Below are 288,358 nucleotides of genomic sequence, written 5' to 3'. Positions count from 1 at the left end.
TGCCAGAACACAGGTTAGCAGATGAGGTCATGTGGGAAAAGTTGATACTTTGTGCTAACAAGGGCAGGCAAGTTAAGGAAAATACATTTTTCTAATCTCAATAATGGCCTTCTCCTCACTTGATAAGTATAATCACAAGGATTGAAAATCCCAGCTATCCACAGTGTGGTTATTTCCTCTGAAAAGAAGGTAGGTGACAGATTACTTCCTTGGAATTTTTACAAAACCCTGTTTTTCAAACATTGTTCATGCTCTTTCTAGATATTTCATGGAACTGCAAAACACATTAGTCAAATGGGCATCCCTGGGTTTCCCATTACAGATCTCAGTCGTGTAGATGCCAAACCCAAATTGTAGCTGCTTCCACACAAGCACACCGAGAGGCAGGCAGGACAGAGTGTTGTTTGCTGCAGAGAGGAGTGACACAATCTACTTGCAAATGCAGTACAGCAAAAAAGAATTGGGATAATCTGTGATGCCAGGGACAGCCGTGACCGCAGACAGATCACTTTACCCTTGTCCAGCACATCAGCAGCTCTGCAATACTGAAGACAAGGAGGGATGTACAAGCTGTCAGCCAAATATGTTGGAGAAGTATTAGTGAGTTTATTTCCTTAAAGCTTCAGCCAGAAAGCGTGACAGAAGTAGGCAAAATGCCTTCACGAAGCCTTGCTTTTTCTGGCATGCTTCCCCCATCCATAATGGATTGTTCTGTCTCTACAGGGATACAGTTGGGTCCTGGAATTGGTTATGTAACAAATTAATTGCAGTATTTGTCAGCATAGAAAACAACAACAAAAAAAGCCAAGAAGGAAGTTGTATTTCGACCAAAGTTTTGGTAAAAGTCCTATAAACACAACAGCATATTGCTAATGAAAACATTTGCTCTTTTTCACATCTCTTTGTCTTTGGAATTTAAATGTTTTTCAAGTTTCTCTGGCAATTCTAGTGAACAAACAAAGAAAAGTACCCTTTGTACCTAAATATGTTGTCATTTTAATGCATGCCTGTTGAGGAGAGGATCAGAATCCTTTTACCTCTTGGAGCAAGGGAGAAGCATGCCATTATTGATGTGTACTGCTCTGTTACTGAGAGGCCCCATTAGGGCCCCTTGATCGTGTCTCTGGAGCCAGACTTGTCTGCATTCCCATGGGGGAGCAGCTAAAAGAAAGAGCAGCAAGCAAAATCCAAAATGAGCACAATTCCAGGGTAAACAACAGAATGACAAATGCCTGAGCATATTTAAAGGCTTAGGTGTGTTGAATATTTAAACAGGTAACCCAGTCCTGAATCCCCCAGTCAGGACTCCAGCTTTTAATCTGTAATTCTGTATTTCTGTCATTCTCTGATGCTTTTCAAGCACAGTGCAGGTATCTGAAATTTGACACAAACACTTTCATTCCTTGAGACTGAGCATGTTTTTGTGCTTTTTTGGTAGGGTAATTGGCAGAATACAAATAACCAAAACAAAAATCCCCAAGCACCGTGTTCTTATTCCCACCCCAGGAATTTGTGCAAAGTTTGCACTTTGGATGGTGCCTGATTTGGTGCAGACAGCTTACACTGGGCTCCTCATGACTCCGTGTGCCACATGACTGAACAAAAAGCAAGGAAAGAAACTCTCCTGGTGCAGCTGGAGCTCAAAGTGTGTAGTGAACCATCACAAGGGGGAAATCAGGTATAAGCAGAGATTGTGCAAGAAACAAAAAGACTGATGGCCACAGGCAAAATGTGTCTCAAGGCCAGGAAGTGAGACTTGCCAAGTGTCAGCTAAATTAGACATGGGAAGGCAATTATAACAAATAAACCAAGGCTTTGCAAGCTTGTTTAAAAAAAAAAAAAAAAGAGAACCAGGAAGGAGGAAGTATAGCCACAAAGCATTGAGGGACAGTGTCTTTCTCAGAATTCTAGGTGAGCTCGTTAATGAACTCACGAATAAGTATTTTCATAAGTATGTTAGATTTGGAGTCTAGTTCAGCTAAAAATTACATTTTATTTTTCATAATGAGGGTTATGCAAATTCTGTGTTCTGGAAGAATGGAGGGGAAAGCAGTATCAGAACTACAGTCCCTTCAATCTGATTTGCCATATGCAAATGTGAAGAAAAAAAAGACTATGAAGATGTAGAGATAAATGAGATAAACCAGATTTTTTCCTCAGTAGTAGACCATGTCAGGCTAACCTGACCATTATCTTTTATAAGAACATTATGGGTTATATTTACTTGAAAAATTGGGTTGGAATGTTTCCCCACAACAGCAGATTATTGTAATTCAAAATAATTGGATAGCTTCAATGACCACCAAACCTACAGAGTTCAAGAAGCATTCAAACAATGCTTTCAAGCACATGGTGTGATTTTGGGGGTATTCCTGTGCAGAGCCACGAGTTTGACTCCATCATTCTTGTCTGGGTCCCTTCCAACTCAGGATATTCTATGATTCCACAATTTCAAGAGTACGTATTATGTGGACTGCTAAAAGCTTCATATTCAAGTAATGAGTTTATTAGTTTGAGACAATTGAGAAAGAGCAAGCTCATAAAATAACTATGATTTCCTGATGTTACACAAGTGTGATCCTAAAAAGTACTGGGCGCAGCATTTCCAGGAGCAAGCCTCCAAGCCTCCAAGTCCTCCCAGCTGGATCCCTGCATGCAAATTGGGTGACACAGAAAGCTTGGCGTTTTCAGGAGCAAAATGCAGCTCAGAAGAGAGATGGAGAAGGGCCTGTTACCCTGTAACACAGTTTGTATCAGGGTTAGCTTGGTTTGTGGGTGGGGAATGTTTTCCTTGCGGAGGGCCAAGTGTGCCTTTCCAAGACGTTTGGCAGCCCCCTTGTTAGCATGCTCTGCTATCCAGCAATAACACACACAGTCATTTAATCACGGGCTGTACCCTGTAAAATGAAATCACAGGACAAATTCAGCCAGCAAAATGAAGGTTCCCCACACCTGCTTCAGCTTAATGCGCTAATCTGCCTTCTCTGGAGACTGAAAGTTCTGGGTTTAGTCAGGCAGGAAAATAAATGCTGTAGTTTCCACCAGCAGTCAGGATGTTCTGACACAGAACTCACACCAAAATCGGTGGAAGAGCTGCATTCAGACAGCTTTCCTGGTTGTGGTCTTCCTATGGGACTTGTGTTACCCAGCCTGCCCACAGCTGTGCACAGCTCTCAGTCTCTGTGCAACAGAAACCTGAGGCTGCTGTTGGCTGCAGCTTAGAGAAAGCTTAAGAAACTTCATTTTCCTTAGGCCGTGCCAGTGCAACGCCTTCTTCATACTCAGAAATGATCTTTCTGTTTATACTGAGGCTCCTTCGCATCCAATAGCAGATGTTAACAGCGCCATGTTTATGTTACAAATCAATCAAAGGTCATCACCAAACCCCATTTCCAGCTTTGGTCAGTCCCTGTTGTACTTTGAACACAGGGATTTCATTTCACAGACCAAGACCCCTCTCTATTGTATTCAGAAGAGGGATTCTCTTTGCTGCTTCGTACTACAGTTCTGTGAATGACAAAGAGAAATACTAATAAATAGCATTGACAGGAAGTATTGCACCACCACTTTATTTTCTGACCACAGAAACTAGTCTGGTACCACCATAAAGGTCAAAAGCTTTAAAACCAGGTTGAGGTATAAGCTGTGTAATCACTAAAGAAATCTGCTACTTTTTACTCAAACAAGCCTCAGAATGATACATAGATCAATGTAATATTGCCTTATTGAGCGCTCTCTGTTATATTTTTGTTACAAAAGTAAATGGAGTTAAAACTGATCACTTTGTCCTTCTCAGAATAGTAATTATTTAATATTAATAATTTAAATTTAATAGTAATCATTTTTATGAGACAAAAACCACATTTTAAATTACTGAACTTTTAAAAATATGTTTTTCATGTTTTTTCTTATTTTGCTTCTGCATACTTTTAAATGTAATTTTGATTTTTCACACCTCTGCTCATATCACAGAATAAGCTGAGTTGGAAGAATCATCAAGTCCAGCTCCTGGCCCTGCACAGGACCATCCCCACAGATCACACCATGGATCCAAGAGCCTTGTCCAAATGCTTCCTGAACTCTGTCAGGCTTGGGGCTGTGACCACTTCCCTGGGGAGCCTGTCCCATTGCCCAACCACCCCCAGGGTGAGGAACCTTTTTCTAATATCTATCATAAACTTCCCCTGACACTAAATGGTTTTCAATTTTGTGACTGAAAACCACATAAAATTTTAAAAACCAACCCCCAAACCCTTCTTTTTTTACCTACAACTCCTTCCGTCCCCCTCCTCAAACATCTGGGAAGTAATAAACAGCAAGTGGAAAAACAAACAAAAGCCCATTAAAATTTAAAATTTTGAATTATATACTATACTATAATTTAATATATACTTCTATATCTTAATTAACATTTAACATGTTAATTTAACGGGAGCCAGTGCCTGCATGGGCGTCCCCATGGACACAGGGCACCTGGAGCAGTGCTTTCACGGGCTTCCCAATGGACACAGGGCACACGGGGCAGTCAGTGCCTACACGGGCTTCCTGATGGACACAGGACACACGGGGCAGTGCCTGTATGGGCTTCCTGATGGACACAGGACACTCGCAAAGGAATGTCACCGTTTGTAGCTATGCTATGCCCTCCTTTCTCCCTGCCCCTGGTGACTCCCAGGCAGGCACCCGCTGCCAGTCAGATAAAAGCCGCTGCCCAGCTCACGTCCTGTGGGGCTGCAGCTTCTGGAGGTGGTGGAGTCACGGTCCCGGAGGTGTTTAGGGGAAGACTACGCGGCCCTCAGAGCCCTGGTCTGGTTGACACGGTGGTGTTCGGTCACAGGTGTGACTGGACGGTCTGGATTCGGTGATGCTGTGCCAGCTGCAGAGACCCGAGCAGTGACGGCGGGCAGCGTTCAGCGTTCAGCACAGCCCCGCAGAGCCCCTCAGAGCCCGGCAGAGCCCCGGGAGGGGCGGCGCTCCCACGGGCGGTGCCGGCGGGGCGGGAGCGGGGGCGGGAGCGGAGGCCGGCCCGGCCCCGGCAGGTGAAGGAAGGGGCGGGCGCGGGGCGCGCTGCCCGTAGCGGGAATGAGCGGCCGGCGCGGCTGCCCGCGGAGCTGAGCGCCCTGTGCCGGCGGGAGCGGGGGCGCGAGGGATCCCCGGTGCCCGCGGCTGCCCCGTGCCCGCGGCTGCCCCGTGCCCGCGGCTCCCCCGTGCCCGCGGCTGCCCCGTGCCCGCGGCTGCCCCGTGCCCGCGGCTCCCGGCCCTCTTCCCGCCGCGGCGCTGCTGGAGGGCGCCGGGAAACTCCTCGGGTGAGTCACGGGAGCCTCGGGAAGCGCCGGGCCGGCCCCCGCCGAGCCCCGGAGCCGGGCGGGGAAAGGCGGCCCCCGGAGCCGCCGCCCGGGCTCCCCGGGGAGGTTCCCGCGGCTCTGGGGAACAGCGGGACGACACGAGGTGTGTTCAGCTCCACGGGTTGATGCCTTCGGTTCGGTGCCGCATTGCTGACTGCAGGTGGGAGGTGGGATGGAGGAAAGTCGTCGTGTGAGTTCGCCCGTGGGGAGAGGAAAGGCTCTTCTGGACGCAGAAAAAAGGTGTAGTCGCTTTCCTTTGGGAAGGGATGAGTGAAAGAGCTGTATTGCCCACTTGTGTTGAGCTGTGGCTTTGGTGTTGAGTTGGGAGCACCAAGATTCATTTCCTAGCATGTTTCCAATGATAATGTATATATGTTAAAGGATGAGGCAAGACTTCTTAGCGTCCCTCTGCAGGTGTAGGTGCTGTGCCGCTGGGAGCAGTAGAGAGTGAGGACACATGGCCTGTGCTTATTTAATTTGTCAGCTTTTATCCCCAAGTGACCAGTGCAAATTGGATCTGCTAGCCCAAATGAGTTGAGATAGCGGATAAATGTTTCCCCTCCTACAGGGAAAGCCTGTCTGCTAAGACCATTTTCTGGTCCTGATGCTGACAAAGTACAGGTCAGTAGTGGGACTGAACCAGCCTTGTGCTGTGTCTAAATCCATCATTACAGGTGCAGTAGTTCCTGAGTGCATGCCACAGTCTCCTGCTGATGTGTACTTGGTCTGGCTGTGCATTGAAGCTTCCTCTTGGAAATTAGTTGCATTAAGCTGCTGTGTTTCTTACTACAAGAAGCAACTGTCCACTTCTTCTCTGCTCTAAGGGTTAGTATGTCACAGTTTATTATGAAATTTAGATCTGAATAATTTTACACCTCCTCTGTTTATTTTTGGTTGTATTTGTACAGGAAATATAGAGCCAAATCCTCTGTTGTTTATTTCCTTTATGTGCCTCTTTCACGCTTTAGACAAAAGCAGAATTAACTTGCTATTTTTCTTGTAGGCATAACACATTTCTTTCCCTTCCTGTTGCAGTATTTTATAGCCATCTTGGTGTTGCAGGAGAGCTGATTAATGGATACCACTTGCCAATATTCCATTATTGAGGAGTCAGTACTGGGTCAGCTTAGTGGTGGGTCAAATACTGCTTCCTATTTGTCATTTTCTTGTTTTAAAATCTCTCAGCTTTCCATGAACTTTTCCACAAAGCATGACAACTTCATGCTAAAAGGTTCAGAAAATAAAGAGCTTTTTAGAAAAAAGTGGTAAAGGAGGGAGATGCAGAGATGACAGTTCTGGAAAGGGTTAAAGGGTTTGAAGTTATCAAAGCAGTAAGAATGAACACACCAAGATAAGTTCTTGCAGAAACCTGGGCAGGGCTGTCTGAGCCAGAATTCCTGTGTTTGAGGCCAGTCTGATTCAGCTGACTGAATCTGTAAGCTCCTACAGACAGATGAACCCCTTGTACTTTGAAGGCCAGATTGCCAATCTAATATTGTTACTAAAAATTTTAGCTTGCCTACAAAAAATGCAAAATAGAGGCCGTGAAAAGTCTCCTTGTGTAATTTCTTAAATGCATGTGAAGCAGACTCCTTTGACAGAGAACCAAACATGGCAGCCACTCTGGTAATGATGCTTAGTGGAAATGCAAATGCCTTAAGAAGTGTTAACTTCTTTACAGCACCAAAACACATGCATGGGTGACCAAAAGGCACATACATATTTGTCATTTTACCTGCAGGAAAAGTGCCCCTGACACTCAAACCTGGTGGTTGCAGTGTTGCTCTTTGCCCCACAGCCCTTAGGTTGCTGGTGCATTTATTGCTCTGCATTACAAGGTTGCAGGAATAGAGAGGTGTGTGTGTTTTAACCTGACAACTCCGACCTTGTGTGGGTGCATCTCCCAGCCTGTTTGGCATGGGATGTTAGACCATGGGTAGATTTTACTTTTATCAGACTATTCAACAGCTTCCTAAGTTTGGAATGTGCAGCATTGTGCAAGCATTGTGTCCATTAATTGTTTCTGGCTTAAGCCCTGATCTTAAAAGTACTTGCAGATGTAAGTAACTCTGCGATTTGTAGACTTTTAGTTTGTGTTACTGAAGGATCAGGATCTTGGCTTGTTTGCTGCTTCTACTGGACCTTGCAGGAATGTTCATAGAAGCTCAGACTCTCAGTAGCTTTGATGAATAGTTCTGTCAGGAATGGTGAGGACTCCTGACAGCTACCAGGCAGCAGCCAGGATGAATTTGTTTTGTTTAGATTTAAAAATATTAGTTGATTCAATGATTCAGTGATTCTTCCATTATGTGTTTTGTCTTCTAATAGGTTTTTTTGTTTTGTTTTTTTAAATGGAAGGGAGAAAAGAACCTCTTTGATGTTTATTCCTCTCTCGTGTAGCTAAGCATTCTTCTGGCCTTTTTTTCTTTTTTTTAAGGTAATCTTACTCCATGAAGGATTTCCTCATAACATTTTTTCACTATTGCCTTGGAACCTGTACTGTAGTGGAGCAGTGCTGGGAAGGGAGTTTGGGAGTGTAGAAATCAGGGGGATTTAAGGCAGCCTCAAAGGTAATCTGAGGCTGACTCATTTCTGTAAATATAGTACTAAAAGGAAATTTGTATTTCTTACACTTATCACATGTACATATGTCACTGTCTGTTCCTCCAAAATTTATGAACCATTGCTAACTCTTGTTAATCAACACCCCTCTCCTCCTATCGACACTGCTTGCTTCATGCTGGAATGACTGAGTTATGCCTTTTGTGATATGTGGAAGGGAGAATTGAAGGCCCTGAAGTTTTGATCAGCATAACTACCCTGGGTATGGTAGCTAACTCTAGGAATTATTTATCATGGTTTATATTACATATTTTATATGTATCTCTGTTTTGCTTGTTTCCGATGACTAGACTAGAGCACGTGGCAGAGTTTCTCTACACTGTGATTTTAAGAGCAATATAGTGGCTACAGTATTTCTCCAAGATCTGTCTGAAGTTTTTTTTTTTATCTTGTCTCTTCTCCGTATGCTTCTATGTTGAAATTCTTATTTTTTCCTTACAAAGAAAGGGAATCCAAGAGTCTACATTTCATCTTACACATGCAGGAATTTGAAAACATTTTTTCTCGAGATAAGGGATTAATTTTAAGCAAGGCAATAGTTACAGGAGAATGCAGGGACATGAATTCCTATGGAAACAAACCTAAATGTTGTTCTCCCTCTCTTGCAGCATACCAGCATAACTGAAATAATCTATTTATTTTATTTTTGTGCCAGCTCATTTCCTATAATGACTGAGTCCTTATCTCTTCCAAGGTGGTTTTGTTGCAGTAGTTATGCATATCTGAATATCTTTGGCAGAAAGATACTTCAGGGTGATTTACAGTGCAGAGAAAGAATTACAATCACTCAGAAATCAATACTTGGCAATACTTTTGGCTTCAGCTCCTGCAGACTGGGATTTTAGGAGCAGAGAAGGGAACAGCTTGAGTGCCTATTGGGAGGATTCCTCTTGTGGCTTTTTGCTGTAGTCATGGGCTGGTTTAACCAGGCTAATTCAGGGACACCTAATGTGTAGCTAGGGCTCTTTCTGAAGTGCTTCTGACAAATCTTAATTTCATGGAAAGAGGACATTCTGGATCTGTCTCCTAAAACAGCTGTAAACAACTGAGCTAGATAGATGGTGTGAAATAAATAAGTGTAAAATTGAGCAAAATTTAGGAATAGCTGCTTGCTGAATTTTGTTGCTGGATTAACTTTCATGTCTGTAGTTGCCCTGAGGTAGGGGAAGTACACTTTTGCTTCCTTACTATCTTTTCTTTCTAGAAAAGCCACAGGTAAAACTTCCAGTAGTCCAGGGAACACTTGTTTTCATCTTCTTGATGTTTGCAAATTCTCACTGTTCAGCTGGTTATGGTTAAAGCTTTCTGGATTTTTATTTTCTTTATGCAAAGTAATAACAGCAACTGACAACCTGTACATCATTAATCATGTATGGTCAGAATCACTTCCATCCTAATGGAACAGTAGGTACATTTGAATCCTTAGATCTCTTCTGTCTTCTAGAAAATGTATGTGTCTCTAATTCCAATGTTGCTCTTCAAGTGTTCATTTGGCAAAGAAGGAACTTCCCAATTCAAACTGGTTTTATATCCTTATGCTTTTTAAAGGTAAACACTTTGCTCCTAGTTAAACTTTGCTCTATGACTCTGCTGTAACTTAGAAAAACACAAAATTTGGTTTGGTCATGGTTCACCATTTCCTTTTATCTCTTAGGGCAGGAATACAGGAGTTTTGGGGTTCTTTTCTTTATATTTTGACTGACTGATTTATGTAGGGGATGCTCCTATATATGGTAGTGTGTGAGCACTTAAGGTTGCCTTTGTTAATTCCTGACTATTCCTCATTACTCAAAGTGGATTTAGTTGCCTACAGAGACTTTCACTCTCTTATTAAGCATTTAGAAAAATTAGTAACTACACATACATTCAAGGTCACTTCATGAAAACTTTGGAGTGCTCCATGTAAACAGATTAGGGCTTCTGTTGCTTGATGTAGTAGACATTGCAACTAAATTTTGTTAATTTGTACAATATCTTGACATGTGCATGCACAAAGGACTTGTGTAAAACTCTTCTTTGAAATTCTTGATTCTTTCAGTGCAGGGACTGTATTGCAATCCCCAAACAGGAAAATTCTTGAGCATGTTTAACCAAGACTCTTATTTTGTTATCCCTTCAGCTTCGCTAAATAAATGAGTGCTAGGAGAAAGTCAGATTTCTGCCTTTAATCATGAACTCTCTTGTAAGGACTCTTCAAACAGGAAATCTTTCATGCCAGATGTTTTCCTCTGAATATGAAAATGGAATTTCTATTGGAGCTCATATGGGAGCAACAATTGAGTGAAGTATCAATCTTCATTTAAAAAAAAATCTGGTCGCTATGCTGAGTACTATTTAACCTCTTTTGGGGAGTACAAAATCCCTGAAATTTTAAAATTTCTGTTGTTGCTGGCAGAAGCACTGCACAAATATGCAAAGGTCATGAATGAGGTACCTAGGGAGAAGACAATATCTGTGTTTTAAGCAAGCATTTATTATTCTTTTTCCTCTTATGTGCCTGTACCGTATGTTTAAGCCTTTCCTCTAATGGGATGGATAGCATGCAACAGAAAAGAACCAGAAACTAAAATCCCTCATCCTTGTAGCTAGGGCCTGAAAAGAAGCAGAGGAGAAGCAGTAATATGTACACCAAAAATTTACTTAAATATGCAGTTCTGAGAGGTGGCTGTTAGTGTTTTGTGTTCTTATTAATCTCCTGTCTTAACTGATTTGTCATTTTTCATCACCTGGCTTAAGCCTGGTTACCAAGTTCCATTTAAGTGGTTAGTCCCAACTTGCTGTAGGAAAACAACCTGCATTTGGAGTTGGAATGATTCCTCATTCTTGCTTCTGGCAGGACTTGGAAAGAAAGGGCTGGGAGGCAGTGGCACCAGTGTGCATGTCTGGAACTGCTGCTGCCTCAGAGATCTTTTTGTCCAAGTGTTGACAAAAGAGAGAGGATGGGAGGTGTGCTGCAAGACTCATCATGAAAGGTGATTTGTGCATAATAGACATGACTAAAGGCAAAAGATTTCTCATTTTGAAGTGTAGCCAAGTAAATGAGAGAAGAGCAAATTGTAGAAGGAATTAGGAGAATTTAGTATCCCTAAGCTTTGTACTTGTATGGTCAAGGAAATGAAACAAAACTGTACTGGATGGTGGAAATAGAGCTGCATGAATGGGTTCTCTCTCTTAAAGGACAAGAAAATTAATTTAGATTGGACTTCAGTGCACTCAGCTCCATTGTTGTTCAGTGTAAATATACTTTCTCATTGTTCAGGTTAACTGCATCTTTTGGTGTAATTCTGCTGTAAAAGATGGAAATAAGGTCAGATCTAGTTTAGCTGGCAGTATTCCTATTTAGGTGAACCATGAACCTGTGCTGTGCAACTTAATAATTAATTATCAAAAAAAAGCAAAGCTTTTCAATGCTCTTCATATGAAATGACTGCTTCATCTTTTATTATCATTGAGTTTTTTATTTAAAGATATGTAAAGTGAAAAACAGGAACCCTTGGAGAAGGGAAATCTGAGTTAACATGTCAGTTCCCACTTCCATCTTCAGTTCTTCCCCAGACAAATAAGCTCCCTACTCTCCGGCAGAGCTTTACTCTGCTGAAATCAGTCACTGAGATGACTTTATCTTTACTAATGCAGCACTTCAGGGCAACATCTCAGATCCTGAAATATATTTTAATAAGTGTAAAAGCATGTTTTACTAATTTTCATTTTTAATGTGATAACAGCTTAGTAATGAAAAAGGAAGAAGAGAAGTGGAAGTAGAGTGTCGTGAATACCTGGGTCTTGTCTGGTGAAACATATTTTGTAAGACAAAAAAATAGTGGTTTTGTAGGAAGCTTTGTTTCCTTGTTCTAATTTTAGCTTAAGCTACTGTAGTGGTAGACATTAATCATCATTCTGGAAACAGTAGTTTTTGCAAATGAAGATTTTAAAAAATATTCATAGAATTAGCAGTTAGATTTTTTTTTTTATTGGTGGTTTCTTTCAATATCTTCATGTTAATCTTATTGCAAGTCAAAATATCTTCGAAATGGTCCTTCATCTCATGTTTTATTAGCTCTTACATGATTCTACAAGACTTAAAATACTTCTAAACCTCAGCTTGGGTGACTGACAATTTCTCTACTGGTGTATTTGTTAAACTTGTTAAAATTCTACTATGAAGTAAAAAGTTTTGGTTTAAATTCCACCTCAAACTCTACCCAGTTCCCCTTAACTTCATCAGAAGTTGCATGTGTCCAAGTGCTGAGATTGGTGTTGAAACCAGACCATGGTTACCCTTCAGAGCTCGTTCCTGCACCAAGCAGCAGAGGCTTATATTATTAGTCTCTAATCTTGTGACTGCCCTAAACTAAACTACTGAAAACTAAAAAGAGTACTACTACTACTAAACTAAAAAGAGTAAATCATTACCTTGATGTTGCTTAAGAGTAATTCTATTACAACACATCACATAATTGTTTGTTTCTCCTAGACCAAGCTGGAGCTCTGAAGAGACTTTGGTTCAATGCGTGAGGACTGCAGGACAGTTATTTCCTCAAGTGGAGCATCTCTTATCTCAGACTGCTGTGGTATGGCTGACTACTGGCTTTGCTTTTCATGAAGTGTAATGTCTCCTAAACCTTTTACACAGACCTGTGGTCACACTGTTTTCACCAAGCACGTGTGCTGAAGCCAGCTTCTGGTATTTCCTTATACTAATAAAACTGTACACCTTAGACCCCTAAACTCATGTAAGAACTCCCCATCTTTTCTTCTATTCTGATTTGTACCTATTCCTGGAAGGATTAGCTTTTTTTTTCCTATTTTTTTTCCTGACAATGATGTAAAGAGAAATTTAGCACAAAGAAACCTGGACTATGAGCCTACAGGTCCTACTGGCAGATGAAAAGCTTATAATTAGCTAATTCAAAACTGATTTGTACGTTTAACTAATCAAAATAAGGTACTTTGAACTATGTTTGGGTGAAAAAGTGACCTGACTGGAACAACTGCTGAGCATCTGCAGCTGTTAATTTCCATTAATCAGCCAGGCTTAAACATTCAAGCTTTCCACTGTAATTTTTCAGTCAGTTAATCAGACTCCACTGTGGTGCCAGGTAGGCATGTTTCCAAAGCACTGTGCATTTTAAGTGAGTAAAGTGGGATTTGTTTATACAGGCTTTGTACGTGTTGTGCGGGGAAAACCAATTTCTGCCGTCCAAGTGGGTGTACCACATACAGGAGCATGGGACAATTATTCCTCTGCAATCTCTGCTTGGTGTCTAGGAAAGAATCCTTACCTTCAGTATGTAACTGGAGACTTGGACTAGGTGAATATACTTATCAGAATGCTGACCAGAAAGGCTTTTCTGAGAAGAAAAAACACCCATTGCAGGAGGGGCACACAAGTCTTGCTACAGGATTTGTAGTTTTCTTCCTCCTAAAGACCTGGAAATAGAAAACCACCTTGAAAAAATAAAATGAGGTTATATACAACAGAGTTGTTTGGGCTCTCCTAAACCCAGGATGACAAATAATATGATGATGCATAGTCTGGCACAAATGTATTCCACTCCCACCATCCATAAGCTTGTGTGGTATTCTTACTCAGGAGTAAATTAAGCATGGCAAACTGCTGGGATTATGCTGGATAAATACTTGCTGTGTGACTGCACTGGGGAAGCATGGGAAATCTGGAAGGGAAAGAGGAATATTTTAAATGTACTCTTCATGTTTAAACTAGGAGAACAGAGTTGGATAGCCAAACTATTCTCTAGCCACATAGAGGAAATTGCTGTATTTGTGGGAAGCTGTTATGGGAAGAACTCACAGTGAAATTCTTTTTTCCTTCGATACTCAAAGCCTTAGTGAGTCATCTGTCTCCTGTCTTCTTCCCCCCCCCCCCCCCCCAAAAAAGAAAAAAGGAAAGGAAAAAGCCCTTATTTCTGTCCCTTGGCAAGTGGCACAGCTGTTGTGAAGAAGGTTTTAGTTCAGAATGCCACTGACTCAAGTGCCTGAAGAGGCCAAATGAAGCCTCGTCAAAGGGATGTGTGGATGTGTTGAATCTCACATCTTTTGCTTTGAGGTGCAGATAAGCTTTCTCACAATGATGGAAACAACACTGATAAGGTGGCATACCATGTTTGCAAATGTACACATTGCTAGATGATCCCAAAGTGATTAAATCTGGAAGCTGTCTCTCATATTGGCATGGTGCCTGCTGTGCCTGTGCTGCCAGGCTGTTTCTCCATGGCTGCATGATATCCCCATTCCTTCAATGGTCCTAGTTGTGTTTGGTGGCTCCTCTGCTTCCTTCACTGGTTCCTAGAGGAATGAGAGGACTGCCAGGAGCAGAAGGATGTGGCGGTGGGAGAGAAAGGTGTCAGTGCTGCTGCACTTGCACTCGCGGATTTGGCTCCCCAGCAGAATTGGGTTCGCAGGTGGCAAGGGCTTAGTGACAAGTCTGTTAATTACTAAAGGTGTACTGATTGCTGTTCTAATGGGCTACAAGAGTGTCATGGTATTTAATAATTACTGGGTAGTAGGAAGCTCTCTGCTGGGCAATTGAGCTGAGAGATGAGTCTCCTCCTCTCCTGGGTTGGAGGTGTTGTTCCAAGGAATGTGTCAATCAGTTGATTGACAGGTTTTGCTTATTGGGAGGAAGACAAGCAGAAGGGATTTGCAGCAGTGTCTTTGCTGTGAAATCTAGCAAACACAAGTCTTTTTGGTTGAAACTCTTAGTTTGGCAACTTTACACAACTCCCTTCCTTCCTGGAGCGTTCTCTTCCATTTTAGATAGCAGGAAATGTATTAATTAGATGCTTCTAATTAATCCTTGTTTCTGTGCCTGCACCATTTCTATCTTTCTAGTGAACATACTGAGTAATTTGCCTGCCACGTGTTATTCATACTCTGTAATTTTTACAGCCCTTAGGAGATGAAGCCTTAGCAGAATTTTGCTCTAAATGTGCTTGCTGGTCTGTGCTAATTGAGGTGGTGTGTGGAAGAAACACACCTGGCACATGAATCAGGAGTTTGAAGTGTCATTCTTAGAGAAACAGAAGTTGTCAGGAACCTGTCTCCCCACAGTCCTTAGTAGCATTGGGCAGACTTCCTTTTCCTTAGTTTCTTATTGCTGGAATTTTAGGGTTTTGAGCAACTCGGAGGCAAAGACCAAATATAAACTTGGCCTGATAGTCAGGCTTTAGTCCACATAAAAAGCTACTATAAACCTGATGTGATCCTAATATTCCTGTGTTAGGAGGATAAACTGTATCACTATTTGCTATTTAGCCCTAGTGCCCTATGGTCTGATGAGTTTATGTTGCACATTTCAGCAAAATGGTCTAGAAAAAGAGGGAGGTTGTATTAGAATGAAAGGCTTGATGATAGTGTTCTGTAGAACAGTCAAAATGTCAAATGAATGGGGAGTCTTGGGGAATAGATTCCTTGTGATCTCTAACGGAACAATTTAATCTCCAGCAAAGTGGAATGAAAAATAATGAAGAAAAACAATACAGCATTCCAAAGAGGCAAAGAAAGTGAGGTTTAAAATTCCAAGGTATACAATAGGTAGGAAGAATCTTCAACAATTCTCTTGTCCTTGCTGACTAAAGGATTGATTTTCCACATTCAGTTAAACTATAACTAGTGCAGGCTTTGCACTTGATTTTACCCTGCCAGCTGCTGGTTCTTGGGTAGACTGCTCAGGAGAGGAAGTGGCACTGGAGCAATGGCTCTGACCCACAATGATTTTGTCATTATATCAATCTTTGTTAATCTGTGATGATGCCAAATTTAGAAAATTTTCATAAAATTCTGTAGACAAATTTTTTTCAAGTATGTAATGGGATAATTGTAGTTTGAAGTGTTGGGGTTGTTAGATTTTGATCTGTTGGAGATGTCAGAAATTCGAAATTAGCTCTGTTGTGTCTTGGAAATGTATTTCATTGATATAGTGTCTTCCTAATTAAAAATAAGTGACTGGAATGCATGAAAGATTGTCACATGAGTTCTGGAAGAAGAGGAGGCTTTTTGAGCAGAGAGTCCAAAAACACTCTGTCCAGAAAGTTTGGACACTTTTAATGCTTTTTGGTACACCTCCAAAGCTGAGAGCTCTTTTTATGGCTGTAGAGATAAACAATTAACAAAGTGCAGCTGCACTTTGATAGAGTTATTATGTGCAGGTTTTTAGAGGATGTTAAGTGGATCAATCTGTATGATTTTATACACTAAATAAAATACCATAAATAGCATTAAATATTTTTAAATGTGCAGAAAGGGTGTTTTCCTCCTGTAAAGTTCAGCTTTTGTAGATCTTTTATTTTGCAGTAACAGTAATGCCCACAGCTGAATCAATCATCTGTGATGTTGTTTGGCTTGGGTCTAGATGAACTCTTCTGTTTACTATACAAAGATGTCAGGTTTGATTACTTAGGTTGGCACAGGACCAATCCCACTGACCTAAATTTCTGAATTTCCTTTGTGCAAGGGAAATCCACTCTTCATTGTGGACAAGAAGTGATTTGTATTTAGAATGCCTTAAGAATATCTGGAATGTGTATAGCAGGAAGAGATTCTGTAAACTGCAAAAGCTTTTGCTGGAAATGTTATATGCTCCATATAAATTCTGTGTAGGACCAAAACCTGGAAATGAAAGAATGCTATACAGACCCCCTGGACATGATGACCTGAGAGCTCCAGGCAGTGCATAAATGTAAGATTTTGGGGGTTGTGAAGGAGCCCTTCTGTCATAACCAGGTCATCTCTGTAAAGAGTCTGGCTGCACTGTTTTGAGAGAGCTTTTCCAGGAAACTATAAAAGAGAATGGTGCACAAAAGCAATGTATTCTTTGTAGCTCATCCTGCCAAGAATAGGACTGCTGACATTCATAACACATGCCATTCCTTTAAGAACTGTAGATATATTTATTTCTATATATGTGTGTGTGTGTCTTTTCAGTCTGTAATAAAGAAAAGTTAGTTTCAGTGGTGAAAAGTCAGTGAGGCCAGGGATCAGACAAATGACCTTTGGACCATCTTTGTGACCATGAGAATGGAAAGAATGGGCAGTGCTGTAAGATGCTTGAGAAAGAGAAATTACTTATTTCTAAATTCTGTGATAGGATAGGTTAATGTGATGCCCAGAAGCATCTTCAAATTAAAAAAGTAGAGGCAATATTCTAATTAGACTGTAGAGTGGATGTCAAAGATTCCAGGCTCCTGCTAGATTCAAACTTTGTCTGTAATAATTTTTAAAAGTGTTGATGGAAAGGAAATTGAACTGTCTTTTAAAATGTGATCCCATTTACAAACTCTTTTTTTAGCTCCCTTAATGGGTCAATAGGAATGGCTGTATGGAGTCAGATCCAAGGAGAGCTTGCAGATGAGTGTAAGAACTTGGCACAGATAGAGAATATTCTTCTAGCCTAAGAATTTGCACCTCAGGGGCTTATTGGAGTAATTTTGAAGTGCCAGAGACTGAGGTCTTGGAATCTGAGATGGATTTCTGTATTTCCAGTTTTTCAATCACTGTGTGAGATTGTGAGATGTGTTACAGTGCTTTATTTTTCTTTTCCTTTGTTTTCCTTCTTTGAAATATTAACAATTTCCAATCTAGGAAAGGTTGTGATTCACATGTGCAGTACCATTGCATCCATTCCCATTATATGCAGTGTTCTCAAGTCCTCTCTCCAGAATGAAGAAATTGTACTCTTACAAACACCTTTATAAGGTTTGTGTCTTGACATACAGAACAGGTTTGAAAAGGAGCTGATTTGAGAAGAGCTACATGACATCAAGATCAGATGCAAGTAAGAATCTAGAATTTGGGTTTTAGATCCTTGCCTTTGGGCTATCTTACTGTCAGGGTTTCATTATTTTCATAATATTATGCTGGGGGTTTGTACCTATTTAGAAGCCTTGCTGCAAACTTGTGGCACCATGGCAGTAATATGTCTGATTAGGCAAACTAGTTTGTGGTGTAAAATATCACTGTTGTTCTTCATGTCTTATGAAATACTGCATATCAATGTCTTCTGTGCTTGAAAATAGCCCTGAGTGAGCTCACATTTGAGTGCAGTTCTACAACTCTGGAGATTTGAGTCAATCTCAGGCTAATCCTTGCTGTTGGAGTTCATTTAAACAAGCTTTAGGGGGAATGAATTTCTTTCTTTTTAGTCATCCTTCTGAAGGAAGTAGTGATTTCCATAAAGAAATTATAATAGAAAAGGTCGTTGTCCAAATTGTCTTGTAAAAGTAGCTCATTGGATGAGATTATACATTTTTATGGTTATTTTATGTGATATGAATTGACTGTTCCCTCTCATGTCCTCCAGGTTAAAATTGGTTTTGTACTGTTGTCTTTCTGGAGTAGCTTTACAGTGTACCTTTGTTTCAATTTTAAAATCTTCACTTAAAATCCCAACTAGACATGATGTTTATAATTTAATTAATCTGTTGTAGAAAGTAAGCATGAGCTTACAGAGTTTCTTCTTTCTGGTGCTTGTAAAAAAAAAAAACCAAAGGTAATAAGTGACGAAATACACGGTAGCCTTAAACTCTGGTTATTGTAAACCGTGTCCTTACCAGTTTCAGTCCTTTGATCCAGTGTTTTGTGTCAGTGGTAAGATACTTATGCTTTACCACATCCTCTGAAGAAGTTCATATTGGCATTTAAAACAAAGAATCCATGTTTCTGGTGCACCTACTTACCTGCATGAGGCTTGGAGCACAAGGAGCTTCAAAGCTGCTGGAGGTGGGGACAGTCCATTAGTAACACAACCCAGCTGGACCTTCTCATTCTATAAATCACACTTGCATGGTTATTAGCTTATTTGGATATTCTGGTTCGTAGTCAGAGTTTCCAACTCTGAGAACAGCAGACTGTGAGATGCTTCACTGCATAATTATTTAAAACCTGGCACCACCTACTCTGTTGTACAGCAGTATGGTACAGAGAGTCTTTGCAGTTACTGTGTCTTTAAGTTGGATCCAAAGTCTCTATACAGCAAAACAAAAATAGAAAAATCTTTGTTTTGGTTTGTTTTGTTTTTTCAGGGTCTAGCAGAAGTTGAGCTTCCTCTTTGGTGCTGGCTGCAGCCATTTGCTTGAAGAGGTATATTTGCTTAACTATAAGGTTCCTGCAGCCACCAGGAGAGGGAAACACAGGCTTGAAGGACTCACAGATGACATGAACAAATGCTTCCTCTAAACCAGGCCTTGCTGCATTTGTTTAGGATTCAGTTAGTAGCTTGTTATTGGGGTCAGTGTTTTTATGAATTTACTCACTGCATTTTTTGTTGATAGACACTCAAAAGGGCGTTATAAGCTCTATGTAGTTTTGTTGGTTTTAATATCCAAGTGCAGGAATGTTTTAAAATTGCTTATGTTCAGTAATTTTATTGTTGATTTGCATCAACAATACTCTTATTAGCTGTAGTAGTCTTGGGTCTCAGTTACATTAGTCTTGTATAAGCGCAGTATACAATGAACTCATGGATGTTGTATATCTTGCCAAAATGCCTTAGTATCAGAAAAAATTAAATCTCTTTTCTTCTTTTTTTTTCCTTTTGGACACTTGATGTACTTTAAATCAATATAAGTAAGATTCTAGGAAAGCAGAAAAAATATTTCCTAACAACAGACTTAACTTAATATGGCAAGATATCTGCTGGTTAATTGTACCTGTCGGAAGTGCTTTAAAATCACTACTAAATATTTGACCCCTTCCTATGCATTTCTAAAAGCCTTTAGTTAGATGTTGCTTTTACTAAAGTTCAGTGGTTCACCAGCTAAAATGCTTAAAACTGTTTTGACATCTAGACAGAAATTATTTTAGCATCCAACAGTTCTTCCTAATTTATCAGTTTTGAGTATCTTAGTGATAGAATTGTGTGCAGTTAATCACAAACCAGCCTAGCAGTAAAATTGTTGGAACTGAAAATTTCTGCCAAGGAAATGTCTTGTGGAAATTCCCACTTTCAGTATCTATGTGTCTTTGGGGAAACTCCCTTTGCAGCTGTCTTCAGGAATAGGATCTTAACAATCACATTTGTTCTTCTGTTAGTTAGATAATTTTTTTAACCTATGCTCTATTTTAAATTGTTCTACAAGCACTGCTGAAAGAGCAGTTAATCACAGCCACAGTGGCATTTACAGTCTTTTGTCTGAGGACCTTGTATATAAATAGCAGTTAAAAGGAACAAAGAATGTGTTCATCTATTTTCAATAGTAAGTGGAAATGGAGTGTTGGTAATGTATTGAAATTTATATAAAAAATAAGCAAAAGGCAGCAAATTATCTTTGGGAGTGCCTTCCACTGTAAGTGTTGTTTATACCAAATGTTATCAGTGTGATCTGACTGGCACACACTTGACCCAGTTAACTCCCTGGGGTTTTGAGGGGCCTTTGGATTCAGTAGAAATCTGTGAAACTTGAAAAGCTACGCATAACAAAATTGCCAACATCTAAAATTATGCTGGAACAGCTGCACTGATCTTAATTCAATCCTTATTTCATAGAACCATTTAGGGTGGAGAAGACCTCTAAGATCATTGAGTCTTAACTTTCAGTCTAGCACCAACATCTGTTCACCACTAAACCATGTCCCAGGTGCCACATCCACATTCCTTAAACACCTCCAGGTATGGTGACTCCACCACTTCCCTGGGTATCCCATTCCAATGCTTGACAACCCTTTCTGTGAAGAATATTTTCCAGATATCCAACCTAACTCTCCCCTGGCCCAACTTGGGGCTGTTTCCTCCCATCCTGTTCCTTGGTACCTGGGAGAGGAGACCAACCCTCACCTGGCTGTGACCTCCTGGAAGGGAATGGAGCCAGTGAGGTCTCCTGAGCCTCCTTTTCTGCAGGCTGAGCAACCCCAGCTCCCTCAGCGGCTCCCCACAGGACTGGTGCTCCAGACCCTTCCCCAGCTCCATTGCCCTTCTCTGGACACACTCCAGCCCCCCACTGTCTTTCTGGAAGTGAGGAGCCCATTCATATAAAGTCTTGCATTATTTTTCAAGGCTGGCTGGTGTAAGCGAATCTGTTAAATAATGATGTTCTTATATTGAGAGATTGCAGATGGTTCTTGTCTTCCAGCTGCTGAATCTAACTTGCTTTTTTGGAAGGTATCCATAAGCAGCAAGTACTTTGTGGCTGTACTTTGATTTGTGGACATTTGAGCAATATATGACATTAACTGTATCCCAAAATCAAAATGATGCTATCATCTTCTAGGATGTGTGCCAAACTGTTTGATGAAACAATCATGAAAAGTTACAACTTTGTTTTAAAATTGATATGCTCATTCTCTGAGATATGGCTTTTCATTGCAGACTGGTGCTGGCTGGCATTTTTTTAACGTTCCAAGCCAACAATATGTGTGTAGATGTTCACAACCTAAGAGCTGCTGGGGTGGGTATAAGTAGAAACTTGGAAGCTTTTAAGTGTTCACTGGATATATATTCTATTGAATATATATTATCAATACTTCAGTTACCTATTTTAAGTATATGTAACAAATAAGTAAAAATATTATTAGGACTTCATGTCCTCTGAAGTAAGCTGAAGGAAGGGATGATGGTGGAAATTTAAAGTATAGGAGTTCTTTTGACAGTGAAAGAGGATTTTTGGAAGTTGTGGCCTCATGCCTTCTCCTTGTTGCTGACTTATCTTTATTAAAAAAAGATAATAATGCAGTTCACCCAGCAGAAGCAATTCTGATGGATGGTTGTTTGTATTTTCACAAGATTGCCTTACTTAATCAATGAAGGATTCAGTAATTTACACTTGCTCTTCTATAATCTGCAGTTGTGAAGCTATTTCCACTGCCATCTAGAAACTTGAGACTAAACTAGTTTGGTAGAATTAATAAAATAATAAAACTTCTAATAATCTACTCCTGACTCAAACTTAGGGCACATTCTGTTCATCCCTTACTTTCTTAATGCCTTATTATACTGTGGACCTCTGTAGAAATAATGTATGAAACCTTACATTATTCTGAGTGGAACTTAACCACTGAGCTGACTTGCTGCAGTTGACAGAAAGTGTTTTTCATGCTATTTTAATATTTTTAGTACTTTGTTGATTTTTTGTGCCTTGCCTGTTGCTGTGCTTTTCTTGTGCTGCTTTTATTTGCAGTCCATTCTTGCAGTTTCCTGTAAATTTGTCAGCAAGAGGAAGTGCTCCTGCTGCAGACAGAGCTCAGCCCTGTGGTGAGACCCTGTGGTGAGTTTACCACAGTGAGGACAGCGTTCTGCCAGCTGTGTGTGCCCCCACATCCCATTAACTAATGACTGCTAGGATTGCTTTGGGCTGCCAGCAAGAGCTACTCCTGACAATGCCAGGGAAGACTGGCTGATTTCCTCAGCAGCCCTGCTGGAGTGAAATCCAAGTGTTGGTTTCAGATGCTTTGGTTCTTCCTTTAAGGCTGAGTGATAACTTATAAAAAAAACGGAATATCTCTTTTGGAGTGAAATTCTTCCCTAGGATAGCTTGCTGCAAGGCTGCTTCTCATCACTGATTTCATGGGGACAAATGAAGATTAATCTGAAAACCTTATACCAAAGGTCCATGCATAATAGAATTTTGCTTTGTGAAGGAGGATATATTTAAAACTCTTTCACTTCCCTGGCAGAATGGCAATCAAATCCATAAAGTTTTCATGTCTTTTCAGATTCCTTATTTGCAATTTTGAAGTACAGGCCTTCTGGTGAATGTTTGGTCCAGAAAGCTAAACTGAATCTAAACCTTGTTGTTGTTCCTTGGTGGAACACCTGCTCTTGTGTGTGTGAAGTGTCTTCTGTTCTGATTCTGGGAACATCTTGATAGTGTTGGAAATCACCAGAGAAGTCGAAATGGGATCTTGGAACTTGAAATGAAGAATTCTGCTGCATTTCTGAGTACTGAAATGAAGACAGAGAGAGCACAGCATGAGAAAGGTTAGAGGGGAGAAGCAGTACCTCAGGAACACTTGTTGGATGAAGGAGGCATGGTTTAATGAGACTGCTGGAGCCAAAGAACATGGTACTAGTAGTTGTGGAGCTTGGAGGGGAAAACCAGGAGTGAGGTGTGTCACATCAGAAAGGGGAAAGAGGAACTGAAGGGTTTTTTCCAGTGTTGCATATGCTCAACTGCTGTCATTCTAAATCTATTTTTTTACTAAGTTAGAGAAACAGCTTGCAAAGATGCTAATGCAGATTTAGCAGAGTATGCTTAGATAACAGAACTGAGGGAGGAAAGACAGATTTAGGGCAGTGTGCCTTAAATGGGTAACTGATACTGTAACAAATAAAGTAAGTGAATTTAATTCACAAACCACTGAGCTTAGTCCTCTGTAATTACTTTGTGTGACAAATCTGTCAAGCCACTGAGACAACTGGGTATTGATCCTTATTGAAGAGGGATCTTGTGTTCTGATATGTGAATCCTTTTGGCTCACAACAGGTGTGTGGATTTAAGATTCAGTTTTCCTTCCCATAGAGCCTGGCAATGGAAGGGGTGCAAATGGGTGCCCTGTGGTGAGAGCTGTTTTTCTAACCCGTACAGCTGTGAGCAGTATCTAAAATATTACTTTCTTTTGTGCTTTGACTGTTGGGTCATTTACAAAAAGAGATGTTGTATGGAGCTTCTTCCTTCTATTTTGGGATACCGATTCATGTCCGCTTCCCCAAAAATATGTGAAGTAATCCTTGCCTGACATAATTATATATGTTTCATCCATCACTCTGAAATTTGCTAGTTGATTTTGTCTTGTTCAAACTTTTGAACCTGGAGTGTTTTTAAATTTGGACAAATCAGTGAAACACTTGAACCCTTTTAAGAACTCCAGATGAAAATAAGTGTAAAACAATGACATTTATTCATTATCAGTTGGTAATACTTGTGAGCAATTGTTCACTCTTGAATTTGGATTTTATTGTCTCTTGTGGTTTGTGTAGCATTAACTGTACAGGCAAGACTTGCTCTAAAGCATGTCTATGCTGCAGAATTTTTCAGGATGGCTATTTTGATTGTCTAGGGTTGAAGAAGAAAAGACAAGCTCCAGCTGTGGGGAAGAAAACAGATTAAATACTTACAGTTCTGTGGGGCAGTGCAAGTACCTGAGGCACAGGCTCTTCAGGAGCACAGGCAGCGTTTCTGAGCCGTCCCTGCCAGTGTGGGAGCTGGAGCACACTGAGAGAAAAAAGGACAACTTTCTTTTTCTCCCCTAGGAAAGTGGTTGATTGAAAGGTGAGTGGGAAGAAAGCGAGTGCTGGAAAATCCCCTCTGCTCTGTATCTCGATGCCTGCCAGGCGTTTGAGCTGTGTGGGAATTGATTTATAACCTCTCTGGGAAGCTGGGAAATCTGACAAAGAGCGCTGCCACTGACAGCGGGGGAACAGGAAGTGACAAAGGAAACAAGTCATTGCCTCGGCGTCACTTTTGGCCACAGAGCGCTGCAGATGCACCCGCGCTTGGGCCAGGGCTGCTTTTCCTTCTGTGCTTTGGGCAGACGGCAGCTACAGCTGTGGCTTCCAACCTGGGATCCCCCAGAGGTGGGAGCAGCGCAGGGATGTTCCTGCCATGCCTGAGAGGGGTCAGAAGTTGTTGATGGCTTTGTCATCCCAAAGGAAACAATCGCTCGGTGGAACCGGCTGCAGAAAAACCATGTGTCGGCCGGACAAGGGCTCCAGGTTAGTGCTTTTGTGGCTTGTGTTCCTGTCATCTTGTCTCCTTCAGGTCGAGAGCAGACTGAAACTAAGAGTAGAATATGGTATCTGAGCTAAAATACCTTTAGCTGAACTAAAACACTTTAACTCATGCAGAAGATTAAATGATAAAGAATTGGAGTGGGAAGAGATTAGTTGGGTATTGGTTGAAAACTTGTCAGAAAAGAAAAGCAAGTTGAAGCAAGTTAAAGAGAGTAAATTTAGCTACACAGTGTATCTCAGGCTTATTTCTCCATTCCCTTTGTCTTGAAAGATTTTTTTTTACTTCAGTGTTTGTACTGTGCTATTAATCTTTCTGAGAGAGTATTGTGAAAGGGGCTGTTAGAAGTATTAAGAAATGGAATGTGTAACCAAAAAAAGTAGGAGAGATATGGAAAAGTATTTCAGAAGTATTGGAGAATGGTTAATAAATAGACAAGAGACCTGATAATTCTGCAGAAAGCAGTTTTAAGAACAGATGGTAAATGTTTAAATGCTTGAATCAGAGAAATCATTCTAACTCAGAATTGCTGAGAGCATATAGGGGAAACTTTTCATGTTCTGCAGTGTGTATTGCTGCCTCATTTTTGGTAAAGCCTGGATACTTCAGTCACCCTCTGCATGATTTGAAGAATATATTCATTTCTGTAAGTTATCTATTATGTATGTCATGTTATTTGGAAGTTATTTATTCAGAAGTAAACTAGCATCTGGCTTAGCTGGGCTTTACTTCCACATAAAACTTAAGGACTAGAGGTTATGAGATTACAGTTGTAAAACTTTTCAGATGTAGATGGCATAGAGAGCATTGTTACAAATTCAGATCGGGTTTACTTTCTGTACTGCAACTTTGGAGGCTATTTTTTTGGTTTTTTCCAGCATGACCACCAGGGCCAGATCATAAATATTATTATAACAAGTGAGAACTTTTAAAACAACTATTGGCAGCTGTAGTCTCAGAGAAGAGAGTAATATTTTTTTGCCTATATTCTGCAAGATGTGGAGATAATCACATCTGCCATATATTCTGCTGAAGTTAAGCAAGAACTGAGGGCTCTTCCAGGATGCAATCCTTAATTGAATCAACTTGTATTTGCTTTAATTGGGATGAATGCCAATAGCTCTTAGGGCCAAGAGGGGTAAGTGTTCTTCTACAATGTAATCCAGATTTTTAACCTGGCAGAATTTTACTTTTACTCATGGAGGGACTTTCAGCCTATAAAGTTATGCCCTAGCCTTCACTCTGGCTGTTCTCTATCCACTGAGTGAGGGATAGATTACAATTGCTTCACAGATGTATACATTTATCTAAAACACGATAACAGAAGTCTGCTATCCATTCAGAGTTTCAGCTTGGTAGCAGTACTATGATTCAGAAAACACTTCTGCATCTGAGTGGCCCTATCTTGGTTATGAGAAGAAGAAGTGCGTGAATTCACTTTTATTCATGCTGTTTAACTTTCAGGGTACTTTGAAATAAAAACTGGCTCATTGTGATAGTGTTTGAGAAAAGTATACTGATGCGATAGACTTGGGCTGACTTTACTGACACATGAGCAATACACTGCAATTTGGTTTGGTTTTCAGTCTGGTGGACCAGTTTGTATATAAGAAGCAGTTACAATAGTGATTATATAAGCTCTGTATCATGCTCCAGAGTGTTGATTGCACCATTCTGTCTTACCAAAAGCACCCTTGAACGATGAAGCACATCCTAGAAACTGCTGTTCTACTCTCTCCTGCTTCACTGCAGAGCCTTTCATCTCCCTCCCAGGCATAGAATTGTCACAGGGATCACCTGAGAAACAAAGTGATGCAAGACCTTTCCCTGACTGCTGCCATCCTCTTCTTGTTCAGAGGGTTCCATTCAATGGGGGAGAAGATTAATTCAATAGCCACGTGCAGTGGGTTTGGGACTTGGTGGAAAAACTGATTAAAAAATTTAAAAATATGCCTCTAGTTCCTTGGTGAGTGAGAAGAGAAATAAAGTGTGTAGCTATTACTAGAATCTTTTACCAGACAATGCATGTGGGATGTTGCCTTCTGTTTGTGACAGAGGATCAGTGTCAGAAGGAGCTTTGGCTGCACTGAGTGAGGCCTTTCTGTTAATTTGGTTGTCAGCCCTGTGGAAGAGGCTCTCCAATGCACCAGAGGTGAAAATCTGTAACTGGGGCTTTGGCTTGTAGTGTAAGAATGTGACTGCATAAGAAACAAGTGGGAAATGTCCCTCTGTTCTCAGTAATGCCAAAGTTAACAGTGACTTCAGTGACTGCTGTGGCACCTACCTGGTAATGCAGCATCCATCTGTTCTTGATGTAATCTGTTAAATAAGTTACAACAGGAATATCAAGAGTTGAAGGAACCGTTCAGTGAGCTAAAGGCCACCATACTATAGATGCTAAAACCACAAAAATCTTTGAGCTTCCATTTTTTCCTTCTCTTCCACCCCTACAATAAAGATTCTGAAGTTAGATTTGTGTTGACAGCTTTCTCCCAGCAGTGGGATGCAAAATAGCAACATCTGTCCTTACAGAACTGTTTTCTACAGTCAAGAAAAGAAGAAAAATCAGATTAGGTCTAGAGTCAAAGTAGTTAAATGCATTTTAGCAGCATAAGTGAAAGATTTCATCTCAGAATATTGAAGTCTTCCCTAAGTGTCTGCCATGTTCCTGCAAATGAAAGTGCTTGAGGAGTGTACAGATATGATGAGGAGTGTTATAAGCCACACTGAAATCCAGATAATAGGTTTAGCTGCCTCTAAATCTGTTGAAAAGCCTGGTGCATTAGATGGGCTCTTTAGTTCATGTAATCTGTACTTGATGTCATGGATTTCAGCTGTGTCTCTTTTTACTCACTTCTTTTATTCACTTAGCTGGGCTGGGGAAGTTCCACGTTTTGGTCTCTGTTTTCAGGACTGTTTTATAGTAAGTAGCCAAAAATAAGAAATTTTTGTGAAAAGGGGAAGCAGAACCTGATACTCGGCTGTCCTTTCCTGTCAGGTAAATCCCATAGTCTGCACACTGTAAAAATGGATTAATTTTTTTTTCTCTGTTTCCATAGTTTTCTTTCCTGTCTGCCTTAAGATCTGTTTTTTAAGGTAGAGGAGATAATGCCCATCCAGACATGCTTTAGTGAGTAGTCTGACTGGTGCACTCCCCTATAGAAGGCAAACATGACCAGTACAAATATTTCTGCTTTCTGTATTTACCTAGGATGCCATATACTTATTGCCAGTGTTTGACTTTGGCTTCCTAGAAATTTCAACTCACTGGTTGTTTTGGATAACTTCTCTGAGACATTGAACTCTGCCTCTTCTGATAGGTTTTCAGCCTACATACAGAACACTGAAAGAGTTTCATACCATGCACTGGGTGCTTCAGTCCTTTCTTTTGTTCTTTGTAGTAAAGATACAGAGGATTGGAGGACCTACGATGAACATGAAACTCTTGGATGGCATTGAGACTAATGTTGGAAAAGTAGCATCAGAATATAATCATCTGAATGAAAAGGTTTCATTTTTACTTAGTCTATTTTCTGAATGTAACTAGAAACAGACTGAAGTAACTTAAATTAAGTTCTAATGGTTAAACACTGTTGTGTGTATTCTTAAAAGAATAAGCCCAGTTGCCTTTGCAATCCTCATTTCAAGGAAATCACTCTTAGCAGTGCTCATGTGGTTTGGTGTCAGCAGCCAGCTGGGTAACACTCTCCTTTTCCCTCACTTCAACTGTTCTGCAAGATGTGGAGAAATAATTTGAAGGATTTAGGGGGGCAGGGGGAATGTTAGCTTCTGCTACTATTTTTTTATTTTTATTCTTAAAAGCTTAAAATACATGAGTAGCTCCTTTTTGGACACATTGCTGTTGCTAGAAATTTTGTTGTGGAGGAGGAGGAGGAAATAACTCAGCTTGGAAAGATCTCAGTCATTTAATAAGAGCAGGGAGGAAACAGCAGAAGGAAGGACACAGCTGAGTAGAACAAAAGCAACTTACTTTTTGGTGAGCAGGAAGGTCCAGGGGGAAAATTGGGATACCATGGTGTCTTGACACGTCTGCTATGGGAGCCTTTTAGGGCCTTGGATCCCATCTTCTCTGACTGTATCTGCTTCATAATACTGGAGACCAAAACCTAATTAATGTGGTTAAATCTTCTCGACTGCCTAGAGAATTTAATTTAGTTTAAACTCTCCTGGTAGAAATTGCTAGGAATTTCTCCCCTTTTCCACACATGCATCATCCCCAAACAGCAAACAGATCTAAATCCTAAACTGATCCTAAATGCAAGATCCATTCACTTGCATTTCTGTTTTCCCTAACCCATACAATGGATACACACTTTGCTGTTGCACCTCAACAAATCTGAAACACTTCCTTATTCTTTTCAGAATGGAAAAAGCAGTTTTAGGTTGGAGGGGCAAGTGCTTGGGTAGGGTGTTGTGCTGAGGCTCTTGGGTTCTATGCTGAGCCTCACAATTTACATCCCTTACTATCCCTTTTGGGAAAAGGAGAAATGAAGAAGATCCATTTAATTTCAGTCATGCTCTGAAAGTTTTTCAGTTCTAAACCATCATTCATTTATCAGAAACTAATTAACTGGAACTTCATTAGTTTGCCTTTCACCTTTACCTACACCTGATGGTAACAGATCCTTTTATGTCTAGGTCAAAATTCCCATTCTATCCACATGTGATTTCTTTTCCCCATGACACAGTAGGATTTTTAGCCTGGTTCTGTTAGTAGTTGAAGAAAGAAAGGGCTCATCATGATATATCAGAATAAGTTTCTACCTCAGAAACGAATCTATTTGGTTTAAGATGACAGCAGAAAGAGTGCTAACTGCAGAGATGCTTGGTGGAGGATTACATAAATAATTGATATATAAATCAAATGGAAGCCTGCAGGAATCTGAGAGTACCTTCATTTGCACAGTATGCTGTCACATGTAACAAACAGTATGAGATTATATACTAATCCTTTTAGTTAAAGAATTAAGAGTTAAAGAATAAAACATGTAAATATCTGGAGTAAGTAGTATTGGATGCTGCAGTTACTAAACCTTGACTTGATTCCCTTGTTGCACAGACAATGACATTTTCTGTATATACGTGTGTCATGTGGCACTTGGGAGAAGAAACCAATTTTATTTCCAGTCACCTGCCTGATTAAGCCTTGCAGTGTTATCTGGAGAATTTTTAAAACATAACCACTTAAGCAACATTTACTAAGCACTTTTCCTTTGTTTCAACAACTGTCAATCACTTTTGAGAGCTGTATAAAAATAAATCGGGGCTTTTTGCACCACGTTTTTTTATACATTACAAAGTTCCTGGAATCTTTGAACACCCTGTCTGTGTTACATTCTTGAGTGCTGAACCACATTAGTTGTTTGGAAAGCTTGTTTAAGGAAACAAGCTTTGCTTCTCAGTACTCATTCCTTAAAGTAAATCTGAGTTTTAAACTGTTTTTAATTATTCTAAATTGCAGAATGATGGCCTCGCAGGAGCAGGTCTGGCCAGTTCCAATGAAGGCAATTGGAGCACAAAACCTTCTGACAATGCCTGGAGGAGTCACCAAGTCAGGGTATCTTCATAAAAAAGGAGGCACCCAGCTGCAGATCCTCAAGTGTAAGTTGAATGAGGTATTAACTAAATTAAATGTTTTAAATGCTTGCCTCTGGGCCCAGTAACAGATTTTGTGTTAGCAGACTGTTGAAGCTGTTTTTCCACTTTGTATTGGAATACAATTTTACTGGAATATATATATGAAAGACTCCTATTGAAAGATTTTCCTTTAATTGCTTTGCAACTTTAAATCATAGATAATATATGTTGTGGTTGATTTTATTTTGCTTGTTTAGTTCTCTTGTCAAGTCCTTCACAAGTAAGATTTTCAAGACAAACAGATTCCCAGGATATGTATGTTTTCTGAAAGAAACTCCTACTCAGCTTTTTTTTTTTCCAGTTGGTTATTCTGTACTGGAAAAAATATTCCCATCTCCCACTGCTGTTGTGAAATGGAAATTTTCTCACTGCCAACATTGGGCTGTACTTAATAACAGTAATTTCTTCTGAAATCAGTGTTTATTTACATGGGGAAAAGTTCATATTTTGGGTTTATATATATGCTATTCATTTGGTATCCCTGTTTATACTGAAATGATGCTTATATAGTTAAGGACAAAGATTACTGCCTTTGATAAAGGAAGCAGTATTGGCCTCTTTCAAAAGAAGAAAACAGGATACCATTTTATTGGCAGGATTATGCACTTGAGGTGAAAGAAGAGAGGGAGATAATGGTTTGGGGATGGATGTAAACATGTGTTTGTACCCTGTGGCTGCCTTGCTGCTATTGCTTATTCCACTAATAAAGGAGCAGAGGTGCAGGTCAGGCCTGCAGTCTCTGAGGCTTCTTTTGAAGCTTTCAGATCAGCTGCCTCTCATGTGAGGGAATCAAATATTACCCTTAGTGCTGAAACTGCAAATGGACAGCTTCACTGTGTGGCTGATCATCAGTGAGCTGTCACTTAACTTGTTTGTGCTCATTTACAGTGATTCATATGACTACTAAGGTCTTAAACAATAGTTCTACACATGCTAAGAGGTTCTGGTTGTTCTGCTGCCCTTGCATTTATATTTTCATCACTTTTTATCTTTTTAGGGCCACTGAGATTTGTGATTATCCACGAGGGATGTATTTACTATTTTAAGAGCAGCACATCTGCATCTCCCCAGGGTGCATTTTCTTTGAAAGGTTACAACAGGTAAGTGCCAAGGAAGTTGTTAAACACCCAAGCTCCTTTTACTTAATGCTAGGGGCTATGGGTTTCATTTCTAATGAAGTTAAACACAGCTACATCTGTTGTTTGGGTTAAGCATTGATCTCAGATTTCAAGAAATTTATTCCTTTCAAATTGTATATATGACATTTCCTGTGCTTGGTGAGTGGATAGCCTTCTTTTTCTGTCATTTAACCAGTAAAGCTGTTTGAATTGCAATGGCCTTGCTCCTGTTACTGATTAATGCAGACTGCACATGCAGATAGATTCTTTCAGACAGACCTTCTTTGTTCTGTAGAGACCAGAAAGGAATCAGAAGAGAAAATTTATGGAGTTACTAATTCAGCAACTGTAGTTAGTGTTGAAACTGTATCAGCTACAGAGTGCTAAATAAGAGAATGCATGTGCAAAGTATCTGACTCATTTCACTACACATTTTTAATCTTTATATTTACTTTGCAAGTTGAAGACAGGACTATGTGGCTTTCAAGTTAGCCAATACTGTCAGAATCTGAATGCAGCAGAAGTACAAGGCCTACTAATAAAAGTCCAGCCTAACTTTAGGGAATTGCTGTTGAAATTGGTGCTAAGAAAGGTTTAGAGAGAAAGAGGGAGTGTAGAGAAATATCATTGTGTTGATCCTAACCACTGCAATTTTATGGTAATTGTATATGTGTACCTTTCGCTGTATAATATTCTCAGAGTTCTGGAACAAGGAATTGCCTTTTCTTAGATTGAGAGCTTTTCTAACAGAGCATGACAATGGCACATTTTTAAGGGAATGCACTTGTTAACATTGTAGCTAGTTAAAAATTCAAGGGTAATTTGTAGGAGAAATCCACACTGTAATTTTGTCATGATACCAATTTCTGCTATTAGCACAAATGTGAACAATACCATGGAATCTGTAAATGCTAGAGATTGTTCATTCCTTTTTATGTATCTTCATTCTAGCAGCCTTGGTTGGAATAGGGACCAGGTCTTGATTAATATAAGGCACAGAGAAACATTATTGAAAAAGAATTTGAACAGAAAGCATTGTTAGATTGAGTAGTTGCATAAGGGGTTTTTAGGTTTTTCTTCCCCCTAGGATCCCCAAATGAAGAAATTCGTTACACACATGAAAAAGAAAGTGGTTAAGTTATGCTTACTTTAATAAAAAATGTGCAAGAAAGTGTTTATAAGGGAAACATGTAAAAATGAAGTTTGCTTCTATTATTAGTTTTTCCTTATTTTCATGGGAAATGTTTTGATTTCCCTTCTGAAATAGTGACTTCTTGAAATAAGGGCCACAAGCACCCTGAGTACCTCTTGCAGTGTGTGGTGCTTATGAATGAGTGTGATTAATTAACTCTTGAACAGGCCAAAGCAGCTGTTTATAAAGGTCTGGCTGGGGGATTAACCAGTGCTCTTCCTTTTGTATTGTCCCTTCTACCACAATAATGGAGAAGTACTGCAAATGCACAAATGGGGATTTCTGTGGTGATTTTCTGGGCTTGGGGATATTTTCCACAAGGCAAAACTGGTCAATGAAACTGCTTTCTGTCAGTGTTTATGCCCTGCATAGCAGCATTAACTCTAAATGAAGATGTTTCTGTATTGGTTGCTCTGTTTCTCAGGGTGATGCGGGCAGCTGAGGAGACAACATCAAGCAACGTGTTTCCTTTCAAGTTGGTTCACATAAGCAAGAAGCACAGGACGTGGTTTTTTTCAGCTTCTTCTGAAGATGAAAGAAAGGTAACTTTCTTCTTTTGCAACAGCATTTTCTTTGAAGCAAAAAGAGAATCCTGTACTTCCCTAAAATCTAAATGAACTGGAAATGCAGCTGAAATTTGCATACCTGGTTCTTGAGCTCCTCTGAAAATCATGTCTGAAGTTTTAACCATTAACTTAATGTTAATTTAACTTGTAATTTAGGGAATGGCTGTGACATACTAGATAGTATGGGTTTCTCCATATTTCATAAATATTCCATATTTATTTTTCATCAAGTAAAAAGTAATAATGCGTAAGACTTTGATAAATTCTGAAAACTGTTCAGTGAAATCTCTCACTCATAAACATACTCTGAATATATATCTGGCTTTAGGAATAACAGTCTGAAATTTGCAAACTGAAAATTTAGTACTTCAGTAGGTTCCTACGGCATTTTAGATAGTCAAAACATTTGACTGCTGAGGCTTTTCAATAAAAAAGCAATGGATAAATATTATTTCAATGTATGTTCCCTGCACAATTATTCTGATCTTACAGAGGACAAGATACATCTGCATTTAATGATTTAAAAATTGATGTGTTGAATGTTGTATTTTCATTTTTGTTTAGAATTGGATGCTATCCTTGAGAAGGGAAATTGGTCACTACCATGAGAAGAAAGAAATAATAACAGAATTTAGGTATAAACCTTTATTCTTTATTGGCTTTTTTATCCCTTTTGCATTAGCTCTTTACAGTGGTGTTTTAGGCTTTTTGCACCTACAAGTAATTTTCTGTTAAATAAGAGCAGGCACAGTAAGACCCAAGAGGAAAATCCCATCCCAATTTATACTTTAAAGAACATGAAGAAAACCCCAAATCTTTAAACAAAGAGCACTTTCAATGTCAGCTTTGTGTAATAGAAATGAAATCTTTCAAAAGACAGCAACAACATATCTGACTGTTAACTGGGAAATAGGAACAGATTGCTTCTGCTTTTCCAGCATTCCTTTCCAGTGCTGCAGTCCTGCTAAACAGAAGTAACTCTGTCCTTTCTCTTGCAGTGACTCTGGTTCTGATGCTGACAGTTTCTATGGCTCAGTAGAACGTCCCATTGACATCAAGTATTCCCATCATTCAGCAGATAATGAAGGTGACAAATTCAGACACTGATAAATAAGGCTTCTTTGTTGCTGATTTATTTCTTCTGAATTCTGCAGGAATTATTCCCATAGTTTAAGTAAACTGATCCAATTTGTAACTGGTGTTTTTTTACAAGGTGTATCTCTGTAGTTTTAAATCAGCAACAGATATTCTCGCCATTAACTGTTGACACAAATAAAGAATTTCAGATCCTTTAAGGAGGCTGATTAAAAGTGAGACAGAAAGCCTGTCAGGCAGACATTCACAGCATATTTCAACAGCTCATTTCCTAGTCAAGAAAAATGTTTGTGAAAACCAACATGAGAAACCTTGCCTTGAGGTTCAGCAGGGATCCTTTCCTTTGCCTTTCCCCCTCTGTCCTTTCAGATTTCCAAGGGCAATGTTGATGGGAGCAAGTCCTCTCATTTCCTGAAAGGAAATTCCTGATTATTCTGCAGGAATGGGTCTTGTAGGAAATCCTGTTCCATTGCTGCAAGCAGAGCAGACTTATCAGCATTTCATGTGGGGTTGCAGTTTAGTCCTTCTGATTTTATGGGAGAGGAGGCTTGTATACAAGATAAATGATGATAAGAGGCCTGGTAGGAGTTTAAATTAGGAAAATTAGAATAACTGATTTTTATCAGATAGTATTACCTATTTTTAGGGCATTCCTCTGCATGTTGTCCTTCAGGCTCCTCTTATAATCAATGATCAGAGATTACTGCCTAGAAGTAACATGTTTTTTGTGGCTTGGTTATTCTGATTTACAGTTAAAGGCAACATGGAAACCACTTAAGCAGTTTGTTGTGGTGCCTATTGTTTGTTGTTGTTGTTGCCAGAGCAAGGCAAAATAATTAAATTTGTTTTGTGGATCACTAAGCTTGTTTAATCTTCCAAATTGCAAAATCCTAAGTTTTTCTGTGGTATGGTTAAATTCTGTGAGTTTTGTTTTTTTTTTTTTCCAAGTACTTTTGTCAATGCATCCATGTGGTTGTGTCTCTGCAACTTATTTGAACTTCTCTCAGGAAGGCTGGAACACTAGAAAGGGTCACCAAAAAATAATTTTTTCAACTTGTAAGTTGAAAAAAAAATTTAACGTGCAGTGTACTTGATTTGCCTCTGTTATAAGAGATGGCTTTTTTAATTGACATGAAAAATTAAGGAAACACCTAGAGAGCAGAGAGATGGATCCAAACTATTAATTTTTTTCACCTCTTCAGAAAAAAATACCTGAAAAATATCTGTTTTAAGGAGCCCTAAGTACTTGATATACTCTTTCTTAGCTTTCCTAGCTCCCAAGAGTATTTTTCAGAGTCTGACACACTGATTTTTATCTGCAGATTATGACCAGGAGGAAGAGGATGAGTCTTATTTGCAGCCAGATACTTCTGACATAGTGAAAGATGGTAAGTGATTTCTTTGATTCCCCATGAAAGGCCCCCAGTGAAGGCAATATTCATGTGGAATGCCAGGTTATTGTCTTGTATTAGTCATTACTATTCCAGCTGGTAGAATAACTGAAGTAATGAGGTATCTAATCCTGAGAGGTATTTAGGGTCAGGAGTTTGTAATAACAGCAGTAACCATTTACAGAAAGCATGTAATTTCTTTAGGGGTGTTTTCTTGGAGCCTCCTGCCTGGAGTGACCTGTATGTGGTCATCAGTCTGGAGCAGCAATAATGTTTTTAAGGAAAAAACAATACAAAGTGAAGTCTTTGCTAAGCCATAGTAGGCCATCATGCCTGAAGAAAAATAGCAGGAGTTTATTACCTAGAACTTTCAGAATTCTGCTGAAAGTTAAATGCTTATCCAGCCTGTTGAGTACTGTCAGACCCTATGCCAGTGAAATACCTTAGATCACATAGAAAATTGATTTGAGCAGTCTCCTTTGATGACATACTGTATTCCCCCTCAGTGTGTCACATTTTTTATTTTTCTTTCTGCAGACATGGTGCTGCCCCCTGCGTACCCACCTCCGCCCGTTCCTCACTTCAGGAAATCTCCCTACTCTGAAGCAAGGGCACATTCCTACTCTGGCAAACCAAGTGCACCAGTACCACCACCCCCTCCTAAGAGGAGCTTACCTGAAATCAAACTAGAGCCACCCCCTGTGCCCCCTTTACCTGTGTTCAAAAAGCCTGCAAGTGGCAAAGAGTCTCACCCGCTGCCCCCAGAGCCTGCGCCTCCAGCCCCAGCCCTTGCTCCTCCAGAAGCATGTGAGAAGCTGAAAACCTTAAACCTTTCCCCACGGACTCCTCCTCCTCTGCCAGCCAACAAACCCAAGTTGTCACAGCTTAATGAAAAGCTAGCAGAGCCCAAAGTGCCAAGGGAACATGGTAAACCTGGACTGTTTGTGCCACCCGTGCTCCCAAAGCCACATGTGCCAAGCCACCAGCCCCCTGCAGTCAAGCCCAGAACAGAGAAATCTTTAGGTCCCCAGTTACAGTAAGTATGAAAACACAATGCACTATTTTTTTCAGTCACTTATTAGTTAACAAGTTTAGGCATACTCAGATTCATACCAACATCTGTGTCTCTTCCCTGCACCATCCCTCTCTCTGTTGTGCTTTTTTTGCCTGTTATTTGAAAATCTGCAGTGAATCAGCTGATCTGGTTGGACCTGTTCTGTGCAGGAGCTTGGACTAAATGATCTCTAGAGGTCTCTCCTTACCCAAATTAATTTGTGATTATCTAAATTAATCTGCAAGTACTGCCTCCAGCTCTGGGGCCCCCAAAACAAGAAAGAAACTGTTGAAACTGGTCCAGAGGAGGCCACTGAGCTGATGTGAGGGCTGGAGCGCCTCTCCTAAGAGGACAGGCTGGCAGAGTTGGGATAGTTCAGCCTGGAGAAGAGAAGGCTCTGGGGAGACTCTTAGAATGCCTTCCAGTACCTAGAAGAGCTACAAAAGAGCTGGAGAGGGACTTTTGACATGGGCATGGAGTGCTAGGACAAGGGGGAATGTCTTTAAACCGAAAGAGGGGAGGTGTAGGTTCAGATTAGATATTGGGAATAAATTATTCACTGGGAGGGTGGTGAGGCATTGGCACAGATTGACACAACCTGTGGCTGCCCCATCCCTGGAAGGGCCACATTGGATGGAGCTCCAATCAACCTAGTCTAGTGAAAGGTGTCCCTGTCCATGGCATGAGGGCTAGAATAAGATGGTCTTTAAGGTCCTTTCCATCCTAAACCATTCTAGGATTATATTATTTGGAGGTTAAACTGAAGCTTCAGTTCTAGTTTTGCTATTCCTTCAGTGTTTAGTGTAAATTTGTTTTGCTTTCCTGATGAGATATCCTTCAGTTTTCATTCTGTTTCTGCCAGGAGATCACCACCAGATGGACAGAGTTTTAGAAGTTTTTCATTTGAAAAACCAGCACTACCCTCCAAGCCAAGCCAACCTGATGATGACTCTGATGATGATTATGAAAAAGTAAGAGGAAGCAGATGATCCATTCTAAAAGAATATTTTTTTCCTTGGTTATGTATATCTTTGGGAACATTTAAAGTGCATTATTTCAGGACAAGAGTTGTTTTCTGAAAACATAGTGTTGTGCATTTTTTTTCATTTCTTTTTGAGCTTTAGTGAATGCCTTGATAAGTTACAGAGTTTAACATTGGAGAAAGAAGTGAAAAGTAAAGATTAAATCACTGTTAATAATTTTAGATTATGGCTGTAGCTTATTTGCATAACAAGTTGCTAGGGATTTGAGTTGTCATTGACTTAATGGTGATTTATTTTCTTTGCATTTTTTTACAGGTTGGGCTGCCTGTTTCAATATTTCTTAATACCTCTGAATCCTTTGAAGTTGAAAGGTAAAATGTGATTTTAAAATAGTTCCTTAGAAGTCCTACAAAAACCTGTACTGAACTGTAATCCAAAGATAATTCTGATAACTTGTGTTTAAAGCACGCACTGAAGTGTTTAATATGCAAATCACTTTCTAGATAAATTAGTTCAGTGCTGATATATCAATTGACAGATGAGAATGCAATGTGATTTGGCTCCATCTGGAGGAGGCTGTTTTGCCAGGATGCTGGATGGACCAGAGAGCCAGATGATCTGTGCTGCACTGCTGGTTCAGGTGCTAGAACAGTGACTTTGTTTCACCTATGATCTACTATGAATTATTACACCCAGACCAGATATTTGTATTGAGAATTTTAAGACTGTAGGTATTTGATTTTCTGAGTGCTAATAATGTCATGTACATGAATGATTGTAATATATGTCATTGTTTATTCTTTTTAGGATATTTAAAGCTAGTAGCCCACAAGGACAACCACAAAATGGATTGTACTGTATTAGGAACTCATCTACTAAGCCTGGAAAGGTAAATTGCAATTTTTGAGTCTAACCCCCAAAAAACTTCTTGATTGAGATATACTGCATTTTATATATGTTAAAAGTACTTAACAATTTAGATGTGGTCTTTTCTTAAAGCAAGCAAATATGAGAGAATCCCTATCATAGTGTCAGTGATTGTAAAAAAACTTTTTGGCCTTAATTTTAATTAATTCCTTAATAATACCTTGACTTAGAAGAGCTTGGTGGCATAGACTGAATACATTGCATTTTTCTTCTTCAAGGTATTGGTTGTATGGGATGAACCTGCAGGAAAAGTGAGAAACTACAGAATCTTTGAAAAGGTCAGTAGCTGCACTACACTTGCATCTTTAGATTATATATGTCAGTGTGTATTAAAAGGGGGGGATGCATATAGGTAAATACCAGAATTAACAAGTCAAGTCTAAATTTGTTCCCACCTCTGACAGTAAAAATCAGCTGATTTACAAATATCTGATCTAGGATAAAAGTTCAAGTACTCAGATCTGGGCTTTTTAATTGCTGTATTATATATCATCACAAATTTCAGCCCCAGTCAAATCCTAGTAAATTCCTGAGTTTAATTTGGACTTATTTGTGTGACTGACTAGTTTGCAAAGGAATAGTGTATTTGAAGGAACTTAGTTCTGATGATGATGATGTTCTGGCCCTTTTCCTTTAGACATTGAGCTAGAAACACTACTGTCAATGGTTACATTTGTTTTTTCTACAACAGGATGGCAAGTTTTACCTGGATTCAGACATCCTGTTTTTGAACATGGGAAGTTTGGTGGAATACTACAGCACTCATGTCTTACCCAGTCATGACAGCCTGATTCTCAGGTGTCCTTATGGTTACTCCAAGCCAAGGTGACAGGACAGCCATGGCTCAGTGCCACCCTGCTGCCCCTGAGGACAAGACTCTCCCTGCTGGACATCCCGCTGTTTGCACACACAAACTGGGTCTGTGTCCACCTTTTATTATTCTCTCATAAATTGGTATATAAATTCCATTTAATGAACTTCTGGTAAAACCTTAGAGTCCAGATCAGTGGATTTTATGGTCTTTTTCTTTACAAAGATCTGAACTGATTGTGCTGTGAAAGCTGTCCAAGATACCCACACCTTTTATAAAACTGCTGCTATTACTAATCTCCTTGGAATGTCGAAGATGAACATGAACAGAGAAGTGATCTGAACACAGCTGATCTAGAAAATGGACACTTCTGAAATTATGTCAGAATTTATTTGTGACAGGGAATACTAATAATCTGACTTGGAGGTACTACTCCTAAAGTCAGCATTGGTGCTCAACTGAGATATTTTGTATTACTTGTATAGCTGATGTGTACATAATGAAGATTCCTGTGCAAATTATTTTATTTACTATAGGTAAAGATGATCAGGAAATCAGGCTTTTTTTTAAGCCACCTCTTATACCCTTGTACCTTCTGAGTACAGTAATCACTATCAGGTACTGTCTGGCTGATATGGGTGTGGCATACACATACTGCTTCATGCCATGCACTTCAGAGAAGTGTGGGACAATATTGATTTGGCTTTCATGGGAGCTCCATTGTCTGGTTCTGAACTGGAAGGGTTCCTGCCACTGGTATTTTTAAAGGGAAAAGAGAAAGGGCTACTTCAGATTTTGGGGGAAGGGAAGGGAGCCATTTGAATGCTCCAAATTCCAATTAACAGTTTGATCTCATGTTGCCATAGTCAAAGTTTCTTTAAAAGAAAGCACAAAAAAACACCTGAAACCATGATTGTGATGCTACTATCAATCCAAAAATCTTTGTGGTCACACTTTGCTGTCAGCCAGCTGCATTCTTTTCTATATAGGGCAAGACACACTACCCTAGTCTGCTACCAAGACTTCTTTTTTTATTAAAATTTCTACTCTGTTTGTAGTTGCATGCAAAACAAAATCTGTCTTTAATCTATTGTCAGTGATAGACATTACCAGGGTGCTTTTAACATTTATTCCCTAATATTTTTGGGACAGGTATCTTAAATCAAAGGGCTTGATATTTATGCCAAAATTACTCAATTTCTCCTCCATATTAAAATTCAGGAATAAATTTAGTAACGTCTTAAGTAATTCTGTTGATTCAAAAATAATGTCATAATGGTATCATACTCTAATACTTGTAATAATAGTAAAAAAAAATCTGTCACTCCTGAAACAGGAGAAGGCATCTAGTTTTTATCAGTCTGAATTTGTATTCATAAACTTCTTTTTCTGTTACCCTTTAAAAGTTTATTCATGCCCATTTTAATCTTGTTACCATTAGATGGCCACAACTTTAAAATCATTTAAAAAAATAATCAGAATTTGCTTTTTATGAAAACAATAAACCAGGATTTAGTCCCTAGGGAATTTTTCTTACTAATCAGATGGAATATGAGGATCATATACAGGAACTGAGGCAGGAAATTCTGCTTCCATCTTTTTCAAGAGACACAGACATAACACAGTATCAGTCTTTTGATCCCTGTTCCCACCGTAATAGGGCTTATGTGTGTAAAGAATGTGAAGTACTTAAAATTTAGATTCTCTTGAATGCTGGAAATTTTTAATTTTATTCCTTTTATTTTAAATTAGTATCCCTGTGATGCACTATCCTGACATTGATCTCTCTAAAGAAGGCTCAGCCAAGACAGAATGTAAAAACACTTCTTTGGCAAATATTTTTATGTATATCAGAGTACGTTCAAGTTTCTTGCAATATTCACACCTGTCTACAGAGTAAGATTTTCTCTGTCTGAGAACAATTGACTGCATTGTGTCATTACAATGTTATTTATAGTATGCTCTCTTTGGGGCCCTATTCAGATATTTGATTGTTTGCTCAACTTATACTCAGAAGATTTTTAAATTGTAAACATCCATTTAAACCCTAACACACTCTTTACCTGTGTAATACAAGAGTTGCAGATATGTAAATTTTTGTGTAATTTCCTTTTTGTATCTAAATGTGTAGATTTCTGAAATGGATAAACTTTCAATGCCAGTCTACCTCATTTTGTGCAGTTGTCTTTAATTTCATGGGGGTGGGTTCTGATGCTTTTGTTCATACCCGTGTTCTTCTAATAGTGGAGTTAGAGGAATTAATTTTCAGTATTCCTAAGAAGCAAATCTTCATGTTCTAAACAAATCTGCAATCATTTATATTCTTTCTTGCTCTTGCCCCTACATACTAGTCTAGTCTGTTTTATAACAAATCAGGTGAGTTTCTGGTGTTTGTAGAGAGGAAAGACACAGCCACAATGCATGGCTCAGTATGTCTCCTGTATTTCTCAATAATCTGCCTCTCCTTGTTCCTTCACCACAAAGCAGCCTTTGTGTCTACAACCTCCTACAAACTCCTTAGCTTTCAAATAGTTTGTGGGGAATTGTAAAAACAGCATTTGATGTGCAAAAATAATGTAGTTCATGAATTTTGGAATATCCAAGTAAAAGTCATTGATACTAATTTGGAAAAAGTCTTGCCTCCTGTGACTCCAGGTAAAAGTGTTACAGGTCATATCTGGATGGGGATTTCTGTTCTAGGAAAAAAAAATAGAGTGCTTTTGAAAATAAAACAAGGGACAATCAATGGCAGCATGTCATAAAAAGTGAACCAATATCCAAACAATTTTTCTATGACAATAGAGGTGCTTTGTGTCAGCAGTCAAGCTTTCCCCACCTCAGAACTTCAGTTTTCACAAGAAGGTGAGTAAGTAGCAAGAGTATTTGTGGCCTCAAGTGGCTTCATCCTTTGGAACATGTAAAAGGGCACTGAAGATTTCAGGAGCTGAAAGTGTGATTATGTAGAATTTGGGGACATCTGCTGGTCAGCCTGTTCCACACAGGGATCCACACAACAGGAATCCAGCAGCTGAGCATGTGTGTGCAAGTCATTTGGGACAAATCAATCTTAAGTGACTTCAGATAGAAGCTAGAGATCAAAGCTAACTTCAAGTGGAAACTTAACAGGCTGGGTCTTTGAAACTTAAGACTCTTTTGGCATATTTGCCTCAAATAAGTAACAATATTGTTTAGCAGAATTACTCATCTGAATGTCTTCTAACCTAAAGAACAAAGAGATAAATTAATCTTTGTGTTTAAATTATTCTTGAAATATACTTTGAGGTAGAATTTACATAGTGGACCTCTGAGCACCACCTAAATTTATGCACATCGTGGAACATTAGGCAGCTGTTCTGAACATGAAATACTTGACCTGGCAGCAAGCAAATGTTGCAACAGTTTCCATCTTATGAAATACCTCCTTGAAGTCAAAGAGGGTTTTTTTCCCTAACAGTGGGAGTGCTTGGGATGGCCACAATTACAGACCCCTAAGTGGGAGAGCTTATAGTCCTTTTACTCTATTTAAGTACTAAAATATCAAGTACCAAACACTACTAGAACTTCTAGATGGGGAGCATTTGAGCTCACTTTAAAATTGCATGGGCTGAAGTGATTATGTTGAGCAGGCTTCAGGCATAAGCCTTGGAGCACAGCCACCTCCAAATCTATTCCTCAGGGTTCCCATTCCTGTGTTGTAATTCCAGGATGGTCATTACTATCCCTCACTTGTACCTTCCTCCCTACAGTGTCCAGTTCCCAGGAAGGGGGTAATTCAACATGTCAGGCTGATGACATGGGCATGTAATCTTGGAGATATCAAAGAATCACTTCTAATGTGGTTTTACTCACACATATCTCTCCTGGAGAGATATGCACAGAAATGACAGTGATAAAAACCATTTGAAGGATTAGATCACTGGATATCTAAAACAAGGGAAAAAGGCATTTAACCCTTGAGTTACCACCTTCCCTGCCTTTGAACAACCACTTCATACAAGCTCCTGCTGGGCACTATCCCAGCAGAGCTGGTTCTTGGACTGGCTGCACTGAAATTCTGGCCTGGACAGCCTTTTGCATGGAGTTTTGCACCTCTGCTGAAGGCCAGTCATGTGAAAGGGCCACCAGAGCAGCACAGAAAACAGGAGAGTCTGTCCCATGGAAAGTTATTAAAGAGTTTTATTACAGGGCTAATATGGAAAGGTGCTCCAGCTGTGGCTTCACAGCTGTCTGTTTTAGGCTTCACTGATTATGTTGTGCTTTAATTTACATTAATTTGCACTGTGCTAACATTCATGCTGATTTATTTTTCCAAGAAAATGACAGCCACACCCTAACCATGGGAGTACTGCTGAAAATGTGCCATTCAAAAATTAAATGTGAGTTTAGGGAATTAAAAATTTGATATTCTAATATTACAAAGCTTCTCTCAAGATTAATTAACTTTCTACTGTATATAATAATTAAAATAGTAACTACCTTAAAATATTTTTCTTATGCTTCTCAGCCCTCCTCATTAGATTGAACTTACCCTGATATGATTTTCCTTTCTCTGCTTTACCCTCTTGAGTCTGCTTGTAGTTCTAAAGTTAGTTCAAAAGTTCTAACTTCTTTTAATGACATTTTTACTTCTCCTCCTAATTAAGGATGAAGATGTCATTACAGAGCAGCTAAAAACAATTTCAGCAGCTCTAGTCACACTGGAATTCATGTAGAAGCAGCTAGAAGAAAACATACAACTAGAAGGCAGATGATATTCAGGAAGTCATAGATGTTGCAATTAAATTAATTGGCTTTACTTGGAAAAGCATTTTGGAAAAACAAGCCCTAACCTTCACAAAGGCTATTGCAACATTAAAAGAGAATTCTGGTTGCTGGAGTTCCTTTGTGTAAAGCAATCATTGCACTTTTGCTTCTGTGTAACTGCAACTGCTGTTAACCAGCCTGAACCATGCAGCTCCATTTGCATTTTATCTCAATCATCTATAAAAATTTCCCATATCCCCTTAGCATAAAGTCAATATTTTTCAAACTTAAAACCCAAAGTGGCCTCTCAGATTAAGATTGAATAAAATTTGGCAACACTTAGTATCAGCCTATTCCAGCTGCTCCGCCCTTTTGCCCACCTGCTGTTTAGGTTCCCTAATTTTTATTTTTTTCCAGCTCAAACAAACCTCAGATGTGTCTTTGTTTGGCTGTGTAGAGAGATGAAAGTAGACCAGACATAATCTTTCTATTGAACCTACATTAAAATTGTTTCTACATGCTATTTTCAGTCCATTAGAAAGTTTTCCTTCCTTGCACAAATGAGTAAAATTCAAAAAAGAGCTCCCTCTGAAGAAAAAGAATTCATGTGCTTCAGACATAACCTTACATACAATGACCAACTTTAGTAATACTACAAATAAGCCATGAGATATTACTGGTGTTGTGCACAGCTGAAATGAAGAGAACCCCTTACATAACTTTGAAAAAGGCATTTAAATGCAGTCATTTCAAAGACAAATCCCTCATGAGCTTTTCACTAGTAATGCTGCATGTGTGTAAGCTCCCTTGTCCCATTTCCAGCAGTCCTGGGTGCCAGTGAGAGAGGCAGCACTCATGGGCCTGTTCTTGGGGTATTTTGTACAGGTAACTTGTTTGTCCTCACACACCCTCCCAACACTCCAACTGTGGTAGGACTGGCCAGGGCCTGGCTTTTACTTTGCTGGCACAAGGAAATTTTGCTGTTAAGACTCTCCTTTTGAAGACCCATGGAAAAAGCAACAGAGAATTCACATACAGGCATTGCTTTATTTGGAGAATCCAGAACTTTCTCTGGGAAATGGAGTCTGTGTGAGATGAAGTACAGATGATGACAGTAGGCAAACAAGTCCTGCCCAGTCAAAAGATTGTCAGGACAGAACAGTTCTGGCAGGTCAGGAGAGAAAGATCTACCTTACTGCTACCTTACTGTCCACTTTATAGGTGAGAAAACTGACCTGGAACTGCTTATGTGGAGTAAGTGCACACCATATAAAGGAAAAGATAAATGTCCTAATGCCATCAGCCTAGTGCTGTGCTTCTCTCGGGTAGCTAGGAGCTACCTGAGCATCCAGAAGTGTTAATGCCAGGTAAAGAGGGCAGGTACATAAAAATAACTGTACAGTACTGTTTTAATGATATCTAATAAAGCCTCATGAAAATAATTTGTAAATGAATACATTCACATTGACTCTTTGATTGAGACTCTGGGATGTTGGTTGAGTCCAGTGCTGCTGCTGGAGCCTGCTGAGGAGAACAGCTATTATTTGAAAGCTAATAATTATTCTCCAGAACATGTGCAGGTGTGCAAATGGCAAGTGTAAGCCTGGCAACAAGCTTGCCTTGGTCTTTTTCTCAGAATCCTCACCAGCAACCCAAAATCCTGAAGGAATCAAAGTGCTGCAGGCTGAAAACCACAGTGTAGTTCATGTTTTACCTTTTGTTGTAGCTGTAATGCTGCAAACCCAGCTGGTAAGTGTTAACAAAGACAAGTTCTTCATGTCTTAAATAATGCAGAAGTGCTTTCTGAGATTGTCTTGTCTATTTTTCTGCAGCAGAGCACACAGCTTTAGTCTGTGCCAGTATTTGTGAGCCCTCCCTTGACTTTCTGCCCATGTAACCTTGCCTTTGCCATTGCACCAGCACTGCCCTTCCTGCAGCTGGGCAGAGGCAGGTCAGGAACCGGGGCAGGCCAGAAACTGAACAGGGAAGATAAACACAGTCATGCATCAGCTGTCACAGTCTCAGCCTGTGGAGGGAGTTGCTTGATTCAGTAGAAAGCTGCACACACACCCCCCTCCCCAATTTTTCTTTCAGTTTAGCCAGGTGAAACAATGGCCTCATGATTATGAGGGATAATGCAAGGGGCAGGGGGAGAGCTGGAAGGGGACAGCAGGAAGCTGTGCCCTTGGGCAGGTCACAAAGTAGGACAGCAGAAGAGAAAGGTAAAGGAACAGCAGCAGAAGAGCCAACAGGAGCTGACAAAAGGCATCCTTTGATCAGCTCAAGCTGCTCTTGTCACTGCACCCTGCAGTTACACAAGCACTTTGAGCCAGCTCTGCCAGAGAAAGAAATTACCCTGCCCTCCCCCAGCCCTGGGCACTGCTGCTGCCCTCAACATCCCCATCCTTCCTGCCACTGCTGGTCTTAGAGCCACACACTGAGCTGGAGAGGAAACCCATTAAGTTGGAAACAAAGCAGTATTTTTTTGCTGAGTTAGTTCTAACATGGATTCATTCTCCCATTTACTTTCCTAGACAAGAGAGAGCTCTGTGAGTTAAATGCCGTGGTGAGAAAGGGAAAGAAAGGAAGAGAGATGCCAAGATGGAGTATTTTGACAAGCAATCAAAGAGAAGACACTGCATGGGGCAGGTGGCTGGAGCCTGCAGGCGCAGAGCAGGGGCAAGGGCACACTGCCATGTGTGTACACACATCCACTGAGTTCACAGGGATCAGCACCAGGCAGGTGAAATGATGTTAAACTGTCAAACAGTTCTTAGAAAAAAATATACAGATACAATTTGCTAATCATTAATAATTACACTAACACATGTCCAGCTCTGGGATGGTTTTGATTAGGCAGATCCAAGTCCAGGAGGACCTTCTTGTCAGATGTACTGTAATCATCCTGTGTCATCACTTGACACGTGAACCACCACTTTTGGTGGCTGAATTCACAGACATGTTTATGCATATCTCTATGGCCTGTTTTTAGGTAAGTGGTGCGTGTTTCCTTGGTGGAGGTGATTGGAGCAAGCTAAATTCCTCCCACATTCCACAGGAGGCGTTTATGGATCCTGAAATCCATCAGATTCTACTTGCTGGAGTCTTCCCTACATATGGGTAACTTGGGGATGAGGGTTATAGACAGCAGAGGAGAAGGGTTTACTGTTGTGAGAGCTTGTTCCCAGACCACCAAGTTTTCATCTGCCCCGTGGCAGGCAGCATTCTGTACAACACGCAGACGTGTAGACCAGCAGAATTAAAATTATACAGAAACGATAGTACAAATGGACAGAAAATAGAGAACAGAAGAAGTTAGCTTTACAGTTGGTGCCGTGACTGTGACAAACCAGGGTTATACCAGCACACAGCTCTCCAAGGATGCAGAAGCCCTAAGGAGGCGATTTAGAAAGCTCTGCTCAGGCTGCCCTGTGCCAGCCGTGCGATGGATCCGCACTCTCCCTGCACCGCGCGGCTTCTCGCCGGCCTGGCACTTCCCGTCCCCAGGATATTCCACTGCTTAAACCCCTTCGGCAGTGACAGGTGTCTCCAACCCTCGCCACGGCAGGTCTCAAGCTGAGTCCTGCCCTCCTGGCCCTGCTCTGAGCTGACAGCGATCGGACACCGCCGCCGCAGCGCGATAACGAGCCCTTATCGCGGCGCGTCCTCGGCGATGGCCGATGTCCGCCTGCGCCTATCTCCGGGCCCGCTCTAAGATAAGCTCCCCAGGCGCCGCGCCGCTGCGTTCCGCTGGGACCCAGCGCCACAAGAAGCCTTTCCCTGTGTCCGAAGGCTCTCCCCAGCCCATTCCCGGCCGCCCGGGCCCCCCCGGCGCTCCCGGAGCCGCGGGACCCGCCAGGGGAGGCCCGGCCGCACCGCCCCTCGCCCCCCGCTCCCCTCCGCCAATGGGAGAGCCGCTTACTCGTCGGGCGCGCGCCCTCCCGCCAATGGGCGGCGCCGTTGTTGGGTTTGCGGGCTGTGGAAGCCGCACCCTGTCGGGCGGGGGCCGCTCGGTGCCTGAGGGGGCGGCGGGAGCGGCGGGAGGCGGGGACCGAGACAGCGACAGCCTCGTCAGGGGACCGGCCGCCGCGGCCCCTTCGCTCCTGCCCGTTCTCGTCTATCCTCGGGTGAGCGACGCGGCGGTGACGGTGCGGAGGAGGCTGAGGGGCGCAGGCAGCGGCGGGCGGGCTGTGAAGGGGAGACGGGAGGAGGGGGCGGCAGGAGAGGCTGGGGCGCAGACACTGGAACCGGCTCGGTACGCCCGGAGCGGAGCGCAGGGGGCCGCGTCTCTCTGGAAAACGTGGCGGGCTGTGCGGAAAAACCACTGCGCGCAGCGTGCCTGCGGTGAGGGGCTGCGGCGGGCTCGGGGTCACCGCGGAGGCGGGGGCGGGCCGGGGCTGCGGTGCCGCCCGGGATGGCTGAGCTGCGGGGGCCGGTGCTGCCAGCCCTGCCGCCTCGGGAGGCGCCGTGCCCATGCCGTGCCCATGCCGTGCCCGCCGGGATGCTCCAGCCACCGCCGCAGGAAGCGCCGCTCGGCGCTGGAATCTCCATTTCAGCCGAGCGCTGCGTCTGCCCGCGCTGCCCCCGCCGCCCTTCGGCTCCAGCTGCCCCTGCTGCCAGCCCCAGAGGAGACCTGCGGAGCGTGCGGGGCCAAACGCGGGCTCTGGAGAGCCCAAGGCATCGTCCGCAGAGCACGTAGGAGCTAGGGAGGGTTTGGGATGTGTGCGAGCGGTGTTGGGGATTGGCGGGGCGCCAGCAGCAGACGGGCAGTTGTTGTTTTGTTTCCTCTGCTTGAAGGGGTATCTAGATTTTAGCGTTTCTAGGGTCTGCTTTTGATACAAAATGTCACATGCCTTTCTGCACGTAATTGCTGCACACTCGCTGTGCTGCTTTTAGGGTTGATTCCTAATCTGTGTTGGCTTTAGTTAAAACTAGCAATTAGGGAGGGGGAAAATCCAGTCAAGCTGGAAAAATACCCATGGCTGTGTTGAGGTGGGGGCTAGGAATAGCACTGAATTTACATCTTTCGTGAGATGCTGCTGTAGCTCTGTGCTGTAAGCTCATTGCTGCTTTGGTTTTATTCTTTGCTTTTTAGAAAGTTGCTGTAGATCATAACATTATCATAAACCAGAGGTATTCAGTTTTTTTGCTCTGTGACTTACGTTTTTATACGGTGCTTTACAAAACCTTACCTTGAGTTTATGAATTCTCAAACTGCAACTGCTGCTGGATAATTCTTCTGTGCTCTGCTGGAAGCTACAGGTCTCTCCCTGCAGACAGGCTGTTTACAGCTCTGCTTCTTGTAACATGACTATATGTGCCAGTAGAATTCTTGACAGTCCTTAATTGTCACAAATTCGGGTTTTTTGTTTTTTTTTTTTTTTTCTATAGAGCAAAAGAATTTATTTTCAAGGCATACAAACTATTTCTAAGATTGGCTTCCATTTTTTGTTAAATTAAATATAATGGTATAAAAATTCTGTTTCTCAGTAAGGAAATATTCTTTTAAGAGCACTTGTGTAATAAGTCAGGAAAAAATGCAACTATGGGCTAGACTTCTGAAACAGGTGGCTTTGGTATTTCTTTCTAGTCAGTAAACAGATTTGATGCCAGCAAATTTGATATAATCTTGAGTGAATGTAATGGTCTGTATGATTTCCCTCACAGAATTCAAACTTGGTGGTTTTCTGAGGAGAGTTTTGAGGAAGAGGCATTTGCAAGTTTTTACATCTTTACTGTAGCAAGATAAAAATATGTGCATTATTGTGTTTGCATGTTTAAGTGTCCTGTAGTTTTACTGCTATGAAGTTCTGTGCTGAGAACAGTGCTTATAAACCAAAAACTGTTGTGTTAACTGAATGTTTTCTTTCTGTAGTTGATGATTATAAGTGTGAAAAATGTGACTGTGCTTCAGCTGAAGCAAGTATTTTGGCTGGCATGTTGTGCCAGTGCGTTCATTGGAGCACGGTTCACTAATGCTGCAGAGGGAAGGAGGTCATTCACTGAAGCAGTATTTTTCTGTGACAGTTTTTATAGAAGTATCCAACAGAAAATGACTCACCTCTTCTCTTTCTTTGAGATTCACCATCAATATTAAATGTTAATTTGCACATATGGGATAGGCCTCTGAGCAGCCTGGGCTGGTGGAAGATGCCCCCGGCAGGGGGCTCAGAGCTAGGTGATCTTTAAGGCCCCTTCCAACCCAAACCAGTTTGTGATTCTGTGTATGGACTTGCATCATCTGCTGAAATTAGGTAGAGAAAACCCCTTTGAGCACTGAGAGACTTTGACAGAAGTAGGGCTAAAACTACTTCTGCCCCAAGTCTTGCTTTTTGAAGTGTAATTTCACAGCATGAACTGCCTTTGGCAAATCTCATCCAACATTCCATGACTTGGCATAGGAGGAAAGAAAAAGAATTTTGGAGTAGCTGATTTTGTTAATAAATAGAATTAAATAATCGAACAGAAAGTTTCAAACTAGGAGAGGCTGCTTAGCATGTTGATTGCTACTAGCATGTTTCTATGTGACAAGTGCTTCCTGAGGAGCCCAGGCAGTAAATCTTGCACCCACTGCTTTTCTGACTGGTAGAAATAGCTGTCTTCATTACTAAAGACTTGTAGCAGTGGTGAATAGTGAGTAATTTGTAAACCCCAAACTTTTGCTGTGCAAATGAGCCAGTCCTGCTTTGAGGGGAAAATGCATATAAATAAAACTTGCCCACTACTTCAGTGAATCAGTGTGGCTTTTGCTGTGCAGCAGAGACACCTGAGGCAGGAGGGCATGAAGAAAACACCATGCTGATTTTCTGACTTTGATGGCTCCTAAATTAGAACTTACTCTTGGACCATGCTGCACCACAAAGTGATTTGTGAAATAGTACTGTAGCGGTAACTCAGGCTGCAACTAAATATTTCTTTGTCAGTTTTAGGGTGGTATGTGCTTTATATTTGAAAAGTGATTGTGAGCAGATGTGAATGTAAGTTTCCTCTGCTGATTCCATTGTGCAGGACATTTGACATCTGCTGAGGATCCTGTCCAAGGCTCTTCTGTGAAGTTATGCATCTTCTATAACAACAGATTCAAAAGAAGATATATTTTTAAAATTAGAAGTCCCTAGATCACCTAAGTTAGGCAATTTTCATTCATGTAATTTAATCAGCCTCCTCAGGGGAATAGGAGAATATTACCTAGTCTTGCTACTTATTCAGCATTTCTCTTCAAAAATACTCTGGTTTTGCTAGGGCTGAGAGCAGGAGCTGTACAAACCTGTCAGTGGAGAAAGGTGTAAAATGTAAAGCATGTGAACCAGTTCCTTTCCTGAGAAAAGCTTTTCATTAGCGGTAGTAATGCTTAAAAAGTACTGCTTAAACAGATTTTGATCTCTAGTAATTTTTGCTTCAAATTTACCCTTTTCTCTGGCTACTTTTTCTCTCACTTTAAGGTATCGTGTACAGTAACAGGGTTCTGTAGGAATGGATGGTAACATCTGTTACCGTCTCAGTAAGCATCTGTTGTTTATTGAGAATTACCTTGCTAGCCTTTAGTCAGATTGAAGCAAGTCATTGGTTTCTTTGCTCAGCACCCCGTGGATGTTGTTTGCTGTGGTCTCCTCAGTTGAGAAGGTTTGGTGCTTGGGAGTTGCAGATGTTGTAGGGGAAGAGGCTCCAGGAATGCCCTTTTCAGAAGTGCTGCTGTTCCAATCAGGGTGAGCTGAGATGGGCTCATTTGCCATCAGGACTCGGGTACAACAGCTCAGTAAACGCTCCTGGTCTTGAATGAGTTTAAGCATTGCTGCTGCTCTGGGGAATTTCAGTGTGGCTGTTCTTCACTTGAGGGCAAGGAAAGGCTCAGGGCAGAGGTGGCAGTGAGTGACTGCTGCCCATGGGGCTGGCTGACCACTGGGTGCCTGCTGCTGTGGCTGGGCTGCCTGGGACCTTTCGGAGGGGCTGGAAACCTTGTCCTTGAACGTGTGGCCAAACAGGAGCAGCAACTTCTTCAGTCCCTTCCTAGCTTCCTCCCTTTGACCTTGCTGATTGGATTGCATGCTGAGGAGTGATCTCTGCCTGCTCTGCTGGATTCAGTTGGTATGCAGTGGAGGATCAGCCTTTCAGACTCACATCAGTTGCACTAACGAGTGGAACAACAAACGAATTTTTCACTATCACTTATTTGTATGGTTTTCCCTGCAGATTAATTAAAAATGAGCATAAATAAAAGCAAATCTCAATTCAGTTTTAGAACTGTGATATTATGGACTACTCTTTTAAACTGGGATTTGGCATATGTGTGCTCTTCAGACTAATCAAACATTCCTTTGCATTTTTAATTGACAAATGTCTTTTAAATCACTGATTTTTGTACCATATGTTACGTATGATTTTCAGATCTAGACTCAGGAAGTCTCAAAAAATAAGAAGTAAAATATTTCAGAATTTTGAGATTTTGTTTTTCTTTCATACACCTAACCGAAGTGCTGTAAAGAAGTCATGGAAGCAGTAGTAAATGCAGTTAATCAGTAACAGTTTATGGGATTTTTGTTACTTTCAAATCAAATGACCGGATGATTGTTGTGGTAGTTATGCTCCAAAAACCAGGGGGTAAAAAAAACAAATCTAGGTTTTTGGTTGGAATCAGTAAACATCTAAAAGCAAATTTGGATTAAAAGCTGTAATTTGACTTGGAGCCGTAAAAACTTAGGTTTTTGGATGTTGTTTTTGATTTGTTTATACAAATTTCAAATGTGTTGTATTTCTCTTTATGCTTTTTATTTCTGTCTTGTTTTACATCTTGAGAGGTCTGGTGCACTATTTCAGTTCTATTATAGCTTGTGCCAGATTAAACCAGAAAGTGTTGGGGAAAACCTTGACCCATGAAAACTGTCTTCTCTATTTTTTCTATTGGCTGTTTTGTGTTGTTGTTGTTGTTTGGGTTTTTTTCTTTTGCTGCTGTTCTGTGTGTGTGTTACAAATGACTGAACATAAAGTCACTGTTGGTGCATTGTGACTGTGAAGATGAAGAATAAAGCATAGCCCGAGTTTGGTGTTTTAACAAATGAAGCGATTTCTTTAGGTATTGTCACTCCAAAATAGTGATAAAAATCTATCAAGTGTGTACACTCGTGAAGCATCCATTCCACATAAAATCCATTGAAAGAACACATTGCTGCTGTTGTGCATTAACTGAGAGCTACCATGTACTTGGCTTTTTTTTAATCCAAAAGATCTTGTCAAGCAAAGCCTTGTGTGGTGACCTTGAATCAGCACAGCTTAAAGTGTTCCAGAGCTAGAGGGACTTGATTTTTCTCTTCAATTTCTACACCTGTTAGCTACACCCAGCTGAATTGAACAGGAAGGTGGTGACTTCAAATATAAAAGGTTTCTGCCAGCAGTGAGGTGTGATGGCCAGAGTTGTGTCCCTGCTGAGAGAGGGCCATGGCTCGGGGCTGGCTCTGGGCAGCAGGGGTGTGGCTGTGAAAGTGTCACACAGCCAGGCAGGCCATGGGCAGGGCTGTGGCTGTGCAGGTGTCACACACACACACACACACACACACACTCACAGCCAGGCAGGCCATGGGCAGGGCTGTGGCTGTGCAGGTGTCACACACACACTCACACACACACACACACACACTCACAGCCAGGCAGGCCATGGGCAGGGCTGTGGCTGTGCAGGTGTCACACACACACTCACACACACACACACACACACTCACAGCCAGGCAGGCCATGGGCAGGGCTGTGGCTGTGCAGGTGTCACACACACACTCACACACACACACACACACACACACACACACACTCTCACAGCCAGGCAGGCCATGGGCAGGGCTGTGGCTGTGCAGGTGTCACACACACACACACACACACACACTCTCACAGCCAGGCAGGCCATGGGCAGGGCTGTGGCTGTGCAGGTGTCACACACACACTCACACACACACACACACACACTCTCACAGCCAGGCAGGCCATGGGCAGGGCTGTGGCTGTGCAGGTGTCACACACTCACACACACACTCACACACACACACACACACACACACACTCACAGCCAGGCAGGCCATGGGCAGGGCTGTGGCTGTGCAGGTGTCACACACACACACACACACACACACTCACAGCCAGGCAGGCCATGGGCAGGGCTGTGGCTGTGCAGGTGTCACACACACACACACACACACTCACACACACACACACACACGCACAGCCAGGCAGGCCATGGGCAGCGCTGGTCCAGCCCCGTGGCTGTTGTCACTGCCTTGGCCAGCCTTGGAGAGCCAGCGAGGGGAGGAGGGAGCATGGGGCTCACACAACATGTAGGGGGGACATGAGAACTTAAAAAGGATAAATAGGGAAGCATATGAGACTTCACTTGGTAGCAAATAATATTTCATTAGTGTCATAATTTTTCTCTAGTTGTTTTCAGTTACTGGAAAGGTTTCCATGATTTTCAGGTGAAATTCTACACAGCTAATGTGTTACTCTATTTTTAAATGTCACTTCAAATTTCCATATGATTTGAATAAGAGATTCAGTGTAAAGCACAAGATTTTATTTTGATTCCAAAGTAAATTTTCTTTCCTTACTGTGGATATTATTTTTAAGTCTACTAGTACATAGCAAAGTGTGGGGTTTTGGGTTTTTTGTTTGGGTTTTTTTTTCCACACCCTCTTGGGCTTAGAGTAAAATTTATTAGATGGTGAGTCTTCAAAGATAGTCTGGTGATTTCAGTTATAACTGGTGACTTAGAAATATTTTGGAATAAATTTATGTCTTTTATAGGTGAATTAAGGATAAAATGGTTTTGTTTTTGTAAATTATTTTTTGTGAAGTGTTGGTGGCCAGAAGTATATAGTTAAATTTAATTTGATATGTACAATGTTTATGATACAGTATTGCAATGGTTTTTACTCTATTAATAGGCAGAAAAATTAATAGTGATCTTAGATGTTTGCTTAGATCTCAGCTGTACTTATAAATCTATGGCTTTTCTCCTGTTTAGTTATATAGGGATTTTGGTAAAAAGTTAGTAAAGCTTTCCCAAAGCAAGTGAATCATACATGATGGAGAGGGACATCAGATATCAATCCTTCATCCAAAGGAAAGCTGTTTCACCTCTGTGTATCAAGGAAGGTTGGTGGGTGGGTTTCTGCACCTTGGACTCAGAGAGGACCATCCTGTTCTTTGATTCTGTTGCTGCTTTTAGCTCAATGTCTGTCTGTCTGTCTGTGTAGTTTTCCACTTTGCTTTCAGTCTGTTTAGAACTTGCACTGATCTTGATGCTGCAGAGTTATGTGGACCATCTTATACTGAGTTTCTTGCCTCTACCCTGGAAGGGGAATTAGTGCTTGCAGCATAAGGTAATGATTTGACAGGTGGGATGTCCACTTCTGACCTGCCACAGTCTCTGTTGTTGACCTGGGACGCTTTCCTTGACTCAGCTCCGGTCTGTGAATGGAGATGTTGGTCTGGGGACAAGGAGAGGCCACAGGAGGTGCCCCTGCCCTTGCCTCACACAAGTGGAATGACAATTCTTCCAGTATGCTCCTATTTTCCCTCGCTGCAGAATCCTGGGGAGGAGCCAGGAGCAGGGAACACAGAGAACATTTTGCTGCACAGCTTGGAAGAAGGTGTCTCAGAAACTGTCCCCTGGCCTGCCCAGCCACCAGGAAATAAAGAGCGTTCTGGCAGCGGCTCAGTGAGAGCCAGGCGTGGGGAACAGAAGGCTGGCAAACATGCTTAAAACCTGAATGCCAGCCAGCAAAGCTGCACTTGGGCAGTCTTGCAAATTATGAGGGCAGCCTTATTAATTGAACATTCTGGCTGGTGGAAAAGATGCCTGAGGCTTGGAGTCTTTATGGGTCAATATTTACCACTAAAGTGGGGAGATAACTCTCCACACCTCAAGCAAAGCCTACAATGTCAAAATTAAACCTTTGTAGCTGCATGTGCTACTTCAGCTGCAGGTTCTGTGGGTTTGGGATCCTATCTAATGCGAGTTGGTTAGAGCATTGAGATAGCTGCTCTCCCAAAAAGACAGGGACTTCTATTGTTCTTGCTTTTTTAATCAGTCATTAGCATATGGTAATGTATGGAAGTGTCCCAGGTCAACAACAGAGACTGTGGCAGGTCAGAAGTGGACATCCCACCTGTCAAATCGTTACCTTATGCTGCAAGCACAAATTCTCCTTCCAGGGTAGAGGCAAGAAACACAGTATAAGATGGCCCACATAACTCTGCAGCATCAAGATCAGTGCAAGTTCTAAACAGACTGAAAGCAAAGTGGAAAACTACACAGACAGACAGACATATTGCTACTGTATAATTATAATTGTTAATAAAACATTGTTAAGGTTTATATAATGTTTATATAATTTTGTATTTAGGCATTTATTAAAAGAACTCTGAAATACTAAGAATGTTAAAAATTGCACAATTTAAAAGCATTTAATAATTAGTTACTTAGGTTATCCTGGGTTTGTTTTTCAGAATATCACCTTTTTGAGGAGCTTAAGCTTATTTCTACACTCCTTGGTTTCTGGGATCATTACTGTGCCCACATATGTTGTTGAAATATGTTAGTTCTGTATGTATGTATGTTCTGTTCTGAAACTATATTTTCACTATATTTACACCCCCAAGGCAAATGGGAGAATATTATTGCCCATTTTCAGTAGTGTAGCTACTCAAGCCACTTAACAAGAATGAGGCAGATTTCACATGCCTTTTTCTCTTTGCAGACCTTTAATCAGAACTAGACACCTTCTAAATAATTCTGGTATTGGTTGCTGGTATGAAGACTTATTGTAATACCAAATATATGTTTTATGATAGAAAGAAAAGTGAGATCTGAAAAGTTGTATTTGCTACATTGTTTCTTGTACTACAGTTTTTGCTTGTTTAATTTAGTCCTTAATTAGATGTGTTTATCATTAATGAATAGGATGAATTCAGTTAATTTTACTGAAACTCAAATCTAAATTTATTCTTTCAAGGATTTGATGATCTGAGAGAGTAATCTGGTAATTTTCCCCTCCCTTCTCTCTGTTGCTATGGTAATCCTGAATTGGAACCTTGTCTCTGCAGACTTTTTTTCCCCTTTTACCCTTAAGTAAGTTTTATAATAGCTGTGCAATCTATTCTCAAGCCAAAATATAGATAATACAGGTTTTCTTGTTGTTTTTTCTTTATTTGGCTGATTGTAGGTGAAGCTGAAATTAAGCAGCTTTAACTTGCCTTTCCTTTTTCTAGCTCTCAAGAGACTTTGTGGCATGATTTTTTAATTCATGTTTTACACAAACATCATTTAGGGAAAAAGCAAGGGAAAAAAGGCTCACTAAAGCAAAAAGACCCAAATGTGTCTGAGTGTCATGAAAAGCTGTTTATAATTGTAACTGCAGAAGTGAACATTCAAATTGCAAAGTCCATAAGTTGTTAAGCATCCAAATGTTCTTGCAATTCCAGTTTACAGCAGTATTCAGGGCTTACTTGATGAGGAGCTTTCAGCTACTCCTGGCATGGCTGAACTTCTGATGCAGCAGTAAATGCAGGTAATTCTGGCAACTGTAAAAAATACTTGTGCTCTTACTAAATGTTGGGCTTTTTCCATGCAGAAAAAAAGTAGAGATACAAGATCTAGCAGGGTTGATAGAAAATTGAAAAGGATGATCAGGAGTAAGCAGAAAACCTGAATAAGAGTCTTTGTGTGTCCTGTCAGGAAGCATGGGGGTAATGAAATAAGACTAAAAATATTTTAGATACTTGAGAAAGACTACATGGAAAGTTTGCCTTAATTTTCAGTGAAGACATTTTGAGCACATGCACATAAGTCATGCTGAAGTGAAGTTACAAAGATGATTTCCATGAAGATGGAGCCCAACTTGCAGGGTGCAGGTTAGTGGAACTGTGTAACATTTACTCTGCAGTTTTGAAGTAAGTGATTTGTGTAGAGACTCAGTTGCAAGAATTGTTGTTAAATGGCAGGGCAGAAGGATATTGGATGGCTGGAGAACAGTGAAAGTACTCACAACATCAGGAGGAAAAGGTGATTTGGGATAGTAATTGCATCATTAGTGTGACCTTAGTATACAGATATTTGTTTAAATTTAGAATGAAAAGCTGTTCTGTGTGGAGCTGAGATGAAAAGGGTATGAAGTGATACAGCTCCCACTGGAGGAAGATTTGTCAGAGAAATCTAACAGCTCTTTTTTGTGAGATCCCTGACTTCTTGGAGAGGATACATGGCTAGAGCTCACCCCTTGTAGCTTCGAAGCCATATAACGTGCAGTATGATTCCATGTAAAAATTAGAGGGATGTTTTTGTGACAGTTGATGTTGATTGGTGACAGGGTGTGTCAGGTATGGATAGAACTTGATGACCAGTGGATGATGTGTTGGAACTATGTAAGCAGTGGAATTTGTCAGGACCAGTTTTGAGATTTAGTATTTTCATTTAAATCATTTATCCATTCCTACTTCTCGTGGCAATCTCATGATCTTCATCAGTTGTCAATCATCACCAATAGAGAAGAAGGTTTTGCACAGAACAGAAACAAAGGTGAGACCTTAAGATATGACCAGTAGGAAAAGGAGTTGTATCAAAGAGCATGAAAAGAATTGTAACACTTCAGGATGACAGACCTCTCAGAGTTAGCAATGGAGATCAGTATTAGGATAACAAGTACACTGTTGTTGCCCTGCTAATATTTTTCTTTAAAGTAAAGGGATATTAACTTTTTCTGGTGCTGGTGAAAGCTTACTTTAAAAGCTGCACATAATTCCTATAAACCACCATCAAGTAAAAAGGACATTTTGACTAAAGGAGATACAGGGACTAATTCCTGGAACTCAGACAGTGTTGTGTTTGATCTGGAGAAACAAATCATGGAAGAGGTTGCTCTTCATAAAAACAAGTGAAACAACACAGGTGGATAAAAAGAGCTTTTTATGCTTGAGGTGTAAGAACAAATGGGTATAAACTGTCCAAGAACAAACCTAATCTGGAAATTAGAAAAGATGGTTCCTAAGCAACGGAGGCATAGGAGTCTGCAACAGCCTTCCCTTGGGAGCAGTGGAATAAGGCTGTCTTTAAGGTGGAGCTGCTTAGCTTATATAAGGGGGGGAGGGGATGTCATGTCATTTTCCACCCTACCTTGGGATTTGAACTGCTTGACCCAGAATATCCATTTGTTCCCACAATTCCTGTCTTTAACTAAAGATGGTACAAGAACTTGACCAGATACTGCCCTGACACCTGTGGGTACATGGGAGGTCTCTTTCCTGGACAAGTGCACCAGTTGCACTCTGAGGTATAGAAATGCTGATATCAGGAGATAAGAAATGTTAGACAAGTAGGATATTTCAAATATTGTTTCACAGAATATGCTACATTGTGTTTTTTCTAGTGCCTATGTATTGAGTTTTGCCTTAAGAAACCCCAAGTCAATGCAGCATAGTTCAATAGATTTTGTAATGAATCCTGTATTGTTTTCTGCTGCTTCTGTCCTGTGTGATTGAAGGGAGCTACCCACAGCATGTGCCCAGCTATGACATTGTCTTCATATTTCTCTGAAAATCCTCCTTTGAGCTGCTTAAAAATAACTTCCATTGGTGCAAGCTGAAGGGTTGATGTAGTGAAAACACCCTAGACCTTGTTGCTGTGTGTTGCCCCGTTGTTCCTGTGTATTGTCCTAAGACTGGCCATCTAATAAATTTGAAATATTATTTTTTGAGAAAGCATTGTGCTGTTGCAGTAATGAGAGACAGTCCTATATCTCTGCCTTTTAGAAAATGATGGTTGTAAAGGACACTTGACAAAGAAAAGGGTTCTGCTGTCTTCTCCCTGACAGAAGAACACTAATTGGCAAATTGAGAAATTTATGTTGCCTGAGGTTGCAATATTTTTCTAATTTATTCAATTGTTAAGACATGTTCAATCATGATTTAATTCCTGCTGAGGTATTTCAGACCCAGGAGGGAACTTGTGAACACTCATTTGGGCAATTGTTTTATCTATATCAGTAGCTTGTATTACTGGATGTGGTTTTTGTATGTGCAGAAATACAGTAACTGGTTTGTATTTTTCTCTACTCCATCTCTGTTACTTATATGTTCTAAATGTTCATCTAGAAAGCTTCATTTTAGGAAGGAAGTTCAAGCATGGAAAGTAGTTTGGATAGGACAGGTTAGAAATTTAATGATGTTTGAAAGGTTCCTTCCTGACTGTGCCTAACGTTTTTATTGACTTCCCTTCAGCTGTTGGTTGAATTTCCTGTTGATTTTTTGGTCTAAATAATTGCCAAAGCAGTGCCTAGCCCTCTCTGTGTGCTAAGATGATTTTTCTTGATTCATAAATTTAACAGTATTCTGATGTTTTCAAAACTAATGTAGAAGACTAAGAACCAGATCCCTTTAAAATGCTGTATTTACACACAGTAATTAGTGTGAATGGTAAATAATTACATGGGTATAATGTCAATGACATAAATGGTACTTTGCATGTGTTTAAGTGTTAGTGTTAGCTAAGTTACATCCCTAAATACAATTTTGGGAGAACAGTGATTGACAGTTAAAGAATAGTTAATACTTTAAAGCTTGAGTAAGTGTTCATTGTTATGTGAATATTGAGTAAATTGCATTTAACCTGTTTTATTATTTAGACATTCTGTCTTGTCATTTATTGTGGAACTGGTGTGGACTAGAGAGTCTCATGTATTAAAAGAAAAGTCCCAAAGTCTGAAACTGTTAGTCAGTAGTCTCCAGAGCATGGATGACTTAGCAGGTGTCATCTCAAGGCTCTTCTAAGGAGGAGAATTTGTTTATAAATTTTGAAAGAATGTATTAATGTGTGTGCTATAAGAAAACTCTACAAGGTGATTATCTTGACTTTTTATTCTTGAAGTATGTTTTAAAATTAGACTGCATTGGATTTGTAATGGTAACTGAAAAGGTGTCAGATTAAAATAAATAGTGTTATTGCCTTGGAGTAATAGAAATAATTACTGAAAAGTCAAACAATTCTTTTCTTCTAATTTGTTTAAGGCATATGACATTGGAAACTTAACAGTTTCCTGCTTCTAGTGAACCAGGTAATATGTTTGTTAACTAATAATATACTATTAAACATCAGAGAGAAGAAAAAGGACTAAAAAGAAAAAAATCTAAAAATTCATATACAGAAAGCTGGCTGTATATTAATTTCTAGACTTTTTTTCTTTTTAGTCCTTTTATCTGTCAAAATTGAAGTGGAGTATTGCTCAATTGTCTTAAACTGAAATAATCTTTTATTTATTGTGTGCTCTAGAATAGCAATCCCTGCAGATGTGGCCTATGCTATAGCTAGTTCTAGAAAGGATGCAGTCAATGTTGGAATAATGTCTCATTTGTGTTTTCAGCAGTGTGTTTAGATCTGGCATTTTGGTCTCCTATTTCATGAGAGTCATATCAACTTTTTTTAATATTATGTCTTGTTAGCTGGTGTCACTTTTTTAAAAAGTGACTGTCCTTAGAGGTAATTTTTCATGTTGACACTGTACCTCACAAAAAATAAAAGCTAACTGTTTTATAAAGGGAAGGTTCATGTTGCTATGCAGTTTGATCTTTGGAGGATGAATCAGACAAATCTCATTTCCCTCTCTTCTCCCAAAGAACAGTGTGTGTATCTCCTTGCCAGGGCTTGCTGGCTTCCATCAGAGTCCCTGGGAACAGCTGAGGGTGGTTGTGGGGAGGGTGGCTCTGTAGCACCTGCACAGAAGGAATTTACAGCAGGGAGACAGAGCAGTTACTGCACAATGGGTGCTTTGGCTTTTGTTGCCATCAGTTTCTCTTTTGGTTATGAAATTTTAGAAAATGGAAACAAGTTAATTTGAGATAAGCCTCGTATAGCTTGCTTGAGACTTGGAGGAGAGCAGGGAACTTAAGGATGACATCAGGAAAGTTCAGGGGTAATGTTGATCAGAGACCTATAAGTAAGAATAATTTAGGCTGGTGAGATATATTGCTATTGTGTGTCATTGCATATCTTCATAAAGCCATCTGAATTTTATCAAGGTTGATAGAGGAGACTAAAAGGGGGAAGATGAAGTATTATCTGTCTGTTGTTAGCTGATAGATTTATGAAATTCTGTAGTGTCTGGTACTAATAGGAAGTATAGTGAGCAAATATGATGAAGGGGAGAAAATGAAGGTTGGTTTAGTTTGGAGAAGACAGATGAGAAAAACTGAAGTAAATAGAAAAATATGTTGATCCAGTGAGGTCAGAAACAGGTTTAGAAATCTGGATTGCCTTACACTAGGGATTTCTGTAGGATTTTTTTACATGTATTATGTTTGCACACTTTTAAAAAGTCACATTCTATCTTAGCCCATGGGACTTTCTGCTATGAAGTATTGTTACAGTCAAGAGCTTAGCACAGTGCAAAATAAGATTATACATTTTATATCAGCTATGCTTGGAATGTTAGAACATATGTAACTTTTCATGGTGTAAAGAATAAATTGTTACATTGCTGCAAGTGTGTGTGTGTTATTCTGTTCTTAAAACTGCACGCAGGCCGTAGTTAATCAGGGTATTTTGAGGGTTAAACCATTAGTATGAGTTTGAAAGTTTTTGCCCCTTTAGACAAAGTTTTGACATTTGCTTATAAAACCCCAAATGGTTTTGACTCTGACAGCTACAGAAAGTCCTTGTATACGAAAAAGAACACTACAGAATCTCTTCCTAATGAAATTAGGGCAGTTGACTGAATAAACATCAGGCTTTATATTTGAACAATAGAATTGCTGGGCTTGCTTTGGTTAAAAAATAAAGAGAAAAGCTGTAAGACCTGGATCTTCTAATTTCTACCTTCAAAGAAGGTGAAGTTGAATGGCCAGCGTACATTATATATATCCTGTGTGGGGACTTCTGGGACAGACTTCAGAGAGTATGCTGGTTTCTGGATATGCATAGAAAGGTAACTGTTAAAATGGGATAGTAAATGCCATTAATCATGGGGCCCTACAGAATACATTTTGGAAATATTTCTGTTGTGTTTCATAAGCTTTGTTAGATGCTTTGTTACTGAACAGCTCTGCCAAAGTGGGAGTTGCTTGGGGCCTAATATGCACTTAAGTTTGTGGACGTGTTAGATCCTATGGAAATCCCTTGAGGGCAAGAACTTGTGTTGAGCAGATGTGATTGCAGGTTTGGATTGGCAGGGCTTGTTTTCATGTTCCCTCCCCAGCTCTGTGTGGCAGCTCCCAGCATGGCCACACACACAGATGTGCAGACTCAGCCTTGTGGCCAGCTCAGTGTGGAGATGGCTTCCCACAAGGAAGAGTGAAAGTAATACTGTGCTCTGGAGAGAGCATGGTGCCCTTAGACTATATGGAAAGAAAGACTTATGGAGTGGATTTTTCTACATATAAAATACAGCTGTTGTAAAAACAAATACCACAGTTCGGCTTTAATGCAAGTGATTATTGTTTCCATTTGACACAGTTGTTTGGCTCCTCTCCTTGGAGAGCTGCTTACCAATTTCTAAGGTTTTGTTGAGATCACTTGGGCTTCACATGGGCAGAAGTTGCTGGCCTGAATCCAGCTGCACGCTGTTCGGGAATCGCTTTAAAAGCTGGGTTTAGAGTTCTGGCTTTGAATGCTGCGTACATGTCATGGTGCTTTGCAATTTTTGATGCCAGTAGCCTCTCGGTGAACTTGAAAGAACTGCACATACGTATTTTGGCAGTAAAACAGCAGCAGTTGGGTTTCTAGAAAGAGTTCATTTTACAGCTTGGGTCGGGAATGAAAGTACTTAGTGCTGTGTGAATTATTCAGGATCTGACTCCCAACTGATTTGACACATCTTTGTATCCTTGATGTTCATTATTTTTAACTTAAATTTCTGTTTCTGGAATTATAAATCCTATGCTGGCAGGGTGTGGTTTTTAGAACACAGTGGGGAAAAGTCTCTGGTCACTACTAGTCACACATAAACAGGAGTACTGGTACTGTATTTTTAGAAGTTTTCTAGGTATTGGTGGTGGTAAGGTTGAAGGATGAGAGTACATCCTGTCTGTGGATAGAGTTGCTGTTGCTTGGATAGGGATCTGAATAAAGAACAAGAGAGGTGATATAGCCAGTGGAGTTTGTTTTAGACAACGAATAACAAGATTGATATGTAAAAACACTGGTTTTTTCCTATTAATCTTCAAATGTTTGTCAACTAAAATAATCCCTGCCTAGAGATAGTCTTTAAAATGGACATTATCCATCCATAATCTGGAAGTAGGGTGATGTTTCAAACAGGAGCCTTTCATGTTTTACACTGGGACTTGAGTTCAGTAAGTGCACGATGCCCAGAAGCACAGTTTCAGTTTGGTTCTTTTGGGTTTAGTAACAATTTAAAATTAGTTTTGTAGAACATTAAAGCTGTGCAAAATGGTGTGCGTGCTGTCTTTAGGTAATGTTTGGGGATGAACCCTAACAGTGGCCTGGTGTGCTTGGGACTGGTGCTCTCAAAGCTGTGTGTGTGGGAGAGCTGATGTGCCTCTCCTGGGGTTTTGGGGTCATGGCTGAAAACACCCAAAATGTAAATGCTTCCAGCCTGGCCTCTTCAGGGAAGGCAGCCTCTATACCAGCAGAGGATGAGTTGTTGTCAGTTTACCTGGGCTGTGGTGTGTGAGCTCGACAGCCAATTCTGCTCCTTGTCCTCCTGCAATGCAAACTAGAACCCTGGGCCATGCTTGGTGCCTGTCCTTCTGTGTTTTGTGCATGCTGCTTTGTTCTGTTCAAACTTCAACCAAGTAACGTAACCCTCTGCAGACAGGAAGGTCCTGGTTCAAAAGTAAAGAAGATGATCTAATAGAAAGTGTGAGAATGGCTGAGATTCCTGAAATATTCAGGTCTGGGCTGGTTCTGATTCTGAAAGTGGCTTCACTAAAATGGCCAATAAATACCGTGTTTACATGGTTTGCAGTGACTGGAGAAACTGGACTGCTGCTTTTCTCTTCAGATATAATTCTGAAACCCTGCAGAGGAGAGTAAATAACATCTTTTTGCCACTGCCAGGTGCAAACAATGAGAATCTGAGCTGGTAGAGAAATTCTGGGTTTACATGATGTTAATTTATGCAGCCATGTTCAGTTGAGTAATACTTGCCTGACAAGGGAGAGCACAGTCAGGAAGATGGTTTTCTCATGGGGTTTCATCTGTTACCACGTGGGTGTACATGACCCTTGAGGTTTACCCAGAAGTAGGAAACTGCTTAATTTTTGGGTGGGGAGCACATTCACACTTGCCTGTGAAAAAGAAAAACACAGATAAGCTGCTCCTAAAATAGAGTTCGTAGGGGTTTATTGACATGCTATTTCCTAAGATGGAAAGAAGAACAATCTAATGCAGGAAAATGGGTTCTAGTAACACTTTAATTTATAGTTGATATGTTTTAATCTGTAGGTTAAAGTCATCAGGAACATTCTGAGATGGAAAAGAGAGTGCTCTTGGCTTTGGGAGCTGTGCAATGACATGAACTTTGTCTTACTGTCACTTCTGGGACTTCTATGAAGATAGTGCTAATATCCGTTGTATAGGGCATGTATTTTAAATACTCTCCAGAAATGTTTGCTGTAAGGTGTATAAAAGATGGTGTAACCACTGTTTTCCTAAAATTTTCCAGCTACCTGAAGGATTTACAAATATCCAATTAAGCATTATGCAAAATAATTTTCTTGAGTTTGAATAGCCCTGACTGTTAGCTGTCTGTTTGGAAATAGAATGACAATGCATATGTATTTGTGAGGTTCACATTTCAAAATTGCCTTTATGTGCAAGTGCAGTATAAAATCTCACATGGAAGGTTTATGTCAAGATTAACACTTAGCTTTGCATGCTTCAAAGATACCTGTTGCCTCTTGTGTATAGGCTTTTTAAAACTGTCCAATTCTACTGTGTTAAGAGAATAAATTTTGTCCTAATTTGTGTAATTTTCTGTCTTTCTCTCCCTCCCCCATCAAAACTGGGAAGTGCTATAAAAGAACTGGGGAGTGTCACTCAGAAAAACCCAAGTTGAACATGAAGGAGAAAGTAATGAAAAATTCAACATCTCTGCTGCCTTTATCTGCCGCATTCAAACCTGCTTGAAATCTCTAGTTTTCTAATATTAAGCTTCTACTTTATTTATGTGCTTGCATTCACTGTCTTCTTGCTTGATCTGGTAACACACCCATCCACAACATTTGTGCTGCTTATATATGAAACTTGCTGGTTCCAGCATAATGCCTGCACTCTCTAATCATGCAGCAATTTCTGAGTTGCTTGGATGCTCTACCAGAAAAAAATGGCAGAATTCATGCATCTAGTAATGAATATTCAGGTTAGTTCCATCTCAAAAATCTCAACTAACCAGTCTCATAATAATGCAGGGTTTTTACTTGTGAGGCATGTGCTGTGGGATCTCTGAAGTGGGCATATCAGTCATGAATTCATCAAGAAACTTGAATTTCTCCTTTTGGCAGTTTCCAGGTGGTGGCACATTCTGTTACTTAGCCTCTTCATCCTTCCCTGTGGGCTTTCCTAACCTTTTGGAACAGCCACACTAAGTCTTTATAACCACATTAGCATTTCCTGAAAAATGTAAAGAAATTACATTTTTAAATGTAATTAAATGATTCTTAAATTTGATGCTAAGGGGTTATTACATAATAATATTTTGAGTAGCAACAAGTGCTGCTAGAGTATACTTAAGATTTGTGATGTTCTCACCTCACAAATCCATCAACAACATGGAATATTGTTTAAAAAGGGCAGGTTTAGTCTACCTCTGATTCAAGTAAAAATGGCAAAAGGGTGGGGGTGTAAGTCAAAATCTCTGAAAACTAATCATCACTGTTGATGGATAGGCAGGTAACTTATTTTGTTCCAAAACTGTATCTCAGAGCAGGAGCAGAGAAAAACCCAAGCAGGTTTAATGATTGTGAAGCCTTACCATCACAGAATTAGCTGTCATTTTGTACAACCTAACTTCAGTGACACTGTTGCTATATGTAAGGAACACACTAATACTTTTTCAGCCTGGAAAGCAAAACTGATTTGCTTATGCACTTTTTGTTTGCCCTTGCTTGAATAGGATGTCTTGTCTCCAAATCAGGATGTATAAGAGCTTAAGAAAGAGCTGTTATTAAGGTCTAATAATTTCTGGTGAATGAAGAAATTGAAGTAGAATATTTAAATTTTGCAATCTTTTTTTTCAAAACTCTTTCGTAAAACCCACAATCAGAGCAAACTGAAGAGCAAAATCTGACAATTCATGGGCTTGAATTTTAACATTTCAGTTTGTTAATAGACTTTCTTAATTAAAAACACCCCAAAACTTCAGTCTTTATTTATTAATTCCAGTAGGTCTAGACTCAGATGTCTTGTGGATCAAACCCCACACAGAATCTTTTCATACTCACCTTTTTTAAACATTCCAGCTTCAGCTTCTTACCAGTAATAATAAGTGGAAAATTTTTCATTTAGGTGTGGTCTTTTCCATATTAGAGGTGAGATAAACAAGCTGAGTCTTGGTGCCTGTGTTCCTGTGTGGCCATAGACAGTTCAGAGGGATTTTGGGCAAGCCACCTTCACTGTTACTGTCTGTGGGGTTTGTATCCTCAGACTGTAGTGTGGGATTCCCCTTAACACTCGGATAAATTCTATGGCTGACTTGAACCCTTGGAATACAGAACTTTTAAATTTGCTCTAACATTGTCACTACAATTGTATTTAAATCTAAAATGATCTGGTTTGAGGTTTTTGTATCTGATCAGTTTAAGAGTTTATCCCAGGACATCTTGTGTTCCAGAGGGTAGTGTCCAAATGACTAAGTCAACAGATTCTTCATTCCAGATTCAGAAATTTTTTCAGTTTTTAACCTAAATGAACATTTAAAAAACCCAACCAAACCCATAAAATAGCTCTCATGCTTGCACAAAGTGAAACTGTAGTTTTACCAAGTCGAAGGTGATGTTTTCACTGTTTGTATGTAACTGAGGGAAAAAGAGTCTAACTACTTTTCTCTTCCCTGTCAATAAATAAATAAATAAAGTCACCAAATGTCATCCAGCTGTTCTGGAAGAAGTTACTGTTGCAGAGTAATTCAAAGGGTTAAATGACATTGTTCTGTTCATTGCCAACAGGCTTCAGAAATCTCATCTCTTGCTATTCAGTCTCCATGAAAATAACTGGATCCTGGCCAGAATGGGGCCGCTGTGCCTGAGCACTGCTGCATTCAGTTGACCCTTTATGCATTGTGATACTGATATTTTAGGTGTGAATACTTAAAGTTACTGAAATTTCTTACATTTTTAAGGTATCAGAGAAGTATCTATTCCTGCTGAAAAATGAGTTTTAAGTTCTTCTGTCATTTGTAGGAGCTTTTGTTATTCACATTGCTTTTTGAAATTTTGACAATGGTGAGCATTATAGTTACTTTACATTTTAAACATAAGTTTTCCAGTTTTTTTTGTATTTGTGATAGCATTGGGTATAATTTTGAGATCTGTTTTTTCCCTAGAGACTGATCTAGTATGACCTTGTTGAAAAACCTAACAAACATGTAAATAAAATTATATTTTCACATCTTATTTTAGAATGTCCTGTCCCCTTTATTTAAAAGGAGTGCTGTATAGGTAATACTATGAGAAAAATTATAAAACCTTATGGGTAAAGTGAAACAGTGCTGCTGTGGTCACATTGCATAGTGGAGGGGCTCATTCTTTTTGCTTATCTACTTTGTTACTGAACCTACAGCAGCTTGTTTTAGCCAGCTGTAAACTGTGTGCAGTGTTCAAAGGGGCTCTGGAGTCTTCTGCCTTCTGCTGAAACTGCTTCTGACCTGCACAGTTCTCATGCAGTGCTGCAGCCTCCCCACTGCTGTGGGAAGAGCCTGTGCTGTGTCCTCTTCCTCCTGAGCTGCTGTGTCAGAGGCACCCCCAGGTTTACAGGGGACAAGGTAAAGCCTTGTCCTCACTCACAGGTCCTGCCTAGTTCTCACTGCTGTCCAAAGCCACGGGTGCAGCCACTGCCCATCCCTCTGAAGCTGCTGTTCTGTGAAACAGCATTGGATTGTCCTCTGGTAAGTGCAGATGGCTTTGGGGCTATGTGGAGTACTCTTAGGGAACCTGGGGACTTCCATGGCTTTAAGGCTGTTGTTTCCTAAGAAAATCTGAGTTCAGATTATTGTACATGGAAATTATAGACATTTTCTTACCTGATTATTACATTGGCAAATTGAACATCCAATTTTGCTTCAGCGCATTGGTGACTTTCTTTAAGCAACTTATTTGTTCATTTGTGTCTTTTTACAAATCCAGTCTTGGAATTAGAAGTCTAGCAGCTTTTATAACTTCAGTTTAAGGCCAGTGTTCATTTTTGGGTCAGACATGCTGATCAAGCTTTGCTTCTTGGATAAAGCTGGGGCCCTGCCCTTGCAAAGCTGGTGATCTGATTTGACCTGGGTTCAAAAGTCTCAGGGCAGTGGCTTATTGGTGTGTTTGGTGTGAGGCTTGGGAAGTGCATGTGGGTTCACAGAAACCTAAAAATAAGCAGTATTTGGGTTAAACCTCTTTATTTGTATGGACTAGTGACCTTGATAGCAAAAATAAATATCCATGTAGTTTCTCATACTGCTGCCACCATCCATGAATTTTAATGATGTGAAAAATATTTTAATTTTATGTTGTCTTGGTGCTTTCTACACAAGTAGAGGATGAAAGTGTAAATTAGTGACTTGACTCACTCTCGTGCAGTTCTGTTCAGTGTGTGTAGCTGAGTCTCTGTGACATCAATGGTGAATTTTATTGTCCCAATAAAGCAGGCTGGAAAAATACTTGGCACCAATGTTTTTTGTTCAAAAAATTGTCAATAAGGCATAGAGTGATGGTGTTTCCAGTGCAACCTTTTTTATTATACAGGCTGTTAAACTTAACATTTAAAAAGCATTAACCTGAACAAGTCAGTTTCCATGGAGTGAACTGCTGAATGCATCAAAGAAGCCAAGAGAGACCTGCTAAGGTATTTTGAAACTTTTGTAGCTTTTGTAGCTGAAATTTCTTGGGTAAGGTATTCCTGAATGATTCAGGAATTCACATTTTGTGCTACTGAAGATAGTTAAAAAATAAGAAGAGTTATTCTACCTGTTCTGACAGAAGACCTGTCCTGATAGCAAGTCTGATCAGTTTGACCTGAGCGTAGGAGAAGGATTAAGGAGGATTTTTGGTTCTGTCTCTGAGTCTGACATTCAGTCTCCAGCTGTCAGCAGCCTACCAGCACAGGAAGGTGCTATAAAAAAAAAAAAAGGTGTTGGAAAACTGGAAATGTATTGGAAGCTGCAAATAACATGAACATATTGTGCCTGTGGAACTTATTTTTCCTAAAGCTGAAGAAGGAAGGGCAGGGTCATAGATTTCAGAGCAGATTCCGATCTCAGTGCAGACAGGTAGTAGAAGGAGTTCTGGAAGTTGTATTAAAACATGGGTTATACAAGTATTAAAATCCATTAAAACATGGGTTATACAAAGGTTTTTAAAGCTAAAAAATAGTTTTTATACAATACTGAGTATTGTATAAAAGTGGTATTGTATTGTATATATGTGGTTAGGAAATTTCCATTTCTGGAAATTTCAGTATTGTATATATGTGAAATAGTTTGTTAGTAGACTATTTCAGTAGTATTGTATATATGTGGTTAGGAAATTTCCATCTCTGTTCAAGGGCAAATGTGTCTGTTATTCACTCCCAAGTGTTACCTGTCTCCATACTTTTGTTAGCAGGACTGAAAGGCCCTGTCACCTCTGTGACCAGTTCATTTTTCTGGTTCACTGAATATGCCAAGCTACCAGTCCTGCAAGTTACACGTCTACTCTCCAGATTGTTTTTGTAGCCTTCTGTGAACTCTGATACTTCATGTCTATTATTGAAATGGGTGAAATAATATTTTAATAATGGGAGGGTTTTTGAAGTTAGGGAAGGTAATTTTTCTACTTCTGTTTTTCTTTGATTTTGCTGTTACAGTGGAACACCTGGCCACAGGAGAATCTTGGCAATTTCTGTGTAGTGATCTGTGACAGATCCTGAATTCCCTTCAAATTTTGCCTTTTCAGCATTGAGTATTTCTGGTGTAATTTTTGTCTCCATTTGTACTCCTTTGCATTAGCTGTGTTAAAATGAGTTTGTGATATTACACTATCATTAAGTAAAAACCACAGAATCAAGAAACTTACTTGAATTGGGAATCAGATTTCTGCAGTAAAATTGCAGGCAAATCAGCTTCAGTAGTATTTGGCAGTGTAATTATAAGGACTCATTTTGGGAGGGCTCTTTAAGTGCAGGTTTGAATCTCAGTGTTGGAGTAACTTAATGAAATAAATTTATCTGAAAGCCATGGGACTGCTCTGAGCAATAACACTGAAGCCCATGTTTTTCACTGAACTGTAAGGAATTATTGCTGGGCCTAATAGACACCAAGGTAGTGGGAAGAAGTGTCTCCACTGCCATAACCACCATTGGTGCTCCTCTGACAAGAAACAGTAGAAAAATGTGTTATGAGCTGCAGAATCCATACTTGCTCTCTGTGCCTGAAGAAATGTAAAAGACACTGGTGAAATTCCTGATTTGGCATATGTATGCAAATTTTGTGATACATTTGTGAAACTCTTAGAGTTTCAGCAGAAAAGCTTAGGTGGCTGTGGCTTAAGATACTTATTTGGAGAGTTGCTTGGTGTTTTATGAACAGTGACATTTTGTTTTCCGTTATCACTTTCCCTAATCTTTCATGAATTTATGCAATGAACACTTCCAGAACTGCTGTATGAGAAACGTATGGAGCTAGTAGATAAATCTTTGAGTCAAGGAAGTGAAAGAAAGGTAATTTTGATGTTGAGTTAATAAGTAGTTTTGAAACTGTTAGTTTTTCACAAAATCTTTTGATGCTAGAAATGGCAGTTGTGTTGTTTTTTTCATAAATTGCTTAGCAGAAAAATTGGAGAAAGAGAAGAGTGGAAAAGGTGAAGTTAAAAGGCTGGTAAGCAACCAGGTACCTTGTCAACAGGAGATATAAGTTAACAGTTTGAAGAGGATTTTTTTAATCTTTATTTTTTAAATAATAATTTTGATTTTTAGATTTGGACTCCTTACCATTTTAATTAACTTGGAATGAGCTCTTGGAAATTTGATCTTTCCATCATAAATTAATGAATCATGTTAGGGTTTAACATGAAAGTTGTATCAATGGTGAGCGCAGGCTGCAGCTGTACCTTGCAGTGAGGGGAAGAGCAGCAGAGTGTGCTGCCCTGCTCCTCCCTGTGCGTCCTTCTCAGCTTCCTGCAGTGCCCACTCTCAGGGATACAATGCTTTTCCAGGTCAGGGAGGAGAGTTCAATGATTACTGTTTCTAAAAGTTTGATACTTTTGGACTTTTAACTCCTTTATTAAAAGCAATAAAATAACCTCTCTGTGTTTTAGCTTTTAAATTGATTTTAATGATTTTATTCTCTCTTGTTTGCAAGGACTGAATTATGAGTTCTGACCCATATATACTGAAACTTCTGCAGAATTTAGACAGCTGTCTTTAACAAATATCCCCACTGAATCTGTCCACCTAAATTCTGGCATTAATCTTAGGTGGGCTTTTGCTAAGAATCATAGAACATAAAACGTAAGCCCAGGTTAAAAGGGATCTCAAAAGGGTCATCTGAACCAACCTGTTGTGGGAAAGGTAGCCTAAGTGGGATTATCCAGCACCCTGCCCTGTTGTGTCTTGACTATCTCCAGTTGATGGAGATTCCACCATTTTCCTGGTGAGAACATTCTAGTGACTGTTCTCAGTGTAAAAATTGTCTTTCCTATATCAAGGTGAAACCTTTTCTGGTGCAAACTACACCTGTTACCCTGTGTCCTCTCCGTATGGCTCCTTGTGAAGAGAGAGCCTCCTTCCATTTTGTAGCCAGCCTTAAAATTCTGGGAAAGTGTGATGATGCAAGCATTTTCTTCTTCAGGGAGAAGGGAGAGGACCTAACTCCTCATTTAGGCTTTCCTCATAGAGTAGGATCTACAGTCTTTGCTCATCTTCGTGGCTTTCATTTAGGCCCTCTCCAGTCCATCTGTTCCTTTTTTTTGAGCTGTGTGACCACAGCTGCACACAGGAGTGCTCCAGGTGGGCCTGACAAGCTCTTGGTAGTTTGGGATGGTGACATCTCTCATCTCTGCTGGTGCTGTCCCTGTGGGTGCATGGCAGCATCTGATGTGCTGTCACTGCTGCAGAGCTTCACTGCTGAGCCCTGTTCAGCTCTTGTTGTGCACCCCCAGCACCCCCTCAGCAAAGGATCCCAGCCTGTGCCAGGCTCTTTGGTGTCATCACTGCTGCAGGACCTTGCACTTGTCCCTGTGAACTCCACATTCCTCTTGGCAGCTCCCTGTTCCAGCCTGTCCTGCTCTGTGAGATGCCTTTCCCTGCTGGCATGTGCACCTCACTGCCCAGTGTGGGGTCACCAGCAAACCTGGGGACAGTGCTCTCAGACCCCTCATCCAGGGTATTTGTGGGGATGTTGAGAAGTGTGGGTCCCAGCATCATTTTCTGGGGATTCCCACTTGTGCCAGGCTGCCAGCCTGGGTTAAACCATTGACTGGCACCTTGTGAGAGCACCCTGTGGGCCGGTTCCTGCCTGTTTTTGCCGGCCGCCAGCCGCCGTCGTGCGGGTTTGTCTGCGAGAGCTCTGTGGGAAACAGCGGCGAAGGCCTCCCTGAAGTTTGTTAGACAGTATCTGCTGCTCTGCCGCGGTTGACAGAAACTGTTATTTTGTTGCAGGTGATCGGGTTGGTCTGGCACGATTTGCCTGTCCTGAAGCTGCTCTGGCTTTTCCCAGCCACCTGCTTCGTTTGGCTTTGGGAAAGCTACACAGCAATTACTGTGTTTTCCAGCCTGGTGCAGTCATCATGGAGGTCCTTAAATGTTCTCTTAACACAGCAGCTTAGCCTGGCTTCTTTTGTAACCTTGAGATCACTCACTTCCCATTGTGCCTTGCCTCTGATTTCAGTGTTTTAGAGAAGGTGAAAATAGGATTGGTTACAGTCTGTGGATTTCAATAGAATCAGTCTGGGTTTGTTTCCTTGTTCTCTAATACAGTTTGCTTTTTTAACTATTGTTGCAGTTACTAAAGTGTGATATTACAACTATAAAATGCAATACTTTTGGTTATATAAACTTGTTGCTGGATTTCTCTAAATTTTAGAGTCCCATATTTAACTTGTATTATCTCTGTTAAAAAGCAAAATGTTGGTGCCCACATTCAGAATAAGAGAAATAACTGTTCTTATTCATGAAATAGTCTCTTCCTGTTTGAAAACAAAGAACAGAGGAAATTCTGAAGATGCATAAGATTGGGAACATTTGCTAAAAAATAATATAATTGTTCATGATACTGAGTACGTTGTCTAGTGAATAGTACTGTTGTTATTTACTTTCTTTGTTCTTTGACTTCCTAAGGTAATGCCAACTTTTCCTTTTAAAAGTTCAATTGGAAACATTTGAAATGGCAAGAACAAATCCAGTGTCACTGGTGCCAAAATGCTGTCATTGAATGTTATGGAAATTGTAGTGCAAATCATAAATAATTTCTTTATTATAAAATTATATTAATTTTTTAAGGAGAAAGTTTCGCAAATATTATTCTAAAGTAAAGGAAATAAAAACATACAAAATGTATCAGAATATTGAGTGCAATCTTATACTTTTTTTTGCATTCACCAAGTAATAATGAAACCATTTTTTCTGTAGATAGATATTCTGCTTCCATGCTTCCTTGGTCAAATTCCCACCCACTTAAATTTCACTGTAACTCTATTTGCAGTGGCTCATTTATCTGTAGGGTTTCTTCTGCCCCACCCCAGTGCCGCCTGACCCATTCCCTTCCTCTTCCTCTTCCTCCCTTCTGTCACCTCACGGCTTCCCCATTAAGTAATTTTGGCTCTGTAGCTTTCTGCACTCCCCCAACCCTTTCCTGGGCTATAAAATTACTCTTATGCTTCTTTTTCCCTCTCCTATTGTGTTTGCATCCAAAACCGAGCTTGCTCCCTCCCCCTACCTGCACACTGCCTGACCTGTCACTTGCATGAGATTTTTAGGGAACTTTTACTCCTCAAAGACTCCTGATTGCACAACAGGAAAGAAAATGTGAGTTGTTTTGCTACCCCCTTGTCCCTTCCCCAGCAACAACTTGTCTAATGTGTTTTCACCTCTGTTAGACATAGTGGCATAGTTCTGGTGTGAGTGGAGATCATTTTTGGAAAGAACTGTTAGAAAAAAATGTATACAAACCAAATTACAATATCATTGTGAGAATAGGTCTCAAAACCAACATATTCTGGAACTGAGTGCCCCTGATTTTTGTTGCTGCTGCCTGGAATGAATGAGCAGTTGAGAAGTTGCTGCTCATTTAATTTGCAGGTTTGGCACAGGGTCCCATACAGGTGTTCTGTTTGTGTGTTGTTTTGTACAAACAAACTGTAAGCTACCAGGAAGAGAGCAGGGTTGGGATTTTTGGTTTTGTTTGTTTTGGGGATTTTTTCTCTCTGAAATAACTTGCTTCTGTAAGGTTTCGGTCAGATAACTCTTCTAAACATAAACCCCATTGCACATGCTGTCTTGTGAAGTGGCAGTGTATTTTGAATTTTTTAGAAGTCTTATGTTTCCATGTCACCTTGTCACAACCTTCTTCCTGCTTCTCAGAGTGTATTTTTATTTTGATTTGGCCTCAGCAGGCTTCAAGCTGTGTTGGTGTGGAGAGCTGTGCTCTGTCCTTTGGTGGCAGGGAGCCCTTAGCTCAAATTCCATTGACTGCAGCCCTAGTCAAAAGCAATTTCCTCAGGGTGTGGAGCAGCAAAAAAAAAATCCATTACAACTTATTACAAAACAAAACCAACCTTTAAATGATTGCAAAACCTTTTTTTTTCCACCAAGTGTAGTTAGCTGGTCCTTGCTAGAGTACATATTGTGAGGCATTTCAAATCCTCCCAGTGTTCACACAATATCATGATGGTTTGGTTGGAGACACTGGGCCTATAAGCTGTCAAATGTGTAAATACTTACATCTGTCCCAAAATCCATGTATCAAAATGAGTTTAATATTAAAGTTTTAAATAAGTTTTTTTATCTGAAATCAGGTCACAATCCAAATCAATTTTAGGGGTTTTAAGTATGTAATTTTTCAGATTTGAGTTTGAGATTTTTATGAACCCTTTACTTGTTGTAAATTTTTATTGAATATTATTCAGTCTTACCTGTTTAAATTTTTTTGACTATATTTGCATTGGCTGAGTACTGAGGAAAGCAAGTTGCTTTAAAAATTATGATTTTTTTTCTTTGTGGATGCTAATGTGAAAAAATTTATCATCTTCCTATTCTAAAACTTTCTTCTTCTGTTTAAACTAAATTCTGGTAAACATTCTGAAATTTAGACATTCTGCAAACCAGGTTTATAAAATTTATAGCTCATTTACAGGTACTGAGTGCTGTACCTAGAAATGAAATTTACAGGTATGTGCTCAGTACCTGTAGATGAGCCATGAATTTTATAAACCTGGTTTCCTCCAAGAGATTCACCAGCAGCCCGTTTATAGCAGCTGCTCACACATCCTCACCCCCATGGTAAATACGTTGTGCTGCGAGTTTGGTGTGCTGGGCCATTGACCACCACGGTGTTTGTGTGAACATAGGTATTGAACACGGGTGGGATTGTTTGTTACTCTGAGGTGCAGTTTGGATTTTATCACAGCTGTTACTTTTCCTCTGCTCCCATAGTAATAGGTGCTGTTCCCACTGTCTGTCTGTGTTTGACAGTAACTGCTTCTGGCACAAGGTTTTCTGTGCACTTATATTTTCCCGCTGTGGCTTTTTCAGTTAAGGGTGTGGCTCTTTCTGACACAGTTGTGTTAGAACAGGCTCTCACATAGAAACACTTATCATGGCAGAAAGCCCTCTGGCATTATTACAGCTTATCTTAGTGGGGGGCTGTAGTGCAGTACATCAGAAAGAAACTGTCTGTACTGAAATGTTATGGCTGTGAAGACAGTCTGAATTTTCTTTCTAATATGTGTTTTTACTGCCTGGGCAGACTTGTGGTTTGCAGTGTGACCTTCCAGTTTATAGAATCACTGGCCATTCCTCATGGTGTGTTCAGATTCCTTTTATTTATTTATTGGTATTCATATTACTGAAACTCTTACTGGAGAGTTCATCATGCCTTACTCCCAAAGGGTTTTTCAAGGAAACTTGAAACAATTACTATTACAGTTATGTTAAAACAATTAATAATTAGACCTTGCAGGGAGGATTACATTAATTTTGGGTGTCTGCAGAACTGAGCTGTGAAACATATTTAACCTTAGATATTAAATCATCATTGAATGTTAATCATTGATTTTCATGTGAAATGATTGCCACTACATAGGGATGAAGTAATAGCTTCCCAAGGCCTTCTTGAGTGCCATTGTGTACTTGGATGGAGGAGTAATGCAACTTTGGCAAGACACTGTGATCCCAATTTCATGTTGCTCTTGTGGGCTGTTAGGGACCAGCCTCTTGCCAATGTGAGTAGGAAACTGAAGTAATTGTGTGTGTCATTCATTCAGAAATAGGTTTTGGTACTCTGAAAGTAAGATGGAATTAGTCTAAATAATTAAATGCACAATTACATTTGCAGATGTGTGTACAGTTTAATTTAAATGAGATTGTGCATGCACAAACAACATGACACTTAAACCTAGCCTGACCATCAAATGCCTCAGCCAGCAGGAGCAAGCTGTTCTCTGCTGGTGGTAAGCTCAAACTCCCTTGTTTTCCTATGCTTTGCTTTTCAGTAAAGACACATTTGTGGCTGTGCTCAGCAGAGTGCAGTACAAAGTGAACTATTGAGTGGTTCTGGTTGTCTTCACTTGCCATTGTGCTATTTCTAAACTCCCTGATTTTTTTGATAAGCAGAGTCTCACTGGGCTAAGTGAGCTGTTACTGCACGAGAGTAACAGCTCTTGCAGTAACTGCTGAAACAAATGAAATTTGGGTCTGCAAATTGTTGTTTTTCAACAAAGCCCTGGCTGTAGAGGCAGTAGCATGGCTGATAGAGCTCAGGAGGTTGGAAAAAGTTTTAGTAGGCCTTCAAAAGCATTTTCAAGGAAGGAAGAGGCCAATGGTGCAGGCTGGAGGTCGTGAAGAGAACGAGAACTTAGAAGGAGTGTATTAGGTATCTGAACCTGCCAAAGGAGAGGTGTCTGCTGTAACTTCACTTGCTTAAAATTTCCTAGATCTAATACCTTAAAGGGTTTCCCTTGTGGATAAAAACATTATTTCTCCTTGCTGTACCCTGTATTTCTCTGTGGGTGAAGGAAAGTGAGCAATTTAAATAATAAAGATGTGCCTATGAGCTTTAGAGAAGAAAACAATAAACCATGATGTTTGAAGTCTAAACGTGAAAATGAAATATTTTAAGCATTGCAGAGGTGTCTTTGTGTGTTCATTTAGTAACTCAGTGGGTGGAAATCATTCAGTGTTTAAGTGCTAACATAGATTTTCATAGTAATATCCTGTTCTGCAAAGTCAAGAAAAATACTTTATTTTGGTCATTGTGTTCAGCGTTCTCAGTTCACTGGGTTTTTTTTTTCATTCTGATATAAGAAATAAGTTGAATTTTGAAACTTCTTTCCTAATGTAAGAATTAAAGAGGATGAAATCTGCTAATTCTGGAGTCTTGAAGTAGATAATTTTCTTCATCTCAATGATTTTGTTTGCCATAATCTGCATTTCAAAATTTATGTAAACATGTCTTTGCTGTGTGCATCCACATCTGAAGTGGTTTTAGCTAATAAGCATGCAGAAAAATTACTAAGCAAATTAGAAGCAGTGTAAGTTAAGTCTCTAACAAAAATCTAAAAATGGCAAAAGAATATAGACATATGTAAAACCCTACTAATTTTAGTTGTAGATGATGAATAATTCCTTACATGAAGATACACACAGTCTTTTCTATTTAGTTGTAATTTGATGTATCAGATGACCAGGAATTGGAGGCTTCAATCTCAAAGTGTTGTGAGGGTGGCTTTATTGAACTGTCTTTTTGTCAGTGGAAGGCTTCAGAATTCTTCTGAGAAGTGTTTTGGAATGAGGATTGTGATGCTGTGCCCAGAAAAGTGGGATGATGTTACACCCAGGAATTGCTGTGAGTGGAAGAGGGAGCTGTGTGTGAGCAATGCCGGCTGAGCTTTCAGCCTTTCTGCTGAATGCAGGCACTTGCTGAACAGGACATGTACAACTGAAAGGGACCCTGGCCAGGGGTGGAGGCTCTGTGTTCTGTGCTTTCCAGACTCCAAAACCACATGCTAATGTAGTGATGTGCATGTTATTGGATGGACCTCAAATAAATGTGAAAAGAATACTTTGGGTTGCAAAGTCAAGATTTCTGAGTTTGTATCCAGAAATGTGTTGGCAGTCCAAGCGTGTTTTGGTGGAGCTGATTCTTCTTATTAATGGACATGTTAAATCATCGCTGCAGTTAGTATGTTAAATTTCTGATTTATGCAATATTCTTTTTCTTATATCTGCTTTAACTTTTAAAGAAAAAAATAAAAGGCAAAAGCCCCAAATTAATGAGTTTAAACCTCGTGTCTAGAACTTCTGTCCTTGTCTCTGAGAATGTTTGAAGGATTTCCATGCTTCTGAAAAACAATCTGGCCAAACAGCTAAAGAAATTTTTCCCACTAAATGGGAGCTCTCATTAATTTTGAGCTGAATTAATTTAGAAGCATGTTGGACTTTTCATATATATTAGCCTACTTTTCTGATCTTGTATATTAAAATCCTTCAATCGCTTTTCCTACTCTAGAACATTAGCGTCCAGTTGCACAAACATGATTTCTCATTTGAGAAAACATGCTAATTTTAGATGGATTTGAACCATTACTTTGAAGGTAGAAACACATATGAATTTGGTAATTATTTCCTTGCTTGATTTATTTATTCCTCTTCTCTGTCCTTCTTCATAGGTTCCTTAAAACTGTGCTATGAATGGTGATTCTGGTGTGGGGGTGGTGACTTCACCACCTCCAACAACAGCCCCTCATAAAGAGAGGTATTTTGATCGAGTTGATGAAAATAATCCAGAATATTTGAGAGAGAGAAATATGGCACCTGACCTTCGCCAGGATTTTAACATGATGGAACAGAAGAAGAGAGTCTCCATGATTCTTCAGAGCCCAGTAAGAAAAGAAATGGTTCATCTTTGAAGTGACAAGTTTAATATCTCTTTTGTTCACTATCAGTATGGGATTGGAGAATTGTGTGTTATCTTAGATCCATTTGTTGTTTTTTCCTATTGGCCTTTCCTGATTTTTTTCCTCATTCTATCTGTTTGAGTTTTTATGCTCTACTCACAAAGCATCTCTTCATTCTGGCTTTTAGAATCCTCTGTATAATCATCAACATTTTTTCATATTTTCCATTCAATCCTTGTAAAACGTTTTTCACTGGTTTCATTTATTTGTTTCAATGTAACTCTCTTAAGAGTAGCTTATACCAGGCAGGTCTGTCCTGTACTCAGTTTTCCTTTGGAATTTGGACATATGAAATATTTTTATAATCTCTTTCTGAAAAGGTGCACAGTAGTGAAGTATGAATGAGTGACATTTAATATTGAAGATGTTCCCTTGGGCAGATAGTACACTAACAAACTTTCCCTCATGACATTTGTTCCTTTTATAATAACTAGTGAGTGACTTTAGATACAAAACATTACATGACATAACTTCACTTGGAATAGGGATGTGGTGGTACATTCACAATTTTCGTATTAAGCCAACCCATTTGATTTATGAAAATATTAATAAATCACTTAATAAAAAAGTAATGACCTAATGACTGCAGTACTTCTCTTTCAGTGCAAATTCCAGCATTCTTGTCAAAAGCAGGAGCTATCAGCAATAAAAAAAACCTCTGGTTTTCTTCCTTCCCAGTTAAAATATATTTTTAAAAGCAAACAAAAAATCCCAGGAAAATGTAAACAACCCCTCATCTAAACAGGTTTTAAAAATGTAATGTTCATTGTTTTCTGTGTTCCTGGATGCCTTCTTGGCTCTCGGTTCCCTGTGAGCCACAGTGACAAATTCTCTTTTCTGGTTCTGCTACTTTTCCTTTCACATTTTTGTGTTAAAGTCAATTGTACATTCTCCTCCTTCCAGAAATTCATACTTTAAGGCTCAAAGACTTAGAAAAGAGAATGCTGGAATTTCCATAAAAAACCCCCAGGTGACTCAGATCACTGGAGCTCCATAGAGAATGTTTTGGAGTTGCAGTATGCCCCCAGTAGTTCTGCCTTGAGGTGTTTGTCAGAAGAGGAGTAGGATGGTTCTATCCAAGTGCTAAACAGAAGCTATGTATGAAAGGTTGAAGTTCATTTAAACATGCCTTACAACATGCAGTGTCTTCCTACCAGGCCTTCTGTGAGGAATTGGAATCCATGATCCAGGAACAGTTCAAGAAGGGGAAGAACCCCACAGGTTTATTGGCTCTGCAGCAGATTGCAGATTTCATGACAACGCACGTTCCAAATGTCTACCCTGCAGCACCTCAAGGTGGAATGGCTGCATTAAACATGAGTGAGTGCACCTTCAGTGATCAGAGCTGAATCCCTTTTCTTTTCTTGAAAGGCTTCACATGAAGACAATGTGAATGTAATAGAATACTGTGAAGTTTAAATGCTATCCTGTTCTGCTCACACAAACACTTGAATTGAATTGATTAGTTTCTAAATGCCACAGTGGTATGCAATGTGATTATGTATATAGTTTATATCAAAAGTTATTTTAAGGATGGTATCTAAATTGAAACATAAGCCTGATAAGTCAGTGCTATTAAAAATTTAATTATTTAAATAGTGCTAATTACTACATAGTTTGTCTTCTGGAAAATCAAACACTTATTAGTAGTCTGGTAACAGTAAAGGGCTTTAGAAACGAATTATTTTTGCCATTGAAATAGTGTTTGCAGCTTTCTCCTGTGAAGTGAAGCTTTAGACAAGAAACATCAACAAGCAAGACAAAGCAAGAAAAAAAACCAGAATGTGTGAATGCATGTAGACACAGGTTTTGTGTTAAGATAAAATAAATCCTTGCCTTTGCTCCAAAAGAAATCTTTAGTTCTGACTGTAGCATGGCCTGGTTTTGCTTTTTCACAGTTACTTTTAACCACATTTCTAATTGCACTGTAACTAGAATTACAGTATTTGTATTTTTTTACTATAACCTTCCTCTCTAGCTTGTACTTAATTTTTCTTAATAAATGAACCTGTGTGCATCTTTTTAGGTATGTAATTCTTCTTTTTGGGAATACATGTGTCACAAAAAGTGGAATATTTGGGATTGCATTTTTTCTTTTAACAATTAAGATATATTTTACAAACAATCATTAGTTTGAGAGAGCAAAAAATTTTTTGCTAAGAAATGCACTGTCACGGTACCGCTAATTTATTGTAGGGAAGGAAATAAATGCTGAGTCTACCAAAGCTGAATATTTTTGTAATATTTTGTCTACCAAAGCTGAAAATTTGTGTAACATAAATAATTGCATTATAGGAATGAAAATTTGCTGTCCATTTATTAGGTTAACATGCTCATATAAAGCAGTAAGAACAACTGATAAAATAGTGGTGCTTGTTGCTAGGTTTGAACTGATACTGAACTCAACTTGCCTTGTGCTTTTTGTACCCCTTCTCTTCAGGTCTTGGCATGGTAACACCAGTAAATGATCTGAGAGGGTCTGATTCCATTGCTTATGAAAAAGGGGAGAAGTTATTACGATGCAAATTGGCAGCTTTCTACAGATTAGCAGATCTCTTTGGCTGGTCTCAGCTTATTTACAATCATATAACAGTGAGTATTGAATCAACAGATAACTGAACCAATTGTTTTAACATACAAGAGAATTGCTTCCCTCCCCTATCTGTCATTTTCTCTTTGTGTGTGAGAAGAGCAAAGTGGTATTGAAAGCAGTATAATAGTGAAGAGATTTGTCATTGCATTTCAGCTTGGACGTCAGCTACCACAGTCTGAATAGAGTCTTGAGAGAGTGTGCATGAGAATTCTTAAGATGAAATAAAGATTGCTGAAAGACTCAGTCTTTTAGTGTCTCAAATGCTTTGACTAATTGTATTTATTATTCTACAAGGTCAGTTCTTGGTTTTCTTGCTTTTTTTTTTGTTAAGTACTAAAATATCTTCTTAGTAATTCAGATGAATTTTATAATTCAGGTACCAGTCTTTCTGAAAAGAAGCCATAGTATTTCTGAACATGAGTGAGCTTCTCTGCTTAATGCAGTGTGCCAACAATTTTCCTTGTGACTGAGTAATCATTGGCATCCATAAAAATAATGACAAGGAGGTCAAATCAAGGAGGTTTTATATGCCAGAAGAATGGTCAGCGTGAGTCTCATGAGTAAAGTCACAGCTGCGTGTGCAGCCCCGTCAATTGTTGTCCTAACAGAGCTGAATTGTTTTTTATTCTACATAGTAGAGGTTGTCCTTTATGTATTTTCAGTTCTTCTAGCTGCAGTTGGAATGAAATATGGTAATATTATTTTTACTGCTTTTTGAGAATTCAAGGCATATTATTTGTGAACAGATGAAGATGATAAATGATATGTGTAGGCATAGTATCAAGCCAGTATTGGTTAGATCGTTCAGTTCCTGTTGTAAGGGAATATATCCAACATAATGGTTCTTGTAAACAGCTCTGTGCCACCCCCAGATTTTTCATATGTGACAGGAGAAGTGGTTTTGTAAAAGGGACATTAATGCACTGAAAAGCAAACAGGTTTGGAGATGGCTTTCTAGTTCAGCCCTGGGAATGTTTGTACATTTAGATAAAAGATAAATGTATTGAAGAGCAAGCAGCGTGTCAAGGGAAGGGGTTGAGGCAAGGGTAGGTAATTGGGGTGGAATGCCTCAAGTTTGCTTTCTTTGGGGAGGAGTACAAGGAAGATATCAGTAGAGGAGGTACCAGTTGAGGTGGAAGACAATCAAAACACTTGGAAAATGAGATTCTGAAAGTGTTTTAGTCACTTCTGAATGAGAGGTACTAGAAAGCTCTTGGCTTGTCAGCAGCAGTCCCAAGTCATAGTTGTCTTTTACAAGCTCCTCCAGTGAGAACAGCATTCTGAAGGATGACTGAAAGACATAAATTATCTTCAGAAGCTGATGCAGAACAAGGTTGTTATGTTTATTAAGTAGTACTAAGACACCCCTTTGGAATGTGATGAATGCTACCGCTTCCTGCAGTGCTGGTGTTGGACTCCAGTTTTTCACTTTTTTGTGAGTGGGTGCTGTAATTACTGGGTGATTGCATTCAAGTTAAAAGCTTGTGCCACTGCACTTGTGAAGTAAGAGAAAAGGTACACAGCCTTCTGTGGGGGTCATAAGCCTGTGTGTTAGGGGAGAATGGGATATCCTCTCATACCCTCACAATTTCCATCTGGCCATATCAGGGAGTTGGGTGGAGTTATCGTTGCTTTTTTTGGATCCTTATCAATCACTGACAGCTACTGTATGTGGAATTGCTCAGACTGGTGCAGTCCTGATGCAGAAGCAGAATTACAGAGCATCAAGAGCTTTCGTGCCAAGTATAATAATGTTGAGTCTGCTTGGATACCTCCAGGGTTTTCATGTCATGTGCAATAATGTAGAGTAAACTTGGTTGTCTCCAGGGTCAGGCAGAATTTGAGATTACAGGTTTACAGAAGGTAGACATCATTCACCAGGTATTGGTTTGCTTTGGGGGCGTGAGCTGTTAATTGGATCTAATCTCAAAGCAAAGTAGTTTGCTGCTTGTTTGTCTTTAATTTGAGCTTTCTTATTAGCTTTTGGGATATTTTGAATAATACTTGTTCTTTGTCTTGCATAAATGAGTAAGAGATTTTTCTTGATCATTTGCACTTCTGTAGTGGAGGACTACTTTGGTGATTCATAAAAGTACAGATTAACTTCAACTGACTGCTTCAGTTTAAGATTCTTATGCTGTAGCAAGTTCCCAGCTGGTTGTAAAGGAAACCAGATCTGTGCTAGAAGTTTTTGCATGACTGCACAACTACTTATTAGAATTTTTCCCTGCAGTAGAACTACAGCAAAGTATGTGTGTATTTAATATTGCAAGTAGTAGAAGCCATGAGGCAGAAACTTCCTAAAGTAGCTACATCTCAGGAAATTCCAAACTTATAAATATCTTTGAATTAAAAAACCCCAAACGACAACCAAACAAAAAATCCAACCCCAAAACACAAACTACCCAAATGCTGGGTAGACTCATAGCAAAGTAGGGAGTTGTCTCATGTGTCCAGTAAAACTTAAGAAGCCTATTAGTTCACCATCAAAAGACACTTTCATTACCTAGATGTCCTGTACTCTTCATTGCACAGACTTTAAAGAGATACATCCCAAGATGTGAATGCTATGAAGTTAAAATTATTTTTGTATTATAAACCCCCGATTGTGTGAATGAGACGAGAGAGAAAAAACATAATTGAAGGATACTTGGTAGAAAACTTGCAAGTGTGCAAGCAAGCAGCTGTACTGCTCACAGATGTCTCACAGGAACCAGCATCAGTGACAAAACCCTTCTCAGCATCAAGACATTTTAGATCTTTAGATGTGTTAGTGGGCCACTTCTTGTGTTTTCTCACAGCCTTTTACTTTATACCTTATGTCCTGGGGTAGAAATAGTTGGAGTGTAAACTCATTCAACTGAAAAAATGAACTTTTTTTCCCATTTCTCTCAGTATTGTTCATTTTATCCATAGTGGGCAAGCTGTCATTATAACAGAATGTAAGGGTTTACTAAATTCCACCAATCTGAAGGATGCTGGCATGTTACTGCCAGCTGGTTTTGTTCAACATTAGTTAATTAGCAGTGCAGTGCATTGGTTATCTGTTGTAGCATACATGAAAGTCATAATGTCTGTTACAGGCATTCTTGTCCATTCCATAATCAGGATGTAAAAGTACCTTTAATGGTTTGGGGTCTTCTTGTATGCCTTAATAAAATCGTAGTAACTCTTACTCTTGTTTTATCCTTAGGCCAGAGTAAACTCTGAGCAAGAGCATTTCCTTATTGTACCTTTTGGACTCCTCTATAGTGAAGTCACTGCATCTAGTCTGGTAAGCAATTGTTAATTTTCATAGATGTAAAATATATATATATATATATATATATATATATATATATATATACGAATATATATGTCACTTCAAATTCTGTCCTAGAGAATATTTTACTCTTGTGTAATATATTTAGAACAGTGTTATTGCTGGTTTTGGTACTGCTGAGCTATCTGAGAGATTGGTTTGCCCATGTTCACCACCAGGTGTCCTCCAGTTGATCTACCTGTAAAGAGTGAATCACCTCATGCCCTTTAAAGCTGCTGGCTGTTGAGTCCAGTTTCTTGAGGGAAACTTTAGGCATTTCAGATAGAAATGATAACTGGTTTTGGAGTCTCAATGGTAGATGCTGAATTAAATCAGGTTTTTTTGAGTCTTGATTATGAAAGTAATTCTTTTCATTCCCAGGTTAAAATCAATATTCAGGGAGATGTGGTTGATCGTGGAAGCACTAACCTGGGAGTAAACCAAGCTGGCTTTACGTTGCACTCAGCAATTTATGCAGCTCGGCCTGATGTGAAATGCATTGTCCACATCCACACACCCGCAGGAGCCGCGGTAAGCTCGCTTCCAGCTTTGTCCTTGTCCTGTTCCCCCACCCCTTCAAAGGGAAAACACATGGGTCCCTCAGTCATAGATCTGCTTCCTGTTCGGAGGGCAGAGAGCCTTTTAGTCTGTCTTCAAGTATGGTTCCCTTTAATCAGAGCCCATCCTTACTGGGTTGTTACCTGAATGGTCAGACAGTAAATTGACTTCTGTCACTGAAAATATGTATGTCACATATGTGTGTCCTTTCCCACAAAAGACCAGATCTTTTGACAGGGAGTCATAAAATCTTTAGTATATTTTGTTGGTTTTGTAAAGCACAGTTTGTCAAGGTTTTCTGAAATATTTGAAACTTTCCCAGTATTTCTGTTTGGAGCAAGTGATTACAAGTCAGTTCTGCCTCTTTGGAATGTTTTGAGAGAGTGACTTTCAGTGTTCATGTTCTGATGATTTTTTAAATTATTGATTAACCAGATTAATACAAGCATTTTAAGGATAAACGATCAAATTCCTAATATTGTGAATTACAGAGTAACCTTTTAAAAAATATTTTTAAAGTTTATCTGCAGTGCTGCAGAATTATCTGTATCACCAAAGTTGTCCTTTTGGCATGCAGGCAGGAGGGGGAAATAACTGAGTGGAGTGGAAGGAATGAAGGGTGCAGTTCATTTTGGGGTTTGGTGGTTTCTTAGGGTTTTTTCCTGAGTCTTTTTATATTGGTGTTGCTATTGTATAAAAACAGCCATATTGAGACAAACCCAAGATCAATGTGACTTTTGTATCTAGTCCAAAAGTTATCAAAAATAGAGGCTTTAAGAATGGCGTATAAGACCACTGTATCTACCTGTAGAGATAAATGCAATTAATACATAAAAATATATTCTTATTTTAATTCTCATCACTATATTTTTTTCACTTTTTCTGTTGCTAGAAATTAAATCAGTTGTTTTAATATTTCTCAGGTTTCTGCAATGAAATGTGGTCTCTTGCCAATTTCACCTGAAGCACTTTCTCTAGGGGAAGTAGCTTATCATGACTACCATGGTATTTTAGTGGATGATGAAGAAAAGGTGGTTATTCAGAAAAATTTGGGGCCTAAAAGCAAGGTCAGTATTTACATCTAGAATTAAAGAAAAAAAGGGGGGGGCAATATATTTGTGTGACAGGTATGTTCTTTAATCAATAGCAAATATTCTTTAATCAAGAGCAAGAAAATACTTGCCATACTGCTGTTAAATTTCTTTCAATGTTTCTCTAGGTCCTTATTCTCAGAAACCATGGCTTAGTATCAGTTGGAGAGACTGTTGAGGAGGCTTTCTACTATATCCATAACCTAGTGCTTGCCTGTGAGATACAAGTAAGAACTTTGATATGTTATGCAGTAATACAGCTTGCTGTATTGACCTCAGCTCATGGATCTAAACTAACACAACAATGTATGATGTCACTATATTGTGGGGGGACATCCAAAACTTTGGTTTCACCGACAATATTCCAGTACTCTATTGAAGCCATCAATTTGCTGCCCATTAAAACAGATACTTTCAAAGACTTAAGACAACTTTTATACAAACATATTCATTTATTTAGTTGTAAAATGAAGCAGATTTCTTCTGGGTTTATGCCAAGTTTTTAGAGGGTTTTTTGGTCGTTTTCACCCCATTCCCCACAAGAAACTTGAAGATGACTCTATTGTATTTCAGGTCCGTACCCTGGCCAGTGCAGGCGGCCCTGACAACTTAGTGCTTCTTGATCCTGGCAAGTACAAAGCCAAGTCTCGCTCCCCTGAGTCTCCAGCAGGTGAGGGTACTGTGTCCCATCCCAAATGGCAGATTGGTGAACAGGAGTTCGAAGCTCTAATGCGAATGCTGGATAATCTGGTAAGGCAGGCCTTTTGGTCTCGTTTTTGTATGATAATGTCTAAAAGGCATTTTTTAAAGCTGCATGTAGTTGGGAGAGTTTATACAGCCTGCAGCCTGTTCTTTCCCAAGGACTTGGGGACAACATGAACAGCATCAAGTGTTCTTTGTACAGATTGTACACATAGCAGATTTACCTCTTATTCATAATCTGTTTGTTATTGGTGAGATCAGAGGTGATCTTGTGGGATTTGACACTTCCAAATCAGAGTACTGTGGTGCTTGCACTCAATCTGTGTTTTCCCCTCTTTCCATCCTCTCCCAAAATGTGTAAAACTATTAATGTCTTACTAGGTGTGAGGTCCAGCATAATTTGACTAATATTCTACTAGAAGTAGAAGAGTTTAAAAGTACTTAGAAGAGTTTAAAAGACAGGCTTTAAATAAGTAAAAGCCTTCAGATAAAGTAGTTTCAGTAAGAATCCATCTGTAATGAATGACCAGACACCAGCATTTACTATCCAGCTTCAGTAGGAAAGATGTGGCTGGGCACAGCGGACTTGTTGTACCTGACTGGTACCTTTGGTAGATCCAGTTGGATTTCAGTTTCTCTAGGAAATACCAGTTTTATGTTTCTTACTGCACATAGAAAGCAGCATCATAAAAGAAATGGCATTGTGCTCAATAGGAATGTAGGAATAGAAAGGAGCTTTCAGTCATACAATACAGACCCTTAGTATTATGATTAGCCACATATTGTAGTGGGTAGTTAATGGTATTAGGTGGCATATAATTACTCAAGATTTGTTTTGATCATTAAAAGTTGGAGCAGAACCCAAGTAAGACCTAAGGAGTGCTTAATGCATGAAAACTATAGAAAGCTAAGTCTGCATAGTTGGGGCTGATGTTTCTTTACAGCTGGCTTGATTTAGGAACTAAGCTATTCACAGTTTTCCTTTGAGCCATTTTGAAAATATTTTGCTAGTGGAAACTTCTTAAAGAAACTGTTAAATGTCCTTCTCATATGTTAAATGCTGAGCATAACATGAAAGAAAGCATGGGCAGACATGACTAGTGTGAATAGGGGAGGTTAAAGGTGGAACAAAATACAGTTCAGAGGAAGTGGGATAGTGAAACAACATAAGGTTAGGGAGAGGAATGAATAATGACATTAAAGTAGCATTCTTGAAGTGTTCGCTTGTATACTGTATGTTGATTTCTAGATGTAAAAACACAGTGGAGATCTTTTTATCTACCCTATCATAGGGTATGATAAAAAGATCATGTTTATGTCCTTTATTTAGAGTTGTGAGAACCAGTCTATACCATTGATTACAGTTTTTAGAAAAGTGTAAATGAGTAGCTGGAATGTAGTACAAAGAAAAGTCATGGTTCTGCATTTGGACTTAAATCCAACTCCAGAGACTTGAACAATTACTTGAAAATTCTATGCAAAACAGCAGGAAGCACTAATATACTTTTCTTTTCCCTTCCTAAGAAAAGGTATAAAAAGAATTTTTTAAAATGTGTTATCATATTAAAATACAGGTGGTAATTTTTTGCTCGACTATGAGAAGAGGCTGACTCATAGCACTGCTCTTGATGACCTTCTCAGTCACCTCAATGACTTTTTGCAGGACTACTGGAAATTCTTCATAAACGCTTAATACAATATTTTTGATGTTTGATCTACCAGAAATGGTGGCTGTCTTAAATTAGTGGTTCAGAAGTTACTTAGATTGGAAAGGATGCTAATGTAGCCTCATTTCCGTGCATTATCCCCTTTGACATGGCTGTGCCCACCATAACAGGTGAGCAGCCATGTGAAGAAGAGGTGGTGTTGTGGATTGGTTTTTACAGTTAAGGGTATCAGTGAAATTTCAGTTGTCTATATGTCCAATTGAAAAACTTGGAGAGATAGAAGACTAATGCTGCTGCTTTCCTTCCCCAGGGTTACAGAACCGGCTACCCGTATCGATGCCCTGCTCTGAGAGAGAAATCTAAAAAGTACAGCGATGTTGAGATTCCAGCTAGTGTCACAGGGTACTCCTTTACTAGTGATGGCGAATCAGGCATTTCCTCCCCCCTCAGACACAGTTTTCAGAAACAGCAGCGAGAGAAGACAAGGTGGTTGAACTCTGGCCGAGGGGATGATGCTTCTGAAGAAGGGCAGAATGGCAGCAGTCCCAAGTCGAAGACTAAGGTGTGGACGAACATTACACACGATCACGTGAAACCCTTGCTGCAGTCTCTCTCGTCCGGTGTCTGCGTGCCAAGCTGTATTACCAACTGCTTGGTCTGTGCCTACCTTACTGTTCATAGTTAGATGATGTAGAGCAACTTGGGGTGGCTGGCACTTAGAGGCTTTGGGAAGAAAAAGATAACTTTCCTAATTATTTTCTTCTTTCTTATATTAAAAAACATTAAATGTGTTTTACTAACCACTCTAATTTGTATTTGATTAGGTGTGACCTGTAAAAATGATCTTGCTTATTAATACTTAAAACTGCTTAAGACTTTGGAGCTTTTAATTTTTTTCTGTCTTTTCAAGCTATTGACCAAACAGATTGAATTATAGCTTTGATTAAATGGGTTCTGCATTTCAATGGTTTAATTAAGGACAGCTATGTTAGGGAGCTACTAATTCTCTCTGCATGAAAGCTTTTCAGTTCAAAATCAAACTAACAATTCAATCTTTTGTACAAACATATAAGAAAAAAATCAAGTTTCTACCTTCTGTACCATATACCAACTTAATCTGCAAGGTATTTGCAATCTTCTCTATGAGAGGGTAGAATTGATTTCAAACTATTTCAATCTTTTTTCCCACTTAAGCAGTTTTTCTTGTCTAGTTTCTCAGCTCCTTTTCCTGTCCTGTTTACTACATTTTTGTCTACCCCAAAGCCTCTGAGTGTGTTCCCAACCAGCTGCCTTCTGCATGTAGTGTTGCATGTAAGTAGATGGCCATAAATGGAAAGTCTTTCCTAAAGTATCAGCTGGGTGCGGCATGACTAAAGTGCAGCTCAGGCCATCAGCAGGCACTAATCGATAGATTCTGCAACCGGTGCTTTTCTTTTGTTTATCAATGCTGCTTACAGTTAAATTTTGCACTGAAAGATATGTTAATTGAAAAGCAGAAGTATCAACTGCTTTCAGATGGACATCGTTAGCTGTTGGTGTGTAACTGTGGGTTTGATATTTTCTTGGGCATATACAGAGTGACTGATCTGAGGGTAGGGATTTGCACGAATACAGCCTTTTGTAATGGTTGACCTCAAGCTCAGCCACAGGAGCTCAGCAGTACTTTGGTAGTGGTACTGTGTATAGTAGTAGTATGGTTACAGGTGAGTCTTAAAAATATAAAACTAGTAGTCTTGAAAAACCCCCCACATTATTTTTTCCAGAACACCTTAATTTTTATTTATCCCTACAAAAGTCTGCTACACTCAGGGTTCTCTATATTTTGGATACTTTTATAAAATGATTCCTCAGGCAGTATGTATGCTGAAATACATATTGTTAACATGTAGAAAGTCCTGAAAAAACAGAGGAGCTCTCTCTGTGGTATTTTTGTGGTGTTCTTTTTGGTTTAAGAAATTAATAAATACATTTGTTGTTTGTACTATCAACTAAGCTAAATTATCATTTAACCCTGATTATAGATTTACCTTGATGAGATACAGTTTTGTTATATTGATCTGTAGTGATGCAGATTTACCTTGATCAAATAGTTTTACCATAGCTTAAAGCTATGTATATGTTTGGACCAGTTTGTGCTTTTCACCCTCAGCTCACAAAGTAGATAGTATTTCATATTTGAAATTATCAATGAAAGACTGAAGCAAAATTCTTCATCACAAAGTAGACTGGTTTAATTATATACTGAAGCAATAGAAAATTTCATACAGTATAAAAGGTTCGTGTATTTAAATTTTTTAATGCTTGCTATTAACCTAAAGAAAAAGTGGTTTGTTATATTGAAGTTGTTTATATATATATATATATATATATGTTTTGACTAAAAACTATCTTTAATAAAAAGCTGGAGTAGTTTTTATCTGAGAAGATAATCATCAGTGAGTATTTCACAGCTCCATGTTCATTCCATTTTTTACTTTACAGTTGCAAAGCATTTTAAAATTCTGTTGCTTTCTGAAGTCTGACAGTTTCTGGCTATATTATTGTTTCTTGAAGTTACTCAGGAAAAAATGCATAGCATTTGCTCAATAAACAGGTTTGCTTTACTGTTCGGTGCATTTTCTATGCAATAATGATTGGAAGTTAGGACATTGTACAAAGTAAATATATCAAGATAAGCAGTTAGTTGTGCATCAAATTAAACAGGACTCCATACTAAATGCACAGATCAAATAAAGCAACCATCTATGAAGAACCCATGAAGCGCTTAAAGCTTGTGTTTGGGATATTTTTGTAACCTTCTGAGCTATGAGTTATAAAATATTTGACATCACCAAACTGTTCCTTTAGGTTGCTGTGCTGGTACAGCTCTTTGTTTGTGCAGAAACTAATTCTGGTAACATAATTTTGCTGAAGTAGCTTATTTTAATGCAAAACTTTGGTGATGCCCACTCCTGCTTCACAGTACAGAATCATTCACTAAACCTGGATAGTGACATCACATTGCTTTTCATACTTCTGTCATCTTATGCTTTAAGTTTGCTTCGATGTTTGTTGGGTACCAGAGGATTGAATCAATGATCTCTCTGTCTCTCTTGTGTTATTTTGTAAAAACAACAAGTGCAGAAAGTGAAAATGGCAGTAACAGGGTCTTAAAGCTCATGCCTTAGATCTTGCTGTACTTCTGTTTGGGTAAGGAATAGTCCTTTTTAAACAAGTATCAACTCATTGAGAAATTGCTTATTAAAAATGGCCTTAAAAATAAGTAACTATATTGGCATTTTCCTATTCCTGTCTTAATATATCTATTCATAAATTGAGAAGTATGTGGTTTTTAGAAACACAGAAGACTGCAGCTGTCAGTGTGGTCAAGTGCACAGAAAACCAGCTTAAAAACCCCTCAGTCTTCATAATCCCTGAACTGCACATAGGAATGGCATTGTTTTGGTGAAAGTTATTTGCAAGTTAACTGGTTCTCTAGTTGTTGTTCTTACTAACCTGACTTGATAGAATGGTTCTGATCTCTGGAAATGTATCTGAAGGTACAGTTTATATTACTGAAGAAGAAAGCAACTTAGTCCTAGGAATGAATAGAAGAATGCAATCATTGGTTCAGTTCTCTGCTCTGTATGATGCATGATCACCTGTGATGTGACTTTGCTGCTCTGAGTGTCCGTAGCCATTACAACAGTTCTGACTCTGCAACTGTTCTTGATGTTACAGTGGACTAAAGAGGATGGACATAGAACTGCCACCTCTGCTGTCCCTAATCTGTTTGTTCCATTGAACACCAATCCAAAGGAGGTCCAAGAAATGAGGAACAAGGTTTGTAATAGCAGTAAAATAACTTTTTTTGGTCATTACTACAATTAAGTTGTGTACTTGTAATGAACTAACTTACTTTGCTATAATGGCATTTTGTGGGCTCAGTAACACAGCTCTGGTGTTGACCTTTTTCTTTATAACTAAATAATGAAACAATTCCTAAGTGTCCTGAACTCCTCTTGGAAAAAGTTGGTATTTCTGTTCACCATATGAAGACTTTTTTCTATGATTAATTTTTCTTAGACTAGTTGCTGGGTACTTCTGAAGCAGCCAGTCCTGAGTTGATAGTAGTAATTCTGTACCCTGAGATCATAGTTTTACATTAGTGACCTGTTTTCCTGTTTTGGAAATACCAGTTGAACTTTTGTGGCCTAGACAAAGTAGTCTATAGAGCTCTTTCCATATTTCAATGTACTGTATTATAATACACTGTGATTGTTACAGACTTTATTTTTTTGTCCTTGGAACTGCAAGTTAATATTTTTGAAATGAGCTTGCAGTTAATTTTCCTGGTTTTGAATTTCAGATCTTCTTGTCCAATCTACCAAGAGGAAAGCACTGAACTGATTGGGGTTTTTTCACTTTTTTTCTTTTACAGTATAAAATATGCCCTGGTATCTTGTTAATATTTAACTTGTTCTGGATTGTTTTGATACCTCTAACTGATGGCTACATGGTACATGAGAGTTAGTATTCTTCAAAGAAGGGCTGTGTGCAGGGATGCTAGCAGAATCTAAAATAATTTGTATATGGCTGACAGAACTTATGCTTGGCACTGTAAAATAATAACCACCTGAAATGAGAATTACAGTGAAATTTCCTAGCAGTTTCTTTGTGTTTCAAACACAAATATTGCTTTATTAAAAACTTGAATAAAGTGACTAAGTCTTCAAATTTTATACTTTCTCAATGATGAGAGGGGTAGTAAATTAGAAACAAGTGAAAAAGATGGGGGAGCCTTGTGCTTTCTGAGATACCAAGTATTAATAATGCTTCTTGTTTGTGTATTTGAATGCATATATTTTTTATAAAGTCAATGTCATTCTTAGTTATAAAGTAGAGGTCTTTTAAGATGCATGCTTTTCTTAATTTATCTTGGAACAAGAACCAGAATATTTCAGAAATAAGTTTTGAGTCAGTTGTTATGAATTCTTTACCACTGAAGGATATCTAATTTAAACAGATACTACCTAGGTTTAGAGATCTGATTTCTGTCCCTATCTTCTGTATTGAAATAACTGGGAGGTATTTAGGATGCAGCAAAGGGTTGTTCTTGAGAACTCCAGAGTGTCAGTTTATCCACAGAGAAATTATTTATATGTCCTTTTGAGGGTGTTATCCTGACTAGATGCAAAAATGGAAAGTTGTGCAGTGTTTTACAGTAAGTTCCATAAGATGATATTGTGGTGCCATATCAGTAACTAATGGCAACTGACTTGTCAGGTAGAATAGACAGACAAGTACAGAGGTAATATTTCTATTTCTCCTCACTTTTCCAAACTGGAGTTGTCTGTTAACCTGTTTTGCTATCACCTAGTACTAAAAAGCAAAGGACAACACCTTCTGTGGTACTTAAAGACTAAATTCTGAGAAATGTGAGGAAACAGCCAGGAACCTGAACATTTATGTTCAAGTGGTGTTTATAAGCTCAGCTTCATTTGACAGCCCTGTGGCCACAGCAGTTAGCACTGGTGGTTGCCTATTGGCAGGTTCACTCACCCTTTTTTCAAACACAAAAATGTGATCAACTTTTCTCTATTGATGTGATTGTTGTTCATTCTGCTGTTTTCCTTTACAGATCCGAGAGCAAAATTTGCAGGATATTAAAACAGCAGGCCCTCAGTCACAGGTTCTTTCTGGGGTAGTTGTGGACAGAAGCCTTGTACAGGTGAGAGTGTTCAATTCCTAAAACTATTAGCCTAATCTGTAATATCCCCTGCTTTCACCTAATATATCACTATGAAATTGTTCTTTAATTGGCAGAAAGTAACTGTTTATAAGGTAAGTCTTAGAGGTAACACCATTGTCTTTGCAAGAGTGCTCAGGGTCAGAAATCTAGAGGCTTCAGCCATGTAGCTCAAGCATGTCTGTGGAGGATGCTTCTTGGTTTTTTTGCTGAATGTAATGCATGAAATTCAGAAGCCTTATTTATATGGGTTACATTCTTGTTCAAAACTAGTTGGGCTTTGTGACAGCTTTTTGTTTGTTTGGTTTCTGAGTTGATGTATCTTGAAGGATTAATACTGGGCACACCAGGCTCACTGTGGGGCAGTAGTGCTTTGTGTTAAATAAGGGATTTCATGCTTCATAATATTTTATTTGAAGAGCAGTTTGGGAAAAAAGCTGTTACATCAATGACACTTAAAAGCAGTATATCTGGATATATAAAAAACTATAAATCATAGCTCCAAGTAAAGTAAGAATGAGAGCTGTACAGTTATACTGTATAGCTGAATAAAGCTTTTTATATCCAAGTGCTTTCAACTGCCCCAGATAAGTATTTTCTGATAATACTTTTTAAAGATTGGCAAGTCTTATCATGACCACAGCATTATTCTTGTTGGGTGTCATACTGTGTGCATGTCAATTCATTGTCATATGCAATTTCATCTACAGTTACTGTTTCTCTGCATGTTTTTAGCAAGCACCACAATGCTTTGGTTGATGTTGTACAGCCTGGGCTCGGTTTGCTCTGTTTACTCAATTTACTGTTGCAGGATGCTCCCCTCTCAGACTGTACGGAATCTATTGAAGGGCTCGATCTCACAGAGCAGGCCTTTAGTCCTGCTAAATCTCTGTCTGTTAGAAAGGTACTGCCCTGTCCTACTGCTCTAAATCCTGTTGTTCACCCTTCATTTAACCTCTCCTTACCCTGACCTTTTTCCTCTGTAAGAAATGATTTGGCTAGAAAACTTTAAAAAATGAAAATAAATGGATCTTCAAATTATGTATATGCGATGATGCAAACAGTTACTTTACTCTGTTAAAACTGTCTTAAGGGTCTTGATCTTTGTCTATAGCTGGTGAGGAAACACCTTTGATGTTAAGGTGCTGATCAGGTCCTGCATATAGAGGATTTCTTTATGCATGCTGTTAGTGTTGAATTATTCTAATTTGAGATCAATTTAGAGTTAGCTGATTACATCAGTGTAATTCTGAAGAGACTCTCTGTGTTATGTGACAAACACTGTCAACTCTTGATCCCAGAGCACTGGATGCCTGGCTTCCTTCATACTTCCTGCAGTTAGCTACAAGAGTTGCTAAGTAATGCCCCACATGTGCAAAATCAATTGGCTTTCACACTTGTTGTCATGTTTGTGTTTGCATAATATCCATTAAATACAGAATAAATTCAAGAGGTGTGGCCATGTTGGGGTGGGCAGTCCTTGGCTGACTGAATGGAGCAGCTGCACAGTGCAAATAATGTTTCTTACAGCACATCTAGTGTAGAAGCACAGTGTGTAAATAAGCATCAGTGCCTCCTCTGCTCCAGTGTTTCACCTAAAAGATTCTTAAATCTTGGGTTTAGGTTGTGCCTAAACACCTAATTTCAGAATAGCTTCTGCATGAAAAAAAATATAGAATACTTCAAATTACATCATTGTTGGAAACCTTGTGGTTTTATAACTCTTTCTAAAGTGTAATGAGCCAGTTTGTGTTATAGATATTTGGATCTTACTGAGAATATGATGGTCATGTTTTTCACATTGCAGTTTTTGTCCATATTCTGAAAGAAAAAATAATAAAACACCTTTTCTGGGTTTAAGACAAAAAGTAAAATAAAGCCAAATTCTTTCAGGCAGTGCATGGCTTTTATTTTCTACTTAATAATACCTTCAAAGTGAAAAATGACTTTTATGATAGTTGTCACAACAGAGGTCTTTTTTTAATGCTGATATATTTCAAGTATTGTAGTCAAACAATGACACAACTTTTCTATAAAAGTAGTCAGTTTACATGCATTTTCACAGATGACAGGGAACCAGCAAATAGTCTATTAGTTATGTGATTTTGTCTAGTAGTATCCTGTTAGGGTTTAGATGTCCAAATTGTTTCATTTTTTTGTGGTGTCATGAAAGTGCTTTCTGCCTGAAATAGTGTGTAAAATTAGATCACAATGTAAATTATAGGAGTAATTATGAAATAGAAGTGGCCTATTTCATAATCTTTATTTTAACATGGTGGATTGTGATCTGAATGCTTAATAATTTCCTGTTTGGGGGGGAAAAAAAGAACAACCCAAGAAACAGAACCCAAACAAGCAAGCAAAAAAACCCCAAACTAAACAACCTTCTTCTAAAAAATGTCACCCAAACCAGAAAATCCAATGAACCCAAAAATAACAGCAAAAAAAGACAACCACCAGAGAAATTTCCTTGAAAGATTCTTCCCTAAAACAGTTGTGTTTTGTGGAACAGAGGAAGTGTAAGCAATCTTATGATGCCCACGCAAACCTCACCTGAAAATTTCAATGAAACTGAAGAATCCTGTACATCAAGGAGTTAGGGACTTTTAGGTACCAAACAATTAGAAGTTCTCAGTTGACAAATTCTTTGACACTCAATGACAGTTCATGTAAAAAGTTTCATGTAATTGCAGTGACACAATGTATTATATTTTCAGTTAACATTGAGATTTATACCAAATACCAATGCACACTATTTTGGATGCAGAAAGGCCTCCTTTTGTACAGTATGCATGTAGTGCTTTGAGCTCCTGTGCCTATGGCTGCAGCAGTGAATACTCCATCTTGCCTTGTTGCTTGCTTTATCCATGTTCTGAGAAGTCCTGGCCGTGTTGCAACACAGCCTCTTTGTGCATCCTGTAATTTTATTCCTGGTCAGACTTGGTTAACCAAGCTTCTGCTGCAGTCTTTGCTGATTGACAGGGAATGTTGGTTATTCTTACCACCAACCATTCTGCAATCTCATAAGAAAATAAATTCACATGAATTTTCAGTAATTGGGGAGTCGCCCATTTTGGGTTTCTTCCTTTAGAATGGAAATTCTGTGGCTTTGCTCTTAATGCAGACCCTGTCAGTGCTGTCCCAGAGGTGGCACTGGGTTTCAGTGGTGACCTCTACATGAACTGTACCTCAGGAATCTTGGTGTTTTGGATAAGGGCACTGCATTAATGTCAGATTGTGTTAGGAGCAATTGTTAACTTAGACCATTATGATGAACTTCCTGTGTGATTGAAAGAAGAAGTGGCATATATAAAGTGCCAGTTTTGGTCATATTTATCCCTGAGAACAAGGTGAAGTGCTTGCCTGTTAAATAATAGTCAGTTTTGAATTTTTTTCTAAAAGCCAGGTTTGGTCTAGAAGTTGCAAAATTACTTGATTATCTAAATTTTCATGTAGGAAGTATGAGATCCATGTTTAATATGAAGGTACATTTCCTATCATTAGCTATAAATGGCTCTCCCTTTGTGTCTGTGGGAGTGTATGCCCTTACAGAGGGAAATGAATTCTCTTCATTAATAGAATCCATCCTGTGTTTCTGACAGTGGAGAAAATGCTGCTGATATTTGAGTGCATACACATGTGATCAAGTTTCAAATAGTCATCTAAATACTTCTGGAATCATCATCAAAGTAATACTAGGATCAACCTAGTCTATGGGAATTTATTCCCTCTCTACAGGCTCTTTAATACTGGAAGCAATTTCTCACCAATTTTCTTGTTCACTTTTTCTGAACATTCTTAGGATTCTCTGAATGGCATGATCAGGTTGATAGCTCTGCAAAGTCTTGTCTATTTTAGTGTCACATTTAAAAATTGGAAATATGTTCTGTACTGTCTTTTTAGTCCTTTATACTTGTTTTCTTTCTGTCCCACATTTCATTTTGTGTTGTATATTTTTATTTCAATTCTTAGAAGGCTGTTCTGTGGCCTATTCTGTGAAATAAAACATATCTGCTTGTTGGTTTAGAAGTAATTATGGTTTAGAGTAATCATATTCGTATAGAGTAACCATATTGCAGAACTTATTAGCATGCTACCATAATTTATTTCCCACATAAACTCAATACCTCTACCAGTATAATTTTCCTTGGTGGCCTTTGAACAGCTTCCATATTATTGATACTGAATAAAACTGGATAAAAAAAGTTTTTTAAAATAAAAGTTAAAATAAAAGTCTTCCTTTCTGATCTCTTGTATAATTTTTCTGCTTTTATGATCCAGTGTTGTTGCCTCTGATCTTTTCAGTGCTGCTTCTCTTGGGTCAAAGCTACTCAGCAAGTGCAAATACTGTTTGCATTGATTGTGGGTGTTTTTTGTGAGGGTTTAATTTTGGTTTCTTTTTTTTTCAGGCTAATAAATGTGATAAGCTTGATTTGCTGCTTTCATTCCCGGTATTTAACAAAGATAAAGTGTAGGAGACACTAAGTAGGAGAACATGTCATGCCAGTGCACCAGGCATCTGCAAACTGCCTGTCTTGCTGTTTGTCACCATTAAATCAACAGGAATTCAGTAACGTTCTGTTTCATTAGAAATTGTTCTACCCAGTGATTCTGGATTTAATTTGCAACTTTCAAAGAGATTCTTAGAAATTCCAGGGATACTAATGGGTACTGTGTATCTTGTTTCTCTCTTGTTCCCAGAGAATTCTAGAAGCTCTGCCTGAGATCATGGCTTTACAAGGCCCTGCTCCTTATGCTGAGTTTCAGTAAAAAATGTGGACTTAGTTTGAAATGTGGGCAAAGACAGAAAGGGAAATATAAAATTTCCATGAGCATCAGTTTTCTGCCATCATTAAAAGCTGAGACCTGTAGTTTTAGTTTTGAATTTCCTATAAAACAATTAGGATTTGTACAAAGGCTGATGTTTCCCTGACCCTTTTATGCATTATCTTCTGAGACAAGCTGTTGCTGTCAAATCAATGCTTCATGGATATAGTTGAGAAAACTATACTGGCATTCTGCATATAGAATGAATTTTCCTCTTATTTTATGAAGAAATGGAAGTGATCTGTAATGTTTTAGAGATGTTTCTCTCCTGCAGTTCCTTTCAGGAACTTTCCTTTCTTGCAGTGGAAATTTATTGTTAGGCTGTTTGTTCTCTGGTGTTTGCTTCCTGAAGAGCAGCACAGATTCTAACAACCATCTTACCTCCCTGGGTTGCTCTAGACCAGATTTCTGGAGATCTCTCATCAGGCTTTCAGAACTGCTCTCTTGTCCTCCTTCCATCCAGACATCCTTGTCTGTCTCCTCTTTGGTGCTGACAGCTTGTCCGAAGCAGCTCTTGCCATCCAGAACACATTCTGTCTATTTGCATCCTCAGTTTTACAGTGGCCATGCTGTGCTTGTCCATGAAGTGTGGACATGGGGTGGAATGTTTGTCTCTCTTTAGGCACTGCATATTTTTGAACTGTGCTTTCTAATGCTTTCTTCTAAATATTGGTACAGGCAACACTGAATATGGAGATGACTTGGGTCAATCAGTGGCCCATACCTCTTGGGTAATGGAGTTCAAATTTCTCTTTTTTTCCATAATGAAGACAGTTTGGGTGTCACCATGACATGGGGCACAGGTCACACATCAGTTGTTAACAAATTAGCGTCAGAGTTCTGTATGTCCAGTGGAAAAAACCAAATGCTTAGACAAGTTGTTTGAGAGATAGAGCAGCTATCTCCAGGCAAGCATTTTCTGTACCTGAGAAAATGAAAATCCAGTGGCTGTAGCCTTTACCAAAGGATTAGAGAAGAAAAATGAAAAACTTTAACATTAGAGAATCTCTGATGCAGCTGCTTTTGTCCACCAGAACTTACTGTACTTAGACTTGCTTGTTATATTTTTATTTGTATAACTTTTTGTCTGGCTTATATGACAAATGTTATAGATGTAAATATGCTAACTTGTATCTGATTACAGTTAACCTTAATTACTTTAAAATAGCTCATAATAAGCTGTTAATCTGGTGCGTACAGAACATATACAAGATGGCTTTTTACTATAACATCTGTTAGGTGTAACGTAGTAGGTGCAAGAAATAGCTTTTCTGTTGTTAAAAAAATACAAAGCAAAACAAAAACCCAAAGCAAAATAATTAAAAACCAAAACAAAACAGAAACAAAAATACCCATGAGCTGAGTTCTTGACCCTTTACAAGTATTCTGTGCCCAGACTGCCATGCAGGTGGGACTGGTATCATGTTTCTTTTGTGGTGAGAAAAAGAAACTTGATCAACTTTTGTGACTTCAGATATAATTCAGCTAGACTGTTTGGCTGCTATTTGATTTACTGCTTAATGGTGGATATTCCCTGGTGGAGACCTGTTTTCTCCTTTATATTAACCTCCTGTGAATCACATAAAAAAAAAAATCTGCAATAGATTTTTTTTTTTTAATCTAAAAGAGGAAAAAGTAGCATTTTCCAGGTTATGTTTTTGTTTTGTTTTTGGTTGCTTTGTAGCCTCTATACCTCTAAAGGTTCTGCGAGTTACTGCTTGATTGCAGATGTATCTTAATTTTCTTTTGCCAGGGAGAACTGGTGACTGCATCAAAGGCAATAATTGAGAAAGAATATCAACCCAAAGTCATAGTGAGCACAACAGGACCAAATCCCTTCAATAAACTCACTGATCGAGAGCTGGAAGAATATCGCAAAGAAGTAGAAAGAAAGCAGAAGGGACCAGAAGGTTGGTTCTCTGTGTGTGTTTTTTCTGCAATAGACTGTAAGACCAGCAAGTTTCTTAGTAATTGGAAGGTGGGTTACCTGCAAAGGCCATGGATAAATTACCCAGCTTTTGCATGTTTCAGTTTCCCCAGTGTGAATTAGAAAGTTGAAAAGTATTTTAGAGATAAAATGTGTGATCTAAGTGTTTTAAGTGTGTTCTGTAAAATGCATAGATCTCACTCAAAAATTGTCCTTGTAGACAAACTGGGCAGTAGGGCCAGTTACTCCTGCTGGTAGGAAGTTGAAAGCTTCCATCAAAAAGGTGTTTTGGTACTGGTTTTGTTCTGCTTTGTTTCCCTTGCCCTAGAGCCTAGGCTAAGGTCGGGGAATTATGGTACGTTGTGGCAGCAACACTGCAGGTTTTTAAGTCCTTGAAATCTGTGGATTTGAGAAATACATTGAATGGAGAAGATACAGAATAACATTGATTATTGCTTGGAAATGTGACATCTTGTGGGGACTTCTACCAAAATGGACTTTTTCAATTATTCTAGAATTATGACAGATTTGTGCTATAAAAAGAGGCCATTGCTGCGTCTGAAGTGGTTCTCCTGCTTTACTTTTGAATAATTTTAAGGGGTGATACTTAGAATACTTACCTGTTTTGAGTTTTTGAATTTGAGTGATGCAAGAGTCCAAAGTGCTGTTTCTTTCGCAGTGTGTGTTCCCTGCAGTTGCTTTTTGGGACCACAATGTAGGAACCCTTGTGTTTGGTTTATGAAGTACTGAGTGGGATGGGGTGGGGGGGATGCTGTGCTGTCATGCCTGTTTAACTGCATACCTTTGTTCTCTCAGTAACAATGCCACATCCTTCTTAGATAAGGTATCAAAATATGGAGAGACTGTGTTACTGAGACAGACACCAGCTGGGGAACAGAGTGCAGTGCTTAGAAATCAGACCATCAGTGAGCCAAACACGTCAGATAAAAAGTCTCTGGATTTGAAAGGCAGATCAAACACCTTTCAAGGAGCAGATACGAAGACTTTACAGGATCGTGACGTATCATCACTGTCTAAGTCTTTAGATAATGTTCAGTTTGCTGCTGCATGGGTTTCTTGTCAGACCATGCAGCAAAGCATCCCACATCTAAATGGAGAAGAGCCAGATGGGCAGAAGTCTTCCCATAAGGAATTTCATACTGCAGTGATCAAAGCATTAAGGTCCGATCCTGACCTTTTGGCTGAGGCCTCAGGTATTACTAACATGGTACAGCTGTGCTTGCAATCCAAGGAACCACCTCTTTATCTACAACATGTGGAGATTCTGTCAGCTGACTCTCATCTGTGGGACTGATTGCACTTTAATTGTGTAGGTGAACTGGATGGAACAACGCTTTAGTGTTGTTCCTAATATAGTGTACTCTATTAATGTTTTCCTTTGGATCTAGGGCTATTTAAAGCTGGAAGCAAGGGGAACCCTCCTTACTAATAACAAATAACTCAAACCACTGTGAAATCTGTTTGGAATCATATAATTACTGCATGTTTTTCTAATTACTGTGCAGTCTTCTTTCGGGATGCAATTTTGTTTACTCCAAATTTCAGCAATACAAAGCAAGCAAAAGAGTGTTATCTTGTGTAGGCCTGGTAGCATATCCCCTCCTCCATATTTTTTTATATATTCCTTGTGGTTTTTCTTCACAAATTTTCTTTATAACAGCAGTATAAACCAATTCCTAAATGATTTCATTAATCATGCCTGCTTAAAGAAAAACAAAAACCCTCCCAAAAGAGCTACAGAGCACAACAGCAACTTAAACAGTTTTGTTAATATCAAACTGTCGCTTAATTTTCTTTTGCTTGTTTTGGTATTATTTAATATCCTGGCAGAATTTTGATTCAGAAAAATGTATTGATATCTTTTGTGCATGAAGCAAAAGGACACTTGTTTTCTTACATGCAGAGAGGTTTTCTTTGCCTTTTTAATTTCCCTTTGCCTACCCCTGCAGAGCCTTCAGAAGATGGCAGGCCACAGAAAGAGAAGAGCCCCCCTGACCCCAGTTCAGCTCGCACTCCTCCCAGCACGCCAATTAAAATAGAGGAAGGTACGTTCTGCTCCCTGGGGGCTGGGGGAGCCAGGAACTGCATCCATGACTGATGCATGGAGTACATGAACTAGAGCTAATACCAGTCAGTGACTTCTTGTATTTCATTGTTGTACTACCTACAAGGTACTCCACTGAACTGTGAGTCTAACAGGTTTGTTTACAATAATAAAGAAGTGTGCATTAATATAAAGACAAATTTCCATCTCTTCAGAATTGTCATCTCTTGGTGTTTCTCAACTGATTTATCTTTTTGTACATTTTCTGCGAGGTAATTGCTCTTATTAAATGAAATAGTGTCTGATGGTGAACCAGACACATATCTAGATACTTTGGTAAATCTTCTTCACTGATTGCACATTTCTTAAACATTATTGTACTTGGATTACACCTCAGTAAGTATTTTTCCTACTCAATTTGAATGTAAATTTGCTGATTTGCTCACCTTATGTCATAGTTTTAACTAAAGTGAGAGCAGGGCTGCTGAAGTTGCTAATTCCCTAAAAAAGGGATAAAATTATAATCTTGATTGGGTGTAATCCAATTATTGTCTTGTTTCCCTTACCTTGTACATTGGATATATCACGTGTCTGTTAGTCTGCCATTCACTACTTCATCTCATTCTGTTTTCTACAAGAATGGTTGCAACCATTCTTCTAACGTAACACAATGGCTGTGATGAATGCATAGATTCTCTACTTGTGCTTTTTTCTTCTTGTGGCTGCGTTACAAACAGGAGATGGATATGCTAAAGAATACCTGTTACCATAGTAAGTATCATTCCATACTCTGACCTGCTTTTGTGCTTTGCTTCACTCTTGCATCTTTGTTTACTAAGATTTTATTTTTTTTTTTGTTTTGCTTTTTTTTAAAAAGCAGGCTTTTTCAGTTGAGATGTTGAGTTCTTTAGTTCTCAATTCCATGTAATTCCAGGCAGTTGCAGTTCTCATGTTAAAGCACACTCCCCCTTTGAGACAGACTGTGAAAGTCACCTTCTGTGTTTCCATATCTGTGTGTCCGATTCCTCAGTTTAAAAAGGAATAGTCTGAAGCTGCCTGGCAGATATAGCTGAAACAGCCCTGGGAGTTTCTGCCCCAATAGTTTGCTGCTGCCCACACAGCTTGGGCCTGGTAACAAAATGGAAGAGTTCCTAATCTATTCCAGAGCAAAATCCACTGATATGCATTTAAATTTACCCAGCAGACTTCTGCATGGAAATGGATATGGGACTACTCCTATGTTTTATGTTAACTGTAGGGAATTCAAATTCCAGCCAAGGAATAACAGCAAGTACTTGGTGGCAGCAGCTTCTACAGCTGTTTTGGCTAGCTCTGCAGGGCTCCTTCAGATTATACTTTAAAGGAATAAGGATGTTTGTATGTCCTGTTATATCCAAAAGTCAGTGTGTTTGTCATAGGTGTGAAAGTCAAACTATATTGTAGACACCTGTGATGTTACTGATCAAGTTCTAAAACCTGGAAGTTCTTTTAAACAGGGAATTGTGTTTGACAAACTCTTCTAGTTGTAAAAGTTTTCCAGGACAAACATACAAAGCTTATTTTAGAGAATAACTGGAAGTTTGTATCATGGTGACTTTGGTTGGGAGAGGTTCTATTGAATGGCAATGTTGTCAGTATACAACCTCTTCTCAACTTTCATTCATCATATTCTTTCTATTTAAGTATAGCTGAAATCAGTCAAGTGTTTTTTAACTCAGTGATAGCCTAGTTTGTATGTTTGTCCACATTGTTGTTTTGAAAAAAAAAAAAAAAACAAGCCAAAACCCCATAAACATTTATTTTCATAAATAATGTGAATTGTAAACACACACCAGTATTGATGTTATGCTTTAAACTCTTAAGCCGCAGTATGTATATATATATATAAAAAAATAAAATGAGAGCATACATGTAAATGTGATTATCTTAAAAAAAGTTTAAAATGTTGAGGTGCTGCCGAGTTCTTAAACTGTAAATAGGTTTTCCAGCAAGAAATATGTTTTTAAACATTTCTAGTTATGTTACTGAAATCCATCCAGTAGAGTAGCAGGGTTTTTACATGTTGTGTGCTGGATTAATTGAATGTGGAATTTGTAAATCTTCTGAATTCTAGTAAAATATTGCCCTTAGCAAACTAGATAAACAGATGTTTGCTTGATTCCAGCATCACATTAATCTGTTTATTAAGGATGATGGGATCTTGACTAACTGGGAAGGATGGCAGTCCTGACTTAATGAGTTACAAACCCATTTATATTTATTCAATGCTCAGGCCAGCTGGCAAATGCTGTTTGAATGCCTGTAGCTTCCTATTCTTTAATTTGAAGAATCTCTAAACCCTTTAATAAGATTTCACAACTACCTTTTAAACTTAATTTAAAAATATAGAATAAACCTGACAGTCCAATATGGTGTCCATTCTAAAAATTGGGCCAACTAATGAATAGAATATAATATTTTTACTTGGAAGGGACTTACAGTGACCATCTAGTCCAATTGCCTGACCCAATTCATGACCAAAAGTTAAAGCTAATTGTCCCAATGCCTCTTGAACACTGACAGGCCTGGGGCCTTGGGCAGCTGTCAGTAAGAAGGAAGCCTATTTCAATGTCTGACCACCCTCTCGGTGAAGAAATGCTTCCCAAAATCCAGTCTGAACTCCTCTGGTGCAGCTTTGAGCCATTCCCACACATCCTGCCACTGGATCCCAGGGAGGAGAACTCAGCAATGTGCTCAGTTAATTCCTGAAAAGTCAAATCCAAAAGCAGGGTAGTGGTAGTGAAGAACTGTAACTGGTGTTTCTTATTAATGTGTGTCTGCCATACACAGACAAGCCAAACTACATCTTCAGGAGGCAACTTGTACTGTACATAACTGCTTTCTCTTTTTGCTCAGATTTAAATCCTGCCTGCATTATAACTTTTAAATGCTAACTTGTGCATTCTGAGTGTATACTAGTGTGTGGTGCTTATTTAACCTATTAGAAGTTCATGGTGCTCTAGGCAAAACATGTTTATTTCCTAGCAGGTATTCACAGAACAGAGCCCTCTAAAATAAATCAGAGAATTATTAATCCCATCTGGCAGAAGTAAAAAGAGCACTGTCATTTTTATAGGAAAAATGTGAAAGTATCAAGTATTTTCTGTAATTTCTTGTGAAAGCCTTCAGTCTTTTCAAATTAAAACAAACAAGACCTCGAAAGGAGGAAAAAATAGTTGCCTTTCATTTGTGCCTCACAATGAGCACGGCCTGGATTTTGCTCTAAATTCCTCCTTATGTAACCTCAGTGGGGATGGATGTGGCCCAGCTCCCAGGACCCTGCTGGCTGCAGGCACGGACAGCAGTTCAGGGAACCCCACAGAGTGCTCCTTGTTCAGCCCATGCCCTGAGAGCAGCCCTAAACTGAGCATCCTAAAGCAGCACAGCCAGGAGTGGGGACTGTTCCAGTTGAGGGAGGAGTGGTTCAGTTCCCCTTTGGACACACAGCCACCACTGGACTCTTGATGTTCCCTTTTACAGGGTGAGTTTGGCTCTTGACATCACATACAATAAACAAAACAAGCTGTATTGCATAACCTGCTGAGCTCATTTACTTTGATAAACTACATGGATTTTACTTATAGGAATCCATAATATGTACTCATATCTTGCAAAAAAAAAGTGAAGCCTTTGTGATAGGAAGTTACATTTTGAAGCAATATCTGTTAGATCTCATGGAAGAATGTTATGAAAATCTCTTCATTGGGATTGTAAATTGGCAAACCAACAATTTAGAAATTAATGGATTTGCATATATAGGATCACTGCAAATCAGCAATTAGTTTTATCTCTCCAAAAGAAATAAGAATTAAAGTATTGAATTGCAAAACACTCTACTGAATGCCAGTGAAAACTGTAGGTTTAATTCTTGTTTTATTGTACAAAAGCATTGTGTTGCCTGCAAATATCACGAGTAAAACAGGGGCGAGGTCTGAACAGTTACTCTCTTGCTGATGCAATTCAGCTTTATCTGTTCTGTGTGAAGAAGCTTAAAAACAAACAGACCTTTGGAATATCTTATTTCTTCTGTGCCCAAAGTTGGAGAACAGCCCTATTACAAAGGCTCTCATGCAAAGTAAATATATTAGTTTCTTGTAGAGCGCGCTCACCATCCACTTGCCTCGCCTGCCCTGCTCCAGGGACACTTTTGTAAACTGACTGTTGCTGTCTGTCCGTCCACCAGAGACACGGCAGGACCAGACCTACAGAGATGACAGTGATGCTGCAACCTTCAAGCAAACCCTCCCAGATCTCACCCCCGATGAGCCTTCGGAAGCACTCGGCTTCCCTCCCTTAGGGAAGGAGGAAGGGAGATGTGATCATGACGTGCCCAAAAGCCAAACGGAACCACCTGCAGTGGAAAATAAAGAACCCCAGTCCCAACCCACTGAAGAGCCAGCAACACCAACGGCTGAGGAGGGGACAGCAGCTGATGCAGGTAGTGATGAATCTCCAGGGAAGTCCCCATCGAAAAAGAAAAAGAAGTTCCGCACTCCTTCCTTCCTGAAGAAGAGCAAAAAGAAGAGTGACTCCTAAAGGCCAACCCACTGCAGAAACACTGTCATATTTTAAAATCCATTAACCACTAGAATGTACCAGATCGTACTGAGTGTTTTGTCTTACTATGTAAATGAATGCCACAATTAATCCAACCAGCCCCTCAAGTTATGGCTTGATTGTTTAGGGTTATAACCAGAAACTCATGTCCAAAAAGGTGCTAATCCTGTGTGTTCAGCAGCTGCCACAGATCTGAGCCCTAGTTTGTAATCAAATGTAAATGACTTCCATGTGGAAGGCATTGATTCACTATTTTTAATTTAAAGCCTGCACTGCTTTGCAAAAGAATATAAAAAACTCACAATTAAAAATAAAACACCCATTGCTTACCACAAGAAGTGTTCTTTCCAATATTCTGTTCCAAGTCACAGGTAAATTTCTTAAATTTTGATTTTTAGGGAGGATACTTTTGCAGTGGTGTTCTCAAGGGGGGTGAATTCTTGAACTGACATGTAAACTTCTGCAAGCTTGTGAATACAGGTTGTGGTTTGGCCAAGCTTTGAGGCTCTCCATTGCTTCCTCTCTTTCTCCCTTCTCACTGTTGTTACAAAATGAAGGTGTTTTTCACTTTGTTTTATTTTATAACTGGCTGGTGAAATCAGTCTTTGTCTAGGACTGAAATGTCCGTGGTGTGTTCCGCTCATGTTGTGTGTTCAAAGAGCCCGATCTTGGCCTGGTTTTTTTTCTTTCTAGTGAATTACAGTTTAAGGGAAATCTGTCTTTGCTCTTTCCTCAGTGAGTCATGTGGTGATTTGGCTGTTAGAAAAGGTTAAAAAGTGACTGAAGTGAAAGCTGGTGGTGTGGAGCATGGGCAGGTGTGTTTTGGGCCTTAGCACAGGTTTTTCATTCTTCTAAAAATCCCTTTGTTGCACATGCAGTCTTGCTGTGCATGAACCCCATGTGCAGCCTTTTGTGTTTGTTCCTTCCCACTGACAAAAATGTAAATGCATTACACTATTTCACCTTGTTTTATAGTAATTATATTTTCACTTACAAAAGCTGGCATTTCTTTAAATCTTTTTGTTGTTGTTGCCAGCGGTCAAGTGCAGAAATCCTGTGTAACCTTAAGGTGTATTTTCACCGTTTGCTATAAATGTTTGTTTAATGTGCAGCATGGCAAATCACTCTCACCACTGAGTTCACTATTTCCCACTTATTGCCATGCTTGTGTCTCTCACTAATTACAAAAGTAGTTTAAGATCAGGCAGGTCAAGCTTGTGGAATTCTCTGGAAAGCGGGCGCCGTTCCCCGGCCCAGGGCCGGTGGGGCAGTGACCATTCTGGTTTTTAGAATTTGCATTTTGGGTTCAACAGCAGCAAACCCCAACACCCCGCGGGGGTGAGGGCAACACACTGACTCACAGTAAGTGTCTGTAACACAACAGAACATGGATGTAACCTTTTAGGACAATATTAAATGTTGCAATTGGTAACCTAGCAGAGAACTAATGCCTTACATTGATGCAGCAGAAAGCGCGGAGGGCCGGCTGCGTGGAGCGGCTCTGGGCGGGCAGAGCAGGGCCCGTGCCGGCGGGGAGGTGCCGATCCTCGGGCTGGTTTTGAGCGGCCAAGGGGAACAGCTGGAAGTGGAATTGAGCTGTCAGTGTTCAGGTGAGAACTGAAGGGTCGAGGTGGCCGCTGGGGCCGTGGGAAAGGTGACAGGGCCGGTGTGGGCCAGAGCAGGTGGGCACTGGGCAGGAGCCCCTGGACAGCAGCACACAGGCAGGACTGCATGGCACGAATGGCTTTCAGCTTCTGCTCTAACATTGTATGTCCTTGTACACTAGGAAGCAAACAACACTTATTTTGCTAAATTGTGTTTTATTGCAGGGTCGTAACTAAATGACTAATTGCTGTATGTTTCAGTTCTTTACTGAAGTCCCTCCATTTATCTTGACCACATATGCAATGACTCTTAATTTCTAATTTTGTAGTCTGTTCTTTTAGTTCTTTGTATTACAATATGAAATGTAGTCATGTATGGTATGGTTACACACTTTGGGGCAGAATAAAGTCCTGTATTTTTCTTTCTTTCTTGTATCATTAAGTTCTACTCACAAATAAAACTCTTGAAAAAAAATCATGCTCTGCTTTCAAAACTTGTACACTTTTATTCTGTAGCCTCATTTGCTTAGATTTCTTTTAATGATTAAGGTGTTGATTAGTGATGGCATTCCTTCCCAGAAAATACTCCAATTGGCTGTGGCAGGGCTCCCTTCCCAGAGATTCCCAGCTCAGCAGTGGGCAGAGCCTGGTGCTGGCTCCTTCCCCCACCCATGAGCTGGGTCAGCACAGCACTGCCATCCATGGCTGGCTCCCTCAAGGAGGCCCTTTGGCACCTTGGGTAAAATCCTGGCCCCTTTGTGCCTCAGCCAGACAGGGATGTTCAGTTCAGAGGGGGTAACAACTGTAATGAACTGACCACAGGAGTGTTCAATGTAACACTTTATTGTAATGCAAAAAGAACAGGGCTTGGTCATCAAAAACATCCCACAGTATTAGAAATATAAAACATGTCTCCAACCAAATTCAATTGTATATTAAAAACAGTCCATGTACCAAAGTCCCAGTGGGGTACCAGGCAGCCTGTAGTGTGCTTCTGCTTTTGTTTGACCATCACGTTTGCAGGTGTGGATGCAGCATTTGCAGAGCTCTGGTACCACTTGTACAAAACCCCAGCAGAATGGTCCTGAGGGGTTGTTCTGTGCCAGCCCAGCCCCTGCAGAGCCCTGTGTGCAACAGCACCTGGGGAGTGGGGAGGGCTCCAGGCCTGCTGCTGTGCTGGCTCTGCTGCTCTTAATGCCTTTCTCAGCTCTTGGTCAGGGTGTGTGTGTCTGGTTTTGTTTGTTTGGTGTTTCTCTGTTTGCAAAGCTAACCCAGCTGGCTGGGAGGCCACCTTAAACATAACTGCTGTGTGTTGTTGCTGCAAATGGTCATCGTGTATCTCCTTCCAGAAGATCAAAATCTTCCTGTTTGCTCAGCAGAGCCAGGTGCCAAGAGTCAGGTCTTGCAGAGGTCCTTGGAAGCTGGTGATGGTTTTGTGGTTCCTTCCTACTCCTCCTTTGTCTGCTGTTTTATAGACCTGAGCAGAGCCAAGGGGACAAGGAAAAAAGCACCACAGACAGTGAAGCAAATCTCTCCCCCAGCCAGCCAGTAAACTGCAAAAAAAAGGGAATTCATCTTGTTAGTGTGCTTGTCCTTGCAGATGTGTGAATGCCCTCAAAGCTTTGTGCTCACACAGTGCCTGCCCAGTTGAACAGAACTACTGACCCCTGGGTGAGCCAGAGGGTGCCAGGAGCTCAGCACAAGGTTGCACTCAGCAAACAGGTTCTGTCTTGCTTGCTGTTAACATCAGCCCAAGTTCAAGCTCTGAGGCTGCTTCCCTTCCTCTGTCCCCTTAGCCTGAAATGCCCAGGGGCTCTGACCCCATGCAGGGGGTTCTTGTGCCCCTTCTGCCCCAGCTGGGCTGGCAGGTGCCAAGAAGAGGAAGGAGCCCGAGGCCACACTCACCTGCAGCTGCCAGGATGGGTCCCAGGGCTCTGGCCAGGGCGCCCAGGCTCCTCAGGATGCCCATGACTCGTCCCTTCTGGCCGGCAGTGCCTGTGCAAGCAGAGAGCGACACTGTGGGTCTGGGCACAGCTGCAGCTCTGGGAGCTTTGGCTTTTGGGGCATTTCCCACCTGCATCTTCCCATCCCATCATTTCTCACCCAGTCCCCAGCCTGCCCTTGCCCTCCACCAAGGCCTCACAACTGCAGAAACACAAGGGCCTGGCTTGACTGGGACAATTTGCAGTGCACGTTCCCAAAACCCCCCAGCCTATCCAAAACAAAAGCTTCACATTGTACATGAGATTTTCTGAGAAGGCCCAGGTGTACAATAAACACAGAACTGTGGCTGCAAGTTAAATAAGAGCAACATAAACATGACCTTAATGAGCAAACCCTTCTTTTCCACCTCAGCAAGCCCTGCAGTCCTGGCACCCAGCTGACCCAAAGCCGTGTTATCCACAGATGGCACCACAGCTACATCTGCTTTACAAGGTAACAGAGCAACCCTGCCAGAAGGCTTCAGAAGGTTCCTCAGAAGGTCTTTTCTAAGGAATCAGCAAGAAATTGTTTCACTGTTGGCAGGGATGGCTGGTGTCCTTTTCAGAGAGCCCAGACTGTTCCCTCCTCAGTGCTGTTTGGGTCCTCTGCCCACTTCTTCATCACCACCAGCAATGAGGTTGCTGCAGTTTCCCCATCACACTGGACTGAGCTGTGTTACACAGCACAAAATTGCAGTGTGATATTGATGGTCACTGAGCAGATCAGTGCTGTTAGTGCTGGAATTATCAGTTATGAGCCATGGGCTGGTTCCCTATGCTCCTCTGCAGAGGGATCCACAACTGTTCCTGTTGATGCTTAACTCAAGGTCAGTTCTGTGCAATTTGAGCCAAGTCAATACAAAGGTCAGCAGGAAGGACACTCACCATAGCCTGACACCACTGCTGACAAACACGGGATAACAATGGCTGCAGCTGGAAAAATCCACAGAAGAGACTGTCAGCGAACAGCAGAGCTCAGAACAGACAAGAACAGTGACAAACATGTGGCCCAAACTCGTTACTGCTGCAGGGAAATATGCTGAGCTCTGGGCACTCTACCCCCACTGAGTCACCAGGTTTAATCCAGGTCAGTGATGGGAACACCCCCTCCGAGGCAACCTGCAGGAAGAGCCCAGAGCTGGGAGTGCTCCAAGCAGATGTTTCACATTAGCATCCCTCATTCTGTGAGCCCTGGGACAGGGATGGACAGGGCAGGTCAGCCAGCTGGCAGCTTCCCAAATCACTGTGCTCTTATCAGGTGGAGCAGGGAACTGCTCTGTTCCAAACAATGAGGTGGCTGTACCGAGTGACAGGGCAGTGGACTCAGGGAGGAGAGGCAGCTACAGCTTCTCTTGGGAAAGTCACATCCAAGAGGAAAAGATTACAAAATTTTTTGGACACAAAAGCCAAGAGTTGTTCAACAATCACTGCCCTCTTACTGAAACAGGGGCCTTTTCTGCCAAGAAAGAAGTGCCTCAAACATATAAAGCAGGGGAAGGGAAGGGGAAGAGCAGGAATGGTCAAGGTTGATTTCACTGCAGGTGGCTCAATGTAAATACCCCTGGGGGGTTTCTCTTCTCCTTTTCCTGCCTCTTCCTGCCTCTCCTGGCCAGGAGGAGGAAAAGAAGGAGAAGAGAACTCCCCCCCCCCCCTCCAAGGGGCATTTCTAGCTGGCTTAATTGGGAAGAGATGGAGTCTGCACAAGGAAGACTCAAATATGGTTAAACTATGAACTCTCACTCCTCACCTATCAGACACACAGCTGGCCCCAGACAAATAATAGGCTCAATAGGCACGTTTTGTGGTTTAGAGTTTACTCCTAAATCAAGCTGCACCATGCAAACGAGAAGTCCACTTTGGTAGTAGTGCTTAACAATAGTTAGCAGCATTGATAATACCTGAAATCTCTTTTTAGACATCCAGTAGATGGATCTAACTTCATTCATGACTGTTTCCCTGAACAACAGCTTGGCAGAGCAGAATTTATACAAACACTAAAAACATCTCTCTGAACACCCTCAGAGTGTGCAGGTCTCCAGCCTCAGCAATAATGCAGCACCACTCGGGTACAAAGGTTCCCTGCCTTGCTTTTTTTTCCTGAGCTGAGCTATTTAGTGCAACTTTGCTTCTAGGTCTGATAAGAGAGGGTAAAAAGAGCTCCACAGTGGGACAGGGCAACGGGAGCACTGGGGATGCTTCCAAATACCACCACGCCAACTTCCTGTGATACAAACAGCATCAGAAAATACCCCAGACACCATTTTGTCCATATTTCACAAACCCAAGAGTCAACTTTCTTTTGTAGTTTGAAATTAGAAGTGCATCTTTAACAGTGTGAATAAATACATGAAGGAAAATCCTTTGTGCTTAGCTTGCAGTGCCGTTTGAACAGCTCACCGAAGGAGTACAGCAGCAGTCCAGCGCTCAGCACGGTCACATTTGCAGCCCATCCAATTAACAAGAACGCGGGAATCAGCAGCACAATCGCCTGCAAGAGGAATGAGTCACACGGTTACACTGAGCCCGCTCGTTAGAGCCCAGCCCGAGGTGTCCTGCCAGTTCCCTTCCGGGATGGGACAGCACACGAGTCACGCAGAAGGCTCTTTCTTCCCAAGCAGACACTTCAAAGGCACCTGGATGGCCACACACCAGCACAATGAACTCTTCTGCTCCCTCTCACTGATTGCACACCACATGCAAGTTCTCTCTCTACACATCTGCCCTTTTGGGGGATTTTTCCTCTTGTTCTGTGTTAACCTGGCTTTAACTCTGCATCTCCTGAGCTGGCATAAGAGAAGAAAAAGCTTGTGTGCAGCAGGACTACAGCTCCTCTGCTTTTTCACAGCGTTATTGGCTGATTTTACCTTTAGCTTTCAGGTTTCTGTAGCCAAGAGGAAAAAAGGGGGAAGAGGGTGCATCTAAAATTCAAACCCCCAAAATAAAAAGCATTCTTCATCTCCTCCAAGAGCTGGACTTCCATTTCCCTGTGATGTCTCCCTTGCCTACAGAGCTCCTGCAGAAAAGACAGATCAGATGTGCTTTGTGTGTGATAAAGGAGGGTATTCACTGCCACTGAGGGCCTCATTTTGAAGATTCAGTGATAAATGAGCTGCTGTAAGCACTGTGCTAAGAGAGGCCACTTTTGTCATGTGGTGCAGATTCACTAAGTGCCAGAATGGCTTCAGCAAAAGGAGGATTTCCCACAAAAGCCACGGGCATCCCTGGAGAAGAGTGCCCCAGGGCTGGGGGTGTTCCTGAGGAGCCACCAGCCCAGCAAATGAGTGTCTGAGGTGACTGCAGTCCTGGGGCAGGCCTGAGGAAGGAGTGTAAAAATGAGAGGTGCAAAGGGCAGTGCAGTGCCAGCAAACCCAGCAGGCTGACAGGGGGAGGCTGATGTGGAGGATGAAGCAGCACAGCTGATGTTCATCCCCACAGGGAAACGTGACACCAGCAGCCTGACATCAATGTTTGCCTGCCAGCGACCAGGGTGGAGATTGTTCCACCAGCAGAAATCACTTTAAGAAAAGCTGAGTCAATTCAGGAATGCAGTGGTTTGGAAATCTACCCTGCCACCACTGATATCACACAGGCCTCAAAATAATGTAAAATACATTAATCAAGGCTCTAGCAGTCCAAGCAAACCTATTGCCAAGGAGCCAAGGCAGTGCTTTGTTTGGTTCCACACACAAATGTAAAGGGCACATCTGCTGTCCCCAGAGCTGTCTGAACTGCAGGGAGCTGCTCCCTGCCATCCCAGCACAGCAGCTGCAGTGGCTCTGTGAGGAAAGAGCCAAGCAAAACAAAGGAATGTACACTTCTGTCAGTGAAACCTCAGCCTGAACAGTGATACATGCTTTTGTTACGTGTAATACTGATGAACACAAACCAAAGATTGGAAAAAGAATCTATCTCTCCTGCCCAGCAGTGAAATATACTCTAGGGAAAGCCTGTCAAGCACAAAGATAGCCAGATTGAAAATAATTTCCCAGAAAGAAATCAGAGATCAGCCCTGAAGCAGCTTTAGTAGTTTCTGCACTGCAAGAGAAATCACTGAAATAGAGCATACTCTTCACAGTATTCTACCTAACCTGCACAGATGGACAATCTGTTCTCATTCCTTACTGCAATTAAATATGAAGAATGCAAAGTTTCAATAGTACTGTTGCTCATATCATAAGAAAGAGCTCTAATGTTACAAAGTTTATTTAGACAGAAAAGTGCCCAACAACCAGCTCTGAGAAGTCATTTAGGAGTCATACCCTCCTTTATCACACACAAAGCTGGACAGATGAGACAGAAATTTCTTTTGATTGGACAAATACAGTTATAACCTCCAACTACCCTTCACTGCACTTCAGACTGAAAATTAACATATCAGATTTGTGGGGAGGAAAGAAAAAGAAATATTGATTTTTTTTTTTTACCCTTTTTACAGCTCTGATTTCATTTCCTGGCTTGATTCGGCGAGCATAGCCTCCCTGGATCACAGCCATTGTTATTCCAATAAAGAAAAACATCTTGCCCTGCTGCATGCTGGAAGGGAGGCAAAAGCACAGAGTCAGGCACAGAGCATTCCACCCTGGATTCACCACTCCGGGAAACCCCCTGAGCAAGGGACACAAAAACCACAAAAGGCCCTCGGGGCTCTCTCAGCCCTGCAGGGCTCTCACAGCGCTGCCAGCAGCTGCCTCGGCAAGCAGAGAGCAGTGAGGGGAAACTCCGAGCTTTTTCTGTAAGGTGGGACAATGCTGGCAGGAGCTGCAGCCACCTCTGGGCTGCTGGGTAGCTCAGGGTTTCTGGGCTGCCCACAAAGACTCAGCACACCAGTGGGTGTGAATTATGCTGTGAACAGCTGTGCCACGTGCATGGAGATGTTGGTTTCCAAGGTGCAGCTCATGGAGGGTTTGATGGAGGCCAGTGTGGTGGTGAGCTGCTATCACACTGGGAAGTCTGAGACATCACTCCCTCCTTTAATTTTCTTCAACTTTCCCTTTGCCCTCCCTCATTGACTGAATTATGTGGAATTCTGCCGCTCACTGAGGGCTGCCCTGAATGCACAGGGCACAGCAGAGCTCAGAGCACTACAAAAACCTCCCCTTGACACACATGGATTAGTTAAACCACAAACTGTAATGAAAGACAGACAGGGAAAGATGAGACAACCCTCTGAGAATTACTCAAAGGGAAGGACACGCACAGGAATCAAATTGCAAGTTCACATTCCTGGCTGGAATTTTTCCTATGAGCTGGCAGAAAAAGTATTTCAAGCTGAGCTGTTGGAGGATTCTGTTCTTTCTTCTCTGGAGGTTGACTACAGGAGATCAGGCTCTGTGACATGACTGCACACCATATGCCATGCAGAATTTGCTGATGAGCAAATATCAGCACACAGATATCTCCCCATTCTTTGCCTCTTTGAGCTTCAGGTTTTGTCCTGATACCCAAAAACTCTTTGAGCAAGAAAAGGTTTTACTATAGTCAATACAACTAGCACAGCTATACCTATTTCAGGAGCTTAAATTTAATCTTGGGTATTTATATTCCCTAATTTTTAGAAGCTGTAGATGGAGTACCTCATTCATGATAAAAATTGTGCCCGTATTTCATGAATTCTTTTTACAAAGCCCAAATACCACCAAACACAGAGGTGGCTTTACTAATGTCAGAAAGCCTCTCTTGAAAATACATGAAGAGATCTTAAATTAAATGATTTTGGAAAATATCCTAGTCAAATATACACCATTTATTGTAATACCTGCTGAAGTGGAATCTCTGGTGAGTGAGAAAACTCAGTGTGTACTCCAAGCCAGAAAACAGAAAGAGGTACAGGAAGTAGGCCAGGCCCAAAATTTTGAGATTCTGAACATCTGAAAAAACAAAAAAACCCAAACAAACACCAAGGGGGTGGGAGGTGGAGAGAAAAACATGGTGGTGTTTTCCAAGCAAAGCTTGACAATAAAACCACAATAGAAAAGTAGCATTTATCAACTGTACAGGGAAATGTTCTCACCTCAGATGCTCATTTTAAATATCCATACAAGACATGCCACAAAAGGAGTCCTACAGAGATGTAGAGAAACCTACATCTCCAAGTTGTGAATTGAGAAACAAAATTCTAGTCTGAAGTTCCTGGTTTGCAGCCTGAATAAGCAAACTCACATCTCCCTTGCTCATGCCTTGATCTATCTTTAAATTGCTTCACTTACTGCAGCCAGTGGCTGAGGAAAACATAAATATCAAGTCAAAAATCTTCAAAACCTTCTTTTGGGAACAAAAGGACCAAGGTCCAGTGGAACTTCTGATTGCCTGTTCATAAGTTATTGAGGTGGGTTTTAAATAAGTAAACAGAGTCCTGCTTCTGGAATGGTCTGAGTACAGTTTTCACTTAGAGGCCAGTGCCACACACAAAGGACAGTGTTACTGTAAAAAGCCACCTGACACTTACTCTGCTCTGAGGGGGAATCCTTGCCTCGGGTGACTGCAGAGAACTGAAATAGAGCCAAAGGACTGAGCAAGTCAACTGCTGCCTGAAATCCAGATGTCACAGAAGGGACCTGATCAAAGACACAAAGAGGTTTATTTAAAACCCTAATGCAATAACCACGGCTAGGAGCTGACAGGAACCACCAAATGTGCCTCTACACCTACACAAATCATCTGAGATGAAACAAAGCACCTGGCACTGGGATTTGAGTGGGCCCCAGTAACAACCCAGACATTCTGAACTCGCCACTGGCGCCAGTGACTGAATTGAAAGCTGCAGCACTGACAGCACTGAAAACTGGAGACACAAATCCTTCTTTGGGTTCTTACAAAGCACAAGTGGCTTATTCTCCACAGCCTTGAAGGTGGCTTCATTTGGTTCACCTTTTGCATCATCACTCATGTCCAAAGAACATTTACTAGGAAAATAATGGCACATCTGCCTGCAAGCTCACAGGCAGCTGAGGATTTGCTCTTGTGCTACAAATCTGAGACCAGTGTGTGCAGCACATCAAACACTGGTCTGTTTTGGTACTGGCTGCTACTTTGGCCAGCCAGTGACACCTCCTGGGGAAGAGAAAGAAAATATAATTTTTACAGAGATTCTTTGAAAATATTTTAGAGGAATTTCCAAGGAGATTCTGCCCAGCCACAGTGGGTGGCTTTTTAAAGAGGAAGATTTATTTTGTAACACTTCTGGGCCTGGTACTGTGTACATCTCAACCTAATTATGTACCTAGTGGCACTCTCCCTGCTCCTTACCCACAGGCACTTATTCTTCCATCTAATGCTTATTCTTTCATCTATAGATAATTTACATTTTTATTCTTTTTTTTTTTTAATTCTAAAATACAGAAAATTAAAGAAAACATGAAAGGAAATAATGTCTGAATGATTAGAAATCAGATTAGAATGATCAATGATTAGAAATCAAATGAATAGAAATCCTACATTAGTAGGAAAACAATTTTTTTGAGTAGAACTTAGCCTGTCACTTTATACAACAGTCACAGACACTCAAGAATCCTGAATAATCACATGGAGTATTTCATGCCTTCAAAGCCCTGCACAGGCTCTATTTGATGAGTTTTCTTCTCTTCCCAGATAGGGAGAGAGGGAGCTGCTCTCTCTCTGAGGGCAGAGATTAAAGGTCAGATTATCAAAGGAATTTAATCTCAGTGCATGACCTGAGGACTCATTATGGGCTGGATTTAATGAAGCTGTAAACAAATCAACCTTCAATATGGTATTAAGGACCTCTCTTGTTTTGATAGTCAGAGCTTCTGAGTACCCAACACAGAGTCTGGAGCCCATGAGTCTCACAACAGCAACCAGTCCAATAGGCTGGGCTGGCCTGGGGCCATGAGGCTGCTGATTCACACAGAAAATATTGGGATATTTATTCTCCCTCCCACTGCATGTATTGTACACAGTACAGACACACCCAAGAAGTTTGCTCACCCTGTTGAGGAGTCTGAGAGGATTTCCTGAAGCTGGCCTGTGGCAATCCCCAGTTCCTCCATGTGTTGGTAGGATGGGGTTTGCACTCCAGCACAGAGAATCTGGGCACAAGCAACTCCCTGCAAGCATCTTTGCCAGTAACCAAAATACCCTGTAGCTTGTACCAGCTCTGAATTATTATCCATGTCAGACAGGATGTCAAGCAGCCTTGCACAAGGCTGATTTTAGTTTTGTCTAATTACAATACATTGTAATTGCACATTTAAAACCTTAAATGTTTTATGAAATATATACACCTATTTGATTTTTTAATGTAGGTGTGTTTGTGTGTGCACACATAATTTTTTTTCAATTTCTCCTATCTTTGCCATAGAAACAGCGGTCTAGAAATTATTTCATCTCCTGATCCATAATGAAAGCATTGTCCTAAAACTGGCTAAAGAGTTTCACCATCCCCCAAAAAGTACACACTGCCAATTTCAGTCAGTGTCAGCAGCTGCATGAAGTTGAGTTTCTTCACAGGTTCAAACTCTGCAACATCTAACTTGTATTTCATTTCTGTGCTTATGATTCATTATCCCATAATTGCTCAACTCTACTTCATGATCATCCCCAAAGTCACCATGAATGGCAGGCATTTTTCAGAGTGTCTCTGCTCATTCTGTTTTCCTCTAGTGCAGTAACAGGTGTGGAAGGCAGAGTCAGTCCACATCAGGATTGCAGCCTGGGCCTGCCAAGCTGCAGCCTCACCTCCCAAAGCAGATGTGTTCAGTGTGCACAGAGCACAGCTTTGTCTTTCTACAGCTCTGCTACTGATACTGCACAGCCCCACACACAGTCCAGCAAAAAAGAGTTGTAAGATTCTCCCTCTACCTCCCTGCTCATGGCTAGCTTAGCTAAAAACTAACTCTTAAAGGGGACAGATTCCACTAGAGACCTTCCTATTCTTCCCTTCTCCCAGTCAGGTCACAGCAGGAGCTGTTTTGGCTACCATAAGGCCAGTATGACTCTCTTGACCTGATCAGCTCATGGAACAACTGACAGAAAGAGGAAGGAAGAGAGTAAAAATGCTGTTCTCTTTGTATGAAAACATATCCTTGTTTCCCATCCCCCTCCATTTTCCCTTCCTCCAAGTTAATTTCAACATGAATCAATATGAAACACTCTGTCCTGTGAAAAGCAGACTGATAGAGAAACAAGGGTATAATGAGAACACAGCAAACTTAAAGGAAACAGATGTCTGATCCCACTGGCACATCCTCCTACCATTTCTCATGATGGTTTCCCCTCTTTTTACAGCTTTGTCCTTCCAACACATTCCACTCCTATACCTGTGAGAGCACCTGCTGCAGCTCAGCCCAGCCAACTCCAGAAAGGCAGCCAACATACCTGCCTTTCCTCTGCCATCCACAAGCCAAGAAAAGTACTCAGAAAGTGGGAGGAGTTACCAAAGAAGAGAGCAGAGCAGCCTAATAACTGAAATTACAAATATGCTGGAACCCATGGATCCCATGGAGGGATGGAGGCTGACAGCACACGAGCACAAGAAGCCCCAAACCTGTCCCCCCACCCTGTCATGGGCAGCCAAACTCTCTGTGCACTTTGTGTGACTGGGACCTGGCCCTGAGCAGCTTCCATTGCAGCACCCACTGCTGCACAGGGCCAGAGCCCCAAACAGCAGTGACAGAAAGCTCCTTTCCCTTCCTAAGTTCAGTGGTGCTGGCTAATGCAGAGCAGCTGGTCAGAACTTTCAAGAGGATAACAAAAGGAGGAGGGATCTATTCAGTCATCACATGATCCCAAAGGCACTGCAGCCATTTAATCACTCTACAGCAAAGGAGAAATTGTTTATAGAATACAGATTTGCTCTGCAGCACTTCCCTACATCACCACATTGCCACCTTCCTGGAGTGTGCAGCTCTAAGAGCAGGATTTTATCTGGAAGGTTTAGGAACAGCCAAATAGGAAAGAGGAACAGATGACACATGGAAGAGTTGTTAAAAGAAAATAACATAACTGTAGTGCTTGGGAACACAGTGTGAGCAGCAGATTTCCCATGGGACACGACCTGCTGGGAAACACTCAGGGAAGGTGCAAAGTTTTGCCCTGGTAGGATCATTGCAGATAAAAGTTTCCTGAACAATTCTCTGTGTCAAATGGGTTTGGCTATCCAGAGACCAAGCACCCTCCAAGAACTGAGTGCTGCCTAGAAACCAGGGATCACAGCAGAGGTCCAATCAGTGAAAGCCTCAAATCAAGTGCAGATACCCGGGGCTGAATTCCACCTCTCTCACTCTGCAAAGGAGACTGCTCTAAGAAATTAATCACATAGTGTCCAACCACACAATATTAAATTCTAATATTAATAGATGTTTGGCCCCACAAATCCAATCAGTCACTGAATTTTAGGACATGTAGGTATTTTCTATCTGTAGAAACAGAACAGCTCAGGAATAAAGTAATTTGCTATTTAACTGTTCAAAATATTCAAGCAAATACAATATAATAGGTAAGAAAACTTCTAACATATACTGGATGAATGAAAGAAAATCCAGTCTCTGATGCATTTATTTTTATGATTTGCTGAAATTCTTCCCCAAGGAATCCTTGTGGTCATAGTTTAAATTTCACAGTCTCCCTCCTATGTTCACATTAGGTTTTGAGAAATTTAAACATTACACACCAAAACCAGCAATGAAGCAGTCATGTTAATTATAAAGATCTTGTATTAAACTGGGCTAGGAGATGGGACCATCCCTGGAAGTGTTCAAGGTCAAGCTGGATGAGGTTTTGATCAATCTGGTCTAATGGAAAGTGTCCCTGCAGGAGGGTTGGAAATAGATGATCTTTAACCACCTTCCAACCCAAAATATTCCATGATTCTATGATGATACAACTGATTTGACACCAACATTAATAATAATCCCAATCCCAGGAATGAGCTAAATTTCTGAGAAACTGGCTAAGCCTGTTCTTTGCTGTTTCCAATATTTCAACCATTTTCAAATCCTATTTTTACAGAAAAACCAGGTCTTGAGACCGATGGTCCACTTACCCGTTTTTCCTTGGGAAGAGTCTCTGGAAGAAGGAGAAAGATGAAAATGAAATCAGCCACGGCAAACGCGAGCGCTGACAGCGCTGAGCGAAGGTAAAAAACTTCTCCTTTCTCTGTCTGCATGGCAAGGTAAGCACCCATCATGGGGCCCAGGGTGAAGCCCAGGGAGAAAGCAACACCTATCATGGCCTGCAGGGATAAAGTCAACACACACAGAGAATTTTAGACACCAGTTTTTTCAGGTTGTGAAACTATTTGGATTAACCAGGTACAGAACTCAGTCATCCTGAGGATGCAGGGAGCATGAAGCTTTAAAAGCCTGCTGTTTCCAAATAACCAATTTTGTTTTCTGTCCAGTCAGGGAAGTGGCAGGAACAGGCAGTGGCCCGTCACTGCTTGGGAATAGCTCCAGTCAGATGCTGTTTGCCTCCCAGAAAGCAGAATGAACATGCCTACTTTGCTTTGGAATAGAAAACAATACAAGCCATGTGGATGTGAGCCATGCTGCACTGACTTACTCTCAGGCCCTAAAAATAGGCCCTGACCCATTTTATTTACTAGTGCTGTAAGGCTACCTCTCTCCACAAATAAAAATGCATTTTGGCTCCCCAGGATTATGATAATTTGCTTGCAAGATTCATTAGCTATCACTGTGAAATCTAAAGCCTTCCCCTCCCAAGAAGCAGCTGTCCTCTGTGGTGGCTTACAACAATCTGTTAAGATAAGTCTGGGCCTGTAAGGTTTTTATAGGATAAAAGATATAACTGGTAATTCACAGGCCAAGTTCAGCCTGCAGGATGTTTCCATCTGGGACACTGCCTTCTGGAAGTGGATAGGGCAGCTGCTCATCCTCAGTCAGCCAAATGTCACATCCTCCACCCAGTGAGCTCAGATCCTGAAGCCAGTGCAGTGTGCAAGAAGTCAGGAGCACTCTGTGCTGTGCTGCTGTGCTTCCACAGCTTGGGAAGGTGAGGAAAAGGGGCTGCCCTGCAATTGGCTTCCAGCTGCCAAAATTGGGCCATAAGACCTTTTGATTTCTAAGCTATTAGAATTAAAGTTACCAGCAGGAGAAAGAGTTCTAACACTGAAACAAGATAATTTTCCCATCTCTAGAGCATCTGTGTTTCACTTGGTCATAGGCAAAAGTCCAAGAGGTCCCAGGAATATGATCTGGCACCTTTCCAGAAGTGAGGTGGAATGTAAAGTCATGTTTGCACTTGATCAGTGAATACACACCTGATGAACACATACTGAGCACCCAAAATCAATTAAAAGCTGCCTATTAACACTAAACATGTGGCCCACAAGTGTAACTCACCATGCCCTTGCTCCGTGCTTTTGGAGAGTGCAGGTCAGCAATGATGGCTGTGCAGAGGCTGACATTCCCTTTGCTGATCCCCCCGATGATCCTGGAGAGAAGAAAAACGCCAAAAGTCCGAGAGGCAGCCCAGAGTGAGTATGAGGCTATCAAACCCATCTGCAGAAGCAAGAAAGGGCTCTTTATAAAGCAATGCAAAGTTTATGTCATTTCTGCCCACTTCCCAGCCAAACATTTGCATTGTTTGTTTGTTTTCAATGGCTGCTCCAAACCCCATGTAACAGAACTGGCTGAATAAACTGACACTGCACCATGTCTTGAACAGCAATATAAAAGAAGTGGAAACAAGTCCATACAAACTACATATAATTGGGATATTTCTAACAAAATTAGAAGAGCAAAATTCTGTGGAAGTTAAACCAGTCCTGGGTACAAAACATTTTTGTACATCCCACTCCATTTGTTTCCAAATTCAAGAGAAATCTGACTTCAAAAGAAGAAGAATGTCCACATTCATAAGAAATGCATCTTGCAGTGCTATACAGAACTTCCTAACCAACAATTCTCAGGCTCTGTGGAACAGGTCATGAAGTGATCAACCCTCATTAATCACTTGATGAAGTAAAATACATAGGAATTAAGCCTAACATTTGTCAACAGAGCATCTGAAGTCATTCTCCCATACACAGGACATAGGGGTTTAGGAATATGACAGAAACAGATAAATATTTTGGTGTGTTCTTTGAACAGTTCTGGGTCTGGGAAGCTCAGTTTAAGCACTCACACTTGGAAGTGTGGCCAAGTGACTTGGCAATAAAGAGTCAACAACCAGCAGATCTTGAAAATTCAGTTCTAGAGCTGAACTGAGACTGTCACAATTCAGTTCCTGTGCTATGCACAAGATCATGGTGCCTTCAGCATGTGACACTCACCACTGTCACCAGGATGACAGGCCTTCTGCCCCAGTGGTCTGACACTGCACCAGTGAGGGGAGAGGAGAAAAACTGCAGGAGGGAAAAGATTGAGCCAATCAGACCTAAAAAAAGATAAAAAGATATGAATCATTAGGTTTGCTGCCTTTATCTTAAATACAAAGACAGCCAAGCTGTTTGGGATCTAGCACACTATGTGTGATAAAAACTTGAAATTAAATGTTAAACAGCAGCTATGAAGAATAGCTTTGTTTCTCAGAACACCAACATTGCATTTACTTTACTGAGACAGCAAATACAGACAGACCAGATGTAACAGGCATAAACTGGATTAATTCCTGGTTACTTCACTGGTGAGAAAGAGTTTGAAACTCATTGGTTATTATGGAATGATGATTCTCCAATGTTTCCCTGCTGACTACATACATTTTTTGTTCTTAAAGCAGAGATAACACAGTCTTTAACAGTCACAGTTCTTTTAAGACTTTTTGATTGTTTGAACCTGATTCTGTCACACTTAATTAGTTTTTCTTTCCTTTTTATCATGGAAAGAAGGACTTAAGCACTGCTGTTAGTGAGGCACCCTAAGAGGTAGGAGTGATTCCAACAGACTCCAAGAGTCCTTTGAAATCTGCCTCCAGCTTCTGTGATCTTTAATTCCTCTTTTCTCTTGCCATTTCTAGCTTCATAGACTTATTAATTTGCACTACACTCTCAACATGCAGGCAAAAGTAGCTTTGCTGTCACAGCTTTTCTCTAAAGGAAAAACTGGGTTATATGTTTCAGATCATTCAGCTATCAAAGCTTTAAAAGGCAGGGGAGAGACAGACCAGAAGTTCTGCTCCCATCAGCTTTGAGGGAGGCAGAATATTGATACTGAACACCTTGTTGGGAAGAGCTGCTTGTGGTAATTCGCAGCTCAAAAAAAAAAAAAGGGTAAAAAAATCTTACAGAATTTTACATGGCCAGTTTATGACACACAGTTCCCTTCACTGTGTTTCTAGCACTGTAAAAACACCCTTCCATGCCAAATATTTCCAAGCCAGCATGCAGCAAAACCAGGGCTGTTCCACGGGGGAAGGAGCTGAGGGTGACCACAGCACTGGCAGTGCCCTCACCAGTCTGGTGCCCCACAGTCTGATGGGCTGGGCAGAGCAGGTGCTGCCACCAGCACCCACTGACAGTCCCACACAAGGCAAGGGTTCCACACATCCTTCCAGAGATGGACCAGCAGGACTCAGGGACAGAGAAAGGAGTGGAAACAACACTATGATGTTGGTTAGGAGACAAGGTACCTCCAGTGTAAGTCTGAGGTCCATCCAAGAGATAAGGACAGAGACAGCCCTGGAGACAAAGTCTGAAATACAGCTCCTGGATGACCGGGCACAGCAACTAAATATTGGTGCCCTCAGGGCCCTGACATGGGCAGAGAAGTTTCTGCCTTGAAGAGCCTGCAGTGTAATGAAAAATATGGCTGGCACTGGGAGAAACAACAAGATGATCTGGCAAGCACCTTCCCAATCCTATGCTCCTTGGGGCAGACGAGGGCAGTGAAGGAACACAGGCTGCAGGAAGGCTCCAGCAGCCTCTGCTTAACATCACAACTGTAATGAAACTTTCCACACAGCACTCCCAGGAGTGCAGGACACGGCAGGTAAAAGGAAAAGCAACAAGTTGGACTTGACTGGGAGTTCCCACCCCTTGTCTAAACAACCTGAGATGGTGAGAAGTTGAGAGTAGGAAGCTTCTGGTCAAGCCTTAGAGGAGACAGAAGGCAGCTTCTGAGGGATTAAAGAAACTGTTTCCTAGCATTCAAAGCCAGTAATTTGACTAAAAAATGAGCAGAGAAAGAAAAACATGCCTGCAAGGATGTGGTAGGAAAGAGGAAAATGGCTCATAAACTCCCTAATGCCTGTTATACCAAATTAAACTACTTTAAATAGTAACAATACATTCACACATATTCTAATTAAGTTTTGTGTTTAATTTAGTTTATTTTAAAAGCCTTTTGCTTATCCTGGGGGAGGCCTCAGCCTGCCAAAAAGAGAGAGTAGACAGGTTCTAACTAAAATGAATCCAGATACCTTCATATCTTCATACTCTGAAATCACAGATTTCTCACAACTGTCTAGATGGCAGGAAGCCAGAAGAGTCTCTGATGTGTACCATGACATATTTCCCTCTCTGTTCCTGCTGAAGCTCATCCACAGCAGTGTCCTAGAGAGAGAAAATGCTTCTGGGTCCTGCAATCCAAAGGCCCTGCTGCTTTTAATAAGACTAATGGGATTTAGCAGCAGTGCTGCACTACACCTGCCCAAGGGGCAGGCGAGGCTGGAACACACAAGTTTGTGTTTGCTTCCTACTGATGGATCTCTGATCACGTGCACATCAACTGGAAAGGGAGAGGCATTTCTGGGACTGCCAGCAGCTCCTGACAGCACAGCAGCTCCTGACCCTCAGCTGGCAGTGTGACAACAAGGAACAGCAGGCCTGTATTTCTGTAACAATCTGTAGAACAAATTGAGTAAGATCATAGCATAATTCAGGTTAAAAAGGAGCTCTGGAGGTCACCTACACATAGGGTCAGCTGTGAGGTCAGAGCAGATTGTTCAGGGCCTTACCCAACCAGGATTTGACAATCTCTGAGGATGGACACTGCTCTGGGCAGCCTGCTCTACTGACCATCCTCACTGGAAAAATGTTCCCCCATATTTCCCATCTGAACCTCCCCTGCTTCTATTTACACCTGTAGCCTCTCCTTCTCCCACACACCTCAGTGAAGATCCTAGCTCTCCATAACTCCCCACTGGTGCTGCAAAGCTGCCATTCACTGCAGACCAGCCAAGGGCCCCAGACTCTCCACTGGACTCACCACAGTGTATGGACACTCCTCCCTGTACTGGGGACCAAAACTGAATGCAGCAATTCAGATATGGTCTATCCAGTGCTGACTAGAGCAAGATGATCACTTCCCTTAACCCACTGATTCTGTTCACACATCCCAGCAGCTCTGGGCACCTTTGCTGCCAGGGCTAGCTCATGCTCAGCTTGCTGCTCACCAGGACCCCCAGGGCCACCAGTGAGTGTCCAGTCTGCTGGACTATTCTTTCCCACAGGCAGGACCTAAAACCTGTCCCTACTGAATTTCACAAGGTTCCTGTTATCCCATTCCTCCTGCCTGTCTAGGTGTCTCCAAACAACAGAGATGGGGCTGTCCAACTCTTCATTGCTATCAGTGTGTTGTAAACAAAAGCATTTATAGTCTAAGAGACACTTTCTGAGTTACTTAAACCTAGAATTAATAACAGGCAAGCATGTTTGTTGTATTTCTTGTCATCCTTCACATCAACATTGCAAATAACTTGGAAAGAACAGTGTTTTTTGGCTGTCAGCTTGTCTGTTCAGTTTCCCTACCTCCAAACAAGACACTGTTGTATTTCCTCTCTGGAGGTATCCCAGCCATCACTGCAAACCAGTCTACCCCACGTTGCAATGACAAATAGAATCCATCCTGAAAAACAGAAAACAGGGAAACAGAAGCAGGAAGTTTATTTTCAAAGACTGCATCAAAAACTAGACACAATGTGGACTAGAGACAATGTTAGATGATTCCTTCCCTCCTCCTCCTCCTCACGAGGGAAAATTTGCTCACTGATCAAAAATAGCTTAAATGGTGAATGTTAACAGACAGCAGATAGGATATGTTTGGGTGAGGGAATGTCTGAATTTGAACTTTCTCAAGCCTTCAGGCCCATTACCTGCTAAATCCTGAATTAAACAGGCATGCCCTGAAACTTTCAATTAAAATGGCAACATGAGACACATTCTGTCCTGCTGCACATGTTTAGCCTGGGAGAACCAGAAGCTTGCAGATGCAGAAGGAAAAGGTGATGCAAAAAAGGAATGATTCCCAAAAAGAGGAGGAGGACTTGAAAAGAAGAGGGTCTGAAAAAGAAGGTGGAGACCTTGGCTATTGGAAATACACTGGAAGACCCTGGGGAAGACCCTGGGGAAGACCCTGGAGACCAGAGCCCATGGTTTGGGTTAGAGATGTGGTTGTAAGGACAAAGGCTACAGCTGCAGCTGGAGTGGGGTTAGAAAGGGGCTGAGAGACAGAGGTGTGGGCTGCAAAAACAATTCTCCCACAACAACATGTTCATCTTGACCAGTAATGCCATTAACACCTGAGCAGGGTAACAATGAGCACCTGCACAGCCAGGATCCAACAGGAGCTTCTGCTCTGTTCCTGGAGCAGCAGCCAGCTCCCTGCTAGGAATGGAAGCTGAGATGGAACTCCACACTTGGGGAGGCCAAATGACCTTGTGAAATATTCAGGTGGGGTAAAAGCTCTCATCTCTTTGGTTCTACAATAAACCCCAGCCTGCAGATCCATTATGAGCTGCCTCACCAGTGACATCAGTGTAAGACACAAATGCATTGGTAACCACAAGGACTAGACACTAAGAAATACCTGAATTTTTATCAAAACAAATCTCCTAATTTAATGAAAAAATACAGGTGAGAGTCTTATGCAGGTTGACAAATAAATTCAGTTAATGAACCATTTATATGTGCCAGGTAATTATTAATCTTCCTACAGCTGCTTGGTTTGCCCCAAGGCAGGTGATTTTTCTTCCATTCCTCCCCCAAGAGCCTAACACTTTTTGTGGGCTGACTTTCTTTACTTACCTCAGTCTGGCTGTAATAATCAAGGATGGAAGGAAAGAGTGGCAAGATGAGGGCAAATCCCAACAGGTCGATGAAGAGGGCCAGGAAGACAATTGTAATAACACGATTATGGTTCTGTTCCTGCCTGGCATTGCTGGAGCTGCTGCTGCTGCTTCCTCTCTCTCCCAGGGCCATGTTCCCAGTGCTCTGCTCCTAAAAAAATTGCATTATATCCAGTCAACAGGAAGCTTTTTGCAGGTCTTTCATAAGAGTATCTTGCTGATTCATTCCTACTTTTACAGACTTCACAAAAATAAGTTCTGGCTATATTAAGCTACCTGGGAACAAGGGAACAAGAGCCACAACCTTCCAGTCTTGGCTCTTAGCTCAGCACCAAGTTTTCTCCCATCAAGAACAGGCTACAAAGGCAATAAAACAACAAACTCTATTATAGGAGCACCTCAAATAGAACAGAACTAAGGAGCATTTGAAGTTTGTCAACATGTGAGCAACACTAACATGACTTCCCTACATGTTTTCAACTCAGCATTACAGTAAAATAGGTATGAAAGGGCACTCTATTCCAAATATTTACATCCAAGTAAGAGTTTATTTATGCCTTCAGTGTATATTAGAAATGACCAAAACAACAATTAAAAAAAAAAAGGCAGACTTCCTAGGTATTGCAGGAATGCAGTCTTCAAGATAAACCCCACAGAGCTACAGATAAACCCCACAAGAAACAACAGAAGAAAATTTTTAAACTTCATCTTTTATTTCTTTCTCCAGATGATAGCTACTGACCTGGGGCATCAAATGATTAAGGCAACAGTTTTATTTTGTCAGAAATACCAGAACTATCAACTCCCTTTGATAATACTACAAAACTATCTTAAAGCCCTAAACAAGGATGCAGATCATATATAGTCCAGTCTTTAACAAATAAAGAAGTTGGTCTCAATCCCAAAAATTAACTTATTTGCAACATAAATCAAAATCAAGGAGTAATATATAAACCATGGAACTGCAAACTTCAGAATTATAAAACATACATGATATCTCAGTCATAAAAGAATCAAATTTACAGTCCCCTCCTCTGCAAAAGTCCCTGAAAGTTTGTTGGACTAAGAATAAAAAAGGAGACAGAATTTCATCCAAAGCCAATTAATACAAAAACATTCACTGACTTTGATGAGTCACCACTGAAAACAGTGAGCAATTCTTAATATATATTCCAGACCAAATATACCATATTATATACACAAGGCACTTGCACATAGAAAACGATACTACACTAATTGAAGGCTATAAAACTTTGTCATGCTCAGCAATAAATATTATTGTGACATTTCTTGACCTATGAAGTCAGTTTAGTGGCACTGAAGCATTATTAAAGCTCAATTGCCAGGAGGTAAATAAACATGGAATGGGGGCCACCTGCAATTCATTTACTAAACTCTTGGCATAGTGATCTTAACCAAACTGGTCTGATTTAGCAGATTTATGTTCAAGATCCTTTTATTAAAATGGCAAATCATCACCACTACAAATAGCATTATTTGCTTACCCAAATGATAAAAGAGCACATGGAGCCAAAATAACCATTCCTTTAAGAAATACTCTCTGGGCCTAGGTCCATCCAGCCAACAGCTGAGGGATGGGGTCACTGAGGCAGACCGTATCTTGTTTTTCCTTACAATTTGTTCAGTCATCCACTGAATTGTATGACCAAGCTAAACTTTATTCCAGGGTTATTTACAAAGGTAACATCCCTCACACCTTTCCCTCAGGAACATTTCTGCCAGCGTGCAGCTCCAGCCCATCGATGCTTGCGCTGACCTTTCACTCTGCTCCAGTTTTGGCTGCGTGGTTGCAATTTCCCTTACGCAATATCCCAAGGTACTGCACGTTTTTGCCTTTGTGCTCCGCTGGTTTGGTTGTTCAAACCTCTCCATAATTTTTTGCTAGGCAGGAAACCACACAATATTTTACAGGCCCTTGGCATCCTGACAGCAAAAACAGAGCACTTTACCTCCACGGCGACATCTGCCTTGTGTGAGGCGCGCTGGGAGAGGGAGGGCTCTGCCTTTGGGGAGGTTGTTCCTGAGCACACGTGAATCCCTCACAGCCGCTGGCTCTGCCTGGCTCTCCCCAGCCCTTCCTTCCCTCGGCATTCCCCGTGTCCCATCGCTTCTGTCCCGTCCTCCGTCCGCAGGGCCGGGGCTTGGTGCCATGGCTCCCAGGAAGGGCTCAGCACCAAAGCCGGCCCTGTCCGAACTGAGATTTGTTATCTGCCAGCAGGCAGAATTTCATCCTTTGGGGGTTTTCTTACCTCACCTTATCGCCTTGTGAAATTTCCGGGCCCCGGCTTTACCTGCTGAGCCCCGGGAGGGCTCCTCAGCCTCCCTCACGCAGCCCCGGCTCAGGTCAGGGCAGGCGCTCGGCAGGGCACGGAGACAAGCCGCAGTTCCCCAGGGCAGGGCAGGGCAGGGAAGGGGCGGCCCGGCAGAGATGAGGCGGAGGACGCGGGGTCCCTCCCGCCGGGGAGCCGCGCCCGGCCCTGCCCCGCCGCTCCCGCCGCCCGTCCGCCCCGGGCACCTACCGCTGCTCCGGGCTGTGCGGGCGGCCCCCGCCCGCCAAAACCCTCCTCGGGGATGCTGCGGGCGGCGGCTCCTCCCCGGCCCTCCGCGGCGCCCCGGCCGCCTTCCTGTTCCGGCGGGGATGGAGCCGCTCCCGGCGCCGCCGAGGACGGACCCGGCCCGCCCGAGCGGCTCCGCGGAGCGCGGCGGGGCTTGAGCAGCCAGCGCAGCGCCGCGGTACGAAATGAACGGCCAACCTCGCACCGCAGCCCTGCCTTCGCCCTTAAACACAGGTCCTGAAACACTCGTTCCAAGGGGAGCGGCGTTCCGTTTATTGCTAGAGCAGCAATAAATACAGTTAGCTGCGGCGTTGATAAGGGCTATCTGACAAAGAGAAGAAGGTAGTTGCAAAAGATGTAACTCTCTGCTCCCAAACCAAACTTCTCCCTCAACACTAAGTTTTTTAGCCCGGAGAACATGAATAGCTGTGGTATTGTAAGCCCCGCCGAGCACTCTTCCCTTATCCAGGCGTGTCTGGCGTCCAACTTGCTAATTAAAATGGGAGGATGTGGTTACAAGTGGACTTACGCAGATCCATCACCACAGTCTTAAAGAGGTAAGAATCTGCCAGCAAAATGTAGAAAGCAAATTTAATACAGGTATTAAAAAGACTTCTGATTCCCTCGAAGGCAATGTAGTTATCAGCACTGGGACACAGACCTTCTGCTCAGTGACATCTCCCTCATGGATTGCCAGCTGATTAGACCTGGAGGAGCTTATGTAAGCATAACATCAGGATTAACATGCCAGTTAAATCAAATAGTTATCTAACTGGCTAACTCAAATAGTGAACTGCTAATCTCATGTTTACCTGAGAATTTTATGTACTTGGTCCATTCCAAGGCAAAATTCTTTTTTGAGGTGCTCTGGACTAAGTATGAATAATCCTTTAATATCTGAAATAAATAAATATGTATTCTTCATGTTGCTTATCATTGTATATAACTGATGGGGTACCATCTGAATTGAGATATATTTAAAAAACCCTATTGAGACACCAAATAAAACAGCTCTTCCTGCTATTAAATCTACCGGCCTAAAGCTTTTGCAGATCACTGAGCCCAGCTGTGTTACTGCAGTCAACCATGTCATACAATCCTGCATGTAAATACATCACACTGTTTCTATTACTAGATAGGTCATTACTCACTCCTTTCCAGTCTAAAGTCTTGCACATCTGACAGACAACTTAAATTTGGTTCCTAGAATACATGTATTAACATTGGCCTTTCTCTTATATCAGTCTTGTTTTTTTATTGAAATAACGCCTCATTTACTCTTTTACTTCCCTGCTCTATTGCCAAAAAGCAGTGTTAGCCCTAATGTCAATATTTGGAAGTATTCAATGCCATACAGCATCTTCATCATTTTTTAGACTCAGTGTTCAGACTGCATGAAAGATTTTAGTTTTCTACTCCAGACCTAATTTACTGAAGAAGAAAAAACCCAACCCCAACCTTCCCCCAAACCAAACCCTTACAAAACCCAGTCTTTTAACTAAGACTGCACAGCCTATATATTTAGGACTGAAATATATACCTGTTTAGCTTACGAGACACACCTGGAAGACCACAAGGAGCACATTCACAGAATGCTTTTCTCCCCCTGAATATGTAACACCTCACAGTCTCAGAGTGATGACAAAGCTGCCAAATGTTTTGTCAGAGCTTCTGTTTGACTATTGCAAATGCCCAGAAGGCCCATGAAGAGGAAAGAAGTCCCACAATTCCTGTAGCTGATACCAACCTCAGTCCAGCAGCCGAAGTGCCCCTGTCAAGCTGAGGAGCAGCCTCAGTGCCCCGCTCAGCAGAAATCTGGTGGTCAGAGGGGAAGCCTTACACAGAGCAGGGACACACCATGGTAGATTATTGTGACTTCTGCAAGGCACAACTGAGAATATCAAACTGCTTACCAGCTTCCAGCTGACAACCAAAAGACCAAACTCCTGAGGAAGCTTTTCATGCTGTCATAAAAAAGGTAATTTATGGAGTTTCTGGCTGAACAGTTTTGTTCTCACTCTATTCTTTACAACATTCATATTCAAGGTAGCTATTGTCTGGGACAGCTGATGTTGATAGATAAGCTACCTAAAACTAAAGGCAAAATGGTAATTTTCCTTTTTTATGTGTGATGACTTGATTCTACTTACAGAACAGTTTCTTTTTTTGGCTAATTAAATACAGATTTACAATTGATAATCGATGTGTCAAAAGGCCTGTTATGACAATCCTGGGTTAAAAGAAACAGAGAGACAAGACAGTGCTTGCTAAGTGTGATGGTGTTCAAGAAGCTCTATGAGAAAGGATCTGCCAGCACTCAAACATGTTCAAGCCCTTGGTAGTCCAAATGACCAGAACCTTCTATCACATCAGAGCAGCAACACTGCTGTGGTACTGAGCAATGGCAAAACTGTCAGACCAGACTGACTGTTAAGCTGAGGCAGGATTACGTAGTCTTGCTTTCCCACTGATGGAAAATACCGTGTGTTAAGCATCACAGTTAGTCCCAGGTTTGCAATATTAAATCTGACTTTAAAAACTGACAGTATAATTTGTAAAAGTGCATACAGTGATTCTCATTCAACAAGATTTCAAACAGAATTACTTTCAGTCTGGCATTCAAAAACAGTTGAGGAAGTCTATCAGCTGAGGTTTCCTCATCCTTCGTTTTTGTTTATTAGCATCACAGGACAATCCTGATCATCCTCTTGTCCCAGAACATGTCTTGTCCCAGAACATTATCATTGTGTCTCTACCCTCTTTCTTCCCTTACTGAGGAATAAAAAGCAGCTGCCAGTGGTATCAAAAATCAGAATCACAGTGCCTCTGTCAGCTCCTCTGTGATTCTAATACCCTGCTGGACAAGTCCTCTGAAGCTACTGCTAAAGTCAGATAAATAAATAGTAGTACTTTTTAACAGTTTATTTGTGCTGTATAGACTGTGACTAAAACTCCAAGCTGAAGGAACCAATTAATAGCATAAAATAGGAAATTAGCTCCTTCAGTACTTCACTCTCAAGTCCTTGACAATAAAATATTTTGTTAAAAAAAAAATTCCTACTGTGCCAAATGGAAATAAAACAGAAGGTATACTAATCTTCTGAGATGCCTTTGATGTTTCAGAAGATAACTTTTCCAAAATCAGCAAAGCTAACTGAAAATGAATTTTTTAAGTGTGAGTGGATTTCAAGCATAGGAATCTTACCAATTTTTTGCATGAGACAAGTATCTTCCCCACAAGTACTTTGCATCTCGCCTATTTTAACACTTAATAGAAGTGCTTTTGCAAACCAAAAAAAGCTGATTATAATCACATATTACTTGCATTACTAGTTACACTGACAGTTTAAAAAAGCTTTCTCCTTCAATAAAGTGCTTTTCTCTTTTAAGGAACAAGACTTGCCTAACAAAGACAGTTTTGTCATTAGACACTAAATGTAAAGGCTGTGTTTCAACTCAGCCCTTCCTAGTTTTAGTCCTGCTTCCATTACAAGTTTAATTTGAAAAAAACCCTCAAACCAACCGACCAACCACAGCAAAAAAACCCCAGCCAAAAAACCCACATCCCAAAAAAAAAGCCCCAAAAACATCAAACCAAAATCTCCAGAGAACAGAACAAAGAAACATTCAAAGCCAGTCCAAAACAACCAAGCCTAACTATTAAATCAAATTAACTGACAGCATGTAAGTTTTTCTTCATGAATAGTAGGTAGAGCATTACAATGTCTCAGGTACCCATTGGCCAAAACACAGATCAGATCTAGGAACAGCATTTGAAAATGGAGGGAACTTGGGGGATTTGTTTTTGTAAAGAACCACAGCCCTTAGTTCATTCTTAATACAGGTCTTATTTTATAGCTTGTCTTTCAGATTGAAATTGAAATGTTAATGTAAAAGGGAATTTCATTTTTCTAACAGTTTCCCATGGAAACATTACAAATTTGTTCAACGCATAAGAACTATTACTGAATTTACCAAATATTAAGTGAATCCCTGACCAGCGAACCTAGTTCAGATTAGCACCTATCAGTAACTATGATGCTTTTTGTCCCATTGCAATGTTGCTTTGCAAATACAGTATAAAAAGAAAGTGTTAGAAGTATTCACTGGCTCTCTTTGAAGAGCAGATATTTTTCAAAGTCATGCTGGGCAGCTATCAGTGATTAAACATACATGATAAATTAAGTGGAACAAAGTTAAGGATATCACTGTTCTCTTACGTCAGACAGTTCTGAATACAATGAGGAATTCTAATTAATTACCCTAGATTATTAAGAACTTCAGAGCTGTGCTCAATTCAAAACTTAGCAAAAAGATGAATGTATGTACAGCTTTAACAAAGGACTTTTACTTAAGAGTTGATGCCATTACTCAATACACAATTTAGTATGTCCTGGTACAGACTAATTAAAATGTTACTGTTTTGTTTAAATTATATTATGATTATGAGAGCTGCCTGCAACTATTCAACATTAAAAAAAGATCATAGAATGTCCTACCAGGACCATCCCCAAGAGTCATACCATGTGCCCAAGAATTTCTTGAACTCTGTCAGGCTTGGTGCTGCAACCACTTCCTAGGGGAGATGTTTCAGATGAACCTTTTCCTATTATTCAAACTACCCCCGACAAAACTTCAGGCCACTCCCTGAGTCCTGTCACTGTCAACACAGAGAAAAGTGTCAGAAGTGCCTGCCCCTCCCTTCCCCTCACAAGGAAGGTGTAACTGCAGTGGGGTCTCTCCTTGTTCTCTTTTCCAGGCTGAACAGACCAAGTGCCCTCAGCCACTCCTCACATGGACTTCCCCTCAAGGCCCTTCATCCACCTTTGTTCACTCTCTTGTAGCTTTTATATCCAGCATTCGAGCTGAGGCTGCCCCAGCCCCGAGCAGAGCAGGACAATCCCTCCCTTGCCCAGCTGGCCATGCTGGGGCTGATGTCCCCAGCACAGGGATGTCCCTCCTGGCTGCCAGGGCACTGCTGGCTCGTGTTCCACTCTGCACTGCCCAGGAGCCCCATGGCACTGCTCTCCAGCCTCTCATTCCCCAGTCTGTCTGTACATCCAGGGTTGCTCCATCCCAGGTGCAGAATCCAGCACTTGCCCTTGTGAACTTCACATGGTTGGTGAATGTCACAATCTCCCTGCAGGGTCTCTCTGCCTTTGAGGGGGTCAGCAGCTCCTCCCAGATCAGTGTCTTCTGCAGAACTACTCAGTGTAGCTTCAAGTCCTGTGTCCAAGTCCTTGATGAAGCTGTTGAAGAGAACTGACCATGAAATGGAACCTCACTACTGACCTGTCACCAGCTTGAAGTAACAGAAGGTTTCTGACGTAGAATTTGTGTGTGTGTGTGTGTATAGTTCAAGTTGGGTGTGTGTGATCAGGTTTTAGGTTCAGAATTCTGATTATTTGTCCAAATGTTCTCATTAAAATAAAACAGAAGCATGCCACGTACAAAAGTGTTATTTTTATTTTCCTTATGAAAAGTTGTGGATTTTCCTAATAAGCAGGTTCATTTTTTCAAACAGATCCAATGATGTTCCTCCTCAAAAGGAATGCATCCAAAAAATGCACTTAAAATCTGTTGAAAAGTCATGATTGGGGTGTTTTATATAGCAGTAAGCTTCCTGCTGTAGATAGTCCCAATTAATTCTTCCATTTTTTCCTTTTCATTGCTTTCCATTCACCTTCCTGTGTAGCAAGGCTACCAAGAAGCTCTTTCACTTTTCTTTTTCTGGCTGCATCTCTGTAAAACAAACAATCAACACATAAAATATTTCAGAAAGGTTATATTAGGGAAAATCAATATACTTAGAGAATAATTATTAATTCATAAAAAGTCCCACAATTCTTTAATTTCACCAAAACACCATTTAAATAAAAACATTTTGCATCCTCTTAAACTAGAGAACAGAAACCACAAAGTTGAAAACACTTTAAATTATCTCAATTGAAAATGTTTGCTTTTCCTCAAATTGTCCCATTTTACTTAAGTTTAGTATGGTTGATCATTTATGTCAGTCCTGGCACACAGCAAAGAGATGAACACACAGCAGGACAAGCCCCAGAGTGGTGCTGAACCAAAGGCTACGTTACCTCTCCATGATTTCTGACAGCTGCATCCTAGCCAGGTACTGGTTATCTTTCCGAATCTCACGGATGGCTCCTTTAAGTTCACGTTTGTGCCTCTGGATCAGCTGCTTCCTTTCTTGCTCCTTCTTGCTGCCTGCCTGCTTTCTTCCAAACTCTAAGCTGAAATAAGAATGTATGTATAAGCACAGAACACCTTAAACCCACAACTTTTTCATATTTATAAGGAGAGGGTTGTATGAAAATAAACTCAGTATTTTAATTCCTGCATACTATATGGCTAAGTTGCAAAATAAGAAGTTGCCCAATGAACATACTGGAAAAACACTCACCAGACCTTCTAACTGCACTTCATCATCATGCCAGTGGCCACACTTCAATTCCCCATATGCAGCCTGCAGTTTGAACAGACTAAAAAATCTAGACTAGAAGAATGGAAGACATCTGGAGAAAGATGGAACCTCCCCATACATCTTGCATTTTTGCAGACCATCTCAGCAGATGCATTTTACAGAAGTCTGCATCAATTACTTGGGGATAAGTGTGTATGGCAGAGCAAAGCTGTCCTCTTCAATTATTACAATAAATAAAAGTAAACACTTTGTGCCCATGTAGATAACCAATATGGGTAAATAAATCAGCAGCCAATATAAAGCAGATTTCCTAAATCAGAACACTGTTCTATTATCTACAAAACTAAATGAGTGTTTTTGACTATCTACCTGTGACCATCATATATTACATATACATTAGGAACTACTCACTCTTATTCTTCTGACTTGAGTGCCTGACAGAGCATTCAGTAAAGCACCTGACCAGATAATACCAATCTAATCATCATGAAATTTGTTAATTTACAATTCGTTATATGGGCAAGAGTTGACTTTAGTGCTATTTTTCCTACAAGATAATATTTGTTCTTAAAATTCCTTTTCTTTTTTTTCTTTCCCTCCCTACCACACAAGTAGATGTCCCCTTGTGAATTATACACAAAATCTAGCAGAAAGACAGTTGTTTAGTGTCCTGCTTTCCAAATCCATTCTAGCTTGCTAGAAATCTTAAGGTTTAAATGCACCTTTCCTTTGCATCCAGTCTTCTTTACTTACACTTTCACAATTTTAGGAGTATACTGTTTCAATGGCACTGGCTTCTTTTTCTCACATACCAGTGGGATATAGTGTTTTACTTTGTTCTCCAGCTCTTTCAGAGCACTGTGATACCATTCCTGAAAATGCAGAACAAGTTACAATTGTAAAAGCATATCAAAGCCACCATAAATCAAAAGCTATTGTAAACTGAATCAACAGTAATGCTATCCCCATGTATTTTTTTCCTGGGTTAAGTCACAGCTACTCATTAGGACACTGCTAACACTGACATGCTGTAATCCAAGTTGGATGACTGTTAAAAGCCTTTGGAAATCTATTAAAGTGGTAAAATGAACAATAAGAAAGGTCTGCCTGCTGGTAGTTTCACTTAACAGAGGAAGAAGCAAGACTAAAGGCAGTTTAACTCAGACTCTTCATGGTAATTTTAACAATGACAGTTTTTTTTTTTTATTTTGATGGCAGAAAACATAGGCCATTTGGCTTCATCTAAGTAATAAAACTTTGTTCTCTAAGGACATTTTCTATGCTTCTTTGAGGAAAAGATGATTTTGCTACATTCAGAAGAGACAGATTAAAAATCTGAATCTCATTTCTCGAAAATCAGCAACTGTCCAAGGTAAGGTACTGACCAGGCATATTTATGTTCATTTTACCTATATAGTTATAAGTTTTACCTCCCCAGTTTGGTACATGTATTTATTTTACCAAGGTCTTACAGATTCACTACAAAAGTACAAGAGCAACCAGATGTCCCTATTACTCTTATAAATTATGTCACTCATGGAATGCTACATTATTACAAGCCAAGTACTGTTCTCTTCATTTAGATAGGCAATACAATGGAAAAATACCTTTTCTAAATATTCTCTGTTCTTTTGTTTTTTCCACAGGAATATCAAAATGCCTGAACTTCGAAAAAATTAATGCTTATACTTGTTTTTTGGGGTTTTTTTGTTTATGCAGAGATGAAGATCACAGAATTTATTAATAAAAAACCATATTGATTATTTAAATCCTGAGGAATACATACCTGCATTTTTTCAGGATATTCATTAACTGGCATATGTTTTGTAAGGAGTATTCTGACAGGATGCATTATTTCATGGAATGATGGTAAAGATTCATAGAGAGCTGCACATTTTTTAATAAGGTCGAAACATAGGGCTAGACATGATAACCTGTTAATGCACAAAAAATTAACAATTTCAGATGCAAAAACTGCAATGGATTTTCAAATAAAATCAACTGAATTAATTAAATTTGTACTGTTAGAAGAATCCATTAAGATTGCTTGGCAGAACCAGTTACAACTGGAAATAGTTGTTAATTAAGACTAAAAATTTCTCTCTCCTAAGCAAATACCAAAAGAATTCCATCAGCAACAAATCTTTATGTCAGTGCACTGAACACAGAACTATCCTCTACTCTTGTTCTTACTTCTAAAGAGCACTGTCACTGACATGACACAACAGATGATTTGGTATTTTCTGTTCTGCACTTCTTACATACCTGGTATGATTTATCTCTGTTCTGCTGGCTTCCTTTAATCTAGTCACAATACTCAATGGCACATTTTGCTTCTCCCAGCTTTTCAGATCCTCCTTATCACACACCAACAGCAATTCTAGATTTTTCCCCACTGGTGTAAATGGATGCACTACAGTATAGCCTAAAAAACCAAGAACAGTCATTAAACAAGGTCACTTCCACACATTCCTTCTGAAGAAAAACAGCCAACTAATTTTACATTTTTAATTGTACTACCTTTAAAAATATTTCTATCTGTATTAATTTTTTCTAAAACAATGGAAAACACTGGAGCATGGGGACACAGGTCAGTGCTCTAGTCACACTGCCCAAGTCACAGAACCCAAAGGCAGGGACTGGGAGAACCAAGTATTGTCCACTGTAGAAGGTCAGGCTTGAGACTAAGGAACCTGAATGTGCTCAGCTCCCTGGGACCTTAGACATCTGAGGGTCCTGAGGGAACTGCAAGACAAAGCTCCTAAACCACTTTCATATTTGAAAAGCTGTAGTTCCCAGTGACTGGAAAAAGGGAGGAAAAAAATCCTCATTTTTAAAACAGGAAAGAGAAGAGATCCAGTGAACTACAAGTTGATCAGCCTCATCTCTGTGCCTAGCAAGGTTGTGGAGCAGATCCTCCAGGAAAGCATGACAAAACACATGCAAAACACAGAGGTCCTCAGTGACAGTCACCATGCTTCAATGAGGGCAAGGTGTGCCTGACAAGTTTAGTGGCCTTCTATGACAGGATTACAGTGTTGATGGGTAAGGAAAGAGCAACTGACATCATATACCCGGATTTGTACAAAACATTTGAGACTGTCCTGAACAACATCCTTGTCTCTAAACTGGAGAGGCATGAATTTGACAGGTGTATGACTCAGTAATAAGCAATTATCTGGATGGTCACAGCCACAATTGTGGCCAATGGCTCCATGTCTGGATGGAGATCAGTTATGAGGAGGGCCCATGAGGGGTCTGTCCTAGGACCAGTGTTACTGAACATGTTGGCTGGGGACACAGACAATGGGACTGAGTGCACCCTCAGCAAGCCTGCAGGGGACACCAGGGTGAGTGTGTGCTTGATGTCCTTCCTGTCCCCCTCTACAGGAAGGGGATGCCACCCAGAGGGACCCTGGCTTCAGAGGTGGGGCCACGTGAACCTCAGGCAGTTCAATAAGACAAACTGCGAGGTCCTGCATGTGAGTAGGGGCAATCCTACACATGGATACAGACTGGAGTGGACTAAGAGCAGCTTTGCAGAGGACTTGGGGTATTGGTGGATGGGACCCTGAATTCTGAGCTGCCAATGTGCCCCTGCAGCCCAGAAAGCCAATGCATCCTGGGCTGCAACAAAAGCTCAGCAGGTCGAGGGAGGGGATTCTTCTCCTTTACTTCACTGCCATGAGATTCCACTTGAAGGAATGTGTTCAGCTCTGAGGTCCCCAGAGAAGGACACAAACCTGTCTCAAGAGCATCCAGAGGAAGATCATGAAGATGACCAGAGCACTTCCCATTCGAGCTGGGGCTGTTCAGCCTAGAGAAGAGAAGGCCCTGAGGAGACCTTACAGGAACCTTCCAGTATTTAAATGAGGCCCACAGGAAAGATATATCTTCTTTATCAGGAAATGTAGTCATAAGATGAGGGGTAACAGTTTAAAACTGACAAAGGATAGATTTACACTAGATAAAAGAAGAAACTCTTCACTATGAGAATGGTGAGACACTGGACTACGGGCCACCCAGAGAAGTTGTGGATGCCCCAGCCCTGGAATTGTTCAAGACCAGGTTGGATAAGGCTTTGAGCAACTTGGTCTAGTGAAAGGAATCCCTGCTCATGGCAGGGGGGGTTAGAATTAGATGGTCTTTGAAGTCTCTTTCAACTCAAGTCATTCTGTGATTCTTTGACTCATTCAGTGGATGGGGAAAGTTAAGACATGTAAGTTCACATTTGCCCTCTGGGAAAGAGGATGCACAGTTAAACTGCAGCTGTGATCCAGGATGGAGCACTGGATGTTCCTAAGAGGACTGGGCAGGTACAGGGTTTCCCATGGGGTCACAAGCAGAAGGCTTTGGCCAGAAGGTGGTCATGGGGCACAGTGAGCTGGAGCAGGGAGAGCTGCTCCACAGCTGCAGCCACAGAGCCTCCCTCCCCTGAGAGCCCACAGCAGGGCCTTCAGACACACTGTAAGGGCCTCTCCACTCCAGCTGAGGGGTTTGAAACAGGAGGAGCATGGAACACACTGGAGCAGGGCACAGGGAGAACACTAAAGGTTCCCTATGCACACATCACAAGCTGATCTGTGAAACTACTTATACAGCAACATGAAAGAAGCATCTGAGGAATTTCTTGGCTAAGGGACAAAATAATTTGCATTCTCGGTGCTGGATCTTGGGGGTCTTTTTCCCCTGTTTGTTTTCCTTATGTCCTGCAAGCTTGCAGTGGAATTGACTTCAAAACTTTTTCAAACTTTAGGTTCAGATTATTTAAATGCTCTACAACCTGTATATGGCTCTTCATAGACAGGTCAGAAGACAGTATATTTAAATAAAGATTTTTAAGGTTTGAGACCCAAAGTTGTAAGAGATCATGACACACACAGGCTTATGCAAGATCAGGAACTAAGATATGTGAGCTTTATTATCTGCTTTACTTGTGAGAGGATAGCAGATCTCATTAACAATTCAATTGGCTAAAGCTATCAACCATGACAACTCCTTCCCACTCCCTCCACCTACAGCTTTTCTTTTTTAAGGTAATAGTTTTTACTCTAAATCAGACTGTATTTCAGTCTCTTATGAAGCTGCATTCCATATATCTTTCTCATGTGAGAAACTTATGGATGAAGAGAATAAAACTAAAACATTAAGAGTTTATTTGCTGACTCTACTTAATGTTAAAATTGAACCCTGAGAATTTTTTTGGTGTGACAGTGCATCAACATTCCAGAGCTCCATGTCTACTTATTTTAAAATATTCTCTGTTGATAGCTTAACCATCACAACTACCAGAAAAACTTCCACCATGAATATTTAAAAACACAATTAGATACCTTGGGAACTTCAAAACATCAACACTGACTGGAAAGTTCTCAAAGAGAACACTGGACCTCTTATGTATCTTTTACTGAGGTTTTCCTCAGTAAAAGGAAATGGTGTTTCCTAACAGAAATCAACACCATGCAAATTTAACCAGTGCAAAATCATTAACAGAAATACAAAGAAATATTTTAAACTAGGTAACAATTGATCAATGATTACCACTAAAATTCTTTCAAGTACCTTATCTAATTTTGCAGAGTCCTGTATTTTAACTTTACCAAAACTCTCTGCAGATCAAATATTCCTAATATACACAAAGGAGAGAATACTTTTAGTACTGTGTAACCCGCCCACTCCATAACCTCTTCCCACCTCCTTCTAAGGGCTCAGCTGTTGGTGTTCTGAGAATCCAGGGCTTAGCTCTGATGCAGCCCAGCTGTGTAACCTTGGCTCACACTTCAGAGGAAACTGCTAAGCTGTGAGAAGCAGCTAGGGAAAGGTCTGTGGAGTACAGCCATGCCTGATAATAAAACTGCAGTGATAGGTTTGTTGAGAAAAGGCATCAGTAGTAGCTCAAAAATTCAAAATGGGGGGGGGAAAAAAAGGCAGCGTGAAAAGGCAAAAAGTCCTGAAGGAAAAGTAAGGGAGCTGCCTGCTAAAGTACTGGAATACTGACAGAAGCTAAACCTTCCTCAGCAGACTGATGACTATTTAGAGAACAGACTCTTAAGGATCTTATCAAGAGGTATAAGCATACTAATAAATAGTGTGTAGTTCATTCATTCCCAGATATCTTGTGAGTTTATCAAATAATTCCAATTTTCACTTGGTAATATCCTGCCTGTGGAGTCTCCTCCTGCATGCTGTGCCCAGACAGAAATATTAACACATGAATTAGTTACTATGCTCTGACAAAACTCCTCAAAAGTAAATTAGTGTCACTGAACTGGTCAACAGAAAGAGCTCCAGAACCAGAACTTTAAAGACAGAAACTAATAAAAGAAAAAAAAATTGAAGAGAGACTGGCAAAATATATTAAAAAAAAATGCTGACATAGGGATCACACTGAAAACCTAATTTTGTTATCCCTGTTATCTGTGCAAATTGCCAAGTTTACACACTTATTTTACTAATCTTGCTTGTGGGGACAGCTGCCCTCTATTACAGTACTACAAATCCATGTTAAATAAGGAAAAACACCAGCTTTGTGATATACTTCTCTCATTTAGGTGATATGGCTAGCAGCTGAAGATTAAGGGTATCTGCAGCATGAGGGGCTGCCTCACTTTGAGCTTACAGGGTACTCATCAGGAATCCATTAGGAACTCTGAATTTCAGAACACAATCCAATCACACAGTCTGTTTAGAATGACAACACTGCACAAATACTGCACTGTGGCCAACATGAGTTCATTTCCTTTAATAACTTCAGTCCTTTCCTTCCTGCCAACAACACGAGAGGATCTAGTTCATAACAAGATGCCCAAGAATCAAGGTTGCGTTTGGCTGAATTTGCAGATTATTTTGGCCTTTTGTTCAAAACCAATGTAATCAGTGTGAAATGTTTGTATTTAAAAAATTTAAAAGATGAACCCCAATACTAAAATGGACTCTAAATGAAATACTCATTTACTCTAAACAAACTCACCCTGGGCCTGGCTTTTGGGTAGAGAGATGTGAAGTACTCCAAGAAGGAAATTGATGAGTTCTGGTACAAATCTTCTGGAGAGAGATACATATTCCAGGAACAAGCAGCATATAAACAACCCTTTAATAACATCTTGCAATGTTGTAATGCGACACTAAAAGAAATAAAAAGAACAAAATATTCCTAATTAAAAGTTTACATATCACAAATACAGAATCTCCCAAAAAGAGGAATTATTAACTACATTACAAGCATTTGAAATCTATAAAATTGCAGCCTTTGATCTTTGAGAACCACACTGGCTTTCCCTGGTCCTTAACTGAAGAGTATCTGCAGAACTGAGTAACAGGTTTATCAGAACTCATTTAGCCACTAGAAGGTGCTAAACCACAACCAATAAATCCTTCAGAAATGAATCAGTGAAATAGAAGGCTCTGGGCAACTTGGCAGCAATTGAGCAATTAGCCAAGACTTTTGAAACATAAACAGGATATGAGGATAGAAGAATAAGGACATATTTTAACTCAATGCATTGCATTAGGTACATTTTCAAGGAAAACAATACTGCAAATTTTTAAGTAAAAAACCTCTCAAGTATGAAGAAATGCAATATATGGAAAAGAAACGACTAATGAATGATTTCAGATTGTATTCAGTCTGTTCCATTAGCCCCATGTAATTCACCATAGAAGGAATTACTTTGTGACAGCTTGAAAAATTGAAGAGATATGGTTTTGTGAGTTGGACTATAGCCTGCAAGGGTGTTTTCCTCTTCAGCCCTTGTTCCAATTACTATCTGTGGCTATACCAAACACAAAGCTGCCTTTGCAATACACTTCCACTATATACATTAATACTAACATACATATTGGGAGTCTGAGGAAGAAATAATATATGTATAATAGAATCCTGAGGTACAACATCACAGACATACCTTAGTAAGCAGCTGACTCATGTATATAAAAGCAGGTGTTACAACTGGGTGCCAGAAGTCAGAAGTTGGAAACAGCAGAGATACAATTTTCAAATAAATAAGCTGATTGCACATAAAACAGAATAAGGCAAAATATAGTTAAGACATTATTCCCAGGATCTTGACTTTATACATATGTAACTTTTTAATGAAGAACTACTACAGAGTAGTAAAAAAAAACTACTATAAACATAATTTTCAGAAATCTGGTATGATGTACATGACTCATTTATTGAGACAACTGTTGAAGCTAGATGAGAAAAAGGAATATCCATTATGAGACATTCATTATAGATCTAATATTGGATTGAGGCAGCTGAAAGAACAACTAAGAAGGAACTCTGCCTCCCAACCCCCTTTACTCCATGAGAACCCCATCTGATCCCCTACAGCTCACCACAGTCACCAACTCTCACACAAACACTGGACCTGTGACACCTTTCAACCAATCCTCAACACAGACAATGAAGTGACCAGAGTCCTCAGGCACTGACACATGCCAACAAACAGTTGCAGCCAAAAGAGCTAAGCAGTGATTAGGTACACTTTTATTGAAGGGGATTTGAGTGACCTGTCAAGATCATATGGAAATTAAACATCAGCTGCAAGGTAATTATGAAAATTATTTAAGTGGATATTTACACAGTAAACCAGATGGAAGTTTCATTGCTTCCTCTCTGCTGCTCCTCAATTGTGAACAAATACTCTCCTGAAGGGTTTTGGTTACTAAATATTCTGAATTGCAGGCCAAAATAACAGCAGGCATATGAAAAGCCTACTAAGACAGCTGATCTATGGAATACTCATTCAAACAAGTGCTTTGGGAGTACAAAGTGATATAATTCCACTTTAAAAGATAATGATGGCCTGCAACCTGGCAAAGTCCAGTGAAGGGAATGAAAGCCAGAACTGGGACTGGTGTTCTAAGTGTGACAGTGACAAATTAAAAATAAAGTTAAAAGCTCTTGACAATACATTTCCTGCAAACCCCAAATATCCTGAACAAAGACTCTTCAAAACAACTCAATACATCTTCCAAGCTGTAAGAACCAAGGCTTCAGTCCATTTTCCTTCAATAGTCTAATTATTCCATTAGGCAGCAGCAATTCATCAAGCTGATAGAAAACAAGTAGCTCCCTCTGAATTTGATTTGTGGTTTGTCTTTGAAACTTTACTACAACTTAAAAATACTAATTTTCCTATGCTCTCTTCTTGAATTCTCCAAGAGCCATTTACTTAGACACTGTAAAAGGAATCTGTTCACATTTAACATGGCAAGTGAAAATGGGCTACTACCAATACAACAAGGAAAGAAATTCTTTCCAAGTCACTAATTTGGCCATTATCATATATAAAGTACTAAAAAATGTTGCAATTTTATATCCATAATCTTTTCTTAGATTGTTTTTTTTTTGTTTGGGGTTTGTTTGTTTTGGTTGTTTGTTTTTTTTTTTTTTTTAACCCAAGAGACATTGCACTTCTATGGAGCACATTTTTTAAACATTTGTACTTAACACAATTAAAGAAGTCACACTTCTTTCTAAAACTACCAATTTAAGATTCATCAGGAAAAGAAACAGTGTTCTGCTATGAAGACTGGATAGACAATTTTAATCACCTTATTAATTCCACAGTCACACTTTTATTCTGATCAATGTGTGTGTGTATTGTTTGTTTCTTGGGGGGGGTGGGGGGGTGTTTTTGTTGTTGTTGGGGTTTTTGTTACAACTTACCTCCAGAAAGGCAATTTAAAAAAAAAGCCTAGAAAATCACAGATGCTGATATTTCACTACATAATGTCATTCTGCACTTATTGCCACTCTCACTAATGCAAAGAGATAATCCCAGCAAAGTGGATTTGTTACCGTGTCTAAGGCTGGAAGTGTTGCACGGCCTTTGACTTCAATTACTTCCTCCAGATCGTGTGCAGCGTCTCGAAGGATGAACCTGATACTGTCACTGGCTGCTTCAGGAAACATCTGGCAAAGATTGTACAGTGGCCTATTAACAAGAAATTTAAGTCATAATCAAGTTATGCCACTGATGTTAATAAAAAATTGATTTTTAAGCACCCATAGGAAGATTTCTTGTGTTCCATCTGTATTGTAACAATGACAAATTGCCTGCAACAAATGTTTCTTTTTTTGAATATAAATTATTATTGTAATACTTTAGCTTACAGAGGCATGTATTTTTCATTTGGCCTTCTGATCTGAGAATCTCTGAGTTGCAGGTTTCTAAATCTTAGATGAAAAATAATTTTAAACTTTAAAATACACTCTTAAATCATTTGCTATGGTTATGATGTATCCTTCTGAATCTCCTGACTTTAGATATTACTTCAGTGAAGTATGCTGGTTTACACTAGACAGCCCACTATTCTAAACACTCTTAGGCAATATTAAACAACATGTAAGGCAGCAATGTGGTTAGCAAAATTATTACTGCAAACAAGAAAAAAAAAACCCAAACACAAAGTTAGATCAGCTCCTGGCCTATGCTTAGTGCCTACAGGCATATGCAGTCTGGAGCCTGAATCTGTTTGGCCTCCCAGCATTTTTCGGTGAAATTTGTCTGCAGAGATATTAATGTATCCCAGTTCTAAAAGACAATCAAAACATATTTACTCTTTGGGACAAACCATGTGGGACAGTATCAATGGGTGAGAGCGCTTCCTGATGAATGCAACAGAGCAATGAATGCTAATACTGCACGGAACAGATTTTGAAAAACTTACTGACTTTAGCAGGAAATAAAAAAATATGCTGAAAACTACATAAAAATAACTTGAAAGAAACCTGCCTATCCTGGAAAGTCAAGATAAGAACCACAGACCAATTTTGTTTGGAAGGGACCTTTGGAGACCATCTCATGCAGCCCCCTGGTCAAAGCATGGTTAACTTCAAAGCTGGATCAGGTTGCTCACAGCTTTGTTAAGTTTTCTCCATCTTCACAGCTTCTCTGGGAAGCTTATTTTAATGTTCAGTACCTTTTCTGAGAAGATTTTTTTTCTTTCAATCTAATTGCAATTTCCCTTGCTGCAGCCCTTGCCCACTGACTCTTGTCCTTCGCTGTACACCTCAGAGACAATCTTGGCTCTCTCCTCACAGCCTAACTGCCCGTCAGATACTTGACAACAGCAATGCCAAACTGACAACTTCCTGCAAAGTGTTTAGCTGGAACTTCCATATGAGCTCACTGCAGCACTTTAATTCCATTTGCATCTAGCTCTCTCAGTGAATTCACAGAGCTAAAGCCCATGGAAAAGACAGAGATTGCAACAGAAACTGCACAGCGTCTGCAAAGCTTAAAATCCTGTAACAGCTGTCTAAAGAGCCTCCTAGACAGGATTTTCATGCATATATGGTATTACTTATCCACTACCCACAAAAAGCACCTTGCAGATCAAAAAATACATTCTGAGGTTTTGAAAATCTCTTGGTACAATTACTAGATCAAGTAATATGTGAAACAAAGTTAAAACATAAAGTCTAAGAGTTACCAGCTGCCAACAAGTTCTACAGAATATTTGAAACAAGCAACAAGCTAAATTCTTTACTCTAGGTAGCTTTTCTCTTTAAACCCTGAAGGAGCAAAAGTCCATAGGATTTAATACTCACAGGACCAGTTTGTCAATTGTTCTGAGCTCTGGTAAATCCAGAGTTGCCAACTCTCCAATATATTCCAAAAGGAAGCCAAACAATTTCTGCAAGAAATATGTTAAAATTATTAAGTTTTTCTTCATTGTACATATTCTTGAACAGTGATACAGACTTAGAAAATGAAGATTATCATGTTAATTCTACTGTTACTCACAACATAGAAGCATGTATACTTTATACTGCTCCCTAAATACTTACTAAAACTTACTCTGGAATTAGAAGTTATTTTAAACATAAAACAAAACATACTTCCAACTTTGCTTTGTTTCCCACTGCAAGGCTTGGATGATTGCATTTCTGAATCCTCTCCAGTATAATAAGCTGTTGTTCTATTGTTCTTCCAGCCAACAAAGACTTAAATGTATCGTAGGACTCAGGAACTAGAAAACAAAACCAGAAATTGACCACACAAAAATCTCAAACTTTACATCTTTAATTCAAGTGAATATGCAACAAATTTCCAATCTGAAAATTATATTGTTCAGAAAGAAAGACACCAGAAATGTTTTAAATAATTAACTTTTAAACACCAATACTCTATTAGCATGTATGTAGAATTATTCCTATGAACACAAGTCAGAAAATAACATGTTTTTCAATGCCTAAAACCCAAGTCATCCTCTACCATGCAAGCTGAGCAGCACAACTATGTTGACACAGAGAAGAATTAAACCTAAACAGACATTCAACCAAAAATTTCCAATAATAGTTACCTTTCTGTTTAATTCACACCCAATTAGCTTTTGCATGAAGAATATTAAGAAAAGTAAAAATATGGCCACAAATAAAAAATTATTTTAAAAAACCAAAAACCCCAACAACCCTGGCATATAATTAGTTTTTTACAGAATTCAACATACTAGAAGACATCCTAACTAGCTGTGGTTTTTTGAGTTACTTTACTATGACTTCTTTCTGGTTAAAGCAAATCCTGAATGCAATTCAAAAGGCTTTGTGCAGTAAGTCATCATCTTTGGATGGAAAAACACAAGCACTTAAGGAGGTTGTTTGAAAGGTTGTTTAATCTTGCAACAGATACTTTTGTTCAAGAAATCTACATAGGACAATAGTAAGATGAATTACGTACTTAAAATGAATTAATGAATGTTTTGTGTACTGCTTGAAACATGTCTCCTCCTTCCTGCTAGGCATGGACCCAAAACCAGTCAAACTCTGAGTGTCTCTACAATAACTCAATGTCACATCACAGGGATTAAACTTCAGAATCTTGTCTCTCCAAGCATCTTCTGAGAAAAATGTCTGTCCAAACACCAGAGAAACTGTAAGTATAAATCACAGAATACTGTTCTGGCTTCTCTTAGGTAAAACAGTAGCACTGTGGATTGGATAAGATGGTTGCCTTAAGAAAGGAACTGGTATTTTTATTTTACTGCCCTGTTTTTATCTTCCAATTCTGATGCTGCTCAGAGGCACAGAAAGTGCTCTGGGATGAAACAGATCTGGTTCCTACTTCTCCAAGCACAATTAGGTTTGCTCACTAAAAAGAGCAGTTACTGGCTGCTCTTTGAATAGTAGAAGACAACTAAGAAGCAAAATTTCATGAATGAATGTAAGACCTACAGGGCTGAGAAACTGACTGGTTGTTACAAACCCCTGACAACAAAGGGTCCCTGCATCAGTCCTTTGCTTACCAGCAAATGTATAGGGAAGCTCTGATTTGGCAGCTTCTCTCTTTGGATCTAATTTCTCCACATTCTGTGATTCATTTTCATTTGCCTCATGTTTCTTCTCTTCTTTGTTCTCTGCAGCTTCTCCTTCACTCTCAAGATCAGATTCAAGATCAGAGTGGCCATCTGCAGCAGCATCCTCCTCATCTTCACTTGCAGATTCTTCTTGACTTTCCTCTTCATCCTCATTATCTCCTTCCTCCTCTTCTTCTTCCTCTCCCTCCTCCCCTTCCTCCTCCTCATTTTCAATATTAATTTTTCCATCCTGTCCATAGAGAAAACAAGCTAGTTAAAATAATGATAAAGGGGTAGCACCTCAACACAATCACCATGCAAAGTTATCTTAAATTTGCATCAAGAGAATTTGAGCCATTCTACCCTGACCAGGCAGTGAATGCCAGCAGTGCCAGCCAATAAAGGACATTAGGGAGAGAACATACATACAGATATAAAAAATGTAGGGTATTTCAAGGGGCTGGAAGAAATTGGAAGAAGAATAGATAGTATATGAGGAATATAAGAAACCACACAGAAGGAAAACTAGTAGATTATACAAAAAAAGACTTCAACATCAATTACAGAAACATTCTTAGTATAAAAATATGTTGCTTCTATGTGTTAAAATAGCATATCAGATACATATTTGGTCTCATCCTGATTTTATTAATCATCAGTTTAAATTCACATTCCCAATTGGTATTGTCCCCTTCAGGGACAGCAGAGGTTCCCTTGTTACTTGTGTATGAGAAGACAGAATCAGCACACACGTGCACCACAGTCAGGGTGACTGGTAATATCAGCTTTAAGGTTATGTTGCTCTGCCACCTTAATCAAAGACATGTCAGAAATCTACTCATCTTCAGACTGAAATTCAGTGAAAGCTCAATCAATACAGTGAAAATTAAAAAAAAAAAAAAAAAAAAAAAAACCAAAACAAAACCAGAAATGCCATAGAGCCCATCTTCAACCCAGCAGGACAGTGGCAGGGAGGCTACTCTAAACAGCAAGAATACAGTCAGGAGACTTGACACAGAGACTTGACACTTGCAATACCACACAGAACACGGCACTCAGTTTTGAGCCTTCAAATACAATAAAGGTATTGATAAACTGCAGTAAATTCAGTAGAAAGCCATCAAGACTACTGGGGGCTGGGGTACCTGCTCTGTGAGGAGAGGCATACCTGGGCATATTTACCCTGGATATTAAAAAATCCTCCTCACAGTAAGGGCAGTCAGTGCACAACTCTCTGAGCAGCCTCCGTTCTTGGAGATTTCCCAAGAACAGACTGGATCTGAGTAAACTGGTGATTTCACAGCTGACCCTGCTCTGAGCAAGAGGTTAAATGAAATGTCTCCACAGAGCTCACTTGCCAACTGTTCTTCCTAATCTTCTTTACAGACCTCTGAAAATTCATACATTTTAAACCTTACCTTGTAAGACAATAAACGTCTGTCATCTTTGTCCAGGATAAAGCCATCAGCTAGATCATCAGCTGACATGTGGCTGGGTCTCTTTTGATTTGTCTCTTCATCTATGCCACGCATGCGACGTAATCGATCTGCCTGTGTTTCACAAGGAATACCACACCCAGATGTGAGACATTGACATCAATCAGGTAACCACATCAAAACAGAGCTCTCAAATACTACAGCTAGGAAAACACAAGGAAAAACCAGTTAATTTGGATTACTCAAAGAGTTGGTGTAAAGAAAAAACCCAGCACTTGAGAAATTATGGGCAAAAGCTGAGAATACCTTTTTTTTTTGCAGGGAGTACAGTTTGGTAAGAGCACACAGTCAATTGCATTAGCTTATTTAAAAGGCTTTAAAACCGGGTTAACCAGAAGCATTGTGTCCTCTTATTCTAAAATTTGTCTCTTTTGCTTATGAGAATCATCATTAGAAAATAAAAGCTTCTAAAGTGTTTCAGAATTCTGCAGCATTTACCTGTTTCATGTGTGTGTAACAAGCTTGTAGTGAACACAACCATATCCTAAGATTTTTGGGAAATGGACTGAGCATCAAACTCTAAGATGGTAAGAGTAGAAAATGAAGTATCTCTCTGTTCTACTATTAGATACTGAGCTGCTCTGATGTAATCTGCAGGTACTGAATTCCCTACAGTCTTAAATGTGCTCCTAGTATACCAAAACAAAATGAAAGAAAAAAAGAGTGAAACATTTACCAATTATTCCATCTTTCTGTAAGACTCAGCACTCCAGGTAGCAGAAATAGCATGCAACATTTCCAAGACATTCACATCCCTCTGCAAAGCAAAGCTATGCTCATGCTACCACTGAAAGGCTCTTGCAACTACAGAAGAGAGCAATAAATGACTTGTCCAGTGTACTAATTTAACTGCTGTGCAACACGATACTCCACTCACTTAGGAGCACCTCTCAACCCTGAATAATTTAAAACATTTAAAGGCAAATCAAAGTAACATTACATTTTTATTGAAGGAAGATTGACTCATTTCATAAACCTCAACAGTCACATACTAGGTCTATGGGGTTTTTTTGGTTGTTTTAATATCAGATTACAAACACAAACAGAAGATTTCCTGAATTCACCCTCTGACGAATTGCAGTTTAGTACAGCCACTTACAATCTAAGGTCAAGGAATGAATTTAAGCAGTCATTCCCAAAAGACAGGCCCCAAACAATCTCAGCCATAAATGGTATACCTCGAGCTTCTGGAGTCTGGCCTGCTCCTCTTTGGCCAATTCTTCTTCTGTCTTCAGCCTTTCTGAAGGTTTTGCTTTCATCTCAAATCCAAGTTCTCGAACAATCATATCGTATTCATCAGGCTAAAGAAATATTTATGCAATTGTTTATTATCTTAAGTTTCATTATTCTGCTTTGCAGCCATCCCTCTGCCAGACTAACAGCTAAGAAATCAGACTGTTAAGATAAAAGGAAAAGACTGCTTCCAAAGCAAGCTGCAAAAACACTCAGCTCAGAATTAAGATAAGGAATGGTAAGAATAGTTGAAGAGAAATTCTCCTGGAATTTCCCTTTTCCTTACTTAAATTAGTCACAACTGAAAAACTTGAAAAGAGTATCTTAAAAAATAAATAACTGGATTACATATTACTTTAAAAACCCTCAAAACACAGCCAGAATTAATAAATTAATAATTTACATTTCACTTTACACGGTCACATGAGATAAGCCTTTCCTAGTTCCACTACATAGAAGTCTAGCTTAAAGAAAATAAAAGGGATGCTGCTATTCAATGATCTTCAACATGTCATGGAGCAACTTAAACCCAAAAATCAATACACCAAAAAATGAACTTTTGGCCCAGTATCTTCTGTTGTACTTTGAGATCAGTTTTAATGCAAGTACTAGTTAACTGATGCTATAAAATCTCGATTCTACTGCAAAACAATAAATGGAAATTCATGATGTTCTGCAAGAAAATACATATTTCTAGAAGAAAAATAAAAAGCCCAACAGAATGCCTATTCTTACACTTGAAAGTTTTTTTCCCTTAGTACAGAATACAAATGATAGAAAAAGCATGAGACCATATGATATCTATTCAAAGTAAATTATTTTCATTCCCTTTTTGAAAGAGACAGAGACCAGTTTCAACAAGGAAATGTCTATTGTCAAGTACTAGCTGTTTCATCAAAGGAACACTCCAAAGGCACTCAAAATAAGTCAGTGTCCCCAACAATTTTAATTCTTCAAGAAAATTTATTTGTCCTACAAATAAGCTGCAGTCAAGAGTATTGTTACAGCCTGCAATCTGTCTCTCACTTGATAATTAAAGAAAACCAAACTAATTAAAATCAGAGAAATCACACAAATCCCTATATGCCTCCAACTATCAGATTGTTCTAGAACTGCTGCACTCCTTCAATGTGAATAGCAGCAAACATTTTGTTTCATGAAGTGCTAACTTGGCCTTATAGTTCAGCCACTATAAGTCAGAACTACAAGTTACTAGAACCAAGGAAATCAGTGTAATTAAAACCTCACCTTGGGCTTTTCTACTTCCTTGTCCTTCCTCTCTGACTTTGGGGCTTTGCGGGCAATAAGGGTTTGGATCTCCTTCCAGTCTTTGTCAAGTTTTTCTGTCAGTTCTAAGGCACTTTCTCTCCGGGTTTGCCTCTCTTGCTAGAAAAAGAAAACAAAAACAAATGCAGCAGTTATGTTCAGATGGACATGACATAGCATTTACAACTTAAAACTAAAACACATTCAACATTCATTTAACAAATGAATTATTTCAAATATTTAACATTTTGAAAATGCAAACATTCTTTGTGGAAGAAGTATAGAGCCATGCTGGATGGTACAAGGGCTGCATTCAGAAAGCAGGTGTGAACACAAGGGGAGATTTGGGGAGATACAAAACAATGGCAGACACATAAGTTATATCTAAAATGCCTACAAAGTCAGACTTCATTCAAGGAGCTTGGACTGCTCTCAGATAGCTTCCTCATTTGTTTGCTATGCCACTATTTTTCTATTCTACAAATACAGGGATGGTGACAGCTTCTCAATCATGCTCATTTATACTTCAGGGTTAAAAACTCACCTTTTCTTGTTTAGATTTGGCTATCATCTCTTCAATCAGTTCTTTCCTAGACTTCGGCTTTTCCTCTTCTTCGTCTTGCTGCTCACTTGATACTTTTTTACGAAGGAGGCCTCCACCCCCTCCAAAGTGAGCAGCAGTTAATTCAGCTAGGGGAAAAAATAGCAGGATGTTAATCATTCAAATCCACACATGACTGCAAAATTGCTGCTGGGACAGTATCTCCCTATTCTCTGAGAATGGGAGCAATTTTGACTATTGAACCAATCAATCAATCATGCGTTAGTCTCATCCCTATGAGAATGGCCATACCAAAAGAGATTATGTCAGACACATAATTTACACTGACAGACTCTTGGGATGAGGTAGGATCATGGTTTTGCCCTGTATTTATCCAAAAGGGAGGTCTAAAGATGCAAGAAAGCACCCAGAAAAGTCACACTTTAGATTCTGGCCAAAGGGCTCAAAATCCAGGTACCTGTTTATGCTGAAAAGCTCACAGAGTAAAGAAGCCTGCCAGTCCCACTTAACCCCTGCTAAAACCCAGAGAACTGGTCTGTGTGTGACTAAGAAGTTATCAAATCTGTTTTACACATTCCAACCAAGAACATTCTCTCTCACTGAGAGACAGTACTGAACAAATGATGTACACATTTAGCAGTAATGAAATTACCAGTGAAACACCAGCTGGCACTTCTCACCTGAAAGTGTTCCTCTTTCTTCTGTGTCACTGTCACTATCAACAATATCATTTAGCTTTTCAATTTCTGCCAAAGATTGGCCATAGTGAGTCAATTCCTCATCTTCATTAAGATTATAGATATTCTTCTTTCCATAATTTTGCTAAGAACAGAAAAACAAACCAATGAAATAGCAAAAGATCTTTAGTTCCCAAGCAACAAAATAACACAGCCTTTAGTTTCAGTGCTAGTTGAGGAGATTCTTATTCCAGAGTTTTGTTGGAATTTAACTGGAATAAGAGCATTGTCAGACCAGTATTTTCATTCAAATACATTTCAAGTGAGAGAGTGTCATGTCTCTCTCACACTAATGTACAAATGGACTAATCCAAAAAACCTAGAGAAGCTGAAGTTTTATCTGTGTATCAGCAACATCAATTTTTAACTACTGCACTTCAGGCCTAATGAAACAGATTTCAACCTATAAAAATTACACTGCTTAATTCTGGAGACTGAGTATGATGGGGCAGAGAGGATAGTACTGCACATTCAGTTCACAGTACAGAATGACAGCAAGTCACAGAGCTCTGCTCAGCTACTGAATACACTTGATGGTGACCACCTTTTCCTAATTTAACTCCTAAAACAAAGCAGTCAAAAAACCAACTAATCAATGAATCTGCTTATAACTAGCTTTCGCGCATGTCAGTGCTCAAAGAAACCTCTGCTTCAAACAGCTGCCTGGCAAAACCAAATAGATTTAATGAAAAAATTTCTATTTCCATGAAAAATTCCTTTTTTGTAGGTTCTAAACCCATAAAATAAAAAATAAAGCATTACCCTGCAAAAGCCTCTATTAAGGGGGACTACCAACTAAAAATTCAAGTGTGCCTTGTGGCTTTGTGTTTGGCTTTTATTTGTGTTTTCCTTCTTTAAAATCATTTACCTGTCTTTCCAGAGTGAATCGCCTGATCATCTTTTCCTCAGGAGTGATTTTGGTGTTGTATTCACCAAAACGTTTATCTTTGAACACATTTGTCTTTTCTCTTTCTTTATATTCTTTCAGCAATGTTTGATTGCGCTGGAAGGAAAAAGACAAAAGGAGATAAAATTCAAAGAACAGAGAGTAACTACTTCCAAAAGTAAAAGACTCCACAGTGAACATAATACTCTTTATATTGCCATCATATCATAAATAATAATTTACCAGAATGCAATGAAAGAGAAGGAAAAATTAACATGAAGAAAAGATGGGAACCTCATACAATACATTCAGATTAGGTTCTCTTATAAGCACCCAAGGGAAGATAAGATGTTACACCATATCTCACCTTTATTTTATCACATTCAAAACCTGTGCATTTACACTGCAGAATTCTGACATGTCTCAAGCTTAGTAAACAAAGAATAACATATTAAAGAAAGCAAAAAAAGCCAGCAAAACTCAGCTGAACTTTTTTTGGTCATTTCATCTAAGACATAAAAGCCTCAAGTGGATCCACACATCTATCCCTGTGTCTCTGTTCAGTGTGGGGAAGTCAAGCATCAAGTCAGTAAAAAGAAGTTTATCACACAGCTGTACAAGGTACTTACTGTGTGGTCTACTTTTGGGACAGGTAAGGAGACGGGTTTACTTTCCAATGCATAATTAATGACAAATATCTGATTTATCTTATTATTAAATAAAACCCCAAATCCTAAAATGTTCATGCATTCATGAAGTTTTCTAAAATCTTGACTAATAGTAACAAAATCTGGAAGCTAATTTATAATTTCATGCTGAAGATATTATACAGTTTCTAAAGAAAAAAAAATATTGGCTGTGTTTAGGCCAAGAAATATCCATTTTTATTTAAAACACATTAACTGATTCTTACAGAAAGATACTGTGCCATTCATATTACCAGAACCTCACAAAGTGCTGCACTAAAGGAAAAGGCTGGGTTTCCTACTCCTTCAATTTTCATATGCTGCTGTAAATGACACTAAAACTCAGATTCCATCTAATATTGTGCCAGTTCTACCTTCTATTTACTTCTTACAGGGACCACTATACATATTGTAATGTGCAATATGTACATATTTATAATGTATAATGTGTACATTATACATTAGTGTATAATGTTCATTTATACTGTCTCTACAGCTGAGACACTCTACATGAACATTAATATCTCTTAATAAGTTGGATATCAAAAAGCATTTCTGTGCTTTTTTTTTGTACTCAATTATTTGATTACTTCTCCTATTGATAAAAAAGAAAATACTTAATGCATTACCTTTCACAGTACACGTAACATGATAAAATATCTCTTTGTTTTCACTGCATTTGCCCTTCCAGTAAGTGCTTTAAATTCTGTTCAACAACAGCATGCATGTAACATGTCAGAGAATCTCTGGGACATACTTTCAAATTGCCTTTTTTCAGCTTTAACTTAACCTTCTCTGCTGGTTTGTGTGAGGTGACAGAGCACTAAGAAGTCTTGTGTTTCACCCAAGAATAAGGCAGGCTGCTGCAATCCCAGATGCATTTTATGACACACTCTCCCTTATGCATCACAGATTTTGGTCAGGTAGCTACTGATGGCAATGGAGAAAGAAAAAGAGGCATTCTGAAAATGGTACAAGGGTTGACGATAAAAAATTTACTCTTCTTAAGTGGAATGGTCATTCTTATGACAGCAGGGAACAGATCATTACATCCCAACATAGTTCTACAACACGACTATTCAAGCTGTGCACAAAAAATGACCTGCATTTACTTCCCCTATCGACAGTAGTTTCTTTGTAGCTACACATTTCTGACTGTATCCCGACCTCAGTGCTCTTTCAATATTTCACTATTATACCACCATTACAACATTATCAAGAAGCTGAACATCCTAGAACGACCAGAACCGAGCAACGCCATGAACACTGACTCCGGGCGAGTACTTACCGACAACACGTGCCACTGTACTGTGGACGTGGGTAACTTGAGAAGAGAGCCATTCCCACCAAGCAATAAGGCAGAGCTGTACTCCTGAGCCCGGGGGTTTGCACTGGCCGGAGCCATCCCCGAGCTCGGCATCACCCCCGAGCACTGAGAGGGGACCGGCCACTCCTGCTGCGACAACAGCGCTGGGCGCTCATTCCACCTGGGAGGGCTCCAGCCTTATCATCTCCCACATCAATATACCATTCTCCCTCCGCGCTTTGCATGTCCTCTTACCTTCTTGATGGCCTTGGACCGTGAGACACCCGGCAGCCCCACATCATTTTTGGTCTTCCTCCCCAGGATGTCAAACTTCTGCCTGTTGACTTTCACCTCAAAGGGGTTGCTCTTGACCAAGGCCATGGCCGACTTCACGGGGCCCTTTGCAGTGGAAGGCACTGACGCCTTTTCCTTCCGCTTCGTCGCCTTCCCCATCTCTGCTCCGGCTGCCCGTGGGGACGCGGGGGGAGGCAGCGGCTCTGCCCTCAGTACGCGGGGCCAAGACAGGAAGTGCAGACTGGGAGAGCAAAATGGCGCCAAGGGGTCACAGAACCCCCCGAATTTCCCCTTGGCCTGACCCCGGCCCTCAGCCACAGCTCCGTGAGAGCCGGAAGGGAGAGGAGCGGAGGAGAGGAAGGAGAAGGGAGAAGAGAGAGCAGCACAGCCCGAGCGCGCCCCTCACCCCGCCATACCCAGCACTACCACATGCGCACCGGCAGCTGGCCAACTCTCGCGAGAGCGCTGCCCTAGTACCGCGATATTTACCGCCCTGCTCCCCGCCCGCGTTGGGCCGAGGCTGAGGAAGGTCTGACGCACTACATATCCCAGCAGGCCTACGAGGCATCGCGCGCGCGTGTCGGCAGCGCACATCGCGCTCTGCCCGCTGGGACTTGCAGTCCCGGTGGCTGTGAGGGGGTGGCAGCGCAGGGGCGGTGCTGCCTGCGGCGGGCGGAGGAGCCATGGTCGGGGCGGGAGGGCGCTGCGTGCTCTCCGTCTCCGCCCTCGGGGAGGGGGAGCGCGGTGCCGGGGCGAGCAGTGGGTGATGGGGAATAGGCGAGCGCAGTGCTGAGGTCCTCTTGGGCCGGATGAGCCGAGGCTTGGCGCCGCGGCGGTGGCGGGGCTGGAGGAGGGGGCGAAGGAGGCTGTAGGGGCGGCCCCCGCTCCGGCTGCCCTGAGGGGAAGGAGCCCCCGACCATGGAAATCGAGAACATCGTGGCCAACACGGTGCTGCTGAAAGCCCGGGAGGGTGAGAGCCGCGGGGCGAGGCGAAGAAGGAGGAGAAGCGGGAGTTCGAGGCGGGGCGGGCTGAGGACGTCTGTTGGGGGAGGAGAAGGGTCTGAGGTGAGGGGTAAAGGGGCCCGCGAGGAGGGGGAGAGGAAGTGATGGAGGAGAAGAGGCTGGGAGGGAGGAGAGGCTGCCGGGCAGGGGTCGGGGCGGGGCGGGGACCCCTCGGGGTGGCGGTGGGAGCCCTCCCGGGGCGGGCGGAGAGTCCCGGGCAGTGCCCCGAGGCACCTGCCCTGCTCCTCCCGCGGGATCTGCTCGGAGTTACCGGCTTGTGGCTTTGCTTCTGAAAAAACACCCCTTCCTCCTTCTCCCTTGGTTCTAATAGTGTTTTTACCGGATGTTTTAAAAAGGTCGTTAATCTGTAAGTTCTCAGTTTGTTTATAAATATAAATGCTTATGGATATAAAGTGACATAAATCTTCTCTGGAAAAACCTTGCACTCCATCTTGCTGAAATTCCTGCCTGTGAAAAACGTAGCTGTTGAATGTGACCTGTACTCTGCAGTCGAATATTTTGTATTATCCTAATCCAAAAGTGTGCTGTTTGCCATTAGATTAACACTTACAGTTTGACACCCCAGAACACCTTGAGCTGCAGATTCCTCCCCCCAGCTAACAAACGTTTTGGGTAGATAATTAGTTTTAGTATAGCACGTGGCTGCTGTTTGAAAAAACATCCTGACCTGAGATTGTCCTACTGCTTTTTCGTGTATATAACTGTCCATTAAATGGCCACTTGAATGTCTCCCTGGATTACCAATGTACTTTGTGCAGAGTATATTTTTTCAGCTTTGAAATGTGCATGTTCTTTTTGGATTGGATCCTCCTTGTCTTAATTGTGTTGAGAAGTTCCATTAGTTAAGCTGGAGCTGTTTAAAGTGAGTAAGAGCAGCAGAATCTGCCTCTGGATGTTTTGCAAGTTCCTCCAACTCTAAATGGGTTTGGCACTTACGCCATATGTGTATCCAGTTAAATTTGCCTTAAGCAGCAAGAGAGGAAAATCAGCTTTTTGACTTTGAAGTGGGGTTTAAAAAACAGAACAGTGATCACAATTTTGGGCCATTTTCCAGCCTTAGCTGAAGAGACCACCTCAAACTAGAGGACATGTTTTGGCTGGTTTCAGTGACGGTAACATGTCTGTGGTGGTGCTGCCTGAATTTGGAATTTGCATTGAAGTCATCTGAGAAATGAAGGGAAAGTGGAATCTGGCTCAAAAACTTCACTGTGCCCAAACCCTCACCACAAAGAGCGGAGTGGTAATCTGCAGAGGCTTTCAAGTGGATGCTTAATGTCAGGCTGCCTCTTTAGTTAAGGTTTCACTATGTTTAAAATAAATTATAGTGGTAGAACTGACCAAACAAGATATTTTAATGAACTAAATGAAAGTCTGAGAGCAGCTGATGTGAAGATCAGTTTTACCTGCTGTGAAACTTTAAAAAGTAATGGTAATAATCTGTTACTCTCTTTGTGCCTTCAATTGGCCTGGGCTCTGTTGTGTAAGCATGCACACAAAAAGTGAGTTCTGGCTTTGAAACTCTAGAACTCCATTGATCAATTGGTAGAAGGTCTTTTACCTTTTCAGGTCTCAACCCCTGTGCATGGGGTACTTTTTATGTCACATTTTTCAAAACCCTCCTTGAAAAGAAAGTATTTTCTGTCTGTTGCCTGCTCTGGCTGCTCTGGGAATGTCTGGTTTACTCCATCTGTCTGGTTTACTCCATTTCATAAAATCCCTGCCCCAGCTCTGTTCTTATGTGCCTTCCATTGCCAGGCAATGGGATTTGTGAAGTTAGTGTGTGAGATAGGTGTTTTAATATATTCTTTGCTAAAATGGCCTCACAACTGGGACAGAAGAGGAGACTTTCAGATTACTTTCCTTCCCACATTTCTATTATCACACTCTATAGTGTATGGAGGGGTGGGATAGCATGGAAAAGTGCACAATTATTTCTTGTGGAAGAAAGTAAATTCCAAAGCTACTGTACAATAGCAGCTTCACTTATTTTCATGTGTAGGCTTTAGCCATGTCAGTAATCCTCCTCTGTGTAGGTGAGAGAAGGTGTTCACCTGGATAACAACAAATTAGTTGTACAAGCAAATAACATGTAAATGACTCTGCTCTTATTCTTTGTTTGTGGTGCATGTCAAAAGAAATCAGTGAGGCTTAATTGTGGCATGGGTCAGTCCAACCTGAGACTCTTTTCTGATGAAGATGAGAGTACTAAAAGGTTGTACCCTTGAATACATCTTTCAAAGTCTTTTAACCCCAGAGATATGTCATTTGCCTCTTGTAAATATAGAAACAATAAAAGATGTGTACCTGTCCACTTCTGGTTAGAGTATGACAGGTGGGATGGGAATGTAGAAATTCCCAATAAATAACACCAAATCTTACCTGAGCACATAAACTGGATTTGTACACATCATTTTCCTCTAATTTTAGGTACTCTAATACTTCTGGATGTGACTATCATTTGGGTTTTACATTTGTAGGTGTGCAGAATCAGCACACCTTGAACAGCAAGGTTCATGTCTATCATTTAAATCTGATTTGATACACAGAAAGAAAATTTGTTGTCTCTATGTTATTAGAGGGCAAGGAACTCAGGTAAAAAGATTCTGTTCTTGTTACTTTCTTCTCTTATACAATAAAAAAGAAAGTGCTCTTGCTTTGTGTTTCTAGATTATCTACCTGCTCACTCAGTCTTACTGTTGGCTTATTTCATTAGAGGTGTGAATCTTCTAATTCAGTTTGTGTGGGGATAACATCTGTTTATAGGAGTTTACTAATTCCATTTCACAGGTCATGCAAAACCCCTAGCTTCCCCCCAGCCTCAAAAGTTTAAATTTTGTCTCTAAGAGGATGTTCAGAGCTTTTAATAACACACCATTTAATAGAAGAAGCCTATCTCTTTTCATTAAAGATTTGTAATGTCTCTGTAGCAACTGCAACATCTCTTTATGATAATAAGGGAAGCCCTCAGGATTCCTTATCCTCTTTTCAAGCCACTTGGTAAATAATCAAATGCCAGTTCTTTGTACCTGTGGGTGTTAGTGATAACATAATGTATGATTCTTGAATGTGCCTACAACTAGAAAATGCTATGATGGCACAAAGTACTCTTTGGTACTCCATGGACGAAAGATTTAGGAGTTGGGAGCTGTACTGGGAGTTTTTCTTTCCTTGTTCTGTTTTTCAGTTGACCTGCTTCTGCCAAAAGCTGGCCTGTCCCTGGAGGGATTTGCCTTCAGAGGAAAGCTGCAGTGCAAGGTGTTTTGGGATTCCCTGTCCCGGTTGCCTGAGGGTTGTGGCCCTCTGTGTCAATCCTGCTCTTTCCTCTTGTGATACATTACTTTTTGAGAGAAACCTGTATGTGGGAAGGAAAAAGGGGAAAGCTTCCTGTTAAGGTGACCCCAGTGGTGGAACAAGCGCCTACTACTGAGGTGACTCAGTAGGAAAACAAGAGATTCTAAAGCAAACTCAAACTCGATCTCAGGAGTGCTGAAGTGCAGGGACTGAGGTACAAAACCACGTAAGTATTTAGTGATAGTGATGTATGAACTGAGATTGCAAGCTTTCACACCAGGCAGTCCATGTTCTCCTTACTCAGGTTTGTGTGAAAGAGTAGTGTACAACACTGTTTTCTAGTTGTGTATCAGAACAGAGAAATTAACACATTCATTTTTTTCCCAGCAGAAAAATATTTTAAATTAGTTTCACTTGAAGGACATTGAAGAATTTGTCCCATAAATGGAGAGAAATAATAAATATAAACACGGTTATTCTGAAAAACAACAGTTCCACCCCCAATTTTTATTTTATGTTCACTTTTCTCTTTATATTTATATCTTCTGTCTTTATTCCAGTCACTCTCAGTAAATCCTTTGAGTAAGCCCCGAATTCATTTCAGCATCCCACACATAGTCTGTGATGTTGGGAAGGAAAGAAAGTAATCCCTGTATGTTTTAAACTCCTTAGGAGCCTTTCTTTTTTCATTGCCTAAAGTAATAGTCTCAAAAAAATACACCCAGAGGGTAGATGCATCGTTCCTTTGAAGTCAGTGGCAGTGTACTCCAGGTGAGGATCTATGCCAAGAGTGAGTACATTTTAAAGATACCTGGTCCATTTGCATCCCCTTTAAAATTCATTTATATTACTGTGGCAGGAGCAGTTTGGGAATGAGAATTGGGTCTGCTGTTAGGCACAGAAAATCCTCTGATATTATCATTGATTTTGGCTAAATTAAGGTCATGCCTCAAATAAATTTCCCCCCAGCTCTTGGTTTGTATGGTTGTAGCCTGTGGTTGCAGAATGGCTGAGGCAGTTGCCAGCTGGATCCATGAACCAATCCAGGGTATGTGGGTTTTTGAGGTGGTTTTTTTCTTATGTTGCTGGGTTTTGGGTTTGGGGTTTTCTTCCCAAAGTCGGTTTTCAGATGAATCAGTAAGCTCCTGCAGATTTGATAATTGCTAGGTGCAGTCCAAGGATGGATTTAGAAGGAAGGAACTTTTCAGTAGCAGAATGTGATCACAGTTTGTCTTATATGAATCCTCTAAGATACTTGTTTCAGAATAATTATCTTAATGATGTATTCTTCACAGAAAATGAGCAGTCCACTCAAATAGTGAGCTTTATCTGTCTGGGCTTGAAAGCAATTGAAATCATTCTGGAAGCAAAATAAATCCTAATTTTGCCTGCAGTATAAGGCAATATTTCAGTACAGTGTTGATGATACAAGGAAGGTATCCTATTTTGTGTGTGTTTTTGTAACCAGGAAGATAATTCTATGGAGATTGCTCAGATCAGTTTGGCTATTGAACTGAACTGAATTCTTTAATTATTTCAGGGGTAGGACAAGTGGGAAAGCAAAGCACACTCATGCCCAGAAAGTCCACCAGCAGCAAATACAAATTTTAGCGTGAGAGTGCTGAGAGTTTTTGTAGTTGCCTTTAATTGTTGTCAGTTCTTCCCTCATTTGCCTCCTATGTTCTATTGCACTCTTATTGCATTGTGCTTTAAATTGCTGTAAACTCGTTGTGGCAGGAAACATGTCTTCCTGTGTTTGTACAGAATTATGCACAATGCCTGCCTTTTTGTCCTTTATTTAATGAACTGTAAGGAGAATGCATGTGGGCAAGTTGGAATCTAAAAAAATTACATTTACTAAATAAACACAACACGGGATGTCTAGTAATTGATACACGCTGCTGCTTTGCTTATTTCAAATGTGGCAATTTGAAATAAGCAATAGAGGTTTCACAATCAGCTTAAAGGAATTTTATTTCTGTAATATCTGTTGCACTCTTAGTGTACTATCATGCTAAAAAATTCCTTGTTTGTTGACTCTAAAATTGCAGTGTTCTGGGTGTTTTTTTCCCTGTGTAAACCCTGTTCATTGGCTGGTTAGAGACATCTCGAGATGTATACAGAGATGTTACAATGTCTCGCTGCAAGAACCGATTAATAAATGTTAAGATCAGTTACATTTACTCGGGCTGATCCAAGCTTTCCTTTCCACACCTAATCGGTGAAGTGCGGAGGGTGTGCTCTGGCATTCCGACGTGTGCGCATGATCGCTGGAGCTGCATAGAGAGCCCGTGTGAAGAACCAGTTGTTCGAGTGGTGTTAGCTGGGGAACAATAAATGATTGTGCACGTAAACAAACGGCACAAATGTTCACGGGAGAGCTGGGCCTTTGACTGCCTGCTGGGTTACTGCCTTGACAGTCAGATGGGCCAGAGCCCTCCAGTATTACCTTGCTGGAGCCCAGCTCCATGCACTTGAATCCAGGAATGTGAGGACTATCATCTTGTAAATGCCATAGTGATCTGTAATCTATAGATACCTTTTGTTTATTTATTGTACTACTTGCGTTTTTGCTTCTGTTTGCATGCAGAAGTACCTTGGCCTTTGTAATGCTGGTGAGTTAGGTGCTCAGGTTTCTGCCAAAACCTGAATTTTCAGCCAGGTGATTCTGATAAGTTTACTGAGAACTGGTCAGATTGCATTTATCATATGTGTGGGGGGAAACAAAACCATCAACAACAACAACAAACCCCCTTTCTCCATAGAAAAGTGTTGCCACTCTCCTTAACGTAGTTGTTAAGCTGTGACCAGGCTTGAGTTTATACAAGCTTGTATTTTGTCAAAATACAACTTGATACAAGTTGTATTTTGTAGAAAAGATACATCTGGCCTGCAGAATGGAGAAGGTTGTTGTGAACCCCCGCAGCAGTGCCTTATGAGCTGTCTCCAGAAGCATGACAGCCTTCCTCAAGTGATGGTATGTGTGAGCTGGTCTTCTAGTTTGAACTTGATGCTGTTCCAGTGTTATGGTTTGATCTGAGGAGCTGAGGTATTAATTCCACACTGGTTTGTGCCTTGAAGGTGGATCTTGCCCAATAAGGGCATAAAAGCAAAATTTGTTACTCAATGAGTAGTGTTTATAAATGCCTGTATAGCATAAGGTCATAGTTAAACAGGAATGGTTTGATTTTTTTTTTTTTTAGTGAAAGGTTTTAATCCTTATTGTGAGTGGTTTGAAGAAAAATGTGTCTGGAACTAGGAGAAGATTTGAATTCATGTGAGTTTTAAATCTATTAGGAAACTTGCCTGGAACTGCCTTTGCTGTGGGAAAGACATATTTTAAGGCAGTGTCTGTACCCAGCTTATTTTCATGTGTCTCCGTGTAGATGATGTAGAGCTCCTGCATCAATTGTTTTGCATTTTTCCTTGAACCAATTGATTTGATTTATACACTAAAGGCCTGCTGTAGGTTGTCATCTTGTTGCAGTCTCAGGCTTTCTGAGTTTATCTGGGTGTGGTCTAGTATGACTTTCTCAGCTGGTATCTGACAATCTGGTTTGTGGAATCAGTTTTGCAAGAATGAAGTTGTAGCAATCGTGCACCCCAGCGCTACAGAGCTGTGTGCTGCTCAGCCTCAGATTCAGGCAGGAGAGCTGGGGCACAAAAAACTCACTGCCACAATCTCAGTGCCAGTAAAGAAGGATTCTACATGGCAGAATCCAAAGTCATTTTCTCAAGGAAAACTGATTTAATGATGTGCAGTGAACATTGTGCTCGCTGAAATGGGAGTCAGTCTGCAGTCAGGTCTGCAAGGAAGATCTCTGTGGCTCTCAAAGTGCATCTGAGGACTTAAAACATATTCTTATTTCTTGACATAGGTTGTGGCCACAGCAGTTTCATTTTTTACAACTAGGTGTGGTTTTACTGATGAATAAACCAACTGCATCACCTTACATACATTTTTCAAATATTTCTCTGAAGGTTAAAAAAAGCTGAAATAAAACATTTTGCCCATACCATATTCTAGTGCAGTGATCTAACTGAATTTTGTATGTATCTTTTTAAAAAGCAAAAATGGGAAAGAGTTAAATGTTGAAATTGTAACTCTAAGAAGTAATTTGGGGAGAAGCAAAAGGTTCTTGTGTACCTGAAAATGTAATTGAAGTTTCTCGTCACTCTAATGGTTTATTGCTGCACCCACCCTTCTCTTTCTACAAGATGAGTTCACTTCAAGCTGGACATTGCTTTTAGCCATGATTCCTTCTGAAAGAGGCAAAAATCAGTAATTCATCTGAGCCACAGAGGTCAACCAGAAAGCACCTTAACCTAATGGCTTTCTGGCTCTTCTGTTGGAAAGTGAGCTCCTGGTCTTTCTGGAAGAATTTTATCTGAAGTGTTTTAGAATGAGATTCAGAATAGAAGCTCTGAAATCAATATTAAGCCACTTTCAAACCACAAGTGTTATAATTTGATTTGATACTTCTTTTAAACTGCCTCAGAAATGGAAAAGGATTTTGCTATTAGAGAATAACGTGACAAACAAATTGGCCTCCTGCCATAACTGTTACCAGAAATGGCTCTTTACATTACTGGGACCTACAGACTTGTACAGTTGCATTTGCTGTAAATACAAGAACATTCAGTTCAGAGAGAAGTGAGAGCACATTGATTTAGTTGATACTGCTAAGCACTTGATTCTTGTGTATCATTAATAAATTATATGTAGCCTTTATAGACTTCTGTAGGATGGTGAATTCAGTTGCATTCTAGCATGTGTTCTCTTTTTGTAAAATGAAGTTCATAATGGTCACATCGTAAGTAAGTGACCAAATATTTGGGCAAAATGCAGCCCTTTTTGTGTTGGACTGGAAGTAAAATGCACTAGTCATCCTCTCCTTTTTGATGAGTTGGGTTTTTAATTTGACAGTGCTTCAGAAAGTAGTATTCTTGATATAGATCCCATTTTACATTTTACAAACAGCAGTGTGATATGAATTTGGGTTAGGTTTATCATCCTTGATCAGTACTGATGGTGTGGTGTCATGCACAATTGAGTGTTTCTGGGCTGTTTCTAACAGAAGCAGTTTAACCTCTGTGCACCTTGCAGGTTAGTGTGACCTGGCTGAACCTGACACTTCTAGCCATTGTTTTCATGATCACATAATCTATACCCAGGCCTTGTTATTCAATGAATGTGTATAGGCTACCTGTTAATATTCCTTGATTTTCTTTGTGTTCACTTCTGTTAGAAGGGTGTTATGTTTTGTTTTGATTTGATTTTCTTCAAGCATATATTCAACTTCTTTTTAAGTTCAAAAATATATTGTTAGAATAGTCGCAGTTTGTTTTAATGATGCTGGTAAGTCTCATTATTAGTTCTGGTACTGCTTGAAATATAGGATGAGAAGTAAATTCCATATTTTGTGTTTTAAGACTTTATGGAAGGCAAATGACCTGCAAAGTGATTATTAGAAAATGAAGTGCAGAAGTTTGCATTTTTTTAGAAAGTAGGTGTCAGTTCAAAGAATGTCCATAAGCCATCATTTATAGATGATTTATTCTTTATTTTTTTACCTTTCTAGGGACACTAGAGTTGAGAATGTTTTGTTGCAGCAGCAGAGTAAGATGTCAATATTTCTGTTAGCAAGGATAAATTTGGTATGAACCAAAAAAATTTGGTGTGAATTTGGTATGAACCAAGGTCCACCAAGCTGGAACTGGTCTAACTGCATAGGTGGAATGGTTCAAGAAGCTGTATGTTTGAGTAAAGAGGGGCTTTAAAAAAATACATGTTTTGTTGTTCTGAAGATTTTAGTTCCTTTCACCCTAACAATTTACTTCTGAAAGAGTTTGGTACCCTTTGCTGCTTAGTTTCTATTCAGGTTACATTGGGTAACTCCCTTCCTTTTTCTCCTATTGTGGTTAGCAGTGTGTATTGCTTTGGTACAGTGAGAAAGCCTCTGTGCAGATTTGCTGCTGCTCTGTCATGTGGAAATGCATCTGATCATATAGCTTAGTAAAATCTTCTAAAGTCTTTTGCAGCACTAAATTACTCTTCCACAGAAATGTTTTGGATCTGAAAGTGTGTATGTGTTCCTGTCTTTCGCTGCTTTTTTGATAAGTATGCATATCTTCTGTAAAGGAAATTGGCCAGGGTAATGTGCTGAAACACAGATGCGTTTCAAATGTAACACAGATCTGTTTTTTTAGAAACTGAGAAAAACATTGTGGTAGTTTTAAAAAATCAATACTAATTCAACACCAGTGCTGTGAAATCTGAAGCACTGAAAATATCTAAATGTTACAACAGCTAAGTTCTTCCTGGTATCCTTGTATGGTCTAGAGTAAATAGTGTGTATTTGAGCTATGCCCTCACATTTATTACTGGGATCTACTCTTACTACTATCACTGACCTTAAACAGACAGTATTTATGTACAACTTTATTATTGAAAAATGTGTTTAAGAACTTTGTTCTTGGTATTTTGTTACTCAACTTTATTTTCTTCTATTCTTTACCATAGTTGAGAGATAATTCTCAAATTTTTTTTTTGTTTCATCTTCGATGTTTCAGTTTTGTTTGTGATTTTCAAAGTACCTATTTGAATTTGTCTTTTCTCTGCAGAGATGTTCTACATACACAGACAAAATGTGAAGGATTTGTCTTGGAAAAGACTTTACATGAAACATGAAAAAAAGCATTAAAGTTCTTCTGTATCACATTTGTTATTGGTTTGGATATCCTTCCAGATGGATTTCTTTCTAGGCATGAAAAGTAGTCTGACACATCTGTGTAGAACTGACCTAATTTTATGCTGTTAATGGTATGTTCAATTTTACTCTGATTCTGTACTGTGTTTTATATTATTCATATTTTCCTCTAGGCAAACGGAGTGGGCGTAGTAAAAAATGGAAAGAGATGCTGAAGTTGCCCCCTGTCAGTCACTGTGAGGGTATTCGGTGCTCCATCGGTGAGTGTCCTGTAAAATACACCCTCTTCTGTGAGACAGAAGGACAAGAGTTTGGTGCTGGTAATGGAAAGGATTCTGTCTTGCTTCTAAATGCTAAATAGCAAAAAAAAAAAAAAAAAGTATTAAACTTGTAATATGATGGAGAACTGAGGAAAAAATAAAATTTATGAGATGTTAAAAAGTATATCACAGCTCCTTGTTTGTTAAAGGAAAATGTTCCTAAAGAATAGATTTTCAAAACCTTGAATTAGAAAAAGGGATCACATTATGAATTGATGGTAATATATTTTACCCTTTTCCTTAATGCCTTGTAATAGTTTTTTAAACCTTTGTGTTATAATCTTGTATTCCCTCTTTCCAAACAATCTTGTTTGCTTTGGTGTTGCTGTTTCACAGTATGGTTGCTTTTTGCACCCTAATCTAAATGCACCTCAAGCATATAATTCAGTGTGCTTTTAGTAAATGCGGTAGTCAGTAGAATACAGATGTGACTGAAGAGTGTTTCACTATTCCTTGGAATAATTGCATATTTATGGTACCTTTGATAAACCTGTTAATGTAAAATCTTCATGTTTGAGTGATGTTTTTCTGACCTCAAGTGGGAGTAATGACTATCCTACTACAAAAATAAAAATAAATAAAGGTATTTATATTTTTTCCCAGAAAGAGACTATAACCAGCTTTGTGACAAACAGCCAATAGGAAGACTTCTCTTCAGACAGTTCTGTGATTCTAGACCAGATTTGAAAAGATGCATTGAATTTCTGGATGCAGTGGTAAGTAGTGAGAAATGTATGATGGCTATCAGTAGGCAGAGTCTTATATATTCTTGTATGTAAATATTGGATTTTTGTGCTGGTTTTGCTGAGATAGAGTTAATTTTCTTTATTGTATCTCATTTAGTGCTCTATTTTGGATTTCAGACCAAGATAATGTTGGGAACAAGGATGTTTTAGTTCTTGCTGAACAGGGATTCCGCAGTGTCAAAGCCTTTGTGTTCCTCATGCTGCCCTATAAGAGAGGAGGCTGATGTGCAAGGAGCAAGGAGTTGAGGGTGGACACTGCCAGGATAGCTGAGCCCAAAGAATATCCCATACCATATGGTGCTGTGCTCAGCAATAAAAGCTGGGGGAAGAAGGAGAAGGGGGGAAGGTACAATTTGCCAGCTAGCTGTTACATGTGGGAATGAAGCCCTGCCTTCCTGGGAATGGCCAATGGGAAGAAATGAATGAATTTCTTACTTTGCTTTGCTTGTACCTGCAGCTTTGCTTTATCAAACTGTCTTTATTTCAAGCTGTGAGATTTCTTACTTCTGCCCTTCTGCTTATGAGTGGGGGGAAGTGAGTGGGCACCTGTGGGGGGTTTAGCTGCCTGCCTGTTTAAGACACAACCATTTTGTTAATTTTCTCTATACACCTCTGTTTCCTTATGCTGTATACTTGAAAACATAGTGTGAAAACATAGTCTTTGCTGGCTGTAAAGCTATAACTTCTGATGGATGTCAAAAAACCGTCTCTGTTACTAAAGGAAAATGTTTAGTGTTGACTGTGAAGTCTCTGCCATCTTGATGTGGCCCAAGCTACAGAAAAGGGCATGATGGGAAAGAGAGAAGCAATTTTAGGAAGATGTGCTAGGCTTCTAAAGCCTGAAAGGGTGTCTGCATTATGAATATTACTTGCTATACTCAGCCTTCAAAATGTTATTAACATAGACTTAAAAATGTTGCAACTTGCATGGAAGCCCTAGGCTACATAGCATGTGCTAATTAAAAAGCATATAATGGAGATGGAAATTTAGAGAACCATCTAAGGAAGGAGAAAAAACAATCCTTTTGAGACTAAGGGAAAAGATCTTGATATATTTACATCTTGATATCTAATGCTGAAGAACAAGGGAGGAAGGAAGTGTGCCCACAGCTATATTTTGCAAAAAATCCTCAGCCCAAAACCCTCCTGGGGAGGGGGAAAGTAGTGAGGAGATTAGGCAGGCACAAAACAGCCCTTAAGAGAAGAATAGCTCAGAGCTTTTGATTCTTTGTCCCTCACAGTTAATCCAAGAGCAATAAGATACAGTCTCAAACTGAGTTTGCTGACAAAAGAACAGGTTTTCTCAGTCCAGCCATTTTTGTTCTTATATGCAGAGAACAAATGACCAAAGAAGACAGAAGTAGGGTAATGCTGCTGCTTGCATGCAGCCCAAACTACAATACTGGAATGTAAGATGACTCTGGAAGAGGCAGGGTGTAAGGCATGTACATGGGATTATTGCTGTGCCTCCTATTTCACTGTGTCTTCCTTCCCCTTTGGTAGTAAAAACTGAGGCACTAGATCAGCTAAAAAAGAATTTAAGTGTCAAATAGGTGGAATTGTTTATATTTGTCAAAGAACCTGTGTGCAATTGGGCTTATTCCCCAGGTGTGTTTCACTTTTGTGACTCCCAGGAGCTGTTTGAGCACCAGATTGCAGAGACTAGATTGACAGTTGGAGACTGAATGGATTGAATGGAAATCCAGAATAGTGCAGCTTTCATTCCTGAAGTGAATATAAATACAAACCAGAGCCCTTAATGAGTGCCATGCACTGACAACTGTGGATTTACCCCTAATGGTTACAACTTCTGCACACATTTTAATCTTTATATCTTAGATAAGGAGTAGCAAAATCTTTGGCAGCATAAAAGAGAATGAATCTTAGGCATGACTGTAAGGCAGGTGTGTCCTTGCTCTAGAGATGTAATTTTCAGGTAAAACTGTCTCTAAGAAGTAACTAACTGAAAAATTTGCACTGTTTTGAAATATGCAACCTATAATGTTTTGTGGATTGCAACACTTCTGTGAATGAACAAAGACTGGCATAGCTCAGATAATCTGATATAAGGGATGGTTTCACTATTTACTTTTTTGTATTTGTTGTTTAACTTCCATTTGAAAAATCAGGGGGAAGAATTATTCTTGGGAATCATTGAAACAAGACAGCCTTTAGTGACTCTTGTGATCTGAAACTAGCATCCTATCTTGATCAAGGATGTGAGATAAAATATCTGCTATCTCTTATAGATGGTTCCTGAGTTAGCCTGATTCCCTTTTGTGGACTTCAGCAAGATTTGATCTTTTAGGGGTTGAGGGGTTTCTTTCGTTGGTATTCTTTGTAAGGCAATACAGGAAACAAAAGCTGAGGCTGTGTGCTTTTTACCTTGGCTTTTGCCAAGCTTAGCTTTTTGAGATATTAAAAAAATTCTAGGCTTACTTTTTTGGGGAAAAAGAAATTCCCAAAATGAAATATCATAGCCTTAAAAACCTTGCATCGTAGTTAATGGAGTTTTCTGACTCTTTTACATGAAGCAATGTGATTTCAGCAGTGTGATAATTTCTGGAGTCCAAAATCAAGGTGGTACCAATGCTGTGTTGTCTGCCTGTACTGAATACTGAGTCTGGTAAGGTCCAGTTCTTGGGAAGGCATGACCTAAAAGTCTGGAGTCAGCTTGGCTTTACAGAAAGAAGAGTTGTGAAATAATTGAATGTAAGTGACAGAACTTAAAGTGAGGAATGAGTTATCCAATCTAGTGACTCATTTCACCAGCTAGGGACAGGCTTACTCACATATGAAAAGGAATCAGTGACAGTTCAAACTTCCCTGTAAGTACCAGAAATATTTGGAAAGGCCACCTCTCAAACTTCCTTTTAAATTACACTATCCACTTAAAACAGTATGCCTAATTAATTGTATTAAATTAGTGTTAAAGATGCTAAGCACACTGCTGAACTTTAGGTTGATAAACTTTTCTGACTTGCTCAGGTTGATTAGCAGTTGCAGAAGTATTCCTCACCATTTCCTTTCCACTTGTTGTGGAATTGAACAGCAGAAATTATGACTTGCATTTGGATTGATGGATTTGAGTAGTGTGCTGAAGTGGGTGATACCATAATGTTGCAGTAAAAAAAGATGTTGATGACTTGAGTCAGTGTTGATTGATTGTCATTAATGGCAGAACTGGAAATCAGGAATTCCATTATTTCCAGTATTGTGTGTATTTGGTTCTTGGACTGTCATTTTTTAGTGTTCTAGTTTTCTTTATAAAGGTAAATAACTTCTGATTACATCAATTACTTGTAATTTCCAATGAGGTTTCTAATGATTGTTGTCTCAATAAGCCCCACTGTTGTTTTGTTTGATACAGTTCTCCATCCTGGAAGTCTGCCATGTATTCTTTGTTCCTAGGTGCATGCATTTAAATCCTGAAATATGAAATAAGCTTTGATTGAGTTGGCCCAGCTAACAAACCTAATACATATTGCTATTTGAGATTGCTTTTTTCTAATTTATCTTTCCCCAGATTTGGGGTTCTCTTGAAATCTTGTAACTTCTGATGTCTGCTTCTAGATTATTCCATAAAATTATTAATAGTAAGTACTCCTTGGAGTTTTTCAGTAGTAGTGTCTGTGTGGTGATTTGTTCGTTGTGGATTTTTTCCATAAGTAGCCACTTCTGGAGCTCTGTTCAGCTGCCAATTGTTTATCTGCAAAAAGCACTGTGTTACACAATTCTCTTTTTCTTCATCTCAGTACCAGATGTTACTAAGTTAAAAAACTTTCAAGATTTGTATCTAATCAATTTAATTTTTCAAAAAATTATGTAGGGTTTGGTTTAGATCTCATTTATAAGCTTGTAGAAAATAGTTTTATCCTGGTTTTACCCAAAACTGAAGCAAAGAATAACACATGAAGGGAAAAAAGTACAGTGAAGAAAAAGCTGATTATTGTACTCCTGATTATTTTCCATCTGGGTCATTCTGTCCTACAACACTGCATAAATACTATTTAATTGTAGTTGATCTAGTTTAACCTCTAGGATGCAGTTTCTGTAATTGCATTTAGACTAATTGTTAGATTTTGTATGTTTTCCAAAGATTAAATTCCATATGCTTTGTTTTTTCCTTAGGACTGTTCTTCATACATGTTTCACCTTATAGCCTTCTGTTTCTTTTATATTAGGAGTATTGTGTTATTCATGATAAAATTTACCTATCATCGTGTAAAAGATGCCAAGTGACTGTGAACATAATAAAATTTTCAATTCCATTTCCCTAGGCAGAATACGAGGTATCTTCAGATGAAAAGCGCATAGACTGTGGCCTCAAAGTTTTAGAGACATACTTCACTAATGGGGTAAATATATTGCAAAAATTTCCTCAAGTGCTTTGGAAATGTCAGATAAATAGAGAGATATAAGTGGTTGCATTGTTTTTAGTAAATTGACTTTCAAACTTCATTGATCCCATTTTTGTCTTTCTGAGAGGTGTGCTGCCTTCTAAAATTCTGCTCAATCAGCTTGAGTAGAAACCTTGACTGATCTCTGCTTTTAAATAACTACTACAATTACAATTTATGCTCCATTTAACACCTACAGAAAATATAAAAACAAATTAACTCGGTGTATTGTCATCTGAAGTCTTTTAGACTCCTGTGTGGCCTTGGTTGTTTGCTGTAAATTTTCAGAATTGCTGCAGGTTTTCACAAAGTGAAATGCTGTTTTCTTCTGAAGCATTCTGTTACTTTGTTTTCCATGGTAATCATTAGTAGCTGATTTTTTACATTTATCAAATGTCTTTTCTTTGGTATCCAGTGGAAGCTTTTCTGTGGATATATAATTCCATATTTGCTTTTTATGAAGAGATGTTCCTTCTGCTTCTCTTGCTTTGGTCATCTTATACAAAAGGCCTTGAAGATGCCTCATAAGCAGATGGAATCTTAATTTGTACACCTTTTTGAGAATTTCTTTGGGACTACCGTAATTCACGTACATTTTTAAAAAAACTCCAGATTTCTTTGATCTGGTTTGAAATAGTTTCCCAGCCTGCATTTGTGTTTCTTTCTCCTTCTTTCCATCCTGCCAAGCCAAAGAGATGACTTGCTTTTTTGGTGGTAGACTTATGGAAAGAAAAAGAAATTTGACTTATTGCCAAGTTTATTCCCCCAGATACTGAAATAGTAAATAACTGAAATAACTTTCAATGCATTGTTCTGTAACAGGTAAGAAATAAAAATTTTGCTCAAATACAACTTTCTTGATTTTCTCTTTAGTGAAACTGTTCCATTCCTTTAACTGTATTAAAAAATTTAATTTATCTTTGAATACAAAACTTTTAGTTTTTGTATTGATTTACGTGCTTTCATTGTTGCTTTCCTTTCTTTTTTATTATGTTAAGTCTGCAGCACACTTGCCAGAAATACCTCAGGAAACAGTAAATGAATGTAAAGCAAGACTGGAAAAGAACCCTTCTAAGGATCTTTTCATGGACTGTACTAGGTAAGTTAAAAATGCCTAGTGCTAAGTTTGGGAATTACAAGAGAAATTTATGTGTTTCTAAGGAAAGTGAAATATGAAGTTGTTATACCCAGAAGTACTGAGTCCCGAAAATGAGTAAGTAAAGTAAGAAACTTGGAACAGATTTATTAGAGGATTGGGTTTCCTTCAGATGTGATTTAGATGTTTGACTTTTGCAGAGCTTTTTTTTTAATGCTGCTTTTGCATAAAATCACACTGTTGTCTGACACCAAGAATTCTGTAAGATAAATGATATTTCTCTTTACTGTATTCGTACTTTTTGAGAGACTCTCTTCCATTATGGAGGTACTCAGAAAAATATGAAATTATAAGTTGAAGCTTGAAAGGTTTCTGAACAACTTTAGACATTTAAGGTTCTTGAAAACAGGTTTAACTGAGGCCAACACTTATGTGCCATTAAGATGGCTGATTAGAGGATCACTTGTAATAGCTAACACAAAACAATACAACTTGGTTTTGTTCTGCAGTCATGGAGTGATATTTCACACAGTAGTAGCAGGGGAGGCTTGTCTTGGAGGGATGGTACATGTTTATGAGTGTTACATGTCTTTCTAAAGCCTTTATGTTTCTAATATTTCTGGTTCTTCAAGGCATGCTTGATCATGTCTGAAGGATGACTACAGGTTTTGTCACTGCTTGGGTCATCTCCCTGGCAACAGAAATAAGCATGCTTTGTTAGAAGCTGAGATTATAAGATTGAAAGGGCTGTGTGAGAACAGCTCATAAAACATGTCTCAAATGGAGTGTCTCATGTAGATCATCCCCTTTCCCCTGTCCAATAAAGACCTGACTACAGTTTGAATGACTTCTTTCCCTCCCCACCTCCATCTTGGTGTGGTTCTTTTAAGGTACTTGGTGTTCAAGGTTTGGATATGGCTTTTAGAACTTCAATTTCAAATCCTAGAAAAAAAATGTATTTACCAGTCTCCAAAGAATGCATGAAACCTTGTAGATTCTTTCAGAGTTCATATTTGCAGGGTCATACATGCATAAAAAGCTGCTGAGAAGCTGATGTTTAAGAGGGTTTGAAGACAATGAAAATGAAGAGGTCAAAGTGTCTAGTTCTATAAGCAGCAGTAGTTTGGCCTTCACAAGTGTTTTGACAGGAACAATTTTCTGTTACAGTTTTCTGTCTCACTTTGTGAGACATTTAGGTCAAAACCATGGTAGAGCGTAGTGGTGATGTTTTTCTGCCTACAGCTTCATTGATATGTTTAAATATATGTCTATAGATTGATAGCACCTCTTGCTTCAACAGCCTTTTTCAGAAGAAGATGGATTTTATTTTTCTGTTTATTTTCCTGCTAGAATTGTCCATGAGTACCTAAGCAAAAGACCTTTTGAAGCTTACCAGGAGAGTGTGTATTTTTCCCGTTTCTTACAATGGAAATGGCTGGAAAAGTAAGTTTATTTATAATGTTTGGATTATAATTTAGCTTTGCTTTGTGGCAAATTTTGATTTTTATGCTGGAAATGCTGGAGAGCTGAGTGCTGAATGAGAGATTGCCTGTCTAAGAAATTATGATCTGAAAGACAAGATGTAAAGGATGATGTTGATGGATAGTAGGAGAACCAGGACTCCAATGGAACTGTCTGTCTGTAACCTTTAAGTGATAAATCTTAAGTCTTTAAGTGGCATTGGATGCAAATTCAGAAATATTTTGCTGTCAAGTGTGCAGTGGAATACCAGTCTTTCTTGGGAATACTCTCATCCTTTAGTTTCAAACTTGATCTAATGAGTAGTTAGTAAACAGATTAATCTAGTATTATAACCCACTGGGTAATTGGATTGGTACTAGGTTTTTTAGGGTGGTACAGATTCAGATCTAGTAATTACAAGATAGCAAGATTTACATATTATATATGTATCAGAATGTAGTACATTCAAATCAATACTAGGTGAGTGTCCAGACTCTTTCAGAAGGCTGAAATTGTCACAAATTGACTCAAATTCAGCCCACTGTGATCACACATTCAAACATTAAGGTGCTTGAGCACTGATTTTGTTGTAAATTCCAATTACCCAATGTCTTTATTTTACTGAATTGTTTGCAAAACCCAGTAAGAGAACTAGGGAAGTCACTCAAATTTTCTACTAAATGAACCTCCACTGTTGTCCTAAGAGCAAAGCTGCAGTAAGAGTGAGTGCTCATTTAAAGCAAACACAGGAAAAGCCAGTCCCTTGTGATAGCCCTGCTCTGACACATTCAGGAGAGTTTTAGCATAGAGGGATCAACAGCTCTACTGCCTCCAGTTATCTGTTCCTCCTCCTCTGCATCAATACCCTAACAAATTGGCTCTTGAACTGCTCTTGCATACCACAACTCTTTCTTTAGTAAAAAGCAAAGTGAAATCAGCGATGGTTTACCTTTTAAATGCCACATTGTCAGCATGATCCCACTGAAATACAGTCTGCCTGCGTGTCAGCGAGTCAATAAGGGAGGCGGCAGGAGGTGACGATGGCCTGTGCTGGGAGCACGGCAGGCTCTGACTGAGGCAGCAAAGGGCCGACCTGGGCAGCTTTCCTTCCTGCTGTCGGCAGTGCCTGGTGACCAGATGAGGGAGCCCACGTTTCTTAGCAGAGCACCCCTTTCGTTTGAAATTCAGCTCATTATGGTACTTCTACAGGAAGTTAAGGCAGCATCTGTTCAGAAATGTGTCAGAACAAAAAGGAGAAAATGAAGACAGACCTCGGGGTGGGGAGGGATTGCTAACATTTGTAATTCCTGTTGCAGTAATTGATTGTTTCTGTTAATCAGGCAGCCAGTAACCAAACACACGTTTAGGCATTACCGAGTACTGGGCAAAGGTGGATTTGGAGAGGTGAGTACAGAAGTATCTTTCTGCGAGGCACTTCTAAAGGAATCAAAGAAAAAGGGGAGTCTGTTTAACTCTTGTCTCTATCAATCTACATTTGACACATCACCTGGCAAGCTGTTGTCAATGCAAACTGTTTTAATGTGTTAAAGCATTGTAGGTCATGCACAAAGCTGCAGAAAATTTGTAATGACTGACAACAGTCACTTCTATTTAGAAATGTCATTTGGAAATGAGAATTTAGTTGCAATTTGCTAATTATGTAGAATATTCATGAACCTAATTTAAAATCTATAGATTTTAATAATTCTGTTTATAATTTATTGAACTGCCTCTGTACATATTTTAACCAGTGCCCTATATGGAAGGAGAGTGCAACTAAATTACCATTATCTTTCTCCTGGTTTATTGTGATGTGAATATTTGTCCTTGACACATCCTAGGACGCTTAGCACTGTTACTGTAGTCACTTGTTTCACTAACACAGGATCCACAGTTTTGCTAAACTATTTAACCCCCAAAGAAATGTACTTGCCTCTGTATAATCACTTTTTCTACTTCTGTTACAGTTTTTGTGAACCTTTAAAGTTTAATGAGCAACGGCTCTGATACTTACAGACTATAATTTTCTGACAGCATTAAAGAGGTTGAAAAGAAAGTTAAATTTATCTAAAAAGCCTCAAGCATCTCTGACACACTATCCTTCTTTTTGTAGGTGTGTGCCTGTCAAGTACGGGCAACAGGAAAAATGTATGCTTGCAAAAAGCTAGAAAAAAAGAGAATAAAGAAGAGGAAAGGGGAATCAATGGCTCTAAATGAAAAAAGAATTCTAGAAAAAGTGAATAGTAGGTTTGTAGTAAGTATCTACTTTCTATTTTCAGAAGTTTATCTTGTTTGCTTCATTTATCTCTTCCAGGAACTTGTGGGCACAAAACTCTTTTTAAAATTGATTTAAGGAGTGCATGAGAGGAATGATTGATACAATAATAAATACATTTTGTATGTGATTGGGAATAGTTCAGTGCACAAGTATTATTTTTGGTCCACCTGCTTTATTTCTGACAGCCAGAACATTAAGGCAGGGTTTGAGCATGCTGATGCCACTGAATCTTTGTCCTCTGCTTAATTTTATATATCCTGAGGTATTTTCATAGCATTTGTTACTCCATTGCTAATATATTTTAAGACAAACATGACATTTTAATCCTGTATTGATTCAGGTTATATTGCTTTGCTGTGTACCAAGGCTTAAAGCAGTATCTTGGATGTGAAACAATTAACTTTTTAATGGAATTTCCATGTAATGGAAATCTTAGTTTTAATACCTAAGCATTTGTAACTTATGTAAATTATGCTCTGTTAGTAGCTCTAATTACTAAGCAGCATAAGTTAAAATGTTCAAAGATACACCAAGTAAAACTTTCCCCAGGTAATGTTTACTTTTTAATTGAAATGTCATTTAAATGTTAATTTCAAATACACTTTGCTTTGGTTTGAAATCCATTTACTTATAAATTTTGTATTGCTGTTCAGAGGATTTTAAAGTACTTGTTTTAGAGGGTAGTGAAAGTTATTTATAAATATATATGTATAAAACATGTATGTATGCATTTTCTGATAAGTTTTATGTATTAGAAAAACCACTGTAGAATACTGCCAGCTACAAGAAAAATTAAGAACTTGCTGGCCAGACACATTAATATTTTAAACTATTGTAAATTATGGTTTTGTATAAATATGCTAATGTTATTTTTGCACAAGGCTTCTGTGCTTAAATTGATTGAAACTGAATCCAGGGAGTACCTGACTTGATCCATAAATTATTAAAACAGTGAAACTTCTATTTTTGAGTAACATTTTTTTCAGCATATGTAAACACTGTAAATCAATAATTGATCCATGTTGAATTTGAAATTGCTTTATAAAATTGAGGATGAGTTATTTTCTTCTTGCTATCCAATGGTGGTTTTTATGCAACAGAGAAGATCTAGGTCTAGCATTTGCAGTAATGCTGGTTTTGAAGTGGGCAGATAACTTGTCATGCCTCTGTCACAAGTACAGTCATAAATAGCTGGACACAGCAGTTAAAACCACCAAATGGGAAGCTATGCCTTGAGTAGCTGATTTGAGTAGCTGATTTCTGTATTTATTTAGTTTTATTATTTAGTATTGTATTTATACTTCTGAAGGAAGAGTTTGGTTCTGTTACTGAATTAAAACAATTATTACTTGTACACATTTAAAATAAATGTTTTGAGTTTAAAAAAAACCCACCCTACTTTTTTTTTTACCTAGCTAGTTTACCTAATGTAAGCTAAGTATGTTTGAATTCCATTGCCCTTCGTACAAGGTAGGTAATTTTGAAGATCCTACCAGATGATCATTTGCATAGCATAACTTTTTTTATTGCAAATGAATTTGTAACTTAAGCAGTTAAATTTTGTGGTATATTACATTGTGTTAAGTGGGGAGGGTTTTGTTTTATTTCACAAGTTTACTTTAAAACTTTAAATGCACTTTAAAATCTTTTACCTAAAACCTGAAAAAAATGTGGTGCTTTGTCCTTGCCTATCAGCACCACATTTCAAGTACAGTGAGAAGAAAGATTGTAAGGAGTTGTACTGAGTCTTTACTGTTGGCAAGTTCTAAATGAGGGAAATGTGCAGTTATCTGGGGGGAGGCAGGGGTAGGAATAGAAACTACACATTTGATTTAAAATAATTTGAGTTCCTCTAGGGCAGTTTTGAGTCTCGTAGTTCAGGAAGATGGTTTGGCAGTGCATAATTCATGAGATATTAATAAAATCAGGAATATGCTCATGCTGCCTGGACAAAGAGTAATACAGGTAGCATGCAGCTGAGGGGCATCATCAATAAATGTATTTTCTGGGTATCTGAACAGATCTGCCACTAAGCTTTTGAGTTGTGTGTCTGGTTTGTGTACACAGGCAAATTAGTCTGAATTCCTTTGTGTCTACCAGTACTCTGCAGGAATGATTTTCCACTTGTTCTTTTTGCCTTAAAAAAGGATTCATAAGTTGATTGTATTGGAAAAAAGATCTGTGAATTGTTTTGGGGTTTATGAATGATTAATGGTTGTGTTCTCACTATGCCCATTTTTAGGTTAGTTTATCCTATACATATGAGACAAAAGATGCCCTGTGTTTAGTGTTAACCATAATGAATGGAGGGGATCTGAAGTTTCACATATATAACATGGGAAATCCTGGCTTTGATGAAGAAAGGGCTATTTTCTATGCTGCAGAACTGTGCTGTGGTCTGGAGGATTTGCAAAGGGAGAGAATTGTTTACAGGTGAGTGTCATCTACACTTACTTGTACTTTTCCACATCTCTTCAATGTTGAACATATTAATTGTTTTCTACTGAAACAAGTTTGTATTTTAATTTTGTAGGAAAAGAATAAAAAAAAAACTTAGTTGCCCTTTTCATGGCATATCCCTAGGAATATATGTCTTATGTCTTCTTGCTGTTGATTTAAGTCTTGATGCTTGATATATTTTAAAACAGTATAAAATGAAATTAAACTATGATTTACAAAGCAAATTAATTTATAATTTTAATGCATAAGTTTTAGGAGTATGGCATTTTATTCCTGCCCACTCTAAAGTAATTCACACTCTAGAAGTCCCTGGCTGCATTGCATGTTACACTCCCAAAGGTAACAGGATAGTCATAGCCCATGTGAAAAGCTCCTTCTTCTGTTTTAGTTTCAGATTCCTCCAATAAAATTATTATTGCCTTTGAATTAATGAAACTATCAGAAGCTTTATGCATTGCAATTGAGATTGTATGCTTTTAATGCTCTGTTTTGTCTCTGTACATACATCATTTAACCCCTGGTATGCATTAATGTTACAGAACAAGCAAACAAACTTAGTGGTGGACCAAGAATGCTTTCCTTGTACTTGTGCTGTGTAACACCAGGTGTCACACACACAGACACACAGAGTGGGAAGTGGCAGAAGCAGAGTGAATCAGGTTTATGCTGGTGGTTGGATGTGGTTCCCTAGAGAATTTGGCCAGTCTTGCAATATTACACACTGTGTTTTGGCATACACATAGGAGGGAAGCAGGGGTGAGACATTTCATCAGCTACAAGTAGGTCATTTTACATTGTTCAAATGAAAACAAAACTGATTGTTTAAAATACAAAATAACAAAAAAAGCCCAAATGAAACAAAAGAGCCCAAACCACAGCCCCGTGTTTAGGCCCAACTTGTTAGCTGTTTGCCCACAAAACAACTTTCAAACACTTATGTCAAATCCTAGTGTTCTTCAGTTTTTTTACCTCTGATCTCTCCTGGTTTCTCTGCTATTGTAATCTCGTATTTAATATCCATTTATTAACATTATCAGGATTGTTGAGACTTAAAACCATGAGAAGCAGAGCATCTTTATGACTTTTGTATATAGTTAATATCATAAGATAATGAAACTTTACCATGAATACGCATATTACAGAACATCAATTAACCAATATGTGGGGGGAAAAACCCTACTTAGATTTTTTGGTGAACAGTTTTCTCTCATTTAGAATGGCAACTCTAGAGTCATTCTTCCTAAATTTTTTTCTTTTATGTTATTCAGATTCTTCTTCTTGTCACAACTGTATGTATATATGTATAGATACATATTGTTTTTAAGAATCTATTTCAATAGCTGATTCTTTAGCCAACTACTGGGTTTTATGTGTCTATTTCTGGCTTATATTTATGGTGGAATAAATCTAAGAGACCATCTCAGTCCACATGCTTACTGATGCATACCACAGTTACACACATATAAAAAATAACCATTAAAAATTAACAATATATATTATAACAATGTTTAGTGCACTATTATAAATAATAATGTACATTATACATTTTATACAAATTTTCATGCATATATATATATATGTATGTGTATCTTCAGGAGAATCTGCTAGGGATAAATCCTAGCAAAACTTCTGATTCAGCTTGAATGACTCCCCAAATTTTCCTTGAGCAGGGAAAAATTCAAACATTCCATTCAATATTTTCTTTTGTTCTCAAAGTAAAAATGCACAAGATGCAAAATTGCAATGCTGAATTTATTGCTCTTTTAGTATTTCCTGAGTCTTGCTATCATTTAATAGTTAAAAAATGTTGTTTGTGAAACTTTGATGTTTACAGAAAAGTAATAGGAAACTTCTAGAAAGTTATTGCAAAGAATCTTAACTAGGTGAAGTGTCTAGGAAGCTTTAAAGTTGCATGGCCAAATTAAAGAAATTGAGTTTGAATGAATGATATTAAGCTTGTGCTTAGTCTTGGGATTATTACTCTTTGTTGATATTCTGATGCCTGGAGATGAAATATAGCAAGGGGTCAGCATCAAACTGCAGCAAACACTTGTATTTTACCACTGTCAAGCTGATATTCCTCAGGAGAAATGCTTTTCACTTATGAACACAAATTTGGGTGTAAATACTGGTTCTTTATATCAGGACTTTAGTGTTGTGTTGCCTTTGTTAATATAAATTAAATAGTTATGGTAATGTCAATTAAAGAGGATTAAAGAGTTCAGGGACAGTGGATCTAGTTCTCTGGTTAAACTATTTGTATTATAGGTCATCAGCTTCACAGATTTTTTTTGTTTATAGGTGGAACTGGAAAAATTGCTTCAGTCAGAACCAAGTTGTTTTCTGTTGAATCTGTTGCATTTGAGGGCTTATAGTTTTGTCTTTGCTTAATTCACATTTCTGATGTTTAATTTGTAGAGACTTGAAGCCTGAGAATATACTTCTTGATGACTGTGGTGAGTAAAAATGAAAATTAATTTGAAATCAGGAATTATACCTCTAATACCAAGCCAGAAATATATAACAAAAGAGACTTCATTGGTGAATCTTAATTTAGCAAAGACAATACTGCCTTGCTTTTTAGAAAGCAGGGGAAAACTTTGGGAGTCAACCATTAATATTTATGAAGGGTCAATATTCTACCTTCAAATGGCTAGTTTTTCCCTTTTGCTCCTCATTTTCCCCCTCCTCTTGATTTAATATCACTAAAATTTTTACATGGATTTGTTTTGTTTGTCTTTTCTTCAATTATGGAAACATGATTTGTTAGATGAGGGGGGCAGAATTTTACTTAGTAAACCAGATTGTTTAGACAGTGGGATAAATCTGAAGTATTTCTGTTTTAACATTTTGACTAAGAGAGGTCTGATGGTCTCTGATGCATATGTGGCTGGACGGGATCAAGGAAGTACAAACAACATGAAGAACTGTTTGTAGTCCTTTGTTTGTCAAAAGCCAAATTAATTCTCTTTAATGACTTTGTATGCAAGTCATTACCAGAATCTTTTGAATTGACTGTGGAACATGTGCAGGAATTCTCTTCTAAGCTGTGGATTAATATTACAAGTTTGTTCTTGCAACTGCTGAGCATTTTAGTTGAGGAAAAACTGTTTTTGAAGTCATTAGCACACAATTTTTTTTAAAGTCAGCATGTTCTGACTGATAATTTTCAAAAAAGATAATGCTTGAGAGAAGTCACTTTCCAAGAGCTAAAGCTTTGCTAGACATCAAATGCATTCTTTAATTTTTCTCTCCAGCAATGTCTTAGAAAAGCTGAAGGGTTCTTTGAGGAAAAATGTAGCCTTGCAGGACTGCACTAGAATGCTTCCTCTCTGCCAGGGATATTTTGATCTAGTTCCAGAGAGCACAGGAGACTAATTAGAAAATCTCTTCAGGAGCTCAGATCTTGCACTTGAAAAGGAGTTCATCAGATGTCAGGGAATACAAGAGCATCTGAATGTATTTAAAATAGCATTTGCTGCTCCAGAGCATTACTTTATTTACTTTATTTCCAACCAGTATATAAAATGGAACTTGACTTTCTCCTCTCTCTCTCTCTCTCTCTCTCTCTCTCTCCATCCCCTGATTATCTAACACATGTACATAAGAACTTAATGTGCTGTTGACTAATATTGATGCTGTAGAGCTTTTTGAATGCCACAGCATGTATGCACAAAGGTTAATTGGGCATTGGAATGGGCTACCCAGAGAGGTGATGCAGTGTCCACTCTTGGAGGCTTTCTAAATAAGTATTTTAAAAGCCTGGGACACTTTGGGCTGCCTGCTTGCTCAGAAGGTGTTATTAGAGACCTTCTGAAATCCCTTCCAGCCTGAATCATTCTGTGAGTCTGTGGTGTTTCTGTAAATAGTATCCCTGTCCTTATAACCAGTATTAGAAATAAGTGTGAGTTTTGCTCTTTTTTTTCATTTTTGCCACAAATCTTTCTACAAAATTGTTTCAGAATTGAATTGGAAATGTAATTGTCCTTTCTTCTGTCTAGACTTTTACATTTTTATTGAGAAAGTACCTTATGTGTTTTTACATTAAAATGTCAATGCAGTTCTTGCCTTGAAATGGCTTGAATGTGCTTGAAACAGTTCAGGAGTCTATCCAACAAAGAATGGGAATATCCATGGGAATGTAAGGGAGAGTGGGGTGGATTTATTCCCATTGCCCTGCTTGGACTGGTTCCCCACTGAGCAGTGCATGACAAACCAGTCCATTGCCAGATGATTTCTGTTAGAGGTACAGCTCTAAAGGCCGTGTGTGATAGGGGAAGGTCATCAGCTTGAGACATTTGGCTGATAAAGTGCAATAAAAGCTGTTTTCCACTTAGGAGTGACTTATGAGAAGAGGAAATCCCCGAATTGAACTGACATGTTACTATATAAATAATTCTGAGTGGATTATTGACTGGGCTGCTCTTGGTTTGGGGTGGGAGTGGGGATAGCAATTCCAAGTACTCATGTTTGGCATTATTGGGGTACTTCATTACATGAAAAAGAGCTCTCTCAGTACAGGCTACAGTTTTCTCACATTTGGAATAAATTAATTTTGAAGTTTTACTAAGAAGTCAGAAAGCTAAGGGCTTGTGGTGGGTATGCAGAATGGAAAACCACAAGTGTCTGATGCATAGATGCAGAATCTGAAATGAGCATTTCTCTTTGTCCAAGAACAGCGGCCTATGCCAAAGCTAGGAATTAGAGTGCTTAAGAGCAAATTATTTTTGTCTGACCTTCAGAAAATCAGTTATATCTGTGCCTCTCTTTCTGCACATTTTTAAGGAGGAGCTGAATAAAACACTCTTTTCAAGTTAAGTTAAATAAACTTAGGGCTATATGAATCTTTTGATACTTTGCAGTGGGGTTTTTTATGAGATGTGCAATAGAAATTTTTTGTTTTAAAAGTGATAGTACTTCATTATTTTACTTCATTAATTGGCTGACTATGTATAATTTATTTTAACATAAATAGGACATATCAGGATTTCAGATCTTGGATTGGCTGTGCAGATTCCAGAAGGTGAAACTGTCCGAGGACGTGTTGGGACTGTTGGTTACATGGGTATGTAAAGCATCCTTTGCTAGTTACATTTTACCAGAAAATTTGCTTCTGTGAATTTAAGAACTGTATTGGACCTGGATTAGTTACTAGACATGTTATGGGAAGAAGAAAGGTTAAAATATGCATTTGTAGATGTTACTTAATTGTAAGCCTACTGATAAACTTGAAAACTTAAATGAAAATTCCAGCTTTAGGCAGAACTTTAACAAAGCACCTAATTTTTTTCTGGGATTCAAAGAGATTTATGGTCACAGGTAAACAGAGAAATTACTGTGACAGTACATTTCTTTCCATGCTTTGGAAAACTTCATTCTCAGGGGTTTTTTTTCCATTCTCTAAAGAATACTGGTTTTAAGCATTCAAGAAATTAAGTTTTTCTCTTGAATATAAACAGAGTTCTCACTGTAGAAATGAAAGTTTCTTCAAAGTACAGAAGAGTCACACAAACATGTCTGCACAGGGCCCAGAGAGAGTACCTGAGAGTTTTTCCAATACACACAATTAGTCAATTTAAAGTGAAATGATGTGGGTGTGTGTTTGTTTTTGCTTTGTAGCTCCAGAAGTGCTCAAAAACGAGAAGTATACATTCAGTCCGGATTGGTGGGGCCTTGGCTGTTTGATTTATGAGATGATTGAAGGGCAGTCTCCATTCAGGAAGCACAAGGAAAGAGTTAAACGCGATGAGATTGACCGCAGAGTAAAGGAGGACCAGGAAACATACTCAGACAAGTTTTCAGAGGAGGCAAAATCCATCTGCAGGATGGTGGGTGAAGAGACATAGAGGTTTGGAAATTAAATTTCTAATCCTTTTAAAGAGACCAACTACTTTATTTTAAAATCTTGAAAAATTTTCGGAACGGGATTTCCTAAACCTTCCTTTAGTTCATATGAAAGTTTGTGATTGTTCATGAGCTGTTCAGTTATCAAACTTCAAGAATTCAGAACTTTTCTTAAGATGAAGGAAAGCTGCATAAATTAATTATTCATCACATGAATGAAATGGTCTAGTACTGCTTCGACCACTTGTTATTGTAGATGGAGTGCAATAGCATGCTCAAATAGGATACTGCATAGGAACAAGTGGCTGAGTAGTACAACGGTTTCTTCACATAAAACGTTATCTACAAGACAATTTTTTTTTCTATCTTGCTTCTTCTTAAATTTATACAGAAAGCTTCACAAGTTTTCTGTACTATTTAATGCAAGATATATGCATTACTTAAGCCCATAGGAAAAAATAGAAGTCTCTTTCCTGAAAGGAAAGCCTACTGCAAAGTCTGTACTGTCAAGTCTTCTTAATATGACATCAATTAAAATATTTTCATATAGCTTTGGGCATAATCTTCAAATAATGTGCTTTGAGGCATTCTTTTGTCTGTTGAAAATATATTTGTTCCCAGAATGTTGTTGTTTGCGTTTCCAGGTATAGTTCCAATTGATACATGATAAATTTGCTTAATAAGAGCCCAAGTAGCAAAATAAACTGATTGAAAGACATTGTATGTAGATTATATTTTTTTTAGTTGTGGGATTATATCATGGATCAGCTTTTTTCCATGTATCTGCAGTTACTTGCTAAAAATCCAGGGGAACGACTGGGCTGCACTGAAGGAGGAGCTGCTGTTGTAAAGCAACATCCTATTTTCAAGAACATCAACTTCAAGAGGCTGGAAGCTAACATGTTAGAACCTCCATTCTTGCCAGATGTAAGTAGGTGAGACAGATTTGATTAGTATCTAAAAAGGGAAGAACTGTCATAATTCTGTTAGCAGTCATATGAACTCCAGAGAAACCTTTAAAGTTAGTTACACTGGTAGGAGAATGCCATTGTTGCTATTGATGATAACTAATTGTTGTGTTTCATCTGAGATCACAAAACAATTTACAATAGTGGTATTTCCCTAGGGAGCTTTGTAGCTGATTTCTTACCCCATAAAAGTCCCCTTCCATTGCTCAGATGCAGAAGAAATGAGGAATAGCTTTGAAGAAAATATTCCAGAGTTGAAAGAAAGGTGACAGAAGATGAGTGAATTATGATAATCACTGAGATCCAAACAAGCTGCTTCTGGCTTTGATATTTCTTTTCTCTTACTTGCAGGATGGATAGAATTGCTCAGGTTACTTATGAAGAGCATCTTTGTATTTCTGTTCCATAGAATAATGTAATTTGCTGATCAGCAGTGTGAAATGTAAAATTGCAGACATTTTGCTCTCTTTTGCTCATCTAGAGAAAATAAAACCAAACTAAAAGTCCCCAGATCCAAAACTTTAATGAAGTAATCTTGTCTTGTACTGCAGCCACGTGCAGTTTATTGTAAAGATGTCCTGGACATTGAGCAGTTCTCAACAGTGAAAGGAGTGAACCTGGATACCACAGATGATGACTTCTATTCCAAATTTGTGACGGGTTGTGTCTCAATCCCTTGGCAAAATGAGGTAATGCACATTTCATAAAAGATTATTTCTTTAGTACAGCAGTATAGAATATTTAATAAAATATATAATTATAATTATTTTCTCTAGGAGATGTAAAGACATTTCTGCTTTAGACTTCTTTGCTGAGAGGCTTAACAATTTTTTTTCCAAAAACATAAGAAACTTGCTAAAAACTGAGATTTATAGTAAACTTGCATAAACAAAGTCTGGCATCTTGTCATCATAGGCACAGCTTACAGAACAGTATTAGTATCTGTAAGACCACCCTTTCCTTGTTCTTCAGTCCCATGTTGTTCAGTATTGCTGTTGACAGGAGAGGGATGGAATGCTATTCCAAGTGTTCAAAAGCAAATAGGTGCAGTGCAAGCTGTTTGTGTATAGCCTGTGTATCAATAGAGTATCCAAGTGACAGCAATACAGAATTGCAGACTCACCTTTTTCAAGGTTTCAAAACAAACAGTTCAATATCAGTTGAGTCAGACTTTCCCTTAAGAGTTTGTTTTGTGTGCCTAGTGAATGAATATTCTAGTAGTCTGCATAGAGTACTAGAATTCTGCTGCCTCTGCATGCAATTCAAATCTATTTACTGTTTCAGCAAGAGCACTCAGTAACAATTACTTAAAATTGTAGTTTTGTTATGAATGCCTTGTCCCCATTATAATCTATTCGTGACTTTCTGAAATTGCTATTGTCTTGAGTTCTACCAATGTCATTTCTCTCCCAGTATGATTGCATTTTATTTAAAGCTTGAACACAAAAGATGAGCAATTTCTGAATAATTTGGAGGAAAAAGTACATTCCCCTCTGTTTTCCTTTTGTTTTTTTTGCATTACATTAAGGATATTTGAAAAGGTATCATTTGACATATAGAGCTTTCACTGAGAAACAGTGAGTCTTGGAGAGAGAAGTATTTCCTATACTATGTTGTAATTCTAAACCTCAGAATATGATCTAGACATTAAAAAATGCACTGCAGCTTAATAACTAACCCTGCAGAGAGGGTTAAAGTTGGAAGTAGTTGTAGAATTCTTGTGATGGCAATTCCTGTTCTTCAAGGAAGAACTGCGGATTTCATGGTACATTTGTGCTTATTTTTTTCTTTTAATTCATGTTACTGAGCTTTCCCTCAAATTTTTGCCTCTCAAGACTTTCTCTCACCATTCCATAATTTACCCAATGTCCTGGTTTACAACAAAAGCAGGCTGCATTTCTTCTTATTCCTCTTTATGCCCTCTCTCCCTCTACAAGGTATATTCACAGTTTTAAGCTGCACCAAGGGAAATATAGGTTGGATAATAGGAAAAAGTTTTTTACAGAAAGAGTGATAAATTACTGGAATGGTCTGCCCGAGGAGGTGGTGGAGTCACCATCCCTAAATGTGCTTAAAAAAAGCCTGGATGTGGCACTTGGTGCCATGGTTAATTGAGGTGTTAGGGCTGGATTGGACTCGATGATCTTGAAGGTCTCTTCCAACCCAGTGATTCTGTGATTCCTTTGGCTGCCAGCTGCTGTGACAGATGTGTACTGGTGGCACTTACTGGTAAATGCCAGCTGGATTTGGCCATTAGCCACTCCCCCCCTTCTGACCCTGCCTGTTGGTTGTATTTTGGCATTCACTCTTCCTGCTGTCCTTTCTGTACCCAGTAATTGTGGTTTTATTTCTTTTGTTTCTGTGCACACAAAGATTATTTCAAAATCCTTTGCTTCTCTCCAGAGACCCATCTTCGTTATATCTTTTTTTTTTTCCTCCCATGTCATGTTTATTAATTAAGTTCAGTCAAGGGCATAGAGATAATTTTTTTTTTCGGCTGGCCTGCTCTAAAATGAACAGAATACCTGAAAGGAAAATCTGTTTCTGGTTCTAAAAGCTTCTCTTTATTGCATCATGAGTATAAGAAAGGCAAGAATGCAAAAAAAGCAAGGGAGTACCTGACACCTGTGTGAGAGTGCTCTCATTGCTATTCTTTAGTTGGTTGAGTGCACAAGGTGAGTCAATGTCAGCTTTGTGCTTCCTTTTGGAGACAGTGGTATAGTTTGGCTGATGAATTTTTAAGTGTTAGGAGTACCCAGCCAGGGAACAACAACAACCTGGAACTTGTTTGAGAGGCTTTTATGGATATTTCATTTATATTTCATATGTTTCAAAGATGATTGAAACGGGATGCTTTGAAGATATCAATGCATATGAAACTGATGGTACTGTGTCGCCAGACAGAGAGAAGTCTCCTAAGCCAAAGAGAGGCTTCTTTCACAGACTTTTTAGTGGAGAGGTAAGGGCATTTATTTTCTTTCATTAAATTAACTTCCATTCTTTTTTTATTATTATTAATTTGTGATAGGAAAACCAAGTTGCTCACTGCATTGTGAAACCAATGAAATCTGGTTTGTTATGGCTTTGCCTCTCCACCACAGTTCAGAAATTATGGTAATCCCTATAACTACAGGAGGCTTTCCTGCCTCAGCATTCTGTCCTCCTCTACTTACCTGGGTTCTGTTAAAAACTGTGCTCTAGACCTTTGCTAAAGAGGTTAATTTGGGTCCTGCTTCTTATATATTTTACCATTTTTAATGAAACCTGTGTACATGTCTTCAGAGATAATTGAGGCCCTGTGTAAAAACTAGTAATAAGTAAATTTATAAGCAAAAATAAGTAAGTTTATATGCAAAAATAGGTATCTATCCAATAAATAAGTAAATAAGTCGAAATATCCCCAAAATAAATGAGAGGCACCATGAAACAAATGTTAAAATATCTTGGGCAGTTTAATGCCTTCACCAAAACAATGACATAATAGATCTTTACCTAGCTGATAATGCACAGCCTTTTCTTACACACAGACTTCTACTCTTTAGTAGAAGAATTTCCTGTTCAGAGAATTGAGTATTTACCACCTAGAAGACACATCATGTATTGTAATTGTCTACAGGATATAAGAAATAGACTATTTGTAAAGGTTTGCAGTTGAAAATGTTATATAGAATTCTGCTTGCTCAGTGTGCCTGCACATAGAGAGGAAATATCTTGAGAAGCTTGAGTGTATTCCAATAGTGAAGAGGGTAGAAATTACTTTTGCTTTCAAGCAGAAATGGAATTTTAAAATTGCTAGGTGCATATTGTTAAGTAGCCACAGCAAGGCCGTGTATTAAAATTGCATGAAGAAATTTTTTGTCTTCAGCTGGCAATTCACCTTTCTAAAATGGTACAATGCTAATGGAATGTATAATAGTACTGTCATTTTTAGTTCATCTTTTCAAATACACTTTCCCCCCATTTTGACTAATGGAATAGAAGGGATGGCTGAGTGTACTAATATTCTCACATAGCTAAAGTTAAAGCTTGTGTCTTACTGTAGTCGTTTCAAACCAAAAATCAGCAGGATTTGTACTGTCCCAAGATATGGTTCTATGTATAGAGAAGAAGTCCTAAAAAATGAATATGGTTTGACAGTTTTCAGTTGGTTTTGAACTAATAGGATTGCAGTTAATTGTCTTGTGAAGTTAGAAGAAGAGATTGGGTTTGAGGTTATGGATTCCTTTGAGTTTCCCAAAGCATTTACTTAGCATGGAGTAAAATGTGCTGGAAAAATACCCACCCCCCCAGCCTTTCTGTGTCCCATAAAACACACAAATGAACAATAGTATTAGTTCTGCAGCTGAGTTGTCTGTTTGTCTTCTCTTGCAGGTCTGCTTTAAGTCTGATTGCAGTGATGATGAGCAGGAGTCCTCCAGACTTTAAATCATTTTATGCTCATCAGAAAGGATGAGCAAGCATTAAATGTTTTATATCTCTGTAGCAAATTGTATTATATATATTTTTTATCTGAGTTTAAGGATTTTTGTACATTTGTACTTCATTTGTTTTAAGATGTATATTTTCACTAAAGCTTAATTGTACAAAAAGCAATGAGTGCCATTTGAGTGAATGTGTTTCTGTATGTATTTGATTTATCTTGATTATTTTTTTCCCAGTGGAATGAATCTAGGAATACTAAAAGGATTTTAAAGTACAGAGATAGTATCTATGGCATCACTGTAACTTGACTTTGTATGCTCCTGGTAAAACTCTTCTTGATCATTAGGATCTTTATTAGCAATTTTCTTAACAGTAAAATTGATGTACTGATAAATTTAATAATTCTGGTATTATCCAGCAGCATGGCAGTGCTATTACCTAATGTATCTCTCAAGCAACTGCTAAGAGAAAAAAAGGAATTCAGTGCACTGTGGCCAGCTATTAGGAATTGCTCTTTATTATCAGGCTCTGTAGAATCTCTTTCTGTATTTCTGTATAAAGAGAACTTTGAACATTTAGCTTAATCCTCAAACTGAAGTATCCCATCTTCTCTTTCCTACCCATCTTACACATCCTCTCCATAGAGTTTCTTGGCATGAACCATGCAAGTCAACCTATGCCAAAATTTTATAACTATATTTTAAAAACTTTGTTGTCTTTACTGAAATTATTTCTTTTTACCTGTGGGGACACAGTTTTATTTTATTTTCTGTAAATGAAGTTGTTTTTAACTCCATGTAGAATGTTATGTTTTTATAATGGGTTAAAAAACAAAGCCTGGCTCTTCTTACTAACATCCTCTCTGCTTATGTTGTGATATGCAATGTTCTAGGGTTGACAGTGATCACTGCCACTGGGGGAAGGGCAAGGTAGCATTAAGTATTGAATTTAATTATGTAAGTATTTTTATAGCCTTTTAAAACGGAAACATTAAAATATGTTTTTAATGATTGCTTAATACAGATATGGAACTGGTATTGAAATTTGTTATGTTTACCTGATGTCCATTAGTTAAACTGACAAAAGCTGCTTGAAAGCTAGGCAAACTTCCATTCTTCTGGACTTACTGTAGGTCAGACTCTTTATTATGTAAACTTCTAGTAAAACTTCATCTGGGTATGAAAGTCACTTTAAAGAGCACATTTCATTAAGAGCCTCTTCTGTTTTCAAAATTGAGTTGGATACTTGAAATATAATGGAGTTGGAGACATGATTTTAGTTTCATATTTTGTTCTGTATTCTCAAGATTTGTCTCAACTGTGCATGCATTCATTGGGGCACCAACTGGGCCACACATGTATTGTACACACAGAGCAACTGAATAGCACCCCCACCTCAAAAAGGTCCCTCTTGTGATCTGCAGACCCACTGGAAGAAACTTCACCTGCTTCTGAGAAACTCACAAGATATATTTGATATTCAAGCCCATCATCAGGTTTTAATTCATGGTATTTGGTCTCTAAAGACAAAGTTTTAATGGATTAGAATTTGAAAAAATTGGAAAACCAGTGTGTTGCAGAACCCTGCTGGGGCTCATCTGGTGTCTCTCTGAAATTGTTCCTCTTGGCTACTGTGCCACAGGAATGAGGAATGGACCTATTTTCTTGTGTGTTCGGTGCATTTTTCCTCCAGTCTAAAACAGCACACAAGACAGCAAAATTACTCTTTTCGAGAGTACAAAGGGAGAAATTGGCAGAGGGAGAGAGAGTTTGAATGAATTACTGGAAGATGGTCTGATGTAATACTGAAGGGATGGGAGACTTGACAGAAATATCTGAAGTAAGGGTGTTGGCTAGAACCATTATGTGTGAGACAATGAGCTGGCAGTCTGACCTGACCCTCTTTATTTTGTACCACAGCAATAGAAGAACTCTAAAAAGAGAGGAATGGAAAAATGGAGAAGGAACAGAAGGGTTTTATAAATACCTACATGGTTGGAGCAGTCATTGTTTCCCTGATGAAGGGGTTTGAATTTTTAAGATCTTAGGCTTGCTGTTCTGAGGCAAAGGTGACTGTATAAACAGTAGACATGCAGGGTGACAGTCTGGATTTAATGTCTGTGTGGGGCAACTTGAAATTTGGGCAAGAATACCACGGACACAAGCTGAATATTTTTGATGAAGAAAAATTTTTGTGAAGTAAATTGGTTTTAACAGATTAAAAAAAATTCTGAAAGTCTATTTATCATGTATTTCAAGTTTTCTTTCTGTATGGGATGGAGAGGAATCTTAAAAAAAACTAAAAATCACTTCTCTGTTTTGGAGTGTTGAGGGTTAACATATATTTTCCAGGAATCTGTGAAGAAAGAGGGTTAAAAGAAAAGGGAAATTGTTCCTAAGAAGTGGTTATTTACATGTCGGCTTCTTTGGAAAAAGGAACTCCTTGTAAAAAAGTGAGAATTTGTTTGTTTTTATAAAGTTTTACTTAAGAAAAAACTTTTGGAATTAAACTAAGTTCAGAATACTACTATTGAATTGTTTTGAGTGAGTACATGTTTGCAGGATTGTGACCTAATTCCATTGGGTTTGGGGTTTGGTTTTTTTTGGTTAGTTGATTGGTTCTTCCCCAATAGGCTCAAGATGGCATTATTGTCCTATAAATTTGTCCTTTTTGGCTAGAAATACAAGCATGTAATAATGACTGCATCTTATCTGATGTGAATCCCCTGGAAAATTAGCAAAAACAAGGAACTGGAAGGATCAGCAATCAGCATAAGTCTCCTTACACAGTACATGGAGGGGAAGATGTTATGCTGTTTAATCTAAGGTGACTGCATTGGTTAAAGGCCTTTTCTGTAGTATAAGGAGCTTGGAGGTGCATCTTGAGAGCAGGGAAAGGCTAAGGAGAGGGGAGAACACCTGAAAACAAAATATCACGGTGCAAGATATTTAATATGAACTTAGCTCTTGATTTTTTTAGGACAAAACTGGGACAACAAAGGGGGAAAATAGCAGGTTGTGTTGACAGATTATGTAGCCTTTTACTACATGAAACTGTTGGAGTGGGATGGGGGAAGCCAACATAACTTCTTGTAATTCAGCATTCTCTAGACCCATATGTTAGAAGGCTCTAACAATCCAATGTTCTACTGGTGCAAGACTTGGAAAGACCTATGGAATTCCATGGAGTTATTTGCATGAGATCAACCCTCCTTTCCTGTGGTGTGTATTTCCAAGCATTTGTGTATGTAAATCTTCATGTTTGCTTGTGAGTACCTCAAACCTCTCTATTTAGCTCAAAATTCAGAAACTGTGAAACAATGTACCAGTGTCTTATTGGTTTACTTAATGCTTTTCAATGTTGTGATCAGAAGAATAGGATATTCATGCCTCAGGGTTGTTTTTCTCTAGTAAGAAAGGTGTCAGCTTTTCCCTGCCCCCTGAGGTGTGTTCAAAATATAGAGATGGTGTTGTTTCTGGATTATAAAAAAACAGAACAGTCTCAGCTGAAAAAAGGAGCACTTAAAACTAATAGTAAATAGGGAAAAAAACCCTGTGGTATGTCTGTAACAAGAGTGTTATTGACAAACCTTAGCCTTTAATATCTCTTGTGTCTCTTTTTTTTTTTTTTCCCAAATCATTCTTAAAACAGTAGTCCTGAAAGGTTTTGAGTGTGAAAGAGAGTTATCTCCAAATCAGAATAAAATCGTCTGGTTTATAAATCAAATATATAAGCAAATATAATATAAATGCAATTAAAACCAACTAACAATCCATTCTTAGAATGCACTTCAATTATTTTTCAGACTACACTGATATAAGAATTTTCTCATTGCCATTTGTATGAATGGAGGATACTTGTTTACAAGTTACTAAAATATGACAACAAAAGTAATATTTTCCTATGGTTTACACTTCATCATGATATGAATTTAACATTGGAATTATTATCTGCATTTTAGTGTAGGTTTTCAGAAAACACTTCTCTTTAGGAAGTGAAATTCAAATTATTGGAAAGCATCCTTAAACTGAAGTCATATTTACTTTGATTTTCATTACTCACTTGGCTTATTCGGTGATGATGATGTATTTTCTGTTGAATGAAACATTCTTTTTTATTTCATAATTGTTCTTGTGGTATAACTTAAATTTTGCACATGAGATGTAGGCAACTTTTTTCCATGATTCAGATATGTCCAAACCACCAGAATTCTTTCCAGGCATAGGAAGCTGACTGTTAAATGTGATGTGTTACTTCCAGCATCTCCAACCACTGACTGTTCTTCTGTGAGCTGTTTTCCTGGACGTTCTAGCATTGTAATTCCTGAAATAAAAGCAAAACACTGCCACATATCTCACCCACACGTATTACTGTCTAATGTGATTTATTTACCATGTCTATTGTGGTAGCTGGGATAGAAAAAGAAAAAAAACATTGTAGTTAAAATAAATTTCAAATTTATTGAAGCAGAAAGTCTCCTGCATTGTATAAGCTTTTTACCAATGTAAGATAGTTGAATCCAGGAAAAGATGCCCTAGTTCTGCTGCACTGGCTCAATTGATACCTTATCTCATGGTCTGGATCTAGATTTCTGCATAAATTTCCATGTGAAAAGACAGAATTATCGGCATGGGCTGTTTTTCATTTGCACATTTATTGTAATTTTATAACATGAGCTGAAGGACAAAGCCCCCAAATGCTCTCCAAAAGGGCTTCAAATTAAATGACCTTAAAAAGACACAGCCAGGCTGTGACATATTGCAGATTTTCCCTGCATATGCCAAACCAGTGGGCCACTGAGACTCCTCCTGAAGTCTCATGGAGTAGGACCAAGTACCTGCTGAATTGTTCATGGAAATGCAGAAATGCTGGCCAAAGTGAGACCTCAGGATAAGGTGAAAAATACTCTTGACATGCTCATCTTAAAACATTAAATAAGGAGGATATTTTAAGAGACAAGGTAAAAGCATGGTTTTTTTTCTCCTGGAGGATGGGATTAATTAGTTGTCATCCCTTACATTTCAGATTATAATCTTTTAGCTATACACTGTTAATTGGAACTTCATTTTTCTTTGTGGCAACACCGACTTTACAAAAGTACTTGTTCTCTAATCCTGCCTTGCTTTTTCTTGCCCCTTGCCTGGTTTGCACCACTTTATTTTTGCCAGTGTGGGTTTTGTGGAGCAGATCAGTGACATGATCCAGGCAAAAACACCACGGATCAGTTTGGGCCAGGAGAACTTAGTGATAAGGTATTGACGAAAGAAAAACCTGATACCCTGAGATACCTCCCAGTTAGCTCTCACTAATGAGCCGCTCAGGCAGGGAGAACAAAGAGCAGCGAGCTTGAGGGCAGGCACTGCCTGGGCTCCTGCCGTGAGTCTGCAGCCCACGGGGACTGGCACACTGATCAAAAGCTTCACAACAGCCTTGGCTGGTGCCTTGTTTAATCTTTGATAAGAGCTTGTGCTCTTCTTACTGTGCTTAAATGTATTTCGAAGTGTGTGTGGAGTGGCACATGCACAGAGTGTGCAGCGTTCCAACTCTGCTGTCATCTTTTATCATGTCTCATTTGCTAAATAAAAAATTCATGATTATCCACACGTTCCAGAGAAATGTGTCTGCAAGCTTTATCATAAAATAATCGGGAGAAATACTGGTTTTACCTTAAAAGTTCACATTTTGTAGCACTTCTATATTGGAATAAGGCTTTGCTTTAAGCTGAATTGCTTTCAGGACTAAGGATAGGTTTCTGTTCAGAGGACTGTTTCGAATGGTTTGTCTTTTATTAACATGCTAATAAAGGTAACTGGCAGAGCACTGTTCTAGTGAATATTTGGCAAGAATGTTAGCTATGACTTCTGTCGGCCTGAATATTCAGAGACATGAGCTTCATTCCTTCATGTTGATTCAACCAAGTTGAATTACTGGAAATTTATTTTCTTAGAATTTCTAAGAGCTGTTCTCCATTTTTATTGCTGGAACCAGTTTCATGTGTGTGAGATAAGTTGAATTGCCTGTTCTTATCAGCTGTCATTTAATGTCTGTATGAACAAGTAGATATATTAAAATCAGTGGTCGCAATTGGAAACTTCACAGTACTGTTGATTTTTTCTAAGTGTTTAGTAATGGAATCAATGATTTAAATATTCTATACTGTCTCTCTTGTATCCTGTATGTTTAATATGTGTGTGCAGAAATATCCTCTGATGAAGCAGGTCCCCGCTCAGGAGAGGAGCGCTGAAAGGGCAGCACGTACGCTGCCAAGTTTTAAGTCCTGTTCCGGCAAGAGTCTCCGCAGCCTAAAATAAAACCGGAGCGCCGGCAGCGCCTTTGGCCGCCGCTTGCGCTGCGGGGCTGCGGCGTTACCCGCTGTGCCCCGTGACGCGCGGCCCCGGAGCGGCTGCTCCCGCCTTGCCGGGGGGGTCCGTGCGGTGCCTCTGAGAACGCGGCTCCCCGCGGGCCAGTGCCAGGGGCTCCCATGGGCTCCCAGGGCCGGCTTCCCACCCGCGGCTCTGCCCTGCCCTGCCCGGCCCGGCCCGGTCCTGCCCGGAGCCGCGCGCGGCCGCTGCCGACAGGGGGCGCCGCAGAGCAGCGCACGGCGGCTCCGGCACGGGGCGAGGGGCGGAGCCTCCTTCTGATTGGTCAAGGCGCCTGTCGCTCTCGCAGCTGCCTCGCCCCTTTCGCTGCCCGCGTTCCCCTGTGTGATCCTACGTAAAGGCGCGCGTGACGCCAGGCCGGGGTGCCGCGTGCGCATGCGCACTCGGGCCCCGGGCCGCGGGGCAGCTCCAGGAGGGGCGGGCCAGCTCCGGGGGCGGGGCCCGCGCGCGGGGGCCGACGGGACGGATCAAGATGGCGGCGGGGCGGACGGGAAGCGCCCGCGGCCCCGAGCTGCGCCCGCCCCATTCATCGCGGCTGTGACGGGCCGGGGCTCACCAGAGCGCCGGCAGAGCGCCGGGAGCGAGCCCGGGGGCAGCGCCAGCGGTAGCGGGACGGCACTCGGACCCGCCAGGCGCCCGTGACAGGGCGGGTCGGAGCGCGGGCCGGTGCCGCCGGCGCGGGCGGAGCGGATATGGCCACCATGGAGAAGCTGACGAAGGCCTTCGAGTCGCTGCGCTCCTTCCAGCAGCAGCAGGGCCCCGCTGCCCTCCCCGAGGAGCCGCTCCAGAGACCGTGAGTGACCCGCGCCCGGAACTCGGGGGCTCCTCACACGCGCGTCCGGCACCCGCCCGGTCCCTGGCAGCTGGCGGCTCCCGCACACACACACACCGCCGTGTCGCGGTGCTCTGCCCGCTCTCTGCCCAAGTTCACATCTGGAGTAACTTTTGGGGCGAGTGCGTTTGAAAAGTCCCCAGTGCGGGAGATGAGCGGGACGCACAGCGATGCTGTGTGCGTTTCACAGGCTGGTTCAGGAAGGAAAAGCTTTTTTTCCCCTAGCGCACTGCTGCAAAAAAGACAAAAACTTAGCATAACTTGAATGAAGCGCTACTTTCAGCATTTTCTCTTCTGATAACTGCTGAAGTGCTTTTTGTGAGACCTTGCTTTTCTGTGCTTGATGCTTTCTGCACGAATGTCTTTTCTCTGAACTCTCCAGCTGACTGCAGCTTCCTTGAAATGAGAATTCAAGGCTGAGCAAGAGAAATTTCTTCCACTCTGTTATTCACTTTTCATATCTTTAAGTATTGGTTGTTTTTCGGTCGGATTTCTTCTTTCCTGTAAGAGCAGTGCCCTGAAAGTTCACGTTGAAGTTAAAAACAAGTTTTGGTATTTGGGAATCGAAAGTTTAGAGTTGAAGTCTGAGCTCTGATGCTTTCAGAAGGATGTCTGTTTGTGACAAAGTTCGTTTCAAGTCTCGTGCTGAGATGTACTGCACAGACACCTAAGAGAAGTTCGTTTAAATATTCCTAATATCTTTTTTCTTTCTTAAATGTGAGGGATAAATGTGTTAGGTCCATGAGATACTCAGCTTTCCCGTCGGGGGGCATTACTGGGTGGAGCAGGGCAAGGAGCTGTTCAGTGCCGCGGTGCTGCCCCTTGCGTTTGCACCCTCCGCCAGCGCCTTTTCCCGAGCCCGTGTGAGGGCAGGGAGCTTTTCAGGGATACACACACGAGTCACACTAATACTTTTTCTCCTGCTGTTGGGGAGAAGGGAGAAGCAGCAGGGTTGAGGAGCAGGTAACTTCTCCCTTGGCACTTTGCTGTGGAGCTGGCAGAGGAGCAGAGCAGGGGCTCTGGGCTCTTGGCCACCTGCTCCCTCTGCACTTTCTGACACGGTTGCCAACTAAATTATCACGGTTGGTGCTGTTTGTCTCTGGAGAGTGTTGTCTCAAACAATCACGGTGCATTTCCACACTTCTGATGCTTAATAGGTGAGAAAACTCATCTTCTTCATGAGCTAGTTGTTCTTAGGTGCTTTACTGGTCTGCAGGGACTAATTGGTCTGTTTTGTGCTTTTTTTGCCTTTTTTTTTTTTTTTTTTTGCTAGTACTTTAGGTGGCATGGATGAACATCTATTTCCAGTTTTTCCTAGGTGCTGTTCAAATTTCTGTCTTGAAATTTAGTGGTGAGAGAGGTCATGGTATTGCAAGAGAAAATCTTTAGAATCATTTGTGGTGCTTGTGATATTATGCTTGGTTTGGTGGTCTAAATTTAGGTATATTCTACTGTAAACATTAAAAAATTATTGTTGGAGTTGTCCTCGTTGACTTTGCTTTGTGTTTAAAAATAGGCTGTTTTCAGAAAGCTGATGGGACTGTATGCCCCCAGGAACTGGACAAACTCAGTGACAGCACTGAGCCTCAGAAAAGCCAGTGAAAAGCTGTTGTGGCAGCCTCTGCTGAGGCCTCCCAGACTTTTAGTGAAATAGAAGGTGACATATTGAATGTAATTCACAACATTATCTGCATTTATTTTTTCTTGATTGCAGTAGACTGGAAAGGAAAATTGTCTCTGTGTTTGGGGTGTTCATCTTTGTTGTGGTTCTCTGTAAATAACAGGTAAATCTCTTGTAGTTCTGTGTAGTAAGTTCCTACCATCCTACTGAGGACTGTTCCTCCTATGAAATGTTTTAAGATCAGAGAGATTGGAGTTGAGAAGAACTAATTGTTTACCCAGCAGGTGACTACGTCTTTCTTCACTTTATTGTAAGACAATGACTCCAGAACTTTTGATAGTACTGATATCCTCTCCTTTTTTAATAAAATCTTAATTAAATCCAAGCTTTTACCACGAAGATAGGACCTTTTTCTGTTTCAAGAGATTTTAATCAGCAATAATCATGTGTTATGCTTACATCATGCCTTACAGTCAGATGTCAGTCTCTGGTCCCCTATTTCTTATCTCTTGTTGGGATTTTTCCCTTCTATGTAAACTTAACTTGAGTTCTCTGTCATATTGCTTCTCTACAGTTCTGCTGAGGCAACTAATTTTCTTCCTTATATTTTTTCAGCTTTTTCAGACTCTGACATTTTGTTAGAAATTGGAAGTTCTGTTTTGTATCACAAAGCTCCCATTTACTTAAAAGTTTACTAATATGGTGTAATTGATTTGTGAATCCAAAAGTGGATTCTTTACATTTTCTCTTGTCAATTTATTCTAATAGTCACTTATTGTAATTTTTTTTTTTTACATTTGATTCTAACCATTACCTTTACAGCAAAAGGTGCTGTAAAAGCCCAAGGAATATGCTTTTTTCTATACTCTTCAATTTTTCTGTGTCTTTTATGTTTGACTGGAGCTGTGGTCAGGGATTGGTTTGGTCAATGCTATATGGAGGCCTAGCATGAATTTGTTGTTTTACTGAAGATCACATGAACTGCACGGGTTTTACCTATTGCCCTGCTTGTCAGAAGTGGCTCCTTGATGGTTTTTTGGCATTACCATGTCTAGGGTGTGTAGCAGAGCAGTTCTGGTTAATTTGGCAATCCATCACTATAATCCTGTATTACTGCACCTTGTTTCCAGTGTCCCCTATATTTGGACTGAGTTATTTCTTGATCCACTCATATTTCTGTTTGTTATTGAAGAGCAGGTTTTAGTTTTGTTACTTTTGTCAAGATTAATGTCAAGCTATTTGGTTTGGCCCTTTTTTCTTATCACTGGCTGAGCTTTAGAACTTCTGTACTCTTCACATATTCTTAATTTCAAGGTCTCATAAAAATGAGCATTGGAGCTGCAACTCCTTGTAGTCAGCTCATCTGAACTCAGGACAAAATTATCTGGGCTTGCTGGTTTTCTTACATTGTTTGTTACTCTTCCTGGTGTGTAGAAGTACACAGGAGATTAAACTCCTGTGTAAGTGAGATGGAGCTTTCCTGTAGATAACTGCTGCTTCCATATCTCCTGCCTTCTGTTACTCATCAGATGTGTGTGATTGATTCATCAAATGTGTGATGCTGTTGTTGGCCACCTGGGTATGCTCATCAGCAGTTTGCCTGTGGACTTCATGATACTTCTGAATAGAGCTTTATTTGTTTTTTTGGACTAAAAAATATAATGTGTTTTCTTTCTGGATACTGTTCTGTGCCTACAGAGGGAGAGGAGGTAATAGAAAATATGTGCACATACATAATATACATTAAGCATTTTCCTTCCACCTTTCATTTCTTTAAATTATCTTTTTGGAAGTTGTATTTTCTCCAGCTGGGCCTTTTTAAGTTTTGAAGTTACTAATTTCAGCAAGGTGTAGATTTTGTGGTAGTGGTGCTCTCTGTTTACAGAAATTGGCCCAAGAGATTGATCTCTGCTAGTCTGAGCAGTATTGAACAGCACTGAACTCAGACACTGCCTGCCTTGTTCAGGGCTGTGTTATGTGTAGGTAATAGAGAACTTTATTCTGGAAGTAGCCTTTGTCAGCAGGATTTTCAATGTGTCCTGTATCTGAAATACTGAGCTTATGGGTAAGTTCAGATGTGCCTGTTCTGGTTTTGGGTTAAATATGTACTGAAAATGGTGCTCATAAGAGATTGGGACTGCTGGGTAAAATTAGCATGAAAGTTGAAATTATTTAATCATTTTCTGAGGTGCCTGCTCACATCAGTGGTGCTGATGTTGCAAAATCAGTTGGACATCTTGGACAGTATTTGTTTTTTGTTAGAGATGATCTGAAATGCTCCTAAGGACTCTGACACTTTTTCAAGATGGAGAGAAAGAAAGACATTGTGTATCTTGAGCAAATTGAGGTTGTCTGCTCATATTCTGCCAGTATCTTAAGTCCAAGAAGAGATCCTCTTGGCTGTTTAGCTTGCCTAAATAAAATGCTGCCAAACTAAAACAGAAAAAATGGCTTTGTTCAGAGTTATTCCTTAAACTTTAAAAAGTAGAAAGTATTTCTGGGATGAGATGAGATTTTCTTTGTGAGAAAAATTGAAATCTTGGGAACACAGACTTTTGAACCCCTCAGTTCCAGGGACAGGGATACTGGTGTACTAATGAATTTTTTGAAAACCTCTTCTATTATTTGAGCTGAAGTTCCTAAATAATGCAGTGTAGTTCTTTAAGAACACTTGTCTAACTCTGTATTTTGAGTTAGCTGAATTTAATGTGAATTTATTGGCTACATGCTGTTGGCCCTTGATGTTGTGTTACTGCTATTAATGTAACTCAAGGCTGTTCACATTGTTTTCCAGCTTCTAGTTCAGAAACACTCTTTTGCTATTTCATGATTTTTGCTATTTTTTACTGAGAGAATGAAATACTAAAAATTATCAGTTTTCATTTGGAAAGCAAAAGGGAGGATTCTCTGTGAATGTGAGTGAAAATCTGGTAATTCTTTATTGTGAAACACTCAGCAGAGGTATCTTTGGGTGGGTGGTTTTGCTCCAGTATTGCTACTGGTTAATTATTTAAAAGTAACATCTGCTTTCCTAGAAGTGATTCTGTGCCAGTAAAGTTAGGAGTAGGAGAGACTGCAGACTTGAATAACATTTCCCAGTCAGAACTGGGAGTCTGTCTCACTCTCTTTTCAGTTCCTTCATTGGGGGTGGAGCAGGGAAGAGCTGCTATTCCAAGAGCTTGTATCATGTGGAAGTGAATGTTAAACACATTTTGCAAAGGAGAAATGTTTCATATTGTGCTCTCTATTGTTTGTAAATACACATTCTTTGTTTCTGTGCATTTTGTTCTCTTTATTGTGCACTCAGCTTGGCCTTTCCTGGGCTATACCAAGTGTCACTGTAGGGATGTTATTCTCAATGGGCAGATTGTGCCTTGAGCTTTGCTGTTTTTGTGGTTACCTTTGGAGGAATGCAGTGTGTGATGGCATTGCTTTGTCATCCTTTGCACTTCAGATTCAAAGTGGTCCATTTAATACAACTTGAAGTTTCAAGACACAGGCAGACAAAAAAGGCTAAGGTGATGCTATGTAGGAGGAGGGTCTTTTTAAAAGAGCTATTTTTTATCATGGCTTATTTTCTCCAATCTTCTTCTATCAATTTCTTTTATTTTTGCTTTCTTCTAGGATTGCATCATTTTTTCTGTCCTTTCCCTTTACTCTTCATTCTTCAATTTTCATTCCCAAGCATTTTCTCAGTGAAAGTTATGGAATTAATGTGATATTCCCTGTTAAATGATTCATTCTTCATTTTTTTTCTAAGTTTATATTTCTCCTTTGCTTGTGTGCCCATGTGCTCCCAGCTGCAGCTGCAGATGAAGTCCTGGCTCTGCAGGTAGTTGGTGTAGAGCTGTTTATGGAGTGACCAGAGAGTGCAAATGCAGCTTTTTCTTGAGCAATGATTAGACACTACTTTAGCAAGTGTTTGAATGGTCACTGTTGAACTCTTGTCTCACACACATCATCATTGTGTTCTTCCTTTAGAAAGAAAGAACTTGCAGCTACCAAGAAAGATCGGGTGAATCACTGTCTAACAATATGTGAAAACATAGTTGCTCAGTCATTAAGGTAAGGCAGTGTCTTTCATTTATTGATTATTTATTAATGCCTTTAATTCATTAGGATGAATAACAACTTTAGAGTGTTAGTTGTTGGGAGGATTCCTTATAATTGCTTGGTTTAAATGCTGAGCTTCTATTTAAAACTGAAATGGTGTGGGGTTTTTTTAAACTAACTCAAAATCTAAGAAGGACTTTTGTTTACCTCTTGGTGGAGTGGGCGCTTTCCTTCTACTGCAGACAGAAAAATTTAGGCACAGAGATCAAATACCTTACCAGGTTATGTAGGAAAGAGTTGGGAAATGATCTCCCAACTCATAATGAAGTGCTCTAGTACACTAAATGTCTTCTCCTCTTGCATATGTGTGTATGGTATATATGTAGTTGGATTATGAAACCCTTTCAAAAACATCATTGGTGTTCATTTTCATGGTGCACATTGTAATTTTCTGATGTTTGTTTATTTAGGAATTCCCCAGAATTTCAGAAGCTGCTGGGCATTGCTATGGAGCTCTTTCTCCTCTGCAGTGAGGATGCAGAATCTGATGTCCGGATGGTTGCAGATGAATGCCTTAATAAAGTTATTAAAGTAAGAGCTTTTACTATCACATTTTGTCTCTTCTTGATGCAGTGTCCTGTATGAATTACCACTGATGTTCCTTTAGTTGCCTTTCTTACTGTTGATAATATCTCAATGTAAGAGGCTAAGTAAGTTTCTGTACTAAATTCTGTGTGTGCTCTTTCTCTCTTAGGAGAGGTTTCTGTGTCCAGATCAACATATTTAACTTGTCTTATGTAATTCATTGTTCTGATCTATTCTTGTCTTCAGTTGTTCATTAACTTTGTTCTCTTCAAGTTAACCAAAACAGGAATGTGGGCTTTTCTAAAATCATCCTGTGTGGGAGGAATACTCCTATTATTGTTCTGTAAACATAAAGACACTTAGCATGAGGAAAGGTAAAAATATTTTTAAAAGCTGATTGAAAGGTAGTGTGGTTTGCTGAGACTTGGAGGAGGAGATTTCAGGCAGAAATTAGAATAAATATAGTATTCTGGAGATTGTTTATTCCCCTGCTGTGATCAAGAATGAAGAGCTTGTTGGAGAACAGCAGATGGGCATTCGCAGGAGGTCATGCAAGGTCTAAATCTTGATTCAAAGTATCTTAAAATGAACCTTATGAGTAATTTGTAGCTGCTGCTTCAAGGAGAGGCTTGTGTTCACTTCCTTTTTTGGGGTTTGTTTTTTTTTTCTGAAATACTTGAACTTTAAGACACTGTTATGTACTTACATAAATAATCTAGTTGATGCAAAGTGCTTTAGAAATATGCAAATAATAATTTTCTTTCATATGGAGAGGTGTGTAGAAGCAAGAAAACTGAACATTCATATCTGAATGAATTAAGTTTTGGGGATTGGAAGTTGTATGGAGAAGCTTACAGATTGTGTAGTGTGTTCCATAATCATAGGGAATGAGGAGGTGTGAGTTCCTTGCTTTTTTTTTTTTTGGCCCAATAGCACTTTGCTCTTTTCACTCTGATTTGACTGTTTTTCTATTGGAGGGAGTGCACTCTATGAAATGCATGCATTATTATTTAACTCAATTTGCTTTAAAAGCTACTTTGAAACAGTCCTAAAGAATATAAGCTTATTTCTTACTTTCCATTAAACACTTATGTAGACTTGTATAAAATTTACCTCATAAATTCTTTAATCTATTTAATATTTTTGCTTTCTGGCATGTTTCAGAGTAACTTGAAAAACCTACAAGATAGTTTGTTTTGTTTTCAAGATTAAAATGGTTTTAAATGCTGACATTTTCTCTCAGCCATTAAGCTTGGCAGTTGGTCTCAGCTCTTAAGTGGTAACATTTGTGATATTCTAAACACGTGGATGTATCAGGCTGTTATGGAGGCTGGGTGTACTTTGTATTCTGTTTCTGTGCTTTATCTTGTGTGGAAGCAATTTAAAAACTTGGGCAGACACTTGTGTATAAATGCAGAAACAAAAAGCTGTCCAGTTTTACTTTTTGGTTGTGCGAGTGCCAGTGATGCTTGTGGTAAGTAGAACAGAGCTGTTGGACTCCTAAGCTTGCATTTTAGTCAAATTTCAGCCATTTTTTTAGTATCTCAGGCATTTTTAGAGGCTAATTCTTTTGCTGGTTAGCAAAAGATACTTTGTAGCTTCTGTTGAAATGAAAGACTATAGATGTAAGCATTACTCATGTAACCATGTGTCTGTCTGGAGTTTATGCTCATTACTGTAACTAGAAAATGAGCTCTTCTGTGCAGACAAGGCCGAGCACTTAACTTTAGATAAACACTGTAAGTCATCTTCAAGTATAACGACACCCACCTGTCGGTACCTCAAAGACAGTGTAAATGGCTCAAAATTTAAATAACTGTGGTGATACATTTAAAAGAAAAACACCAAGTTGGGACTTTGCAGGTTTCTGTGGATAAGGTCAAGCTGCCTTGTCTCTAAAGCTGATGCATGATGTTGTGGTATTCTCTGTGCTAATGATACTGGTGGGACTGTTCACACGGATTGCAGTACAATTTGCCTCAGTAATTGGAGTTTATTCTTGTAGCAGTTTAGAGCTTACTATGCTTTTTTTCCAGTGATGACATTATAGATTCTGTTCTGCTAAAAATACAGCTGTACACTAACAAAAAGAGTTCCTGTAGTTGGGTGTGTTGTAAGGACAACTTAGCCTCAAGGCCAAATAATAGCTGGGGCCTTTTTCTGTTGCTTGATATCCTTATATATATATATATATATATATATATATATATAGGCAGTGAACTTCTCATAAAAACAAAGTTTTGTGAAGCAAATCCTACCTGCTGTCATCCTGGCACCTTCCATCTATAATTGGGGTGCTTATGTTAGCTTATGTTAATATAAAGATCCAACCCAGCCAAGATTATTCTGGGGAAGGCAATGCCATTGTAAGGTGTAATTGGGGTGAATGGAGTTTTGTAGCATACAATTTTAGCTGGGGAGATCAGGCTCTGGAGGAGCCACAGGCACTCCACTCACTGTGCTGAAGCAGTTGTGGCTTCTAGCTCAGTGGGTACCATAAGATTTTGTAGTCATGATGAGTAATCCTGTGAAGATGGGAGTTTAATGGTGGTGGCCAGGCAGGCAGTTAGAAAATTAGAAATGGAGAAATTATTGGGCAAGGAATAAAAAATTAAATACTCCACAATATAGCACTGTATGAATTCACAGTGTAGGCACTTTCAGATTGTATGAGGGTCTCATCTCCTCAGAGGATGAGCTGATGGAAATGTTCATAAATTGTAGTATACACTAGGGAAAAAAGTGGAGGAAGGGTAACCATATATATACAAATTGTTCTCTATAAAAAGATTATATTTTCATATCTTCTTATTCTCTGATACTTTGAAGGTAGAGAATTGTTGGGGTGAACAGAAAATTTCTGCTTCTATGTGCTTGCTTTCATGTCATGTGCACTGAGTTTTAGCCAGGCTGCAGGTTTGAACCCTGTTGCTGTGTGCTTGATTGGATCCTGAGATGTGACACTTCTGGTGTGCAGAGCTCCTTGTGGTGTGTGTACTAACTGGATGCAGAAAATTGGCTGATTCATGAAACAAAGGGTTTTCATGGGCTGTTAAAGGTAATGGTACAAATACAGCTTCAGTTTGAGAAATAGTAGAAGCCAGCTTGACAGTGGGGGCGTGTAGCAGGGAGTGCCTTTTTCCTGCTTGTGAATGCTGTTCTTGTGGTTTAATGTTCTGTTCATGAGTAGCTGTCTGGTGATTGCCAGAAAGCACAAGAGGTCAGTTCTGCTTGTAGGCTGATCCCATATGGACTTTTGCAGGTAGAGTCAGTAAAACAGTCAATATTTACTGCAAATAACTGTCAGAGTTTGTGGAGTTTGTCCACATTTGTGTGAAGGATAAAGGTGTCTCCTCTCAATATTTATCACTTCCTCAGTTATACATCAAATATAGGGACCATTAGATAGTTCTGTGCCTTGTTTGAAGCTGTTTTACTGCAAGTGTAACATTTTTCCTCTAAAGCACCTCCCCTGTGATACAGTATGTTTTCAATGCATTTTATTGCAGGCTTTGATGGATTCCAATCTTCCCAGGTTACAGTTAGAACTCTATAAAGAGATTAAAAAGGTGAGTGATTTTTCCTTTGTGTTCTTTCTTCTAAAAATGTATTCAGTCTGTGTTCTAGTATATTGGAATGTAGTATTAGTGTAAATTAATAGTTTGTCTTTTAAGATCAAGGTCAAATCTTCATTTTTAGAAGGATTTGTGACTGTTTTAAAGTATTATTCTACTGAATTCCTCACTGCTGTCCCCATTGTTTGGATTTAACCACTCCTGAAAGTTTATCTGGCAGAAAATGTGAGCATTTGGTTTGAATGGCAGTTTGAGTTAGCCTTAGTGACTCCCCATCCAAAGGAATAATTCATGATGGTTCCTCCACTGACTAAGCTGGAAAGAACAACTCAAACCAAGAGGGTGATGGAAAGTAGATAGAGGACTTAATTGACACAACCTCATGGAGAATTAAGGCTTGAAGTAACCTGCTGCAACTACTTTATGAATGTATGATGTGTACTTAGAGTTTCTTACAGAGGCATAGGGAAAAATACTGAGGCATCTCTGTTGGTATCAAAAGCTACAATTCAGTTATGTCCACAGGAATGAATTTAGTAATAGCCTTTTTGAAGATTGTGACTGCAGAAGAGAAATACCATGTTTAGAACAGTATCACTGAAATTGTGTCTCTTGCATCTATAAACATGGGGTCAGGCTTGTGTTGCCTTCTGATGCAAGGCAAGGCAACCCAAACTCTCCAGGGTCACTCGGGCCAAGAGCACACGCAGACACCAGTATGGTGGACGGTTCAAAAGGCCTTTATTGTCCCGTCTCGTTGGGTTTTATACTCGGGAAAGTTTTTCTCTACGTCAGGGGGTCTTACCTTACTGTAATTGGTTAGTAAGGAGTTGAAAGTTACTAATGTTAGGGGGGACTACATTCTTGGGTGATCCCTTATCACTAGGCGTTAGGGGGAGAGGAATCCTGCTGCTTTCCGTGACATCGCGAGATTTTCCGAGCGCCTGACGCTATCTACTACAGGCTTGTATAGACTGAAAATAAAGGTGTTACTTGTCAGACTGTCATGATACTGTTTTTTTTTGTTTGTTTTTGGAGGGAATAATAGAGCTCTAGAAGATAACTCACAAAACCAATATGCATAGCTTTTCTTGTGTTAGATGTAGGGCCATGTGTGGATATTTTACTGTATTGCTGTACATTTATGTCATGCAATATTTTTGAGAGTTTGGAAATGGACATTACATAATTAACAGAAAGCAGCCAACATACAAATTGCTCCAAAGTTTCTGCATATTTTTAACTGGGTGTAGGAGGAAATATTTTGTTGTTCAGTTGGCGTGTACTTCTTGAAAGGTGCTATTGGATTCATGACAAGTGAGAAAGAGGTAGCATATGCAACAGGAGCACCCAGCAGACTGAATTTGTTTGTGCATCAGGATCACTTCAGAAACCATGCCAGAATCTGTTGTTTGGCTGTGAACCTGGGAAATGCATGTCTTGTAATTCAGATGCAAGTATTTTTTACTTGTCATGCTAACAAGGCTGCAAGCCTTTGATATACCAGCTGAAGAAAGTAATAAAGAAATGACAGTTTTCAAACATCTCAGCTTTATCTTCAGGGGACTTAATTTGAGAAGCATTTTGGTTGGGTTTGAACTACATTAGGTAGACACCCTCCTAGGCATCCTGACTTCCACATTTCTCTGTATTTCCAGCAACACTAAGGAATTGTGCTACATCCCTGGACAGTAATGTAAGGGCATTCTGGTTCAAGTCAGGTGCACAATGGAAGATGTCAGTCCAGGCAAATAGATAATAAACTTCAGCAGTCAATCCATTATGAAGTGCTGCAGATCAATATATTGATTTTTCCTTTGGTGCACTCATAAAAGCTGAATGTTGTTTATTTGCATATCTTCTCTGCTGTCAATTTTGCGCTGTATTTATATCTCTGCAAGTGTTACAGTGATTTTCAGACTCTCATCAGTGTTTCTTTTCTCTGGTATTTTAAGCAGCTTTCAGCAGAGCAGAGAACTCAGACACTTCCTTTTCTGTTGTGGTGTTCCTTATTATTCCTTTTAGATTACTCAGAAAACTCCTAATGCCAGCTAGAAAAATGAAGGTAGTCATGGAACTGACTTGACTTCCTTTTGGCTAAAGGAAATTTATGATTTCCAGACACCTTATATTTTTATCTGTTTAAGTAAAATATACAATATTGTATGTTGTAGGCAATTTTTTGTAGGAAATGGTTTTGCATGATGAAATGTGATAGTTATATACTCTGTCTAGAATGGTGCTTCAAGAAGTCTGCGTGCTGCACTCTGGAGATTTGCTGAGCTTGCCCATCTAGTGCGGCCTCAGAAGTGCAGGTAAACACATTCTAATAATGAACTTTCCAAAGAACCTTTAAAGAAATACAGATGTTAACAGAATGTTACTGTTTGGAAGTTTTAAGTATGTAATTAGGAGGTTGGAGGAATTGCTATTACCGTATTCTCTCTGAGTTTATTTCATCGGTGTGTTTATTTAATGTAGTTTTAGTTCTATGCTATACATTACTGTAGGGGGGGAAAACTTGTGAAGATAATGATTTGTATATTTTTTAAGTGTATTCTTCTCTTGCATTCAGAAGATTCTTCTTTTTTTCCTATGTTCTGCGTAGCTAACAGGTACATTTTTGTATGATTTAGTAGTACCGCAGAACTGGAGTATGAATTAAAAATACTTAGAAGGGTTCAGTAGTTCTGCTCTCAAATCAGTTTTTCTCCTGTGCCGTACTTAGGCCATACCTGGTGAACCTTTTGCCCTGTCTGACACGGATCAGTAAGAGACCCGAGGAATCGGTGCAGGAGACGCTGGCTGCAGCAATACCCAAAATCATGGCAGCCTTTGGCAATTTTGCAAATGACAATGAGATTAAGGTACCTTTCTTTACCCTATTAGTGCTCCCTGTTAAATCCCAAAGCATGGTGGGTTAACAGCATTACCATCCCATGGTACAGAAAGCAGTGTTACAGCTGCACGTCTGAATTAAGGCAGTAGTTGCCTTTGCTTGATGTGCATGAAGTAATGCTTTGAATAAATGAAAAATACATTTGCTGGCTTCTTAGTTCACTTCTGATTAAAAGTTAAGTAAGGTGTCTTTGTTTTTAGGTTTTGTTGAAGGCTTTCATAGCTAATCTTAAGTCCAGTTCCCCCACTATCCGTCGAACAGCAGCAGGATCAGCAGTGAGCATCTGCCAACATTCACGAAGAACACAGTATTTTTACGCCTGGTTATTGAATGTGCTTTTAGGTAAGATTCAGGGCAAAAAAATTAATTGGCTTTTGTGTAAGTAACATTACATGTAAGAATATGTATCACTTTGAATATGTGAAAGGTTTTCAGGTAAAGGAATGATACTTTGACTGAAAACTGCTGATACTTTCTCTATCTGGTGTTAAGTTAGAGGAAGATACTTCTAAAGCTATTTGTCTCTCTCTCTGTGCTGCAGTGCTAGTAAGTAATATTAAAAAGAAGTAGCTGAGGCTTGGGAAACAAGTAGCTTGCTGGAAAATGAGGTCTGAGGATTCTGGGTGAACTTCGGGAGTCTGAACACTTGCGTGGTCCATCAGCTTGGTTGCTAGTGCAGCAGGTCTGAGGTGCAGAGTACCCTGCTGTGCTCCGGGCCACGATCACATACCCCGTGATCTTTCTTAGAGGATCACTGCATAGATTCTATTATAACTTAGAGCAGAAATTGAAGATTTTTTTATTTTAATTTAAAGTGCACAACTTTGTATCAGATATTGCTTCCTTATTTCTTCAGCTGGGAAGTTTGCATGGTCTTCTGGTTGTTTTGCAAGTCATGGCAAGAGGCATCTCTGGCTTTCAGTGGAAACTTGCCTCAGTTTTGTCTTTGACAAGGGGTTCTTTACTATGTAGACTGTCTTGCAAAAGGAGAGATGAGGAAGACCAGCAGATACATAAGGTGTTATCATATTAGCCTTGCTGCTTTCAAGAAGTGTGAAAAATTCAACAGTTACATTGTGACTTTCCTCCCTCTAAAGTGATGTGTGATAATGTCCTTGGCAATGATGCAGAATTCAAACAGAAACATGGATGGGAACTCCAAGAATTGATTCTGAATTTTTTTCTCCTCCCTGGATAGAAGATTGTGTTTTTTTCCATAACTTACATTAGTTTGTAATATGCTTTGGGATTGGTTGTGATTAGCAGGTAGGTATATGGAAGAAAGTTCCCAAAACAGGGCAAAGTGCAAATGTCTTCCATTAGGATAGCAGTGCATCTGTGAGCAAGGGAATTACACTTGGGTGTAAGCTGTCAAGTGGAGAGAGGAGGCAGGTGAGAGGAGCAAGAATCTCTAGATCATCTCACGACAGCATCAGCTATTACAAAAAAACCCCAAAACAACTTGTGCTTTTATGGAGTAAAAAGAGGTGGGAAACAGGGAAGGCGAGACAGGGCCCTCTGATCATTCTCCCATGCTGCTTAATTGATTGTTAGTAGTATAAAATGCATATTTTCAAATGTTTCTACATTTGGAAAACACTCTTAAGTGGCTACTAGATTTGTTGGTTTTTTTGTTTTTTTTTTTTAATTTTAAGAAACTATTAGATGGACTGCATGAAATAACATTTGTGTTGAAACTAGCCACTGTCAATAGCTATTTGGCAACTTTGTTTCTCCCCTCAGGCTTGTTGGTTCCTGTAGAAGATGATCGTCCTACTCTTTTAATTCTGGGTGTTTTACTTACACTAAGGTATCTCATACCTTTGTTGCAACAGCAAGTAAAAGATACCAGCCTGAAAGGCAGTTTTGGTGTAACAAGGAAAGAAACAGAGATTTCACCTTCACCAGAACAACTTATACAGGTAAAATATGAATAATAACCCTTACCTGTGGAGTACTAATTGGGAGGGAGATAAATAAATAGTGATCTAAATAAATAGATTAGTTTGATACTGAACACTCTGACTTCTCAAATTCCTGTTTATCTTGATGAGTGATAGTTGGTCCAGTGAGTGGAATTATTGATAAGTAATGACCAGACTTCTACCAAAAAGGCATTTAAGTGGCTACAATTGATTGATATTTCCCCCTTGGAAGATTGTGGTGAAGATCATATATACCAAACATGTGTTATTCTTAATTCATTGCTGAAATTTGATGTTGTATAGGATAACACACGTAATATGGTCTGTCTTCATAGAGACTTACTCCAGTACTCTGCTGGTTTTCAGGTTTATGAACTGACTCTGCACTATACCCAGCATCAGGACCATAATGTTGTGACTGGAGCTTTAGAATTGCTGCAGCAGCTCTTTAGAACTCCCCCCCCTGAACTGCTCCATGCCCTGACTGCCTGTGGGGGCATTGCTCAGGTCAGTGTATCCAAAGATGAACCTGCCAGCAGGAGCCGCAGCGGGAGCATTGTGGAACTTATAGGTAAGCTCTGCTCTTGGCAGTTGGAGTACGAGGAAATGAGCATACATCATCAGCTGTAGTTCTCAATGTTAGTAAAGCATGAGGGTTAAATGAAATTCCTTCCCTCCTTTTAAGTGGGTATACATTCATTTATTCATTACAAACTTCTGAGGGTTTTTTTACAGTTTGTGTTGATGATTTTTTTTTTTTTTTGTTACACAAAGCAAGTTTAATATGCTGACATTTTTAACCTCACAAAATGAATGTTCTTACCAATCATCTGACAACTGTGATTCATAAAAGCAGATCTAATCAGAGTTTGTATTAACTGAGAGCTCCTTGCTGAATACCAAAACCAGCATGAAATTAAAGCATGACTTAAGCTTATCCTTAACTATTAAAATCAGCTTTCTTGTCTGTGGAGTGCACGTTCTTGAAATTCTCTTTAACTGCTACATACCTGTTTCAAAAGAATCTGTCTCTGATTGGGTTTTTGTAAGGAGTCTGTATTGAACTAATGGGTCAGCCAATATTGCTGCTTCTGGAAGGTAAATTGTTAGCTGGAAGCAATCATAGCATGGAAATTTAGAACACATTTTTGAAAGCAAACTACACACAAGTGGCACAGAATATTAAAAGTAATTTGGTGTCAAATGATCAAAAAACCTCAGACTTCAAAAGCAACAAGTTTGCTATTTCTTCCTGGCTTTGGTTTTTGTTTTTGTTTTGGTTTTGTGGGTTTTTTGTTTTGCTTTGTTGGCTTTTTTTTTTGTTTTGTTTTCCACTTGTGGCTATTAGAATTGCTTCATGATTTCATTAGCTCTGTCTTTGCCCTGATGTGTTACTTTCTGTGATTTGCAGCTGGAGGGGGGTCTTCATGCAGCCCTGTTCTTGCAAGAAAGCATAAAGGTGATTATTTTTGAAAACCAATCTTTAATTGCATTCCTTCCTGATTTTTTTGGGGTTGTTTTTTTTTCCCCTCCCCACTTCATTGTCTTGCTGAACTTGGGTCTTCATTCACAATTGCCTGTGTTATCAGCTGAGCTTAATCATTATAAATAATGAAAGGATTCCGATGCAATATCTGATATTGCAATCAAGATATTCTACAATAATTTAAAGCAGTATAATTTTATTTTTACTGTAGTTCACTGTCAAAGTTATGTTGATGATTATGATGCAGTTTTAACTTCTTAAGAGCACATGGAAAAATAATCTCTCTGAACAGGGCATTCTTCTTTTTCATGGTAATACTTAACCATTAATATAACTTGCTAAACAGTTAACTTTCCTGGTTTTGTTAGGCCTGTTTTTTTCTCTGCAATTCACTAACGCATGTGTATGTTTGCATGCTTCAATATGATTTTTTTTTATTTCTTTTTCTGTTCTTGATGATTATACATTTTTGTCTTGCCTGTGTAGATTTTCTTTCTTCAATAGGTTGTTCATGTAGCAGGATTTTAAAGAATACAGTTTGCTCTGAAGTGTTCTTTTCCCAGTTTGTGCATGACAGTACTTAATATTTAGTTGTATGTTTTGATTTAAACCAGTCATATCACTATGACAGACTCAGTCTAGGGACAGCTGTGTAACACTTTCATCACCTGAGTTAGATGAGCAAAATGCTGCAGTGAAACTGTGTGAGTGTAGTGTAGTCACTGCAAGAATTCGTAAGCAAGAGATGTGCAATGCTGAAGAGAAAAACTTCAAGGAAAAGTAGATTAAAACTAAATGAGATTATATAAACTGGAAGCACCATTACAGCTTTTACTTTTTCCAAATATGTCCTTTGCAAGGAATCGCATTAACCACTCTTCAATCACTACTTTACATTTTGGTATACTCTTAAAGCATACAGATAAGATTATTTAAGCGTTCCTAAATAACCTCATCTGTATGCTTTAAGAGTGTACAAAAATGTAAATTAGTGGTTAAAGCTGAATGAAATAACTGCATCTGTAAGCACCATCATTTCTAGTTTAGAAAGGTCATATTGAAAGAATGGGTATCTGAAAGTAGATATTGCTGCAGCATTCAAAGCTGAGACAGAATGCAACAAATCAGAATAACTACATATATCACATGTAAATAAAAAATAGTAAATTGTCCTTTAGGATCTTTGTCTTGTTGGTAGTCTTCAGTGTAATTTTGAAGTATTAATAATAGAGTAAATTCAATTAAAGTACTTATTAAAATACTAATCTTTCACTTGGTGAGAAAACGTGTATGAGTCATCAGCTTTCATCCTTTTTCAAGATTATGGCATGAAGATTTTGAGGTCTAAACAATGGCATAAACAATTTGAAGAAATCCCTTCACAGTTTCGTGCTTTGTACAGGTTTATTTTCAAATTGTGAATTGTTCATTTCCTGTTGCTCTCCATTGTAGAAAAGAGGGAAAATCCAAGCCTATTTCCACTTCCTTCTTGAAGTCATTCTGCAGTCATACAGAGTAGTGGGCAATGGATGGGACTTCTCAAGCTGTAATGCTCCTTTGTGTGTAGAGGTGTGAAGTGAGGCTGATCTACAGAATTCTGTTTCACATCTTTGCAATCTTGCTGCATCAGATCAACTTCAGTTCTGAGCAGCTGGCCTGCATTGGTTCATTTTTGTTTCAACTTCAGAAGTTTATTTGCAAAAAAGGCTGAAAATTCCTTTTGATATCAAAGCCTATGTTTTGAAAGCAACTTAACTGGATTTTTTTTCTTGTCAAATAGAGGAAAAGTATCCTGCTGTGTGTGTTATATACTCATTAATACATTTAAGCATACAAAACCTAATGTGCCTAATGACTGTTTTTCAGTGTTCTTATTCTTTCACTTACTTTTAGAGGTGGACAGCCATGGAAAGCAGAAGAACATCCTGGTTTGTTTCAGTGAAATGGATGTAAATGTGCAAAATAATAGAGAAGAATATATTATATTTTGTGCTTTTTGTTGGGAACTCCTAGCAGGATTTTACTCATTCATTCATAGGAGTGTGTAGTTCTCCATTACTGTCATTTTACATGGAAGGTATATGGAAATGCCATGTTTACTTTTCTGCCTTACTTACAGTTTTGAGTATCATGCTTTTCAGAGGAAGGGAATTCTACAGTGGTACTGCTATGTATGAAAGCAGTGGAGAAAAATTAATACAAAAACCCACAAAATACAAAAGTGTATTAATGCTTTTTTACGCCCAGTTAACTTGAATAAGGTACAAAGATATTCACCCAGAGTTTTCCAAACATTAGTTTCTTGCATTATGAAACTTAGACTACTAGTGCAGCTTGGTAGTCTAAGCAAAATCCTTCTCAGAGCACTTAGTGTGAGTCCCTCCGTCTCAGCAAGGGACTTGCAACCTGCAGAAGGATGAGCTTAGCAGCTCCCTCTGCACTCCCTGTGCTGTCCCAGGGACAGATTTGCAGTGCACTTGTGTCCTTGGTTGCCTTCCAGGCAGTGTGCATCTGCAGGTATCTTTCTCTTTCCACTGCCTGTAATATAAGTAGATAATGCTCTGTGAGTAAGAGATGTGGTGGTTGGGTTATGTTAGAAGTGGTTCTCAAGTTTCTTATGGCAAAAGCACCTCTGAAGATTTTTTGCCTTAGTAATCCTTAGCTCTCCATGGTTGTCCATGGTTCATCACCCTCTCCCACCTGTGTTGCCTTGTGCTTCTACTCTGCACTGCTCTTCCCCCTGGGCTTTTTCTGTACTGTCATCTTTGGAGTTCTGAGCAGCCTTTGATAATTTTTATAGCCTTAAGGAGGAAGAGGTCATTTATTCTATTACTTGTGGTGCATTAATGCCTTTTAGAGTTGAGGGCAGACATCCAGATGCTAGATATCCAGTCCTTAGGAATAGCACATACTTGATGAAATTAGTGGGATCCTAAATGTTGTCCACAAAAATAAGCTAGAAGTAATAAGATTGTAGGTTGTTTCCTGAATGGTTGCACTGGTAAATAAAATTGCTTAACTCTGTTTTCTTGTCACTGTTGCCTCTTTCTTTCCTGATGAATTAGTGAGGGACTGGATGTGCACTTTATTCATTCCTTTCACCTGTTACCCGTCATAGCTATGAAAAATTATTTGGATAAACTTACTAAAAATAGATTTCACATCTGACTTCAGCTGTTCAACATTTCAAACTGACTATAATTTTTGACAACTGAAGGTTTTTCTTGTATCACTTCTCAGGTAAAGTACTTCTTGGTGAAGAAGAAGGCTTGGATGATGATTCTGAAACCCGATCTGATGTCAGCTCTGCATCATTTGCAGGTACCTGCCTTTCTCTTTAGCAGTGCAGTCAGGAAATACATTCTGTTATTGCTCTATGCAAAATGTCCAAGTGATGTGTTATGGTGGTAAGGAAGTTTTTGGGCATTCAAAAGACATGGTAAACAAAAACCATAAATACTGTGGAGTGTAAAACATAAGGAAATTGAGTGCATTCTTTTTTTAAAGAGATGGGGTGGAATCTTTCTAAGATGCCTGTTTTCCTACCTGTAGTTTAACTGTTCCATTACACACTTTCCTTAGCCTAGTTTAAGATGTGGTTTAGCCTGCGTTTTCATGTCAAGAGTGAAACACAAATTCAAGCACTGGGCTGACTGATAAATGCCTGTGTTTTGCAGCTTCTGTGAAGGGTGAGATAACCAGTGAGCTGGCTTCTTCATCAGGAGTGTCGACAGCTGGCTCGGTGGGGAGCTCAGCTGCGGACGCCACGGGCCACGACATCATCACGGAGCAGCCGCGCTCGCAGCACACGCTGCAGTCGGAGCCCATGGAGCTGCCCAGCTGTGAGCTGACCGGTGCAGCTGCTGAAGGGGAGGAGGAGGAAATGCTCAGTCGAAGCTCCAGCCAGATCAGTGCTGTCCAGTCAGATGCCACTATGGATTTGAATGATGGCACGCAGGCTTCCTCACCAATTAGTGATAGCTCTCAGACCACTACAGAAGGTCCAGACTCTGCTGTAACCCCTTCAGACAGCTCTGAAATTGTAAGTGTGCAGCGGGCAGAGGGGGGATCTCCTTCTACTGAGGGGCCCGACATATCTCAGAGCTCTTCCATGGAGGGCCCAGACTTGGATTCGTTTCTTTACTCATCTTCTACTTTTCAATCCTCAGCTAGTAACAGTGGAAAGGTCAGGAGCTCACACCTCTATTGGAGAGCTTGACCTCCTTTTAACACTTTCACTTCAGCAATAATGAAAAGCTACAAAGCTGGAATCAGTGTGTTCTCTGGGTAGGTCATGTGAAGGCATTACAGATGTCGCTCACTGGAAGAATGGCAATTATCAAAGTCTTGCCATAAATATCTTCTCTTAGTAGTATATCCTTAATTTTGTGTATATATATATATATATATATATAAATAATTGTTTTGGTGTAGGAGGGTTAATGGAAGTGTTGAAGGGTGAGCAGTTTTTTTGGAATGATAAAGAAATATTTTTGGAGCACAATGCTTCACGCTGCCTTCTGCCTGTGCTTTTACACTTGGCAGCACGAACTCTTTTTTTTGACTTTTTATTCCATCTTAAGGATTTCTCCTATAATGGGCAAACGCTGCATGATTTACAAATGTAGCAGTTACATATCTAATAAACACCTGAAATGTGCATACACTAAATCTATTTTAAGACATTTGTCTCTCTTGGGCAAGTGTATTGTGAGGTAGTAATAAAAACACAAAAATACAATTACTGGGAACCAGAGGAGAAAATTCAAAAGGGCAAAAATTTAGAACAAGTTAAGAGCTTTTCAAATGTATCAAACTTTTGGCTCTTGTTTTCTGATAGTAAGTTGGAAGAGTAGTAGTCTCTTAGCACTATAAAAAATAGTAAATTTATAATCATGCTAAGAAAATACTTCTGCAAGTGTGAGAATTCAAGAACCAAAGGAGTGATGATAATTGCTCTCTGAATTAAATGAAGGCAGTGCAGAGGCCAAAGTGAGCAGGCATTTATTGCCAAGATGTGTTTATTGGCATGATGTGTTTATGCAAATTCTTGTCAGTTGGCATACTGTTTACAAGCAGTAATTATGTGTAAAATTATCCATTCATAATTGAGACTAAGTGGTTGTCCAAATTACTGACACGCAAGCTTTTTAATGAACAATTTCCAGGTGCTTTTAAAGACGGGAAGTAACTGAAGAAGTGTCTTGTTTTCTGATAAAATTAGTGAAATTGGTTTTTTTACTTTACTGTAATTGATCATTATGATTAACTTTTATGGTTATTTTTTCATATACCTACTGCCTATATATTGCCTTGGTTCCAAGGGTCACACTCTTTTCCAAATGAGTCCATTTTAGTAGTCTCTGGTTTTGACTGAAGAAATTGAAATACTTTAAACTTCTTTGTCCTTTCTTGTCCTACACAGTGTGTTCTCGGTTTGATTTCACATATCCAGGACAAGTGAGGTTATGGGGGATTTTAACTGCAAGGGCTAACTTCAGTTTGTGGCAGTAAAGGTGTTGGTTGTGATTTGTAACTGCTGAGAGAGAAACATTTGTGATGAGGGAGCAAGGGGAGCTGCAGGGGAGCAGTGGACTGAGTTTTACTTGGTTCCTGTTGGTAGCCAAGTTCATAGCTCAGCTGAGAGACTCTCCGGTGGAACTATGGCCTCCAATAGCCCCAGAGCTGCAGGAGGAGGGGAAGTGCTTTGGGGCTTACATGCAGCTGGGCACTAATATTTATCAGGCTCATGTTTGCTTTCAGACTATTTGTAGATTACTAACACTAACACTGCATGTTTCAAATTTAATGCTCTGTGTAAAGATAAATTATTTTAAGCCCTGTCCTTGCACTGTATAGGTTTTGGAGGGTGCTGAAGGACAGTATTCTGGAATGCAAATTGGGCAGCTGCAGGATGAGGAAGATGAAGCTGCAAATATTCTCCAAGATGATTCGTCAGAGTCCTTCAGAAATTCTTCTCTTGGTATGTGGATAAATACAGAGTTGGGCCAGACTGGGGACACCATTAGACAGGTGTTCAGGTGCATCTGCACTTCAGGGGAATGAAGACTCATTTAATGGATATGAAAAACAAATAACTAGATGGATATGTGCAATAAGGAATATATTTCAACACTTGTGATCAATTACTTGTTTTGATCACTGCTAATTTGTTTTTCATGTTTGTATAATTAGTGTAATTAAAGTGCTTTTAGTTTGCATCTGAAATGGTATTTCATGAATTGCCTTTTTCTAAAGCTCTTCAACAGTCTCACCTGCTGAAAACCATGAGCCATAGCAGGCAGCCCTCTGATAGCAGTGTGGACCGATTTACATCCAAAGAGGATGCAGCAGATGCTGGTGAACACGAGAACAAGGTGAGAAGTCGTCACAGTGGTCAGATTTAAAGTTCAAAACAATGAAATTTTAAAAAAATTAAATTACAGTTGTGATGAAGTGGTAAATGTGGGAAGCATGTATATATGATGTACCTTGTTATAGGTCAAAGTAACTCAGGTTGTGTAGGGAATCTTGAGTTACAGCCTGAATTTCATTTAACATAAGGTGAATACAAAAGTATTGATATCTTAAATGCAATCACCAGCAAAGCCATACTAGAACACCCTGCTGAGGACACAAACCCTTTTTTTCTGTGCATTAGTAGGCTAGACTGATACTTTCTTACTTGAAATATCTTTGTGCTGATCGCTACCTGTGTAGGTAACTTCATGATCTCCTCAGAGGTTAGTCTTTGAGCCTGGTGCCATTCTAACTACAAGTTACTCATTTCCTCTTTACATTTTTCTGACTTCATCTTTGGACCTTGTTCTGAGCTGGGGTGAAAGTTGCATTTGTGGCAGGCAGAATTAGATCAGCTTGGACTATTGGGGAATTCTAAATGTGAAACTACAGAAAACAACTTAGAAATAATGAAGTTTCCAAAGTTTGATGGCAACAAATGCTTTAGCATGCTCTTCACATGCAAACAACAAGTCTAGATAGTTTAGAAAAATCTACAATAAAATATTTCTGTAATAAAATTGAACCAGTTCTGATACAAGCTATATGCTTCTCCAAAGCATTGCACTTTGAGGCCTTTTTTTGAATATATATTAAACTACATATGAATGTTATATATTCATTTTATATTAAACCTTTAGATATTTGAGGATGTACAGTATTTCTAAATCTTGTGCTAATATTTTTTTCAAGTGAAGATAAATTTTTCTCTGTATAAACGCTGTGATTTGCCTTCAATAGCCCTCCAGGGTAAAGGGGGACATCGGGCACTACACTGACAGAGACTGTGCTCCTTTGGTGCACTGCGTCAGGCTGCTGTCGGCCTCCTTCCTGCTCACTGGGGACAAAGGAGGTATGGTTGTCTTTGAGCTTCATTGGTTCTCTGCACAAAGGTGGAAATGTGATCACTTTGCTCTGTCTTGGTTTTGATGTTGCTTTATTAGAAATATTGGATGTTTTTCTGTGGCAGTCCCTAAGCACCACATTTCCATTTTTTAAAAATACATCCAATACATACATTCCTGTCATGGTATATGACTGATTTAAGGTGTTTGTTCATTTTTCCCTTTTCTAAACTCTTACTTGCCCACATGCCCATGTAATGTATTGTTTTTTGAAGGAGGTGAGCTGGAAGTGTGTTATGGCTGGCTGTATTTGAGTATTTCAAGTATATTTCAAACACAGCTCATTTGAGAAAAGCAAATAGCTCATATATCACTGCTGCCACTGACAAACTGCAACTGCTTGCTCTGCCTTCATATTTTTGTACAGGCTAAGCTATTTTATTTTATATAATGTTACAAATTAAATTTAAAATTAAATTCAGCAACCTTTAAATACCTTCCTTTTAATAATTTTTGTTTCTTCCCTGCAGCTGTAGTTCCTGATAGAGATGTGAGAGTCAGTGTAAAAGCCTTGGCAGTAAGTTGTGTTGGAGCAGCTGTTGCACTTCACCCTGAGTCTTTCTTCAGTAAACTGTATAAAACACCTCTGGAGACAATGGGAGAAGAGTATGGTATGTTGCAGTTCACATATCCCATTTTAATAGTGTTGTTTGGGTTTTCAAATAAGTGAGGCAGCATCTACCCTGAAAACTCCAAACCTAATTTGGTATTTGTGGACAAATATTGCACAAATTGGATTGAATGTGCTGTGCCTGTGATGAGGTATATTTTTTGTAGCAAAATTTAAGTTTCAGTGGATGACCTTGTAGAGCTTCTGACAAGTTGAAGCTGTTTTGAAACAATGAGTATGTAGAAGGGGTTGTTTATTTTACAAATGTTTTCTTCTGATTTAATTTAGGACATCTTACAGATTGTTTCTAAGTCATTAGGTTCACTTTTACAAATGAATCCCAGGGACCTGGAGTGTGCAGCTGGTTTGATACATTGACCAAAATGCTTCTTCTTTTTCCCTGGAGCATTTTGTGTACAGTTGAAATAAATAGTTCGTGTTTTTATATAGGTGATGATTGGTCTGAATGGTGTGATTGACCTGTAGATTGCATGCACAGAAAGGGATCTCAAGAGGGGAGAGCTATGGTGGGCATGTTTTGGATGTGCTGATGTTGATTGTCTAATAGTTGAGACCTCCACTGTAACATTTTTATGAATCAGTAAAGTCTAATACTAGTGTTTTTAAAATAAAGTAGTTGTAAATTATTTTCTTAGAGGAGCAATATGTGTCGGACGTTCTGAACTATATTGACCATGGGGATCCCCAGATCAGAGGAGCTACTGCCATTCTCTGTGGAACAATTGTCAACTCCATTCTAATTAAGTCCCGCTTTGATGTGGAAAAATGGCTAATAAATGTCAGAAGCGCAACAGGTAACAATTTATTTTATGGGTATCTTTTTGTCTTTTAATCTAAGATTGCAATTTTTCATTGCTCAAAATTGGTTTTTTTCCTTTTTTTTAGGAAATCTCTTTTCCTTAATAGACTGCATACCTCTGTTACAGAAAACATTGAAAGATGAGTCCTCTGTTACATGCAAACTGGCTTGTACAGCTGTGAGGGTAAGCAGTAGGAATTTATTTGCACCACACAGATCACAAGGTTGTGATTAATTTCTGGGATGCTGCTATGTGCAGATATCTAAACATCAGCATAAACTGATTTCTTCCTGAAGAACTTTATTGGCACTGAAAATAATTATGTGGTTAGATCATTGTAATCTAATAATTTTGTTTCTCATGAGAAATGTACTGATATGAGCTTTAATGTTACATTAACCAAGAGTAGGATGAGTGCATTAAATAGAAAGGCTATCTAGGCTAAACAGGGGAGTGTGAACATATAACACCTGGCTGTAGCCTGTGTTTGGAGAATAAAAATTAAATGTGAGAAATGACAACTAAAATAGTGATTATTTTCTGAAACAGTAATTTTTAAAAGTGGAAAAGTGTCACGAAACAAGCGGTTAAAATTGGGTGAAAGATCCCTCAGGCAATTGTTAAAACAGAGATGACAGCTGAATTGGTGAGTGGAATTTAGAGGATATGAATTTTATTTCTTGAATAAAATCTGTGGAAAGTGTTTGATGAAAAAGCAAAGGGGTGAAGGAGTGAGCTTTCTTTGAGAGTTTTTCCAATAAAGTAGAACACAGACAAATCAGAGACTTAAGAACCTGTGAGGCAAAGCATAAATTTGACTAAAACATACATAGTTTGTGTATGGGAATTATGGTTTTATATGCAAAGAGGAGGGGCTTGTGATACAGCTGGGGGAAGGAAATCCAGGTAAATGCTGGCTTTTTTTTTACCTTCTGTTCAGCAATCTTCATGTTTGTGTGTAGTGTTTAATGTGTGACTACACTTGTCATAATGGCTTTTCAGAAGACCACTGGAATTGTTCAGTTCAGGCAACTTAGTACTACTAGTCAACTTTGGCTCTTGCTTTTTCTCAGTATACAGTATGGTCTGACATTTTGGCAGAAATGTTCTAAGCCTGTTTGGTTGTTAATCCTCAAACAAGAAGGTACATTTTGTGTAGTTAAATAAGACATGGAAATGTGGAGTTCTATAACTTTTTCTAAAGGTCACACATTATGCCTATAGTTGAACATCCAGATATGGAGATACGACTTTATCCAAGATTTTGGAAACCAGAACCAGGTGTCTCAAAGTACCCTGTGGAAATTGGGAGACTGTTTTTGAACAGATGACAATATAGTGTTTGTGGTGTTTAAGCCTTGTGAGTCCTCCTTTAGAGGATTGCCCTCTGATCTGTGTGGCCTGCATTCCTCTCCAGAGGTTAATTTTATCAGCAGGTTTTAGCAGTTCACATAGAGATGGTTTTCTGGCCTTGTAGGGGTACCTAGCTCTGGTGCTTATCCTAGCTCTTATGAAATAATTTTTTCAAGTATTCTAAAGAAAACAGGGTTTTTTTTTGATGACTTTGATTCTGCTTTTCAGAGAACCTCTTCTGTAATATAACTGAAAGTTGTTTTTTCTTCTCAGCATTGCATCATGAGCTTATGCAGTAGCAGTTACAGTGAGCTAGGTTTGCAATTGATTGTTGACCTCCTTGCTCTGAAGAACAGCTCCTATTGGCTTGTAAGGACAGAACTTCTGGAAACACTTGCAGAGGTAGATTTTCGGTGAGTGTTCCTATTTTTCCATGGGTGTGGTAGCTGAAGTGCAGGGAATTACAGGAAACTGAAACTGTAATGGCACAATTTATTCTGAAGCATTAATGAGTTTCATAAAACTAATTCAGATCGGTCAATCCTGTATGAATTCCTTTGTAAAGTTACCACTGACTGCACAACCAAGCCCAATCCTAGTAACACTGTATTGAAGTTTATTGTTCATTAGTCTGTTGTATCAAGTCTTCTCTAAATGTGTGATCAGAGAGGGACCACATCATTTGGAATCCAACTTAGTTTTTCCATCCAGTTTTATGTGTTTTTTAAAGAGAAAGTCCCTGACATGTACTCTCTTATCAGCTCTCTGTAGTCACTCAGTTTCTTTTAATACTGAAATAAATGTGACTTGTTCTTTTTCTTGCATTCTCTCATCCTGTATTGATTCTTCCAAGTTGAAAGACAGAAGATGTTTATATGAAAATTCTTAGTCGTACAAAAGTGGACTCCTTGTGAATAGTGATGTTTGGAATGTGTTACTGTCTTTTCAAACTAGTCTGATGATTCTGTGCATGGGAAAAAATACAATTAAAATCATGGTCTTTAAATAATGGGTTTTTTAAATGGAAGGATTATTTTTCTTCAGTTACACTAGCCAGATAGTATACTAGCAAATAACTTACCTTTTCTAAAGCTTGCAAAAAGTGTTTACTATTTACATTTTCCCTATGGTGGTTTAAAAAAAAAAAAAAGAACCCTCAGAGCAGTGAAGGGAGGAATAACACAAAATGTTCACTAATGTACTATAAATTCTATTTTGTGATAGGCTAGTCAACTTCTTGGAAGGAAAAACTGAGAGCTTGCACAGAGGTGTTCATCATTATACTGGTGTAAGTAAATTATTTAATCAGTATATTGTGTTTCTGGATTAAGGTACCAGTGCAATGTCGTCACTTTGTTTTTAAATTCTGTCGACACGGATGGCCGCTGTGTTTTTTGTGTAAATAATTCACATTCTAAAACTTACTACAATTGGGAATACATTTACTATGGTGATTCAGATATCTTTGTTTTCTCTGGTATGTTTGTGTGTTTTGTAGCTTGTTCTCCTTAAACTTAAAAAAAAATTGACATTTGTGTAGTCAGAGAATGTGGTTGACAATGTTAAGGTGAAGATGGTCTTGCAGGCTTGTATGACAGATGAAATCTCACTTGTGAACTCTCCTTTCACAATAAGGTCAAATGATGAAAATGGTCAGTGAACTTTATTTACTGTGCTCATTTATTTTCTAGCTATTAAAGCTTCAGGAGAGAGTACTTGAAAATGTTGTAATAAGTCTACTTGGAGATGAGGATCCAAGAGTGAGACATGTGGCTGCAGCTTCATTAACGAGGTACATGTGACATTTTCATTTATAGGAAAAGAAAAAGTAGTTTAGGAAGATACTTGCATATTGATGTGTACCTATAACTAAAATAATCACTTGGGTGTTTTTAAAATACATATATATATCTATATGCATGTATATATATTTGTTCAAAAGAGAAATGGGAAACAAATCTATCTTTGTGGTACCTGGGACATGCATCATTCTGACTGATCAGGTAATTGTACTTTGCTTTCTATTAGCAATCCATTTCCATTAAATTACATTCTGAGGGTGTTACATTGTATTACATTCTGAGGGTCACTTTCAGTTTCAACTTCTTCAGAATATTTTTTTTTTCATGCTGAAGTGGTTTGTTCAGTATCCTGGCAGTGGCTGACTGACTTAAAATGTTACAGTTCTACAGATTTGTCCCAACTCCCAAGCACTGTAGTTTTCACATGGTCATACACAGTGTATCTTAAAACTTTTGTGCTCACTGATTACAGTGCAGCAGCTAATTTTGTTTGCAAAGCAGATGTTTGCTGTAACCTACTACAGTTATAGTTGCTGTACAGATAAATGCACCAAAGGGTAAGGATTAGTTGGTAGTTTATTTGCTGGAATTCCAAGACCTAAATTTTATGTTTAAAGAAGTTGGGAGCATGTAATACTGAATGCCTGGTATATTTTATTATCAGAGGAGTTTTCTTTCCTATTTTTTCATAGTGTTAATTGCCATCCATTCCTAATAACAAATAAAGGACAACTAAACTTTTAAAGTTCTGACATTTGAAAGTGTTTATATTGCCAAAGCAGCTCAGCAGAGGAGTCATGAACTGTTGCATCATAGAGCTTATGGCTTTTATTAAGGGACTTGATTCTGAAATTGAGTTATTTTATTAACTGGGTGGTAACAAGTTGAAGTTTTTTCTGTCTTCATGCTGACATAGTGACAGGAGGTGTGTTAAGATTGGAAAAGACAACCTGCCCAAGAAAACTACTATAAGCTTGTAGAAACCCCTTGAAACATCCAGTAAGGACATTAATTGGGAGTACCCCTGAGATTATAAAAACATGTAAAATAGCTTTTCATTTTATGTAAGTTGAAAATACTGTTCAAGAAGACTGGATTTGGTTTTATGTTTCCGTGTTGCTGCATAGAGATCAGATGGTAAAAAATGGTTTTTTTCAGTAAAAATGAGTTCTCAGTTGATACAGATACTCATGGGGAAAATATCTGGGGAGATCAGGGAACAGCAAGAGAGAAATAATCTATGTAAGTGTTTGTTGTATGTATGAGGAGGTATCTTCATAAAATACTTTTTTTTTAAATTACTGTATGTCTGGAGCAGTTGCTTTGTCCTAACTTGAGCTCCTTGATTATAATGAAGAGCAGTTATATAAAGATATATTCAGCTTAATGAATTTAGGTAATAGCTATTTACAGTTTGATATATGTAATTAATATATGTAGCTTGCTGAACTGTATATTAACTGTGTTTAAACTGGGTGTTAAATAATATCTGATTATCTTTTTGACACTTAATTTTCTTTCAGGCTTGTTCCAAAGCTGTTTTATAACTGTGATCAAGGACAGGCTGACCCAGTGGTGGCAGTGGCACGAGACCAAAGCAGTGTCTACCTGAAACTCCTCATGCATGAAACACAGCCCCCATCTCACTTTGCAGTGAGCACTATCACCAGGTGTGTTTCCTGCCTGGCCTTGCTTCCAAAGGAATGGAGACCTAAATTTCACTTTGCAAGGTCTAGGACTGTAGTTAAATCCTGCAAATCCATGTGCTTATGAATTCCTTGTCTAGTCTGTAGGAGCGCCTGTAGTAGGTTTAAGCTCTGCAGAAACTGACTCATGTTCAAAGAGTATGTTGTGAGTTACTGGTGACTGCTCACACACTGAGAGTCCTTGTTTTGAGATAGTTTCTTCCCTCCATCCTGAAGTCACTCTACTTGCCCATTAAATCATAAAACCAGATCCAGCTTTTCAAGCTAATTGTATGTATGTTACTGTTCTTCAGGTGTGTTCATCCAGGTTTACAACTCTCCACATTCTGTTTAATGATTGTAGTTGCAGAAGGCTGTACTCCCTTTATAACTGAAAAATAAATTCTGGTTTTGATAGTGTGATGTTGTTGTATTTTTGCTGCCAGTTGTACTTTTTCAGTCTTAAGACAGTATGAGTTGTATATATTTGTAGGGGTTGTTGGATTCTATCAGTTTGTCATAGAAGTTTTTAATTATATATCTTTTGGTATATGGTCTTGATCCTCTCACTTAAGATATATGCTATAGTATGGAAGCAATAGTACTTTGTGGATCTAGTGTTGTTCTGCATAGAAAATGGAGTTTCTACAGCAATAATCCAAACTTTGTGAATGTGCAAAAATGTTGAATCCATTTGAGCTACAGCAAAGACCACAGCAAAGTTAATTGGGTGGTCATTTCTCAAGTATCTAGTTAGAAACTGACAGTTGATCTACTACTTCTGTTCACTAACAAAGAGGATTTATTTATAAACCAAATAGCATTTAATACAACTCCAAAAATACAACAATATAAGGTGGTATTTAGACTGTTCTCTGGTTTTGTGTGTTACAAGCAGTCTGTGAAATACATGCTAGTAATTTAAGCTTAAATATTAAGTTATAAAATTAATAATTTTTGATTGGGATGGGGTTTTTTAAGGACGTGTTTTAGTGGGTATAAATGTTTTTGTTTCAGAGCATACAGAGGTTACAATATGCTGCAAAGTCCAACAGATGTCACTATGGAAAACAACCTTTCAAGGGTTATTGCAGCAATTTCCCATGCACTGACAATATCCACTACAAGAGCACTTACAGTGAGTTTTTGTACATATGAGTTGTACATATGAGTTTCTTTGAGTTTTCTTGCTATGGTGGCTGACTGTTTCCTGTTTTACATGCTGCTTTTTTTTTGTGATCTGAATGTATTTGTATTTGAGGCTTTTGTACTGTGACAATGGCAGTAGTAATAGATTTAATTCTCACTCTTAAGATATTGTGTTGCTAACTCTTCCTGTGGTGAAACTAATTTGATTCTTGGTGTCTGCTTTTCAGTTTGGCTGCTGTGAGGCTTTGTGTCTTCTCTCCACAACATTTCCAGTGTGCACTTGGAGTGTGGGATGGCACTGTGGGTATGTTCCCTCTTTTGTTAATCAAGCTTCTGGAAGTCACATTTATGAAACAGAAGTGGACTTGCTTAGGCATTGAAGTCCTGATTTATCTTAGCAGTTCTTTAAGAACTTTGTACAGAATACAGAAGATGGTAACTTCATGTTGTCAGGGTATTAAGTACCAGCATTTGTCACCTCTGGAACCAGGGATTCACAGGGATTAGCTGTAGCTGCTCTTACAGAAAGATAGATATAGTCAGCATCTATGAAATATTCTGTGCTTAAGAACTTTTGAAAGGATGTTTATCTTTGGGATATTATATTTTGTAGTATCTCTCTAAAATTTGAACATTGAAATTTTCATCTTGATTTCATATCTGGGTTGAAAAATGGTGGGTCAAGGAAGCTGGTTTATCTTGGCTGCTATAATAGTGTCAGATGCATTTAAATTGTTCTAATTTGGCACACTGAGGGGGAACAGCAAATTGGGTATCTATAATACTTCATTGTTAATATAGGTAATACATGATAGGCCCAAATTACTTACATTCTGAAGAGTTTCTTCAGATGAAAATGTACAGCTGGTAGCCTAAAAGTTCTGATTTTGCCTCTGATTATTAGTGCTGTGCCATGTGAGCAGCAAAAGTAGCTACTGGAGATATGCACCTGGAGACCTGTTGGGTTTTTAAATAGATTTAATATAATTTGTGTTGATTTTCTTTGTTGCTGACATTGTGTCTCTTACTCTGTTCAGTTGGAAAATTTTGTCTTATTTTAAAACCAAATCCCAAACACAAAAAATGAGCATCCCTCAGATGCTTTTCTTGTCAGCAAGCCCTTGCTTCCCTTGCTGGCCCTAACTGTGGTGTGCTCTGTATATGTAGAATAAAAAATGTGGTCCAGTGGTAACAAATGAAGTAATTTAGGATGTGAGCAGTACTTAGCTGAAAAATAAAATCAATATATCTTCTCTTCTACCTAGCTTAAAAATGTTGTTTTAAAGATGCATGTAATATTTATAAATGATCCAATGGTATAGCCTTTGCCCTTTCCTCTCATTCCTTCTTCACAAATTTTTGGCCAGTGTTTATATGAATTTAGACTGTAATTTTATTTTTGTGGAATGATATAGACATTTCTTGTTCTGGATAATAAGAATATAATAACATGGATAGTAACATGAGAATTTTGCCAAAAATTCCTTCCTATCTTAAGTGTTGTTGTTCTTATGATTAACAAGTTACTGGAACTGCTGCATTCCAACTCTGTACAGCTCAACATAGATTAAGTAATGGACTTCTGACTGGATGTGAAATAAATAACAGTTGCCTGTGAAAATACTTTACAGAAACCAAAGAAAGGCACTGTAATTACCTCTGAAGCTTTATCAAAATTATAGCTATACTTAGTGTCAGGTTAATTTTCTGAAATTCCTGTTGTGTGAGACTAGAGTAACTGTATTCAAAGATTTTAATTATTTCAAATTTAAAAATATTTTGAACGATTTCCAGATTCCCTTTATTTAGAGATTATGTAAGATCTTCTCCTGAAAGAATCTGAAGTATTTAGGTCTTACAGCTTTGAGGTGATGTGTGTAATTCACAGAGTATCACCAAACATCTTACTGTGATCTCTGCCTGCCCTTTCTTAAACTTGACTTCCATGGGAAAATCTGATTTTATAATCAAGGAAAATATAGAATGCAGCAGAAAACTACCATCTTGGATTGTGTTCACTCAAAAAATATAGAAGATTTGATGTAATGCAATTGTTTAATTAATTTCTTGTCACTTTAAAGCACTGTCTTGTTACATTAAAATACTACAGTTAATGTCTCCTGTTCTTACCTTGCATATGCACAAGACTTAACTGAAGATAGTTCAGGACTGTAGTGGGTAGCAAATAAATACAGAATTCTTCAGTTTATCGGTAGGTGTCACTATAGCCTTGATATTTGCTACTAAAAGGAAGGTAATGGCTCTTCAAGAAACCAGAGTATTGTCAGGTCTCTGCTGCAAATTGCTTTTTGAAGTTGTATTTGAGTGTTAAATGTGTATTTCTGTAGCACAGATTTAATTTCATTAGATTAGCCATCTGCTTGACTTGGTTTTCTCAAGACTTTTAATTTGCCAAAAGGGAGATAAAAAGTCATGACATTCCAAAATTAAACTTGCAGTGTTTCTCAGCCAAGTTCTTCAGATGAAGCTCAGAAGGGCTGCACCATTGGTATGGCTGGCTTGGTCCTGTCTCTGCTTTCGTCAGCTTGGTTCCCACTGGACCTCTCAGCACATCAGGATGCTTTGATTTTGACTGGAAACTTGCTTGCAGGTAAGGCAGGATAAAAAAAAGTAGGATTGTCCTAATATTTTTACCATTAGCATTAGAAGGTCCATATCTCACTCTATTCTGATTGTATGCCATGAACAACTTCCAAGATTAAGCAGAAGAAATAAAGAAGGAACTTGCACCCAGGAGGTTTGACAAGAAACTGCCTCTTTGTAGCTAAGTTGCAAATTTCCTCCAGTTACCAAAGGGCATGCTTAGTACAAGCTGGGTACAAAGAGCTCATATTTTGTTGGTTTTGTTTTAAACTGTGCAGCTACTCCTGGCTTTGAAATTCTGATTGAACTTCTGTTCATACAGAGATGATAACCATATCTGCCTTCAAAATTTTCTGGTGCTTAATTCCAAGTTTTGTCTTTTCTTTCCTGAAATTGTAGCAAGTGCTCCCAAGTGCTTAAAGAATCCCTGGAGTGCTGAAGAAGATGCAAACCAAGGTGCTGCAAAGCAGGAGGAGCCCTGGCCAGCTCTGTCAGATCGAGCTCTGGTCACTTTAGTAGAACAGCTCTTTTCTCATCTGCTGAAGGTCATCAATATTTGTGCACATGTGATGGATGATGTTGCTCCTGGTCCAGCAGTAAAGGTATATATTAAAAATAAAAAATAAAATGATGTGACTTAAATACTGTTGTGCTATAGACCTCTTCACATTTTAGACTTGATATAGGTAAGTATCTAATTCCTTGATGACTCCACTTTGTATAGTAAAACAAGTACCATGAAAAAAATGCATATTTTTCTTCACATAAGAGGTTTTCCTTTAGTTCTGGAGTGTTTAAAATATTACCCTAAATTTTGAGTCTTTCATTCCTGCTGACTTCACTTTAAACATTAATTCACTTAGGAGTATATAGAGTACGTGAAGTATTGGATGGCATACTCTGGGAAATGTGTTGACTTTTGGGTTGGTTGGCTGGTTGTAATGCACTCAGCTCCTTTTGAGGTTAAAAATAACTTTTATCTTCTGAATATCCTGTAAAATATTTTGACTTTTAAAGAGCTTATATCAGGTACTTCCAGGCTCGGGGATTTTTGAGATTTTTTTGAGGCATATGCATTTAGAGACTGATTTAGAAACTGTAAGACAGTATTGTTAAGATCAGTAATTTCTTCATATTTTAAAAATGTTTGAATATAATTTTGACACTCCTTTATTTGGAATCAAAAGGAAGTGTAGTCATTGAGCTCTAATTTCATCTCATTGGCTTATGCTGAAGCTGAAAATTTAATATCATTGGCCTATGCTGAAGTTGAAAATAAAGTGGAGAATATATTAAACTATTTCCTTTTCACACAGGAAATTCATGTCCTGAACCTGAAACATTTCAATTTAACTGACAGTCAAATGAAGGGGAGTTTAAACAAAAGAGGAATATGCTTGTATTTTTATAGAAGAAAAAAAACTACTTGCTCACAAAACTAATAAAGGTTCTTTTAATTCTAGGCAGCATTACCTTCTCTCACAAACCCACCTTCTCTTAGTCCAATTCGGAGAAAGGGGAAGGAGAGGGAGTCTGTGGAGCAGGCATCTGTGCCCATGAGCCCTAAGAAGAGTGGTGAAGCAAGTCCAGGTAGGCACATCACTTTGTTAACCCTTCCATCTGCCTGCGCCACACCACGTGGTTATGGCAGAGAGAGAAGAGATAAAACTGAGTAACTCTTCTGGAGTTTCAGTTCAAGAGGCTGGCAGGGTACTGCACTGGTGGGAAGGCAGCTGTGGGTGGGGGCTTCTCTACTGTTTTGGTTTTTATTGACTGTAAGCTGAAGATTAACTGTACTTTTCAGAACCAAAGCAATGCTGAATCCTTTTCCTCACTTTTTATGAATCTCCTCAGCTATTGACTAAAATAATTTTTGCACATATGTTACTTAAAAGAAATTTGAAAGTTGCTTTCCAGCTTTTGGCAGGAGTGACTTATATTGCTTTTGGAAATGAGATTCTGAATCTTGAAACCTTTTATTTCATTAGTAATGAATGAAGTAAACACATGTTAATTCTGTTTTGTTAATTGTACATGCACTTCAGTATCAAGCCCTCTGGGTTAATTTCTCTCTCCACAGCAGGCTGGATGGTTGGAGTGCTCATTTTCAAGTTGTGCACAGTTTGTGTCTTCAGTTTGGAATATACACATGGATTGAAAAATGCATGCTCCTTAATAATGCAGATGTAGTAAATTATATCATGTACTTGTTATGAGCAGCCTAGAAAAGGCATATTGTGCTAATCTATGATACTCTTTTAAGCTTCTAGGCAAACTGATGCTACAGGACCTGTTCCAATAAGTAAATCATCTTCAGTAGGAAGCTTTTATCATCTTCCATCATACCTGAAGTTGTATGATGTCTTGAAAGCAACCCATGCTAATTATAAGGTACTGCATGGTATTGTTTTATTGGACTGCAGTGGGGTTGAATAATCACTTTCTTTCTTTCAAACTGGCTCTGTCTCTGTCGGCTCACTGGTTTACCTGTATAAACAGTTGGTACACACACACACAAAAAAGTTACAGATCACAACTACCTCCAATAAAAACAAAGTGGCCAAATAACAACCCATGATAGGCACTGTCACCCTGTTGTTTCTCTGCTGTCATTATTGCTGGTACCAAATGATTCTTTGCTGGTTTGGCAGTCCCAAATAAATCCCCATGTCTGTTGTCTCTGCACTTTATTCCAAGATGGGGAAGCTTTTTCCTCATTAATTCAGGTAACAGAAGATGCATTCCCTAGAGAGTTGGTCATCTGATATTTACTTCAAGGACTGTGTTCTTATTACACCTGCTGTGTTTATCAGAAATGCATCATCCAGCTCCATGGCTTGTCAATGCCCTAGGCCATCCTCAAGCAAGAAGATCCCTTTTTTTTCTCTTGGTCAAAATGGAGTCCTGCCTTTCCAGCAATGCATCAGCAAGTCTAAGCTGTCAGTGAAATTTTATACAAAAGATCATTTTGTGTCAATACCCACTTCTCCCAGTAATTTGTCGCTTTCTTGAGTAATGTGGTTTTATTTTCTGGGAACAGGTTACTTTGGATCTCCAGAACACAAATGAGAAGTTTGGATGTTTCTTGCGGTCTGCCTTAGATGTTCTCTCTCAAATCTTGGAACTTGCTACTCTTCAGGACATTGGAAAGGTATAAGATTGGTTTGTTTTGTATTTTATAGTTAACTTGTCCAGTATCTATGGTCCTTACTGGGAGAAAACATGTATCACTGATTTCAAATTGCTACTCTTCCAAGGGGCAGTAGTTTTGCAAATGTTGTGCTTCCACAAAGTTGAATAAAGGGCTAAAGCAGATTCTCCAGGTTAAATTGCTGCTATTGAAAACTGGAATAATTTTTTGCTTTTTAAATTTCGCTTGGGGATTTTTCTTTTCAGCCAAATCATTTGCCTTCAGTCATTCCCTATATTCATATGTCTAAATATACAAAATGTCAGAAGACCTATTGCCCTCCTTCCTCTCCTATGTTTTGCTATTTTTTTTCTCCTTAACTGTGGTGTTAGACATTGTAGTATTTTAAGATTAGAGGAAAATGTTGAATTCTTATTTCTTTCTGTAATTCCTTGATTTCCTTTAAATTAATATAGTTTTACTTAGTACAAAAACCTATGCTACTGACAGTTTTTCACTGTAATGTTTTGTATAATGAAAAAAACATCAATTTAATGCACTTGTTTTTCTGATATTCTAGTGTGTAGAAGAAATTTTGGGATATCTAAAATCATGTTTCAACAGAGAGCCAACAATGGCAACAGTGTGTGTACAGCAGGTAAGGAGGTTTTTTTTTGTGTGGTGTGTGTGTTAATCGTGATGTCCTTTTGTCAATTGGATGCTAAGGATGGCCATGCTTGTAAGGGAAGTGGTATGTAGAAACATTTGCCCAGGTGGAGCAAAGACAGCATATTTTATTTCATTTTCACTGTTTGTTTGGTGACTTGATATTAGTTCCCTCTTGAACTGCTTCCAGTTCACAGAACTATTTTAACTGATGTTCAGAAAACAAGCTTGCTTCCTACCTTACCAAAAGTGTTCTTCAGCTAGTCAACTGTATGAAAAAACCCTAGAAAGCAAAGAACTGACTGCCTTAGTGATGGATTTCTTGCAGGCTTCCAATTAAATATTTAGGTTTAAGTCCTCCAAGGTTAATGACACTGAGAGACAAGTCAAGGCTTTTTTTTCCTGGAATGTTACTTGTCGGAATTCAGGACATCCCTCTGGCTGTCCTGGATTGCAAGGACCCCTGCCAGGGGGCTCAGAGACCCTGGCACAGAGCCCAATATGCCTGTGGTTTTGATTATGACCCATGGAGCAAGTTACCAATCTTATATGAGGATGTGCAAACCACAAAAGTATAAGTAGAATAATAATCAGTTTGTCATGGGGTGAAAAATAGATTTTTTTGGGGTTTTTAGAGTGGGGGTTCAGGGGGGCGAGATGGAGGAATCTGGGCGTGTCCAGCCTTTCTCCTTCTTCTTGGCCTCCATCTTCTGCTGTGATGGTGGCACTTTTAGATTGGTTTAGAGTAGAAGCTCACTGTCTAACATAGGTGATAGGTATTGAAAAGTAATTGTAAACATTGTACACGTGGTTTTTAGTTTAAAAAGACAACACCGCCCCAGGGGAGGCAGAGTGCCTCTGGCTGTCCTGCTGAGCAGACCTCGGCTGGACAGGAGAAAGAATTTTATAGATAAGAAACAATAAACAACCTTGAGACCGAGAACTGAAGAGTTCTGACTCCTTCTTTGGTTGCTGGGCTGGGAAAAGAGACTTTGTAATGCATCTCAGGGTCACTCTGAGCGGCTAAAGCCCCGAGAGTTAACTTTTCTCCTTTTCCTTCCAATTTTTTTCTCTAGTTATTGAAAACATTGTTTGGGACAAATCTGGCTTCTCAGTATGATGGCTCATCTTCAAACCCCAGCAAAGCTCAAGGCAAAGCTCAGCGCTTGGGTTCCTCCAACCTCAGGCCTGGCCTCTACCACTATTGCTTCATGGCACCCTACACACACTTCACACAGGCCCTTGCTGATGCCAGTCTGAGGAACATGGTGCAGGCTGAGCAGGAGCACGATGCTTCAGGGTAATTCCTTCCCTTACATCATAATGTTCACTTGAACTAGAGTCTGTTCTTAGTGGTTTTCATAAATGTATCATTGGGGTGCTGTGTAACTTGAAAATACAGAGTTAAGCAGAGGAACTTGTCTTGGTGAGCACATCCTGGATGCAGTTATCACTAAAATGTTTTCCAAAGCAAAATTAAGTCATTAAAATGAATATCATTGAAGTTTTTAAAAGCATAATAATTTTAAATGCTTGTATTCAAAAGTATATTATTAATTTATAAACACAGCAAATAGTGTGTTAAAGGAAAGGCAGAAGGATAACTAAGCAAAGACTAGAACATCTTTCTCTGATCAAAGTGTATTGTAGGTTGTCTCTGCCCTTTGTTTTTACTAAAATTGTTGAAGCGGTCAAGTAGATTAAGAGAAGTTGGCATTGGCACAGTAAAATGCATCTAAGGACAGTGTATTTGTTGTATTTTTTTTTAATGTGTGTGGGGTTTTTCGGTTTTTTTTTGTAACAGATGGTTTGATGTGCTGCAGAAAGTTTCTACACAGCTGAAAACTAGCATTTCCAGTGCAGCAAAACATCGTGCTGATAAGGTACTTGTATCTGTGTTCTCCTGAAAGAGCGGTACCTTAGATTTAAAACATTTTTCCTCCTTTCAAAACTAATTTGGCTTTGAATCAGAGACGTGTTCAGATGTTAGATTACTTTAAAATCTCTCTATTACAGAATGCTATTCACAATCACATTCGTTTATTTGAACCCCTTGTCATAAAAGCATTGAAACAATACACAACAACAACGTCGGTACAGCTGCAGAGACAAGTTCTAGACTTGCTTGCTCAACTGGTTCAGCTGCGAGTTAACTACTGTCTTCTGGATTCAGATCAGGTTGGTACCTCACCACATTGGCAAATTGTCATACACATCTCACCAGCAGGCTCAATTAACATCTGCAGCAAAAATATTTCCAGCAGTCCATTCATTATACTAAAAGTGAAGACTTGCAGGAGGGTGAGACTCAATTTCCCAGCCCTCAGCCACAAATAGCTTCAGACCGCTGGGTTTTTTTTGCATGTAAATGACTTTTTGAGTTCTGCCACAGCTATTTAAGAACTGCTTGTGAGATGGACTTTAGGAATAAAATGCTGTGAACAATAAAGTCACTTTCAATAAAACTTCATTTACAAATGGAAATACCTTCTTCCATACTGAGAGTATGGACTTCCTTATCACTGTAATGAGCATTGTGGGTGATAACTATTGTTTGATGTTAATGGCAGTGAGGGGAGCTAGTGGCAAACGCAGTAGTCTGTGTAGTTGTCCACAGAAGCAGGGAATTTGTAATATAAAATTTAAATGGTTTACTTATAAGTGTTTTATTTAGTACAGTTGTCATTTATAAACCTGAAAATGTGACTTGCAATACTTAAGTTTTCTGTAAATTCATGAAGAGATAATTCTTCTAAATGCATAAGTGGATTTTGGATTTTATCTCGGTTTAGATTTTTTGGCTAATTCTTAATTTCTTGACTGTAATACCTCAAATATTGTATTTCATGAGTGAAAGATGAAGTTATACTTAAAAATATACAGACTACAGGTTAAATGTGGCTTAAGTTCGTGCAAGCTGTAATTAAGCTTCAGCAGGTTTCTCCATCTTCTGTAACTGCAGAGGGAACATTTCATAACGTGGTGCAAATGATTTTCAGTGCCTGTCTATAACTGTCAAAATTGTTTCAAATGAAAATTAATGTCTCTGTTCTGATGCACACTTTTTTCTCTCTTTAGGTGTTTATTGGATTTGTGCTAAAGCAGTTTGAATACATTGAAGTAGGACAGTTCAGGTATGGAATTGGCAAAGAGTCTTTGAACAATGAGGGTTTGCAACTGTCTTGTTCTGAAAGACAGATCAGTGATGTGTTACAAGTAGGGATTAGATCTGCTGGTTATTTCTGCCTTATGAGAAAGGGAGAGTTTTCTTCTGGGCAATGTGCTGGTTTATTCTCTGGCTCCAGTGGTAACTCTTCCAGATACTTTAGGTTCCATGTGACTGAACAAGTCAGGAAGCAAAATTGAAAATAATAATAATAATAATAATAGTAATAATCTACAACTGTGTTGTTTTGTTTCTCCGTTTTGGTATTGTAAACCCATTCCTTTGGGCCCCCCTGCCAAAGCTATGCTTCCAGAAATCAGCATTTCATTGCTAGATGCAATTGCTTAAGGGAGAGCTGCTTTTTCCTACTGTGGATTCGGAGTGAATCCCTATGTTCTCTGGTCACCTGGTACACATTGTATAGGATCTAATAGATCATAAGGAAATCAGTGAAATTTTTACTGTCAGTTATTTCTGTTTTTTCTCACACTTGAGTTTTAATGAAGAGAGAAGTTGTTCTTTTGCTCTGTGGATCTTCTACAGAAATAATCTAATGTGCATTAGACAGTATGTTATAATATTAGTAACTGTAATGGTCAAAGATTGAAAGAAATCCGTGGGGAAAAATCCTATTGTGCAGAACAGGGCACAAAAATTACAGAAGTACTGTATGAAACCAGAGCAACATATTCTGCAAAGAAACCTGGACTGTGAAAAGATAGGTTTTCCTGAACAAAGCTGTGCAATTCAAACTTGACACTTGAATTTTTTGTTTTGTTTTGTTTTCAGGGAGTCTGAAGCAATTATTCCTAATATCTTCTTTTTCCTGGTGTTGCTGTCTTATGAGCGATATCATTCCAAACAAATAATTGGAATTCCCAAGATCATTCAGCTGTGTGATGGTATCATGGCCAGTGGGAGGAAAGCTGTTACACATGGTAATTCAAAAACAGAACAACAACAAAAACTATCAAAAAAAAAGAAAGACAGAAAAAAGGCATCAACATTTAATAGTAATAGTTCAGCAATAAATCCAATGCTGACTACTAGCTATAGAAAACTGTTGTCATACTCAGTGTTCCAGAAGACCCTAACTTTTAAGACATGCAATTCTTTTCACTTAATTCCCTCAGGAAATTTATTATATCACACTAACACTGCTGCTCTACATTCTGCATTGTTCATAATTGCAACAAAGCTTTTATTTGAAACTTTATTCAGTAATAAGTTCACAACTTAGCAGTATGTGCAAAGCTTTGATTTTAATTTTTTGTCCACTTCCCTTTCCTTCTACTTTCAGCCTTTAAGAAGAAGCATCTCTCTCATATTTTCCAGTGATTCTGTAGAGGAATACTGTATAAAAATAACTTTTTTTTAGTTCTGTGAGAATGGGCAAATGTGTCCGTAATTTTTTAACAACAAGTAAAAAAATATCCATCATTATGCATGATAATTACAGGGTTGTGGGGTTTTAGGTATGGGTAAAACCTTTAATGAACTAGAACCCAGCTTACTATTAGTAACTGACCTGTTAGTTCAAGAAATCACTGTTCAGGAGTGATTTGTCTCATACTAAAACAAATACATCTCATTTCAGCAATACCAGCTCTGCAACCCATTGTTCATGATCTCTTTGTGTTAAGAGGAACAAATAAAGCTGATGCTGGAAAAGAGCTGGAAACTCAGAAGGAGGTTGTAGTGTCAATGCTGCTGAGACTTATCCAGTACCATCAGGTAGGAGAGGAGGATGAAGGGTCTCCCTTTGTGGTCTGTGAAAGGGTAACATTGCTGTGACTGCTAAAAGTGCTTCAGGCAGTATTAATCATTTTCTCTACAAAGCTGGAATAGCTGGACTCTGTGTGATATCTTTCCTTATAGAGAGAATATGCAAAGATTTTTTAAGGGTATGGGAAAGGTTCTGCACTACAAATTAGTATTTGAGGTCAAGTAACATACCTGTAGACTTTCCTAGTCAAGCCTAGAAAACAAAAAACTAAAAAGCTCCAGTTAGGATCATGATCTTGGTTGTGTTGCAGACAGAATAAACAGAAGGTTAGTGAAGAGAAGAAAATTGAAAGAATGGGAGTAAAATGGAGAAGGAGACAAGTTTAAAATTAGGAAACATGCTGCATGGAGATGATTTAGGTATTGCTGTGCTATAACAGTATCTTGAATAACACTTGAACAAGGTAATGACACTGGTAATTAGGTATTTATTATGACTTACTACTTTGACCCAGACTTGGAAAACATGTTTCTGCTTTGTAGGAGTGTAACAATGACTTTTGTCAATACACTTTGTTTTAAAGAAAAACATAAAAGTAATTTTGAGAGAAGTGTCATGATCAACATGGGATCTTACTGCTTATTCAGGTGCTTAACAAACCTAATGTGCCTTTGTTTCATAATGTGAAAATGCAGTTCTGGTGTATGCTAATGGAAACACTGTATTTTCTGAAAAAAGTCAGTACATCTTGTCAAAATAATTTGTTAGAACTGCGTGTTCAGATTGGGGTAATTTTGTGTATCCACATTTTCTTTTGAATTTGTAGTTTTATAATCATAAAATGACTAATATAACTGTATGAAATGACACTCTGTAGACACATGATGTGAAATAGTGAATAACTTTGTTATATAAGGTACTGCAATTGCTGGCAGATCTCCTTCTGACACACTTAACCTATTAAAGACCACCCATGCACTGCTCTTCCCACACCATCCCATTTGTAGTTCTTACTCTGCCCTGTTCTGCTGCTGCAATATGTCTAAACCAACCCTGGGCTATTCTGTTGTTCCCTGGCTGTGGCTGGGATGGTCTGCACTGGTTTCCTTGGACATTTGAGAGGGTCCCAGAGCTGCAGCCTTCAACTTTTTTCTGTTGCAACTGGAGCTGCCACCCACGGAGCTCCAGAGTTAAGTTTTGTAGCCTGGAATTGCTCCTATCTCCTCTCCTGAGAAAATCTTTTGGGAAGAAAGTCACCTGGGAATCTCCCTCTCTCTAATCTGAACTACCTGAATTTGCTTTTACAAATGCTCTAACTTGTTTCCTGAAACAGTCCCCCTTGCCAGTTCATACATTAACATTCTTGCTTGCTGTGTCTCTTGTCTGCCTGTCCTTCAACGTGTGGTCTCTATTACCCCCAAACCTATAACACATCCAGCTACCAGAAGTGCTCCTTGCTTGGTGTGCTCCATTATGTTGTCTCTTAAAACTTTTTTATGAAACTGACATGTCTCAGGAGAATGAGCCTCATAAAAATGTCTGTTTTGTTTCCTTGACCAAATTTAAATTTTATTGAAGCTAGAGTCAAGACAGAATATACACATGTAAAATTGCTCTCTTTCTTCCTGCCCTTTTTGTTGAATAAGTGGTGTGGTATTTAGATTTATGATTTTTTTTCCAGTTGTTTGAGTAGTCTTTGACAAATACCATTTTTAAAAGTACAAAGCAAACATTTTTCTAGTTTAAAAAAATAACTGGAAAATCCTTTAAAAACCACCCCCCAAAAAACTTGTTACTAAGAACAGACTTTTAATCTGAAAATGGGGTTTTAAAGATGTGCAGTTCTCTCATGTGGGTTTTTTTTTCTCTTTTGTCTTTTTGGTAGGTGGTTGAAATGAATATTCTTTCCTACTATGATATTACTGGAATGTTTTCTCTTAGTATTGGTGTTTACTTACTTTTTTCTTTACTTTTCCTTAGGTGCTAGAAATGTTCATCTTGGTATTGCAGCAGTGTCATAAAGAAAATGAAGACAAATGGAAGAGATTGTCTCGGCAAATAGCTGACATCATTCTCCCAATGCTTGCAAAACAACAGGTGGTTCTATCATTGTTTTAATTCTACAAACACCTTAAATAATTGCTGTAATATATGTATCAATAGTGGCTTTGAGTATTTGATTTTTCCTTTTTTTTGTATGAAGACAAATTTTATTGAAATTGTGGTTGCCATATATGGAAAAAACAACTGCTGCAAGGTAAACTTAAGTCTTTGAAGTGATGAAGTTCATATTGAAATGCATTAAGTATATGCAGTATGATCAAGACTGTCTCTAGAGGAAGGTCATTCTGTTTCTCTTAGGTACATGATTATATCAGAACACTTACTAAAGGGTGTGAAGATGGTCCCATGTTCATACAATGTCAGAATGACTTTTTTTATGGCTACAGTGGGTTCAACTGCAGACCAGATTACTCAAAGCCCCATCCAACCTGGCCTTGAGCACTTCCATGAATGGGATGGCCATCCCTTCTCTGTGCAGCCTATTCCAGTGCCCCACCACCTTCACAGTAAAGAATTTCTTCCTGATATAAATCCACATGCTTTCAGTGCAAAGCCATTCCCCCTTGTCCTCTGTGCACCTTTGTCCACCTGCCTGTGCACAAGTCCCTTTCCTGTTCTCCTGTAGCCCCTGTAGGTACTGGAAGAGCCTTCTCCAGACTGAACAACCCCAGCTCTCCCAGCTGTCTCCATAGCAGAGGTGCTCTAGCCCCAGATATTCTTTGCTCCATGATGGCAGTTCCCCAATCCTGCGAGGAGATCTCATGTCTGGGAAGAGTGGGCAGGATCACACAACAGTTTTAGAGCGAGCTGAAATGCTGACAAAGTGAAATTGCTGTTGTTTTGTGTGACTGCACACGATCATCTTCCAAATTATTTAAGCAAGGATAGGGTCATCCAGATTTGTAGGCCAGTCCTTTGCTTTTTGCAGTTGTTTACTTTATAATTTATCTTGAAAACTGTTCAAGTAAGCTGTCCTGCCACTGTAGCTGTTCACTTTTCTGATAATTAGGTTTCTTTTCTCCTAGTTGCCTGCCGAAGTTTAATCGTGACCAGCATTGCAGTCTATAAATAAACCTGGTAGGATGTGCAGTGAGAGAAAAGTCTCTAAATTTTGTGACAAATCAGTCTTTTGGTCTCATTCTTTTAATGAGGCCTATTTCTCCAAATGAAATACATGTGGTATGCGCACTGGATTTCAAATGACAGATTTTTGTCCATGTTCTTAAAACTCATGTCTAGGAAGGCCTGCAATGGAGTTTAAAATTTATCTTTTATAGCTTTTGGTTGCTCTGAATTTTGTACTGTAAAGAACCACTTTCTTACAGGTTGTTACAAAAATGTTTAAAACACAGATTGTAAATTTTATGTAGAAGTTACCTTAGTGGACAGTTAGAAATGAGTTTTGTGTTTTTTCTTTCACAGATGCATATAGACTCTCATGATGCTTTGGGAGTACTGAACACTTTGTTTGAAATTTTGGCCCCTTCATCCCTTCGCCCTGTGGACATGCTTTTAAGGAGCATGTTTGTTACTCCTAAAACAATGGTAAGCTACTGTTTTCAGAAAAGAGAAATCTTTTCTGATATCTTTCATGCAAAACTAAAGAGAATGTGTTTCTCTTTAATAATTTGCTAAGTGATGTTAAAGTACGAGCAGCAGAATTTGGGAACAAATTGGCCAGAACTAATGTGATTTACCAGCTGAGAGTACTTGATACTGAAGTGTTCTGCTTGTGAATTACTTTCCTTCATTTTGTATGTTGAGGATCGGGAATGTAAAGGAAGGTACTGTTATAATAAAATAAAATGCAATTTTATAGGCAAATTACATTTTTCTTACACAAGTATTAGTAATGCTTTTATAGCTGAGAGATTGTTTACCAGTGAATATGAGCTTGACCGTTACCACAGGAGTAGCATTTTGTAAGATCTGAACTTAAAATTTACTTCTGGTTTGCTCCATTCTTAAAAGGGTCTGATTTTTTACAAGTGAATGAAAATGCTAATTTTTTAATGCCTTTCTATGTTGTGTCATTTAACTTCAAAAGTATTCAGTCTTCTGTATTTCTGTGTTTGTGTTAGGCATCAGTGAGCACTGTCCAGCTGTGGATTTCTGGAATTTTAGCTATCCTTAGAGTTCTGATTTCGCAGTCAACAGAAGACATCGTTCTGTCCCGCATACAAGAGCTTTCCTTCTCACCATACTTGATTTCATGTCAAGTGATCAACAGGCTGAGATGTGGAGAAAATAACATGTCCACACCAGAGGATCGCACTGAGGTCAAACAGGTGAAATACCCACCTGAAGAGACATTTTCCAGGTACATTGTCTTTTGAGTAACCTGGGGAAAAAAAAAAGAGTTCTGAGAAATCACAAGTACATTGGGTAATATTTAACATGTATAAAACCTCTGTGTAAATGGAATCAAGTCTGTTAATAAGTTGACATGGGACAAGTGTGTGTGTAGGGAGGAATATTGAGATGGACAGAGATGGAGAAGTTGAGCAGATTTTAGTAGAACTTTGAATTGTTTTGGTACATCTTCTCAAGCCAAGTGAAAGACCTAATAGAGCTGATAAAATGAGTGAATCCTGGATTTAGGAAAACCAGGTCCAGAAACTTCACTGCTTTCCTTCCTTTCTGTGTGGGGACTGAATGATGAAACATCCCTGTAAGTGGAAGCCCAGGTTCTGTATTAGAAACTTGGCAGCAGTGGGATTCAAATCTATTGAGTCAGTTCTGCTCTTTCTTTTTTTTAAGACCCAGCTTTGTCTAGTTGACTTCCCATGTTGATGTCCTTGGACAATGACAAACTTCAGGCAAAAGAAGCATGGAGAAATGGCAGCAGTATTATGTTGACATAATGTTTGTCATTAAGGCATTAGGTTTTAATGCGGTGGGAAGCATTTGAAATAGCTGTTTGTTTAAGAAAATAATAACATTTTACTCAAGTGGGGAACTTCAGATAGGAATAGAATGCTGTTTCATGTCATTCAGCTCACTCTGAGGGTTGTAGGTAGAGGGAAGAGGGTCTTCTGGACACCCATACTGTGACCTGATGTCCAACAGCAGTGATGTGAGTAATGGAGTCATGGTCATGGCTAGGAGCAAGGATGGCTTTCCTCAAATGCCCTCTTTTGGTGCTTCTTTTGACACCACATGTTGTTCCAGCTGGAGGTTTGATAAAGAACTTGTGTAGTAGAATGTGGATGGGTGAGGTGAGGTAAACAGGTGAATTACTGTGCCTTGCTGAATTACCCCTGTTCAGCTGAGCTGTGGTCACTGTCACAGCTTGGTTTTAGTTTGATTTAACTCAATCACTTTTAGCAAATCACTATAAAGACACCACAGCATTCTGAATATTTGCTTTGTAAGTGAATTGGGCCAATGCTACTGTGACTGTAGCTGATGAGAGATAATCTGGATTTAATATGTAATTATTGACATGCTTGTGATCATATAGCATGCTATTTGTTTTAGGTTAATCTGTTCTGTAGCATTTCATTTAGTATGTTATTTAGGATGGGTGGACAAGAGCTTTGTATTTTATTTTTCAATTCCAAGTTTCATTGGCTAACCTCATCTCTTTCTGAAAGATTGATAGTTTTCCTATCGACTGTATGTGTTTCTTTCAAGATTCTTACTACAACTGGTTGGCATTCTACTGGAAGATATTGTCACCAAGCAATTAAAAGTGGACATGAATGAGCAGCAGCACACTTTCTACTGCCAGGAGCTGGGAACACTGCTTATGTGCTTAATACACATCTTCAAATCAGGTAATACTTGAAATGTTGCCCAGGTCATAGCATGCAGGGTTTTTAAGTTCCAAGACAACTCATAAATGCATTGAACTACCGAGAAGGAGTATGTAAGTGCTGAAGATGTTACATTTTACTCCATGTAGAGAACTTACCAAACATGGTGCTTATGCACACAGGGCACATTTTGCACATTTCTTCTGTCTTTGTGGAACAAAATGTAAGTAGTGATTCTTCGTCTCTCCTTGTAACTGTCTAAAATTTTTCAGTCCAGAAAACACAAAGCAGTCCAAATTTGTAGCTGTAATTCTCATGTTTTATCTTAGTTTAGAGGTTGGTTGGTATGTCTGGCTTAAAATACTGAGTCACTGACCATTAACTCAGGCTCATGACAAGGAAGGTTCCTGGCTTTTGCCATAATTAGTAAAAATATATAAAACAAACAAGCAAAAAAACCAAACAAAAAACTAACCAACCAAAACCAAAAAACCACCCCAGAAAACCAGGAAAGGTGGCACTTTTCTAGCTAGCCAGTCTTGAGTTCCTTGCTTCAGGTCTGGAAATTTTCCCTTAGGTTTCTTCTGCTGGATACCCAATGCCTTCCCCTTTGGTAATTCCTTAGTCCCTAGCTCGATTCCTTAGTCTTATTTTCTGAATAGTGGAACTAGTGTGACTTTCTTTTTTCTTTATTCTTTCTTTGCTATGACTGCCCCTTTTGCCTTCTGATTTTCAGCTTGCAGCTGAAATGCAGCCTTGGTTTACTCTTAGTTGTCTGCAATTTAAAAGGTCTTGGTACAAGTCCCTGGTTCTTCATGGGCTTCCTTGGCGACATGGGACAAGGAACTCTGTGTTCTGTTGCCTTGGATTGTAAAATGGGAGTCTTCCAAACTGAGGTTCTTGGTGCAAAGGCTCCAGGAGTGTGTGTGAAGAAACACAAAATTAATCTTTGTTTTAGGTGTGCTTTAGGGCCCACAACTCTGGACAGAGGGACTGTTCTCTTCCCATGTGTCTGTTACAGTAATCATTTTATTATGTTTTTATTCTATTTGATTATATAAAATTATGTAATTATAATAGTACATATTTTCATTATATATTAATTTATGTTTAGGAAAAATGTTTGAATCAAATATTTTACAAATAACTTACACCAGGGTGTTTTGGCATAAAGTGATTAAATGGTGTCAAGCCAGGAGCAATGAAGTCAGAAAGTGAAGCTGGTGATTGAAATTGGGGCAGTGGGTTCTTCCACAGTGGGAGCTGGGGATAATTGAAAGGAAGGCTCAGCTAGTTCTGCTGCTGTGACTGGCTGCCAGGCTGCTGTGGGAGTCTTGCCAGGAATTATGTAGAAATTTTCATGCAAAATTAAAATTAAATATTAAAATACTCATGCAGAACACTGGCATATGTGGATTAGATGATCTCTAGAAATTAATTTAATGTAAAACTACAAATAACTTCAGGTATATTACTACCACTAGTACCAGTATGGTGTAATAGGGTAAAAGAAAAGTTGTTCAGACATCTGGGCTGTATTTTCATGTCATAACATATTTATTTAGGTTGAGGATTAACTAACGTCCTGAATTTGTAATGCTTTTCTTTTGTTCAGTTAGAACCTCCACAATTATTTTCTCTTTAAGTTACATTCTCCTAACTATGGGTGTAGCTTACAGCAATTTGTGTGTGAAACATTAGCTGTATTCTGTAATTTCTAACCACTGTTCTACTTGGATGTTTTTTCTTCTCACCCATTGCAGTTTTTTTTTCAAAATGTGAGCGTTGCTGACTCCTGTTTCCAACTGTAGGAAGCTACTAGATAATAAATCGACATTCTCAATCTGTTCCTCTGAAGTTAGAAATAAAAGGCATGAACAAAGTAAAAGGATGAGCATGCAATGTTTTTTATGACTGTAGGAAGTCACTAGATGGTGTAGTTTCTGCAAATGCAGGGAGCTGGAATGGGGTTAGCACTGCTTTGCTAATAAGTGGAACCAGAGATTTGAGACTCGGCTATTTTTCCCATTCTTTGCTATTTACATTGTGTGTTTGTCACTCCTGGGGGCAGCTTAAATTGGTCCACATGGCTGTGGAATTTACAGCTTCATTCTTCTGTGTGTCTGGCAAAGAAAGCAACTAGCACTGCAGATTTCCTTCATTATTCTCATTAGCTCTTGGTTCCTAACTGACTCTGAAGATTTTTTTTTTTCCCCTGATCTTATCTTCTCATAGAAACTCAAAGTCCTATACCTTAGGACTACCTTATACCTTTTTAGACAACTTTCCTTGTTTTCCCACCATTTTCTAATTTCTTTTTTCCCAACTTTTGTTTTGACATACAAACACAGAGTCAGCCGTTCAAAAAGCAAAATTCTGCTTTTTTGCCGAGTGTTCCATTTTCAGGCTAATGGCAGAAATACCTAATTTTTGCACTTTAGAAATTTGATAATTGGATGAAAGAGAATAAATTTAGTTTCAACTAAATATGTTTGGAAAGCCATTCTCTGAAGGAGGATACTCATAGGTATTCTTCCTTAACATGCAGAGTATTAGTTACGTCATGGTTCTTAAGTAGAACATCTGTGTTTTGATTTACAAACAAACTAACCCTGGTCCACAGGTGACAGTTTTAAGTTTAATGAAGGTTTTCATGTATCAGATAAATGAGAATTGCCATTAAACCTATGTAAACATGATTTATTGAGTCTGACAGCTGGTAATTACTGGTTTACACACTGCCCTTTGGCAAACTTCATCACTTACCTTAAATTTGTAAAACTGCTTAGAATTTGCCTTTCTTGCAGAAATTCTACCCTGAATAATTTTAAAACTTCAGAATTCAGACTACAGCTTTGTTACTCTAACATGGTTTTATTGTTTTCAGGGATGTTTAGAAGAATCACAGCTGCAGCCACCAGACTTTTTACAGGAGATGGATCTGATGGTAGTTTCTACACACTTGAAAGTCTGAGTGACCTTGTTCAGTCCATGATTCCCACTCATCCTTCTTTAGTTCTCCTCTGGTGTCACATTTTGCTTCTTGTCAATTTTACCAACTACAACTGGTGGTCAGAAGTGCATCAAACCCCAAAGTAAGTTTTGGTTTTGTTCTCTAGTAGTGTGTTTCATATAATTATATTTTCTAAAACGATATTAAAACAATCAAGCTGCTTTCTTCCAAGCCTGTCAGCCCACTGAATGGTGCTGCTTGGATTATGAAATGTAGTTCTGCATTTACTTCATATGTGTACATATTGTCTGTTCTGATATTGGTGTGACTTCCAAACTCAGGAAATGTGTCCTGCACTCAGTTACTCCTTAGAAGAGCTGCCAGGTAATCTCTCCACTTCTATGGCAAGAAAACTTCATCTTTGTGCTACTTTTTATTGAAACTATGGAAATAACTATAGCAAAATACTCAGTGTTTCATGCAGAGCTCATATTTCACTTTCTAGGCAATAACCAGCCAGTGGAGACGATGGACACTGTTGTGTTTGTGATAATACAATCTGATCATATAACTGTAACTGTAGCTGCAGGATTATCTGTTCTCAGTGGGTCTGTTGCTAAATGCTGTCAAAACATGGTATTAGCACCCTGCTGGGTCATTAGCATTGAGAACTGTAACAACCTCACTTAACACTGGTTGTGTGAAATTTGGAGATTGGATCTAAAATGGGTATTCTCTTTGTCTGAAGTTAGTTTATCCCACCAGTCAGGCATTGGAATGATTTGTCCTCAGTGGATAAGGAAGGGACCTTCTGTGAGGGTGGGTATTCCTCTGTGCTAATTGTAGAGGGAGGTGAACAAGTGACTTGAGGGATGTTTCTGGTGCTTGTGCAGTGAGTGTTGGCCAGTCTCATCTTGCTCTACAACTGAAGTGCATAAATACTTTCACAAATGTGAGATTCTTGCTTCAGTTCAACCTTATATATTGAAAATATATTATTCTAATTTGTGGAAACATAGAATTACCAGGATTATGAGCAAAACAGGGCAGCTTCTCAGGCATTGGAAAAAGCTGTCTAGGGAAGGGTGGAATTACCATCCCTGGAAGTGTTGAAAAGGTGTGTGCATGTGGCACTTCAGTATATGGCTTAGTGGTGAGCCATGATGTGGTGCTAGGTTAAAGGTAGGATTTGATGATCTTACAGGCAACTTTGATGATTCTATGAGCTAAAATAGTAGTACATTTTTTATTTATTTACCAGTATCATCTCTTTTCTGGGTTGGGCATCACTTTTAATCTGACACTAGAATAAGTGTTCAAGAACACTGGTTTGGTTTGAGAAGAAAATACAGTGTTAGGTTCTATTATCCTACCAGAGTTGCAACAGCCCGTGTTTTTCTTTTAAATAGTTCATTTGGTTCTTTAGATTGTCTGAAAAAGTAATAAGCAATGCTGCAATTATTAAAAAAAAAAAAAATATGATGGAAAGCAAAGTGTCTGCTTCAAGGACGTGTAATGTTTGAATGAAGTTTACAGGGAAAGACATGTCATGTAAGGGCATAGGTAGGATACTCCAAGCACTTTTTTCATGTTTCACTAGCCATACCAAGAAAATAATAACACCATATAATGTACTTTTTGCAGGAGACACAGTCTTTCTACTACAAAATTGCTGAGCCCTCATATATCTGGAGACAGTGATGAATCTGACCTGGAATCCAAGCGTGGCATGTGCAATCGTGAGATAGTGAGAAGAGGAGCACTCATTCTCTTCTGCGACTATGTTGTAAGTTTTGAATTATGACTTTTATAACTACAGTTTTGAGTTATTTTAGGATGCTGACAGTCATTTATTACTGATATGTGTTAACTGAAGAGTGAAGTGTGTTAAGTGAAAAATGAAGATCTGTGAAACTAGTAATTTCATTTTCAGATGGTGCTTCTGTAAGCTTAGATGTGACCTCATTTGGCATTGTTTTCTGTTCTGAGCTGAGAGTTCTCTTGGCTTGTAAAGTTTACCTGGTGGGCAGTAGAATTACCTTCTGGGTATCACATCCCTTACTTGGGAGGTGCTTGGGGCACCCTAAGTAGTTCAGACTTCCCAACATCAGTAGCAGTGCAGTGTCAGAGAGACAACAAATTTCCATCTCTACACCGTAAGAAAAGCGGTTTTACATAAACATTTTAACTTCCATTTTGGTTCTCCAGTAGAGCAAAAATTTCTGTGGCTTTGGCCTTTTGCTGCCTCAGTATTAGAATTTTAGTTCACTGGGAACTTCTGAAGTGAATTTTCAGTAATAGGAGGTGTTGCACTTGGCTTTGCACCTCAGATCAGTTCTGAGGTAAGGAAACTGCATTCCTTTCGGGTTCAACTGAACAGAAAGCTTTGTTTAGGAATCACTTCAAGTACTAATGGACAGTCACTAGGGTCAGATTAGAGGTCATCCAATGTAAAATCCTCCAAAACCTCTTTACTGAGGTACTGTACAAGCTTTCAGCATTGCCTGGATAACTCTACAGATATTTTTGTGTTGCATTCCACTGCTTGTTGATATACACAAGCCTTTAGAGGTTTGACATTAATTATTGATAGATGTATTTGGATTTACTTTCCAGAAATTCTTCATTTTGTGTTAAAGGCCAGTAGTGATAAGAATTTTTTAAGAAGCCTAAATGAAAATCACATTTTGCAAGACAGTTCTGTGTGTATGTTTATTTCAAACCCATTTCATTGAAAGCAGCATCTTTGAATCAGCCTTCTCAATTTACTTATTTCTAACCTGTTTTTTAGTGTTTTTAGAAAAATAAGCTGCATATTCATGGTAAATACCTTAATTTGCAACAAAAGCAAAACATATGGAAAATTTATCATGTAAAAATAATGATGGTGGTAATGAGATACCATCTTAATACCACTCTATTTCAAAGTAGCTACCAGAATTATATATGAGAAACTTTATGTTGTGTCATGTTTAGTAATTAAAATCTTAATTTTAATTTCTGAAATCAAATTTTAATTTTTTCCCCTTCAGTGTCAAAACCTACATGATTCAGAACACCTGACCTGGCTTATTGTGAATCATGTTCAAGACTTGATTCATCTGTCCCATGAGCCTCCAGTGCAAGATTTTATCAGTGCTGTTCACAGGAATTCAGCAGCCAGTGGTCTCTTTATCCAGGCCATTCAGTCACGCTGTGAGAATCTTGCAGCTGTAAGTTTAACTTCTTGACTTCTTGTAAAGAATAAAGTCACTTCATGTCAGCATAAGTTTAACTGATAAGTATGCAAAGTTTGACATTTCTGGGTCATTTATCAACTTGTAATTTTATTTTTAAAGTCACTTACTTAAAAATGCAAGCAGCAAACCTTATATTAGCAACTTCAGCATTAGATGTGTTCCAGTCCATCAAATCTGTGAATTCAGTGGAGATGGTTAAGCTGCTTTTCTTCCTTAATGGTTATTTTCCCACATAATCAATGTCTGATGGGTAAATTAAAGCTGTAACTTTCAACTTTGACTTCAGTACCTTAGTAGTGTAAATAGCAAACTAACTATAGAGGCAGGAGTAGGAACCAGTTCATCTTCATAGGCCCTGGCAATATGAAAATGGTTTGTGAGCTCATGCCTTCCCCATTGATCTGTTCTGAAAGTTGTAGCCGTTTGGTGAGGGAAAATCACCAAGAAATTCAGGGTATTATTTGTCTTGATTATTTTAGTTTTCAAATTAAAAGGAGGACATGATATTTTGTAGGGATATAAGGTTGTATGCATCTCTCTTAATCATGGGAAATTTCATTTGCTGGACTTTCTCTAGAGATAATTGTGATTAATGTAATAATAATCTAGAGATAATTGTGCCACCTGCACCCTGAGTAGCTTCAGTGCTATTTCCTATCTCTTCCCATTGTCTCTGTGCAAATCTAGGGCAGCTTTAAAGTTATGTGATATTAGCCTGGGCTTCACTAGCTGAGAATCAGCAGAATGAATTAAACTGAATATGTTTTAGTGGAAGAGGTAGTCACTATGTGAAATGCTTAGTGATTATCAGGAAAGACAGTAAAATTAAAATAGCTGGTATTAACACTGCTCTAAACCAAGATTGGTTTCATGAGTCAAACTAGTTTGTCTCTGTGTTTCTCCCTCTAGAATATTAATGCTGAATTGGTGCTTATATTTAAAAAAAAAAAGAAAATAAAAAAGTTATTTGCACGTCCTTTTGATCCTGAGTTGCTGCTGCAGGATCAAAACATATTCTTAACATATGCTCAGAAAACCCCCCAAGGATTGTCTGGATTTCTGTACTGTCACGTCTTGACTATGCACATGTTCTCGCCTTCTTCCAGAAAGAGATGAATCTTCTCACTCTATTTGAAGCTTTTTGCAATTTCACTTAAATCTGTAACTTCTTTCCCCTAAAAGTTTTGCTCCCTATGTTTTGTTTACTTGTATAAGAGTGAGCTTTTACAGGTACATATCAAACAACTTATTGTTCATATTAATTAAATGACCCAGTAACTCATTCACACAAAGACGATTATATTGATCAGGTAGTTTTTTCTGAGTGTCTTTCCCTTTAAGATCTTTGTATTCCGAACTGATTGTAATTTTTTGTGTGTTTCTCTGTTCCATGCTGAACATGAAGCCCACAACCCTGAAGAAGACCTTGCAGTGCTTGGAGGGAATCCACCTGAGCCAGTCGGGGGCAGTGCTGACGCTGTACGTGGACAAGCTGCTGTGCACGCCCTTCCGCGTGCTGGCGCGCATGGTGGACACCCTGGCCTGCCGCCGCGTGGAGATGCTGCTGGCAGCAACTCTGCAGGTACACAGCAATCCCCGCCTGCCCTGGGAGGCACTTTTGGTGCTACCAGGCTTGTCAAGAGCAATGGTTTAAAGGACATCAAAATATGATTAAGTGATTTCATTTGACAAAGTTTTTTACTTTGTATAGAGATGCATGAATTGTCGGAACCCAGGACATTCCTCTAACTGCCCTGGATGGCTTGACACCCTGGCAAGGGGCTTGGAGACCTTGGCACAGAGTCAAAAACACCTGTGCCTTCCATTTTAGCCCATGGAAACAATTACCAACTTTGTGTGAAGAGTTACAAAGCACAAGAGTTTGAGTAGAATAATAGTTAATTTATCACAGAGCGAAAAAGTAGAATTTTGGGGATTTAGAATGGGGCTTCAAGGGGCAAGGTGGAGGAATCTGGGCATGTCCTGTCCTTCTTCTTCCTGTCCTCCATCTTTTGCTGTGATGGTGACACTTATAGATTGGTTTAGAGTAGAGACAGACTGTTAGATGATAGGTATTGGAAAATTATTGTAAATAAAGTACACGTAATTCTTAGTATAAAAAGCTAACACCACCCCAAGGGCGGTCAGTGTGCCACAAACTGACCTGCCAGACAGATCTCAGCAGGTCAGAGAAGGAATGTAATAGATAAGAACAAATAAACAACCTTGAAAAGCAAAACCAATGAATTTCAACTTCTTCAGTCATGGGGCTGGGAAAGAAGAGACTTTCTAATACCCTGGGAGCCATTTCAAGCACAGAAACCCAAGAATGAATGTTTACTTTATTTCTCTTTATTGTTGATCCGGTAAAAGTATTTTTGGGGTTTTACCTCTGTCTGTCCTGTGAAATTCTTGTGATTTTTTTCATATAGAATAGCATTGCTCAGTTACCAGTTGAAGAACTGGATAGGATTCAGGAGTACCTTCAAAACAGTGGATTAGCAGCAAGGTAAAAAATAACAAAAATACCATTAAAATGTCAAACTAAGTAATGTTCTAATACAAATTGTGCTCATTCTGTTTTCCCACATTTTGGCTTTTTTCCTAGAGGTCAGATAGTGGGTTGGTTTGGGGAGTAAACTGGGATTAAAGCCTCTTATAAGATGCTGGCGTGTTCTGGCCCAAGGGGCGGTTGTGCTGGCTGGAGTTGAATTTGCAATAACAACTACTTAAGAACTGAAGCAGGCTCTATAGGGTTGCTTCAAATTCTCTTTCCTACATCCCACTCAGTATTTAACTTTTGAGAGACAGCAGCTGCAAATTAATTTCTTGACGAAATGTGTTTTGCTAAAGCGAACTTTATTTTCCTCAAACTTGCAAAATATTGTCAGTTCAAGCTAAATGGGCTTGGGGTTTTTTTAGTTTGTTTTTTTTCCTCCCAGAGTACTGTGTTAAAAGTTTTAACTGTTTAGTCTTCTGGCTGTTTAAACTGCTTGTATAAAAAAGAGCAAATTACTAATTTTTTAAAAAACTTCTATTTGATGTTGGAAAGATTCTTACTTACTCTTCTTGTCATTGCTGTTTGAGGTTAATATCTGTTGACTGAAATAAGTAGGGGAAAGAACCTAAAATGCGAGACTGCAATAGATCAATAGTAATGTGCCTACATAGGTAATGTTCAATTTAATAAGAAAAAAAAATTAAAAATTACTTTGTACAAGTTCTTGATAGCAGTAGTGGAATTTGAAAAAAAAACACAAAAAAACCTGAACAAAAAAAAATTTCTGACACTGATATAAATCCAGAAACTGGAGATTTTAGTACAGTGAGGGATCATTTTTTTTAATAGAAGTATAGTTTTAGTGGATTATTGGTTAGCATCTGTTAAAATGTATTTTCTTGTAGTCAAATAATCGGTACACTAACTTTGACTCTTCTTACTCATTAAAAGATGTGCTGGATAAAGAAAGCTGTATTTTAAGATTAGGTATATCACTAATTTTAACACTAAATTAAATTTAAATCTTTATTTGTTGATGATGCTGAGTTAATTAATTTTGGCCTCTGATACCTGAAGAAAGTTTGCATCATGTGACTGCATGTATCTAACAAAAAACTGAAGACCCTACTGCTTTTCTGTCCTGGGATTGGAATTGAGTCACTGGATGTCTTTCTATTTTTAAATTATTTACAAAGCTGAGGTAGCCCTCTGCTGATGTGTTCTTCTGTTTTCAGACACCAAAGACTCTACTCACTCCTGGATAGGTTTCGTCTCATGGTAGCTCCAGACACAACCAGTCCCTCACCTCTGGTCACCTCACACCCACTGGATGGAGAAGATCAACCACCTTTAGAGAATGTAGTTCTAGACAAAGTAAGATTATGTTTAGAAAGAGTCACTAGAACTGCCTTGGCTATAAACAAGCTTTATTCTTTACAAAATATTTAAATGCAGCTTATTTTTACTGTGCAGCTAATCCTCTCAGGATTGTCATATTGTATCTCAAATATAGATCAGTGATTAATTTCATGTGTATTGGCTGACTGTTGAACTTAGGATGGATGATTAGCACAAACATAGATGTTTGTTATATTGACAGTGCTGTGAAAAATTTACCAAGTTTTGTTTCTTTGTTCAACTTTAATGGAAAGATTTATATGCAGTTCAATAGAGACAGCTAAATCTTGTTTTCTTGATGTGTTTTACTACAGTTATTAGTTTTATTCATTTGCTGAAAGTTGTTGGCTGTCTCTTGGAAGTTAAACATTGCTTGTTCAGTTTGTCCTTCTCAGCTTCAAATTACTTTCAGAGAACAATCAAGAATACTGAAATGTTTCTGTCTTTCATGAACTTAGACATGTTTATTTCCAAGAGAATTGGAAGGCTAACAGCAAGTCTTGGGGCCTTCTGTCTTCCTTTTTTCTAGTTTGTCCCATGGTACAAATAATTTCTCCTTTTCTTCTCTCCATGTTCTATAGTGATACACAGTGATAGGAAACTTCTGTAACTGAGATGGCAAAAATTATTTGATTAGCTGGAAGTTGGGATGAGTCTGAGCAGTCACTGGCTTAGGGGAGATGTTGAGACCTACTTGGACAGCAGGAGAAAATGCTGTGCCCAGAAACCATTTACCCATAGCTTTGTCTTCAAATTACCCCCAAAATCTCCTTTGTCTGTCTCTGTAAATTCTAAACAAAAGTAGTTTTTGTGCTTCCCCTACAACTTGTGCATGGTTCACAGAATCATAGAATATCTTACATTGGAAGGGACTCATAAGGATCAATGAGTCCAACTCCCTACTTCTCACAGGGCTACATAAAAATAAATCCTATCACTAATAGCACTGTCCTGGTGCTCCTTGAACTCTGACAGGTTGAGTTGTGTTCTAATTAATTAGTGTCAGCAAATTTATTTGAATCTCTGAAAAAAAAATATATAATTTACATTTATTATTTATATATATGTGGCACTTGCTGCCATGATCTAGTTGAACAGTTAGAACATCGGCTGGACTAGATGATCTTATAGGTCTCTTCCAGTCTTGAAAATTCTGTGATTCTGTGATATATATATATATATATATAATTTGAAGACTTTTCTTCCTTCATTATAATATTGTTTTTTCTCTAATTAGTGTTATATTTCTGTGACTATTGAGTATCCCATGCTTTTTTTCTAGATTGTCTGGTCAGGTTTAGGATCCTAATACAAGTACCTGCACTCTATATTAAGATCAGTTTTTCCTCATTTCCTGTCCAGACCTTATGGAAATGGACAGTTTGTCACTGAACATTCATTGGTCCAGTTTAAGATGTTCCATTTCCATTCACCACTCGTTTGTTTTGCCTTGATTTTTAATTTAAGGGTTTTGGTTTTCTTAAATAATGTAGCCTATGAATGTCTTAGGCATTCAGTGCTAAAGAGCAGTTCTCCCTCCATATCCTGTGTTGTTTTTTGGAAACAAGTATGTAATAAATTTCCTTTTTTGATTGTTGAAGGACTGGTATGTGTCCCTAGTGCGGTCACAGTGTTACATCAGGTCTGACTCAGCACTTCTGGAAGGAGCAGAGCTGGTAAATAGGATTCCTCAGCCTGACCTCAACTCCTTCATGACCAGCAAGGTAACTTGGTCAGAGGAAGATGATGAAATTAGTTCAAGTGTTCCTATTGGTAGTATTAATAGATTACATTCCGAAGTGTTTAGATTCTTAAATGTAAACATTTCAAATTTGTGTAATGCTGATAATATATACTGATAATACTAATTCACTTAATATTAGAAACTAAAATGGTAGATATTTGTGTAAAACAGTGGATATCTGTCTAGCAATGTTGCTAATAGTAACTTACTAGTAGTACAGGTTGAGTAGATTGAGTGGAAGCAAAGGTTTATTTATGTATTGCAATCAGAAAAATCCAATTTTACAGTTTTACATAATCTTGATTTACCATACAGTCTCTTCCAAGGCCAGCTGTTTCTGTCACCTCTTCAATATCTGTGCTGGATGACTTGCAGTAAGCTAGTAACAGGCCACAGACAGTAAATCTGGCATAAAGGACAACTTGTATCTAAGGATGTCTTTTGTTCAAATTATCACCATTATATTTGCTGCTGGTATGCAGAAATAATAGAAAAAAAGCTTGATTTGTTTGAAAAATTATTACTTGAAGATTCCTTTACATATGTCATCCTTAAGCTTTATTCACACATTGTCCTGAAAATTTGGAATAAGCATATTGATTTTTCTTTCCAAAATGGTACTGGTTGGAATTGAAATTTGGAGCCAGTGTGAGCTAAACCATGTTGTTACACCACAGTAGAGCAGAGGTGCTAGTAATAAGTTAGTTAATCAATAAACTCTAAATTTGCCTTCACATTGGTGTATTAGAATAATACCACCAGTTACTTAGTTTGACTTTAAAAGCAATTTTTTAAAATTTCCTCTTTGATTTCAGGAATTCAACCTAAGCTTGCTAGCACCTTGTTTAAGCCTTGGCATGAATGAGATCTCAAGGGAGCAGAAGAGCAGCCTCTTTGAAACAGCTCGAAGGGTAACTCTGGACCATGTGTCTTCTGCTGTACAAAACCTTCCAGCCAACCATCAGGTTTTTCAGCCACTATTGCCAACTGAGCCATCAGCCTACTGGAAAAAACTAAGCGACATCTTTGGTAATAGAAATAATGGTCTTTTAAAGTTTATTCTCTCCTCTGCAAAGATACTTTACAGATGTCTTGTGAATACATGAACTTACTATTTAAAAAAAAAAATCAAGATACTTGGCATAAAAGTGCTTATGAAATAGTTCTGAAAAAGGTTTATTGAATGGAAAAAAATTGCAACTGCTAGATTTCATCCAGTCTTATTTTATAGGAGATGAGGTGATGTATCAGTCTATGATGACACTTTGTCGTGCACTGGCTCAGTATTTGTTGTTACTCTCAAAACTACCAGCTGGTCTCCGTGTTCCTCCTGACAAAGAGGGTGACATCCTGAAATTCGTAGTGATGTCAGTAGAGGTAAGAAAGTACACCATAATTAAAGATGTGATGAAATGTTGGGAGAGGGAACAACTCTGATGTGACTGATGAGAAGGAAGGATGTGTTGCTGTTGCAGTCAGTGCTTTGTGTGCATTGTTTATGTCACATATATTTCAGGATGGGAAAAAGTCTTAAACTGATCGGCACTGAGTAATTTTGTTTGGGGCAATTCTTTTGTCTTAACTGTAGAAATTTCTTCTTAGTGTTTATGTTTGACTTTTGCTAGTAAATCAGGTTTGGGTTGTGGGACAAGGACAGCTTTATACAAGGAGAGGTTGATTGATTGATGGACTGCTGCTGGCATTTGGGAGAATGGGTCTTGCACTGATTTTTGGGACACTTAACAATATATAGATAATTTTCTTGTACTTAAAATAAATAGTGTTTTCTCGGGGGAAAAAAAACCAATATTATTTGCTACTAATACTTTACATTTTGCTGAGTTAAAAAAATTCACTCTCGGTTAGAAGTTCTGTTTTGAGAGTTTGCTGTTAATGGGGAACTTCTCTTTTTTTACAGGCACTATCATGGCATTTAGTGCATGACCAGATTCCATTAAGTGTAGATCTTCAAGCTGGTCTGGATTGTTGCTGTCTGACACTACAGCAGCCTAGTCTCTGGAATTTGCTGTCTTCTGCAGCTCATGTGACATATGCTTGCTCCTTAATTAACTGCATTAGATTTATCATAGAAGCAGGTGAGTGCCGTTTGATCAGCTAGGAGAAAAGTTTTGTTAATAGATTGCCAGTCATCATTGATCAAATGCTGTGTGTCTGGAATATTTCCTTGGAGTTCTTATTAATAATTAGTTTGACACATTTAGCTTTTACTACTTTAATTTTCTGTTTAAAATTTAGTGTTTACTTTTGAACTTGGCAAATGCCTTGGATGTGTCAAACATTTGACTACTATGTGGTGTTGATTAAAAAATGGAATATGAAATAGGTAATAGCTGTATCATTCAAATATTTTCTCCAATTCAGTTGCTGTGGAACCTGGTAATCAACTTCTGAGTCCTGAAAGAAAGAATACTTCAAAACCTTTAAGTGAGGGGGAAAGTGATTCAAATGTACAGAGTAAGTAAACACTGAATTTTGCTTCTACCCTGAACGTTCACTGAAGAAATATTCTTGGTACCCTTTCCATTACTACTATTTTTAACAATGCAAGTTCATCTGAGACCTTATTTGTATTTGGTAAATGCCTATTAAATATAGGTTGCCATAATTTTACAGGTATAGTTGCTTTTTCTTGAAAGTGATACATTAATGCAGATTTTTCTTTTGGGGGTTTCTGTTAGCTGTGCAGCATGCTACAGACTGAGCTTTTTAAAGTGTGGGACTTTAAATTTTAAAAAATTGTTTGTGTCCTTATTGTGGTTTTATCCTCTTTAATTAACATACTCTTTTGTTAAGAATTTTTTGTGTTTCTGTCTTTTTAAATTATTTGTCTTTTGAGTGGATTTGTAAAGCTGAATTTCTTTCTCTCCCAACAAAGAAACAAAACACATAATTGCAGCCTGTGAAATGATAGCTGAGATGGTGGAATGCTTGCAGACTGTCTTGTCACTGGGGCACAAAAGAAACAGCAGCATCCCTGCATTTCTCACTCCTGTCCTCAAGAACATCATCATCAGTTTAGCAAGGCTGCCTCTAGTGAACAGCTACACCAGAGTACCTCCCTTGGTATGTTTATTATGCTTTGCTTTCAGGACTTTAAAAGTTATTGAAAAACTTTGAAAACCAAACATGGTGCTGCATCTGAAGTTCTACTACAGTAGGACTTCAACCTTCAGCTGGTTTGATCAATCAGTTTTCTTTTTGAACACTGAGTAACAAACAACATGTGCAAGGCCACTTCTCTGTTTCTCAGCACTCTGTTTCTGAAGGGATGTAAAAACATAAGTTTTTTGGTTGAAACTTTTTTGCCCCCTTCTGAGGTATCAGTGTGCTTTTTCAGGCATCAATAGTATGTGAACTGTCTTCCTTAAATTCCATTTCAGCGTCATTTCTGCACAATTTCTAAACTGAAATACGTGACAGGAACTTACTTGCTTCTATATCTAAACTTGGACCATAAAACTGGATAATTAATTTACAGTGGGAAGTATGATGGAAAAAGCCCTAAAATAACAATTGTGGTGTCCACTGTATATAAGTTTTGTTAGATGTTCCATCTTCCTTTGAGTATTTTTCTGTTTAGAGAACTACTTTTGTTTGCTGATGTCTTGTTGCCTTTGAAGGGTGCCTGTATATTTAGAGCTGTGATATAAATACTAGATCTGGTTTGGGTAATTAAATTTTCATTATTCTTCTTTAGGTCTGGAAATTAGGCTGGTCACCAAAGCCTTCAGGTGACTTTGGCACAGTTTTTCCTGAAATCCCAGTAGAATTTCTCCAAGAAAAGGAAATCTTTAAGGAGTTCATCTACCGCATTAATACACTTGGTATGTACAAAATTAAATGAATACACTTGGCTCTTATTGGGCATTTACCTGTGTTTTGAAATTACTGAATAACTGTATCCGAAACTGTTTGCTGACTTTTGTTGCTTATGTGGAAGACAGGTCATATTTCAGAGCAGGTTAGTAATTGTGTACATTTTGTTCAATGAAGAGAATAAATTATAGAAATAAAGCCAAAAGTTATTCCAGCTCATGGAGATTTCAGTGTGTTCTTGCAGAATGACCATTTGTTTTCTGGAGCATGTGCTTGACAGTATGTTTGAGAATATTTTGCTCCCCCCCCCCACTTTTTTCTATTAATGCACAGTATAAAGTCCTGAGATAAGATACCTCTGTAACCTACCTTCAGCTCAGACATCAGATATTTGGGTTGGACAAGAAGGTCCTGAAAAAGTACTTCCTACCCAAACCATTCTATGAGTGTCTTAGCACAGTGTTTCCAGTCCTCTCCATCGTCTTGGAGCCGAAGGAGAGAAACTGCAATGTTGTTCTCTGCCATTCCTGTCCACACCTAGCAGATCACAGAATCACAGAATAAGCTGAATTTTAAGGGACCCACAAGGATCATTGAGTCCCAACTCCTGGCCCTGCACAGCACCATCCCCAAGAGTCACACCATGGGCCTGAGAGTATTGTCCAAACATTTATTAAAATCTGTCAGGCTTGGTGCTGTGAGCACTTCCCTGGAAAGCCTGTTCCATTACAAGCACCACCAAAATGAATAGGAAGTGGTATGAAACTAAACCTGTGGAAACAATGTACCTTTTTTTAGTGCTGTTCCTTGTTTAGCTTTGTATTGAGACATCAATGGCTATCTCTGAGTGTTTCCATAGGGTGGATCAGCCGTACTCAGTTTGAAGAGACTTGGGCTACTTTGCTTGGTGTGCTTGTAACTCAGCCCATTGTAATGGACCAGGAGGAAAACCAGCAAGAGGTAATGTATTCATTGTATTGTTAAAGGAAATTTTACTTAAACCAAGAAAAGTGTTTCTATTAATAAAACTGTAAAGCAGAAAAGAAGTGATTAACACTAAGGATTTTTTTTTCTATTTTGTATTTCCTTTTTCTCATATCCTAGTGAGATCAGACACATCCATCTTCTGGCTTAGAGCCTCTGCAAGCATGCAAATAGTGAGGAAAAAAATTAATGAAGCTGTTTCAACTCTTTATTAGTACATTACTCAACACAGTTTTTGGGGTTTTTTTTGTAAGATTCTTGACTAGAAATTAGTTGACCTGAAGATGCATGTTCATGTGCCTTGCTCCCACTTTTAGATTGTGTATTGGATATCTGGGCTTCTAGCTTAGGTAAATGTTCAAAATTCAGTGGAGAGCATTTGGGGATCACAGCTGAAGAAATTTAGAGCAGAATTTGTGTCTAATTTATATAACAAAATATATGCATTTATGTACCAATTCCTATACCAAATATTTCTGTCCAAAGAGCAGCAACAAAACTGAGGCTGGGGCTAAGAGAGCTGAAGGTGTTTAGTCTCAGAAAGGCTCAGGGGGATCCTCATCACTCTCCACAGCTACCTGAAAGGAGGGTGTAGCCAGGTGGGGATTGATCTTGTCTGCCATCTCTCAAATGAACTCCTTAAGTTGCACCAGGGGAGGTTCAGATTGGATATTAGGAAAGAAATTTGCACTGAAAGAGGGGTTAGGCATTGGAATAAGTTTCCCAGGGAGGTGATGGAGTCACTGTCTTTGTAAGTGTTCAGTAGGGATGTGGCACTTAGAGACGTGGTCTAGGGGTGATTATGGTGGGAGTGGATTAATGATTGTACTGGATGGTCTCTGAAGGTCTCTTCCAACCTTGATGATGCTGTGAAAAGTCAAGATGAGAGTGAACTTGGCTATCATGAAAGAGATTTTCCCTCTTCAGTTGTCTTAACCTACTAGCAAACTGATTTTAGTGCGTTCTAGTTCTTTGACCTGAAAGGTTCTTTCCATAGGCTTGTTCATGATCCTGATGGTAGGTGCAGAGCCTAAAGCAGTTTGAAGAATTTAGAGGACAAACTGTGGATCCTGAGTAGCAGACAAAGAGTTTTGCTTCTCTTGCTTCCTATGTGTCAGACTGCAAAAAGGAATAGGAAATCATCATCCCTCTTCGCTGGGTTAGCATTTTCTGTTGGTTATACAGGCTTGGACACCTTGACTTAACTGCTTTCTGCTTAATGGCCATGTTGGGTCAGACTTAGGGTAATCTAGCCCTTGGTTTTTCCCTATTTGTCATGTAGAGAGTATTTGTTGAACAAGAATAATATTGCTCCCTTGCTTTCCAAGGCAGATCCGTATGTTCAAAATTGCAGATATTTTAAGTGCTGTTGTAAATTTCAGTATGTTAATATTTTCTGAAATAAAAATAAAATTTTTTGGAAGCTGAACATTGGTTACCATCTTCTAAAGAACATCAGATGCATTTGTGGTCTGATGCTTTGTTTCAACAAGTAACTAATGGGTAGCTGCAAAGAAAGAGGCTGAACACTTTAAAAGAAGTTCTGAAATGGACATCTTGAGGTTTTAATGCTGTTGGGACAAGAGAAGGGTGCATGCAGAGTGACTGATGAGAAGGAACGATGTGCTGGTGCTGCAGTCAGTGCTTTGTGTGCATTTTTTATGTCACATATATTTCTGGATGGGAAAAAGAGCAGGTGTCAGGCTTATTAACGATAAGTCAGTGAAACCTGACAAACTGATATTCAGAGCTTTTGGAATTTTTTTTTTTTTAACAATTCAAATTACAGTGAGTTCATTTTACAGGAGGATACAGAGAGGACCCAGATCAATGTTCTGGCAGTGCAAGCCATAACCTCCCTGGTGCTGAGTGCCATGACCATCCCTGTTGCAGGCAATCCAGCAGTCAGCTGCTTGGAGCAGCAGCCCCGCAACAAAGCTTTAAAAGCTCTGGACACGAGGTATTTGTTTTCACTTGTTTTCAAATTCATAAAACTTGTGGTTAATACATAACAACAGCTGCTTAGTCTAGTTGTAAAAAAAAAATATGTGTAGATTGTATTTTCTAAGTTAGAGTATGTATGGATGGATCTATTTACATACAAGTTGCATGGATTTAGCATTGTGAACCTGCTGACTTAAAAGATTATCTGAAAAAGATAACATCTTAATAAAATCTAGTAAACAGTGTGCAGAACATATTTTTCAACATTTCATTTCCCTGATACTGAAAATAAGCATAGACACACAACATTACAGTGTGAGCCAGACTTGCAAAAAACTGTTAAAGGAAAAATCTGCTAAAATTGATTTCTCTTGGGCTTTTAGGTTTGGGAGGAAGCTAAGTGTTATCAGGGGAATTGTTGAACAGGAAATCCAGGCAATGGTGTCTAAGAGAGATAATATTGCTACTCATCACTTATACCAAGCTTGGGACCCTGTTCCATCACTTTCTCCTGCTACTACAGGTAAGTGCTTGTTTGTGGGGGGGAAGGGGAGACTGAATTTCTTTCACATTTAAAATGTGGGAAAGGTACTCTCAGAAGAATTTGAATTCCAGTTTGTGGAAAATTAAGCCATTTTCACATGTGCTTTATTATGCACTTTTAAAAAAAATTCATCCTGTGTTTCATTGCAGGTGCTCTTATCAGCCATGAAAAACTCTTACTGCAGATCAATACTGAACGAGAAATAGGAGATATGGATTATAAATTGGGACAGGTTTGTTAAACGCTCAACTTTACACTTGATTTTCATTACATTTCCTCCAGTTCTGAAAAATTAATTAAGAAGCATTGCTTGACATCATATAGAAACTAAAAGCTCTGAATAATGCAGGATAGGTCATAACTGGGTGTCTCCTCAGCTAGAGGCTGTGTTTTGCCTGTCATTTAAATGAAAATATGTTTGGCTTCTAAGATTCTTCTAGGCTGACTACTGGGGAATTGAATGCACTTCTTTGCTATTTGTTTTTCTCTTTTGTGTGTGTTGCAAGGTCTCTATACACTCTATATGGTTAGGAAATAATATCACTCCACTGAGAGAAGAAGAGTGGGGTGAGGATGAAGAAGATGAGAACGATGTACCTGCTCCTTCCTCACCACCTACCTCTCCTATCAACACTAGGTATCTTTTTTTTTTTCTCACTTTTGAGTCAGAGATAAGGTTTTATTTCTTCATTGAGTTCAATAAGCTGGCTTTTATATTGAGTGCTGTTAAATAACTGTATTATTTCAAATCAAGCATTTTAGCAGGGTTTAAGAATAGCTACTTGTTTATTGTTCCTTCCAGGAAACACCGAGCTGGTGTGGACATCCATTCTTGTTCTCAGTTCCTGCTTGAGCTGTACAGTCAGTGGATATTGCCATCCAACCCCAGCAAGAGAACACCAGTGATTCTGATCAGTGAAGTGGTGCGATCAGTAAGTCTCGGTTGTTATTCAGAGTCATAACTGAGCTTCTGTTACAAGTGTTCAGAACTAAGTAGCATTTATAAAGCATCTTTTAATGTAAGGCGCACACAGAATTTTCTTGGCACTGCTATTCTGTGGGCAATACAGAAATACAGCTTGGGCAGCTACAGCATTAGACTGATTGAAGCTCTCTAAGCATCTGAATTTCATATTCTGCTGCTACATTACAAATGCTTTATTGCTACTTAATGACAGTTTATATTTTACTTGACTACTTGCTAAAGCAAGATTTTCTTATGCTATCCTTTTGTAAGAAAATGAAGATGGAACAACAATATATTTGAGAATTAAGTTGATTATTAAGTGTAGAAGCAAAACTAAAGAACACAGGTGTGGCATGTGTCTTGACAGCCATTATTCACTATCATCCTTATGACTTAAAATGAAACTATCCCTGCAAGAGAAGTATGTGTTGTATATTTTGGGATGGTTTAGTACATTGTAAATAGCAATGTTCATGTCCCAGAGTTACTTCCTATAGTGGCTTTGATTTTGTAAACTTTTTGGTAAAAAAGGACTTCTTGGAGGTCATTATTATCAGAGGTGAATGGTGGAATTAAATCTGGACAACAATAGTAATAGTTATTTCAGACCCTTGAGTAAATGTTTACACATTTAATAGATCAATTGAGGAATATTTTGCTCACAATTTTAACAGAAGGGAGAGTCAATTTTTGGCTGTCTCCTAATGGGAATTTTTTATATTCAATTTTAATTTCCTTATAGCTTCTGGCAGTGTCGGACTTATTTACAGAAAGGAATCAGTTTGAGATGATGTACACAACACTGACAGAGTTGAGAAAGGTGCATCCATCAGAAGATGAGATTCTTGTGCAGTATTTGATACCAGCTACTTGTAAAGCTGCTGCTGTTCTTGGAATGGTAAGAAATTCTCAGAAAGTTTATTGCAAATTCATGAGTGTTTAGGTTTACCCAGCTTCTGCTGCAGAACTTGGTATACATGTTAAGGGGGGTTTGTCTCTAAGAATATCCTTTAGCTGATCTGCATGGCTGTAAGAAGTAATAGGATATGTATTCTGGGCTTTCAGAGATTGCAAACATTATCTCCAATTGCCCTGTATTCAAGCAGAAAGGTTGTTTGATTTGATTTTTTGTTGAGGTTTGATCATAATTTAATGTGCTTTTTGGTTTGTTGCATGGAGTTCAGTGTTGCCTTTGCCCTGGACTCCTCATTTGTTACACTTCAGGCCAGAAACAGCTTTTGCTAGATTTGCATTGCTGGGGCGTGGCTGTACTCTCATGGGAGGCTGGGACAGTGCATGTGATGAAAATATAGTCCCAGATAATCAGGTATCCCTTTTCTCTCCCTCACTCTTCCCTCCACTGCATCATTCTATCTTGAGATGTGTAGACCAGAAGTACTTTCCAGTGAACATTTCAGAGTGTAGTTATTTAGGAAAAAAATGGCAAATCATTTTGGAAGGAGTTAGCACTTCTAGAAAATCTGAGACTAATATAAAGCTATATGGGTAATAGTGGTAACAGAAATTCTGAAAGGCTTTTAGGATGGGGCTTTCAGTAGCTATTGCAGCAGCAACTCTGCAAGGGAAGGCTGGGAATGTGATGGCAAACATACAGAAACAGTTTTAGAGATCAGCTTATTTTGACTAGGCTGTCATTTCCCACTCAGTGAGCTAATAACACCTTCTCACAAGCAAACAGCTGAATATAACAGCTTGGTGGGACTTAAAAAACAAGAAGCTGGTTCCATCAGGAGTTGCTTGTTGTTCTGTGCTCAGCTACATAGAAAATCTGCTTAAAAAGAGCAGCTAGAGAGCAGACACTGTCTCAAACTGGCCTGTATCTTAGATACTTCATGAGTAAGGGGACAAGATAAAGCAAGTAATTTCCACTAATTACTTAGATAGTAAGGAGAAGACTTTCCAAAACTAAAATTCAAAATAGATTTTGTACATTCCAGTAAGTTGTGGTATTTGGTAACTTTGGTAACAGGAAGTGAAGTATTTGATACCAGCTTGACTTTGAATACTGTACATAAAGTTGTAGAATGATTTAGGTTGGAAAAGACCCTTGATCATTGAGTTGAACCATTTCCCTAAGGATGGAGCCTAAGGAGGCTGAAGGGGGGATCTTATGACTCTTCAAGTTCCTGAAAGATTATAGCAAAGTAAGGGTCAGTCTCTTCTCTCAGGTGACAGGACAAGAGGAAATGGCTTCAGGTTGTGCCAGAGGAGGTTTGGGTTGGCTGTTAGGAAGAATTTCTTCACTAGAAGGGTGGTTAAGCATTGGAATGGGCTGCCCAGGGAAGTGGTAGAGTCACCATCCCTGCAGGTGTTCCAGAAATGACTGGACATGGCACTCAGTGCTGTGGTTGAGTTGATGGTAGTCAGCTTGGTCAAAGACTGGACTCCATGATCTTGGAGGGCTTTTCCAACCTTAATGATTCTGTGAAGTACAGGGTGGAGTCACTGCCCTGCTCCTGCTGTCACACCACTGCTGATCCAGGTCAGCTGCCATTGGCCTTCTTGGCCACCTGGGCACACCTGGCTCATGTTCAGCCACTCTCACCCAGCACCCCCAGGTCCTTTTCCATGGGGCCCTTTCCAGCCACTCTGCCCCAGCTGTGGCACTGCAGGGGTTGCTGTGACCCAGGGACAGGACCCAGCACTCGGCCTTGTTGAACCTCGGAGCCCTGGGCCCACTGATCCAGCCTGTCCAGATGCCTTTGCAGTCTCCCTCACTTCCAGCAGATCAACATTCCTGCCCAGCTGAAAGTACACTTAATTCCCTCATCCAGATCACAGAATTGATGGAGGGAAAGATGTGCAGGTCTGAGTACCAGTGGTCTCAGAGAATAATAAATGAGTGATCTTCCCAGGGAGGTGGTAGAATCACCATCTCTGGATGTGTTTAAAAAAAGACTGGACATGGCACTTGGTGCTGTAGTCTAGTTGAGGTGTTAGGGCACAGGTTGGAGTCAATCTTAGAGGTCTCTTCCAGCCTCATTATTCTGTGACTCTGTGAATGGAATGATAGGCTATGAGTTGAGTAGACATATAGTAGATGGCAGAGTATAGTTGTCTGGTGCCAATCTGTTTCAGATGGAAGCATCCTTTGTGCTTACTTGGAAGGCCACAAAATTTCAATCATTCAAGTCCTATATTCTTAATAGCACGTACTATTTACTGAGCTAATCCTTGTCTTATTTGGGTTTTTTAGATTTTAAATCATGACATAACTTTTTACAAATAAAACAAAGTAGCATCAATTTCCTAGTTAATCTACAACTCATCTCTTGTCTTATTGTATTAGTCTTGTGACATCTATTCAAAGTAGTTTAAGCCAGGCTCTGGTTTGTTCCCTATTTTCTGCTCTTTAATTTGTTCCAAGTATTTCTGAATGACAGGACTTGCCAGTATTTAAACAGTGTTGATTTCTAATGAGTGCTCTTGTTGGGTGTATTAGGATAAAGCTGTGGCTGAACCAGTAAGTCGACTGCTGGAATCAACCCTGAGGAGCACCCACATGCCAAGTCGGATTGGAGCCCTGCATGGAATTCTTTATATCCTTGAGTGTGACTTGCTGGATGAGACAGCAAAGCAGCTCATTCCAATTATCAGCGAGTATCTGCTCTCCAATTTGAGAGGAGTAGCACAGTAAGACTCTTCTCCCTTTCCCCCTGGCTCCAAACCGTTGCATGTTTATGTCTGAACAAAAGGGCTCTCTGTTGTTGGCAGTTGCCAGTACACATTAGAGCAGGCTGTTGTATCAAGCAGGTTTTGGCATTTTCATTGAAAATATCATCCAATTTTAGGTTTAATTTACAGAGTGAAATGGTATTTGAGGATAAGAAAACTGTTTGATAGTACAGGCTTTCATGTCTTTGGTAAACTGTGTTACTTAAACCTCATTTTTCTGTCATTTTCATGATAATCAATGTTCTCTTATGGCACCTCAGCAATACTTTCAGTGATTTTAAAAAGGGCTTAGGTTTCATCTCAAAAATACTTAGAATTTCTAGAAATTGTTTATAGTGTCTCTGTGACCTAAACAACTTTGGTGTGACCACTAGTGTTTTTGCTCATTTGCAGTTGTGTGAATATCCATAACCAAGAGCACATTTTGGTCATGTGTGCAGCTGCTTTCTATTTGATTGAGAATTACCCACTTGATGTAGGGCCTGAATTCTCTGCAGGAATTATACAGGTATGTTGTGATGCCTCCAGTGAGGGGTGGTTGTGTAACCTGAGACCACCACATTAGCTGTCTTTTTGTTAATATCTGATGCCGTTCAGGCTGTTCTGGTGTGCTGCTAGATGATGACCTAAATACACCTCAAAACCAAGTAGTTTTTTTTTTTTTTTTTTTTTGCTTTATTTCAGATGTGTGGAGTCATGGTGTCTGGAAGTGATGAATCAACACCATCCATTATTTATCACTGTGTCCTGAGAGGATTGGAACGACTCCTTCTTTCAGAGCAGCTTTCCAGGCTGGACAGTGAGTCCCTGGTTAAGCTGAGTGTTGACAGGGTGAATGTGCAGAGCCCCCACAGAGCAATGGCAGCCCTGGGATTGATGCTGACTTGCATGTACACAGGTATTCACTTTTTTTATACTTCTGATGTGCTGGGAGACTGGCTTGCTAACAGTGCTAATTTTCTTAATTTATTTTTGTTACCAAGAGTAAAAGAAGTGTATTTTAACATCCACGGTGAACTTGTAACAAATTATTTTGGTTTAGGAAAGGAAAAAATGAGTCCCAGCCGTATCCCAGATGCAAATCCTGGTGCTCCTGACAGTGAATCTGTGATTGTTGCTATGGAACGAGTATCTGTCCTTTTTGATAGGTAAGAGGACAAAATGTGTAAATGGGGCTCTGAGAGGGAAAGGATTGTGTTTGCCACTGCTTGGTCATTTCTCTATTTGACAGTTCTTACAGTTAATTAATTATGTTTCTCTACTTATTGTTGCTTGAAAGTTACACTCCTGGTATACACAGTAACACTGATGGAATTGCTGAAGGCAGCACAAATGTGCAGGAATGTAAATGAAAACCAGACATGTCTAAACTGATACTGTGTGTTGCACAAACCATACTACTTCATAAATGTATTTCCAGCTCCCTTCAGGTCAAACTCTTAAGTGCTTTTCAGGATGTCTTCTACATAATCAAAGATATAAATCCAGTTTACAGGAAATAATCTTTCTAACCACCCTAAGAGTTTAAAACTTTTTCCCCCCTTCCCCCCTCACAAGAGTTGCTCTTTCTGAGGCTGTTAAGTAATTGCAGGCGAAGGATACAGTAAAACTTCTGTATTCACATGGAACTCATTAATGGGAACATTTCAAAACCCCTGTTTTGATCTGACAATCTCAAGCTGTCTTAAGTGAGTATAGCATGTTAGATTTTGTGTAGTAGTTTGTGGGTAATGGTTTACATTTTTTAAAGTGTTCAGTGGTTTTTCCATAAAACTGGAGGAGGGTTTCACTTCTGTACTTGGTGAGAACAGAACTAGAGCAGTGCTTGAGTGTTTTTGAATATATCACTCTGAAGAGCTAGCAAAACAAATGTGACTACTACAAGCAAAAAATAACTTTTGCAGGGAAGAATCACATGATGATAACTTGATCTTGATACATCAACAGATGCTGCCTTTATTAGCAAGACTTCCCAATTAGTGTTATTTAAACAAAGTTGTCTTTAGGTTGGAGTATCTTTTCCCCACTTTACACAGCAATGCAGCTTGCTTTTCTCATTTGATATGTTGGTCATTCTGAACTTGAATAAAAAATGCCAAGATGTTATGAATGAAAACTAGTGTTCTGTTTATAAATGGTCTTTCCTCTGATAACTAGGAGGAGTGATCTCCCTGTCCTTTTTTGTTCTTGTTTAGTTTTTTCAGCATTCCTGTTGGTAAGTCTCATCTCTGATACAATTCCAGACCTTCAAAAAATATGATTATTCAAAACAGAAAAGGGGAGAGTATGGGGTAAGGACACACCTGTAACAGCTTCTGACAGCTTTGATAGACCTCTCTGGGTAGTCTGTTATTAAGATTACATGAAGATTTGGATTCATCAGTGCTGAGAGCTTGCCTACCCAGAGATGAAAGGAAAATGTTCTTTCCATTGCCAATTAAATTGGAAAAGAACTAGATATGTGTTGACATTCAATCATAATGTATTTAATTTTTTATTATTTTCAGGATCAGGAAGGGATTTCCCTTTGAAGCTCGAGTAGTGGCCCGGATTCTTCCACAGTTCCTTGATGATTTTTTCCCCCCACAAGATGTAATGAACAAAGTCATTGGGGAATTTCTGTCCAATCAGCAGCCATACCCACAATTCATGGCAACAGTAGTTTATAAGGTATTATTGATGCATTTATTTTTCTTAAATGTTTCAGAAAATTTCTAAATAATTGACAACTCAGCTGAAGGGCCATATACCACTTTTGTTAATTAGATCTAAAAGACCTGCCATGATTGAGCTGTCCTGCTGAGAGCTTTGCCTTCCAGGCAGCATCAAGGGCTAGAATTGCCATGTCACCTAGAGGCCAAAGCTCACAGCAGGACAGTCCAGTCCCTGATAATGAGAAATAAAGAGAAAGTTAGTGGTTGTGATCCTGGTGCTCAGATTCTAGATCTGAGAGAGCCATTACCTTGTGAGCCTAACAGGCAAGCCCCTGTGGCTTCAGCTGGGCCTCTGGGCTTTTGGCTCTTCAGCACCTGCTGGACTTTTGCATCACTGGAGAGTGCATGTGCACAGCACATGTGATCTATAAAAAGCAAATACCCCACACAAGTTGTATATTTCTGTGTGATTACTTCAGCTTGGTACATTTGTCACAAGTCCAGTTCACTAATTCATTTGACTCAGAGTTGTCCAGTTTGTGACCCTCAGAGCTTTGTAGCCAGAGAGAACCTTTACAAGAGAAACTGAACTTTTTCCCATATCCATGCACCCTGTCTTTATTCCTGTGTACAATATTTTGCAGGTGTTCCAGACACTGCATAGCACTGGACAATCCTCCATGGTCCGTGACTGGGTGATGCTCTCCCTCTCCAATTTCACACAAAGAACACCTGTGGCAATGGCTATGTGGAGTCTTTCCTGTTTTTTTGTCAGTGCTTCCACCAGTCAATGGATTTCAGCAATGTATCCTAAAAAGATGGAATGTGTGCCGTTTCTGGATAATTATAGGATAAGAGTACAAGTGTAAGACACAAAAAAGGCAGTTTTACTGCAGATAGTAATGGGTGTATATTGCTTTGTGCTGTTGGTACCTCAGGTTTGTAGGAAAAAAAGAGAACATCTAAACACATTGTGAGAGCAAAGTTATCTAAAACTACTGCTTTAAGATCAGTTCCTTTTGGCTATGCAAGATGATTGGGAAAGTCCTTACTTTGAAGGACTTTTTAAAAGCTTCATAAAGATAGTATTGCTGTGACCTTTAAAAGCTTTGCTCTGTATTCCTTCTGCAAGATAAAATATATTGAAGAAAATGTAAGAAGCCAACAAACTCAAAATCAAGAGAATTATCCTCTACATCCAAACTGTATTTTGCAGTTATCACCCTGGCTGTGCACTGCAGTAATAGTGGGCTTTGGCAATGGAATTGTATTGGTCAAATAAATTGGAATAGACTTACTCCAACTTATCTATATATCTATCTTTATATATATATGTTTGTGAGGTATTAGTGCTGGGTTTATTTAAAAACAAATAAACAAACCCCTGAAACAAACAGAAAAATAACTAGTGCATCTTGTGTGCAGACAAAAAAATGGCCTTTTGTCATGTTTGAGACATCCTAATGAGTCCCAACCTCAGCAGTGCTCTTTGGCCCTCAGCAGTTGCTGATTGCATCATTTGCTCCAATGGATAAAGAAAACTACTGCTAGCTTGAAATTAATTTCTGAGGATAAGAAATTGTGGGATGTTAAGGAAGAAATAGGATTTATGTAGTAGCAGTTAATGGCCAGATGACAGCATTTGCACTTGAGCGTTGTTGGTGAACTTAAGAATAAGGTGTTTTAATGGAGAACAGAGTTTAAACTAAACTCTTTGCTAAACCAAAAGAGAGACATGTCTGTCATTTTATAACCTTAACTTGTATTTCAGTCTTCCACATATTATCAGCAGAATGGGGAAATCAGAGCAGGTGGATGTTAACATCTTCTGTTTGGTGGCCATAGACTTCTACCGGCACCAGATCGATGAGGAGCTGGATCGGAGAGCCTTCCAGTCGGTGTTTGAGGTGGTGGCATCTCCTGGAACCCCATACCACCGCCTCCTGACCTGTTTGCAAAATGTCCACAAGGTCACAGCATGCTGAACATCCTGATGTGTAGCGGAACTGCATGACTAGTGTTGGAATATGAGTTATGAGGAATGCAAGATGAAGAAAATACCTGGGGTTGCATTTGTGATAAATACAGACCTGTCAGTTTTCCTTCCAGCATGCATGGACAAGTGCTCTGCAGCACTGGAAATCACCTGCGAAGTCAAGTGTAGTTGTTGTTGACACCAAACACCTCTAAGTGGAATGAAGTATGTCAGTGTTTTTCAAGTGATGATGGGGACTAAAGAAGTCACACATCCAAGCTGTAAAATATGAGCTAGTACCACATGCAAGGTATTTGGTATTCCTCTTCTTCCCAATATGCAGCTGAAGCCACTGTGGTGCAGCAGTAAAGCACTGACAGACTGTTATTGCAACATGCAGTCATTAGCCAACTTCATAGTTTTATGTACCTGTATATACTGTCGTGTAGTACAGAATAGAATTTGTTTCCTAATGTCTCTCCCAAACAAGGAAAAGAGAAAATGGCTTTTATGATTTACACTTCCAGCATGTAATTTCTCTCTCTGGATTTTCTGATATCCAGTGGTGTATGTGTTGGTGATACCAGAGATATAGTGCACATACGTAACCACACGTTTTTCTTTTTTCTTCTCAGGTTTTCAAATTTGAGTACAGTATATCAGTGAAAGAAATTTTAACTTAAATATTTCTATATTATGTACAGTATGTAAAATTGTAAGATGTGTGGTGCATGAGCTGTGCTGTAATTGGAGATGAACAAAAGCCATGCTACTGAATGTCTTGACATCTGTATTGTCCTCATTTTTTTTCCTCATTCTTGAATTCATGTTCCTTTTGGAAATCCATCTTAATGTACAGATTACATCTTGTTTTGCATCTCACTTTTTCTTAAAGTGCTTTAAAACTGGAATATGTTGATTAATTTGTCTTGAGAAACTGTACTAAGGAGGCATTCTTGTGATCCACTTTACTGTAGCTTCTTTGTAATTCCTTAATTTTGAGACATAATGGTAAGAAAGAGGACTAGTCACTCTGGATCAAACTTTAGATACTTAAGAAACTGTTCTTATTTGCTGCACAGCATTTTAAGAGACAAAATGGTGCAAGCTCCCCAGTAGTCAACAACCATTTGACCTTTCCTAACTGAGACCATGGAGTCATCTGGACCACTCTCATGTGAACAAATATGTGGTAGCAGTAAAGAATCAGAAGGCTGCTGTGGTCTACTTTGGGACTGGCTAAAGTGTTAGATTACACAACCTCTTTTATTACCTGTTGTATCCATAATGCTTTAGACACAAACACAAATATCCATGAATTTCAGGACACTACACAGGGCCAGATTTAGCTTTTACTCACCACCCAGGGAATGCCATTGATTCCTAAGCTTTACATGAGGAAATCTAGCACAGCATTTGTCTTTAGTTGTACTTAAGTCTTTCATTATAGAGAAATGATACCTTGGTTCTCAGTCAGATCCTACATTCAACCTCTCTTCATTTTCTTATCATACCTTTTGGTGACACTTGGAAAAATGAGATAGTGTTGTCAGGAGGAGCATGTACTGTATGTATTTCTGTATATAATGTATATGTTGAAATTATACACGTGACAACATTTAATGTATACAGATGTGTATATTTGTATTTATTAAACCCATGTATTTAAACTAATTCCAATCTAGACCAAAAATTGTTGCTTCTGCCCTTAAATTGATTACAAAGGAATTGTCCACTGCTGTTGCTTCCTTTTAGAAACTGGTAGAGGAAATTGATAGTATGGGCAGTAGAAACAACTGTAGATGTTGCTGTATTTAGCTCTCTACAGGTCTTATTATCTAGAGCAATTATTTCAGTCCTAAGTTGGGTTACTCTTCTTCCTTGGGCCACAGCACTGTGGTGATTTTTAAAAGAAACTGAACAGGGTTTCAGAAAAAGGTTTAATAAAATAGATACTGTTTGAAAGTTTTTGTGTTATATTGGAAATTATCTTAATTCTGATAAAAGTCTAATTCCAGGCAGTGAAATATAATACCCTGTGTTTGCATTAAGGGGTAGTATAGATCACTCTTCCCTTTTGTAATCACCAATAATCGTTTTGTACTGTAAACCCACACACCAGTCAGTTTTTGTATGATATATAGTTTAAGTGAAGATATTTTTGTAAGCTATTTTCCAGAATTTAAAAATAGATTTTAATATATTTTTTAAGCATCAGGTTAGTCAAATTCTCACCATATAACAGTATATGTTGTGTTATGAAACTGTTAAATTCTTCATAATTTTAAGCTCCTCATGATTACCACAGACCAGCTGATTACTTTACCTTGGGATCACGGGAGCTAGACCCTTTCTGAAACTTTCCAAACCAGCTTGGGACTTGCTATAGAATCTTTCAAGCCAGTGAAGAAATAAATTGAATTAAGCAGTCAGCACAGCTGGGTTAAAACATTACAGATGTGACAGACTCCCATTTCTCAAATGCCTCTTGCCAGCCTTAGAGCAAGAATTTGCATTGCCTGTTTCAAGACAAGCTCTAGAGCTGATGCACTCAGTTCTAACCTCACACAGATTCACTGGGAATAACTTCATCTGTTTTAACCTCTCCTGGAGGTTGTTGTAGTGTCTGTACCTCCTGTAATGTGTCCCAAGTGTCTAAAGAAGGGCACCTCCTCTTAGGAAATCCTCTGTGACCTGAAGGAGTTGGAGCTTAAGGGTCTTCCTAGTGTGGGAGCACACTGCAGTAGTGCTTCAGTTCAGACATTTCCCTGCAGCACACTTTCCTCTCTTCTTCCTGGACATTCTTTCCACACCCTCATTTCTCTGGGAATGAAATCATACTCAGAATCACTCCTGTCTGCTTTTAGTGACACAAGCCATGAGGTGTGCCATAGGGGTAGTAACAGCAGAACAGTGGCCATTAAGGGATTCTGATGTTCCATTTAAAGGAAATAAAAATACTGCTTGTCCTTTGAGACTGACTCTATGCAAGATTTTATTTCACAGTGTTTTTAACTTGCTGTAAACAGAAAGCTAATTCTGAAAACCAGGCTGTTCATATTTTCATTGAGATCAGGGTAGAAATATGTTTGGTCTTTAGACATACATTTGTTGTCCTGGCTAAACAAAGCAGAAGCATCTTTAATGTGCTTTGCAGTAAAAGTGGCTTCTTTGCAGCCTTACAAGATGAGAGGTGTGGCATGACTGGGAGCATACTTGAGACAGATTAATATTTAAAACTTCAGTTACAATTCAGTTGTCAAAGAAACTGCATTACTAAATCTATAATGTGGCCCTCCCATGAGAACACTGTATGCCAGCCAACTTGTTATAAATGGCTTTTGGACCAGCTACCCACTGACCTATTGAATAAAGTTTGCTTTGTGTTTCATTTCAGCCTGCCCCCTCCCTTGTGCTGAGTGCAAGAATGAGGAGTTGCAAACAACAACTTATTGTAAACCTGTTCTTATTTGTGGGGTTCAAAGTATTTTCTTTACTATTTATGTTGTTTTCTGGTTGCAATTGAATGTGAGTTTATTTAAATCTTCTCTGAAGTGTATACTCAGATGTCATTTCTTGCCTAAAGCACCTAGCAAATGACTGTGTGTTACTTTTGCTTTGGTAGGAATGCCTTCTTAGCACCAAGACATTGCTTGTTTTTTAACACCAGCAGCATTCCAAAAGCACTGAGTAATGACTGGACAAATTTTGGTCAAATGAAGGGAGGAACAAGTGGAACCTTTTGGGATAAAAGTAATTTGTTGATATCTAGTAGCTTGCCTTAAGAGCATTCTGTCTTGTCATTCTCCTTTTTTTAGTGGCTGTTAACTATATAGCAAATAAGGAGGTTGTGTCAAAAGCACTGCAAAGACAGTTCTCCAAGAGCAGCAGACCTGGTTTGTCTTAGCATTTTGTGGAGCTGTCAGGGCTGGGCATTTATGCTTCCATAATAAAAGGAATTTTAGGGTATAATGAGCAATAAATAATAGCAATAAGCAGTTTAATTAAATTCAGTCCTTCAGGATCTTACCTGGTCATTGAAAGGGATGGGAGAAGACGGGGAACTAAATGAGTACATTCATGGTGTAAATCAGATTTTTTCCAAGTACAATCTCAACTAAACTTCCTGCTAAAGGTAGAAATCAGCTGAGGGGCAATGGAGGTGCTTTGCTCTTAAAACAGTTTTGGTTATAAGGACACAATTGCTGAAAGTTACAAGAGGACAAAATACTTTGCTAGTTTTTAAGTAGTTTAAGTGTTTTAAAGTGAAAACAAGCTGCTGTAAAAACTAGAGTAAGCAATGTAGCAAAATTTGGGGGAAATTAATGATGTTAATTTAACCTAATACAGAGATTTTGGGTGAACTCATTGTGCATGCTACCTAAGTATCCATTTAAAAATCTTGAGAATCCCACAGTCGTACCCAGGAGAGCTTCTACGGTATATCTTGATAAAGTTTTTAGCTGCATTCAGGTAACTGGGTATAAATGCTGCAGAGCATTTGTGAAGCATGTGCTGCTTTAGTCATGTGCATTTTGTGTGAGTTTATCATTCCCATCAGTCTGTGTGTACACACCATCCAGTTGGATAAACTTGACAAGGATAAGGTAACGCACCCTGTGGTGGGATAGAGTTTGAGGGCAATGATGAGCAAAAGCTTGGAGCCCCAACCTGAAAAGCAATTGTACTCAAGGGAAAAGAAAAGCATATAATTTTAGATGTATGTTTAAGTTTAAAAAAAAAATGCTGAAAATACTGCACATTGAAACAAAAAGAGAAAATAAAATGCAACTATTACTGTAAGTGATTTTTCTCTGGTTATTTAAAAAGAAGGGCTTGATGCGTTTTACTAGTTTTTCCCTAGTATCTCTTCTTTCCAGCAACTATCAAATACTGAGTATTATTAAGATATGCAAGAATACTTGAACTTTCTGCAAATGTAGCTATGCTGCACAATCACAGTGCTGTTTGCAATTAACCAAGAGCTATCACGGCTGAGCTTTTAATTGTATCTAACAGTCATGCTTGCCAAAACTTCTCTGGGATTCTAGATGAGATCAGAAAAGGCAAAATTCAAGTGTACAGCTGTATTTGTGAATGAGAGTGTATTTATCCACAGCAGTCCTGGGGAGGGATAATGTTACACAGGAGAAGAAATGGTTTAACTTGCTGAAGCTTGGTTTCCCAGCTGTTGGGCTTGCATCTTAAAAGAAATTTCTGGGTGGTCCTGCTGCTGAACACTGGAGGATCTCTTGCAGTACTCAACGGCTCAGAGACATCTTGTTTTGATTAACTTTGCAGCACTTGGCTGTTCCCTGGAAACTCTGGCATAAAGTTTGAAGTAGTAGCTTAATGTAGAAAGCACGTGCTGGTTTTGTCCTGAGTCAAAGTAACTTCTTGTACATCTTGTTGTTCCCTGTCGGCGTTGGTGGCGGCTGATCGGCCGCTGTGCCACCTTTGAGTGCAGCCGTGGAGCTGGGGGACAGAGCTGGGCTGTGGTAAGTGCCTTTGTCTGCAGAGCTGGACACTTGCTAGAGTCATAAAGCCTTCATCGTTTTGTCACTCAGAGAAGAAAAAAACATTTAATTTCTGGAGGTATTACCCCTAAAGATGAATTGCCAGGCACAGGCAGATGAAGCATTGCACTTAGCAGACTAGCACTTTTTAATTTGCTAGAACTTTTTTACTTTCCCCACTGCCTTTCCTGCCCTGTATAGGTATTGTGCTGTTTTTCCTGCTTTTTCACAGTGCAGCTGTAAAGAATATTGCAGCCATCATTTGGGAATTGGCATGGCTCCACCCCAGTTACAAGACAAAAGGCTTTGATTGCCTGTAGAATTAAACATAATTATACCATAAGTTTTGCATACCTGTTTGAAGAGATGAAAAGATTTGTAACTTGTAGGTTTGTTAAAAACTTGGAAGTATGAACATGAAAAAGTTAATACAGTTTATATAGAATGTTATCTTCGGGGTGAGCCAAGCCTTCTGCTCTTCTATTGCAGCCATAATTCCACCTTAATTTTGTTTCTGATCTTTCCCATGGTGTACACATCCAAATATGGCAGAACAGTCCCTTACCCCAGGTGCTATTTTCTTACCCTTCAAGCTGCAAACGTCATGGGTAGATTTTGATCAAGTGCAACCTTATTGTTTTATCTCATTATTTACATTTAGGAGTTCTTTCAGCCAGGCTGCAGTGTTTGGGCTCCAAGCTAAATGCATCCCTGAGGGCTGGGTTTGACCATGCACCAGATGCCCACAGAGCTGTGAGCCAGATTAAGTCAGACCATTTAAATACAAAATTTTTGCTAATCTAGCTCATCTTGAATTCTATGCACTGTAAAACTTCAAGTCAGTGTTGAAATAACATCTCCAAATTAGAATCTTAGTCTTTTCCACCCTTTTCTTCCCCTGAGGAAGAGGCACTGAATGTGTTTCCATCCCTGTCTTGCTGTTAAATGGCTCTAGGATTGAAGCATCTGTCTTGTCCAATGGAAAGGCAAGTGTAAAGCTTGCTCACTTAACTTTTCTTGGTGTGTCTTGTTAATGTTGACATTTCAAATATCATCTTTGGCATTTGATTTAACATCTATGAAAATAACACGATTCATTGTTTAACTTTTATTTCAGGCAAGTTTGGGCAGATACTCTTAATTACACTTTGTTCATAGCAATTTTTCTTTGCCTTCTTAACTGCCTCTGACTACCACTGTTTTAAATGAACACTGGATGCTGCAGATCTGGGAGGTATTTTTAAGTGCTTTCCAGGCTTCTGATCCTTCCATCTCTTGGTAATGTGGCTTAAGCTCATTCCTTCTCCTCCTGTCTTCTTTCCTCTGCCTTGGCTGCCAGAGTAAATATTTCACCTGTTGAATGCTTTAAAATAAAAGTTTGTATGTCATCAATAGATTGGTATGTGACTAACAGGATATGGCTGAGTGATCCAAAGTACCTGGAGTTTATTAATTAATTGGAAATCCTGAAGAAGTGAACCTTTAGAAGGGGACCAAATAAACCTGCAAATTTTTACTACCTAATGTAGCAATCTAAGAATATTGTTCAGATGTTTACATTCATCAGTACCAAAATCAAATGCTTCCACAAATGTTTCAATCTATACTTTTGCTGCTTTGCTGCTTTTGTGGTTGTCTTGGGGATGGCTCTGTCTGTGCTTACTGAAGCAACATATTTATATACTGCAGTTATTTAAATGTGAGCTTGTGGATAATTCTTGTTCCCATTGCTGTGTGATCTGATAACAGTAACAAAAAAAGTGAGAAACGTGATCTGGCAGCTGGGACACTTGCAGGCAGCACTAAAAGTAATGGTGAAAGGACCTGCTGCTTCAGAAAACATAATCTGGGACTAAGTCACATTCTCAGTGGTAAACAGAGGCTTGTGTTATGCTGACAGGTTAATTTTCCAGCTCTCCCACTGTGGGGTTGGAGAGTATCCCTGCATGGGAAACATACAGCAAACCTGGTCTGATTCCAGTTGAGTTGTCTCAGACGACAGGATGAAGCAAATCTATTTCTCTTAGATCCATAAAAACCCAAAGTGCACATTGTACCTGTGAAAATAATGATGAGTCTGGGGTGATGCTGGAGCATTGCAAGAAGTCACGTTGAGTTATCGTGTTACACTTGAAAAGATTGCTGCCCCAT

General features: G+C 39.2%; 6 protein-coding genes across 28 annotated transcripts; 4 read left to right on the top strand and 2 right to left on the bottom strand.

Moving 5' to 3' along the window:
* Window positions 1–24,124: 24,124 nt before the first annotated feature.
* SH3BP2 (SH3 domain binding protein 2) lies at window positions 24,125–41,595 on the top strand. Its single transcript, XM_058803682.1, has 13 exons — window positions 24,125–24,187; window positions 30,129–30,268; window positions 31,302–31,404; window positions 33,039–33,156; window positions 33,745–33,815; window positions 34,179–34,267; window positions 35,598–35,663; window positions 36,204–36,702; window positions 37,583–37,691; window positions 38,019–38,074; window positions 38,511–38,592; window positions 38,849–38,908; window positions 39,322–41,595. The coding sequence occupies exons 2-13, from the start codon at window positions 30,130–30,132 to the stop codon at window positions 39,457–39,459; spliced, it is 1,530 nt and encodes a 509-aa protein (XP_058659665.1). The 5' UTR covers window positions 24,125–24,187; window position 30,129; the 3' UTR covers window positions 39,460–41,595.
* A 6,588-nt stretch (window positions 41,596–48,183) lies between these two features.
* ADD1 (adducin 1) lies at window positions 48,184–111,648 on the top strand. Of its 16 annotated transcripts, XM_058804106.1 has the most exons (19): window positions 48,184–48,311; window positions 80,227–80,439; window positions 81,672–81,834; window positions 82,955–83,106; window positions 86,301–86,381; window positions 86,790–86,939; window positions 87,890–88,033; window positions 88,186–88,284; window positions 88,631–88,807; window positions 90,737–91,081; window positions 94,147–94,248; window positions 96,047–96,136; window positions 96,966–97,058; window positions 102,735–102,891; window positions 103,748–104,122; window positions 104,879–104,974; window positions 105,711–105,744; window positions 108,261–108,493; window positions 109,196–109,431. In XM_058804106.1, the coding sequence occupies exons 2-18, from the start codon at window positions 80,245–80,247 to the stop codon at window positions 108,475–108,477; spliced, it is 2,670 nt and encodes an 889-aa protein (XP_058660089.1). In that variant the 5' UTR covers window positions 48,184–48,311; window positions 80,227–80,244; the 3' UTR covers window positions 108,478–108,493; window positions 109,196–109,431. The 16 variants fall into 16 exon arrangements, with proteins under 16 accessions (XP_058660089.1, XP_058660091.1, XP_058660095.1 ...); XM_058804108.1 differs by lacking the exon at window positions 108,261–108,493 and having other exon boundaries at window positions 109,196–109,437; XM_058804112.1 differs by lacking the exon at window positions 103,748–104,122.
* Window positions 111,649–112,030: 382 nt separating this feature from the next.
* Window positions 112,031–133,898, bottom strand: MFSD10 (major facilitator superfamily domain containing 10). Of its 3 annotated transcripts, none has more exons than XM_058803828.1 (13): window positions 133,675–133,898; window positions 131,094–131,285; window positions 129,819–129,915; window positions 126,405–126,508; window positions 125,473–125,631; window positions 124,155–124,343; window positions 119,601–119,709; window positions 118,911–119,022; window positions 117,580–117,688; window positions 115,553–115,643; window positions 114,041–114,088; window positions 113,079–113,168; window positions 112,031–112,726 (listed from the first exon to the last, which is right to left on the bottom strand). In XM_058803828.1, exons 2-13 carry the CDS (start codon window positions 131,265–131,267, stop codon window positions 112,620–112,622), a joined length of 1,389 nt encoding a protein of 462 aa, XP_058659811.1. In that variant the 5' UTR covers window positions 131,268–131,285; window positions 133,675–133,898; the 3' UTR covers window positions 112,031–112,619. The 3 variants fall into 3 exon arrangements, with proteins under 3 accessions (XP_058659811.1, XP_058659813.1, XP_058659810.1); XM_058803830.1 differs by lacking the exon at window positions 133,675–133,898 and adding an exon at window positions 133,405–133,571; XM_058803827.1 differs by lacking the exon at window positions 133,675–133,898 and adding an exon at window positions 132,640–132,816.
* Window positions 133,899–136,367: 2,469 nt separating this feature from the next.
* NOP14 (NOP14 nucleolar protein) lies at window positions 136,368–162,329 on the bottom strand. Of its 2 annotated transcripts, none has more exons than XM_058803364.1 (18): window positions 161,885–162,329; window positions 159,620–159,754; window positions 158,695–158,836; window positions 157,997–158,142; window positions 157,435–157,572; window positions 156,132–156,254; window positions 154,876–155,007; window positions 153,407–153,707; window positions 152,004–152,134; window positions 151,713–151,798; window positions 149,958–150,093; window positions 148,054–148,155; window positions 147,120–147,273; window positions 142,415–142,574; window positions 141,936–142,083; window positions 140,903–141,021; window positions 139,803–139,958; window positions 136,368–139,452 (listed from the first exon to the last, which is right to left on the bottom strand). In XM_058803364.1, the coding sequence occupies exons 1-18, from the start codon at window positions 162,080–162,082 to the stop codon at window positions 139,353–139,355; spliced, it is 2,607 nt and encodes an 868-aa protein (XP_058659347.1). In that variant the 5' UTR covers window positions 162,083–162,329; the 3' UTR covers window positions 136,368–139,352. The 2 variants fall into 2 exon arrangements, with proteins under 2 accessions (XP_058659347.1, XP_058659348.1); XM_058803365.1 differs by lacking the exon at window positions 161,885–162,329 and adding an exon at window positions 161,612–161,835.
* A 362-nt stretch (window positions 162,330–162,691) lies between these two features.
* GRK4 (G protein-coupled receptor kinase 4) lies at window positions 162,692–202,128 on the top strand. Of its 5 annotated transcripts, none has more exons than XR_009274731.1 (16): window positions 162,692–162,893; window positions 173,121–173,207; window positions 173,871–173,983; window positions 178,294–178,371; window positions 179,412–179,512; window positions 180,860–180,952; window positions 182,311–182,374; window positions 183,084–183,224; window positions 185,491–185,681; window positions 188,127–188,164; window positions 190,684–190,773; window positions 191,328–191,536; window positions 192,342–192,487; window positions 193,072–193,209; window positions 195,357–195,479; window positions 196,892–202,128. XR_009274731.1 is itself a non-coding variant. In XM_058804427.1 (16 exons), exons 1-16 carry the CDS (start codon window positions 162,842–162,844, stop codon window positions 196,943–196,945), a joined length of 1,710 nt encoding a protein of 569 aa, XP_058660410.1. In that variant the 5' UTR covers window positions 162,692–162,841; the 3' UTR covers window positions 196,946–202,128. The 5 variants fall into 5 exon arrangements, 4 of the variants coding, with proteins under 4 accessions (XP_058660410.1, XP_058660412.1, XP_058660413.1 ...); XM_058804427.1 differs by having other exon boundaries at window positions 192,342–192,479; XM_058804429.1 differs by lacking the exon at window positions 162,692–162,893 and adding an exon at window positions 166,229–166,463 and having other exon boundaries at window positions 192,342–192,479.
* Window positions 202,129–203,816: 1,688 nt separating this feature from the next.
* Window positions 203,817–285,494, top strand: HTT (huntingtin). The gene is made up of 67 exons (XM_058804176.1): window positions 203,817–204,115; window positions 209,757–209,840; window positions 210,299–210,419; window positions 213,923–213,982; window positions 216,224–216,303; window positions 216,717–216,855; window positions 217,088–217,229; window positions 218,631–218,809; window positions 219,179–219,383; window positions 220,224–220,271; window positions 223,539–223,619; window positions 223,976–224,340; window positions 226,158–226,281; window positions 226,557–226,675; window positions 227,559–227,670; window positions 228,193–228,333; window positions 228,989–229,147; window positions 229,239–229,336; window positions 230,780–230,919; window positions 231,731–231,794; window positions 232,198–232,298; window positions 233,832–233,978; window positions 235,011–235,131; window positions 235,370–235,446; window positions 237,602–237,753; window positions 238,146–238,348; window positions 239,210–239,336; window positions 240,010–240,137; window positions 240,787–240,897; window positions 241,457–241,534; window positions 242,619–242,842; window positions 243,347–243,425; window positions 243,559–243,720; window positions 244,621–244,676; window positions 245,498–245,646; window positions 246,306–246,442; window positions 248,415–248,531; window positions 249,921–250,043; window positions 250,580–250,818; window positions 252,135–252,277; window positions 255,144–255,351; window positions 256,854–256,995; window positions 258,242–258,421; window positions 259,854–260,030; window positions 260,881–260,957; window positions 262,184–262,322; window positions 263,948–264,070; window positions 264,906–265,119; window positions 265,322–265,467; window positions 266,009–266,186; window positions 266,473–266,565; window positions 266,987–267,174; window positions 267,809–267,935; window positions 268,787–268,887; window positions 270,717–270,871; window positions 271,239–271,378; window positions 271,549–271,631; window positions 271,906–272,036; window positions 272,202–272,331; window positions 273,109–273,264; window positions 275,830–276,020; window positions 276,456–276,570; window positions 276,747–276,960; window positions 277,105–277,210; window positions 278,570–278,732; window positions 279,361–279,521; window positions 280,488–285,494. Exons 1-67 carry the CDS (start codon window positions 204,015–204,017, stop codon window positions 280,699–280,701), a joined length of 9,288 nt encoding a protein of 3,095 aa, XP_058660159.1. The 5' UTR covers window positions 203,817–204,014; the 3' UTR covers window positions 280,702–285,494.
* The last annotated feature ends 2,864 nt before the right edge of the window (window positions 285,495–288,358 follow it).

The sequence above is a fragment of the Ammospiza caudacuta genome, chromosome 4 (assembly GCF_027887145.1).
Source record: "Ammospiza caudacuta isolate bAmmCau1 chromosome 4, bAmmCau1.pri, whole genome shotgun sequence".
NCBI lineage: Eukaryota > Metazoa > Chordata > Aves > Passeriformes > Passerellidae > Ammospiza > Ammospiza caudacuta.
The sequence above is the reverse complement of the archived record's forward strand: the minus strand, read 5'-3'. Positions and strand labels throughout refer to the sequence as shown.

Coding starts and splice junctions, on each gene's coding strand:
- SH3BP2 (XM_058803682.1), top strand. CDS start 30,130: ATGATGGCCTCGCAGGAGCAGGTCTGGCCAGTTCCAATGAAGGCAATT. Junction 36,703..37,582: donor TCTTTAGGTCCCCAGTTACA/GTAAGTATGAAA, acceptor TGTTTCTGCCAG/GAGATCACCACCAGATGGAC. Junction 37,692..38,018: donor CTGATGATGATTATGAAAAA/GTAAGAGGAAGC, acceptor ATTTTTTTACAG/GTTGGGCTGCCTGTTTCAAT.
- ADD1 (XM_058804103.1), top strand. CDS start 80,245: ATGAATGGTGATTCTGGTGTGGGGGTGGTGACTTCACCACCTCCAACA. Junction 81,835..82,954: donor AATGGCTGCATTAAACATGA/GTGAGTGCACCT, acceptor CCTTCTCTTCAG/GTCTTGGCATGGTAACACCA. Junction 88,285..88,630: donor TGCTTGCCTGTGAGATACAA/GTAAGAACTTTG, acceptor ATTGTATTTCAG/GTCCGTACCCTGGCCAGTGC.
- MFSD10 (XM_058803827.1), bottom strand. CDS start 132,660: ATGTGCTCTTTTATCATTTGG. Junction 129,916..131,093: donor ATTATTACAGCCAGACTGAG/GTAAGTAAAGAA, acceptor TCTGTTTTTCAG/GATGGATTCTATTTGTCATT. Junction 115,644..117,579: donor AAATCAGAGCTGTAAAAAGG/GTAAAAAAAAAA, acceptor TTCCTCTTGCAG/GCGATTGTGCTGCTGATTCC.
- NOP14 (XM_058803364.1), bottom strand. CDS start 162,082: ATGGGGAAGGCGACGAAGCGGAAGGAAAAGGCGTCAGTGCCTTCCACT. Junction 151,799..152,003: donor GAAACAAAGCAAAGTTGGAA/GTATGTTTTGTT, acceptor TATTTCTTGCAG/AAATTGTTTGGCTTCCTTTT. Junction 142,575..147,119: donor ACCCAAAAGCCAGGCCCAGG/GTGAGTTTGTTT, acceptor TTGGTTTTTTAG/GCTATACTGTAGTGCATCCA.
- GRK4 (XM_058804427.1), top strand. CDS start 162,842: ATGGAAATCGAGAACATCGTGGCCAACACGGTGCTGCTGAAAGCCCGG. Junction 173,208..173,870: donor GGGTATTCGGTGCTCCATCG/GTGAGTGTCCTG, acceptor ATTTTTTCCCAG/AAAGAGACTATAACCAGCTT. Junction 183,225..185,490: donor AAGTGAATAGTAGGTTTGTA/GTAAGTATCTAC, acceptor GCCCATTTTTAG/GTTAGTTTATCCTATACATA.
- HTT (XM_058804176.1), top strand. CDS start 204,015: ATGGCCACCATGGAGAAGCTGACGAAGGCCTTCGAGTCGCTGCGCTCC. Junction 244,677..245,497: donor ATTGAAGTAGGACAGTTCAG/GTATGGAATTGG, acceptor TTTTGTTTTCAG/GGAGTCTGAAGCAATTATTC. Junction 265,468..266,008: donor TCGTAGTGATGTCAGTAGAG/GTAAGAAAGTAC, acceptor CTTTTTTTACAG/GCACTATCATGGCATTTAGT.